The 282,116-nt window shown below is 39.9% G+C and overlaps 12 protein-coding genes across 63 annotated transcripts; 9 read left to right on the top strand and 3 right to left on the bottom strand.

Moving 5' to 3' along the window:
- Nucleotides 1–15,542: 15,542 nt before the first annotated feature.
- On the bottom strand, nt 15,543–105,114 carry slc2a9l2 (solute carrier family 2 member 9, like 2). 9 transcript variants are annotated; one of them, XM_063909869.1, is made up of 14 exons: nt 104,912–105,114; nt 104,129–104,202; nt 97,582–97,670; nt 92,413–92,514; nt 84,117–84,277; nt 83,086–83,210; nt 81,261–81,406; nt 72,469–72,601; nt 66,372–66,559; nt 65,065–65,175; nt 55,557–55,658; nt 54,717–54,792; nt 34,956–35,083; nt 15,543–16,154 (listed from the first exon to the last, which is right to left on the bottom strand). In XM_063909869.1, exons 3-14 carry the CDS (start codon nt 97,651–97,653, stop codon nt 15,912–15,914), a joined length of 1,587 nt encoding a protein of 528 aa, XP_063765939.1. In that variant the 5' UTR covers nt 97,654–97,670; nt 104,129–104,202; nt 104,912–105,114; the 3' UTR covers nt 15,543–15,911. The 9 variants fall into 9 exon arrangements, with proteins under 9 accessions (XP_063765939.1, XP_063765943.1, XP_063765941.1 ...); XM_063909873.1 differs by having other exon boundaries at nt 92,413–92,511; XM_063909871.1 differs by lacking the exons at nt 104,129–104,202; nt 104,912–105,114 and adding exons at nt 99,688–99,799; nt 100,389–100,421.
- A 5,463-nt stretch (nt 105,115–110,577) lies between these two features.
- On the bottom strand, nt 110,578–120,382 carry wdr1 (WD repeat domain 1). The gene is made up of 15 exons (XM_063911530.1): nt 120,217–120,382; nt 118,881–119,002; nt 118,054–118,144; nt 117,498–117,645; nt 116,627–116,807; nt 115,864–115,941; nt 115,628–115,708; nt 114,985–115,218; nt 114,431–114,523; nt 114,062–114,213; nt 113,310–113,397; nt 113,075–113,185; nt 112,736–112,909; nt 112,121–112,265; nt 110,578–111,475 (listed from the first exon to the last, which is right to left on the bottom strand). Exons 1-15 carry the CDS (start codon nt 120,230–120,232, stop codon nt 111,369–111,371), a joined length of 1,821 nt encoding a protein of 606 aa, XP_063767600.1. The 5' UTR covers nt 120,233–120,382; the 3' UTR covers nt 110,578–111,368.
- A 2,052-nt stretch (nt 120,383–122,434) lies between these two features.
- On the top strand, nt 122,435–130,699 carry idh3b (isocitrate dehydrogenase (NAD(+)) 3 non-catalytic subunit beta). 2 transcript variants are annotated; one of them, XM_063911451.1, is made up of 11 exons: nt 122,435–122,585; nt 124,297–124,470; nt 124,894–125,014; nt 125,128–125,188; nt 125,311–125,443; nt 125,667–125,800; nt 125,903–126,005; nt 126,123–126,269; nt 126,423–126,517; nt 127,459–127,519; nt 130,177–130,699. In XM_063911451.1, exons 1-11 carry the CDS (start codon nt 122,541–122,543, stop codon nt 130,252–130,254), a joined length of 1,152 nt encoding a protein of 383 aa, XP_063767521.1. In that variant the 5' UTR covers nt 122,435–122,540; the 3' UTR covers nt 130,255–130,699. The 2 variants fall into 2 exon arrangements, with proteins under 2 accessions (XP_063767521.1, XP_063767520.1); XM_063911450.1 differs by lacking the exon at nt 130,177–130,699 and adding an exon at nt 128,648–129,685.
- A 1,325-nt stretch (nt 130,700–132,024) lies between these two features.
- Nucleotides 132,025–159,590, top strand: ptpra (protein tyrosine phosphatase receptor type A). Its single transcript, XM_063910851.1, is given in 23 exon segments — nt 132,025–132,440; nt 141,620–141,666; nt 141,896–141,977; nt 142,079–142,473; nt 142,475–142,529; nt 147,301–147,400; nt 147,817–147,890; nt 148,290–148,426; nt 149,043–149,133; nt 149,383–149,459; nt 149,558–149,594; nt 149,712–149,809; nt 150,648–150,767; nt 150,965–151,131; nt 151,214–151,349; nt 151,435–151,584; nt 153,027–153,120; nt 153,226–153,302; nt 153,449–153,583; nt 154,007–154,132; nt 154,726–154,877; nt 155,278–155,413; nt 156,146–159,590. Coding segments are annotated over 22 exon segments (2,535 nt in total). The 5' UTR covers nt 132,025–132,440; nt 141,620–141,645; the 3' UTR covers nt 156,221–159,590.
- Nucleotides 159,591–161,966: 2,376 nt separating this feature from the next.
- gnrh2 (gonadotropin-releasing hormone 2) lies at nt 161,967–163,693 on the top strand. The gene is made up of 4 exons (XM_063911236.1): nt 161,967–162,081; nt 162,833–162,977; nt 163,070–163,153; nt 163,366–163,693. Exons 2-4 carry the CDS (start codon nt 162,843–162,845, stop codon nt 163,402–163,404), a joined length of 258 nt encoding a protein of 85 aa, XP_063767306.1. The 5' UTR covers nt 161,967–162,081; nt 162,833–162,842; the 3' UTR covers nt 163,405–163,693.
- A 584-nt stretch (nt 163,694–164,277) lies between these two features.
- zmat1 (zinc finger matrin-type 1) lies at nt 164,278–170,400 on the top strand. Its single transcript, XM_063911793.1, has 7 exons — nt 164,278–164,438; nt 166,674–166,780; nt 166,879–166,959; nt 167,149–167,284; nt 167,514–167,747; nt 168,706–168,796; nt 169,028–170,400. Exons 1-7 carry the CDS (start codon nt 164,300–164,302, stop codon nt 169,959–169,961), a joined length of 1,722 nt encoding a protein of 573 aa, XP_063767863.1. The 5' UTR covers nt 164,278–164,299; the 3' UTR covers nt 169,962–170,400.
- A 4,041-nt stretch (nt 170,401–174,441) lies between these two features.
- On the top strand, nt 174,442–178,590 carry cd8b (cd8 beta). Its single transcript, XM_063909938.1, has 7 exons — nt 174,442–174,638; nt 175,947–176,294; nt 177,119–177,199; nt 177,498–177,587; nt 177,670–177,703; nt 177,808–177,848; nt 178,024–178,590. The coding sequence occupies exons 1-6, from the start codon at nt 174,584–174,586 to the stop codon at nt 177,815–177,817; spliced, it is 618 nt and encodes a 205-aa protein (XP_063766008.1). The 5' UTR covers nt 174,442–174,583; the 3' UTR covers nt 177,818–177,848; nt 178,024–178,590.
- Nucleotides 178,591–185,824: 7,234 nt separating this feature from the next.
- On the top strand, nt 185,825–188,476 carry cd8a (CD8a molecule). Its single transcript, XM_063911307.1, has 6 exons — nt 185,825–186,128; nt 186,277–186,603; nt 186,708–186,803; nt 186,895–186,999; nt 187,169–187,208; nt 187,751–188,476. The coding sequence occupies exons 1-6, from the start codon at nt 186,086–186,088 to the stop codon at nt 187,797–187,799; spliced, it is 660 nt and encodes a 219-aa protein (XP_063767377.1). The 5' UTR covers nt 185,825–186,085; the 3' UTR covers nt 187,800–188,476.
- A 1,071-nt stretch (nt 188,477–189,547) lies between these two features.
- On the bottom strand, nt 189,548–234,495 carry cast (calpastatin). Of its 43 annotated transcripts, none has more exons than XM_063911263.1 (41): nt 233,601–233,822; nt 232,835–232,924; nt 214,659–214,727; nt 212,659–212,787; nt 212,224–212,334; nt 210,824–210,949; nt 210,150–210,269; nt 209,771–209,815; nt 209,602–209,691; nt 209,413–209,493; nt 208,519–208,557; nt 207,599–207,685; nt 207,226–207,366; nt 207,051–207,137; nt 206,835–206,939; nt 206,561–206,677; nt 206,379–206,456; nt 206,163–206,264; nt 205,144–205,245; nt 204,903–205,007; nt 204,655–204,771; nt 204,457–204,534; nt 203,732–203,821; nt 197,906–197,995; nt 197,394–197,483; nt 197,159–197,227; nt 196,973–197,053; nt 195,769–195,885; nt 195,579–195,662; nt 195,313–195,417; nt 194,066–194,182; nt 193,751–193,864; nt 193,520–193,627; nt 193,309–193,422; nt 193,128–193,208; nt 192,182–192,214; nt 191,811–191,951; nt 191,349–191,435; nt 191,046–191,075; nt 190,697–190,803; nt 189,548–190,615 (listed from the first exon to the last, which is right to left on the bottom strand). In XM_063911263.1, the coding sequence occupies exons 1-40, from the start codon at nt 233,628–233,630 to the stop codon at nt 190,705–190,707; spliced, it is 3,699 nt and encodes a 1,232-aa protein (XP_063767333.1). In that variant the 5' UTR covers nt 233,631–233,822; the 3' UTR covers nt 189,548–190,615; nt 190,697–190,704. The 43 variants fall into 43 exon arrangements, with proteins under 43 accessions (XP_063767333.1, XP_063767334.1, XP_063767337.1 ...); XM_063911264.1 differs by lacking the exons at nt 232,835–232,924; nt 233,601–233,822 and adding exons at nt 219,382–219,432; nt 219,801–219,866; XM_063911267.1 differs by lacking the exons at nt 232,835–232,924; nt 233,601–233,822 and adding an exon at nt 234,236–234,495.
- Nucleotides 234,496–239,616: 5,121 nt separating this feature from the next.
- pcsk1 (proprotein convertase subtilisin/kexin type 1) lies at nt 239,617–253,586 on the top strand. The gene is made up of 14 exons (XM_063909896.1): nt 239,617–240,023; nt 241,235–241,339; nt 241,716–241,838; nt 244,873–245,019; nt 246,076–246,152; nt 246,810–246,898; nt 247,161–247,333; nt 247,627–247,839; nt 248,261–248,361; nt 248,493–248,726; nt 249,839–249,996; nt 250,242–250,375; nt 250,486–250,647; nt 251,434–253,586. Exons 1-14 carry the CDS (start codon nt 239,835–239,837, stop codon nt 251,845–251,847), a joined length of 2,319 nt encoding a protein of 772 aa, XP_063765966.1. The 5' UTR covers nt 239,617–239,834; the 3' UTR covers nt 251,848–253,586.
- A 1,439-nt stretch (nt 253,587–255,025) lies between these two features.
- LOC134882366 (globoside alpha-1,3-N-acetylgalactosaminyltransferase 1-like) lies at nt 255,026–258,180 on the top strand. Its single transcript, XM_063910011.1, has 3 exons — nt 255,026–255,341; nt 255,792–255,854; nt 256,099–258,180. Exons 1-3 carry the CDS (start codon nt 255,308–255,310, stop codon nt 257,022–257,024), a joined length of 1,023 nt encoding a protein of 340 aa, XP_063766081.1. The 5' UTR covers nt 255,026–255,307; the 3' UTR covers nt 257,025–258,180.
- Nucleotides 258,181–266,600: 8,420 nt separating this feature from the next.
- Nucleotides 266,601–281,640, top strand: ell2 (elongation factor for RNA polymerase II 2). Its single transcript, XM_063911330.1, has 12 exons — nt 266,601–266,830; nt 270,322–270,369; nt 271,099–271,223; nt 271,325–271,488; nt 273,235–273,494; nt 273,880–274,004; nt 274,787–274,859; nt 275,045–275,768; nt 277,338–277,410; nt 277,736–277,907; nt 278,911–278,955; nt 279,076–281,640. Exons 1-12 carry the CDS (start codon nt 266,699–266,701, stop codon nt 279,190–279,192), a joined length of 2,058 nt encoding a protein of 685 aa, XP_063767400.1. The 5' UTR covers nt 266,601–266,698; the 3' UTR covers nt 279,193–281,640.
- Nucleotides 281,641–282,116: the final 476 nt, after the last annotated feature.

Here is a 282,116-nt window from a genome sequence, read left to right as displayed (position 1 = left end):
TCCACACAGTCCATGCCTCACTAGTCAAGGCGCTTTACCAACTTTAGGATGACAGTGGTGCCTTCCGTGCTCATACATTTCTAACCCACCATTCACACACAATACTTTGAAGGTCTTTGGGCGCATGCGTATATACAGATATATAAAATATATGCATAGTTTAATCTGTATGTATAAAAAAATACTGAAGATTAGGTTGATATGTTGAAATTGTGTGATCGTTAGTCTGATAATGGCATTATTAAGTGAAGAGTACATGATGACTTGTTCAGGACTCGAAGAAGCTTGGGACTTGGACTTGGACTCGACTTGGCTTTGGTGTTACTTGGACTTGGACTCGACTTGCCCTTCTCTGTCTTTACTTGGGACTTGACTTGGACTTGACTGCTGAGACTTGGGACTTACTTGGGACTTGCCAAACAGTGACTTGGTCCCACCTCTGGTTTCCTCCTTCAGGTGCAAATTATGAATATGCATATCACAGAGGTAAAACGGGTGAATTACAACAATCCCTGTGTGTGACCTCACACACGGTAGTCCAGCCCCAACATTTGCATACAACAGCTGCTGGAAACACTAACGCTAACACTTACCACTCCGTAACGCTGCTCTCCAATCTCCGACCAACTGGCTGTTCTTCAAATTAATCGGTTTCCTCCTCCGATAAAGGCTCAAACATGTAAGGTTGGATACCAATGGCCTCCATGGTTCATCTCTCACAGTTTCTCGAACTTCACTTACTTCTGTGGGCTCTGAGGCAGCCATGGATTGCGCCTTGTAAACCAGCCAATCAGAGCAGAGCTCGTCATAATTATTTAAATGAGCCCCCAAATAAGGCAATTCAGCTGGTTTCATTCTAAGACCAAATCATAGAGTTGTAAATGGGCCTGTAATCTGGACATTTTTTTAATCAACCAAAGTTATACACCTTCTTTGTGTTTAAAATACCAGATAGATCAATTCTCTGGCACCTTTCAAGTCTGTCCTGTACATTGCACACTCGCCGAAACATAAAAGTTGGCATAGCAGGTGGTTACACAATATCAATATATACACCTGTAGCAAAAACAGGGCACATTTTCTTTGGCAAAGATACAAAACTCGATTCAACAATGATAACAAAGAACATCTGAAAGCCCAGAAGGCGCCATTGATTTAAGAGTAGTATCCCGCTGCTTAAAAGGAGGAGGTACTTGAAGGAGAAAGACATATATTTAGTATGTATGACTTGAAGCCTAATATCCTAATAAATGTTGTTCTGTGTGTAAAGCTCTCCATCACTCTGTCTAGACTACCCGGGATAACAATACATTTCCTGTTGATAGGTTCATTTTTCTTGGGTTTGGAAACGAGTTATGGTGAAAAGTTCTTAGTTTTGTCACAAAGTATAAACTGCGCCCAAGAGCCTGCAGGATACAAGGCTGCTTCCAAATTGCTTATGCAAAAACTTTGTGTTCCAACTTCTTTTTCTCATTCATACATCCCTGTTGACTCCCCCTGTTTCAGGTACATTTCCACATCGTAAGTGTCTCATTATTGAGACCTTGTGTGTTCAGCAGCCAGGCACTGTTTCCAGGCTCTGGGCAATAAATCCTTAACCAGATTGTGTTATTGCCAGAAATGGCCTTTTCAAAAGAATAATGGCTACGCATTTGGTGTCAAAATGAAGAGATTTACACTCAAAGTGGCAATCCTTAAGATGTCAGTGCTGGTTGCTTTGGCATCAGCCCGTTTACTGGCAGGAACAGCAAAATGAAAATATTGCTGTGTTACGTTACTGCTAATGCATGGTGAAGCTTTGAAATAAATCAAACGTTTTTTTATCAAGTCATCACAGAAAGGCAAAATGTTTGACAGTGAGCTTGACGGTGACAGGCTGTTTCACATTTTTTGAGAGGAGATTATTGAAATGTTATAGGGAGTAATGAGTCATGAGCTACCACAGTGAGCTGTTTGGGGAAGAGCCGCAGATGAAAGCTGCACACCTCCAAGCTATAAGCCTCATAATTAACTTGTTCGCAGGCTCCTGCTGTGAACAGCATAACTATGATCACAGCTGTCTACATAATTATGTAATAAGGCCAATTACCTCCTTACTTCTTTATTAAAATGACAAAAAAAAAAAAGGATACATGCTATTTCATTGGTTTTTAAACTTATATGTACCAGCATATATTAAGCAGGGAAGAGGATTCACCCCTGCCAGATTTAGTGCAGGCTCCAAAATATTTTGCATTTTCAAGAAAATACATTCAGATTCTCTTTTAGACCTAAAGACACACATATCAGGGTTTGATAAGAAACAGTACATGTAAATAACTTTGATGTTTTCTCAGGAATCTCTACATGGCATGGCATTTCTAAGCCACTGGAGCCATGGAAATCATTTCTAAACACATCATTGACATGAAAAAGCCTTTCAAATGTATTTGGTGAACCTGCTTGCAAACACTTGCTTATTTATACAACCATCAGTCAATACATCTTTTTATGTTGAGTTGGTGTTTCTGCTTACCTTGCGACAAATGAAAGTCCAATATTCAATCTCTTTGGTCTCTACCGGCTCCTGAGGGAATCTGGCTCTTAAGCCGAAAGTGCTTCACACGTTATGTTCACCATGATGTGTGAGCTGTGTCAGTCTGCTGTGTGGTGTCGAGCAGGGAGTGTGAAGTGGATTTTGACAAGTTTTTCTCTTAAAACACCTGCATGCTGTGGTCAGAAAAACAATCTGTTATAGTGGTGACAGTGAACCAAACAAGTACTGTCATGAGCGGGACAAACACTGAGCTGAAACTCACTTTAGAGAATCAGAACACTTTATCCATCACAGAGGAAATTAAGTCAAGAGTCGCTGCATTTACAGGTGATTCATAATAATTACTAAGAGTATTTCCTTGTACATTGTCCTGTGTCAAAATCATCAAGATCCATTCAGAAGTAAATGTTTAGAAATACAGATTTAAAATAAATACTTGGGTAGTGTTCAAATGGTTGTACAAAGGGTAAGGATGTGATTTATATTTTAGTGAAAACAATATAAAACCAATCATTGTCATTTTGGGCACGTCACATGCTGAAGGGATTTAGTGTGTAGACAAAGTCTAATCCGATGTAATTACTGTGAGAGCAGTCAGATGGTTCTGCAGCAAGCGAATAATACTCATCTCATACAATTAGGGACCTTTAAATATGTTTTCCCGCTGGGCGATTTATGATCATTGTTGCCTGAATATACTTTATAACTGATTAAATTCTTCAACACTGTCTCCTCATTAAAGACTGTTTTGGATATTAATGATGAAGTATTTGGAGATTTCAGCAGGAAAATGTTAATGGGAAAGAGTGTTTCTGAACATCAGTCTATTTACGGACCTGCAGGGAAAGATGTGGCCCAGTTCCACATTAACCTCCTGTTTTGTAGGTTGTCGCAATCAGCAGCTGTACAGATGGTGTGTTGGCACTCTGTCATTTGAAACTTTTTCCAGAGATGAGCGGTATTTTCTCCCATTAGGCCAACAAACCCATGCACTGACCTACATGCATCTGTCTGGCTCTGAATGAGCGTAGAATTACACTTACGATCCGTTCATCATTTGTCACATAGCAGTAAATGTCATGCCTTCTACAATTATCACTCAGATTCATAATGTGTGATTTATGGGCAGCTTTTTAATACACCAGCATTGGCAGAAAAATTCCCCACTAGTCAAATGGTCTGAGATGTTTATCTTCTGTAATTCACAAAGTGAGACTGATTGTGTCTGGCAGCTGACCATTAATTACAGTTAAACCGCTTCATTGCATTATGTTTGGGAAAGCTGATGGAAAATTAATCATATTTTCTATCTTCAAGGGGTCAACCATTTAAAAAACTTGCAGAAAAATCGCAGAAGACAAGTATAACATTCCCAAATTATGAAATCAGTTAACAAGTCAGACATACATAAGATAAGAGATAAAAATAAGAGAATCCTTAATGAGTCCATCAGCGGGGAGAATATACTAAATAATTAAACTGAAAAAACGTCTGAGTAAATATAGTACTAATAAACACATTCATACATATCGATGATGCTCACAATATTAATACTCCACATGAATTAATACATCCTCAGGTATTGATCTTTTGGGAAATAGAAATGGAGGATTCTAATGAATTATTCTTTCCTCTTTGATTGTTGGAGCAGTGTGGGGGACTTGTGCCTTGCTCACAGGGTCCTCAGAAGTGCCAAAGCCATAGCCTTGCACCTCTCAGCGAACCAGTCCACTATCTTTTTCTTTACTTGGTCTGTTCTGGGACTTGAACCGGCCAAGTCCCTACAGATTGAGCTACTGCCGCCCCGAGCTCTGTTACTTTTGAAGTCTGACAGCAGCAGGAAGGATAGACCTGTGGTATCTCTCTCCCACACAGCACGGGTGTGTCACAAACTGAAAATCTGTCTCACACATAGCCTTCACTAAAATGATTAATATTTGTTTATAGAATGTACTAAGTGACACATGAAAAAGTGTCTGACCTCAAAGTCTTAGGGGTTTAAGGTTGGCCTTGAGAAAATTGGGAATATATTAATACTGAGAGAGAACTGGTCTTAATGAAAAAGCCTGGCTGCAGGGAAAACCCCTACTGTGAGTTCATCAACAAAAGCAAAGATAAACGTTTGAAATGGGCCATTTGATTGATTGGATTGAATCAGTTGATTCAAAGGGCTGTTGATTGAACTGTTGAAGCGAGTCATTTGATTGGGCCAAAAAAGAAACTCATTCAACTGGCCCATTTTATCGTTTCTCCCTTAATTGTGAATTTTCGTATTAACATCTGTCTTATTAACATCTTTAGAGGAACCTATAAGTCAGGATCTGCTCAGCTGCCACTGCTTATTTCCAGTGGATTTTGTGCCTTGGGTTTATTACATAAAGAAAATATGCTCTGATCCAAACCCATTAGGATCAAAGTGCCAATCATGACAGTCTCAATGAACAATGTTTGAAAGCTTTGTAGAGTTTGTAGTTTTGCAGCTGAAATATAATTGTCAGTAATTATTATCACAGTAGGTACTTAGTAAAGTAAGTGGGCTTATGTGAGCTGAAAAGTATTGAAGTTAAGGTGACAGAAGGTGACAGAAGCCTAGGCATTTCTTGTTTTTCAGGAGAATAGTAATGTTTCATTTTTCTTCACATCTGAGTCCTGTCTGAGTAATCCTTATCTTACTAACAGTCAGTCAGAAGATTTTGACTGCATGATGGCTTTACCTGCAGCTACAATCCACCAGCTTAACCCCGACTGCAAAAACTTTGTGAGCACAACAGATCAGAAATTACTTCCCCGGACAACAACGTTCCTATGGTTTTGCTGGGCCGCGGCTTAAAACGATTTAATGGATCTTTTGAACAAAATGTCATTACCTATTGTTTAACCCTCTTCTTCTCTACAGTTTCCTACAACAGGGAAGCATTTCACAGAATCAAATATAAATCGGGACCGCAAAGTTTTAAAATGTTAAACCTTCTCATCACATTTGATAATGAATATTCAAAAGGACTGGAGATAGCTATATGAGCCCAACACAGAAACAGCAGACCATAGAATATCCAAATTGACAAATCAGAATCAAGTATTCAATTAAGCTTCGCAATATGTATGACTAATTCAAATCAATCAATACTCTCCATATATACTAAGGGAAATCTACGATCTCTGGGTGAAGTATCATGAGAGCATTTCATGTGTCGGATAATCTAAACTTCCTTTGATGTTGTTATTTTTTATTCACTGTTAGGTAAGAAAGGGCCTTACCCGAACCCTAACCTAACCTACCTAACCTACCTGACATCCAAATTCAACAGTTTAAACAAATGTATGAACTATATTAATACAGTATATCATTCTTTAAATAATATTTGATAATAATACATATTTATATGTATTGTTTAACATATTTACAGATAGAAAAAAACAAGTTTATCTATTTTCAAGCAGCTACAAGTTCATCTCCAATGACTTAGTAGCAGCATTATCTGTCAGGGTGTAATGGAAACAACATGTAAAAGCAGAATTTCAGCTGTGGTTTTCTGTGTCATTTATCGCAAGTCTGCTTTGATTTGACCCTTAAAAGGTCACAGGTAAGGCAGACTTTCCACACAACAACTAACAGTTGAATGTTACACTTCCTAACATTGGGTTTGACGTATAGAAACTCACATTACACTTCTTGAATCAATCGGTGCTGTATGGCCATTTTGAAGAGAGCAACATTGCCAGTTTCAACCTTCGCTGTGCTTCAGTAACGGGTGAGGTGTGTGAGTGGAAGATAGTGAAACACAAAAAGATTGCTTTATGACTGAACAAAGAGATCAGGTTTTCAGATTGAAACTTGAAAAATACTGAGTTATCGCATATGAATCTTACGTGATGACAAATTGCTCAAAGTATACCTTGTTTGATGCACATGATAACATGTCGAGACGCAAGGCTATGCTTTGATGGGTGATCAAGCAGCCGAGTATTTATATAGAATCGTCCTACTTTGAAGAAGAAACCCTTTGATGTGGGTGATGTGGGCACCCGGTTTCTCTGTCAGTGTGAGTTCTTGGTGAAGTGAAATTGTTTCCGTAGAGACAAGACAATTGAGAGTGCTCTTTAGTCCTCTACACCATTCACATTTGAGCTCATTTGTTTTGAGATTGAACATTAAGGTCGAGAACGGTCACTGCTCTGATCAGCATCAGAAATGACGAATTAACTGTCTTGCTTTTCCTCAGCAACTACCTTATCACACTTACAGAAATACACCCGCTCACTCACAGACACACACCTGCTCTCAGCACGTCGCTCAAGCATGCAGCCACTTCAGCGACAGGAGTCGAGTCTTTTTCTTAATGAGCTCCGACAATCCAGTCCTGTCAGTTCTGTTGAAGGATTGAGGCAAAATACAATGGAAAACATTGCAAGTGGCTGGGGAAAGAGAAAGATGGCCTTGAGAAAGGGGGGAAAACAAGTAAAAAATAAGCTAATTATGCCAAAGATATAAAAATGATGTCCAAAGAAGACATTCAGAGTGGATGATCATTACAAATGTATTCCATTGGCCTGTCATAATTTTGTTTCTAATTAAAGGAAGGCATCAGAAACTATCTCAATATGATACATAATTACCTTGTGACCAGGACCATCTTTCATCTCAATATTTTTGATGCGAGAAGTATCATGTGATCACAGGGGAAAAGAAACATAAATACAGATATCTCCTTCCAGAACAGCCTCATCTTTCCACCACTGAAACGGCAATCATAGACAGCGATTTGATATTACATTTTGTTGTGGAGGAAAACTGCAATCATTTCCTGCTCGGCTTGATTTTTGGTGATATCAACAGCAATCCTTTAGCAGCTTATTAACTCACCACATATGTCAATCTGGCATCTTGCACTCTCAAAAGACGTGTGCCGAAGTCTGATCTAATAGACTTCCCTCTGGTTGGTGTGATATACAAACGCTTAACATTACTGACACAAGTCACTTTTATTTATGCTGAACATAAACTAATTGACATTTTCACACTGACATGGGCAAGTGTAATTGTTGTAATGGGTATTTCTAGCAATGCTAGCGGCATGGCTCTAGGGATGGCAATGATGGTTTGTTGACATGTTTCCTTTTTTTTTTTTACATTTGGTGCAGATATCCATGGTTCAGAGACGATAATAATAAGGAATTTGAGTAATCCCAAGTGGCAACCTCCCAAGTGCCAGTCACCCCTGCAATAAACATGTTTACAACATTTGTAACCTTGTAATTTTCCTGTTAATGAGGACTGTACGGTTCAATTATATATTACTTTAACGCATAATTAAGAGGTGCTTAAATTGGCAGGTGGTTGCTGTCAAAGGTCGCTATTTGTGTACTGGGTTAGCCAAAGCTCCACCCAGAAACCTCCCCCTCATCTATTTTTGGATTAACTGGGAGACAGGCTGAGTCGGTATACTGCCAAGTTGGCAAAAGATGCAGCCACTGTCATAGCTTACAGCTGTTCTACGTCCATATTTATTACAGTCTATCGGTAGTCCCCTGAATTTTCCTTGTCGCTATGAGGTCCATTTTTTGAAAGGTCTGAACACAAATATTTTCTTTTGCTGCTGTCCATCACACATGAAGTGAATTACTTATTCAGCTAACACAACTGTTACGTCAATTAACACAGCTGTGGAGTTTTCGTCTTGTAGGTTTTGTTTGAATGCAGTTTTGCTAATCTGCTCTCCGTCCTTCTATGGTTGTGGTTTCTGTGTAACACAATTGTTTTGACCCCTTTGACCAGTACTTTCCCCAAACAGAGATTTTAATCTTCAGAGAATTTCCGGTTCAAATAAAGGTCAATTCAAAGAAAAATCCAATCCAATTTAGTAAAGGCAGATTTTATACTGTACACAGGGTACCAAGACCTATGGATACAGTAAGCCTGATGAATGTACACATTATAAGTGACCTCTTCTGTATATGGAAGGATACTGTGAAATCATTTCATCAAATAACTAATTCAGATTAGGTTTTTTTTGTTGATCAGGTTGGAATGAAGTTTTTTTTGAATGAATGAATATTTTGTTTTGGGGCTTTTTGCCTTTAATCGGATAGGACAATGGAGAGTGACAGGAAAGTAGGAAAGAGAGTCGCGGTGGGATCCGGAAAGGACCACGGGTAGGGAATCAAACCCGGGTCGCCTGCGTATGGTGCAGGTGCCCCAGCCAGTCGCGCCACGGCCGGGGCCTGGGATGATGTTTGATGTTATACTGTTATAATTTCTGTGACTTCAGCTGCATTACACTTTCACTTCCTTTCACCTGTTCCTGCTGAATTGGTGTGAGAAAGTAACTTCAGAGAGACTTAAAACTATCTTCTGATGCATCATGATTGTTTGGGTTCCTCCATGCGAGAGAGAATTTATTGCACTATAAGTGATCAATAAAACAGCATGTGAGTGTTTCGGGAAGTCTGCTGCTTTACTGTTTGAAAGATAAAGCTCCTTTTGTTGACACATTTGTTTGTCACTTCTTTATTTTTAAAAGAGTGATTACATGATAAATGAGGTAATTTCTATGATACTTGGTCTCGACATGTAAATACATCTAGAACGTATTGTATGGTAAACCGTCAGAAAGTGAATTTATTCCCCCCCATTTTTGTATGATTGACAAACAGCAGTCAATTTCTATCAGACTGTCTCTTTAACTGTCAATGTCTGTCTATTTAACACAGACTCCAATCTCTGATGGCTTATGAGCTTGACCTTGACCGGTCCCTTTGAGGCATGGGGCCGACGCAGAGAACGTATTCTCCATATCTGACTGTAATGCTGAATAGATAGACATTCAAAGGTACTGTGAGAAAACAAGGATTGACGGACTGTCTTGTTCAATCAGTTGTACTCCTGAAAACATCAGGTGCTCTTTTAGGTCCAACAGAGATCAACCGGATACCCCCTCCCCCCTCAAATATGCCACGGAGAGGAGAAATTGCATCACTGGGTCTTGCGCATGTCTTGGCATACTAAGTGGAACCACACAGACTTCCTGCGTTGCTCACAGCAGCTGTTTTTCTGTTAAAACAATGGGGCTTATAGCAAGCTCCTTCCTAAGCAGAGGGTGGCATTGACCCTTACTGTGAAAGGTTTTCAGATGCCTGGTGGGGAGACTGGCTGAGATTCTCCAGCAGTGTATTCCTCTGTGTTCGTGGCACCATGGCAGAGGATATCGTTCTAGTGGGTCGTGGTCTTTGACTTGACCAAGCAGGCGTTATTACCTTTCGGATGTTTCTGGATCCTTCGAGGTCAGAGCTGAATTCCTGCACTTCAGCTCAGCTTTTTTTTTTCTCCATCAGCGGTTTTCAGCTTCATTTTTGCATCTTTTAAAAATATGTGAGGGTTACGTTAGGGAAAATCCATGGTTGAAGCAAATAACAAATGGTTAAGGAATGGATAGGGTTGAGCTACTAAAACACTTGGTTATGAGTAAGGTAAATATGGGTTATTTGTGTGACTGCTGAACATCCATCCACAACCTAATCACCCAAACACCATAAAGCCAAATTCATGCTTGCCAATTTGTGTAACAACCAGGGTCTGGGTGGGTCTACATGGCATAAATATCATCACCTGCCCATGTTCACAAAGGCACATGCAGGCATTAACCACCTTACAGTGGTTTCATAATTCATTTTAATTTTTTTACTTCTACTTTACTTTTGAACTGGAATGTCCTTTCTCTTGCTGTAGTCAAGAAGCATACATTTTCTAGTGGATGAAACACATCTGAGTATAAAGCCCTCCTGGCTGTATAATGTATGCATCTTTACTTTCCACTTTGCTGCATAAAATTGAAACAACATCCGGTGCAATGGCACTGAATGTTAGCATTGGATATAAGTCAAACTGCATAATCAATAGGGAGGCGGACCTTTCTACATTTTTCACCGAGAGAGATATAGTTTCGGTAGAGAGGACGTCCTGTACTGGAAGAGCTATACCTCATAAATGCTGAGTGTAGGTTTAACCTACAGACTTGGATTTGTTGCATGCCAGAGGTCACGAGTGCAGTAGGAGCAGCAGTGTTGTCTGCCTGTAGCATGCTCATTAGCTTGACTGGCTCATTAGCATGACAACCCCGCCGCAGTGGTGAGAGGTGGCGAATTGCTGCCTCACTGAGTTTCCTTTCCTGTACTGTACAAGGTCAATCAGGCATGAACTGGAGCAGCAGATCGTGCCTCTTCCCCCACCCCAGGTTGGTAATGGTGCCATGTTTCCATGGTTACCGATGCATACACGTTCAATTGTATGTTGTGGTGTCACAGCATCCGTTGCAGGGGTCCGGCTTTCAGCTCCCCTTCAGGCTAATAGAGCTCATTAAAGTGTGAAAGAGTTTGCATATGGGAAACTCACCTTGTTATTAGTGGTTCAAGATGTGACTGTCTGCAGAGTGAGATCGTGTGAAGGGAGAACAGGCAGCCCTACTGGAGAGAGGTGTCGCCTATACAGGCTGTTAACCCTGAAAATCAGGCTGAATTTCTATACTCTGTTTATTCAACCTTTAGCCATTATGTGTTGGAAGGAAAATCTCCACGGATTGTGACTTCTTAATCTAACATATGGTATGTTGGCATGTGTATGGCAGAAAACATACATTCATTTTTAGGATAATAGTCTCTGTGGCTTTTTTTCTGATAAGCAGCTCGCTATAAAGATGAAGCTAAAAATGTTCTAGCCCACAAAGATTGACTGTATCTCTACCAGCGCATACAGCTGTAAGCCTAGTTAGTGGAACAACACATCTGCGATGTGGGTCGCAATACAGGGGTCCGAAATTACACAAAATCACAACAGCCAGTAATAAAATGCTATCACCAATAAACATTTCCTGCAACCGGGAGTTTTGCTTTCATGTGTTTTGCTGAACTTGTTGGGTTTTTCTCATTATCTCTTCAACAGCTCTGGCGGTGAAAACCGAACCAGGGTCAGAGCACAAACCATTGTTTCTTCATGTTCCTTTAGGAAGAGCCTATTGTGTATTTTTTTTTTGTTGATCTCAGCCAAAGCACATTTACATTTATAATATAATGTTGATACTGTTGAGGCTCCATTGTGTGAATTGTTTGTATTTGTTTACAACTTTTAATGAGATCATTTGGTGAAAGGTTTAAGAACTGAATTGGCCATTTGGATTATTATAATTTATTTTCCCTGTTTCACACTGACTCACATCACACTCCGCAGTGGGAAGGGATGAAGGGGCAGCACGAGATAACACAGTTTCTGATCTTTCACTTTATTGAAATAATGAAGTTTGAATGCAACACAAATAAGCTCTTTGTTGCATTACTAACAGGACAGATGATTATCTTTTCAAGACTACTATTATAGAAAGTTACTAATGAAGGGAAACTTTGAATCATAGCAATTTCCTTTTAGCCTGGTCAACTGTTATGTACCAGAGAATAAAAAAGACTGTCCTTACATGTCTCCGGCACTCTCAGATGCTCATTTGCACTTAAACACACACACAGCCAAACTCCCAGACACATTAGCTGTCGCAATATTTACTTGAGGGTGTCTAAAGTACTGTAGCTCACTTGTGGTAAACTAGCACCACTGAGACTACAGGAGAGCGCAGGTGCTTCAGGGGTGCAGCAGCCTTCTAATGGATCACACAGTCGTAGTTCCCTTCAGACAAATCACTGCTTTATTAAGTGCAAATGTCAACATGGTTTTGAAGATACACCCCACCACAAACAACTTGGAAAAAATATTCCCCCTCTGCCGGGTGACAGGGTTCGAACAACCAACTGTCAGTCTACACAAGATGAACCGAAAATAAATACGAGAAAAGCTCAGTGCCTCAAAAAGCATGTGTGGGAGGCAGCGATGCAACAGGTCAATGTTACTTTGCAACAGAAGCTAAGCAATTATAACATCGTATTGTGTTGCAGAAGATAAGCCAGACACTCATTATAGACATACACTAGTATCATAGACATTATGAGGATGCAAATGACAGGAAAGAGATAGAAATAGATATATATACCTGACATTGATTTACAAAAGGAAGGGAAGATCCGCATTTTGGTTGATGAACTGATTGTTGCTTGTCGCTTTTCTTTTTCATATACTGGTGATCAGATGGAGAAAACAAATCCACAAAGAGTGATGGATGCAGCAGGCAGAGAGAAACAAAAGTGGGTTAATCCTTCACTGTTGTCATAAGGAATGACCAAGTGGCACGGATTTTAAGGAGTCTTAATCCCCAGCTATTCTATTTATCCGAATGGACACGAGCTGACGTGGATTTGTAACAATGAAACGTTTGCTCTTTTGTACTCTGTCCGTGATTCTATTCATGATTAACAGATATCCCCAAAGCTCCTCAAAGTTCTGCATATGCAGTGGAAAACCAATCCGAGGAAACCTCCTGATGAAGGCAGTGCTTGATGGTGTGATGTCACTTTGTCAAGTATAATTTGGGCATGTTACATCTGCACACACTGAGATGATTGAAATACTGTTTAGTCTTAATATCATGAATGCAGGGAGATGAAAAGTCTGGATTTGTGTGATCCAAGTCACAGAGACATCCTGGATATGATGAAAACGCATTGATAATGGTATGTCGATATTCTGAGAAAAAACGAGGAGAAAGATCTTATCAATAATGTTGCAACCCGAAGACTGCATGATAAAATGCTCTTAGTTTATGGAGATATTATTAATGGTTTTGTCAATGGAAAAGTAAAAAGGGACAAAAGACAGTCGGCATATTCTGACTCTTCTATACAGTACAGGACACTGAACAGTGTGGGACCAGCCGAGACAGACAGCCCTCTGCGTGATGCAAGCAACAAAGACATCTGTAGCCTGCTGAGACAGACTATCTGCAGAAAAACCACAATGCATATATCTATTCATCACTGCAGTGACACACCTGCAGAATGAAGAGCACAGCCTCCTTTCACTGCAAATCATGATGATACTGTAGATAACCTCGCTCACAGCCTTAGTCGGGTATGGATTACTGCAGTTTGTGTGAGAAAGCTGGCTTGTCTTTCTTATAGAACCGTAATATGAATCACATCTTCCTTTAGAAAGGGATGTTACACAAACTGCCCTCATATCAAGGGTGATTATGAACAGGATTGAAGACTCACCACCCTGTGTGAACCCTGCTAATTAATTTCTTTATGAAAACTGCTCATTGTTTTAAATCTATTTTATGTGAAACTTTGTGTGCTACCGTTATGACCCCTTGTAAAACAATATTCTAAATCTCAATGAGAAGCACTCCTGCTCAAATAAAAGTGAAATAAAAAACTGAACCTGGGTCAGGTGGACACAATTCAATAAGGGTATCCTGAATGGGTTGAGTTGGAATTAGGCCGGCAGAATTATTCCACAGGACTGGTGACTGTTCAGTTTTTCATCTAATCAAAAGAGGGCTGCTAAGCACTTCTGAAAATTAAATGAACACTTGCAATCCCGGTTTAAAGTAAATCTGTGAGGGGTCGTGATTTTCATTTTTGTAAAGTGAGTAGGGAGGTGGGAGGTGTGAATTGCTTTCAAATTCTCTCCACTTGCTTCCCCCTCGAATAACATGTTGCTGGGAAATAAATGGATAAATCCTTATAGAGGTTTAAAGGATTACTTTCCATTATGTATCCCCTTGATTGCTTGAGGAAAACTGTTGGTAAAAAAGTAAATTTTCTATCAAACTCACCAATTGGGCATGAAATCAAATTCTCAGGGTGAACGATTTATATATTAAAAAAATGGCTCACTGATATTGTGTTCATAATAACGTAATTTTTGCTGAATACCAGAAAAAAATGCTCCAAACTACACCTCCGTAACATTCCTCTGCAAACATTTCTTTTTAAATGTGCCTTTATTAGAGGTTGTAGCAATAATAAAGCACCACCTTTTCGTTACTTCACACAGTGGGAAGTAGATTTCTGACAGGTTGGACCAACAGCAACATATCACACACAGCTTCTCTCCACATGCATCTCATTAATATATAGTGTGTTGGTTTTTTCAGCTTTGAAGTCTCTTAATTACTCGCCCACCTGTAATCGCTGACATATCTTCCCGTCAATTATCCATTAACTAACGCCACTGTGAGTGTTACTCCTCAAGAGTAACATGCCGGAACAGAGTTATGAGAGACAACAGATTCAATTATTATTCTTCCCACTGCTCACGCCTGCTTGCCAGTTGGAAAGATGTAATCTGTTGCAGAAGCTCACTGGATATGAGCAGTCATGAAGCATTCAGATGTCCACACCTTTCTTCAACAATGCCATTTCATTACATGGACACCCCCGTATCATCGCACTGCACACACGACTTTGTATTCGTGTGTCTATGTGGGATTTTTTTCCCCAACCGGCAGTGGAGTGGCTCGTACACCCTACTGTGGAGCGAATGGAGACTGCTTTCCAATGCCACGCTTGTCTGCCTCTGTTTAGATCACCTCCTCCGCTGGCTCCCGCCATCTGGGGGAAGAAGCCTTGGTGCCTTTCAGATTCGGAGAGGCTCCGAGAAATTGTCCCCTTCAGCTTTTTACTGGGCTCTGTGAGTGGTCTCTCTCTCTCTTGTTGTTATAATGGTGGAACAACAGCTATAATCCTTCGAATATATGTCTCTTCTCAGACACATCTGCCCTCCTCTTATTATGACGCTGCATTGTGATAACCACAAGGATGAATCTGATAAATATGATGCTGCTGCAGCTTATCTGGTTCCCTCAAAGTGAAAACTCAGCTTTCAGTCGTTCAGGTCCCTTGTAGTTATGAAACTCATTGTATAACCCAACATTGCTTCTCCTGTCATGTTTATCGCTTTAATTTTATCATTCAAAAGGTTATTGCATTTGTCCAGTCCCACTGCTTTCATCAGTGTTGTTTTTGCCCACAGGAAGCAGATGTTTCTATATAAAAAACGTATTCTCTTCTCAACACCAAACACCTGATGTTAGGGGTAAACTGGTGAAATTAATCATTGAGTAGCAGCTGAAAAATCAGACATCTCAGTTTAATCGTGTCCACATCAATATTTTATGCAGGCCCCCCTCAGTCACATTGTAATACATTTTACCATTAAATGATTACCACTATTAAGGGTGGTTGAATTGCATGATTGTTACACACTGTATATTGACTTGTAAACAGAACTCGGTTGTTTGTTTCATTGTAATAAGAGGCATGAACAAATAATTGCTGTAAACTAATATTCCTAAATATTCCACTCTTACAAAATATATATAAAAATACCAAAATGCATTAAAACAAAACTACTGATTTTAATTTCATTGACTTGAGTCCTTAAATAAATATGTACAAACAACATGTCACCATGCTTACCAACAATTAGTGTGTTAAGCTAGAAAGAGCTCTCCATCTTAATGATGTCTTGGACTTTTCCGTTCATGTCAGGCTTACAGGACAGGACCAGCTCCATTTCATGGCCAGGGGAGGGGACAGGGATTTTGTTGATCTTGGCAAAGCTCTGACTGATGTCCATAAATGTTTTATTTTTGGTCTCAGGGAGGACGACGTAGAGGTAGATGGATCCCAGGACACAGACAACCACAAACACCAGGAAGGCAAAGGCCTGCAGCGCCTCCTAGACAGGGAGAAAAAAAACACATGAATTAAACACACCTTAATCATACTGTATGTGTCAAGACTCAAAACTCTGGGAATGAATGAAAATATCTTTACTCCAATTCGATGGATTGTGCTTTTTTAGCAATTAAACTATTTGACGATTGCTGCCCAAATCCTTCCATTTTTAAACCCTCCTAAACTCTTGCTAACTGCAGAGAGACGTCGCCTGTGGCATCTGTTTAGTCATCTGTGTGTGTAATGGTGGGGTTGGCATGTCATGCACAATAACACGTCCCACATGCTTGTATATAAGTTATATTCGCATGCCTGAGGAAAAGTCTGCTTCAGATTTCTAACAAAATGCGTATTTGTTTGAGTGTTGAAAAATGTACCCACAGTCTGGAAGCTAACCTTGTCCAGTGTGTTATGCCAATATTAGAGATTAGTGACAGATTTAAAAATACACAGTCTGATTACCCAAAGGGAGATTTAGAGTTGGAAAGAGGTTTTGTTTGTGTGTGTGTGTGTGTGTGTGTATGTGTGTGTGTGTGTGTGTGTGTGTGTGTGTGTGTGTGTGTGTGTGTGTGTGTGTGTGTGTGTGTGTGTGTGTGTGTGTGTGTGAGAGAGAGAGAGTGAGAGACAGAATTGACTGACCCTCACTAGTCTGTCACGAAGCTATAATACCTTGCTCATGTGAGGACTCAAATGCATCGCTATGTAACTGGTATTAGTTCTGCTGTGTCCAAACAACCATGACCTCAATGAAAAACGACTTTGATTTCATCTGTTACATCACCACTGCTGTTTGTCTCTGACACTGTTTTCCTCTGTTCACTGTAGTTCATAGAGCATCGTGCAAAACGCCTGACCCAGTTTCCATGTCGCCTCTGTGATGTAGCGCTCATCTGCAAAGTTAGCAAGTTTCCTCACAAAACACTGCCTTTCTCCCCCAATAGTCATATGAGATGGGTCAGGCTTCAACAGGACATTTCTGCATCCAATCCTTCTGACATTACTCAAATTTAAGCAAGCCTAGTGGATGGAGCAGAATGAGACAGTCCCGTTGTTGACGCTGGGATAAGCCTATGATCTGTTGTGGAGGCTCAGCTGGGTTTAGCTTGGTTCACACACCAACAATTAGACATGCATATACAGACTTATGAGTGGCAGCAAATAAACAAATGCAAATTATGTTTGATGTCGTGTTGCACCCAGGGTGACATGAAGAGGGGAGATGGCGCTATAACAAAAGGCCAGTGCCCCTGTAACACTGAGCTCATGCCCTCCAGTGGCCTCCCTCCAAAAGAAGAATCTATGATTTGTGATAGAGATGCAGCAAGACTTACTACTGAACTAAAAGCTGTCTTTGTATCCGTTGTCCCCCATTAACTGATCCCCTCTCATATCAATATCTAGCTCCAAAACGGCCCCCACGGTGAAATTGATCTAGAACCGCCACTGGCTATAGCAGTAATTGGGGAACCCTGATTCAGGAGAGGGAACAGGACAGAACAGTGCATGACTGGATGGAATAGGACAACACCGGTCAACACAAGATTGTTCAGTACCAGGATAAGTATGAAGAATTTGGACAGGACAATGTTAGTAAGGTTGGAATAAAGCAATACGATTCAGGATAGGACAGAGCATACAGAAACATATAATGAGACAGAACGAAGTAAGACAGGACAAAGTAGAAAGACAGAATTATGCAAAGTTGATATGGGGGTAGGATGGGATAGAACAGGAGGGAAAGGGCAGTCTAGGACAGAACAATGCAAGGTAGAGCAGGATAAACCAAGTTTTTCTGCATAACGGGAGAGAAGCGGGTAGGACATTCCAAAAAAAGGCTGGTTGGGTCAGAATAAAAGGAATAGTTCAGGATAGGACAGTAAGGGAGAGAACAGAACAGTTCAGGACCCAAGAGGATTGGACGGGACAACACGGAAAAGGACAGGATAATGCAGGGACAGACAGAACAGTTTAGAAAATTACAGAAAAGGACAGTTCAGGCCATTATAGGTGAGAGCAACACTGAAAGGACTTTTATTGAGTGTGAGCTGGAAAAGGCTTCAATGGAAGAGTTTAATTCAGGATGAAGGGCCTAAAGGATGGGACTGTAGGATTGGTGTGTCATTGAAATGGCCCATTTTATGAAATCATCAGTGTGATATTAGGTGTTTTTTCAAAAGTAGGTTTATCCCTGCAGCAAGTTCCTTTGTTAGCATCCTCTGTGGCCCCACACGCAGCAGCCTAAACATATTTAAATGAGGAGGAGCAATGCATGTTTTTTGGTGCTTCAAGTCAAATGGAGAGGCGAACCTACTGTGGACATACATCAAATACAGATGTAGAATAGAAATGTCCAGGTCCATAGACTTCCAGTTCCCAGGAGATATGCTGTTACACTGTCATAGTGGAGGTGTAAACTGTGTACACTGTAGGTGGTGGGGTTATTTGCATGCATTTGCATGGGCTCTCATAGATTGTGCTGAATCTTCCCAATGGGAGGCACACTCAAGGTCATTATTTGTGATGCATACGAGACCAAGCTGTACATAAGACTATAATGCAAATGTCCCTGTGGGCTGTTTAGAGATTTATGGATTACCATATGTCAGTGCTGTCACATTGGAGCACCACAATGGAAAGACATACCATGCTTTAGCATCACATTTATTGATCACAGCTACAATAATGCTCACTCATTAGGGCCACCTACAAACATACAAACTCACAGTTTACTAATGAATGGAATTGGGTTTGATGGCCCATTAGTCTCAATAGATTTATGATCATCAACCAGAGCCTGTTGTTATTGCTCCATTTTATGTTTTATAGCATCATAAACTATGTGCATGTCGACTGTAATAATGTTTTAAAGTAACTAGAGAAGCTCATTAAATGCTAACAAGACTTGTTAAACTGCTAACAAGGCCCCGTCACACTCATACATTGATTTCAAAACCCTGCAGCTCTGTAAAAAAACATCCATCGCTGAAGCAATCATTGTTCTGGGTTTATTTAAAGCCCTCCATTAGTGCTTATTATTTAATCAACACCTTTCATGAGAAGATTTGTGACTGACATCACATAAAACATGATTGTTAAATTAAAAGTGTAAAGCTTGTTGTAAAGAAAGGATTGTGATTTCACAGCAATAAGTTATTTTTGAAATGGCATCAAGACAACCGTTGTTAACAATGTCAGCACAGAATCTGTTTAGCAACTGTTCCACATATTGTGAGTTAATCGATCTCCTTTGTAATCCAAAGGGACAACAATATCAACGGCTTCTAGCTTGTGGATTCAGAAAAAGACTTTCCATGGAAAAACCCACGTTCATATCCCAGCATTGTGGTTCTCAACAGTCCTACTTTATCATCATATAAATCCCTGCAAGATGACTCTGTTACACATCCCTGTTAATAACTGACCATGGTCCATACCTGTCTGGATTACAAAAAATAAACTGAAGGCTTTGGTTTCATTGTCGATGTAACTTTTCCCTTTCCTGCAGTGCGTTACGTTTTGGGCATATAACTGGTCTGCAAAGGCTGAAATAACACAGTTAACACCAGAGGGGTTTCTCTCCCCTACCCCCCCCCCCCCCCATGATTGGACTCCTTTGTTTACTTCCACGACATAGTGGCATCATTATGTAACACTCATGTTTCTATAGGCTAGCGCTCCGACACATTTCAGACAGAGGGTGAAAAGAGGTGCTGCAGCACAAGCAGTGTGAAAAGAATAAAGAGCGTTTTGAACGTTACAGCATGGAGACATGTCAAAGTAAAAGCAACAAATAATATTAATAAAACCCCAAAAATGTGCATGATATGACCCCTTCTGCAATTTGCTCCTGAACTGTGCACAACAGCCCTCTGTTCTGTTACTTCCAGCCCATTTCCTCACAATACGGATTTGTGCTCAATGAAACATAAGACCAAAACCAAGAAGAGGGGCAGGCTAGATAAGATATCTTTGTGGCAGGCAGTGAGTGTGACAAACTGTTATGGGCTGCAGACACTAGGTCAACAGAAAAACAACTGATGGGGGTTGATCTTCAGGTTTTGACATCAACATTTGCTTCAACAGCGGTGACAAGAGGTCAACTTCTGCACTGTTGTTGAATAACAAGTTATTATTTCAAGATGGGAAATATGTAGTTGTGTATGGGGTGAATTCAAAACAAAATTACTTATTATTTACTGGATTCAACTGAGGGGGAAAAGGGGATCTTTTTTCTGCTTCATATGGATAAATATGTATTTCAAAATAATGTTTAATATTAAGCAGAGAAAACCGATGCTCTTTTAAATGGAAACAAAGACATTTCCTCTCATCCCTGGAGTCTAACAAAGCTTGACACTGTCTCGGTAGAATTCCAAGTTAAAAACATAATTCAAAGCACCGAGGTGGGAGTAAATAAATCACCGAACCAGATTGAGTCGAACCTAAATTATTGATGTCAGAAGCTCAGAGGCGGGGTAGACAGTGACAGGATGTTGGCTCTGTTGGTATCACAACTTCTGTATAAAGCAACCCATTAATCCAATTACTGTCCTTTCTGGTGAGCAGTCAAACAACCACAAAATGACACAAACCAAACCTCGCAGAGAGACACAATACAACTACAAACAATAAGGCTGCGTCTTGCTGTGTCTCTTTATGTCTTGCTTCTATATAGGAGGGGTTAGGGGACCTCAGCATGTGTTTGTCCAGGGGCCTGCCGTCTTGTATTCTGGCTGTAGGCCAATTTTATTCACCAATAGCAGCTATATTTATTTTATTTAAAAAGGACAACATATGCACATTTTCAGGTTAATATATTTACCTATACTGTGATACATGCTTTAATGTTCAGAAAGGTCTTTATTTGTATCATAATCTCTGTCTAAAACCAGAGTCCAGTCTGCTCTGATTGGATAGCTGGTCGGCTCTGTTGTGATTGGTCAACCGCTTAGAGATGTCCTGCCCCTAAACCTATCATGTACAATGTGTTTGAGCACTAGCCAATACAAGTGCAAGTGTTACGGAGTGTATCACTAAGTTTTGGAAGTAAACAAAGGAGTCCAATTGTGGCATTTACATGCACAAAATACATGCCTATATAACACGGGATAATAGGGCCTCTTTAAAGATGTCTATTTGGCATTCAATGTACAGTTCATTAAGTCAAGGTTAGGGCTTTAAATTGAAACCTTAGGAGATTTTGTTTGACTTTTTGAACGCGCGATGTTGCTCCCGGGCCCAGAATAGCGCGGGACCGGCCCTGCCCCCCTGCATAACCCTGGGTGACGTCAGCGGTGGCCTGTCGTGGAGAGAAAAATGTGTGACAGGCGAACAGTGGGATGTCTGAAAAGGGTCAGAACATGTTTCAGGTGGCAGTCATTAGGCTGTGAGTCATTGCTGTGATCTGTGAATAAGTGGGCCCGGCAAAACCCCAGCAAACACAACTAACAGTGCAATATTTGTGGCACTGGGTGGCTAAAAATAACCGCATGTCACTTTCTCTCTCTCACCCTTGTCTCTGTGTTTCTCGCCTTGATCTCCCCCGCTCTTTCCTAACCTCTCTAGATCTATTTTTTTTATGTCTCCTGATGCGTCACTACCTCTTTGCTGTATGCTCTACATATTCAGCTCCACTTTTACTTGACCTTCCAGTGACTGACATCTATTTCCGCCAGTCTCATTGTTCATCCATCAAAATGAAGGAGCCATCTATTTTATCATCGCATTACATCGCTCCTCTCTGTCTTACTGTTCAGGCAGACATGCTCACATAGAAATAAATATACACGCCCATTAATTCCAATCAGGTGTCAGGAAATAATGTGACAAAGACAAGAGACAAAGAGGAAGTGAGTAATTAGTGTCCTGTGGATCTGGCGACACTCTCCAGATGACGCTCCACATACAAATGTAGATCTGGCACCTTCCTGACAAGCCCCTTCTGATCATTATGAATGTTGAAAGCATAGTTTATAGGATTACACACACCATATGTTTCTGCTAAAACCAGTTTCATCACTTCACAATTACTTCCACAGTAGAATTTCTTTATAACCATCGTAACAGAAACATATCTTTTATAGTGTTACAGTGTTGTTTGGGCACAAAGTGCAAGTACACGCAACACACAACACTGCGTAATAAGTCTTAGTTTGTCAGTGTTTTATTGTTTTTGTAAAACTGACTAAGTCAAGTACACTTTTGATATATTTTACTGTGGAATGATAACTGACAGGTTGCCTACTGCATTCATTTTTTTACGTTTGAGTTGTATAACCTTTCCTCATACAATTGTTTGCATGATATCTTCAGAAAAGTTCTGCCTTTTATGCATTTTCCTGCAAATGGTTAGTGATTTGTGTCAATTACACTCATACCATGCAGTCTTTGCAACATCAACCTGCAATTCCACAGAAAATGACTTTGTTTGGGCATATTTAGGTTTATGTCAACAAAACCCCATGGTTAGGTTTAGGAAAAGATTGTGTGTTGTGTTGGTTCAAACAACTATGTTAGTGGCGTTACTTAAGCAGGGGAAGTTGTGTGTCAAATCATGTATTTTTACCGCGGGACACAAACGGACCGTGGGTGAAAACCCTTTGAATTTCAAAATCCACAGGATACCTTTAAGCATTTGTATCTTTATAAACACATCTGTGAAAAGGAAAATGGTTAAAGTACCGAAATGTGTTGCCCTTTGCGACCCAATTTGACTTCTTGTTATATTTGTGTGCTCTGTTGGCGTTTCATCCTCGACATTTGACTGATCCTGTTAGAATGACAGCGTCTTTCTCTAAGACACCTCTATCAGTGTGTTTGATATTGCTATTTTCGTTCACTCTTTTTCTCCCACATATGACCCACTGGTGCAGCTGTCTGAAAGGACGAACCTTGGTTTGTCTGCAGGGGCTGCTGAGAATACGGGCAGAGAACATTTGATGGAAGGTCAACACAACGTCAGTTCAATGTCCACCATGCCCCAAGCAAAGATTCACTCTGATCTCAAACTTTTGTGCTGACTTTTCTCTTCCTCTCTATGAACATGTCCTTGAAGTTACAGTAAAAGTTTCATTTCCTGTGTGTGCGTTTTTATGTGTGTCCTTGGATGGAATAATGCATTTTAATATTGAAAATGTTAATTTACTGCCAGTAGCATACAGTATGCTTCTAGTTTTAACTGTTAATTCTCCTCCTTTCCTCAACTCAATATCTTTCCTCCACTCCATGCAAGTGACAACAGACAACTCACCCCCTCCCTAGAGTTTTTATGTATTCAGGTATTATTGCTGCTGCGGCTGTTGCAAAGACATAACAGTTCGCTTGTCATTTTCCTCAAAACCCATCCCACAGCTGCCCTTTTTTTATCGACTTCTTCAAACCATCATTGGCAAAGCAGGAAATATTTTGTTAATGGATGATGCTGTAAATATTTCCAATGTTGCTCAGAGTAATCAGTTCAGGGTTGTTCTGGCATCAACACAAGGTTTTTACTTTGCTGAAAAAAAACTACCACTAAGCGTTATGCAAGTGAATGCATGATGACACAGCCAATGTGCAAATGACCATAAGATGTCATATGGTGGCTTTTAAAACACGTGCTTTCTCCTTGCAATGGAAAAGAGTTGTCAACACTGCACTGTACTACAAATTATTGTTTTCCACCATCTGCCTTTTCCCCACAAATAAACAAAATTCTTTAAGGGAAGTAAATCAAGAGTTTTTTTACAAATTGAAAGCAAAGCTTATTAAGAAGGATCCAAATAATGATGACGATTGTGTTTCTCTTGGCACTGCATTGTGCAATTAACGTTTACTTGATAATGATAGGTTAAGGAAATCACTGGTCTATTACCACTTAAATGCCTCGAGCTGTATTGTGAAAACTGCACTTGCAAGAACAGAAATGAGACACAGCTCAAAAAGTCATGCTGTAATGAAGTGGGTGTAACGTAATGCAACACAATTAGTATAGTGCTGTCACATCAGCTTTATTGGCCGATACAACCGAGTGATATACGTTAATGAATTTCTAAGCCTCTGCTTCTGTTTCTATAACTTAAAATGATTACATCCTGTGCTCATGTCGTTCTTGCTTATCCTCAGCCGTCTGACTGTAATGGAATCCTGTTTGCAAAAGTCCCGATGAATGCCTGGCACTAAATCCCTGCATTCAGCTGCATTGATAGAGGTCAAACGCATTCCTGATATACACTGCCCTGATGCTCGCCCCTGTATAACAGGAACAGAGGGGAGAGGATGTGTTTGAAGATATCATACAGGACTGGAGATGCCAAAAAGGCACATCAGATATTAGTTTTTTAGCCTTGAACAAATTCCAACCAGTAACAATGATTTTAAAGAAGATACGGCAACAATAATTGATGACACATAACGGGCTTCATGTGACATCACAGTCCATATATAATCCTGTTGAATTAACATAAGCAGCTGAGAGCACCAACACACCCACGAGAATCTATAAATCTACATGCATTATAGATTCTATAATGTCCGGAGCCTCGGTGCGGAATATGCTGCAAATTAAATGCAATTCCTCAAGGTGCATTAAGCAGGGACATAAACATGTGTATATTTACCCATATTAACCGCTCATAAGCTTTAAGTGTGTAATCTTGCATTCAGTTAAGGTCGCATATGGATTTGTTGAGGGCATTCAAGGCAAAATTGCTTTTTAACACAGCAATTTACTCCAAAGATTTTTCCAACGTCAGAATCATTTTCAGGTAATAACACATGCTGCAATATGAAGCAAGACATGTGTTTACCTTGTGCTTTCATTCAATCATAAATCAAATCATATTTATTTATTTCCTATGCCCTGCAGATTACGGTGTTTTCGTACGCTAAATATTTGTTATGTTACTGACTGATAACCGCATAAAAAAGCAAAATCCCTCCAATATAATCTCTCTGAACGCTGAAAACACCTCAAGGCCCCAGGTACGTCCGTTAACAAATACATGTTTGTAAACAACTTAAAACAAGCCCATGTCTCTTCCTGCAGATGAAGGCTAGAGTGGAAAAGTAAAGAAGTGTTTGAATGAGCTGGAAAAAACGGTATGGAAAGGGTATGAACTTCAGCGTATATTTTTTCAGCTCAGGAAGATTGAAATGTCGAATGCCATTAGTATCTAATGAGGGACAAGTGGGACATAATGACCGAGGGAAGAGTTTTGCCTCGAATAAAAGCAGAGCTGTGTCCTCGGCAGAGAGGGCAATTATAAGGCAGACAGCGGGACTTTGCTGGCATTATGAAATATACACTTGAATGTGTAAGATTCAACCGTCAGTCAAGTAGGTAACAATTATGGTCTGCCAATTTCTTTTTCAGATAGTTTTCCGAAAATGGCCCATTGTGTTTCATAACTCTTGGACACAGTTTTAAAAAAATGATTAACAATGCATGTGATATTAAGTACATATTTGAGTGTGAAAATTGATCATTTGTTGTTATGAACCCACAGAGAATAATCACCTGACCCTACAGTTCCCGTCAGCTCTATGAAGCAATGATTTTGGTTTACAGTACTCAGTAATCACACCAGTCTCATTAGCATCATTATTGGCATTAGCAAGAATTAACAAATAACTCAAAAAACACTGCAGTGAACATGGTCGTGGATTCAGCCAGATTTTTCCAAATTGAGCGTAAAGTAAGTTCATTTTGAACTTAAATTCACCAGTAGGACACAGTAAGGCTTTAGAGAGTGTGTAAAGTAATACGACAAACTGTTGTGCAGAAACAAAGGAGTGAATGGAGCAGCAGGTGAAGTCTACACAGTGAAACCAAAAACCTTTGGAGAAGGTTGAGAGTGGACTGCAGAGGAACGGAACGGAGGATTTGTGACTCCCAGAGAAAAAGAAGCAAAGGGCTGTTGGAAAAGTGAGTTGGCAAGGAAATAAGAGGTCAGACTTTTCAGATGTGACCATTTCTCAAACTTAAATGGCGAATTGATTTTACTTCTCTACTCTTCAATAACAACCTCAGACTTGTTGACTTTCTAAAGAGATTGAGCTGAAGTATAATACTCGAGAGAAATATACAGATTTGACACAGAGGGATAAAACAGATCTGTGAATATGAACAAAGCCTCGAAGTTCCTCGCTGCGAGTTGGATACAACTTAGTGAAAAGTGCAGTTATTTGGAACACTCAGAACATATTAAGGATGTCTCCAAAACATCAAAGAGAGAGGGAAATTAAGCACGAGGCCAAGAGGGTGGGATAGTTAATACAGAATTAACATACCGGCTATGGTACCCTTTTTTCCCCTGGCAAAACTCTGTTATCCATCTCTTCTTCTTCATCCCAATAAAAAAACAAATCTTCAGTATGGAGCACATAATCAGACTCATTATTTTGTCCACACATTCTCACTGCAGATCGGATAAACCCTCCGGGCTGTTTGTTTCTAGTTATTCCTTCACTTTGCTTTTGCTCAAAGTACCTTCCACTTTCATCCTTCTCTACGGCACGTCTGATTAACTTTCAGTACCTCACAATAAGCAGGATTTATTTTAGTTTGTCTCACGAGGCAGCACTTAATGGGTCAACTCCCTCAAATTGACACAATTAATTTGTAGTATTTTAGTATGTGTGCAAAAAGAGCTTCAGGGAATTGTAATGTACCAACATACAGTACATAAGAGGCAAACATGTAAACTGAATCTTTCCTCAGGAAGTTGTTGTCTGTAGCGTTTAATACCATTGTAGTTAAAAAAAACAACAACAACAGTGCTGGAAACTCTCTGGGATTAAAGAGTTTTACTTTTACTATTTGAGAATTCAGAGAACATCTCTCTCTGTCATTTATATGATATAGTTTATTTGTTCAGCTATAATGGCCATTATTTGTCGTTGTATTTGTTCGGGCACCTAGTGAGGATACCACCTGGGCGCCTCCCTAGGGAGGTGTTCCAGGCACGTCCAGCTGGGAAGAGACTGAGGGGTAGACCTAGGACCAGGTGGAGGGATTATATCTCTTCGCTGGCCTGGGAGCGCCTTTGACAACCACCTCTGACAACCACCTCTGACAACCACCTCTGACAACCACCTCTGACAACCACCTCTGACATCCCCCAGTCAGAGGTGGTTGATGTGGCCAGGGAAAGGAAAGTTTGGGGCTCTCTGCTGGAGCTGTTACCTCCGCGACCCTGACGGAAAAGCGGGAGAAGATGGATGGATGGATGGATGGATGTATTTGTCAATTCAGAGCTATGGGGACAAATGTCAGACAAGATTGTTTTCCCTGCCATCTTTTTGTGATGAGGAAATATAGGAGACATCAGCAAATCAAAGCCATGGCTGGTTACAGACACACTGCAGTAAGTATTGGCTCTGAAACCAAGCAGGATGTTAGAATTTAATGTTATGAAAAACACCCCGCTGGCTTTGTAGTGGATGTGCCAGAAATAAATTGCTCAGAGAGTTCAGGCTGGGCTCAGCAATAAGAGACACAGCCGATCTGCTGGTGAACTTTCAGTTGTCGCATTAAGTTAAAAACAAGTAATGCTCACAGTTTTAGTGTTTTGAATCCAAGGGATGCTCCTTGCCATATGAAGACACTATTCCCTGCACTATCATGTGATGAGCACTAGATTTAAATGTGACCCGCGGCGCTTTGCTGCACATTGACCCCATTCTATCCCCCATTTCTCTCTCGCTTCAGCTGTGCTTATAAACGCTAAAATAATAAAAACACAAACAAATTAAATTGAACAATAGCGATATAAACCAATATGCTGCTGATTATGCATCAAAGTGCCTCCAAGTAATTTAAAATGCAAATTGTGATATTACTGGGGTGTTTGTTCTGTAAATTGCATTTTTGTGGATTTTCATACTGAGCTTCAACCTATCGTCACACACTTTGGTTCGATAATCATTCATATAAATTGCCAGATTTAGAGGAAAGTTACAATCCCCCAAACAATCAGTTTTAACAAAAGGTTAAATCCGCTTTTACACCCCTACCATGAGGAGCAGGGGGCAGACTGGACTGGTTCTGCTAAGACCTTGGATAAACTTTCCCCACAAACATAGGCCCAGTGCCATTCTGTCTTGTAGAAAACGATTCCTGCAGGTGGCCAGACAAACTGCTGTTCGGCTCTCTGCTCGGCCCGATGCCACCAGCACAGCCAGATTGACCGAGTTTGTATTCAAGGCGTACGGCGAGGTTTGACATTCTCACTCTGCAATTAGCCCTCTGGGATCTGGCTTGTGCTCGGCTTAACTAGGATGCTGCTACAGAGTGCCCACCAGCATTATGGAAACCATTCAAACTATTCACACTTGCTGCAAATAGAAGCACATGTTTACATTTTTGCAACATCAGGCGAGTTTTAGCTCTAATCTGTTGTTCTTACTGGATATGACAGATGAAGGAAAAGCTTATGTGTGCTGATCCATAGGGGGGAGAATCACAGACGAATATCCTCTAACCCTGTGGTATAACTCTGAGATCCGACCTTGGTATTGTCAGACACCCTCACACAAAATACTTTCGAGAAATTCCGAAGGAAAATGTTGTTGCTGAAGACAGCCCCGCTGCAGGCGATGGCCAAAGCCGGCAAACTGCAGATGGTCCTAGTCTTCCGTTTGTCTCAGAGCTGTCCGGGATGCCTGCAAGCTAAGCATGCTTTGGTGCCCACTGTGATGAGGTTCTGTCATCTCTTCATTCACTGGTCAATGTTGAGAGGTTGGGGTACTTTACTTCCATCTCATTTCAGACTCATGGAAAGAAAATGCACAAAATACAAATGAAGGTGTTCATTTCACTAAAGTTTGTTTATTGACTTCTCTAGATTTCCTCGTTCAACTAAACTAGCATTTGATAGCCTCATTTGCATAATGAATTACATTTCCGAAGCACAACACATAAAACAAACTCTGGATGTTTAATGGTGCCTCTATTAGTTAATAGTTTACACTAATCACCTCTATGGGAAATGTTATATCTTTAAAGGTTGTTTTCCTGAAATGTTTCTTATTCTTTTAACTAGAAAACTCTACATATTACTTTCCAGTGTCACTCCTATCTGTATTGTAGGGTTTTTACAGAGGGGTTTGTCCATATATCATTCATAGCCGGATTTATAGAACATTTACCTAAAACCTTAGCAATGGCTTTTGATAGTATTTTCAGACTTATGGTGTGGTACAAGCGATATCTAAAATCCTCTCTGTAAAATATTGGACGTAAAAATGGCAGCAAGGTGAAAGCAACATTGTGTACCTGCTGGAGGAGGCCAAAGGAGGGCCTAAAAACACCCCAATTGAGCTAAGATGCATTTGACTATTGACTACATAAATCCAGCACAAGTCACCAGATGATTAATTGGCATGTGCGGTGCAGTCAGGCTCAACCCCTCCCACTGTCAATACCAAAGAAAGAAATCATATAAAACCATTATCCTCACTATCAGCACCAAGAGCGGGTAAACACACCGATCACTCATAATAAGGAGCTAATGATAAAATCCCTTTAACATGAGGCTTGTGGCTCCTACACCCTTTTCACCAGGTAGTGTCTGCATTACTCTCACTGCTCAAATGATGGCTGAGCTGTCATCACTGTTGAAAAACACCCGCCCCCCCCCTCCCCCACCCCCCTAAGGACACTTTGTCAGCACTGAGCAGCTCGTGCAATGACAGACGGCTTCACCGCGGTGGCTCACACACAGATACCGCAGCTCCTTTCCTCCTGTAGCGGTCAGACTGTACAACCACCGCAGTCCCCAATAAACCACACATGCTGACACACACACAGAGACACACACAGAGACACACACACTGACACACACATACACACCATTCTCACCGTAACACCATTGTTGTTCAATGCACTTCTAACGCCTTATTACTTTTGTTACTAGCTGCTATTTTTTATACGTTGAATTACTTCATCATGGGTGTGCATTTGAATCGATCTAAGTGTGCTTGCCTCTTTATTTTATATGTGAGGCCTCGTTTCTTTTCTTTCTTTCATCTGTATTTCCCTTTTGCTGTTAGGTCATTGGTAATTTCCCAGATGTGGTAGGAGTAAAGGATTTCTGATTGTCTCTGCGACTGGTCTGTGGAGGTTGCTGGAATGTCTCACACGTGTTAAAAAAAAGTCTAATTACCACACAGGTCACAGCTTCTCCTCTGCTCAGGGCACTGCCACATCACACATCTTGTTAAAGTGGGTGTCAGTTCATTTGACCCCTCAGACTTCGAGTAGATTACCTGGAGGACTTCATCTCTCTGGGTTTGACTGTCAGGTAGGCTGGACAGGAAGCTGCTCCTATCTCCTACAGACACTGAATTAATTTGAACAAGGCAGCAGATCTCTACTCTGTCCTTTTATCAAGGGGTTTGGCAGATTCCACTTGTTTTTATACTAACCTGCTCTGAAATCTACCAACTGAAAAGACTACAGCTTTTTCTCCGTGAGCTCTCTAATGTTTTGTCACATCAGTCAAATGTAAAAAGGCAGCAGAGGCTTGGGGAGCATTAATGGGATAAGACGACAGCACCAAGTGCCCAGGACGTTTATTGGATGTGTGCTTAAGTCCTGTCGAGCAAGAGCGAGAAACTGTTAAACACATCAGACAGGTTTCACTCTCAGAGGCACAACCACCGCTGTGGCACAGGGACACAGCAACAGCACTATAAAAAGAACATCTTATCACCGAAACCATCACAGACATGTTTATGCCCTCTTCAGGAATAAATGCACTTACAATATTTTCCTGAGAAACATTTTAAATTACTGACATCGTTGTATTGATTCCAGCTACTTTTAGAAAATATGTCCTTGTAAAAAATAAAGCATATTTATTCATTCAATCTTATGAATTTGCCTTTCCTGTTTACTTTATGGATCTACACTTTTCCTGGTCAACCAGGTGAGGACGAGCATTGATAAGGAGATGATGGAGATACCGTATGTCATATTTATTCCTAATTTGGACGTTTTCTGTTAAATATATTTGATAAGAGACGTATGCTGCTGGAACATGTACATAACATTTACATTAGAACACATATCAAAGGGACTTTTCTTTAACTATATATAAAGTGGTACTTTTTTCATGTCTTTCATTTGAATTTGAATGCAGTGTTTGTATCAGATAAGAAATACTTCATTTATACTGGGAGAAATTGGGAACACAAGATATCATATAAACAAACGGTAAGTAAAAATGTCTAATAGAAGATAGAAGATAATACAAGTCATTTTTAAAAGTGTAAACAAAAAAAGTCCAGCACATTGACTCAGGCTTTATCTTTAGGGGAACTGTCTTTATACCAACTTTAAGAGTACTGGCCATCTGCAGTACAGCAAACCTAAAACACCAGGATACAAAAAAGCTTATACTCAACATGTAGAACAAATTACCTGACAAGGTTTGATGATATAACATATTTCCACTAAAATGATGTTCTCTAACGTACCACCTCCCAAATATCTATTTGCTGCTCTCCTGCCCTTCTATTATTTTCTATCATCACTCCTCCATACAACACAACGGCACTCAATCTGAAGAACTGACTGAAATTCACTCACTACTTCCTGCAGTAATAAAGACTGAAAGGGTCTCTCCTTAGTGAGCAGTACATTTAACTTATGGACACTAATGAATCATCATTGTCTCTAACAGTTGTGCATAGGCCACCAGTGAGTGACGGCGGCATGGCTATACATTTCCCTTAGTTAAAAAATAGTGGAAAGTGAATATTGTGCAAAACATTTAAAAAATAACTTAAAAAACTGAGTGAAGAGTCTTAATTAAAAGTGAAGGATTCCCACTAAAAAGCTTACTTCTGTATTCACAATGCAACAAGAATTAAGACACTAAACTCAACTTGAACCTGAAGGCATCCCCAGGACGGAGCTGCCATCCATGGAGGAGGACCTTTAAGCCCAGCGCTACAGGAAAAAGCAAATGGGATCCGGTCTCGCACCACCGGGCTCAGGGCGGCTTCATCCCACAGGCAGTGAGAGTGCTGATGCTCTTGAACTCATCATTTGACATTTCACTCACACCGCACTGGTGCCTTTTTACTACCCGTTTTTACATGCACCCACTGCATTTTATTTTGTCTATCTTAAAGGGTGTTATATCACTACTGTACACCAGTCACAATCATATACTTATACGTATCATTTATTCCTTTTTTTCCCCTAAATTCACATTTTTACTTGCATCTTTTTCTTTTTACACATTTGTAGTGATAACAGTCATTTAACTGATTACAACTTAGTTACTGCAATTGTTGGGCATGTGACAAATAAACACTTAAAACCCAAAAACAATACACATCCAATCAACAAATTGTCAAAAAGGGAAAACAACCAATATTCTTTAGCACCACAAAACGCAATTCAAAGTTGCACGAACACTGTATTTTCTTAAGTAGTTTCTTCACTACAGAGATTGCAAAGTCGAAAGTAAAAATAGTGAAATAGAGTGTCTTACAAAAGGAAAATAAGCTGTGTGTCCAAATAAAGAGGGAAGGAGAGGCACAGAGGGAAAAACAGAGGGGGTAAAATGAGAAGAGGCGGTGATGTGGAGCCGCCCGGAGCTGCACTCAGCTTTTAAAGTTGAAAGAGGACCCTGTTGTTTCCAGGAAAAAACTTTCCAGCGTCAGACACTAATAATCTATTTTGTCTGTTGAATTTCTTTTATTATTCTTTTAAAAAACACATCGACCCTTCTAAAAGTTGAGAGCTTTCTCGGTTCCCACATGAGCTCTTCAAAGACGCTCATGCTTTGTACCACACACAGATGAAGTGACTGTTAAATCGTTTAATGCCACAATAGGAACACTTATGATTCATTAATTTAACAGGGACAAAGTCTGGCCCTCATCCCTGTTATTCTGTGTATCTCTACTTTTCGGAGCTGAGTGTTTTTACCTTTAGAGGGTTTCGTTCATCAGGTGTTTTTGAATACATGAAAATGTTTTTTCAAGATAAAACTACTGATCTACTTCAGTGCTGCAAGTAAACACACTTAATATGTCCTTATTAAAACCAAAATAAACAAGAAACAGCCACTAACCACTAAATCTCCTATCAGTACTTCATATTCAGCTTTCCTGTCATGTCTCACATTTCACCAGCAACATCTTGCTTACAAGGCCGAGCAGCAAAAGCAGCACGTCAGCAGCTCAACGTTCAACGACCACTGACACTGGATCTGTTCGGCTACAGTGCACACTGTGACAGCGCACGGCAATACTACATCATGTACCTTTCTAACAATGTATGTAAGAACAACAAAAAAAACCTGATGAACAAATCTGAAACATGGGAAGTGATGAAGAAAAACTTCAAGAGTCATTGAGTCAATAAACAGCCACATGAAATAGATTTGAAAAAACCCTAACTGTTATAATGTGTATGTACTACATCAAACTTCATTATGAAAATAACACCAATATTCTGTTATAATCTACCACAATTTATAATCAGCTTTAACGCTATTTGTAGTAGATGATTGTTGTTATTAAATGTGGGGTTTTATGCAGAAGTAATACATTATGTGTGTGCATACATGCATTATGTCATAACCAATAAGGATGGATGATATCTTTGCCTGCACACGTTATAATTGTAGGAAGGCTAAAGAATAATGTGACACTTTAGCTTTGGCTAGTAAAACATAACCTACCAATTAAGTAGTTTGGTTTAACATGAAATGCAAAGTTTGGTTAACATTTAATTTCAGTGTGGGCGTTATTACATAATGAAGTGCATTTTGTTTGCGATACTTCACAATTGCTATAAATATGCACCATAACACCAAGAAAAATTCCTCCTATGTGTTAACCTCCTTGGCAATAAACCTCTTTCTGATTCTGATTCTGATTCTGATTATGCCGTTACACACATCTCAATGCCCAGATCACATCACCACTCACTCCCACGGAAGACATCACACTAAATATATCCAGTAATACCTCTTGAGATAACTGAACTGAACATAACGTGTTTTAAATGGGCAGAGTGCCCCTGTACAGTATGTTTTACTGCCAATATCGTGCAGTTATGAGCTGAAAAATCCACTGATTCTCACAATAGCATGGGAAATAAAAAAAGATGTCTTGTAATCCTAGTTATAATAAAAGCAGATGCCCGGGGGAGCACCTTTCATGGCTTAGCTGCTGCTCCTTCGCTGCCCTGAAAGCAGATACCACTGACTCTCAGTAGAGGAAGTAGGACCGAAGTTTTCATTTTCATGTGTCATATTGTTCGATCAGATCTGAATATTAAAACTCTCTGCAACAAATCTCAAAACCCAGCATAAGGTTTACGTCTTAGGATTTAAGTATGATTCACTAAAGGCATCCATAACAGCGTGTTTGTATAAACCAGTATTGATGTTCAATTTCCTAAACAAAAGCGTACAGGAAGTTCTGCGAGGATCACTCACTTACCCTTCAAAGGTCAATCATTAGAGCTATTAGCATTAGTTGCGTATAAAAATACTATAAATACACATGTGATAGAGGGACTACAGAAACATCAAATGTCAAATATGTTGACTAGAGAGTCAAGCAAAGAGGTGTAGGTGCTGGTGGAGAGCAACAGGGTGTGACAAGCAGCCACTGCAGGGAATAATGAGGTGCTGCAAAAGGTTAAGTGACCAACAAGGACTTGTGTGTAATGCCTCATTTAGAAAATGTCACTTGTGTGTATTGCTGTGTAACACTGAGCTACTGACTGCAAAAGAAGCTCCAAACCCTGACACTAACAGTGTGTACATGCAGACATTCGGATAAGGTAACTCACTTGAATGAATGGAAACAGGAGGCCCACAGCGAAGTTACACAGCCAGTTCACTATTCCAGCGATCATGAAGGCGGCAGGTCTGTAGGACTGTTCGAACAGTTCCCCTGTCAGGACGAAGGGGATGCCACCTGACAGAGACAGAGAAGATCATTAGTTACGACAAATTGAAATGAAGTTTACATTTGTGTTGAGTTCAAGATCAATAATTTCTCTCCAGAGTTGCTGACTCCAGCTTTCAGTCATATCATCTCTTTCTGTCCTCTTACCACGTTATGAAATGAATAGTAATGTGTGTCTGAACCTCTACTATCCCCCTGTTCTGTTCCGGCAACACATAGTCCTGTTTATTGAAATAAACTCAGGTAAAGCTTGCATTACAATTTCATGGACACTACAGAGATACAATCACTCATTTGTTTGGCTGAATTGAAATTTTAGGTTTATCAAGTTCAACTAGAGTGACATTTTTTAATAAACTATTCAAACATTTCTTGAAGGTAAGAAAAAACTTCACCCAAAAACAACCTCAAGAGAAACATGGCTGACTGTGGAAGACCAAGAGCTACCTAGGTATAAGGTATGAATAATTTACATTGTTAAATGCAGGTGTTTTTGCAAGAATGAAAACATAGTTGTGAATATTTTTCTCTATTTATGCTAACAGATCTCCCTAAATCCTACATACTGGACCTTTAATGCACCAAAATTGCATGTAAAAAGTTACTTTTAGCTGCATCGAGCCCCAGGTTAAAGTACTCTGCTGATAATGTTGTAGTATAATATCCTTCGTAAAACGCTTCAGGTTGTCCATACAGATATGTTTGATATGTTTTGTTCGCAGTTTAATCATTTTAATGTTGTTGATAGTCATATTTCTTCCAGCCTCTCCCCGAGTTCGATGTGCAACATTTTCCAAACCTCCGAGAGCAGATGTTGACATTTGGAAGTTTCTGGCTGGCAATTAGTCAAAGAAGAAGGATGACATCATAAAAAAAAGAAACTCCTGAGTTAAAAATAAAAGATAATCATTTATCCTGATGGAGTATTGCAAACTCAGTGAAGAGCACTGGGGAGCAAAAAAAAAGTCCCAATTTCAAGGAAAAATGCTGATGAAGCAGCCTAGTCTCATTACAATAACCTATTATGTCCGACACAAACAAAGAGTCTAAACTAGATAACACTCCCAGTCATTTTTGTTGAGGTTTGTACTGCAAATGGTGCTGACGTCACCAGTTTTTATTATCTTTAATTCAGAGACAGTTAGAATAAAGAACAATAATTAAAATGTAACTGACACAAGCTGCTGAATTCATTTAACAAGGTCTGTAATGGATAAACTATAATTGTACCACTCAAATATCCCCAAACTATTCGTAAGGAGGTTTGAAAGTTTTGTGAAGGCATACTTTGAGGCTTTATGAATTCATTGTTGGGATTTTCAGGCACTAGCATAACCAAGGAGAGCGGCTAACCTTAGTGATCATTTTCAATGACTTCCTTACACATTGTTCAACAACAGTTTGGCTGTGATTGGTTAGCTGGCTGGCTCAGTTGTGATTGGTCAACCGCTTATAGAGGTTTCTCCCTTTAGCCTATCACGAACAATGTGTTGGAGCTCTAGCCATAGAAAAAATAGTGTTACCCTCGGGATGTCACTATGTTCCTGAAGTTAACAAAGGAATCTAATTGTAGTGTTTCAGGCAGATGAACTCCCGCAAGAGGAAACTTTGGGATTTAAGACTTTGAAGACCAAGAACATGCACAGAAACCTATATAAAACACAGGGGAAACAGGGAAACAGGGAAAATCCCAAAAGCATTATAGGGCCCCTTTAATACAAGACCCACGAATCTTCTACACAAAATGTGTTCATTTCTCTGCCCCTTTCATTTTAAATACAAGAGGAATACCACTGTTGAAAGCCTTATGAGATAGATATAAAATGAACTATATTTCATATAGTTCATTCCAGGCATTCTTCTATGAACCCCGGCTGCAGAGTTTATGCAAGAGCAAGCTGCTCAGGGGGAAAGATGAAGGTAGAGGAGAAGTTTAGGGAGATAGTGACTTGTGTGCAGGACTGTATGCATATAGTATTTCTTTTATAGAAACCAAGATTACATGTCTTTGTTGTTGTGAAGATTTTGCAAATTACTGATAATATTTCAAAGTTCAAAATGACACACAAACTAATATTTCAGAAACCGCACAAACAAAAAGATAAAATGATGCTGGTTATGTGGTATCTGGACTACATGTTATCTGGCCTTTTGGAATAAGCGGCAGCCTGGCAGAATGTTGCTCCATGGCGGTAGATAGGGCTCATTGTAGGGCAAGGCATGCTGTGAAATGCTGTACAGTATGTGAGCAATTACAGAGTAGGCACATATCTCACTGTTCCCTGCCAAACTGCATTAAAATGATTTAGTTCTGTAACGTAATGTACTGCATGTTTGGCTACTGTCCTCAAAATGTGCACAAACATCAACTAATGCTAAATAATTGCACATTGTGTACCTAAATCTGTGGATGTTGCATTTCCCCCCTCCCCCCCCCCCACACTGCAGGCTATCTGTTGTTACATAATTAGCTCTTAGAAGACAGTTAATGAGCTACAAGGCAGAGGGGAACTTTCAATAAGAGCTGCAGAAACGGAGGTATGGCTCACATTAGCACTGAGCATCCTCTTAGACTTAATTGGTTTCTATAATAAACCGCCTTATTATTGGAATAAGATGCCTTGCTGTTAAACACACCAGACCAGCTGATTAAAAGACATGTGAGAGAGAGAGAGTGTGTGTGTGTGTGTGTGTGTGTGTGTGTGTGTGTGTTTGTGTGTGTGTGTGTGTTTTCACGCATGCACTGAGTTGGTCAGATTGCACACCATGCATGTATAAAAGCCTGATAAAAGATATACAGTAAACTCAATGAATGGAAACAAGAAGTGCAGATGCCCTGGTTCCCTGAGAGATCCACACTGGAGGACAAGGTGAATGTGTTTTATTACCAGGGTTGTATGTTCCTAAGTCCATTTACCTTTTATTAAAACACATTAGGATATTTTATAAAAGGGTTTTCTATTCTCAGCAACAAACAAAATCCCCCAAGGGCACATTTTAATAAAAGTTTCCCTGGGTCAATACGCTGTAATCGCTGAGCAATGGCTTATAGTGTATACTGATAGAAGACTCCTTGAAACCTACACCCTTAGATTCATGGGGATACTTAGATAATATCAACAAAATAGGGCCCTAGGACCATAAGTAGCATTTTCACAATCTCCCATGTTGTTTACAGAAACAAGATTGGAATTGAGTGAAGACATCTATTACCAGACTGTTTCAGAAATAGCCAGTTTACAAGCTACTTAAAAAGCAGCAAATTAAAAGTGAAATTGTCCACGTTACAGTCAATGAATTCCATCTCTTTTTTCAGACTGATAATCTCTATGCAACCAAAGCCTGCTCCATTGTGATTGGTTAATACTATTCAGACTACATACCACAGCTCTCATATGTAGGTATCTGTTTATAGAGACCGATGTTTTTGGGTTGTTTATAAAAAAAGTTCTTATGCAGTGAGATACCAAAGCTTCTTCTGCTTCTTTTGTTCAGCAAACCCCAGGTTTTTCCATTATAGGACCGACACAGCCAAGTAACTCGAGCTAATCAGATCACAGAACATGTAAGGAACAATAGAAATGTGCCCTTCTTATTTAACAGCTGCTACACCTGAATGCGTCTGAGCAAGTTTGCAGTCGTTGGTATTACTTTTAGAAGCTCAGTTTTATTCTCACCAATGCCCCATTTACACCTGGTCTGTATCTGGATGCATTATCTGCATAATGACATCAAATTCATTGGCAATTCTGCTCATCAGTGATAGGATCTCTATATGCAAATCAGAAAGGACTGACGGACTTTCCATCAATTATGGCAAACAGGCCACCTCCAGTTGTGGTCATTCTGATATTATCGGATACCACAATCACACCTGCATTTACATGAGCATGCATTCCTTATCCAAACACAGATTGCATGCTATAGAGTCGGAGTAAAAAAAACGAGATGTTTTGGAAAGCTTAGTGAGGACCAAAATATAAAATGGAGGGAAAAAAATTCAATTTTGACTGGTTTAAGGTTGTACTGTCAACCAATCAAAACAAACAAATATAAAAAACTGAACTAGGAGTTTCTGATATTCACAGCCCAAGGTATTTAAGCAAATCATCTGCAAGGATTTTGCTTCGTGACTTCCCCTGAAAAACAACCTTTAATCCCACACAACATGAACCTTTACAGAACTGTACAACAGGTTTGAACAGTTCATGTATTCCTCTCATTAAGCCAACACAATAATCATTGTAAAGCTGAAATGGCAGTTTCAGTCGTTATTGGCTGTGTGCTGCTCTAATGGGCAAATAAAGCATCCATTCTACTGACTGTAAAATTGCATGGACAAAGTGTGTGGGCACTATTCCTGTCTTGTTAGTAACTAAATCTGCCTTCTCTCGACTTTAAGGAATCCCTTTAGCAGAGGAAATGTAACTTAGAAAATGTAGATAAAAGCAATGTGGTTCTTATGACAGGATAAGGACTCACATGCCACAGAAAATATATTATTTTCTGGATGCAGCCACAACAACAATCACACCAGTTCTGCTAAAAGAGGACAAATCGGCTTCACACATGCAGGGGCTGTGTGTGTGTGTGTGTGTGTGTGTGTGTGTGTGTGTGTGTGTGTGTGTGTGTGTGTGTGTGTGTGTGTGTGTGTGTGTGTGTGTGTGTGTGTGTGTGTGTGTGTGTGTGTGTGTGTGTAGTTTGGGAGTGCTCGGTTTAGATACGTTACGAGATAATCCGCTCAGAACAAAGTAGTATTTTCCAGGGATTTGTGTGCCCCTGTGTGTGTGTGTGTGTGTGTGTGTGTGTGTGTGTGTGTGTGTGTGTGTGTGTGTGTGTGTGTGTGTGTGTGTGTGTGTGTGTGTGTGTGTGTGTGTGTGTGCGTGTGTGTGTGTGTGTGTGTGTGTGGGATAATATGCAGGTTTTCATTCCAGTGTGTGTGTGTGTGTGTGTGTGTATGTAAAAGGGAGACAGAGAGAAGAGGAAAAAGGTCAGGGGAACAAGACATTAATGGTAGGAGAAAATGCTCATGTTTGCCAAACACTTATAAAGCAAGCCTCTGCCAGCAGTCTGACCCATTACTTTTGATAGGGTTTTTACAGCCTTGAATGCACTTGTTGCCACAGCATGTTCCATCTCGAGCTAAATGTACCTTGCTTGCATAAGCCCAGGGACCACACACTAATAAGACCATGTATGTTTTTTGGCCAGCATATGTACGGGTCTCACAGGACTGTGTGTTGAATCATGTGGGATAATATGCAGGTTTTCATTCCAGCCAAACACCACAGCAGCACAGCCAGTGTATTGAACATGAAATTAGGCGTGCTTTAATACAACATTACCTATTAAAACAATCCATCCTTATTGATTATTTATTGTTTAGCAATAACCCACGCCTACTGGAGATTTTGCTACGTATGTGAGCACTTGTTTGACAAACCATTCATTTAAAGACCTATAAGGAGGTGGTGTTTCTATTTTGTGGCCCATTTGTATTGAACGTTAAATTCCATCAAAGCCACAATGAGAAATATATATGATTTATGCGTTTTGGTTTTCTGATGGAGGACAAACTGAAAGTCAAACTAGCTCGATGGATTCTATATTGATGCAGCTGAATGTTTTATGTTAGAATCTATTAATACTGTATGTGGAACACAGTGCAGGTGGACACCAAATGCATCAAGTCCTACACTCCCAAACCACTGTGGCGGTGGTGGCGAAGTCCGTAGGTACTTGGCTTGGGAACTGGAAGGTCACCGGTTCAAGTCCCTTAAAGACCGAGTGCTACCGTCCCTGAACAGGGCACCATTCCCTACGCTGCTCCCTGGCGCAGTACAGCTAGGATGGGTCAAATGCAGAATGTAATTTTCCCTTCTGTGGGACGATAAGGGGTTCCTTTCTTCACTTAATCAAATAAAAAATAAAAAAACAACACTTAAAGTGATTTGCTGTTACAAAGTTCTGACAAGATTAATCATTTTAAAGAAAGATTCACTAAGAGGAGCTTTTGTGGTTTCGTTTTCTACCCATCAAATCATACAATATTTATTATATTGGACACAAAGTTTCTAGGGTTGAAAAAATATTATACATCATGGGTTTTTAATAAACCAAAAGCTATTGGTGGAGACAGATTTAAAAGCCCAAATTAGAGAATATCTAAATCACATCAGCAGCCCACAATGACATTATAACACAAAGTCAATCTGGCAGAAATGAAACAGCTATTATTTCTGGTTTGGATTTGTGACAAGAGCTTGTGTGCTGCCTTCTGTTTCAGCTTGACCTCATACTCCATCACATTATTCGGGGGGTTGGGGGTCGGCCACACTCGACCAGTGCCAGAACCTTGATGTGATGTTTCTCGGGCAGAGAGCCACATGATGACAGGACAACGAAGAGAAGGCCCCGGAGGCCACTGCTTTATTCACTTTCAAGTGGTTCTGACAGGGGTTTCAACCAGCTCATCTGGATAGTTTATCCCCAGCATGTACGAGCAATCTTATTTCATGGCTGAGAGAAGGTTAAGATTATAAACCATATTTTAAATACCCTGCATTATGAGTCAAGAAATATTAATGATTAGATTTGAATTTGCTGGCATATCTTTCTAAAAGCAACGATCTAAAACGATTTTCTGGAAACGCTACCTTAAATTTGCCCTTGCAGTGACTCATGTGGTTGGCTCCACGTCACACAGATGTATGATTGTGATATTAACCAACATGCACTCTATAAATAAAGACTTATTATATAATAGGATGATAATGTCACCCTAGCAGAATGCTGCCCTCCCACACAAGCGCATGAAACGACCGTGTCACACACACAAGCAGCAGACACTTTGTGCACTCAACACGCGCATGCAGTGTGTTTGCGCGCAGGCATGCAACACACATGTCAGATATGGCATTAAAGCAGATTTTTAAATGAAAAAGCTTCCCATACTTTAAACTCATTGTTATTATCATTAAGCAAAGAGCAGCATTTTAATGTAATATTTATACGTATCACGGCAGGATCAGAAATGGCTTAACCTTTATGCGCTGCACCAGAATGCAGCTCACCACACAGCTGAGCGCTATGAAGCATGCTTTAGTTGTGCAAAATCAAACCCAGTCTTTTATTTTCTCTGTATGTTGCAACCACTAGCAAATAAAGGGAACTTTTAGGGGGAAATCACATTTTTAACGAAATGACAGTACAGCAAAAGCATGTGGACGAGAAAGAGGAAGAAATTAGATGTTAAATTATTGCTAAGTAAAGAAAGGGAGAGACATGGAAATTAAATAGAGAAGAAAGGAACAAAACAGGGAGAGAAAAGGAGAGCAGAGGTCTCAGCAGCAAATGTAAGAGCATGGTTAAGGGATCCTTACAGTCCTGACAGTAAGCTTATGGTTGAAACCCTACAGGGACCCTCAGTCTTTCTTTGGATGAAAGAAAAAACAGATCGAGCTGTTAACGTGGGATGAATCCTGAAGTGAGGACATCTCGGGTGTACTCCTCCAAAGCAAATGTTTTCGAGACCCCGAGAGAATAAATCATCCCTGAGAGGCTCTAGCCAGAAGATCAATGTCACGGACATAAAGAGTTTGTAAAGCAAACATTATTTACGGATTTTGAGTACACAAAGCAATATTTGTTAGGGCAAACCATGCAAGGAAGGACAACACCTCATATTCCTGAGATTTTCGATTCAGGTTTATGGTTTTATGCTCAATGTTAATGTGGCAAAGCGTTAAAAAAGAAGCTCGCCTTTTTCGCTGAAATATGTTTTATACATAACTGATAGTATTAATAACAAGACATTTTTCAAAAAGTTGGTAAACACAAAGATAATCAGAGCCACCACACAAACAAAGTCACCCACACAGAAATACCTTCAAGTGTTCAGGAAATGATCTGTCTCACAAAGTCAATCCCTTCCTTCATTTTTTTTTCCTGTTTTAATTGAGTCTTTCTGCCACACATCACTAACTTTCACCTTGGCTGGAGTTCATACTCGTCTTCGACACTTCTTTCCCTGTACATCTTGCTTGTTGCTCCTTAAAGGCAGCAAATGCCCCTCGTCTTTACAGCTCAACCTGGTATCAATCATTACATGATAACGCTCACAACAGCAGCTCTGACTGCCCAACGTGTTTGTTCACATTCCCCGTGAAAGGTGATTCATCTTGTTCAATGGTCATCTATCTTATCCTCTATGACCTGCCTGTCAGCAGGCTGTAACCCCCTCTCTATCTATCTTCCACCTATACGGTCTTTTCCGTTCCCAGGAGAATATAGTGAGTACACTATACACCTCTATGATGAGACCAAAGTGTTTGCTCTACCATGCTTTGGATACAAACACAGCAAAAAAAATCCATAGCTGTCAGGACGAAATTCACTTACAATACATGTTGTTGATGGATGTATCCAGCCTTTCTATGAGAAATGCTTGCAAAAGCATCACGTTGTAGTGAACATGTTACATTACAACCTTAGGTGTTTAACCTTTGGCCTAGTTTATCACTTTCTCCTTCCTCTGTCTCTATTCCCATGGCATAGTTCTTTGGCCTTCGGGGTGCTGTAATCTCCCTTAAGGAGGAGCAGCTTGGGCGCATCATTGTTGACAGTTTCTGACCGAGCACAAGCTGACCTGAGATAGTTTAGATAGATACTTAGGTTCCCTGACGTACATTCTTTTCCTCATGTACGACAGCTACAGTTAGACTCAGGATCCATATTTGTTTAGTCTGGCGACTGAAGAATGTTGATTCTCTATTCCGAACTACACTGCATTAGGGACACTGATATTCTTCCCTGATTACACTTGTTTTGACGTATCACAAATACGTTTATATTCAAGTCTGCAGAAAAACGCGCATTGAAGAGGTCGGGTTGGCTGGATAGGCATTGATGGATTACTGAATAAGCCAAACATGCAGGGGTCCCCTGGCCTTCACTTACAACATGTCACTCTAAGAGACACGCACCAACCAGGAAAAGGCTCTGGAAAACAACTACAAAAGGTGCAAAACCATAAACACTTGGGAAACAACTCTATAGATATACAAGACAACAACATAAAAAAAAAAGCTAAATAACTTTTAAGTGCTGTCTCAAAATCCCCTATGTGGTGTTCCAGTTACTTAACTACTAAATGTCAAAAATATCTCACAGAAAAAAATGTTTGAATGTAGTAAAGTAAATGTATAGAGTAGTAGAAAATGAAATTATAGTAATTATAGTCCACTACTTTGTACTTTAAGTGAACAGTAAATGTAGGTGAGACCTGAAATAAGAGGATGTATTTAAAAATGAAGTACGTTTTCAACAGGTGTGTCAAACGACTCACTGTAATGTGAAAGAGATGTTCTGTGAGCATAAATTGCTTGAACAGTTACACTGAATAAATGAACATACATGAATTAACTGGCCGATGTGGACTGATCACAATCAAGACGGGCGCATTAGTGCAAATGAATTGAATTTAAATCATGGGACAACCATTGTGATGCAAAGTGGAGGAAAACAGAACCAGGAGAACATTTGTATCTCGCGATCTGCCTGTAAACAAGTGAGGGCCATTTTCAAATATTGACGCACAATTTACATTAGGACAATGAGGGGTTCAGTGTGATGTGACAGGGAACGACAATTATCACCAAACAATGAGTATCTATCGCGAGTGCTCCAGTTGCTTTTCCATATTCAACTCCAGACACCGTCTCGCCATAATGCACAAAAGAATAACATTTGCATTTTATCTCACAAATGAAATTTAGAAACACCAGGTGGGCTTATTTGTATGCACCTGCAAATAACCAAATCACGTAATGGTTAAGATGTTGACGGTGAAACATCGGAGACTGTTGACCTCGCCAGCTTCAGTCTGGAACTAATTAATTGGTGCAGAAAAGGACTGAACGCCACAGCTTGAGGCTTGAAACAATTGAATATTAAGAAAAGCAAAGATGCTCTCGAATTCATCTGGCTTCTATTACGGTATAAAGGCACATAAGAGTCCCTGTTCACATTCAGTGTTATCAGCCACCCTCCTGTAATTTAATAAATGGTCCTAAAATGAAGCATTATACTGAAATGAGCTTAGCATAAATTATTGAATTATAATTAAACATAATTATTATCTGACATTTAGTGTGCATATGAATAATGAGCTGGCGCTAATAGCTAATAGATTTGAATCAGAAAGTGTGTGTGCCTGTCTACATTTGAAACAGGACATCGTGTGTGTAGCTGACTGCACGGCCGAGGTTTGGTGGAATTTTCTTTCGCTACAGCTTGGAGGGTAAAACCAATACAGCGGTGTCAGGGACATCAAATGTAGAAGGAAATCAACAATTCACAGACATATTTTTAAGATCTGTACAAAGGATGTATGAGCAGTTAATCTGTCATGCTACAATGTACATTTTACAGTTTTTCGGAGGGTGAAAAATAGCTCTTGAAACCAGACAATTTGCTGGCAAGCAACGAGCTACAGCGCCTAGAGGGCATAAGCCAAGAGGGGAGGGAGGGCAGGAGGGGTTTTCCTCGTTCGGATTGTGCTTCTATGATATAGTGATTCAACTGATGGGATGGGGGAGCCGTTTTGGAAGATTTATTGACTTTGTGCTGCAGTGTGACTGTCCACCCTGCCGTCCCAAACAGTTACGGATGAGGGGAGTATGGTCTCTCTGGCTGGCTGTGTAAAATATGTGGGAGGCTTTGTTTTACTTTAGAAAAGTAATTTACTGTTTCAAGGAACCACCTTCTTTGCCAGGCTTTCTGTTAATGTGGTCTGCATTGATTTATCATTTAAGTGTGTTGCTGAACTGGTTTCTAATGAGACTAAGTAGCACTTCAGAGGGGTTTTGTGTAGCACATCGCTAACTCGAGCCTAGGTTGTGCTTTAGGTGAGATCTGAAAATGCTGACTAAAGATTTTGATTATCTAGAGGCAAAGGGTTTGAAGTTTTGATTAATTTCAAAGTAACCACGGCTAATCTGCATGCTGTGTGTAAAATTTCTCAATGGGAAGCAGACATAATGACAACATGAAAAGTTGTTACGCACCACATGTCCTACGTATCTCTATAATGATATTTCTATACCCTCTTATTTTTAGTCGCACCCATAGAGCCTTTGCCGATGCAGACAGTGAGCCTGGCTCTGTGAAGAGCAGATGCGACATTTGCAGGAAAACAGACAAAAGGGAATAGATTGGAACAACAGGGGTGTATTCTGTGTTTTACAGACAAGTTTTTCCCTTGTCAGATTATCCAAAATGGAGTAATAAATCCCAAATTCGGGGAGGCAAAACTCATTTATATTCAGTTGTTGGGACACAATATTATAATGAGTTCTTACTCTTTCCATCTAGGGGGGAAATGCTTGTGATTGGGTTCTGATGATTTTTGTTATAACTTTTCCTCTCACTCCTCTCTTTCCAAACACAAGCACACAGCCTTGAGAGCGCTGTTTCTACCGGTATAATCAGACAGGTGCTTGGGCTTAAACCAATGCTTAGATGTGACGATTAAACCATCCATTCTTCAGACAATACCAGGATAGAGTTTGACCCTGTCTTACAGGACTTGCAGTATCTTATAGTATACTGCTGATTATGCTCTTAGAAGTGGTTAAGTGTGAGGGGAAGGGGGAGAGTCCTTCAGAGTTGATTGACTACAGTGTCTCATATCCAACAAATCTTCAGTGTCAGACATCAATTCATGCTCTCCAGTGTACCTCTTGACTTCTGGTTCATTGCTCCAAATGTTTCATTAAATGTATCACACAGTTCACTGCAATGGGAGGAAGGTTGCATGAATCAGACACCTTAAGTTCTCTAGCACAAGAAATAACTGAAGTGTTTTAATCTCTTGCTTGTGGATCCTCTTCTGTCATTGTTTCATTCATCTTTTACAGCCCTGACCTGTCTGTCAAAACAAAAACAAGCTTTAAAGAATGTTATTATTCTAATTAGGAAGAATGAAGAGCATCCTAATGATAATGAAAATAGGAACGCTTCTCAGAATAACTAAGCTCAAATATTGTCTGCCTAAAAATGAATTTTTAAGCATTTGATGACACCGTTGTAAATCCTTTAAAAGCATTTTTAAAGCCCCTTCTTTTTTTAGGAATCAACGCTGTCATATGATCAAAGTGATATTGAGTTTATTGTGACATGACTTTCTGTTTTTGCTGTGGGGGCTGTTTTACTTGAGTTTCTATTGACCCCTCACCTTTGTTCTCTGGCTGACGAACAGAGAGAAACACCATTTTATATCACAAAATGGGCTCACTTAAGGGGAGAAATAAAGTGAGAACAAAATAAGGAAAAACAGAAAAGGCTGCCCTCTGGACATTCACGACACACAGATTAAGGTGTGAGGAGCGGCTTCGTGGGTGTGAAGTTTATTGCTATCCAAAAAAATAAACAGACTCTGTTTTCTGTGTGAGTCACCAGGAAGTAATTATTATCCTTTTTCATCTGTGGAAAAAGTACACACTGATGACACATTTTGATCAGATCTGAAAGTACAATACCATGATTAAACAAGGCCGCCGAGCCAAGTATCTGAGGGGTTAGTCTCGCTTTGCCAGATCTTTCACACTAGATTTGCACTGCTGACAGAACAGGCTGAACACACACTCGTATAAATACTGTGTGAGTTTGTAGCCTTGTGATGTAATAAATAAGAGAGCAGAGGCACCTCATCCGCTCACATCTGAGCAGCACTTCAGTTTAGTTTCACCTCCATCATTTAGGTTTGCGTGTGTTTTCTTTTTTTTTTTACCATAATAGAATTGAAATGATGTGACAGCCTTGGTGATTTGCTTCGTTTCATCGTGTCTTCTGATTGCTTAGTTTGTAGATGGGGGTTCTTAAAGCAGTCACATTGCATGAATTTGCTCTAACGTGCCAAAGCTTTAAATATGCCAAAGATGTTCGTGATTACTGTAAGGTCACACCTACCATCTACCTTATTACCTTACTTAGTTTACCTCAAAATCATCATTAAGTTTCTGCTGTGATTACTACTTATAAAATGTTGTAAAATCCAGTTTGACAGTATTATAAAAGGTAGTATTTTGGATGCTCTTTTCGTCAATTTTCAAGCGAATGCTCGCTTATGACTGCAGAGGAGGAAGAACATCGGTTAAGATTGAAATCTGAGTAATATACAGTGTTGAGCAGCTGACTGCAGACGAGTCACTGCAGTCCCTAAAACCTGCAGGACCGTCAAGTTTGAGGAAGCTGCACCAAATGTTGAAGGAGACCCAAGCAGAGAATAAAAGTTACGTTGATGAGATCAAAGAAATCTTGTTGACAAAATAGTCATGGATGAGTCACACATTCACAGCAAGGAAGCTGAATGTGTGACTCATCCATGACGGGCGGTATGAGGAAAGATAAAGACCTTTTTGAACCCGAACGAAGGTAAACACGTCACAGTCATTTTGAAGTCAAAAGATGTACTTCAGAATTAGCATATTAGGGCCCCTTTAGGAACTTCCACACTGCCGCAGGAAAATCAAATTAGGAAAACTAGAACCCTCATCATCAAGATTTCTAGAACCAAAAGGACGCAATTAAAGTGCCTTTATGTCTCAATAATTAAAGTACTTGATTTTAAAGGGTCATTCACAGTATGTTACAGCCCATGAAAAGGAGTTGGTACCAAATTAACACATCAGTGCATCGTTGTGCTAGGTGTCAGTCTCTGCTGTCACACATGGGAAGTACAACAACCTGCCAGTGGTGGTGATATTTATTTATTGATAGGAAGGAAGAAGCCCTTTGAGGACGATAGGTAATGCAGTAGAGAAATAACTCTCCCTCACCGCTGACTTTCAGGAGAATGAAATTTATAGAGTTTGTCAAATGTTATTCTGCAGCACTGACAGCTCCCGTTGTTAGAATGTATACAGCGCATATCAAATGCCAAGTGTCATCTACATCCCAGTGCAGAATACAGAAACAGATCCATATCTGGTCTTGTTGGGGTTGTTTGTTATATATGGTCTTGTTAGCATTTCATATACAGATACCGACATTTTAAGGATTGCCAAAACAGCTTGAGAAGAGTTGTTTTCTCAGGTTTGAAAGGTGGCAGAAACTGACACACTCAACAGGAGAGCCAGAAAAAGGAGTATCCACCATTTTCTAGTTAATGAGGTGTCAGCACATTTGAGGAAGCGAAAACGACAAATTGTAATTGAATGACCTTTGATGAATTCTTTCATTCGACTTTTTCATGGTCTAAAATAAAGTCTACATATTGGGTTTTGAAAAAATAATTACTTTGGGCGGCAAGCCCATGTACCAATCCAGCCTGATTTGTAGAACGCAGCCAGCTAACAAACTGCAGCATGATATATGAAACGTCTGGATCCTTACTGCTGAAAGAAAGTATTTCTCACGACTTCTGGATTAAACATTTCACTAGACCGCAGATTAATGCGTTACATCTTGTTGCATTTTACCCCGCTAATATGTAAATGAGTCTGCTTGTTTGCTTCATAAAATATATACTATCTGAGTGGTGTTCCTACACTAATGGATCTCGTCGTCATTAATCATAAAGGGACTGCGGTTGCCGCCAGTGACGTTACCCTCAGGTGCAAAGACCTTTAAAGCTGCAGTTGGCAAGTCTGGCTAATCGAGGGGACTTTGGCAACATTTTGAATGTTAACTACTCTCACGCCCCTCCCCACTGCCACCAAGCTCCCTCCCATTGCGTTTGCGCTTGTCAATGCATGTGCACCAGATTTCTGTGAACGCGCCCGTCTTTTCAGCATCGATCAACAACATGGATTACACAGAGATAGGCTGGCTAATCATAGATAGCAATTGCTAATGTCATTTAGTTTAGCGCATGCCTAGCTTGGCGTATGACAAACCATGTGACTGTTTTTGTGCCGATATTAAAAGTGTGAAACTTACGATGTGATTAGAAGAATATATTATAAGCAGCTAGGTAGGTTCTTAAGTAACTTGAGGCGTGTGCATGTCACATTGTAACGTGTGCGAGGGGGGAGGGGGATCTGTTGCGTGTGCACGAACTGTAGCCCTGCGCTGATTAGACCAGAAGAACCGGGCGCGGTGGATTTTTGCAAAACAAATAACAGGCTCTAGGTGTTTTTTTTTTCTAAAACCGGCTGATTTATGTTGTTCTGTCGGAGCATAGTGTCGGTTTCAGTGAATATGATCAAAACAATCCTGCCGACTGCAGCTTTAAAAAGCTCGTCCGGCCTGAGGTTTTTCTTTGTCTCAACCCACAATTGTTACATAAGCATCTGAGCATGAATTATAAGCTGCATTGAAAACATACGCAAAATATGTGAGTTAAGACAGTGTTTGTAAAGTGGGGTCCGTGGCCCTGTGTCAGAGGGTCTACAGAATCCTGTTTATATACACAATGAATTGCGTTGTATGATTTAAAAGTGCAAGTGTACAGAGTACAGGGCCAATTGAGGCTATAAAGCATGCATATGGTGTCCATTACTCCCACTTGGGTTAGCTTCAGGGCGACACAAACTTTTGTATATTATTTCAACACAGCCATTCTTTTACACTGTTTTTTAAAGCAGGGCTCGTTCTCTCAAAACACAATTCACAAAACCACACACTCAAAGTACAAAACACCTCATATATCTTGCAAAATGAAGCACTGCACCCAAAACTACATAAACACTTACCAAAACCAAAGTTTTGCGCCAAAGGGCACACAATTCATTCACATCACAAGGCACTTTGTCCAACCAACTCCACACGGATGTGATCAATCTAAAGCACACTCATCTTTATGGGCTTTTTCTGTATGGGGAGAATTATGCACCAAAGAAATATTTGCAGAAACACAAATATTCTGTTGTCACAAACCTCACTTATTTTTCTACACCACTAATGAACGCAACATCCATGCAAAGCACATACAGTTACAGTTATGTGAACAAAAATGTGCTCAACATCAAAGACAGTAAATGGAAAAGAAAACTTATAGAGACATCTTAGGCTGCAATTGACCACCTGGCTGAGTCTGGCCACATCATCAATAGGAACATCTTCCCTGCAGACATGGAGGGAAGAAGCTAGATCTGTGTTGAACCATCTACAAAGTCCATCTAAAGCACTTTCATCTGGCTCGCAGATAGCTTAGTGGTTAGAGCTGGTGACCTGCATACTGAAAAGTTTAGCCTAGTAGACTGGTTCGAGTTCTGAGCCGGTTGGTCAATTCTGGCGATGACTTCCCTTTCCCCCTTTTACTCTAACATCTCCAATAAAGGCCATCTGGCCAAAAGATACCTTTGTTCTGAAAAGCTTCCGTTACAAAATTCTGCACTAGAGAAATATGTGCAGAAACACCGATATACTGTTGGAACAAAACGCACTACCATGCATGCACAGGGAGAGTTGAGTGAACAAAAATATGCTTTCTATCAAATACAGTACATTGAAAAGTAACTTTGAGCTAGAAATATAAAGATTTATACAAAAAAATCGTTATTTTGATTTGTGGCCGAGCCGTGTGTGGCCCCAGCACCTCATCACCATCACAGAGGATATCTCCCCTCTCTCCCACTGCCTGTAGAAGAGGCATGAATACAGCGCTGACGCTCATACAGCTCCATGCTGAAAACAACTCCTCCATCGCTAGATCTCCCTCTTGCTCTTCCTCTCGCTGTGTCCATATATCCATTGTTGTTGTAAAAAGTTATGAAATGTAATCTTTTTATAGTGTTTACATCCTGATTATTGTGTCAAGAATAAAGCAGTTCCGTGTCTATGGTCATTTGGCGCATGTATTTGTTAACTGGTTCACGTGTGTCACATTTTTAATGACAGTGTTTTGAAAATGGCAAACAAGTGAATCTGACAGATTTCTGTGTCTTCCTGAGAGAACTGTGCGCAGTGTTTTGCAAAAAGTGCCAAGAAGAATTGAAAATTTAGTGCAATGGTGAGAATGTGTTTAAAGTTTTGGAGACTTGAGCTGAGGTTTTGCTCTTTGAGTGTCACTTTAAATAATTATGCTTTAGGTGTAGTTTTAGTGTGTTAGCAATGGCAAGAAACTGTATTATGTTTTAGTTACAGCACTTTGTGAATTCAGCCTGTGAGTGGTAAGGTTAAATGTTGGATTGTAAGGACTATGCCAGTATTGCTCATTTTCTGAAAGCTGAAGAGGTACAATTATTAAAACATGTAAAAACCACCCGTCACATTCCTTTGAAATTCATTCTGAAAGTATTCGAAGAAGCGAATAGCTTATGTTCAAACCCTTTCCTTTATTGCATATGGGCCTACATGGAGAGAGTAACAATAAAGGCAGAGCAGGTAATAATCCTGCTGAGATTTGAATCAGCCTCGACAGCTCTAAGACACCGCAGAGCGCAACTCCACTGGTTCCAAAACGTCAAGGTAACCGTTTCCTGATGAATTAACGGTATCTGTAGTTCCAAGTCTTCTTTCATACAGCATAATGTCCATTTTGTAATTTATGGTCCCAGTTGTATTTAAGTCCACTTTCCCATTTCATTTATGGTTCCAAAAAATAAAGATGGCAACAGCCAAAATGCCAAATTCAACACAACAGAGCCAAGACTTAAATCTGACTTAATTTTCTATACTCTCTGCGCTGCTCTGCAACATCGGACACAATTGTGCAGCACTTAAAGTAGTAATATTTATTAGTTATTATTTAAATGGGACTAATGGTCTTGAATCCAGGCTGTACATAGTTTGTAGCTGGCCCCATCAACTGAGAGCAAGATTTAAATGCACTGATAGTTACAAAAACGGAATGATTATTCACAAATGTTCTGCTCTGAACACAATTACAGAATACAAAGTGTTATTTGCTGGCAATTGAAAAGGGAAATTGCTTTCTCTACATCTTGTCACATGTCATTGGTGGTTTACAGAAATCTCTGTCTCTACATGACTAACCTTGCACAATATTTGCAAGATTTATCTCTCAAGTAATTTGGGATTAAGCACATGAGATCCAGTGTCTGGTTTGACACCTAACCATTATTACAAATGTAGTGTAGTTATGCACCTCAGCTCATCATAAGAATAAAAACTGCCCCAACTGCTTTCATAGTCTGCCATAATCTTATGCTTTTATCAAACTTTGATATATCTGGGCCATCGTTGCATGGTAAAATGACTTCAAAGGGAATTTGGCTCCTCATTTATACACTGACATGCTCAACGCAACACCTGGGTTCATCCCTCATGTGAATTCTCTTCTCTCCCCCTCCCAGTCATTCACCATCTCTAAGACATGAGGGGCTTCATTTGTTACAATAAACCATAAATCATCGGATCCTCATCATCTCTCTTCTCCAAAGGATTACCTCATAAGCGCACCTGAGCAAGGCACTAAACGATTAAAAGGTGGTGCTTTGCGCTGTGCAGCCGGCAGTTTTTTTTAACATTTTTTGACGTTATGCCTTCTTTTACCTTTCTTTTTTTAAATGACACATGTAGGCGTTTCCAATGTGCTTCTTCTAGTCTGCTTCGTTTCGTAGTTGTGTAAAGTCCCAATTTTTTCCCTACTTTGTACCAATCCACTGTATTAATCTCATCCTGTTACACTGAAGCACTTCATTGGATTAACCCTCCCTGGAGACTTTATAATTCAGAAGGGGCGTCTATATATGATGAGAGTGTAAGCTTCACCTTGAAACTCAAAGTCAACCTCCCACTGAGACCCAGTGCACACTCACACCGTCCCCTGTACATTTGCATTGCCATGCCATACTGTATATACTCTACGGCTACTTTTTAGTACGCTAACATATGACGGCACCTTCGGCTGTCATTCTAATTAGTGACACACTAGTTAGCTGATTATTCCACTTGTTTAAAGGGTCAGTTTACCCCCAAATCAAAAATACATATTCTTCTTTTAGGTTTGTGTTGCAGGTGTTGGAGATACCGAGCTACAAAAGTCAGCTTTCTCTCAAATCCAAAAGGATATGATAGCACTTGTTAGAAAGGACATTTTAAAACTCATCAGCAATACTCATTTTCAGCAAACATGACCCAGTTACTTAATATAATCTACAGAACAAGCTGTGAGCAGTTTAATGCAGGAGCTATCTTCTTTCCACCGAAATACACCTGCCAACGAGTGAGCATGATCCCCTCGTCCATGAGTAGAATCTTTCTATGGGTGATACAGATGGCGGGTGTAGTTGAAAATCAAATTAGTTTGGGCACTTTGAGCACCACAAGCCGAGAGCCAAGTAGTTCCATTATATTTGCGAGAAGGAAGACATTTCTACAGCACTTTTTATAGCACTCTGCAACTCACGCCAAAACAATCTAGATTGATAAATAGCACTCCAGGTAAGAAGCAAATTATCAATAAGTCTAAAAAGCCCTGCAAATACAACTCTCTCTCCCTCAGCCAGTTTCAAAAGTGAGGACCACAGATGGGTCACTCATATATTATTCCACAACGACGAATTAAAGCTTAATATGAAAACGCAGTCTGATATAAGTCTGCAGGGTATTTACTCAATCTCTTTTAAGTGCAGTTTCAAGTGAAGTGGAGCACGGAATTGTAGGGCAGAAAATGAAACAGCAAAAAAGAGAAGTGGGAAAAAGGAGAGCCAGTGATGTCGGTGAGTAGTTTTACCTGGCCCAGAGCAAAAGGACGCAATCACAGCCAGTATACAGATGTAACTGAGGTAGGGCATCCATGACAGACTGTCCTGGAATAAGAGAGCAAGAAGATGACATTTCAAAGAACAAATTAGTGAAAAATATCTATCAGCAAGTAAGAATATCAAAGCAAGTAAGGGAATTGATTAATTAACAGCCGCATCCTATGTCATCCATACATTGGTACGTGAACACAAATAGCCACAGTACAGATCAACATACACTGCCCGGCCAAAAAAAAAGTCACAAGCCTGTGGGGGCAGTGCTATGATCTGGGGTTGCTGCAGTTGGTCTGGTCTAGGTTCAGCAATGTGCCCAAAGAATGAGGTCAGCTGACTACCTGAATATACTGAATGACCTGGTTATTCCATCAATGGATTTTGACTTCCCTGATGGCACGGGCATGTTCCAAGATGACAATGCCAGGATCCATCGGGCTCAAATTGTGAAAGAGTGGTTCAGGAAGCATGAGACATCATTTCACACATGGATAGGCCCCCACAGAGTCCAGACCTGAACCCGATTGAAAATCTTTGGGATGTGCTGGAGAAGACTTTGCGCAGTGGTCCGAATCTCCCGTCATCAATACAAGATCTTGGCGAAAAATTAATGCAAGACAGAAATAAATGTTGTGACATTGCAGAAGCTTGTGTAAACGATGCCACAGCGAATGCGTGCCGTAATCAAAGCTGAAGGCGGTCCAACGAATATTAGAGTGTGTTTTTTTTGCCGGGCAGTGTATGTGCACTGAGATACATTTTCACTTAGAATATGCTTCCAATGAGATCAGTGAAGAAGAGGAAGAGTGGCTTACCTGGAAATGGAGGAACACTGTTAGTAGGCTGAAGAATACAGCCATGGCAACGAAACCAAAGATGAGTAGGGGCTTCCTCCCGATTCGCTCTATCACTAAACCCTGAGAAGAGAAAAAAACCCAATATAGTTTTAAAAAATGTTCTATGTTTTTCTTTACAATGACTGTGTGATCATGAACATCGCAAACAGAATCGCACTAGGGATGGCAATGTCAGTGTATGTGTACTTTGATCCAGACTGAAATATCTCAATATCTAGTTGATGGTTTCTGATCAAATTGAGTACGGCCAGTTTATTTACTGTATACAACACAAGGCAATTTAAAGTGCTTTACAAAAATGAAAAACATTAGGAGCATTAAGATATAGTGCAGCATAAACACATTAGAAAATGGCATTTCAAAAAATGTTCCCACACATTCATGCGGCTTGCTATTCTTTGACCGCATCTGCAGTCACTTCAGTCAACAGCAAAAGGTATTTTAGTATTTCTACCATCACTTAAGCAATAGTGACTTCTGACTACTTGGTCAAGACATTAGCGTACTCCTGCCTAGGTATAGAATATTTATGTTCCCCAGAGGGTGAATCCTACTTATTAAGGTGACCTGAAACGCCACAATAAGATTGGCTTTTATGGTTTTTATCTTTACAACTGAATTGTATGGATAGCCTTGAAATTAAATACAGATGGTCATGATGCCCTGAGGAGTCATCTTACAGGTCTCCTATTATGCTATATTTTAACAATATACTGTAGGGATATATCAATACAAAACATGTCTGTGAAGTGTTTTGCTCAAAATACCAAACAGATCACCCATTGTAGCCATGCCTCATTCCCCTCTATTTCAGCCCTGTTCTGCAGTGCCGATTCTGTGATTGTCGCTTTAAATTTGAGCGGACCTGAAGCTGGCCACGCCCCTTTGGAGCGCATGCAGCTCTCTCCTCTGTGAAAGTTTTCTACCAGGGGTACATCTCAAGTCTCTTTTTTGTCATTTCCTCGCTCCTCTGTCTCACCGGAAGTTGATTTGTATGCGCCATCTTAAGGAGCGTCATGGTTTATTTGTGCCGGAGGACCGTGAATCAAAGGGCGTAGCCGAGGAGCGATAACCGAGGAACCACCAGACCATCCTCCGATGAAATCCTCAGACAATCGCCCCGCCCCCTTACTGTGTATCCGTCAGTGATTGGACGCTGCAGCGCATGCGCTGATCTGATGCTTCTTAACAGGAGAGCAGCTTGTGTGTTTGAATGAAACTGGGACAGAGGTGGCTTCTGTCAGACGATCCAGCTGTACCGGCGTCATATCAAACGGACGTCGCTTCACGTGACGCTCCGATGAAAGGATGTCCCATCGCTCTTAAAACTTACTTCCTTGCTAGCTCTCTCTCCTCGTGGTTTCCTTGCGTCTTTCTGTGCATCCCTGGTGGGAGAGAGTAAGTCTCTTCTGCAGACATCCTGCTGAATACACAGACTCAGAGGTGCTCGAGGGGGATTCAACTTGTGACTGTATATTGCGGATGATAGGTTGGGACTTCAATGTTCAATGTAAAGCCAGCCCACATTTCGGTTATGACGTCATATCAGCAGCAAATCTGGATCAGCTCGTTTGTACCCTGCTTTTAGAGATGTTGGTAAGGAGGAAAAGAGAGAGGGTTGTATTTTCTGACACTATGTGAGTCTCCTTACACACTGGGGACACATATTTATGTATGAAAGACATCAAAAAATGAATTTTGCATAAAGGGGACCTTAAACAACTGTGCTGATCAACTCTTCATCTCACGCCATCATGACGTCTAGTTTCTGATCAAATACTTGCAAAACTAAAGTAAGGAAAAGTTGATTTAAAGCTGTTGAATCTCAGGGCAGATTTCTGATAGCAGAGGAAACAGGAAGATTTATTATTTAACATATTTGAGATTGTGTGCATTTTCTCAGCTTTGTTTACCACTATAGAATATTTACCGTCAAACCACTGCTGAAGGTTGAGAATCCCCGGGGGGGGGGGCGGCCCTGTACATAATGCATTGTACAGTACACAACACTGCATGTGGCTCATCAATAATTGTACAGGCTCTTCCAAGATGTCTGTCTTCTTTGGTCACGGATGCAATGTGGGAAAAGATATGGAGCCCTGGAGAAATTCACAATCAGGCTCAAGCCCAGACTAAGTCATAAGCAAAGACCCCCCTTTTTCCATCGTGGCTTCACAACATTATAGTATTCATGAGATTGCCCTCAAACTAGCCTAACCAGCAGCATTTCACCAGGGTGTGGAAAAAGGTTACTGGTATATGATCAGTATGCACACCTGCACCGAGGGGCTTCTGAGCGTAACAGGGGGGGGGGAATATAACTTGAGGTATATTTTTACAATGTAATTTATGAGTGGTGTATGAGAGGTGCTGGCTTCCCTGTTCCTGAGAAAACAGGATCAGGACTTTTCCAGAGTTCTAAGTTTATATTGGCAGCAGGTTATGCGTCTGCTATAGGATTGCCTCCGAATGCATTGAAATTCCCTCGTGTGTGTGTGTTGTGTGTGTGTGTGCTTTTATGTCTATGGGGCTGCACAGAAATGCCAAATGCCTTCTGGGACCACGCACACGCACACACACACACACACACACCACACCAACCTCTCACGAAGCTGCAGCTCGTTAAGGACCCTGTGTAAGAGGCTGAATATTTATGAGCCTGTGTGTGTGTGTGTGTGTGTGTGTGTGTGTGTGTGTGTGTGTGTGTGTGTGTGTGTGTGTGTGTGTGTGTGTGTGAGCCTGAGTGATAAAGAGTGGGGACATAAGTGAAGTGCCTGTCGAATTTATATATATGTGTGTTATTTCCATTCAGAGAAGATTGCTATTATGTGAGTTGTTGTTTCTCACATTCAAGCGTTCAGTGCTCTGTGCCAAGGACGGTTGCTGATGAGCTTTTGGTGCATGTGTAACCAGGTTTTTTTATATTTCCAGCACATAAATAATATTTGCTAAAAACCTAAATATGTCAACTTATCAATCTGTATTGTAATCTTTAGTGCTGTAGAGAAGTCCCTCGATACAAACAATATTCTACAGGCTTAATTAGAAAATCATTAGTTCGTACGGATCTTCATTTCAATATATTTGTTCAAGGATTAAGTGAATGCTTTTAGAAAATGGTTATTACAAAACAATTTCTCATTGCAGTATTGATTTTATCAATGGTAAATAGCATGTTTTTAAAAAAAATGTGTATCTTGCATAAATGACACTGAACTACCGATGAAACTGGAATAAGGGACAATATTACAGCATTATCCAACAGGTCCCTCGACAGAAGCAGGACACCGAGGCTTTGAATATTTCTTTACACACTTGTGAAACATCACCTTGCAGGAAAAAAATATGAAGGTTTCTAAGATTGTGCAAACCCTGTTGTAGGAGCCTAAATGCAGTTTGCTGATGTTTTGACCTCAATAATTCAGTTCATATTGAAAATGACAGTAATTAACAAATGTCTCATTGAGTTAGAAGGAATAACAATATAATATTTACAGGTTTAAGTTGTTACAGTTCATATTTACAGTAATGTGTTAAGTTAATTACTTATTCATGTTACAAACGTGTGTGGATCATTTACATGCATAATGTCTCATTTATATTACATCTCTAATATTTGGAAATATGTACTGTGATTGTGGCATCTTAGTAACTGGGTGCCTTTTAATTTATTTTTGATACACTCATGCGAGGAGTTTCCCGGGTTAATTTCGGGTCAGTCAGTAAATGCAAGAGTGGAACCACCCAGTTTTTTTTGACCTCTCTCACTCTCTCTCTCGATTTTTGGAATAATTGTATAACTTTGTAAAATGACATTCTTTTCTGTGCTTACATTTCTTGAATCGAAGTAAACGGTTGAATTTACCGAGTTGTGCTGTGGATTTTTTGATGTGGATTACGATGAGGGAAATTGTTACGAGCGTCAAACTAAGGCTTCAGCCATCGGAAAGCTACGCCTGTTAGCGGAGGCTCTGACGTCAGAGCATAGCTGAAGATAATGGCTCGTGTTTCTGCTCGCACACAAAGTAATTTGGAGATAATCACATTTGTACGGCATGGAATAACTTCCACTTCCATAGGCAGAATGAGTCATGCTCCAAAATCCATCACAATAAACATGAAGCATTTGTTTCGCTTTCTCAGTGAGAATTGTTTTAATGTCTTTGCTACCATAAAGTCAGTTTTTGTATTCTGTGATCATTTGTTTGTGTTTATACTTGCTAAAGGGCTACCGAGTGTGACGAAACTCTGGATATATGTATGTGATTTAATGAGGGATGGCACACTCCACAGTTCTTTTGCTTTAGCCAGCCATATAGTGACAAGTGTGCCGGAGTGAAAAGACGATGGCCCAGTAGGGCACTAGAAGAGGGAGGCAGGAGGTCAGCGCATAGCATTTTCCATCGAGTACTCGTACATTGTGTATGTTTTTTTGTTAGTTTTTACATAATGTGTTTCACAAAGGTGCTATGTTTCAGGTTCAGAACATACTGAGCAACAAAAGGGAACAATAATAGACAGTTTTAGCTTTGTGTAACAGCTTGAAAAAAGGGATAAAAAAACAAGTGTTAGGTTGATGCTCAATGATGCATTCAAATGTATCGGGAAATTCAAAAAGGAGCATACATTAATACATGGCCAGTGGAACGGATACATGTGGAGGGACATGAGCTCGTACAATTTCTCTCCAGGGGGCTCGAATCGTGGTGAAAATGCAAAGCTTGTAAACATCTCAGATCCGACATGAAATCCATTGTTACTAGGTGTTGAAAGACGTCACTCTGTTAAAGACAGAGATGGGGAGCACTAAAGAGAGAGATGGGGCTGGATGTTTGTTCTGTGTATTCACGACCAACACTTGATTTCTCGACCAACAACAGTTTTTTTATACAATGTCAACTTAAATGGTAATTTGGTCAGCGACCTTCCTCTGTCTACAGGTGTTGAAAAATACAGTACATTGATAAAAAGGCGCACACTCCATCTCTCCATTTATATTTTCCACACCCACATACAGGATGATGGTGTGTAACAAGACTGATGCACATACCGTAATCAAACACATTTAAAGTTTCCAAGAAGTGGAACAGTTACACCATGGCTGCAAATAAATATTTTCTCCTTGTATGGGAGGTGCAAAATTGCTGCGAGAAAATCAGATTCCCTTAATAGGCTGCCTGAGACAAAAGGTGTTAAATAAGATTGGAAAAAATACAGAATATCTGGAGGTCCTGCTATGCACAGTTTAATGATGTTACAATCCAGGGAGGATATTATTGAATTTAGGCATTCATTTCGATCAATTACCATATAAACCAATTATTGCGAAGTCGTGTGAAGGGCATTACAGCCTGTGTATGTCGGATATCCAGTTTAATTTTGTTTTCTGTGATGGCCCACAGTGATGAGTGACAGAGCTGGATGGCATCCTTTACACAGGTTCAAGGAAAGATGTGAACTTTTACCTTTTTGGAGCAAAGAAAATGGAAAATAATTTAAATAAATTACATTTCAATGATGATGGTCAATTGCAGTCAGTCACCAAAACACACCTATATTGATTTAACCAATCAAATGGCGTTTTGTGACAAGCATGATGGGGTTTTGCTTAACATGGCATGCAAGCACTGAATGTGCTATCTATTATCTATGACTTGTGGGGGGAAGTGGTGAATTTAAATTGTATGCTACTTTGTATTTTTACTCCACTTCATCTTAGAGGGAAATATTGACATTTTTCCAAACCTACATTTATTTGATAACTTTTGTTATAGATATAGGTTATCAACACAACACATGAACGAACGAATACATCATTGTTAGTATTAGTATTATTATTGAATGTTAAGCTAAGGATTAACAATGTGATACACCTTCAAGAGTGGCAACATTAAAGTGATGAAAACAATTAGAATCCAGTAACACAATTTTATTTTAGAATATGCTTTCCTGCATAATGGATCTTAATTTCCCTTTAGAGCAATTCAAGGTAACTTGTGTCATCTGGGTGCCATCGATGAGTCCTCCCACAACTCATAACGCAACAACAAATAAAAAACACAAGTAAAAATCTTTCCTAATATTTTGCAGGTGACCTGTCCCTGCACACACGTTATATTTATTTTGAAAGGGTTTCTTCCCCCCTTTGATCTGGATTATGAAAAGTGTATGCATACATGTATGTGAGAAATGTTTGGCAGTGTTGTGTGGTTCAAAAAGGCATTCATAATGAAGTAAGCATGGAGCTATAACTTAAAGCACACCGTGGTGCATCAAGAAGCAGATACCTGAGGATTTGGGGATTAAAACTCACCTTTGAAATGTTGCCCTCTAAATGAAAAGTCACATTTTAAAGCCGAGTTTAGACTTTGATCTGAATATTATAAATATTTGAGGCTCCTTAAACCACAAATCAAATGACTCTTTTTCCCCGGATGTCAAAGGGATTGAGAACACGACGCTCATACCAATGGTGACCATTCAATAGCAATTAAATATTAATGTATTTCTATAAAGCTCTTGAGGTTGCCCTCTAAAAGGAAGATGTCAAGTGCTCTGCTTTTACCCTGAGGAAGTTCTGTCTGTCTTAGCTTGACAGCGGTTGAGATGGTGTTAAGCTTGTACAGTTCATATAGCTCGTTTAGTGCATTATAAAAAATGGAATGTAACAAAAAAAAAGTCAATCTATTAATTAGTGAGTCATTTGTTGGATTAATTAATTCAATCAGTTCCACAACAGATGGATATGCACATTTAATTAGTATTAGATTGTGTATGCCAAACAGCAATGGCTCATTATGATAAGCAATATATGAGGTTGGTCTTCAAAAGGAGGTGGGGGGTGACTTGATATGGCGACGCTGCAGGACCGAAGAGAAAACTGATATCTGAAGTGTGCACTCTGTTGTTTGAAGTCAGTCACTCGGCAGCTCAGTGGGGTCCTCTTGATGCCACTGATAAAAGATACTTTAATGTGCTTGTGCTCAGAGGAACCTCATAATTTGATAGAAGCCCGAACCGGGATTTTACACTAATTACATGAAGACAGGTTGTGCAACACCCATTGCATCTCCTGAGTAAAGTACTATTTACTCAAAAAATCCAGAAACTAAACTTTGGTTTTTGGGGAGTAAACTTCAGGAGTGAAATAAGCAGCCGTTTAATTCATTTTGCATTCACATCACATCTCAAGAGCACAGAAGATTAGGCAATTTAGACCAATGCAAAATTAAACAGTGACAGATTCACTATTATTTGCTCTCAGTTGGCTATGACATGGGAAATTAAACTGCAAAAAACTCATTAGTGAAACCCTATTGGCTGTTCTTCTTAGTATATTTATATTGCTCTACATGAGCAGATGAAGTTCAAGCTCATTTAATCAACATATTGGTATCAACAAAGGGTCAAATGATAATGAATTGTGTGAAATGGATGGCTTGTAGTAAGAAAGTTGTAGAGAATTAGTGACAAATTCTGCAGTTCACCTCAGCTCTGCAGAGCTCTGCATAGTCTTAAAGGGGAGTGACTGTTACAATTACATTCGTCAGGTAGTAACCATAGACTGGTTGTAACCCTGAAATTATCTAGACATTATGGAGCTGTATGTAAAAATACAAATGTCTAATCAGTCTTAACGGACAACAAATTAATCCTACAATTTTAGTGCCATAGTGCAAAGTCTTACAAAGATTTATGAAGTTGTGCCGGAAAGGGCCAGTGCTGAAATTGGCAGACAAATTCAACACACGGGAAGATACTCCGTGTCATGACCAGATTACGGACGGCTGCGATGGCTGCATGAATCCGAGTCATTTCGTCCCTCCTGCACGCTTTACCCAGGAGACACCCACCGCTTGAACTGAGCACAGTATTTCCCAGTCACTGAGAATGCCTGTGCTTCAAACAATCTCCTGCTGTGCATTATATTAGGCTGATGTGCTGAGTTCAAACTTTGTGCTTGATATGAAAAAAAGGCTTATAGCTTCAGGGTATCAACAACATGATGTAACGCTTTAACATTAATGATATTAAAGGACATTACCGTACCCTTATAGAAACATCTAGATCAATGCTCTGAAAGTTGTTGCAATCGTCAAGCGAACTATGGCCCAGGAACCTAATTACTGTCTGAATTATTTTACACAAGTTGCAAGAACGTTTCCTGAAAGATATGCATTCATGTGGTCGAAAGAAGGTTTTCAGTCAAGAGGTTTTCAGTCGGGAGGACTTCAGCCTTGCCTGAAGGCGGTAGCACATCATTCAGTGTATTCAGAATCAATAGCTCTCTGCTATGAGTAGGTCAGTATTCCTACAGCAGTAGTTAACTGGATTAAAATTGGATACAGCAGACTATCGACTCCTGCGCTCTCGAGTGGATACCTTGTGTCAAAGTAGTTTGTTGCTTGGGAATGGAGGGTATGATGCAGTGGGACTTATCTCTTAGCTTCTGCTATACATATGCATATCAGAAAAGCAGCTTTATTAGGGTTTTTTGTTTGGATTAGGGTTTTTTATCGTTGACGTCTTTCATGTTTTATATTTGTAATAGTGTGTTGTGCAAAGGAATTACTGCTCTGGAGTGGAATGCTACATTATCTGCTTAACAAGCTGCCAACAGAGATACTCCAGCCCAATTAATAACTAATCAAAACGCTGAGCTGTGTGATGCAGAGGGCTCTCTGCTCCATCATTTTGTGACAGATCTGTTGCCAGAGCGGGACACATACAAGTGCCTTTTTACGTCAAGCGAGCTGAGGGTGTTTAGCATTAGGGAGGCTCCTCCACATCAAGCAAGGATAAAGTTAAAATCACGACCAGGCATATGCAATTTTGGTATGGGAAATTTGATCACTGCATTCTCTTCCTGTATGTCATGTCTTTACACAGATGGTATTTTAATGTTAACTGCTGCCTCTATGCAGTTGTTTTGCCTCTAGTCTATAAGATAATCACACAGAGAAGAAAGCCAAATTCTTAATTCTTTTGCAAATCTTTGCTTGTCAAGTGTCTCTTTTGGGAACTTTTTCATATCAGAAGACATCAGCATTACAAATAAAACAAAGGTAAGGTAAAACAAATATTTGGTATGTACTGCCCATGAAAATGTATTTGCATGCACTTTGTGGTGGCCAGTTTATTCGGTTTATTTTCCTAACTTTATAGTAATATTACAAGAAGAGACCTCCTTTAAAGCTATAGAGCGAAACCTTTGTCTCCCTCCTGTGGCAGTGAGAGTAATCGTAAACCATGTTAATATAAAACCTTTGAAAACGTAGGTATTAGAATAGTAAAAGAAGAAACAAGTGAAGTTCAAAAAGCACAACATTGGATTAGATTTCTACGTAGATAAAAGTTAAAGACTACCCCTGAAACAAAACATAATACACTCGTGTTCTTTCATTCAAAGAGGAGTCTTATGGCCAGTATCAGACATGTCCGGTTGATTTAAAATAGGAATACTCACCGAGATGATGGCAGCCACAGTCTCTATGGCCCCGGTGCTCAGTGTGATGTAGGGGATAATGCTTTCGGCAAAGCCTGCCACCTGAAGGATCCCACTGGTGTAATACCAGATCTAGGAAAAATAATATAGTTAAATATATATACAACATCTATACATTTTAAAGAAGTTTAATAAACTGACAAACTGATCCTGTGACAATCAATACATCTTTGAATCCTGAAATGTCTCAGCTGTCACCTTCAGAATCAGTTTCATTGCAGCACAATAAGCTTCTGTAACAGCACCAAGACACTCAAGACGAGTCATTTGACAGGTCTGTTGATCAAAATTAAGACCTCCAAAGCGATATAAATGAAATTCCTGTCTTCATGGAAGGAAAATGAATGCAAATGAAGTCTTGCTCATTTGGGATTTTTAGCTTTTCGTATTACAGTATTATCGAGAGGTCTGTCTATCTATCATATGGGAGGATTTGATAATGAAAAAATGGAGCTGATATTTATTCTGAACGTGGATTTGGAGCAAGCTTACATATTATTTGCATGCATTTAAAACAGCCTCAATATGTCAGTCAAGGAACGAGAGTCTTATTTCTAAAATATAATCAAAAAGCCCTGTTTTGGTTGAATCTTTCCTTTTCGTCGATCCTTATTTAATTATTGATTATTTCATAGGAACAGTAGATAACATAAACTTAGACAGACTGAAGTTTAATTTGAACATCAGTATGGCAGATGATAGTTTGCAAAAACAGTCCCTAGAAAGGCTTTAAGGAAAGTATAAATGAGAAAATTTAGAAGTAAAAATGTTAAGCAAAATACATAATCAGGTGAAGATGATTCAACGTCTCTTCCTGTCAACAAAGTGCATGCCTGAGTAACTTAAAGTGACCTTTCCATGCCCACAGCTACTTAAACAGAGGGGTGCTGGGCACATTTTGAAAGATACAACCTATTTTAGAAGCATACCCTTTTTGAAAAAAAATAAAACCTAAATAACTTTTTTTTGTTCACAAAAGACAGGGTCACACCTGTGCACTGCAATTTTCTGCTACACCTGAGGTGTGACAGAGCATCTTCAAGAAAGTCTGATTGCATTATGTTTGTCAGGTAAATATTTAAAAAGAAGGTTGTCTTTCTTAAACCAGAATGTTGCAATATTGATTCATATGTAATGCTTGACATTTCAAATGATCAAAGATAATACCAAAGAAATGTGAGAGTTAAAAATAGAAAAACAATAATAATGTCTTCTAAGTGGACAGGAATTCATTGACTGAGTGAAGTGCAACAATAGCAGCGTCTCACAGCATTGAGGCCGCAGAGCTGATAGCAGGCCATGCTGACGATGATGGTGATGAGCTGCCAGCGAACAGCCTGGCTCCCCAGCAGCTGCATTACAGAGGCGGTGTGCAGGTTGTCCTGCGCCCGAGCCTCCGCGTGGACCTCCTCCAACTCCTGGGACACGTCTTTCTTCCCCAAAAACCTCTGGAAGGCTGACACACATACACACACAGTGTTAAAAATATACAAAAATAAGAACAAATATCATGCTGAGATCAAAGAAGTTGAGGATTTATCCAGAGCAAATTAAGACATATCCTTGTAAATGGATCAATTACTTAAAAATGTAACGCTAAATAAGACTTAATTCAAATCTGATTTTCTGTATTACACTTGTCTTATCGAGTGAGTAAACCGGGTCCCCCTGCAGCATATTTATGATGTGTAATCTGTATTGTAACTGTGACTTGTGTTCCTTAATTTGGCCTCCATAAAGTGAGTAATATCTGCAATATTGGTAATGCCGGCATGCAGTTCCCAGGTGACAGGCTACGTGATTGGTGCGGATATTAAAATGTCCCAGTTGAATCGTTAGCTACTGCAAGGATTGTTGCAATGCATGGCTTTGTTTATCTTTATGCTTTCAAAGTGTAATCCTGTGATAATGCTAATGAGTAAGTGTGGTATAAATATGTTCACCTTTTAATGTTTTCACCATAAATACAAGGAGCTATGTCAATTAGCTACTTTCTACTCAAGGTTGAAAGTGGAGGAATTGACCCGGGGTGGCACTAAAATATAATATACAAAATATAATGAGTGGGTCCCAGTAGTTTTTTTTACAAGGGATTGCCTTTTAAAAAATGTTTAATTGGAATTGCATTCAACACATAAATAAGGCCAACACATGATACATGTTGATGAGAACAATTAAAGTAAGACGCATTGTTAGATAGGAAACTTCACAGGAGTCCTCCAATTAAAGTCAGAGGGATTTATGACAAACCCTGAGGCTGCATTCCCACCAGGACGTCAATTTGAATGCTTCTGCTCTGATTCATAATTCATCAACACTATATGACATTTTAATAAACCTTCCTCTGCCAAAGTAATTGAAGGAAGTAAATGCTTTAATATGTCATAATGTTCTCAGCTGAATCCAGATAAGCTTGTCCTTATCGGCCGGAGACACTGATATCCTTAATATCAGCAATCTTTATCATCTATTATTCAATGACGTTTTTATGCTAAAACAACATTTTTCTATTAAATGCTTTGCTATTGTTTTTCAATAACTCAAGCCTGCTCTTTTTCTCCGCATCGACCGATCAGCTCGCTGCTTCTTCATGTCAAGTGGGACCAAGAAACCCCCCAACAAAAAACGCCTGTTTGCTATCCTGGTTCCATAAGGGTGGAACGAGTGATATTAGGACAGCAGAAAGTCTAAACATCTCCTGTCGCAGACTGAAAAACAACCTGTGTTCACTGCATCTTGGACAATAAAAGAAGACTCTCTCTTCTCTCTTCTGTACGTAGCACTTAGAAAAATGAGGCTTAAATTGAAGCTAATGTAATAGCACTTAAACTGGTTTGAACTATGGATCGCTAATGTACCTGCAGGATTGTTAGTTTTGAGTGGCTTTGTCCATGGTTGAATGAACTTATTAAGTAAGTCTCTTTGGCTAAGGTTATGTAATGTTATAAATGTAACAAAATCGCCATTTGTTATATTTTTATCTCTCAGTCAACAGGCGGGAAAAAACTGAAATGCATTGATATTCAACATGTGCATAGCTGATCGTGTTTCTGCTAATCATTTTCAGATGCGCCAGTTGAAGGTTGTTTGAACTTGAAGGTGATAGACTGGAGGGAATATGTGGGTCTAAAGGAACCTCTTTACTCACTTTAATCCTTTTTACTATCCCTGGAGTTATGGGAATTCGAGGTGGGTACAGGCTAAGGACACGACCTAGAATAGCAAATCCATATACAGTACACCGAGCAGGACTAAAAGCAGGTCATTAGGATGTGGTAGTGGAAAGGGGCGGACAGTGTGAACAGTGACCACCAAGGGGGCAGGAAGACATGACCGAGTCTCCAGGGCGGCATGGTACATGAAGGATGTGTGTGTGTCTGTGAGTGCAAACACATCTGTTCTTGGGGCAGAACCCTAGGCAATATTTTTGATAAACTATCTTGGAAAAACGTTGGAAAAAAACTTCAGAAATACTCATTAAAATGATTTTCAATCCACAAATGTTACGTAGAATCTGCAACCAGAGGAAGGACAGAAACAATACTAAAGAGTTGCATATGAACTCTATACTAGATTAACAGAATAGAGTTCAGAGTAAGCAGGACTTACCAATGTAACCATGTTTTACTGTGTTGTAAATATTAACAGATCATTTCCGAACAAAAAATGGCAGCATCCATAAAAACAACCGTCTTGCCTCCCAATGTCTAAGCTTTGAGAATGGTAAATATCTTTAAAAAAAACTATTACAGTGATGTAAAAAGGTAAATATTCATCTACAATAAAGACAATGTGTTTTATCTCATGTATAAAAACACAAGACAACTTGAAAAGTGTATTCATGTGCAGATCCCATCATGCTGAAAGATCCTTCTGTCTCCAGAATACGTTTCCCACCATGACATCTTATCTCAATGTAATTATCGCAGGGATGAGAATATGGAAATGAGTATTCAATTGCCTCTCCCGCTGATAAAAACTATGGAAACCTGCTCTAATCCAGGATCATACTGGGCTGTCACTTGTTTGACATGATATTGATGTTTGGAGATGCGATGTGTGACAGTGTCATTGTCCCCACGTTTGGCAATCTCTTTCATGTTCCCTGCAGGAGGAGAGTGAGGCTCCACTCCTTATTGTTGGTGTGGTGAGCCCAAGCAGCGTGCACACCAGTCTGACTGCTAGACCTTTTGAAAAATGGCAACATTGCTCTGGCATAAAAACTAACATTGACACAGATGTTAAATATTTTAGGAGGTTCAGAATGTGACTGAAAATAGGGTTGATCCAGAGGCATTTTTGGTTGAATTTTTAAAGTCAAGCATGGCGTTGCTATATATTTCTTATAGTTTTTCATAAGGGGACCAAAACCAAAATGCATAGTCAGTCTATAGAGCAGTTTCACTCCTCTGGTGCTCAGCCCCAAGCCCATTAGTCTCAAAATACATATAACTTTTTTACAAGTTTGAAGTATTTTTACCTAAAACAACTGTGAACTGGAGTTCGTAGTGGATGTAAGTCTAACTGGAGTAAGTATTTCTTTTGTTTAAAAATGGGATAATCTTTAGCTGCAGCTTTGTTGACATTTTATGCCCTATAGTGAGTTGTTAAGGGCACCCGGATGGTCTTTTTGGGATTGACTTGAAAATAAACTAATAGGGTTATTGATAATAACCATCTTCATTCTAACTACCAATCAGCTGTAGGATGTTGTGGCTTAGTGAAGACTTATAGCTTGGTAAGAATATTTTATGGGGCAAAAATGGGAGCAAAACAACAGGTCACAGAGAATCTGATTTGTCCGTAACTGAGAAACAACAACAAAAAGACACAAAAGAACATTGCTGGATTAAATCCCAAGCTTTGCAGTACGAAAGAAACAGTATACTGAAGACAGTGGAGTCAAGGCTTCTAAAGTTAAGTGCAGTTCGGCAATTCCCCGGACGACGTTTAGTAAACAACATTTTCTGTTCTTAAACCTGTGTTTACCTATAATTGGGGGGCAGGATAAATACAGATATACAACATGACAAGAGACGGGATGGGGTGCAAGAGAACATGCTGTTCCTGTCCAACACGGTGAAGATAATAGGACACTACAGGGCCACCCCTCAAGATACAAGTATGCTGACAACAATTCCTCAACCGCAGCGCTGTAACACAAGATAAAACATCGATCTGCTGCGCTGTTCAGACTCGTTCCAGCAAAATGTCCTTTTGCCAGACACTCATCTTTCCCTCAGGGAGCTTTTCAGACCGCCAGTCCCAGCACCCTTGAAATTGTTCACAGAAAACTTTTGTTACAGTTGTAAACTTAACAAGTGCTTGATTTTTAAAGTTTTCTTATTGCTCACTTCACTCTTTGTTTGTTGTGTAAGTTCAAAAGACAAGGAGCACATTTCCTGATTGCAATTTGTTGAACAGTCTCAGGGTTGGATTATTTATTTGGTGAGAGCAGCCAGTTACAAAGACAGATGGCAAATTGAGATTGAGCTAAAATAAGAAGCGCTCCATCAAGAGTGCAAGCACCTTTCTTGAATTTAAAGTTTAAATAAAAGAAATAAAGTTTTGGATTTTACATCCCAATAGGCGAGATGCAATAAGGGATTTGAGAGAGGAAGTCTACGGCTAATGTCTTTGAACTGATATCAGTTTTCCATTAGTCTGCTTAGAAATCATAGGGGAAAAAAGAGAGCAGAACCTGTCCGAAAATCATCAGAATTTGACGTCTTTTCAGGATCATAGTCATATAGCGAGACCAGGTGCCAACAAGCCATAAGCGGCACAAAGAGCACGTTTGTGTTGGACATGTTACTGCGTTGCTAAGAGCTTTAGATTGAAATGTAATGTCTATCTAACCCTAAAAATGCACCTGCACAGTGTGGTAAACGTTGATTAAATAAACTGCTGGTACCTCATCTGTTTGGTAATCCTCTTTTGGTTTCAGGAGGAAAATATCCACAGATCGATATTTTCTTTATGAGCGAGGCGCTTCGGGTAAGCAGCGCTTCAAAACGTATTCACCTCCGTACGCAATTAAAAAACAAATCCGGCAAATCCCATGGCTACACCCATAAGTAAATACAATTCTCTGTTGATTGATTGACATCTGACAGAGTTTATGGTGATAGCCCTCTCGTGTTTTCTAAACACCTTTGGATAAAGCCAAGTTTGAATTGGGCAACTGTCAATCAAAGCAGGACACCTGGTCACCCTATAGTCGTACGATGATAGCATTCCTAACATCAATGGGAACATTGCAATTTTGAACTGCTAATAGCCAAAGTTGGCATAAATTCAATGGCGCAACTTTCCTACAAAGTAACGCTCGAAATGAATATCTAGTTCACCTTAGATATTTCATTCATTTGTAAGTTCAAAGGGCGCTTGGTAAACCCACTCAGATAAGCGTTAACTTGTGATTCTGACCAATGCCCCCTTAAGTCTTATGAGATCAGTCACATTCATTGACCTTGTGACTCAATCACTGGTACGTATTTCTATTTACATTTAGCATTACGAGTACCACAAGCAACCTAATCTTCACAAAGCCGCCATTTGTAATGTGTTGGAATAGACATCAAAGTAGAGAAACGACCCCTGAGACCAAACAGATCAAAGTCACATCTGAAATCACATTTTTCTTCATGATTCTTAAACCCATGCAGTTTGAGCTCTGCATCTATCCCATGCTGTGCCGTCTCGTGCCATTTTAATATTCAAGAAACTCCCATGATAGTTTCTCCCATGAGGTCTCTGAAGTTTGCAAGTGTTGGTTTGGCAAGATGCGTCATTTGAGATCATGTAACCACATTAATTCACACACGTAGCAAGTACATTGCACTGCTTTTAAAGGTTCTTATAATACTTTCCCGTCTTAAATGCAACATAACAAAGTGATAAAACATGTAAAACTGCTTGATCCTTTAATATCTGCTCATGAAAGCTACAGGGCACTGTCTCATATGAACAGGAATAATTATTTCAATGTGCATGTGTGACTCTTGCTTTACTGCAACAAAGAACTTAACCCTTATCCTTTAGGAGTATGCACAGAGAAACACTCTTTTGAAAACTGAGCAGAAACTGAAACACTGTTAAAGCCATAAGCCCAGAGATGGGGAAATGAGCCTGTGCTCCTGGTAAATAACTCTATCAATCCCCTGCAGATATACTATAGTCATTTGTACTCTTTCCCTATAGAATCACGTTTTAAGCCTGAGAAGTGTGTGGATGTGTTTGGTATAAAGACCAGCATTAAACATTACAAGCACAATGTATTTGAATCCTCATGTGGCAGCTTTTATGCATTCTGCAGATTGAAGGAGAGGGATGGCACATGTGTTTCTGTAGCGCTTACAATACCTCTTTCTGCTCCAGCTTCATCCCTCCTCTCTATCAGCAGGTAGCGAGGACTTTCGGGGAGGAAGGGCATCACACACAGCTGCAGTACCGCCGGCAATGCCATGAAGGTAAACAGGTAGCTCCATCTAGTTTCCTGCAGTCAAAAAGATCAACACAAGAACCTCATCAAAAAAAATGAATTTATGCGATACTTTACAAAGACGTGAGATGAAACTGATCCTTGGAATAAACTGGATGCACATGATACTCTCATTAAGAATTTCTGCAAGCAGTCATGATAGTAAGGTTAAATGCAACATTATAATGAGTTACCATCTGAGGAGGAAACAGGCTTAACGGAATCCTCTGAATGTGAAAGCATTGTATAAGACTAACTGTCTGAAAGTGATGCAATTCATATGTTTCTCTAAAGCAAGAAAGGTTGAAATGTGTGTATGAGTGAGAGGCTGCATTAAATAAGCAATTACAGTTTGTTAGGCTCTGGATGCAAATGGGTGAATATGTGAAATGTCTCCAGGAATAATAACTGAATACATAAATATCAACTGTATTGTGGTTAAAGTATTTCCCCCTTATATTCCAACTAATATAACAATTATAAATGATAATTATTGTAAGGAAACTGTGGTGGAACTTTCCCTCCTGTCCCAAATTTAGATTAATTTACATATGTTTAGAGGGGAGAGGTGACATTGGTCAAGAGCATTTCTGCCTTAATGGACTTGATACATATTTCAGTCACTTCCATGACAGGTGAAGTACAAAATGATCTGCTGATTAAGAGGTAAATGCAGAAGAAATCTATGTACCGAGAAATCTTCAAGCACAGAAATGGAGGAAGGTGTGTCTTTTGTTAAGGAGGGAATAGAGACTACACGGATGCAGATAACATAAACAACATATTGCATTTGTAGGGACGCACTTAGTCATATACTGTCTCAGATGTTTAATATTTATTAAGCCTGCAAAATTAAACATAATTGGTATATTTGCTAAATTGTCTGCACGGGCAACAACAGCAAAGAGCACCTCCTTAGTTTGACATGACCTTGGTTTTTAAATCATCATTCTGGAAAATATAGTATTTTTACCCAAAATGTTTAATTTGAAACAACAAATCGTATTTGATAAAGTATTTATTGAAAGCATTGAGTCAGTTTTGTCCTCATTTCCCTGGGACTATTATTATTACTAGAAGAGATGTGATGATGAAGGTCAACGCCATCATGCACCAAAATGGATCTATGACTCATGTACTGCAAACACAAACAGCCTTCGTGTAAACAACATCGCCCTCAGGAAATAGGATGCACAGCTTTATGTACTGGGCAGATCTAGTCTTAATGAGTTCACTTGAGCCACCATGCTGGAGATTGTTGTAGTTATGGAGAGAATTTGGACGAACACTTTGAGGAGAAAAACTCTGAACTCATATGAAGTCTGTTGATGAATAAATTGCGCATGGTGAACAAAAAGCTGTCAGTCTGTAAAACTTTAAATTAAAATGTAACTTCTTTAATTCAGCCTGGGCTGCAAAGCTATCCTACACACACTTTGTATAATATCATTTCAGTTTAGGGAGTCAAATATATGCTGTGCTGTACGGTACAATGCAACTTCCAACATTGTGGCAGCAGAAATTCAAATCCCCAGCAGATTTGAAATAAAACATATACATTCAGGCAGTATTATTTAAAGGTGATATGGTGAACCCTAACAGTTGCTTATGTAGACATAGTAACAAGGAGCAACATTTGCACAGTAGTCCTGTTTCTGTTCTGTTCAATATTAATAATGTTTATACCTCAGTTTTCAGTCTCCATCAACCGCAAAAGGAAATGTTGGGATTTTTAGCAAGAGTCCAACTCTGAGGCTGAAAAAAGAAGCCTACATTACAAAGGCAAAACTGAAGCTTCTTAAATTGCCACTCGAGGCTGGCTCCTAAAAGACTCAATCCCCTTCGACCCCCATGTTAAATTGCCGAACTGCAGAGCATAAATTAACATGTTTACAGCCTGTGGGGGGGGGGGGGGGGAACACTTATGGTCTCTATAGCTATTATCACAAACAATAGAGAGAAACCCTGTTTGGGATTTATTATCCCACTCTCCCAGTGCGGTGTGTGTTTTCCAACTCATACCTTCAGACTGTTAAATGAACATGGCATCACTTGACACAGAGGAAAAAAAATATATAATTCTATGTTTGAAAGTCTGGGCGTGACACTCATTATAAATGAGCTCTAGTTACCACCGACTCTCTGAGAACGCAAGTCATTTGACTGTAACTGCGTGTGGCGTGTAGCGCTGATCTTTGTGAGTTTGAATGCTTTTGCAGTGAGGCACTTTTGCATTTTTCACCAAACATAATTACGTTACCTAATTTAAATATGTTGTTCAAATAGACATGAGCAATTTGCGCGGCAATTGGCAGCACAGTGGGGGGTGAATTTCACTCTTCACTGGTGCCTTGAGGAACACAAGATTTTTTTTTTAATTAATGAAGAAATGTGAAAGGTCCTAAGTAACATATCCAACAATCTTTCATTTTAATGTTGAATAATAAAATAAACTATATAGTGAATCATCACCTATTTATTTGTATGTTGCAACTACGAGAAAAAAGTAAGATGTTGGCCTTTTTGCCTCCGCTTGATAATAAGTTTGTCAACACTGGTAACAGTCCAACTTCTCTATGATCCTCTCTGCACTAAATCCTCGCTGAGCTGTGTTAATGTAAGCACGCTGCACTGATCTGTGGGTCGTCTTATCCCAGCTGGAGATGAGAGTGGGCGTTTAGATCCGACCTCTTCACGACTGCTGTGACACACAAAGAATTGAATTTTCTGAATTTGCATGCACTGTAATATATGCATGTTATAAGAAATCCATTTTTTACTTGAAATTGTCTGGTACGAATGATATACAGCACATTATTACTGGCAGCTGACAGTATTTGCACTAACAAACAAAAATCCCAATGAAAACAAAGGTCTTTACCAAGGGAGGTTAAGATCATGTAGATGTAAATATATTGACAGTTTCTGGTGAAAACACAATCCAACATTCAATGCCTAATCAGGTTAGACTTATCTGTGTCACACACACACAATCTCAGGCTTGTTTTACATTACAGACAAAACACAGACCTTATGTGTGAACCAATAGCTGTATATATTTCGGCCTGGCTGTTTTAGCCATGCTGTGTGGCCCTCCTGGGCCCTGATCCCATCATCCCTCTTGAAAAAAGAAATCGCTGCTCAGAAATCCCTGCTATGACCTCAGGGAAATTCGTTTACAGTAAAATAAACAAAGCAGAATTTTTCGTTTTTATTGTTGTTTTCAACAAGCCTCGCAGTTTTTCCTTTCAAGGATCTCCTCTGAAAGGCTACAGGATGTCATCCGGCGAGGCAAAGGAATAAACAAACCTTTGTCTCGGGCTGGGTGATGGAAACAGAGGATGATGTGCTCTACACAAAGCCAAAAAAAGGGATAGTATGAAACAGTAGCCTCTCAGGTGGAGGTAATGAACATGTCAGGTAGCCGACATCGGTGACGTATCCAATTATACAAGTCAATATTATCTGTGTTAGGTCAGTCTTAATTACTTTACCTTGACAAACCATTCCCCAGTTGAGAAGTGAACCTGCTCAGTACAAATCTTTATTTAGTCTTACAGGCAGCAACAGTTAAAAGCAAATCTTTATTTCCACAGTGGGCGGCGAAATTAAAGTGGCTGTCACTCACTGTAAGCTGGTTGGATACTAATGTGTGATGGATTACAAGGTGCATTACAGCAAAAAAAGAGATTAACTAATATTTATATTTAAACGTTCTCTTATCCTGGAAGAGTAATTAAGTGGTGAGAACAGTATGTATATTAAAAGTTGTGTTTCCTCTTTCTACTCCATCCAGAGATGCATTTGACATGGCAAATTATGGAAATCCAAAGTTTTAAAAAATGGCATCTCCACTTTCTGCTTTTCATTTTAAACTTTGTTTCTAGTTGTGGCTCAAAAGTCAGCCAATTATGTGAGGCTAAATCTTTTCTGGTATTAAAAAGATAAACACAACGACCCTTTCACATTTAATACTTATAAAATCCAAATCTAAGTCACCAGAATCTCAGGCTCCGCTACATAGATCTGCCAGGATCTGAAGAAGAGCCTATCATCCCTCTGCTTTTAGCTGCTTGTAATGAATGCCAGCTCCTCTCTAAGCCATTTTTCCAATGGTCTGCTGGAAGAACAAGTTGACAGCTGGCCCCTGCGGTTGCGTGCTATCGTAGTCTGAAGATATTAAAGGGAACATATCATACTCATTTTCAGGTTCATTATACTTATGGGTTCCTACAAGAACATGCTAACATGCTTTTCTGTTCAAAAAAGCATCTTTTTCACACGGACTGTCTGAACATACCTGTATACACCCTCTGTCTAAAATCTTCATTTTCTGTGCCTGTTTCTTTAAGCCCCTCTAAAAGGTCCAGTCTTACGATGCAGATACGCAGATAGGGTCTGCATATTCATATGAGCATACATTTGATATGAGAAGGAAAGCCAAATCGAAATTGCTTGCTGACTCTTTTTTATGACAGTCAGCCCACAAATAACTGACTTGGTTGTTTTGAGTCGAACATTTGTATATATTACTTTTTTTTCTACGCTCTTATCTTTTTATGTTATAAGTTCTTGTTTATGTTTGCACTGTGGGACTGCCAGAAACGGTATTTCAATGTTCTGTATGTATAACACATGTGGAAACTTTGACAATAAAGTGGACTTTGACTTTCTGAAAATGCATTGAATCATGCACCCTGTTTCCTGTAAGCTAAACTCTCTTACTTCACCAGTATTTGGTATTAATCTGTTTATCTAACTCTCAGAAAGAAAGTGAATGCCCTAACCCTGTTGAACTTCACCTTTAATATAATGTGACTAAACAGAACCTATTTTTCAAAATAAAATGTTAACAATACCATATTTTCTAACAGATATTTCATTGACTGAAATAAAGTAAATGAGCTTGTCACCAAACACAGGCCTTTCCAAGTACTTTTTCAAAGGAGAGTTGTAAAAACACTAAATGCTTGGCTACTGTTGCTCCTTTCCAATGTGTGGATGTACATAATACTCTTCTAATAGTACTTTATTGTTGAATTGTGAGGAGCTGAAAAGGTTCACATGCAGTATACACGGTACTTACTGTAATATCAAGGTAACAAAACATACCTTATCACTCCAGTAATAACTTGAAAACCAGCATCTAAAATGAATTGCACTACAGGGAGCATCTCCACATATAAGAACCATCGATTTTTTCTTCTTCTGCCCATTAACACAGTCCTCTGAAGCCGGTTCTGATGGAGGATATAGAGTATAGTCAAAGGCACATTATTGCCATGGAGCAATGCTTCTATAGTAAGCTGCATTTTAAGCATGCGGCTGCATTCAGTGTCTCAGGGGGAGTCCGGTGACAGACCGACTATAAGCCTGTTCTGGATGTGAGGCTGTAATAAACATGTTTCCCTACTGGGACAAGGTCAGTGGCTATTAAGGTTAAAATAATAATCATTTGTCAAAGCTTATCACCATTGTGCACCCCCACGAAGAGTGTCATCTTCGAACGGCTCCCACTAACAGAAGCCTCCACAGAGAGAAACGTGTTTGAGTCTCGTAACCAAAGGCTAGCAAATATCAATGTGCCATTGTACTGACTTATGTCCAAGATTCTCGTGGTCCTGAAGGTTGTGGCATAGGTGACAAGAATACATAACAGAGGCGGCGTGAAGACTCCATATGATATTTATAAAGGTGCACTGCAGGTTGAAATGATGGATTAGACGAAGCAATATTCATAAATAAAAAATGAGTAACGGCTTTGCTGTAAGCTTGGACAATATGCCTTTGTGCAAATGTCAGCACAAAGTGACAAATAAGAAAAATAGGCTTGGAGAATTTCCTCAATCCTCTTTGATTTGACCAATTCAAAGCATTTGACCTTTAAAAACAATACAACTATAGCTAGACGAGGGGATTCAAAGCTTAAGAGAGTAAGGATTGCTTTGAAAGGAAACATTGATTTAAGCAGGAATAAATTGAATTGCTTTACATTTTAGAGGCTTAGAAGATGGCAATCATGTTTAATCCAAAATTGTGGAAAAGAAGGGAAGAAGCTGACAGAAAACAGATTAATCACATCACTATTCCTTCATGCAGTATGGGCATTGGCCTATAGAAATAATTCAAAAGCAGCTTGATACAAAATTCACTGGCTTAGAAATATCTGTGTTGCTCTTAAATCCTTTTTGGTTGGATTGAAAACTGATGGTCTGTCCGTCCATCTGTCCGTCCGTCCGTCCGTCCGTCAGTCAGTCAGTCAGTCAGTTTGTTATTTAAGGAAAGCTCAGAGCCTGTGTTTTTCTATCTATAAATGATCAATTGATGGAGGAGATGCAGAAGGAGCCAATTCATGAAGGAGGCATGTTACCCAGCTCTCCCTATAGGACAATAATGGCCCAGCCAGCACAGAGAGGTTTTACATCTGATAATATCAGGTTAGCTTGAGTGCAATGACATCATTTGAGCATGTTGGCACAAAACAAATAAAGAAAAGATACAAAGTTGCTTGATATTCTCATAAATGTCCATTCCTTTTCTCCTCTGTAATCAGTTCTCCTGTTCCGCGTCTGTCTCACGTTACTCAAACTCCTACAACCGTAATGATCAAACAGCTGGATATGTGCAATACTGTGTTCCACACATACGTTACAGTACAAAGTATAAGCACCGAACAAAACAGGATGTGGATGCAGTCTGTTTGCATTTGATAACATGCTTCAAAGCCACGATTACGTGGAGAAATACAGGAGCCGTGCAGTACCATGCAATCTTGTCTCATTGTTGCTGTGGTTAATGTAAAAAACATTTGCATAATTCAGTCAAGAACAGATAACAACAATGGTATTCGCTCTTCTTAAACACAATATGGTATTTAAAAGTCTTTCATTGTGTATAAGAAAATTCTCAAAAGGCAGTTTTACCAGTCTAACTGAGCGGATTTGAGACTGTATACACCAGGAACAAGTAAAGAAAGACCTCCAGGAAACCAAACGTGGTGATGTTGAGCATTTCGTTAACTTGCACAATGACTGAATGTATTAGCCAGTACAACTATAAATGCACGGCATTTTAACCATTTACCTTTCATTAAACAATACAAACATTGTATTATTATTGTGAATTATGTCAGAATCTATTGTCTTAAACATCTTGGTGTCAGAGCTCTAGCTAGCCCTTAGGGAGAAACCAAGGGTTCGGTGTCTTGCTTATTGATATTTCATCACATAATCAGAAGCAGCCAAAGATCTAATTGCCAATTTTGTGGTTAAAGATTGGAAATGCATTCAGCCATTAATCGTTGGATACACTGACAGGCAGTGAGCTTAAGTGAACAGATTATGCAAGGAATGTGTTATATCATGGTCTTTCTGTTAACATAGCCCATGTGAATTTGGCTTTGAAAGCACAAGTGCCTTAGGCTAATGTCTCTTCTAAACTCTTGAAGATAAACTGAATATCTAGCACATGGATTATAAGGTATATCAAGCACGACTTGATCCCTGTCATGGAAGTGTCACAGCAGTAGGCCGAGTCAGCTGTGGGCATTGAGGTGAGAAGGAAGGGTAAGTGGAAAACATTCGCTCTAGGGTAAACAAGGTGTGATTGAGAATACCTGCTGCTATCTTATTGAAACACGGGACAGATAGAACCAATCAAACACTGTGCAGGGTAAAACGTGACTTTATTACCCAAGTGGCTTCAGACGACACATGCTATAGATCTGCTCAGAAGAAAAGTTAAGGGAAATCATTAAGAGCATGTGGAGATCTTTGTCTTTTTTTCTCTCGAGTACGGTGTCAAGATGAAATGAAACGCTGTGCTACATTGTCGCTGCACGGAGGAGGTCTTTACGTCTCTACTGATGGATAAAAAATGATTGGCATTTAAACCACAAATTGATATCACATGAGCGTCCCTGTGGTTGTCAAACTCGAGATGTGCATTTCAAAAGAATTACAAGACTCAAGATGCAACTTAAATCTGAAGGGATTTCAGAATGGAATTGTTGGTAACTGATTAGAGCTGAAGGATGATATTTTGGAGAAATGCCTATAAACTGATGCTTCAGCAGAGTTGGAAGCAGCATCCATTGGCAGCACAAGACAGCGAGGAAAACAAGCAAAACAGGGACAGGACAGCACAGGCTTCAAATTCCCCAAACAAACAGTTTACAGTTTTAATTAACTGATTACTTCACTATGTATCCCCATCCTTCCCCACTGCTCAGTTTTTCCCATGCCTTTAGGATTATCAAAGTTTGCCATTTGTGTTTGGCGCTATTCATTCTACCAGTGTGGTTTAAAGAAGATTCTGAAATCAATACAACATCATTCACGATGGCTGAACGCCAGAGGCAAACAGGAATGCAGCCGAGGCAAACCTATATTTATTTAAAGTCAAGAGAGAAAAGACACTTGAAGAAGATATATTATAGGCACAAAAAGTAGTTGCAAGGCTTTCAGAAGAATGGTATTTAGAAAATAAACACATTTCTTCATGTCACAAAAGTTAATCAATGACTATGTTTTCTACTGGTAAGAAACTAAAGTATGTCATGATGAACACAATCCATAAATCCTCCGTCCAGCTTTATCACACAAAAGTGTTCAGATACCATACCAGATATTTCTCCCATTTGTTCCTACAGTCTACAATCTCCGACAACACTGACCTGTCCCAGCAGCTCGGGCAGCCCCAGCACCTGTCCTGTGAAAACGCCGAAGCAGATCAATATGGAGTTGAACTGGCCAATGGATCCTCGGATATGTCTCGGCGTAATTTCTCCCAGGTACATGGGGAGGGCGCAGAGAGCTATACCTGTCAGGAACACAACAAAATCATGCTTTAAAAAGAACAAGAAACAGCTATGTTTAATGTGATACCGACCAAATTATAGAGGGAACATCACACCTTCCGTGATACCGCTCCTCGAATGCAAAGCAGCTACTATGAATAGGTAGCGCTGTAGGAGGAACTATCCCTACTTATTGTTCCTTTAATCTTGATGATAGTTTCTGAATCTGTCATGGTTTACAGATATACAAAAACATTGCCAACTGCTTCAACTCAATCGTGTGGCAAGGTTATGGGTACTTATGCAGATTGCCTATGCATTAGAAATGGGGATATCTGCATATAATAAGGACATTTCTTCAGGTGACAGTGCTGAATGGGACATTGTTCCTGAACCCTTTAACATCAAGTTCTCAAATACACTTGAAGTAGGTTCCACTTGTTTCATGGTAAGATGAGATAAGAGGTACTTTATGTTCCCTTTGGGGGTATTTCTCAATTACACTGCTGCTTTCAACTTAATACAATACCCAAAAGGCATAGGCCTTGTTTTCTAAGAGGCTTTTCTGGAGTTGAGGACTTGTCAGACTTGCAATTTAGGTGTAAATCTCACACTCACACGTACTTGCTTTCTGTCAGCAGCTGGTTAAAGTGAAAAATTGTCTCACAACAATTGAATCTCCTGATAATATGTGTCTGCAGGAGACGTAACCCACAATCACAGTGATAATTGAGTGCTGATGTAAAGCTCCTTCTCATTGATCTCAGGAGGGAAAGTTAAACCAGTTTTACTGACAGATGTGTGCATTCTGATTTGTCAAGTTAACCATCATCAATATCTTTCAAGTCCCATAGATCTTCTTCCTTGGAGCGGGCCTATACAAGCCTGATGTTGATTGTTCTGATGTGCTTATGATCATTGCTCACCTAAAGGAAATCAAGCATTTGATCTTATGTGAAGCTGTGGATGAAAGTTGATAGTATTTTTCTGAGGCAGTGTTCAATCAAATGTGTGTTGCTGTTTGGAGTCTGTTAGATCTATTCAGCTGGGATCTCTAGGTCGTTATAAGCTAATAGGGAATTCTGTTTGACGGTAAAGATGGTTCATATCTTTGATGAGTAGCAGGGGAAATGGGTTAGTTATAGAAACACAAAACATTTATAATATAGATGGTAAGATTATTAAGACATAAGAATTAATGTATGTTTGAGTATGAATGTAATCCATTTTGTGCTAGCAATATCTTATAAGTCATTCAGTTTGTTTTTTGCCTTTTTCTCTTAGTGGATTGCTGTGTAAGTTATTTAAGTGTTCACTAAATATTTTGTTTGAATGCAATAAGAAAAATAAAGAAATGTTTGGTTAACTTTCTTCATAACTTAGTTTTGGGAAGTTTAATATGTGGCATCCTTGGCAACACAAGTTCAATGTTAAACACCCACACACCAAGGTTTATTTAACAGAGAAAAACTTAAGTCAAAATGTTGAATCCGCTGTGTGATTTGAATCCAAAATGTGATGGGTTATCCTTCAAACAAGTGTCCTAAAAAACGTAAACAAGACATTTTCTGTAATCTGGCTGAGACGCAAACCAAAGGGAAACAAAAAGCTTCTTTGTCTTGAATGCAGTAATTTGCTCTACACTGATTTTTGTACACCGCCTGCTGAGAAGCCATACTTTTCCAGCCCAGTAAACACTTACCAGAGTCCACCCCGATAATGAACCGACCAATGATGAGCATCTCAAAAGATTTGGCACTTTCACCCAGGGACAGCAGCAGCACAGCTGTTAGAGCGAAGATGTTATTCAGCAGCAAGGTTCCCTTTCTAAAGCCAGAGCAGAATATGGTTATAAAAAGAGAGAAACCCCACATTCAGACACAGGATCAAATGTTCCGATGCAAAGGTTACATAAATCCTAATTGCTGCACATATATAAAGCATTCATTTTAGTTGAAATTGTAAAAATGTGGATTTTTTTTTTTTTAAGAAATCAATGTGTAATCTACAAATGGGACTTTTTTTTCTTCAAGTTTCAGGGGAAATTTGGGAGGAAACTAGTGCATGATCAAAGCAAAAAGGTATTTAAATACCCGTTACGAAAGACATGAAAGGTGTTGTATGTCTAAAAGGATAATAACAAATGTTTACACGTTTTGAAGGGGACATATTGTGCTCATTTTCAGGTTCATGTTTGTATTTTGTGCCTCTACTGTGACACGTTTACATGCTTTAATATTCAAAAAGGTCTTTATTTTTCTCATACTGCCTGTGTTGCAGCACCTCTGTTCACCCTCTGTCTGAAAGCAAAACCCAGTCTGCTCTGATTGGTTAGCTGGCAGGCTATGTTGTGATTGGTCAACCGCTTAGAGATGTCTCACCCCTAGGCCTATAACGTAAATTGTGTTAGAGCACTACCCAATAGAAGCATGAGTGGAACATAGTGATGTTATTATATTACTGAAGTAAACAAAGGATACCAATGGAGGCTTTTCAGGCAGGAGAGAAACATTTTGGATTTTAGCCCCTGCAGAAAAACTTATATAACACACTACAGGTAAGGGAAAAACAAAAATAATAGGGACTCTTTGATAAAACTGTCATCCTTGGGTCAGAATCTTTATACCACATGAATCATGTGGGTGCAATGTCAGCCTTACCAAACTATTCTCATCAATAATACATCTTTGTGTTGAACAAGACTGGATTAGGAGTGCTGGTGAATCAACTCACCTTCCCAGTATTTTGAGGATCATAGTGACAGACAGGGCTCCGAGCAGGCCTCCTATAGAAAATATGGACACAGTGATGGACCAGAGGAGGGTGGCTGTCTCCGCTCCAAGAGGCTCCCCATACCTCTCAATCCATGTCTTATTGTAGAAAGCTTTAATGTACTGCAATACAAGAGAAACACGGGCGAACGACACAAGTCAAATCCATTGTTCATTTTAAACAATAAATATTACACTTTCTAAGGTTTCCTTCCAGATAAAAGGTAAAGCCCACACATTTAACTGAAAGCAGAATGAGTTTAATACATTTCACAATGCCTTTTAATGTATAATGTAGTTATTATGCTCAGCGACACCCTGTGTGACTTTATTCCAACCCGTTTCCCCTACAATTCATACAAATTGACTCGGAAAGCACTTTGTAATTTTATAGAAGTTTTTAGGTCATCAAGTTTGATGTTTTTTAGCTGGTAATACTTCTGTATAATACAACAACTCTCTCAAATTATAGATATGTCAATAATACATATTATATAATGTATACGTTCTGCTTAGTCTATGGGTCCCTATTCTAAAGTTTGGATAGCTTATTTGGTTGTCCCATTTCACATACTGCTATTGATTGTCCTTGTATTTTAAGTGTGAATGCAATGAATTGAATTTAAAACTTTGACAGCTTGAAACACATAACATGTATTCAAGGACTGCATTTAAGGAAAATATCCAGGTACAGCTACACTCGGTGAATGAAAATGGGTGCTCTGACTTAAGTGTCCTTTTCAAGAAATCTGTGTGCTTTTATTTCATCCTGCTTTTCCATTTTTAAAGAGATGTTGTGTTGTGTTGTGTTTGCTGGCAGGTCATGGTTAGAAAATGAAAAAATTTGGCAACGTTAAATTTCTCTTCCATAGACGGTCCTTGCAAACTTCAGGCAAAACAGATGTGAGTTATTAGCTTTTTTCAGCATTAGACAAACACATATATTTTTGATATGACTTCTGAAAACACCATTATAGTTTTTGATCACTCTTTTAAATATTTTCATTAAACTTCAGCCCGCCGACGTGAACATGAACTGTTTCACCTATGTTTAATGTGATACCGACCAAATTATAGAGGGAACATCACACCTTCCGTGATACCGCTCCTCGAATGCAAAGCAGCTACTATGAATAGGTAGCGCTGTAGGAGGAACTATCCCTACTTATTGTTCCTTTAATCTTGATGATAGTTTCTGAATCTGTCATGGTTTACAGATATACAAAGACATTGCCAACTGCTTCAACTCAATCGTGTGGCAAGGTTATGGGTACTTAAGCAGATTGCCTATGCATTAGAAATGGGGATATCTGCATATAATAAGGACAGTTCTTCAGGTGACAGTGCTGAATGGGACATTGTTCCTGAACCCTTTAACATCAAGGTCTCAAATACACTTGAAGTAGCTTCCACTTGTTTCATGGTAAGATGAGATAAGAGGTACTTTATGTTCCCTTTGGGGGTATTTCTTAATTGCAAAAGTGATACACACTGCTGCTTTCAACTTAATACAATACCCAAAAGGCATAGGCCTTGTTTTCTAAGAGCTTTGAGTGAGGACTTGTCAGACTTGCAATTTAGGTGTAAATCTCACACTCACACGTACTCGCTTTTTGTCAGCAGCTGGTTAAAGTGAAAAATTGTCTCACAACAATTGAATCTCCTCATATAATAAGGACATTTCTTCAGGTGACAGTGCTGAATGGGACATTGTTCCTGAACCCTTTAACATCAAGGTCTCAAATACACTTGAAGTAGGTTCCACTTGTTTCATGGTAAGATGAGATAAGAGGTACTTTATGGTTTTTGATCACTCTTTTAAATATTTTCATTAAACTTCAGCACGCAGACCTGAACATGAACTGTTTCATAATTAATAAGGTTCTGACTTGGTCGCTGCCTGCAAGTGTAATGAGTTCAGCCAAATGTCATTCTAATTGTTTTACAGCAAAAACTGTGCCATAAAAAACATTTCAAAATGGCTATTTAGGTTTTTACTTTAATAACTCAATTATACTTTGTATTACATGACATTTCCTTTACAGTGATATATTTTCTGTACAACATTAAAATAATCATCATGAACACCAACGCAAAGAGGTGTACTGTATTTACATGTTGTCTAGAAAGAGAGCAGCATAGATCTGCCAGTACTAAATTAACAGCACCTTCATGTTAAGTTTTCATTAGGCTGGTGAAATACAGCATTTACCTTTTTTTTTGGAGATTAGAAACGTATTATTCATCATGCCAATAAAAACAAGTAAATCCACCGTTCAATCACACCTCTGGGAGTGGTCATGTGAGGTCATGATCACTGCAGCCCTCTTCTGGCTGGACAACACCAACATGCAATGCAACTCTTCACATTGTTTTCTGTTCTGTGAATTTATCTAATAATTAAAGAGAAATTGCTATACATGCTTTTAACATGTGCTTTCGATAATTACTGACATAACTTTAAATATGAAAATATGTTTAGCTTCCTAAATAAATATTTTCCTTTGTTCCCTCTCCTCTGCTGTCACAATAATACTTTCCCTGTCTTTTCAGGCACATGTGCACCAACAGTATAGACCTTGTGCCTTGATTTCCATCAACCTCCCTCTGATATTCAGTGGATTTTAAAATGAGGAGGATTTGAATGAGAAGTGTTTTTTGTAAGATGCAGAAATGAGGCTTCATCTTGAACTCTAAATCAGACAGAGTTCGTCGTCTGATCACATATTTGATGTCCAACAGTCTGCGAGTTAATTAGAATTGAATGGCCATGCATTTTTTAAAAGCCATTTAATATTCCTTTGTGCCAAGAAAGGGACACGAAGAGGGAAAAAATCAAAGGTTGAACCGAAATAAAAGTCTACTTTTGTGAGACAAATTTCATTTAGGTCAACGTACTTCTGGGTCATTTCGGCATCATGGGAACGGCAAAGACAATGAAGCGCTCACACACACCCGTGAGGTTGGTTTGGGATATTCATTGAGGTTTTTGGGGGGAATATAAAGAGATAATGTCAGTGTCTGACAGTGAGAACAGTTTTCTTATTAACATCGGCAGAGAATAACAACAGGGAACACTGCAAATCCTTCTCTGACCTGGTGGTTGGAGTTAAATTCATTAGTAACCAAATGCAGTACTCAGGACACGCATGATGTCTCTTTTGGGATCTCCATGACTTTTCATTTTGGCTGATTTCCCAAACGGCCAAGTGAGTAGAACATAAATTACCCTAAGTTATTTTTCACTCTCTGTCCTTTCCAGGGCTCCGTACCTTTTACATCAGAGCTGCTCAAGGTTAGTGACTCTCTGTCGGAGGCACAACTGCTGCTGTGCCTGGGGAAAAATAAACGTACGTAGGTTTACATGCATTGTGTGGATTTACTATTGTGATTTTAGGGGAGAGTTATCAGAGGGGTGGATTAAGCTTTCAGGCAAATGGAGCACTTATCTTTTTTGTAATAACCATGGCATTTCGGTGAGCCAGTTTTTATCTGAAAAAAGGAAGGGTTGAGAGCGTACAGTCGGCTCTTTTCATTTCAACGTATTTGCCAAATTAACAGTAGAAGAGTCGAAATTGCGAGTTGATTTATGTATTAAATGAATAAAGACAGCGGGAGAAATGTTGGATAAGAGCCAACGCTATCTTAGTGATCAGCAGGTGCTCTTTGTGAGGAGAAGCTACAAAGAGAATAAAGTAAAAGCAAAAGGCTCATCATATCAACTGGAGAATTGCTTCATTGACAGAAGCAGATTATTGACAGGGCCTCCTGAAAAAGCAAAGAACAAGTTGATCAAATTAGCACGTACAGACAACAGTGGAGGTTTCCAGTTTTAAGAAAAAATGGAAGTGTTTTGGGCTGGTGTAATGTGTTGGCACCTGTCAGCCACCATACAAAACAACATTAATAAAAATGAGTAAGAAGCTACCTGAAAATATATCATCAGAAAAGTGGCTCTTCAGCCGAGATGGATGAAATTCTCAGACGAAACGAGGGAGGGGAGGCTGATTCCAACCTTAATGACTATTCAGATCTGTTCGTATATACACATTTTAAACTAAATCTGCACATTTTACTGTGTATTGATCCTTGAAAATGATCAACGATTTACATCAAAATGAGAAAAGAAACAAGAGCGTCTTCAGTGAGGGATCAGGCTGAATTAAGAGCAGAAAGAGACAGGAAGCTAGCAGTGTGATGGAGCTGTGTGAGAGTCAGCCCTTCAGGTGTAAATACAAGCCGTCTGATTCAGTGTCTTATCTGTGAAGAGTTAAGACTATACAGAGCTGAGACATTTGCAAAAATCCCAGTGGACTCAGAGTTGGTCATTAATTAATTAGCTTTGTGAACATTTAACTGCCCATAAGTAGGTTGTCACTCAGAATTGGAGGCAATTCATTCATACATGTTGTTAAAACATTTAGTGCAGATGAAAAGTGGCCTCTTTTAGAAATAATAATGGCCAGTGAGCAAAAATATAGAAGAGGGACACTTTCAAGGGCAGGAGGGACTTGGCTCGTCCGTGTGGTGATGGCAGTCTTTTAAATATATGCCTTTCTTTTGAACGTGTGTTTTTCTGATGCTCATCTGTTGATAGGTGTCAGCCTGACAATAAATAATAGGCATCACAATAATTGTAATTTGAATGGTCCTCTACATTTGATCTGTAAACTGTGAAGTGCAGCGTTACTGAAGTGATCCGGGAGATCAGACATTTACCAAATAGACTCAGGTCTCCCTTTCGTCCTCCTATTGTGCACTCAATTCACCAATCACAGCTATGCTTGTGATGTGCGCCTCACTGAACTCGTAAAAACCAGTGTATGGTTAATACATCACCTAATTAATCAGGAGCCCTGCTGTTCTGGGACCCCATTAAATGGTAAAGGTTTCCTCTTTAAACCTTTGCGCCACTGTTGTCAGCACATTAAAGCAGCGGGGTTCAAGTAAGATGTAAGCCTTTTACATAATTATCCCTCTGTACATTTGGTGTTACTGTGGAATCACACAGCAAATGAATGAATAAATGAAAAGCCCTCCAGTGTTATATATTAAGGAAAAATCATGGCACAGTGTAAGCATGTTTGTCAATTAACCTCACATATACTATTTCAGAAGAGGCCTCAGAGACCTTCCTACTTTCTTTTCTTTTCAAATGAGGCTACAATATGTTGAGCCATACAGCAGGAGTGCTCTGAGACACACATCTACAAGGTAGCAATAATTTCAGGGTTAGGGACATGATTTAAAACCCAACCCTTCACTTGTTTAGTCACGTGGAGAAAGTGGCAATATGCCAAAAAACACTTCAGTGCAGACACTGCAGATAAGATAATGGCTGTAGCGGCCAAAATTCTAAAGAAGTAAAACTGCAACTGAGGATCGAGAAAGCAAATCATACGCAGGGAAGGATCCGAGTCTAGGCAAGATCCTTGTCTCTGTGCATTTATTCCATGTTCCAATATCACCTACAGTGGGGCAAAAAAGTATTTAGTCAGCCACCAATTGTGCAAGTTCTCCCATTTAAAAAGATGAGAGAGGCCTGTCATTTTTATCATAGGTATACCTCAACTATGAGAGACACAATGAGAAAAAAAAATCCAGGAAATCACATTGTCTGATTTTTAATGAATTAATTGGTAAATTCCTCTGTAAAATAAGTATTTGGTCACCTACAAACAAGCAAGATTTCTGGCTCTCACAGACCTGTAACTTCTTCTTTAAGAGGCTCCTCTGTCCTCCACTCGTTACCTGTATTAATGGCACCTTTTTGAACTCGTTATCAGTATAAAAGACACCTGTCCACAACCTCAAACAGTCATACTCCAAACTCCACTATGGCCAAGACCAAAGAGCTGTCAAAGGAGACCAGAGACTAAATTGTAGACCTGCACCAGGCTGGGAAAACTGAATCTGCAATAGGTAAGCAGCTTGGTGTGAAGAAATCAACTGTGGGAGCAATTATTAGAAAATGGAAGACATACAAGACCACTGCTAATCTCCCTCGATCTGGGGCTCCACGCAAGATCTCACCCCGTGGGGTCAAAATGATCACAAGAACGGTGAGCAAAAATCCCAGAACCACACGGGGGGACCTAGTGAATGACCTGCAGAGAGCTGGGACCAAAGTAACAGAGGCTACCATCAGTAACACACTACGCCGCCAGGGACTTAAATCCTGCAGTTCCAGACGTGTCCCCCTGCTTAAGCCAGTACATGTCCAGGCCCGTCTGAAGTTTGCTAGAGGGCATTTGGATGATCCAGAAGAGGATTGGGAGAATGTCATATGGTCAGATGAAACCAAAATAGAACTTTTTGTAAAAACTCAACTCGTCGTGTTTGGAGGAAAAAGAATGCAGAGTTGCATCCAAAGAACACCATACCTACTGTGAAGCATGGGGGTGGAAACATCATGCTTTGGGGCTGTTTTTCTGCAAAGGGACCAGGACGACTGATCCGTGTAAAGGAAAGAATGAATGGGGCCATGTATCGTGAGGTTTTGAGTGAAAACCTCCTTCCATCAGCAAGGGCACTGAAGATGAAGCGTGGCTGGGTCTTTCAGCATGACAATGATCCCAAACACACCGCCAGGGCAACGAAGGAGTGGCTTCGTAAGAAGCATTTCAAGGTCCTGGAATGGCCTTGCCAGTCTCCAGATCTCAACCCCATAGAAAATCTTTGGAGGGAGTTGAAAGTCCGTGTTTCCCAGCGACAGCCCCAAAACATCACTGCTTTAGAGGAGATCTGCATGGAGGAATGGGCCAAAATACCAGCAACAGTGTGTGAAAACCTTGTGAAGACTTACAGAAAACGTTTGACCTCTGTCATTGCCAACAAAGGGTATATAACAAAGTATTGAGATGAACTTTTGTTATTGACCAAATACTTATTTTCCACAATAATTTGAAAATAAATTCATTAAAAATCCTACAATGTGATTTCCTGGATTTTTTTTTCTCATTCTGTCTGTCATAGTTGAGGTATACCTATGATAAAAATTACAGGCCTCTCTCATCTTTTTAAATGGGAGAACTTGTACAATTGGTGGCTGACTAAATACTTTTTTGCCCCACTGTATATACATTTAACCATTTTCCTATATCTTGCCCCTTGTCCTTTCCCTGGTAAAAAAAACCCATATGCCATACTGGTGTGCTAATCCCATCAACACCTGTGTCCCAATTGATGCAAGTACACCAAGTGCCCAAAGATGCAGTCAAAATAAAAGCATCAAAACTACTTTATGTTACATTTAGATAATAACACTTCATATTAATACATTTACTATAAACAAAAAACAGCAAGAAAATACGGAATATATTAAGCTCCAACAATTGGTATTCCCCTGGCTTCAAAGCTTTACATTTCCAAATTCCATATAATATGATAAATCATGACCTGCCATTTGGTTCTTAAATGCTTTCACAAAACCTACCCTGAATATTAAAAAAGCATCAAAAATATTTTTTCTTTTTTATATTATTTGAATCAAAGCCTGGGCATCGTCAGGACTTCAGAAAGGAAACATTACATGCAACAAGCTCTGCTTCAGTGCTTTTCAGATTTAATGTGTGTTATGTATTCGGTGCTACATTTCCTGTACTTGTGTCGGAAATACCAGAGCTGAGGGTTCTTTATAAAACGTATTATACCTGGTTGACTTCCAATTTCCTTATAATACATCATTCAAAGTGGCCATGCATCACTGGAAGCGTATATTGAGGCTTTTAAAGAACTGCAATTTCAGTTTTACAGTCTATGAAAATGTTTTGTAGTGTATTTTAAGCAATGTTATTTGTGCTAATTGTTTCCATGCCTGTATTTATTTCTTTATGTGACAAGAGGTCCTTAAGTAGCAATGCTCAACCAAGAAATAAAAAGGCCCATTTCATTTATTTTACACCTGGTTATGTATTTTTGTATGTTTTTTCTAAAGGGGCTCTATTATAATGTTACATTATGATTTAATTATGTTACGGAAGTAAAAAAAGGACTCAAATGGAGGTATTTAAGGAGGGGAACACACTACAGGAAAGCAAAAAATAATAATAATAATTAGGGCCCCTTTAATAAAACTGGTTTTGTTGTTGGTTTATTTTAAATGTGTGTTTTGAAATACTGTGAGAAACGGTACAGCCATAGACAAGAAAACTCTTATCTAAAAGAATGTTTATTGATTTTCTACTAGTACAAACAAAGGGAGTGAAACCTTGTTGCTTCTAAGCAAGCAGGAAACAGCATGCAACAGTTGGACTCACCAAAGTGGGAGCGTTGACCACGGAGAGGTTGTAGCCGTAAATGAAAGATGACCCCAGGGCACCGAAGAAGGCTGCGCTGAACAGACATGCTGTGACTGGCTGCTGGAGAGAGAGCACACAAAACACACTAAGCATACAAACATGAAGATGTAAGAGGCAATGTCAGACACATTGTTTTTGATAAATGTCAAGGTTGGAACAAAAACAAGGGAGTCCAGCAGAGGACGTTTCGTAAAGGCCTTGATATCCAGTCCAGAAAAAACTGGGATATTCCCTTGATAATGTCACTGCTTTAATGTGTGCAAGGATTGACATTGGCTGAGCAAAGAAAGACCACTGAGTGAAAAGGCAGCGGTTATACAAGCCCTGTAATTGAGTGAGAAATCAACTGCACATACTGCATCAAAAATGAATGAGAGTGAACAAGTCATAGGCCTAATATTAGATTTCAATTATGCTGTGGATAGGTAGTGCAGGTACATAAATTATTCACAGCAACACTGAAAAAAGTGTAAAGGCTCACAAGCGGTTAATTACAACCTATTATATAAAACAGAGACAGAGCAAAAACCATGAGGGAGATTTTGCAAATCACTTTTTGAGCTAAAACCATAAAGGCTCTCGCAAAAAAGAAAAGGCCACATTGTGATGAAATTCAAGACATATCCTTTGAGAGGATCCATTTCCATTTCATGGAACTGTGACAATTAGATCATGAGTTACCACATGAGCACTGTCGACAGAAGATAGTGGGGAGAATTAATGTAATGGGTTCATACTGTGCGTTGGGAAGATTGAATGCATTGTGATTTTTATGCTCTTTTTTCCATTCAATTAAAATGTGTCCAATACACAGTTTAAAAGCTTAGCCTGATATTACAAACTAAATGTCAAAGGTCCCCTATTATGCAAAATGCACTTTTTGCTGTCTGTTATGCATAAATATGTGTCCCCGGTTAACACTGAGAAGTGTTTCAGAAATAATGCTTGAAGTGGTTTGATCGTAATATGGCGTTTAACCACGGCAGCATTTAGCTGAGTTTCTCCGTTAGAAACTTCTCTCTTCAGATAGAGATCATGACGCTCCAAAAGGGACCAGTTTCTATGGGGAGGGCCATGTCAGCCCATCACTTCTCAAGGTTGCAATGTTGAGGATTAGAGCATACAATGTTGAATATGCCTCCTTTACAAGATTAAAGCAGAAAACATCTTGTGTGCATCCACAAGATGTTTTCTGCTTTAATGTTGTGTAGAGAAGTCAATGAAAGTACATTGAACGTTTCTCCCTGTCCACTTGTTCAAATTTATGATCGGATGATATTGCCATCAGCATTAAGTAATTAAATGTAATGTAATAAATTACTAAATTAGGCACTAAAGGCTTTATGAGCACGCCAGTTCAGCTAATGGCCTTTACTCCATGTAGCTCTAAAAACTGTTAACTGTAAAAGTCAAGGTAAAAGGAAACATCTGAGTGAAGATAGCAGGTAGTGGCTCCAGGGCGGATCAGAGGTGGAAAGCCTGTAACAAGTCAAACATTCAGTTATTTTAGCAGGGTGTCTGTACTAATTATAACAGTGAGTAAACTTGGACGCAACACATTCAAAGTTAGTGCCTTGAGAGTAGCGCTACGCAGGAAGTAGCCTAGTGTTGCACGGTGCACTGGTACTAGAAAGGTATCGCGATACCCTGCCGTTAAAAACGTTAGTAGCTACCGGTACTTTAAGAATGACATTGTTTTCATTTAAGAGCGATATTTCCTGTGTGTGTTAAGCCTCTGCAAGAAACGAAATTTGGAAGTATTTTGGTACATCTCTGCTAGGGCTGAACGATTTTGGAAAATAATCAAATTGCGATTTTTTTCCTCAATATTGCAATTGCGATTTAATATACGATTATTTTTTCAAGGTCCTCTTCTCATGTATTTTTCAACAAACACAAGCAATAAATCAATCGTGATTACAATCGTGAACCTCTTGAGGTAGCAACAGTAGCGAGGCACGTTCTGCACAATACCTAAGCTCGCGCAGCATCTTCCTTTTTAAAGCCACAATAATTCCACACAACTGACGTGCCGCCCCTCTTTGGTACCAAACTTCCAGCCGTGCACTCTCTGACGAGCCTGAGGCCATTGTGCAACAGGTTCAAGCGCAGCGTTGACTTCATTCCCTGCCTGCTCGGCTTCGCTCGGCTCCGCTCGGCTCGCAAGTCACGTGACCAGATCACGTGATCAGTCAAATCGCGTTTTGTCATATCGTGATATTATCGCAAATGCAATTAATCGTTCAGCCCTAATCTCTGCTGACGGAGAACACGCTGCTCTACATGATCACCGCCGCAGCTCCGCCCGTTGTGACGGGACCGGTGCCCGGAGCAAAACACGTACTTCAAGTTAACGACCTAACACACTGAAATATCTTATCTACATCTGGAACTAGCTAAACTAGTTATCATATGTTTATTCTTCACTGTCGGGTGACTCATTACTGGATCATTGCGCTGCATGAGACGGATACGACTGGCTGTCAGGAGAGGGGGAGAGGGGAATGAGAGCACTCCATTTATTTCTCCTGCGTTATTATATATATTTCTAAACTTTTTAATAATTAATAATGTAGTTCATCTACTAGAAGTAGTTTGTTTGACAGATTTTTTTCCCTCCAGGTTTAAAATAAAGCACAATAATGACATTTAGGCGGTTTTCCCTTTTTTAGGAAAAGAACCGAAAAAGTATCGAAATCGCAATTCTTGACTTGGTATCGGTATCGAAACGAAAATGTTGGTATCAACACTAGTAGGAAGTGTGTTAAATCAATGTTTTCTCTACAAATATGTTACATCTTCATGCCATTACACAATGCACTAACTCACTTTGAATATTATGCTTGCAATATGCACTGTCTCAGGAGACTTCTTCCCCAGTACAGCCCTCCTTTCCTATTTGCATGTACCATTGAAGGAGGCATATTCAACAAAATATCCCCACAGTTGTTTTGCATAATAATTGATTCCAGAATAAATTGAATTGAAGTGTTATCTTACAGAAAAAGCAGGTGGGAGCAAATGTATTGCATTGTTAGGCTATTCAAAATGTATCCATTTGAAAGGTGAATGGAGTGTTGGTAATTAATGCTTTGGCTTTGGAGCACATCCCTTATATTAGAGGCGTTGGGTAAGTATTTGCCATGGTAACATAATGTTAGCTTGAGGGTCACATGGTTTGTGAAAAAGAAAAAGAAAACTGCACTCACAACACACCCACATATTCCTCAAAGTATTGTAAATCAAAGCCAGCCATACACACAAGGGTCATATTACACATTTAGTTAATCTTATCCGGGGCTCATAACTTTTTCAGGGGATTCTCAAAGAAAATTAGACATTTCAAAAGAAGATCACAGAGAATAACCTTAAGGTATGAGATTAGGTTTAGTGAGATAGCCCAGATATCTAGTCATTTGTGGGAATTTCACAGGTTTTTCTTTGCATTCTCTCAGAGTCAGAAACTGATAAGTGAAGAAAGACCACCTGAAAGAAGTTGAACTCAAACATAAGCCTGGGAGACTGTGGCTGTGAGGTGGAGCAGTTGTCTAACAATTAGAAAGTTGGTGGTTTGATTCCAGCTTCTGCTATCAACATGGCGATTTAACCATGGGCACTTGGTTAAATCGACATCACGAGCTGCTCCAGATTGCATGGCCAATAATTAGTATTACTAGCTAAACCTCGTATAACTACTTGAATAACTATGCATATATGGATGTAGTTTCTATCTGACACCATCTGTATAATAGTTATTCCCCAACTACAAAGCTTTTCTGAAGTGAATTTAAGCATTGAGATAAGATACAAGTAATGGTGAAAAGCATTAGGTACCACGCCTACATTAGTGTTGCTACGTCTGCTCGACTGTGAAGAAGACAGTAACTGAAAAGCATTAGTGTGAAGTAACTCAGCAGATTTACTCAATTTCAGTACTGATGTACAACGTTGATGTACTTGTACTGCACTTGAGTATTTCCATTTTATACTACATTGTACTTCTACCCCACTGCAATTCCGGTACATTGACGAAGTACCTTCAGTTACTTTGCAGATATAGATTAATGATGTGAAATATAAATCAACCCTTAAATAAGACCTTATAAACAGCTGCAGTAAACTCACAAGCTGCCCTGCCGTATACAAACTCAATAAAACTGCATGAGTACTTTTACTTTTGGTACTTTAAGTATATCTTGATGATGATACTTTTACTTGAGACACGTTTTGAATGCAGGACTTTTACTTGTAACAGAGTATTCCTACACCCTGGTACTTCTACTTGTACTTCCACCTTTGCTGAATAGATGAATGATCAAACTACAGTATGGTAAAAAAAACAAAAACATTTTTCTTGGCAGGTCTCTATCCTGGAGGATCGTACTTTGGAAATCTGGAAATGTGTTATCTTTGAGGGGAGGTTTATTGCTGGTTACTAGGAGGCTGTTGATACAGCTGACATCACCCTGGCAGCTAAATCAAAGTTATAGCTCTAATGTTTACATAGCCACTGGTACAGGGGGAATGAGATCAAGTGAGTGGTGTACAGGTCATATTTTTATCAGAACGTTATCTCTAACACAATAATAGAAACTTATAAACATGGCAATAAACATGTTTTTTAGAAGTGATTTTCCGCTACGACGTTTCGGCGTGTATAGATAAATCATATTAACACAATGTGGAAACATGCGGATCATCCTAAATAAATATACTGTTTTAAGATCACCAGGATAAAGGGATGTGTAAAGACTTTTAACATTTTAAAAACTTAGCAAATGTTTCATCTTAAAATGCAATTCTCCTTTTTTTAAAACATGAATGAGATATTGTAACTGTTGCACAGGAAAGATTGCCTCTATTTCAGCAGCAGGTTGAAAAGCTCACATAGGATTTTGGATAACACCACAGATCATGTCGTCAGCTGTGGCTTTCTCACAAATACATCCAACATATTAATGGGTTAAGGTGTGACATAGCAGCCGAATAACAAAAGCATGTCAAACAACCGTGACAACCGTGTTCAGTCAGTGAACTTATACAAAAGGTGTTGTTGTTTGGTGGCTGGAGAGTAATAATTATATGATTAAATATTCTATTATATGATTGAGCTTGTGAGTCACTCACCTGTTCAGAGGTCTTCCCAGAGTCTTTCATCGCTTGGTCGGCTGCCTGCTGATCCTCCTGCGGTTTGTGCATCCTAACGTTTCAGCAACCTAAAGTGAAAATGATTATTAGCTCATACAGAAGAACTATGTTTCACAACAAAGAGGGGGAAGTGGAACTTAATAGGGATACCTCTGAGTGAACCATCTGTTCAAGAGGAAAAGACTATATTTTCTGACACCCACATACCATAGTATGCCGAGAAATATCACAACTTGGTGATAACTTTAGGAATTATCCAGAAGCTAAATTCAACAGTAAAACCAGCTATCCAACATGCAAAAAGAAACAGGAAATGACTGTCTCTTTACCTTGGCAGTTTGAATACTAGTTGACAGTTACAACAACACAGGGGACAATTCAGTTCTAGAGCAAATAAATAGCAAATGATAAGCCTGAGTCTGCCACCTTGTGGTTATACCAATATAATTATCAGAAATACTGGAAACTCGACATAAAAAGGCAGAAGTTGTATAAAATCTTCGTTCTTTCTGACCTTGCAGGTGATACGTGATAGCTGTGTAAAGAAGTGTTCACATTTTACAGCCTAGGCAGATTTTCAGGTATGAAAGCCATTTTTTTTTAACCAAGATTTGAAGAAGGGTTTAACTAAAGCAGAGGTCAAGTGTGAAACATTTTTAATCTATGCTCATTTTAAACCACCGTGCTGCAACAAGAAGAAGCTAACTAACCCCAATGACACACATTTCCTCTATCTATCTTCTTCCTTTTTCTTTCAGCATGTCGACACAGTCTGGGGGAGAAAATCAGTTTTTTCTTGCAGAGTAAGTGAAAGACGATCCGATCCGTCTCAAAAGAGAAGACCTAATCTATCTGCCGGCTCACATTGAGTAGATACTGAAAGAAATTACAAAAATTTAGAGAAAGAGGATTAAAAAAAAGCTGTGTTCACAGAAGTGGAAAAAATCTCCAATGTGCAGCAAGGACAAGTCTTCCTGAATGGTTACTTTACTGAAGGACTTGTACTTACTCATGGTGGAGCACTGAGCATCTGAGGGGTAAAGAAGGATAGTTCATTGGTTATTAGCCTATGTGTCGTTGTGCATGTGTTGCATTTTTCATTGTTCACTCTGCAGGGGGAGCAGAATGATAGCTTTTATTGTGAAGGGTAAGAAATAAAGAAGTGGATTTGGTGTGCAACTAAAAATATTGACCTGAAACGAAATGCATAATGTTTTTGCCGATTCAGATTCACGTTGTGTGTGAAAGTATTGATGAAAAAACAACAGGTTAAAAAAAAAAAGAATTGATAATACTGGCATGTAACAAGTACTCCAACAGGTGTGGTTTTAACAATCACACGCCTTGTACTTGACAATCAATGGATTTTGTGAAAATGGTAGAGGAAAACATTGCTATGCACCAGGTGTCAAAATTTCAGAGCTCAAACACAAGGCCTCAGTGAACAAACGTTTTCAACGGATTTGGGCGTCACTGATAGAAGTCAGCCTAGATAATACTGCTGTGCTGACTTCCGCTCCTGCTGCACAGTTAATAACACTTGATGGGATTTGGTCAGCTACAGAATGTTAATCAGTACCTGATTGGATGACTGGAATGAAGATCAGCAGGACTCGGTGTCCTATGGAGCTAAATTAAAAGCCTTTGCCTTGGAGTGAATTCGTAAGCTGACTGAACAGTTTCCCTTACAAAAATGTCTGTTTAATTAAACAACTGTAACTGTTTGGATATATTGGCTTTTATTCCAATGTCAGTTCAAAATTGATTATTTCCACTTCAGCTTTCAGACATTTTTTAGAGCTCTAATTGGGGTAATGCCAAATGAGTCAGTTTCAGTACATTAAGAACACATCATATTCATAGTTCATCTTCACGATTTGTCATCACTATTGAGGGTCAAATCTAGATAACCTATAATGAAATTCGACTCGACTTGAAATAGTTTTAAAAACTCTGAACTCAGGTTACTACAAGTAATCCAATCATGACATGCAATTGAATTCAGGACATTTATATCTCACACATTGGTTACAATATATTACCTATACTGTAAATATCAAAACAAAAAAGAAGACTCATACTTACAGCCTTACAATTTAGTTGTGCATAAAAAAAAAAATCAATACTGCAGAGTAGATGCACAGGAAAAAGAAAAAAAAAGAAGTTCATCCATGTGCGTCAAGAGTCCACTATCTGGCTGTTTGTGTAACATGCAGAGGAAATCAGGTTGGTTAGCTATCAGGGATGTGTTATTGACTTTTGGTAGTAGACAAAGTGAACTGCTACCAGTTTATTTTTTAGCAAATTGGAAGAAAATCCAGTCTCGCAATAGAGGTTATTGCCATTGCATCGTAGTTTATTCTGAACAAGGTATTAGTCTGAGGCCGTTGGACGTTAGTTACCATATTGTAAATACTGCATATTTACATGACAGCAAAAAAGTCTATCATTTACATTTTCAGCTGAGAAGTGCTGAGAATCACTTTTCCCATCTGTGTAGCAGGTTATGTGTTTATAGATGCTGGGGCTGATGGTTGAAATCCAATCTAACAGTGGTGTAAAGTAACTGAGTATTTACCCAAGTATCTGAGTATCATCTTGATTACAGGACTTTAACGGTAACAGAATATTCCTAAACTCTGGCACTTCTACTTTTACTTTAGTACAAAATCTAGATGGAGTACTTTTCCCGCCTCTGCAATTCCAAGATATTTTCTGATATCATTATAAATCATGATATGGCAAATGTAGAAATTATGGAGAAATATTACTTTGGTTAAACTCACCCAGACACAGGCTGTGTATCCAGTGCTCTCAAGGTGACTACTGACCTGACAGGACACAGAAATGACCGTCGTCTGTCTCTGTCGAATGATTAACTTTGATGAGCCCCCCCCCCCATTTGTTTCCTGGTCTCTCTTTGTTATATAGAACTTGGGTAAGCAGCGTTCCAAAAAGAATCATTAACTGTTTCTGTACGGTTTGACAGCACTACTCTATATACTGTATTTCACATAATAAGATACACCAATGAGGAAATTAAGCCAGCAAGAAGTACTTGCTGTAAATCACAAGCACAGAGGAAGTGACTGATGAATAATTGATCTTTATTTTAACAAACCATTCAGTGAAGTGATACAAATTTGAACAGATTGTTGATTAAGATCCTGTGGCACAATAAAGAATACTCGTCACCAGAAAGTATTTATGCACATCATAAGCCCCCTATACATCCCTCATGATATTAAAGGGACCCCATTATGCTTTTGGAGTTTTCCCTTTCCTCTAATGTGTTATGCAACATCACAATGTAACACTTGCTTGTATTGGCTAGCACTCCAACACATTGTACGTGATAGGCTAATGGGTGGGAAAATCTCTAAGCGTTTGACCAATCAGAGCAGACTGGGCTCTAGTTTCAGACAGTGGGTTAAAAGAGGCACAAAATACAAATATGGAGATAGCATAATACGGGCCCTTTAAAGCAGATCATGCAAAAATGAGTACCTTTTTCTATAAAATTGACATTAACAGTAAAAACCCCGGTGTAAGCTTGAAACCCTGTCAAATGTGCCTTCTGACATCATCAGCAGTGTTGATTCAAGGAGGGAATTACAGCTTTACTTTTTTTTAGGTAGTCAATCAGTGCAGGGAGTACTCAATGGAAGAACAAGACTACTGAAATGATAATCACCTTGAGAAGAATGAAAATCTCTAAAAGCACCTCTCCGCATCGAGCCAACCGTTTACAACAACTTACTGTCTCCTTTAGTCAGAAGGTCGTTGGTAGATAAATCAGCAATAACCTTAAGGAGACCAGGTTGGTACAGCATATTGCAGATTAAGTGATTTTTTTTTTCTCCATGCCTCATGTATTACTCCCTAGTTGCACATTATGTTAAAGCAAGGGACACATACAGAACATAAATACAAGATGAGAAAATAACGGCTTTGTTCACAGCCACCAAGACAAACAGGAGCATCGAGAAACCGTTCAAGGTTAAAACACGTCTCAATAATTCAAGGGTCACCTGTGATGTGGTATTTCCAGTTTAGTATATTGAACTGGACATTGAGCCTCGTGCTTCTGCCAATGCTTAAACCCCTTAACCTTAATAAGGAGAGAAAACAAGCAGATCTCCCGCACAGACGACATAATGACCCAGGGTCATAAAACTATTTTCTACTTCTAAAAGAGTCTTGCTTTTTGGCTTAGGAGTTGAAATAATCCGTTTTGATTCAGGGTTAGAAATGACACATAATCTTGTGATGACTGATGAATAAACCTTGAAGTAAAGCCTGCTCAACAAAAAGTTAAAATCTCTCTTTACTCTTAGTCCATCAAATAATGTCAGCTTTATTTACAGACCAAAGATCCTAATCTATGCTCATTTTAAACCACTGTGCTGCTACAAGGTGAAGATCATTGTAATACTTTTTTTCCCCAAGTGTTACAATGATCCCCAATGACACACATTTCCTCTATCTATCGTATTCCTTTTTTTCAGCATGTCGAGAGAGTGACTGAGAAAATCTGATAGGGCTTTCATGCAAAGTGAAAGACACAGCGCTCACTTTGATGAACTCTACATCAACCTTTGATTGATTGATGTCTTTCATGGCCTACCTTTGATACCACCATTAAATACAGTGAATGCAATCTATTTGTCAGCACTGAATCAAGAAATTGTTTCTAATAAATCGTAAAATCAAAACAACTGCATCATGCTTTAAGGAGATTACACAATAGCGATGAGATTACCCACTGACGAAAGTTTTGGATTCCTACTGCTGCAGCGGCACATTACAAACTTTTCACTGATGAAGCATGGAGCCACTGCAGACGGTATTAACCAACTACTTTCACTTTTGCTATTTCACGCAGACACTTGACAATAGTTTGTTGTGCTGCCAGCATTATTCAAGGGCCTGTAGTATTAATCTGCATGTGCATCAGTAAACAAAGTGATTCCAAAGCAACCCAGACAAAAATATCACAGATTCCCACTTCCTAAAACAAAGAAAGAAACAATGTTAAATGACGTTGAGCCCTCTTCTTCTCTGTACAAGTAAACCATGAGTCAGACTTGACAACAGCAGCTCACACAAGAGTCATTATTAATAAGTTATAGGAAGGAAACCCTAGTACTTACTTTGAATAATGTTTGGATGCATCCTGGCACTGAGTCGACGTTGAAGTTTTAAAGTTTTCAATTCTAACGTACAGAAACCATGTTGGAAGAAAATCAGTTTCTCTTATTATGAGAGGAACCATAGGAACAGTGGAGAGTGTCCATCCAGAGTATCCATGCTCCATTGTCCTGCAGCATTCCTTGCAAACCCCCTAAAAAACCCCCACCCCCCACCCCAACCAACTCAACTAAACGCAATTGGCCAAACTCCAGAAAGACGTCCTCAGATCACACAGTATCTAGATCGTGGCAACTACAAAATAAAGCTCTCCTCTACCAGACGAATTCCTGATAAAAGGAGCAACAAGCGCATTCTAGAAAAAGAGGAAGAAAAGAGTTTCTGCCACTGGTGGAGCTTAAGCACACACACTTCAGCTTGTTACATAAAAACAGCACAAAAGCTTGGTTTTTAATCCAAGACAAAAACCTCTCCTCAGGCATCCTTTACCCGGATCAATGGAGGCTTTATTCTCCCTTGGCTTCACATTGATTATTTTGTAGGAACTACTGTGCGGGAGCAATCATTATAACAAACATGTGAGTGAGCCACATTTCTGCCCTGCGGAAACTGCATGAAAGACGGCTTCGAGGATAATTAACAGAGTCAAAAACATTGACATATTTTTGGTTTGGGCTAGACTGGAGGATAGAACAAATTGAAGTGAATAAGGTTTAGGAACTGCCATGGGATAAAAGATATGGCCCAAGTAATGAAACTCAGGCTTGTATACTTGACACCCCCTACGGGACTTGCCCTGGAGTCTAGGTAACAGAAGTGTAAGGTTTCCCAGGTTGTGGATAGACTTGTCAGTGGGAACAGAACCCATGGACAGAGGATAAAAAACAAGGGTCTACATGTCATCATAGCTACTGTATCCTTTGCCTCGGTTTTTCCACTGTGCAGAGCTAAGTACTATAACTTTACTATCTAAAGTATATTTGCCAGAACTGACGATGTACATATTATACAACACTGTATCTGTGTTGAGTGGTTCTGCCCTTGAATCATGTGTCCTAAATCAGTTATTACAGTTACTCTAGTATTGATTCTAAATGGTAAAGTTCTTCCCATATCTCATGTCCTACATTTGTTTATCTCAAAGAACTTTTTTTTCCTGTGGTGCATGGTCCTTCAAAATGATGTCAGCAGCTGTGTTAAACATTGACTTTCCCGCTGCGAGTGTCCCCAACAGACAACTATGTTTTACTCTGCACACAACACTTATTGTGAATCAAACATATGTAAATATCATGAAAACCCAAATATGAACTTGATAGCAAAATCATGGAATGTGTAAGAAAGAAAAATAAATCAATAGAGAAAGAAAACTCACCGAACTCTTGAGACTATGGTCGTCCAAAATCAGGCTTTTCGTGCAGATTTCACATCCAAAGTAAGTGCAGGAACCTAATTTAAAAAAGCACCATTATCACATGAGAAATAGCTGGCTAACTTAATTTACTCTCGCTGGACATGAACCAAAAGCAGTTTGAGCCACAGGGCAGAGTGCTGCTAAAGGAGTCAGTCAATCATCTGCTCCATGCATTTTGGCAAAGTTAATAAATACGTTTTGAAAGACAACTAATGAACCACAGTTAGGACTCTCTGTATATCACTTTTAAATGTTTTATTTAAACATCCACTTAAACCCTTAAAATGTGTACAGGCACTTTTATAACCTGACATTCATTGTGACATCTGAAACAGTGTCATCAATTTTTGAGTTGAGCTCAACAGTGCATTGTGGTCAGGCTGAAACTGGGTTCTCTTTCTTAGTTCCTTAAAGATCATGACACAATATTCGTTACAGTGTTGCTACATATAAACAGGCCTGGGGAGTAACGGATTACCTGGGAATACGTAATCAAGATATGTTTTTTGTTACAGTTACACAAAACAAAAGACATAATCAGATTATGCTTACACACTCCAGTAAAACATTTGCTAGTCTTCCACTTCATTAATATGTTAGTCCTCTAGTTCAAATAACGCTTTCATTGGCTGGAAATCGGAATTGGTAAGTGTACAGGCAGAATTTGCTTTCTGTTTTTCATGAGTGAGAGTGTGTGTGTGTGTGTGTGTGTGTGTGTGTGTGTGTGTGTGTGTGTGTGTTCACCTTTTTATCTTCTCTTATAGGTTGCTCCAACAGACCCAGTGTAAACCAATATGCCACAAAAGATAAAGTTATTCAGGGAAATTGTTCAATTCTTCTTGCTCTCATAAAGACAGAGTAGTGTTACGTTCCCGTATGCTGTGCAGTTAGCCTGTAGGCAGATCCTGGTTTGGCCCACTAACCTGTGGTGGTGGAGGGGGAGGAATTCCTCTTGTTAATCTTTATCATTTTTTATGATAGCAAACTGTGTGCATAAACATTGTGAGAGAAATGTGACCCCAGGTATGTGCTCACCGCCCCCTTCTTCTGTGGAGCGACGGGGATTGGGAAAAAAAAACTGGACTTGAGAACACACTCTTTCACTGGACGGAGACAAATACAAATTCTGTGAGCTTAGAAAGAATGAGCCACTGTGAGATGCGTCGTCATCTCTCATATTTTCAAGAAGAATATTGACCATTGACATTTGCATTCCTGGGTCCTAGAGTTTTCTTGACCAGATAAGGGTGTGTCAAATCAAGTCAAGTTTGTTTAGAGTCCAAAAACCCCAATTTGGCCTTAAGGAATTTACTACAATCTGTACAACATACACTGTGCTTAGAGCCTCAGGGGAAACTAAGCACCTCGCTGTTGTATTATTATATTGTTGCTGCTATAACACCTGAATGTCCCTACGGTGATCAATAAAGGTCCACCTTATGTAAGATTGTAAATTAATGTAAAGAAAATGGACCCAGGAGGATGTCAAGCAACTTCCAGCTCCTACACAGACAAACAACACAAGAAAAGGTTTACTTAAGTACACCATTCACACTAAAAGAAGGGAAATAAACAAGGAGAGAGCGATAATACACAGGATGTGTATTCAATAAGTTTAAACAACGGTGAGTAAGAGATAAGTCTAGCTGAAGGCTAACTTGTGGTCAACAGTGAGTTAGATGTTTATCGCTCCACCCTTAGATGGTACTGTCTACATGAACGTTGTACATTGACACTGCAGCCAGCTGTTACATAACAAAAATCCTCCCACTATCTCATTGAAGTCATGACTCAGTGAAAACTATGTAAATAATAAACCTTAAATGTGTGGGCAAAATCAAACCTCCCTGTATTATGTCTATAAAAAGATAACACATAAAATGCAGCACTTAAGAAAGTGATACAATATTAACACATCAATACTTATAATCCAGTGAATACGTTTAAGAAGGTGAAATACGACATGGGTAATTACTGCCATGGATGACTGCCATTATTGATCCATTTGAAGAGTTTTTCTTATAATTACAATGTCTATAAAATGTACAAAATACCGTGACAAATTGCCAATGTATTCAGATTGATTTTTCATCCAAATATTCCAAATAAAAAGATATTCTATTTATTGTGATGTAACAAAAGAAAAGCAGCACATCTATGTAATTCATAATATCTACTGTACCCAAGCACACCTTTTCATGCTGATGAATATATTGATTGTCAAAGATGTTTATTCATTTTATACTTACTAATTGATGAATCGATCAACAATCACATCTAATTGCCTTTTTTTAAAATCTCTACACTGAATGACGGACCTGAATCATCAAGCAGTCTTCCAGCTACACCAGACACATTTGAAAAAGAATTTCTACTTGTGAAAGAAAGACGAGTAAACATAGTCGATGATGTCCTTAATGTCTTCATGGAACCAAAAGTACTGAAAGCTAATCTAAAAATGGAGTTTACAAATGAGAAAGCTGTGGATAGTGATGGTGTGTCAAGAGAGGCATACTCCGCGTTCTTGAAACATTTCTTGGAACAGTGTGAGGGGGAAGAAGGATGAGTACCCAGACTACAACCAGACTATTCCGAGAAGAAATGGCAAGCTCTTGGAAGAGTGTGGTTGAAAGGATACCTGGACCACAAATTCATGCTAATCAGACTGTCACCAGCTTTTGTTCTAGCCTGTTGTCAAGGAGTTAGTTCGGTGGATGAAGAGTTGTTGATGTCATTTGCCAGATTTCTTTCAGGGAATGAGCATGCATCGCTTGAAAAAGCACTACAGGGCAACATTGATGAAACTGTTGAAGAGGACTTACTTGAGATCTTCTCAAGAATGGGCTCACACTGCCTGCCCTCTAAAGACAACTTACGAGCTGCCATCTTAACAATGGCGCACAAAGCTCTGATTCCAGAGCCTAAGCTCATAATTGACTGTTTCCACTCCAGTATTCACAATGCTGTGCCACCACTCATAACCAAAGAGAGCATAATGGAGCTTTACGAATCTAAGAGGCCAACTAAAAAGAAAGTGGCCCGGATGATAAAGCCATCAACTGAAAGTCTAAATCCACAAGAGCAGACAGCTCTTCACCACCTGCTACGGTATGTTAGAAGCATCGACCAAAAGAAATTGGAGATCTTCTTACGCTTCTGCACAGGATCCACTGTGCTGTGCAAAGATACAATCGAAGTAACTTTTAATAGATTGTGTGGTCGCAGGCCTGTAGCACACACATGTGGAGCGGTTCTTGAGAACAATAGAATTCATTATTCTCATGGGCCCTTATACGTTATGAAATTATTTGAAACTAATCATGTTAAATGTTAAAGTTGTTGATGAAGTTAATTATTGGAAATAAACAAAACATCGAAAATCAGAGTTGGTTGCGCTGCATTTGCCATGTAAGCACCATGGATAGCTTCGTAGCTCAGCTGACCTTGAAAAGCACCGCAGACCATGCTAAAAAAAACGCTGTTAGAGCCATCTTCACTTTTCATTATGAATTATTGGAATTATCACTGTATGGACACCACATGGATGACCACATGGATGAGACACTGAGTGCCATACAGTAGGCCCTTTTTACCACCATGCAGTGCCTGCTCATTGGAAAGTTTAAGATGATAGAATGTTTAACACAATAGCCTATGGCACATTTGTAGGTTACCTGAATGATACCCATGAAGCAGAACTGAATATGGAGAAAACGCTGAAAGTCTCTGACTTTAACATTCTCTGTGCCCCGGTCGGCTCTGGCAGTCCTTGGACAGCCACCTGATCTCTTGACTGCCTCCAATGATTTTTGGGTCACTGCTGGTAGTGAATGCATTCATCCAGATAATTTTACGGGAAAACCCGTCAATGCAGCCGTTTATACAGATACCGAATGGTTTCAGTTTGTCATAGGAGTCGAAGTGCAATATATTATTGGGCCCTTTTGCAAAATACCTTCGGCGATGGAGACGTCTTAGTCCTCTGAGTTCAACACCCCGTGGGTCAAGTTCTTTCAGAATTATCGGATCTCTTCTTTCTTGACGCGCAATCCATTCTCCATGCGTTTTCTGTACATCCACCTATACCCACAGAGCTGGCCAGATGTTTTTAACTGTTCCTCAATGAACTCAACTACACGATCCAAAGTGGTGTAGTTCTTGCGCGGAGAAAGACCACACGACTTCAGAATTCGTGTTAAATGTCTTTGAGACATAACGGTGACGACTTGCAAGTAAAGTAACTATGTATTTAGAATGAAGTCCCAGGTCAAAATACAGCTTAACTAATTATTGAACTGTCATACTGTCCTACATAAAGAAACACAATCCGAAATGCAGGTCCTATCTCATGCAATATTTTGTTGCAACACCCTGAGAAAATTACGGAACCCGTAAAGGGACATGGGGAAATAAAAACAAAAATTAAAATGTTTGTCGTGCTCACGCGAAAGTTTTGCGTCATCACCAGAAAGTATTTTCTACGGTGGCTGCGAGGGGATCATGAAAAAAAGAAGAGAAAGAAAAGTAGGCTACCTAAGCGAAAACTGTCAATGTGTTTTGTACGACGGAGTATTAGGGCCACATATGAAGAAAAAAAAATATTTTTGCCGTGACGAGATTAAAGTCGACACGGCGACTTTAAAGTCGACATTAAACTCGAAATGTCGAGAATAAAGTTGAAATGTCATGACGAGTTTAATCTCGACATGTCGAGATTAAACTCGAAATATCGAGAATAAAGTTGAAATATTATGTCGACTTTAATCTCGACGTGTCGAGATAAAACTCGAAATGTCGAGAATATAGTTGAAATTAGTTGGGAGACATAGTACCGCTCCCACAGGTCCTGCACTGAATCCGAAATGGCTTGTGTAGATCATTTGGTCAAATTATACTTCCGAATTGGATTTAACAATAAAGAGATCCTCGCTGTTTTAGCGCAGAACCACAGTGTGGTGATTAGTGTAAGAACCATGCGTGACTCAAACTGCACCTGTGGAGCGGTTGCTTTCTCTCTGAATAGTTTTCAGTGTCAATTGACATAAAATCGAGATTATTCTCGACATGTCGAGATTAAAGTCGACATAATATTTCAACTTTATTCTCGACATTTCGAGTTTAATGTCGACATGTTGACTTTTAAGTCGCCGTGTCGACTTTAATCTCGTCACGGCAAAACTTTTTTTTTTCTTCATATGTGGCCCTAATACTCCGTCGTAGTTTTGCGAGGTCTTTTTTGCGAGATCTTGCAAAATGTTCTAACCTATCATGCGCCCAGTGAGAGCCATAGTAAAGGCTTTTTTTACTCTCGGTTTCTTCAGACCGCTGTTAACAATGATAAAGCATCGATTATCTTTTTTTATTTAATTTAATTACATTTTCCGGTTTTCGTTTCATTTCGCGGGGCTCTACCTTCGTTAGAGTTCAGTGTGACTGATAGCGCGAGCACCCTCAGCACTGCGGCACCGGTCGCCGGTGTGTGTGATACAGTGATGGGGGATGTTACTGCATTAGCCTAGGTACTATATTGAGTGGATTTTCTGCTCACCTTGTCGTTTTTCATCCTCCTGATGTCCTCTTCTGGGACCGCTCTGGAACGAAAGAACATTTCCAAACCATCCTCCATGTTTGACTGTGCGACGTAGACGGCCTCTTTGACTATTGCTTAGCTGTGTAGTTCTAGACAGTAAACGACGGGCTCCGACCGACGGTATGTTATGAATAAAGGCATTAGGCCTACATAGCAACGTAAAGTCATGCAATCACAGTATTCCAGTCCCGCCTAAAACAAACCCTCATCTTTCTACTCAAACCACCACCCCAATAAATCCATGCCCATTGAACATCTTTGTTTGAACTCTCCCAACCCCAACCCTTCCCCTATTGTAAAATAAATGCAAAATAAATATAATTTATTATTAATTGTGTTTCTGCCTCTGCTCATTTGTTACAACAATCTAAAAGCTGTTAGAAAAAAAAAAAGGTACAGTTTTTTAATTTATTACATATTCTTCTTTCTGTGGTTTTGCATTCACCACACATACCAAAGAAAATTCCTTGAATGTGTAAGCCTACCTGGTAATAAAAAACGATTCTGGATCATTTATCTGTATAAGGTTGAGACTGTACAACAATAAAGTAAGGCAGGTTAAGATAACCTTAACCTGCCTCAGACAGTTTACTACCCAAAGAGATAGTCAACATTGAGGCACTGGATTTACCTTTCAATTACATAATAGGTAACTTACATAATGAGTGAAAGAGAGGCTTTCTCACGTGCTCCTCTGTGTCTCCGCACCCCACTAGGATCTTCAGTTTGTGCCTTAAAGCATAATAAAGACTCCCTCGAAACACCTGCGCATAAACGTGCTTGAAAAGTAGATACATGCAAAACAGCGTGAAAAGGAAAATGCATAAAAAGTTGTTTTTTTATTATTATTATTATTAATGAATCAATTCCACCTTGTCAGTGGATGCATAAAGACATGGGAAAAATAGTGCGACAACCATAGTGGGCCCAAATAAAAACACAGCAAGAACACACTACAACGGAACAGACAGCATCTCGATTTAATACACACTTTGTTCTTTGAGTTCCTATTATTGCTTCCCAGTCCAACAGGAAGAGTAGTGACACATAAAGAGTTTTGAAATCTAAGACAAAGCAAAAACACCCATGAACACCTCCTTTAAACCATGAAAATTAAAAAGTGACAGTAAACCGCAGTTAGCATCAGATGCTTCTCAAGACAGGAATGTAACCAAAAGGTTTCATTTCATCTTTTGTAGATTTAAAAAAACAAAAGAAAATCTCGCTTTTAGTTCATCCATACAGTTAGGATGCAGTGAGCTCAACCATAGACAAGGATTTCAGGTCAAACTGAGTGAAAGCTATTACCTATGGAATGTTGAGCTTACAAATATTATTGTGGGTCCACAAAGCTCAAAGATGTAAAAGCACTCATGGTTAGAATTGTGTATTTCAACAATCTGTCTCTGCGTAAGTCAAGGTTATTCGCATCAAAGAGACGTAGCTTGGATCATTTCTATGGGAGCTTTCCCCAGCCACAACCATGTACAAGTCATGTTTACAGAACACTGTAGAGAGATAGTGAAAATACAGTAAATAAAAAAAGAAGAGAAAAAGGAACGATTGAATTCTACAGTAGTCCTTGTCCCTGGAGAAGTGGAGGCTTGCAGCTCAGTATGTAATAGTCCACTGCTTGACGCTGGCATCGTGGGAGGTGGTGACCAGAGTGTGCTCGTCCACCCAGGCCAGGCCGCTTACGTGGTGCAACCGGTGAGAGTCTGCAGACAAGGAAGAGACAAACATGGTTACAGAGACGTCTTAAGGCAGAGAAAGAGTGACATTAAAATACAAATATAAGCAGCCAAGTTCAAGATCTATTCAATATTTTCAGCGATAGTTAGATAGTGGAGTCCGCCATTCCCAAGCTGGCCTCGTAGAAAATGATCCATGCATGTTATCCTGTGTTAATGTTTGTAATATAACCAAATAGACAACAGCCTCACTAAGTAATGTTTCCTACAGTCAGTAAAGTCCCGCTACACAGAAGTGAAAAAGGTTCCTGCTGCTACATCACATTCAAAACTGTCAAAACACAGGTTGGCTTTTATTGTGAAACATTTATAAGTAATGCTAATCTTTTCCACATTCTTTGACAGAGTCCACTTTAAATATGACAGGGAGTAATGGAACAAGGAGCAAACTTTGAATGCAAAACTAACTGCATGAACCAAATCACTGTTCTGTTTATTAATGACTCATTTATTAAAACTAGGTTTGTTTGGCTCTACTGCACTCTGTATTTAAGCTTTTTTTTTGCTGTAGTCTTAAACCACAATTGCAATTTCCACGAGTAACCACAGGTTTCACCAAACAAATGAAAATCGTGAGCCAAGCATGAGTGAGTGCACATGTTTGTGGCCTACCTGGCATCTTAATCCTCTTGTCTGGATCGGAAACCGTCCAGATAAACACCATCATGTCCATCCCACCGGTGGCAAAGTGCTCGTTGTCAGGTGACCAAGCCAAAGTCACTGGCTTGGCGTGGTGTCCGTAAAAGTTATTTTTGACCTGGTGGAAAAAAGAAAGAAAAAAGGAAATAGTCAAAAGAATTTAGAAAAAGAAACAAAATGTATACAGAACAGCTATGGGCACTGGACAGTGAGTAACTCACAAGCATTATATTTAGAAAATCGTACTACTTTTTTGAATCCTTGATGGAATTGGGTTTAACGACTCCATTTAAGAAGTAAATAATTTATTATATAAAACAAAATATTTATTTAAACATAAGTTAAAGTTAGAAAAATATACATTTAAATGTATTTGTATAAACAAGTTAAAGTTAAATGTCCAATAAAAGAAAGAAAAAAAATACAATAAAAATATTTATATAAAAATGTGCACATTGTACAACAATACACAACATATAAACTCCAAAATATACAGTGGTGTATATTCATGTATTCATGTCATTAATGCTGAATTGCACAGTTCATGGGATTGCTGATGGTGTATGATGTCACGTTGCAGATAATTACCGAGTAGTCGTCAGCCACAGTAAAAACGGAGGTGACTTTCTTATCATCGATAAGAGCCAGATAGGCCCCGTCGTTAGAGTAGGCCATGTCGGTGATCGCTCCTGCAACCTCGATTGTTTTCCCCTCGTCCTTCAGAGTGTTGCCCTGAACAGAGTACAGACGGACTTTCCCATCCTGAGGAGGAGAAAAAGAAAATTAATCTCAAATCTAATCTCACCAAGGCGTGGGGGCTAACACACTTTTTCTTCCCCTGAACTCAAACAACTTTTCTGAGACAGACGAGAACTGACCGAACTTGTGTTTTGAAAGATGATGTGTGTTTCAAGGTTTTCCACTTACTGCTCCCCCCACCGCTGCAGTGGACCCCCCCGGGTTGAGGGCTCCAACCTCTGCTTCATAGTCGAGATTGTCCATTGTGAAGACTTTCTTCTTGTCCTTCAGCAAGACAACCTAGAAAATATGAGGGATAACAAATGATGCTGTCAAAGAAAGACACAATTTTCTGGCAAGGACACTGAAGAGGGTTCTGGGATGTAAATGAAATGCAAATGCTGATGAGAGAAAAACCCATTACCTGCCCAATGCAGACAGCCAGTGACAGCCCTCCTGCAGCGGCAGACACACTTTTAGGCTGGAAATCCATCTTCACCACATCAGAAGCACTGAAAACCATCAGTCAGGGTTATTCAGTAGAAAGCTAGGCATTGTTTCATGAAGGAGGTGGAAAAATTATGGATTTCTGAAATCTATTTTCCGGTTTGAGGTCAATATTCTATAACTTAAAGCATAAACGGATAACTTTTCTCCCTCTATCGGTGTTGCTTTCCTCAGATCTTACTACAACACAGGACGCACTGCATTTGCCTCAAAAGAAGGGCACGGTGGATATGTTTATAACATGTTTTCCATCTGTTGGTTTTCATCTTAAAAAGGAAGATTTATCTTCTACTTATACCATGAACATGGTAACGCAGGTGTTGCTGTTTACTGATTTCTGCAACAGAGGTATAATAACAGTAGCATTTTATGTTGGGTTAGCAAAATTCTCTGGTAGGCAGCACAGATCGTGTATACATCTAGGGCTTTCATTGTGAAAGAAGAGGTCGCCACCCGAAGGCAGAAGGCAGGTTTATAGGGAACAACTGTAATAGGGATTGCCAGGATGTCAGAACACTTATCATCCACAAATGTCCATCAGTCACAAACAAAGCTTAATTCCAAACATGTGTTTGCTTTACTCCAGATTGACTCGACAAACAATAACAGACAAAAAGCAGAACATCATCACGTCACCCACATAGTTGTTATCAGTACAAAGACTCCTACCTGTACTCCGTCTTGTTGAGGTTGGTGTAGCGCACCGTGTCGTCCATGCTGCACGTCACCAGCTCGTTGGATTCGTCGGTCACCATCTGGCTCACCTGGTTGCTGTGGCCCTTCCCTAAGAAGCAGTCGTTCTCCCCAGTTTCCGCATCCCAGTAATGTGAAGCATTTGTTAAGGGGAAAACGGTAGACTCTATATCACAGAACAACAGTGAGAAAGTTCTTCTCTTAAACTAATTGCACCACATTTTTTTGGGCTTCAAGATCTCCAATATTACCATTACTGCATAAATGAACATTTTCATTAAAAATATATAATAATAATGTACATACAGCATTAAGTGCACTTTTTGTCTCATCGAGTGTGAAAAGGATATTGATGTGTCCATCGTGACTCCCAGAGTAGATGTGAGGTCGCCCGTCTTTTTTGTGAACCGTCACACACTGGATTGATTTGCTGTGACCCTGTAGGGAAAGCAAGTTCATGTTTAGATTTACTTAAATGGCACAATGTAAAAGTTAATGTAGAATAATAGACCCCCCCACACACACACACACACGTTGGACATGTTCACTGGGAAAACTATTTGGCTGCACATGATGCTTCTGTAAAAGCCTGATTTACAGTGACAGGCCTCGTCTGTCCTACTTAGACACTTAATCCACTTTAGTTTATCAAATCTCGTGTTGAGGTTGAGTCAGTCCAATACATGCTGACATTTTAAAAAGGGGGTGGCGCTTAAAGAAGTATTTTGTAATTCTACAAAACGCACAAAATATATTGGTACATTGTTACAACCCTTTGCAAATGCCAAACTATATTTCACAGATGCCAAAAATGTTATTTAATATGTTGTTTGTTTATTCATAATATTAACAGGTTTTCAGCTCAAGTTTTATGATAATATCCAGGATTAGAGTCCGACCTTGACAGTGCGAATGGGCCGGTCCGGGTTGTTCTTGTCCAGGTAGTTGATGTAGCCTGACAAGGAGACGGTGAGGAGGTGCTCGTTCTGCCACAGACAGCCCAGCTGCTGGTCTGTCACATCAGAGCCCAGGTTGAAGGTGGTGACGGCCGTTCCTGCACCGACATCCCACAGTTTCACCGTCTTGTCCCCTGAGGCAGAGATCAGTTGGGAGCTGTCAGGGCTCCAGCTGACCTGAAGGATTTAAAGCAGGGTGAGGCGGGGGGAGAAAAATGTGTTATAGTGCCCTATAAATGTTCACCCAACAACAGCATCACCATGTGGAAAAACAAAGAAGTATTTAAAAAAAAGAAATCGGTAATAAATCAGTAATTTGAGGATGAAATGAGGCTTCTTTAATCCCCAGAAATGGAATAGAAAAAAATGATGTGTTCACACACCATTCGCCTGTGGTACTTATCTCACGACCCATGGGCAAGACAGAGTTCTTACCAACCGTTTTCACATTCACAATTAAAGTAATGTGATAAAAACATTGGATTTTATTTTGACCTTAACAATGTGCACCAAAACAGATTAAAATAATTGGATAACCAAAGGATAGGTCCCTGTAGTGTAACTGCTTAACATGAAAACAACTCACAGCGTAGATTCCTCCTTTGTGGGCCTTCTCTCCACCCAGTGTGCTGATGAGAGTACCTTCTTTTCCATCATAGAGGAACATCTGTGGAAGTTAGGAGGACATTTATTCAGATCAACTTCCCACATCCCAAGATTATGTTTGTATTATTTAATTTAATATGAAAGCAGGAGAAACACACAGATCCTTTTGACAAAAGAAATCCTTCATATGGTCCCACATAGTAATCTATTACTCACCTGGCCATCAGCTCCAGCTGTTACAAACCGATTTCCATCAGGAGAGAAACGCACACAGTTGACAAACTGGCTGTGGTCCTAGAGCCAGAACAACAGAGGATAATTAGATTGTGCACATCATGTATTTTATTTGGCACGGTTTTAGAATACGTCATCATAGTTAATAAACACAAGTAAAACTGGTAACAGGAACAAATGCGTACATTTATCATTCTCATCCCCTCATGACACCTTCCTCATTTCAGACCATCAGGGTTGAGAAAGACCTAGATTTCATTTTGTGTTGCATATCTATTGTATGACACGTTTTACAGTTTGACGTTAGCGTTACATAATGTTACTATGAAGACAAACAACTGCAGACTGAACTCTAAAAACAGGCCAGAAAGACATTTTAAGTGGAAAAGACTCTATTGGTGCTCAAAATGGTATTGAGTGTTTCCAGAGGGAAGGACTCCTTTAAGAACAAGGCTCTCCCACTCTCCAAGAATTTATGGGGGAAGTCGGTTATGTAATATGGAAACAAACAAACAAGGCCGCACTGTCAAAACCAGCAGGGTGTGACGGACTTGAGTTGCATTACAGGCCTTCAAAATAAGACAGCTGGTTCAAAGTCACAGAAAAGTGACTTACTACTAAGCCTGCAGGTGAAGACATTAAGCCTTTGGTTGATCTACTATAATTAGAAATAAATCAGTGTATTATCTCAAAATGAAATGCCTTCAGTGGGGAAAAAGAGCAGCTGTAAATCTCTGAGACTCACGCGTAATGTGAACTTGAACTTGAAGGGAGGACCCTCGAAGAAGGACCCACTGGTGTCGTCGCTGGCCGTGGCGAGTCGGTAAGGGCGTTTCTGCTTTATGTCCACGCTGTTGATTAATTTGGAATGGCCGGAAACTTCCCCCACTGAGGAGCCAGAGTCCCACAGGAACACGGCCCCGAATCTACAACAGGAGATAAACATAGCTTAGTATTGTTCCAGGATGTAACATTCCATAAAAACAACACCTTTACATGAACCATGGACTCTACCTCGGCAAGAAAACAATTGACACGGCACATTAAAACAGTGTGATAGTGGAACATTTTGTGCATTTTTTTGTTCTCGTCTTGAACATTAAAAAATACTTATTTTACTTGTGTTATAATGAATCTTACTGCTTCTTCTAGGCAACACCCTTTCCCATGTAACAACGCTTTTCTCATTTTAAAAGCAAAAACTTAAAAATCGCCAGAAAAAAAAGGCACTGAGGTTAGGCTATAAAATAACTACACCACGGTGCTCAACGCAGACTAGTGTTCAGGGTGAGGATGACAATGTAGTCTATTGGCCGCATTTATAAAGATATGCAAGAGCTTCAAAAGTTGCTCGAGTGGGGCATTTACTTTTATTGTCTTGTCTATCCAACAACAAAAACTTCCAAGATATAAAAACTAGAAGTCCAAAAATGCTGACTCAAAAAACACACTTACTTTAATCATCTTGTCATATTGCTTATTACTAATACAATACTGACTTTTCAGTGACGCCAACCATTTGACCAACCGTCAATGCCTCACTGAGCTTTACCAGGTGGTTCATGCCAACAGATGCAGTATGAATCAGACTACTTAGATTAGATCCTCATACTCACTTCTCTCGTCCGTCCCCAACAGCAGCGATCCTCTTGCTGTCCTCAGTCCATGCAATGTCCTTGACCTTGCCTGATAAAGGGGTGTACTCGTACTTGAGCAGGTGCTCCTTCTGGGTGGTGTCCCAGATACGGATCCTACCTGATGCATCTAAAATAATTTAAAAATAAATGAAATAATTGTATTAAAAGAAATAAGGCTGACCACAATGTAAAACAAAAAAGATCTGCGTTATATACATGTACAGTATATCGCAATACAAAATACAGAAATATTCACACACAAACATTTTGAAGAGTATTGCATAAATCTGGTGCACTTTGAGGGCTATATAAACAAGTGTTTGCTTTTACAAACAGTTCTGTGCTCTAATAAACAATGTAGTCTCAAACACGTTGATTGTATAGATATGAATGGTGATGACAACATGAAGTCAGGGTCAGGTGGCTGGTAGATATCGTTACATTTATAGATACATCAGACAGCCCTAGTATTCACATTAATGTGGTTGCAATATACAGAGATTTGTTGACATGTGTTAACAAATTGAGTGTTTACCTCCAGATGCAATGTAGTATCCGCTGGGAGCATACTTGGCAACAGTAACTGTGTGGGCATGTTCGGTGTAAATGTCTGCTATGGCCGGGTTCTGTAAAGACAGGAAATTAGAGACATCAGCGGGCGGTTCGGTGATGTTATATCTATTTAACCTGCACATGCTTTTCAGAGTCAAGCCATCACTCCTCTCGCTTATAATAACATTTTTCCTTTTTAGATTAACTACAGAGAATTAAAGGGACAGCTTTTTAGCTTGATACAACCCTAAGATTGTGTTTGTTGGAACAAGCTGTCATGGTGTGAGAGATCACACATATTTGAATTATTGCCTTAACTAAAAGCTTATATCTAAACACAATGTTTAATACACCCTGACGTCATCCAAAGGTGTGGTTAAAGGTGCCACAAAGGCAACACTCCATTGACTGTGCCATTGTGGCATGATATGTAGTGCCATGGGTGGGGAAAGCTTTTTATATGAGGCAGGTGGCAAATGAGGCCCCGTCAGGTATTACTTAATGCTCTTTGTGTTTAAGGGCAAAATTCCAATCTATTCTTTATATGCAAACAGCGTCTAAAATTACCTATTATGTCCACTGGTCAAATAGCTGTGTGATAGATTACAGTTTACAGGTGATTTTAGGACAGTGAGTAAGGCAAAAATCTACTTGGCCCTTGCTTATTCAACCCACATTTGAACAGTAATTGTGCCAATTGTAGGTTCAGTATGCAATGAAAAATGGCCACATGAAGTGCCCAGATTTGTTAAAGTAAATACACAAGCATTCAATATTTGTTAAATATAGCTTTTAAAAAGATAAACATACTGCAATGTTCCTGATGATGACACACTTCCCGTTGGTATACAGGAAGTTATTGCCTTTGGGATCGCCACCAATCACTTTTGCGACTCCCCTCTCCATCTGTGGGAGACTGGCGAACACATGTTCTATAAAAACAAAAGAAGACATGATGAGAAAGATGTCAGACGGATAACATAAAGCATTAAGGTTAACACAAATGTATAGAGCATTAACTGAAGAAAAAAGGATTAAACTGAACTATTCCATAAGGGATAATCTGCGGGAATGTAATTGCGTTGTACATCTTGGGCTTTATGAGTTGACTGAGCCTAAAATCTTGCAGTGCCAAGACTAATATCTATTCAGATTGGATATGAGTAAGCAGAGTTAATCATCCATCACAATGTTCTTCTAATACAGATCATTAATCATCTTAAAAACGTCATATGTTGAGCCTCATGTTCAATAAGAAGTTAATTCAAACAACAACAAAAAAGATGGTAAAAAGAACAATGAAGTATAATTTAAATATATCAATGTTATCCTGTGTGAAGAAAATAAAAAAGGGGACATACATAGATTTCTTGAAACCGTGACTCATCTTTTTCAGGTATTATTATTATATTGTGATAAGAGGTTTCCAAGATGATTATTTAAAAGTGAGTAGTAAATGGTGCACTGTGTGGATATGAACTGTTTGGGTTATTCACTTATAGCCTAAAAAGAAAGCATAATTATCTTAGTGATGTTATATATGCATACATACATGCAAGTAGGTAGTTAAACACCAAAATGCTACTTAAACTAGGAAAGCTATGACAAAATAGGTGCATTTAATGTGCTTCCGCATTCCCTTAAATCTGTTTTCTTATCGGGAATATAATCTCCACCGGGTCGACAAAAAAAAAGAAGCAAAAACTGCTAACTTCAGGCTTGTGGGCAGCCACACACCCTGTTCCTGTGAGGTAAAGACACTTCCCCAGCAGAGGACCCAGCCTCTGTCTGGACATGTCATAACAATGAGCTGCAAAACTATTTCCTCTCACTGACGTTAGCTCCCGTAGCTAAAGCTAACTGAAAGGAACAGCATGTAATAAACTGCATTTTGTGCCAGAGCAGCTTCACAGCAACCCCTTGATTATCGGACACTTGTGTATGTTAAATGTGAATAAATCAGTCGCAATGTCTGGAGTTTGTCTTCTTTTGTACGCAAAATGAAGTGTCAAAAATCACGCAGCTAATGGGCGAGGCTAGCTAGCTGCCTGTCTGACTAGCTCGCTCTGCTAAATTATGTCGCCAAAAACCCAGAGATTTCTTGCCGTTTCTCTCCGCTATTGCCATTGATATAAAATATACTTACTCAGTTCATACGGCATTTTCCCTGCTGGTGAGTTGCTTAACGTAGCTCTTCACAAATGAATGAAACAGTGAAGCTCCCCGGCTGAGTACTCCCTGATCACACAAACACGGAAGCGAGTGCAGCTCGTCTGTGCCTCGCTTTGCCCATATATAGTAAACTCACAAACTACGCTGCGGCTGCTGTCACTGCAGCGAAATATCCCTAAATACGGTCTTTCAGGCTCCAAGGCAATTAAGCTCCACCAATCAAAGTGGATGTATTGGATATGTAACAACAGTTTGTGCTAATCATGCATAGTTTATATCATGATATTTTTGGTCTACTGAACGTTGGAGGTTTTTTTCTGAAGCGATAAAACTTTTTAAAAGAAAAACCATAGTTAAAATACCTTTCACATAATCCTGAATTGTTATTTTAAACATCTTATTTTAATGTGTATATACTGTATGTAATAACATAAACATCATTTAGATAGATACAAAATGTACTAAAACACCCTCTGTATTTCTAATTGGGGGCTGCCTGAGAGGCCTGGCTCAGGGTATATTTCCATAAAATTGAAGTGCCCCACTTTGCCCCCAAAAAATAATGCAAACACATTATTGTGAAATGCCCAATAAGGTAAGAGAGATTATTTAAGTGGCTGTGGGTAGCCTACAGATCTACAGTTCCATAATGTCATCCTGTGTCACCAGAGAGCATCACCTGCCTGGAATAGGTTTGGGAATCCCCTAACCTATGAATGGACCCTGAGACTGGGGCCGTGGCAGCAGCAGATATAATGTGACAGTAATAAGACTTGGTGATATATCATACGCAATTGGTAACACATTGGGATTTGTAAGTGATCGGCAACATGTGCATCCTAATATAAAGGTGGATAGGGTCATCCCTCCTTTTTGAGCCCTCTTGAGTGCAGCTCAACAAAAGCTCTGACCTAAAAAATTAAGACACAAAATAATCCTGACAATAAACTAAGGGCCTTTTCTAGCTTTTGGCCCCCTGAAACATTTAAATTATAGGGAACAGTTGTATTTATATTTTCTGCAACATTTTTGTATTAGATAACAGTATCAGCTTTTTCTATTTTGGACATATTTCTTAATTCTTCACCCTTTCTTCTCCACACATTTCTATCTGTCATATAATTCAGTTTGCAATCCTTCTCAGACCTGCTTTTCAAGCATATCATAACTCATAATAACTGTGATAACAATTCAAAAGAAAAAAGATGCTTGGAAGTCAACAGAATATCGTTTCCTGCTTATGTGTAATGATGCTTTTCCTGTTGGAGATTGTTGATTTATGAGATTGGGCTTGTACAATTGAACCTCTAGTGTTTGATCTAAGAATTTGGTCAGAAACAAAAGTATAAGATGTTTTACTTGAGTAACAGTAGTAACACAACAGTGTAGAAATACTGACCCTAATCCTAACCTTTACCCAATGACCCATTACAGAATAACGTATATTAAATTATCATTTTTGATGCATTAATGTGTTCATAACGTTAATGTTGTAGCCAAAGAAGGTGCTTATATTTTCCAATAGCCTTTATACTGCTAGGCATCTTGACCTATAAACGAACATCATCAATATTTTGATTATATTTTGAATTATGAATCTGTAATTAAAATAGGCATAAAGGAGTAAGGAACAAGTACATGATTTGAAGGAAAGGTATAAGCAAGAAATGCACACACTCAAGCAAAGTTTGTTACAACAAGTATCTCAACATTCTACTTTAATACAGTGTTTCAGTAAAAGTTATTTAGTAACTGTCCACAGGTGGTTTTAAGATGATTTTTTTGTGTTGTTATACCAATAGTCCTTTCTTGTCTCTGAGCTCAGAGGTCTGTCTTCTATGTCTCAGTCCAGGATAAGTCCCAGACTGGTTGCGTGTGTATTTTTTTACATTACGTATTTATTGAAAAAGGACTATGCCTGAACAATAAATTAAACACAAGGACATATCTATAAAATATAGTACCGTACAAATATAATACTGCAACTACACATTCAAATTGCAATCAAATGAATATTGGCAAGACTGGTTGCTCAATATCAAAAAATGTTTGCATCATGGGAAAAAGAGTGAACGTTTGCACGTTGTAGCCTCAGCTGGAAGCATATTCCCATGATTGATGGCTGTGAAAATCATGTAAATTGAGGACAAGCTACCTACTTACTATCTCTTCACAAGTGTCATGTAGAAAGACGTATGTAATATCTCCTCTGTCATCTGGGGGGCAGACTCGCGGGTAGATTGTAGCTCTACCACTGCGGCACCACAGAAGAAGAAGCTCAGTTGCTGCGTGACTGTAATGATGGCGGCCGCCTTGAGAGGAAGCTTGGTATCATTGGTCAAGGTGAGCACATAGATGATGTATACAATCTTATTTTACATATACATCGGTAGGAAAGGGGTGGCAGTACTTGTATTTGTATGTATTAAACTCATGAAATACGTTTTCTTTACCTGTTAAAGAGAGGGTCGGACTGTCTTGTGTCATTCGTGATGCTAACCATGAGCCGTCTTCATCCACACTGCGTTTACAATGTTGCTCTTTTCAGATTAAAAGTGAATGTTTCAGTGGTTTTATGGCTCCATTTCGATTTGTCAGCTGGTCACGAAGGAATGAAATCTCTGGGACTTGTCAAACAATTAAATCCCCATATTGTTTATAACGGTATCTAGTGAGACAGTGAGCTAAAGACGCTAACGTCATTTGGCTATCTCAGTTAACCCTGAGATGTAACCTCCATGAACATAGTGACAAATGTGGGAGAAGTACTCGGATTGTGTACTTAAAAGTAGACCTACCAAAGAATATAAATATACTTCTAAAAGGAAAAGTCCTGCCTTTAAAATCTTACTTAAGCATAAGTACACAAGTATTGGCATCAAAATATACTTCAAGTACTTAAATTAAAAGTACTCATTATGCAGATCGGTCCATTTCAGAATTATACACATCATATGTTTTGATAATAGTTATTGTCCCATTCGTGTGTTTATCAAAGCTGGTAAAGGTGGAGCTAGTTTGAATCACTTTGTATAGTTCAAGGTAGCTTGTGGATTTATTCCAGGTGTAACTAAAGGCTGCTGATTCAATGTCACATCATTAATCCAAATCTGCAAAGTAACAGAAGGTATTAAGCCAATGTAGTGGAGTGCAAACACAGTGTTTAGCTCTATTTAACTCTTCCTATTTATTGTAGTGAGGTAGAAGTACAAAGTAGCAAGGAATGTGAATGCTTAAATGAAGTCCCTCAGCATTCTACTTAAGTACAGTACTTGAGTAAATGTACTTTACACCACCTCATAGTGAATAATCAACTTTCTTGAAAAGTGCATTGGTGACTGTTGGTGGTATAATGTCAATTATGCTTGTGGTTTGTTTTATACATTTTTTAAGTCATGTCCAGTTTTTCAATTACCAAATTGTGAAGTGTCAGTGGGAGTCAAAAGATGTTTGTTACCTAAATTATCAGTTCTCGTTCAAACGTGACAGCTTATCTAAAGTGTTTCTTTTATGTATTCCCTATAGCTTCCATTAAACACAGTGGTCAGTGGCTGACTGTCATTCAGGATCCTGTTGAGATAAGAAAAAAGTCACACCCATCTCTGCCCGCCTCAATGTTATCTAATCAGATGGGTAGAATTGTGGCTAACAGTGGTCCATATTGTTACAAGTCTTTATCAAATGATAACAGGATGTAACGTTAAATTGCAATATCAGCACATATGGTGATCTACATAGTTATCTAGTAAAGCAATATAATCTACTCTTTAAATAAATGTAATAGACCTGTAATGTACTAAAATCTGACATTGGGTGTGATACAGTGACACATTTTATCGCTCAAAATGAATCCGAGTGGTCAGATAGGACTACAGGAAAAATCATTCTTGAATTAAATTAGGGGTCGCATCTCCAAAAGGTTGCTACTCATTTTCATACCCACCGAAGATATTAAAGGGACAGCTATTACATCATGTCTGGACAATTACATATTGTTTTCATGGTATACCAGCCTTTTTATTAACTGTGTCTCCCCCCCCCCCTCCCCCCTCAGGGTCTGAGCGGCCCCCGGTGGCAGCAGCTGGCCTCTCGACCAGTGAGTGTGTCTGCCGCTCTCTGTGGCCCCGAGGCCCCCCCAGCCCGTGCTGATGCTACCTTTAAGGTCACCATGGTGCCAGGGGACGGAGTGGGACCCGAGCTGATGACTGCCGTCAAGGAAGTGTTTAAGGTACAATGAAAGGGAGATGCATGACAGTTGCTCCATTTAAGGATAAAATAATAGATGATAAAAAATAAATAACAGAATACAAATATTATATATTAAAAACACAAGGAATGAATGTATTCAAGTGCAATAAAAAAAAATCTAAATAATCAAAGAAAGCAATCAATTTAAACACAAGGAGTTAAAGTAAAAAGTAGAATATAATTAACATGTTTATATAAATATAGAGAGTACAGATATGCACATTGTACTTCAAGATATATAACATGAATATGTAATATTTATAGTGGTGTATTTTTATGAATAAGAAAGAGTTTGGCTGCTGATCTTTCCCAAGGGATTTGAGCACACTATTTTCACATTTAATTGTTTGCATTCATTTTGATTAAAATACCTGATGTTGATTTATTTTTGACTTTTCTCCAGGCAGGAGATGTCCCGGTGGAGTTTGAGGAGTTTCACCTAAGCGAGGTACAGAACATGGCCAGCGAGGAGAAGCTGGAGCAGGTTTTAACCTCCATGAAGACCAACAAAGTGGCCATGAAAGGTAGCTATACTTTTCTCTGTCCGTTCATCTCCATTTAAACATTGCTAAATGTTAGTCGTTTTAACGTAGTTAAAGGTAATTAAATCAACCTAACACACGTATGTTTGCTCCAGGAAAGATCCACACACCCATGGAGTTCAAAGGGGAGCTGGCTTCATATGAGATGAGACTGAGGTAAAACCAGGACAAAAGTTGGGCATATGTGTGTGTGTGTGTGTGTGTGTGTGTGTGTATTGTGTGTTTATTTCCTGATTTTATTTGTTTTAAATATCTCTCCCTCCCTCTCCATTCTCCAGGCGTAAGCTGGACCTATTCGCTAACGTGGTTCATGTGAACAGCCTGCCGGGCTACAGCACCCGCCACAACAACCTGGACCTGGTCATCATCCGCGAACAGACCGAGGGGGAATACAGCTCCCTGGAGCACGAGGTAAACAGCTCTCCTCCTCCCTGGAGTGGTTTTAATAAGAAATATAATTATCATTTTTTTCTTTGAAGAGGGCGTTTTCCCTTGAGCACAAAGAGATTAAGTCGGCATAAAACAAACAAGTATAAAAACAGACACCGGAAACATGTGTCAGCTGTTGGCACTGTTGTTATGTCAATGATGAATTGCTGTATTAAAATAGGGGTACCCTCTTCTTGCTCTGCAGAGTGTGCCAGGTGTGATCGAATGCTTGAAGATCATCACCCGAGTGAAGTCACGGCGTATTGCCAAGTTCGCCTTTGATTACGCCACCAAGAAGGGACGAAGCAAGGTCACTGCTGTTCACAAGGCCAACATCATGTAAGGGTTCAGCACAGCTCCCTGTTTGCTTTAGAAAAATACTCATATTCCTGTAATTATGTCCATTTAATTGGTTTGTCCTCATGTCCTGTCTTATTACAGGAAACTTGGTGATGGCCTGTTTCTGCAGAGCTGTGCTGAGATTGCAGAACTTTACCCCAAAATCAAATATGAGAACATAATCATTGATAACTGTTGCATGCAGGTACATACAGCCTCTCAATTAATTCCCCTGACTTCATCTTTAAATAATTGGCTTATACATGTGTCCCTTTTTAATTTCTCCTTTAAACTTCACATCGTCCCTGTTGCTTTTCTGCAGCTCGTGCAGAACCCATACCAGTTTGACGTGCTGGTGATGCCCAACCTGTACGGGAACATCATTGATAACCTGGCAGCGGGGCTGGTTGGAGGAGCTGGAGTTGTTCCTGGAGAAAGCTACAGTGGAGAGTATGCTGTGTTTGAGACTGTAAGTTTCTAATGAAAAAATGTTTTGTGTCTGGTTTTAATATTTGTTGCAGTTAAAAAAAAACGATATCTATTGATTTATTAACCCTTCCATGCCACATGCTGATGGAGAGGTCGTGTATCATCTTTGATCTTCTGTTCTTTCTTCTTCCAGGGTGCGCGCCACCCCTTTGCACAGGCTGTAGGGAGGAACATTGCTAACCCCACAGCCATGCTGCTCAGTGCCGCTAACATGCTCAAGCACCTCAAGTGAGTCAAATGTTTATGTTGTGTTTTCGAAAGTGCAACACATTTCACACCGCTCCTCCTTATGCTCTGTCCTGGTCCACCTTCGAGCCTTAAGCTCCCTTCACATGATACACAACCGGCTTCTTGCTCACCGCGGGAAGGTCGCAGAGGCTCCCAGTGAAAACAGCTAGTTTAATTTATATAGTTACCTCCCTTATTAGCTTGTGCTGCTTCATACAGCTGTCATCATATTGGCTGTGCGTCAAAGCTCAGTGGCAGTCGAGGTCAAAGTTGACATCATTTTGACTCGGCGACAATTATCAGAGGTGTGTGAGGCAGAGGGTAGCATTTCCGCCTAGTCAGATCAGGTTGCGCCGCTCTCTGCATTGAAAAATAAATCTTTAGACAGCCTTAAAGCAGTATCTTGAGAAAAACCAGCAAGCAAAAAAGTAAGCTGGATTAATTATCCAATTTAAGAAATCCCAGCCCCTTCCTTTAATCCTGCTTCCAAATCCTCAAACACATAAAAACCCGACTACTACACGTTACAATATATTGAATACCATGATATATTGTTGGTCCCTGCTGCGAGCCGTCCCTGACACCAGGCTGCTGGGGGCCCAAACCTTTCCACATTGTCAAAGCAATTTATGCCATTTAAGTTTAGTACCACAGACTTTTTATTGTGATGTTACTGAACCATGAGTTTTCGATGGCGATGAGGAGCGGTACAATAATTTCATACATAAATAATTGGACAGGCTTATTAAACGTAACAACAGCAACAGGATTTTTTCTCTTTTCTTTGTCAAAGCATTTAATTTATTGAATGCTGTCGGGATTAAAAGCGGTGACATGCTAAATAAATGGTTTAGCCGAGCTTAATGTGAACGTTGGTCTGATGGTTGACATGTGTAGAAGAACATCAACAACCTCTTATTTGTCTCGTTTTTTTAATGCAGCCTGGATTATCACTCCAATATGGTGTCAGATGCTGTCAAGAGGGTCATCAAACAGGGCAAGGTAAGTTAGTGTGTGTGTGTATGTGTGTGTCAGAGAAAGTTACCTGTCAGTTCTACCTACTATATAACCACTGGTGAATTCAGACTGTGAATATGAAAACACATGCTATGACAAAACTAACACTCTAACAGGGAATGTTTTCCTTTACAAAACTTTATAAAACTATCAGAGCAAATTAAAAGATGTGGTTCTTCTTCAAAAATGTGAAGATTTGTATTTCTACACCCTCAGCATGTGCTTCTAAATGACAGTTTTGTGGGTCAATAACTGTAGTCTTATGTGTTATTAAAAAGCTGCAGTGCTTAGGAAAATAAACAATAAAATATCATTTTAAAAAGCTATGCCACATAATGTAATATATTTTGGGGGTAGCTCAATAGCTCAGTCTGTAGGGACTTTGCTTGGGAACCAAAGGGTCGCCAGATCGTCCCGATTGGTAGGACTGGTAGGAGGTGCTAGTTCCTTAGCACTGCCGCGGTGTCCTTGAGTTAGGAATAAAGAACTGCATTTCCCCTTAAGGATTTAATTTTTTTTAAATCTAAATCTTAATAAATTAGTGGAAGACCAGCAATAACTCCAACACTTTAAGTGTAATTTTAGCAGTTCTTGACCCACATCATTCAACAATCTGCGAACTATATGTTAGTTTGTTAGAGAGCCTTTGATAACTGAGTTATAAATGTCATCTTATCGTAGCTCTTCTGGTGCACCGAATTACCAACACCTCATCTCTCCTTTCTCTTTAAACTAACTGCCTGTTGCACCTGCTCCACAGTGACACTAACAGACCCCGTCACAAACTATAGCATGATGTCGCTAAACCTTAGTCCCTCAGATAAATCTCTCGGTCAAACGCGTCTAAATCGCATTTCTGCAATAACTTCACTTCATCGTTTTTTCACCTCGTTTGTAAAAGCAGTTCTGTGAATGCCGTTAGCATTATATTCAGTATTACATTGTGAATGTGAGAAATTGTTTGGGTTTTTTGAAGGCAGAATTTGCCTGCCCGTTGTCTGAAGTGCCCTTCCTCTCCCTCTTCCCTATCCTATGATTCCCTCCTCTCCTTTTACCCCACTACCCTGTGTGTGTTCGTCTGTGTGTGTGTGTGTGTGTGCTTACACGTCCCAGGTACGGACACGAGACCTTGGCGGTTACTCTACCACTACCGACATTGTGCGTGCTGTTACGGAAAACCTGCGTCACCGACCTGTTCGATAATCGTCACATTGCTTCCCTAAATCTGAACATTGTTCTTAACATGAAGTGGACGCATGTAAAGACTCAACTCCCCTCTGACATGACAGTAGTGTCACAGAGTTTTGACAAACACTAGGAGCATCATACTGTATGTGGATTAAACTGGGTTTGCAGCTCATAAGGCTTCCTCTCATGGACTTTTTTAAATCTGCAGTTTTTGCTTCACTGATTAAGGTCATGTTTTCTTTCTTTGTAGAGTTTTTTTGGCCGCTGATTGTCAGCCATACAGCCTACCTCTCCACTATCATACATTGTTAGAATCTGTCAACCAGGCTGCCTTTATCTACAGATTATATCGACTAAACATCTTTGTCGTCACACTTCTCCAAATCACCGTAGTTTTATCGTATTTTCCTTTTAAATCCGATGTGCCCGAATGATAACAGTACTGCATCATAACCCACTTAAACTGTAACACTTCTGACCCACAAATGTCTTCATGTTTTTAATAAAACTATGTTCTATCGCAGTGCTGTAAACGAACATATTAACTTTGGTTTAGTAAGTTACTGTATAGCAAAGCCGAACCGGACATATGAATTGTAGCATGAAATTAATAATACAGTTATTTTAACATCAATACAACGTAGAAGTACTATTCCATTGACTGTCAAAAAAATTATAAAAGTTATAATTGTTCAATTTAATAGCTATAGAAAACCTCCCTATGTGACATAAAGCCATTCCTCAATTATAAATCAAACTAACAAATGATGTTGTAGAGTATTTGTTAGTTTGATCTGTTCTCTGTTTTATTCAAACATTATTTCCAAGGTTTCATAATAAACTGTTTTGTATGGTTGATGCCAGTCAAGACATTTCAAATGCTGCTCTACCTCACCACCTGAGGAGTGTTTTTTGTCATAATGTGCCACGATTTAAGACCAAAAATAAAAGATAACGTATTAATCACTGCACTCTTGTTTTGAATTTGGGTGCAATCACATTGTTGTACTTTATGAAGAATAATTACCAATGGTCTTTACAGTTTCCTCTTGTCCTTTTTTATTTTTGGTTTATGAAAATGAAGGCTTCTTAAAAGTGTGATTACATAAATAACACTTTTGGACTTTGAATTACATAACTATGGTTGAATACTAAATATAAGAATGGTTGCATGTTGGCCGATGGATGTGCTAATGGTAATGCTGAACATTAATACTTCATCTGATTTAAAGATGTAATTGATATGACTGGTATAAGTTATTTTTTGGTAATGCTACTAATCATAAAGTCTGAGAAACTAAAGAAGCTTATTGGTGATACTGCTACTTCCTGAAAGCAGTTCTCTTGGGTTCAGTTTTTAAAGGCTCTCTAACAGGCAGGCGGTGACACTGTATGTGGACATGTGTTTCTGCAGCTGTGCATATAGTAACAAAGTGTCTTTATGTTTGCAACAGGTGCGCACCGGGGACCTGGGGGGCTATGCCTCGAGCGACGAGTTCACCCGGGCTGTCATTGCTAACATGGCAGTGTAAAGCGCTGTGTTGGCAAATCTGTCAGCTGCTGAGACGCACACAAGGTTTTTTATTTACATCCTGTTAAACTTTTCTTTTGACTGATGATACACACACAGGATTTTCCAGGACCAGTTAACCCACATTTTCCATATTAAACACTGGGAATGCAGGTGAAATGTGCAGCTATATATCAAGAATCTGTGTTTTGCAGTGTAGCATAATAACCATGACATCTAAGGCTAAATGTGGGATGAAAATTGTATTTTATGTGCACAAATCTTGTTTCCTTATCCTTAATATACTGTTCTCTGGCAAGATGCTCTACTTATGTTCTTAAAGGTTTTATGTCGGGACGTTAACCAGCGGTCAAAACATGATTTACATTATTTATTTACTTCAAGTTTTAGCTCTATTGCTTCTTCATTTATGATGAAATATGAATAATAAATGAGATATAACATCATGTGTGCCAAATCTTTGCGTGAGTGTCAATAAAAGGCTGATGTAGTATTGAGGAGTAAAAGAAGTGAGTCATGGCGGCTTGTGGCTCTGAAAACACGCAGCATGAGGAGCCCATATCTAAGCTGAGGCCAATTTCTCCAAACATATGCACGTCAGGTGGACTGCGGAATCTATAAAAATACTTGCTTCGTGCTGGCTGGACCATGATCCAGATCTATGAACAAAGAATAATATGGAGATGAACCTGAACACAATGTTTGCACTGGGTATTACTGTATGCTTTTAATCTAGAGATGCACCTAATGATTGTTTCTTATCATGGTTTGATAAATTAACTAAACCATCCATGGTTTTTAGAATTAAAATAGCTTCTTTTGCCCAAACCAGCAGTCCAATACCCAAAGGAATTCAGTTTACTATGATAAAGGCTTAAGATATTAACATATACTACGGGCAAAAAAAATGTCAGTGAAAGTTATCATTAAAATCATTTATCTGTAATGACTTTTAAGGCAAAAGGCCTTTCCTTTATGTATATCAAGCTCCATTCATTATTCACAAAGTGTTTTGAAATTTGATCAAAATATAACTGAAAACATCTAAATGGTATTACATAGTTACAAAACATGTATGAAAATAGATTCTCAAATGTTATACTAAGCCAAATATAAATAGCTGAAGCATAAAGATTAATATTAGATTTTCCACTTCATTTTAATTATTTAACCAACGATATATTATATTAATGCACAGTTATATTTTCAGTTTTCTGATAACCCTTTTTCTAAGTTACTGGGGTTTAATTTCTGAACTTAATATTTTATGTTCAAAACAAACTTTATAAAAACCTTCAAATATCATAATGTATATGATTAAATGGCACACATTGTTACTATGGACCACACAACACTATACTGTCCCTTTCTACTTAATACATGCATCGATCCAGAAGTATGGATACTGTATAAATAAATATCAAAATAATATTTAAATGTGATTCAACAAATACATTTACTCACTTAAATACAATTTTGAGGTACTTGTACTTTACTTGAGCATTTCCATGTAATGCTAATTCATGTATTATTACAATGTATTGATACGTTTACGATAAGTAAAGCATCTGAATACATCTTCCACCACTGTCAGATTCAGACAACAATAAAGAGACTCTTATATTTAAAGAAACAAAATAGATTTTTTTATTTTATTATTAGACCTCTGCAGTGTCGGTGTGTGTGAGCTCCGGCTCGGGCAGCAGGGGGCGCTGCGGGCTGCGGGATCAGAGAGCAGAAGAGACGGGGCTGGCCTGGGAATTTGCTGCTCGCTTCCCATTCTTCCTATGCAGACAGACACAACATGGCGGACTAGAATAGTCGGCCGACGCGCCCGGATACAGCGGATAAACCGTGGGATTCAACACCCAGGAAGGCCAAGAAAGTAACACTCCGCAGGGACGAGAAGTTAGGTCGAATCGAGGACTTTTTTCGTGGGGCTGCCGTCCTTTCCTGGAGGATTTATCGGATAAACTGAGTGCGAAGTGTTGGCTGTGTGTCCCAGATCGTGCTCTGCTATCACCCAGGTCCCCCCACCCCGCTCACACTCTCTGGTTCCTGGGGTGTGGAGACAGGGGCCGGGGTTGAAAAAACGTGGAAGAGAAAGAAAGGATACATTCCTACTTGGCTTTGCTTTTTTTTTTTAACCCCCTCCTCGGGTTTCCACTGGGCGCTACAGGAGTTGTGGTGAGTTTTCATGTTTTCCAAAAAGCCCGAATCACACTTGTTACAATGTAGCTGTAGCAGCATGTTTCCTATAGCTGTAACATTGTGTCACCCACAAACAAGCACTTTGTCCCCCCGAGTTTAGCCTGACAGGATACATTACATGATACCTGTATCACAGTGGGGATAAACCTGGGGCTTGGGTAAGCAGCAGGGCTGTGTTTAATACTTGTAAACCTCTTTGTAACGCTTGAACATTTCAGAAGTAGCTCGGAGGCAGGGAGGGATTTTTTCTTTTTTTGGGGGCGAAGGGGTTCTATCAAGAAAAGGGGGCTTGGAGATGAGTGCGACAACATTTGAGAAGAAGTCAGAGGCTGTTACTCGGTTTGTTGAGCCAACACGGATGCTGTTTGCGCTGGCAGTGGAACAAAGAGGGGGTCCAGGTTTGTCCTGCCTCACTGGAAAGTACACTTTATTGATAAACGCTTTGTTATTACACGTTCAGAGAGGGTGGGTGGGTTTGGGAGCAGGAGGGGGGCTTCACAACAGGAATTAGGTCGTCCTAACATTAACATGTATGCTCTGTCAAATCACAGCGGCTGCTTTGTGTTTCTTCTTCTTCTGCACTCTGACATGGAGTCTCTCTCCCTCTGTAGAGGCTCCTTTACAACCTCTCCCGAAGTTTTTTGTAATGATTAATGTTCTCCTCTCCTTCTGCATGTTGGGTGTAACCGAGCATACCATTACAATATTGTGGGAGTTTTTTCTATTACTTAGATTTCACTTCTTGGGCTGTAAGTTCTTATAAATTAGCTTTAACATGGTTTTAATGGATTGGTTGTCATTGGGAAATGATGACAATTAGGAAAAGAAGGTTTTACAGTTACTCTTTGATTTTGGCAACCTAATCAACATTTAACTGTCACACATGCACACAGCACTGCACACAGTGAAATAAAGACTGTATTTACCCCATTCTAGTATGAAGAGGCGGGCGATCTTTTATGTAAATCTTGGGGACTGGTGTTAGGATCTGTAGGCTTGCTCGAGGGCATTTCTGCAGTGTCCAGGAGGCAAACTGGCATCTCTCCAGGTACCAGTCCACACTCCCTACTTGGTTCCCAAGCCATGTCCCTATGGACTGAGCTACCCGCCCATTTGAGCCAAATATCAACTAACTAAAATGTGCATCTGGGGGGAAAAAAGTTTGGAAGTCACAGCATCATCTATCTAAAGGAGGCATGGCAGAGCGTGGCTTGACATTTCTGACAAAGGCATTGCTATGTCTGCCTGGAGCTTGACTCATCACGTCTGGACCCATTCACCGAGCTGCAGCACATATCCACCAGACCTCGTCTCTGTGCCTTTCGACAACACGCTTTTCCACTTCAGCGAGGTGGCCGTGTCATGTTCTGGACCATCCAAGTGCAAAACTCAAGCTGCAGCTCCTGCGAAACCTCAATGACGGCGCTCGCCGTGCACCAGCAGGCCTGCCTTGACCTCTGCTTGTCAGGCCTGGACACGTTTCCCAGAATGCCGTTGAACCATCTCTGGTTGTCGAGCAGCCACAGCTCAAGAAAGTTGGACTGAGAGGGGGGAAAAAAGGCAAAGCTGTTATCATCTTGCTCGCTCTGTCCATATCTTCTCCAGCCTATTTTAAGAGAAAGGAGTTATTTCTGTCTTTGGATCCGGAAAGAGTTTTAGCAGAGGAGCCTGAGTGATCCTCGCGCCACATTTTCATGATCAGCCTAGTTTCTAAAAATAAGAATAGCTTGAAAAGAAGTATAGCTTCGATGGCTGGGATTTTCGAAATGATCTCCTATTTTGAAATTTCACAATTTCCGAGTGCTGACACAATATTGTGAGTTAGCGCTTTGGGTGGGGCGGTAGAGACATATTATTTTTGTTTCCACCTGTGGGCCGACGTATTTTACTGTGGAATAGCACTGTAATTCTGCCTCTAACAGGATCAACACAGCTGCATTTAGAGGATTATGAAGCATTATGGAGCGTGATTTCAACCACTTGTTATATGTCGTTTGGCCTCCTTGACATCTATTTCACAATGCAGGAAATGAACCTGTTTGACGAGTCACCTTTTCTAAAAAAAAAAAAAATTCCAACCGATTCTCTCGACTTAATCCAGAGTCACCCCGCTTTGTTCTTCCCTATGCAGATGCGGAGTAGTAATTATGTAATCCCTTCAAACTACTGAGTAAACCTTTGTTTTACATCCTCCTGATGTGGGATGATTGAGGTTTCTTGTTTACTGTGACTGTGATTGATATTCATAATACTTTAATTTCTGCAAACTTCAAAGACATGGTGGGATTTTCAATATTTTAGATGTGTGAGGTTCTTGTGATCCTGTAAGCTCACCGCTGATCCAGGTCCTTTTAAACTCACTGCTTTTGCCTTTTAATAGAGTTTATTTTAGTGGGCCACTGCTTTCTGACACAATAAGGTGGGATAATGGCACTAAGTAATGGCTTTCTGACTGTGGCTCAAACACAAGCAGGAGTTGTGAGCAAAATGACACTTTCAATCACATCATGGTTTTCAATCAGTTTTTCAATCACACAGAGAAAAACTTTGTTGCACAACGCTTTACAGGCCGAGGTCAAATCCAGGTCAGATTCAGAACCAGTAGAGAGCCGTAGATCTGTCCTTGGAACCGGCCTTCGAGCCACCAAGACCTTCCTTGATCCGCTGTGGAAGGGAAAAGTGTCCGAAGAGCGTGTTGCAATCCTACAGAGTCTTTGAACGCACCAGCTAAAGATGGGCGTGGAAGATTTTGGAGAAGCGTTCTCACGACACTCCTGTGAAGTTTAAGATAATTGTCTCTTCATCTTGGACGGGCTTCTTATCATCCAGAGGAAGAGGAGGGACTGGGTGGTCACTTCTGATATGAGAATCTTGACTTTGGGTTCCCATTGTTACTGAACCTAAATGAATCCCTCAACTGTGGCACAAAAACTAACCTAATCGACCTCATAGTGCTGCATCACTCTTCTATATTTCTAAACTGTATATGCCTTTTGCTTACATCATTTCATATTTTTTATTAACAAATCTCAGTTATACGTGACAGTTTATTAAAGCATAAAGGAATAAATACCCATCAGCCAACTGCTTCTTACTGATCAATAAATCGGCAATAATATCAATAAATTAGATAAAGACCCTCAACAGCCTGCCACACTGCCCTCAGGAAATGTTTGATTTTTAAACTGCATTAAAATAAAAGAGCAACCTTTTTTACTTGTGCATTTTCTGTATAGTCCAATGTTTAAATAGCAATAAACGAATGCTGAGAATAATTCATTCTTAATCGAATAAGCAAAGAGACTTTAATATAACACAGCTATCGTGACATTCAATAGAGTTACACATATTTCCTTCACACGTATAGCCCTAAATCAGAGCTTCATAGTAGTTTAGTTATGCTACTATTATGGATATTCACACCCCCTTTGGATGTTGCTTTTGTACAAGTTATTTAACTTTGTTTTGACAGAGAGTGTGGTGTAAACAGCAGCTCTACTAAGCTCTCAAAGTCTTAAACTGCCAGAATAAAAGTGTCATTAATAAACTACTTGGTATCTGACATGGACACTAAAACACTCTGGTCAGTACCACAAAAAATAATGGTTTGTTGGCAAGCCTCATCTCCATGCCCGATCTAGAACTCAGTCTCTGTGTTAATGTTTCTTAAAGCCGAAGTGAGAGTGAATGAGGTTTTGTCGTGGCCCTTGAGATGCCCGTTTGGCCCCACACCACGCTTCAAGGTCACAGTGGCTTTTGTGGGGAGGCCATGCTTTGCGCCTCCACATCCTCTCTGTGTCCAATGTGGGAACGCTTGAGAGGCCCCTGGCATGCTCCGTGAGAAACCCCACAACGGAGCAGCAGATGCAGGGCTTCACTGACTCACCACTTTCACTCTCTGAAGCAAGTGAGTTTTCTTCATCCTTCCAGCCTGATGGAACCAAATCATCATTACGGGCTTAATAACAGACACAGCGGTCACTCTCGCCTCTGTGATGTAGCCAGAATAGTAATCCCCTGCTTCTCTCCGTCTTTTCATCAACTCACCAGCCCATGAATGAAGCCAACAGGAACACAAACCACAGCAGCGGGGAGCAGTATCCCTCAGAAAGGGAAGTCCAGAGGATTGTGGCTGTTGTATGTGGCACCGGGGACGTATAATCTGTGGTCTGTTTCGGAGCAGGAGTCCTAGTGGCCCTGGGTTAGGCCTACTTCAGTCTCCCCGTGAAGAGAAGCATTCACAGTATTCCTGTTGCCCCACGCCCCCTCCCTTCTCAAGACATAGAAACAGTATTAATATGCCATGAATGGAGACAGACAGACAAGCATTATCTAGCACTGCAGCCGCTAGAGAAGCAGGATGCCTTGTAGAAAGCCAGAGGGAAATATTTCTCTGCATGAATGCTGAAGTCCCCTTGACCACCGCCGGTGGTGTCATGTCAGCAAGGCTTGTAGGGTTTGTGTGTTGGTTTTCCAGCTCACTCATTTGCTTAGGGGAGGCATCCTCTCTGAATTATTAATAAGATGTGTTGATTTTTAAGAAAAAGTGCTTCCTGCAGTGGAAGTACGGTTACATTGGCTTTCTGCGATCTAGATAAAACGACACATTATGAACAGAGGAAACAGCTGCTAAGGATTGTGGTCTCAGGATGAAGCATTTTCTTCCCCTGAGAGATCAATCTGTCTTCGTTTTGAGCTATTCATTAATTCATGTCCGCGCAGTCGGAAAAGATACTTATTACTTCACCTCGGGTCACAGGTAAATACAAAAGCATCAGTGAAATCCACAGACTTGAGTGGGAACTCTCCATATTAAATGACTACCTTGCATTGATCTAACGTCTTGGCCTTTGGTTGTCATGGAGATGTAATTGGACTTCCTTTATATTCTACCTATAAGTGTTCCTTTCACTGTGTGAATGAAATGGCATGGGAACAGCCCAGCCTTTTCAGCACCGTGTGATTGCACTCGTATGAGGTCTGCATTCGGCCACAGGCTGAGAAGAAACTGTCTTCATTGGTTGGTCGGGTTCACCACTTGCACATTAAAGCATTGGGTTCTGCTCGGTGGTTGTGGTGAAGTTCAATATGTTGCTTTACGTGATTACATATGAGATTAGACTACATTATCAGATTTAGATTCCTTTTCAATAACGGCATATTTGAACCCCACGTATATCCAATTGTTTATTTTGTTGTGCGATGCTGAGAAACAAGTTACAACATCTCTGGGGAACGATACCTTATTGACAATTTTGATGAAATGAAATCAGTAAAATGGATTTTTAATCACAGACACACAATTAGCTAGAAAGCTTGATAAACCTATGTATCAATATTAAAACTAAGCTGATACAAACTATTTGTTTCTCCTACAAATGAAATGTTAAACTCATAAAAACAAAAACAGGCCTGTTTCTCAATTCAAGAAAAGACAAAGTCAAAATCTCCACATGAGTTATACATACAGAAAATTGGAACACGGTTTCTGGCAGTCCACAGTGCAAATATAAACAAGAACATATAACATGAAAAGATAAGAGCCTAGAACAATGTGTTGTTGTAAACATTACGCCATATTAACTTACCATCCATGTCTACTACTACTGTACAATATCTGTTTATGTCATTAATTACCATCAGGATGTTAAACCTTTGAGATGTTTGTCCGTATTTATTTATTTAAGTCAGTTGTACACATTTTGTATTCAGGTCAACCCATATTGAGCTTAATTTCCCTCCTAGAATTAACTGTAAATGTAGCATGACTGATTAGCCTTCCTATGTTAGCTATGGTTATACAAAAGTAAAGCGCACCTTTTCTAACTTTAAATGGAACGTTCATGTTTAATGTGGTTGTTGTTCTTGTGCTATATCGTTGTGCTGGACACCTGCCAGCAATCAGAAAGGAATATTGCTTCATGGATTGAATGTATTGATGCCAATATGACAACTTTTTACACTTAGCACTTATCAGTAATTCAATGTAGGTTTGGATACTGGAGGTCAGAGTAATAATACTAAAAGAACATGAGTGATAAAAAATAAGGAAACCATAGTCATTTTGATTATCGTCTTAAAGGAAGCACATTTCTGTGTTGTGTTTTTATTCCCTGCAGTCAAACTATTGATTTTTATAGCTTGTTGCTTGTCAGAGTCTTAAGAAAGCTTTTGCAGTTTAGCACTTTGCCGTTGGGCAGCGTCTCCCCGTGGATTGCTCGATGTGCTCTTCCTGGTCTGAGAAATATTCACATGGTTGCACAACACAAGCCCAAAGTCAGGAGAGCATGAGCGGCATGACTACCTTTTTTATTTAAAGTCATTTTGTGCGCTAATAGATGGGCATGTACATGTTTCCTCTGCAGGGAATTACATGATGAAGCCATTGGAAAGATATTTTCTCCTGTTTTTACTTGACTGTTTCACTACGTCTAATGGGAGGCTTAAATGGAAGACAACAGGCTTAATGAAAAGTACTTTCTACTTTATAAAACATGATAATTGAAAGTAGGCATTGTCCGTTAAGAAAAGTATACAGCGAAACTGAGTAATCGGCAAAACCCATTAGGAAGGTTATTACTTTTGATCAGTACTCGAAACAACAGTGATTCACTTGAACTGCATTGTCTTCTATAATAATCTAAGTACTCATCCACCCAAATAACTGGAAATGGTTTCTTTGGGATGTCTTCTGCAGCTTCCATTATTTTAGTGTGAGTTACACCAACTGTCACCAAGAGTATCTTTTAATAGAGAGCACTGACGGCACCAAACTTAAAAGTGGCTCAAATGCAAGCACTTGCCGAGTAACTCTTAAATTAATGATGTCCTCCACCAACACAAGTCTGTTACAAAAAGAAGTGCATGCATTTACACATGCATACACACACACTCTGGATAACTGCTGCTTCTCAGGAGGCCCAAAACACATTAAGACGTGTCTCCGGGGAGTTGTTCTTCGGGGTCTTCAGTCTCTAGATAAAAAGCTCTCAGGCTCCTGCAGCATCTGTGAAGTGAAGGCTAGCAACAGCACCGGCTTATATCACTTACACCGACACAGCGACACGTCATCCTGCCTCCCAGGATGGCACGCAGAAACAATGAGTCATGCTTTATGAAGGAAAGGTTATCAAACGAAAAAGCTTGTGGATGTGATCGTGCTTACCTTATTCTGTCACTTCGCATTTTAGTCAACTACATATTCCTCAGGCCTTTATATATAATGCTAATTTGCGCAAAAGAGTCCCTTCTTTTGATGAGCAGGTTAACGGTAGTTGAGGTAAGGGTTATCTCAGACTGACACTCACTAGCAAAATTAAAATATATGTGTTTTAAAATGTAAACATGTTCCCTTAAACATATTTATGTTTAAATAAAAGGCAAAGCGTTTGAAGAGGGGGTTTTTTTGTTGGTATTTGGCGTGTTAATGACATGATTGGCACTGCAACAATTATTTGAATTGACCGAAACAGTTTTGGTTATTATTTTAAGGGATTTTCTTTTTTTCTAAGCTTGACATTTGTGAATATCTGCTGGATTCATAAGTATGTGATGATGTTGAACTGACAAGTCTGACAAAACATGACTTGGAGACATTTCTCAACATTTTCTGACATTAAATTGACTAAACAATACATCAGTGTTGAAAAGAATCACTAGTTGCAGCAGCACTATAGACATTACACTTTAGTTAGCAAGCTTTAAGGTAAACAGAGACACTTTTGTCAAATTTAGAACAATGTTTTCAAATTGCACAGAAGCATATGCTGCTCGCATTACCCTTTTTTAAAAAGTGTGCTAAAATAAACAAATCAAAAAGTAATTGGTAACTTTTTAAAGAACTGTACAAAAATAGGTCTAAAAAGTCCTGGGTTTGTTTTCTATTGTTGCTGTAAGCATGAATTGATTTTTGTAAGCAGACATTTAGCCTGCATTTGCTGGCCAGTATCTGCTGGTTAAATGGTGACAGAGTGAGAGAGGGAAAACAACAATTGGATTTGTAGGTTAATAGCATCCTCATTGACAAAATCAGTTGCCCCATTTCAGTCTGCAGTCATTGCCAAACAGTGCTGAAACCAGAGTGTAAGTACTGCAATGAATGAGCTTAGTTCAAATCACCAGAGGATTGGCAACTGGCTCTATTAGAGCTTTTAGCGCCCAATTTATCCCCTGCCCACTGATGCAATAATCCCTGATGTGAAGCATCAGTTTGTGTGCGGTTGAGCTGCGGTGCTGGAGTGTGGCTGTAAACAGCAGCAGACGGCTGGATTATTCCAGGGGCAGGACTGTGGGATTAGGTCGAGGGATTATCACAGTTCAGTGATGGAGACAACAGCCTTGTTGGCCTCTGTTATTGCACTGAAGAATGAAAATGAGAAAGGACGACCACCCATCCGCCTTCAGGCTTTCTCCTCCACTCACTCATCCCGTAGATCTGTGTGTGAAGAGCTTCCTAAGTGCTGATTCACTGATTCACTGTTTCTGCAGGAATTCAGATGTGAGAGTTATTCTGTTTTGGTCATGCTCCTGGTGATGAATGATTCACATTAAACATTAACACATTTTTAAGATGAAACACTGTTGGCTTTGTTGCAGGGAGAGAAGAGGTGGGGATAGGGTTGAATTCAGTGTGAGAAATGAGATTGTTTTTCTTTGCAGCATTTTCATCCCAACAGTAAGACATGACAGGCATTGGTCTATGTATGTATAAAGCTCTTCATGGCAACTTGCCATCGTATATCCCTAAATGGACCATCATTTAACTTGTTCAAGTGATGGTTGTTTTCTTGTTTGTCAGTTTTAGTGTTTATCCTATTTTAATTCTACTTCTCTACATATAATGTTTATTTCTTTACATTCTTGAAAACTAATATATATACATTGACGAGTTCAACAACATTTAGAAAAATAGAAACATCTTGTGGTCATACGAGCATGGCATGATTCTTCTAGAAGTTTTCAGATGATATTGATATTAATAACACTGGTAGGGAAAATGTTTGGCATACTACACTTTTTAGTGTCTGCAAAGGCCTCGTAATTCTGTCTGTCTCAAAATAAAGCTGTCCTACATTACTCCTCTTGATACTGATCTTGCAAAAACATTTAGTTTTTTTAGTTTTACAAAATAATAACGTCTCCTGTTTTTCTTCTAGGACCCCGCTGTGCGAATGAGTGATTGATGCCAACTTCGCTTCTTCAGGTAAATCAGTATTTCATTTTCATTTCAAATGTTGGAGTATTACCTTCCTAAAATGAACATTTGAGATTAGGATTGATGAATTGAATAAGTACATAGGGGATTAAACGACACACAAATCCTGATTCTATCATAACTACACAGCATGTCCTTGCAGACAGTATTAGAATTTAATGAGATTTGTTCCTTGTTTGACCCTCTTGTCCCTTTTGTTGTGCATCCTCCCATGTAGGGCAGAATGGGTGTGTGTCCCCTGCTCCTGCTGCTCGCTCTCGCCCTCGGGGCCTCAGCCCAGGATCATGTCCCCATCACAAGTAAGAGCCACTTATCTCAAATCTCTTTACTCACAATTGCAAGGATTGAATTAAGAAATGACATTCAAACGTTCTTCTTTTTTCTTCATTATAATTTCCAGGTCCTTCAAATATCACTGCCAAACCCACAGACCCCCCTGCCGCCCCCTCCCTCAACTTCACAGTCACACCCCCACAAGCCCCCAGAGGCCCACCCACAACGCTCGCCCCCACAGTCATCCCGGTGACGACAATAATAAAAACAACAACAGAAGAAACGACCACAGGCCCACCAGCTGGTGAGGAGGATGTACAACGGCCGGGTCCCAATGCCACCTTGCGGCTGCTACCGATCCCCGCCCCCTCACCTGCGGCTCCAACCGATGCTCCTACAGCACCGCCGAGCACCGTGCCTCCCCCTCCTCCCACCGGGGCGGGGGGAGACAACGAGACTACAGCCTTTCCTCCAGAAACCCCAACTCCAGATTATGACATGGAGGATGCATTCGATTTGGAGCCCGGAGACCACCACAGAACCCGGGATGGGGTTCACCTCAGAAACCACCCCACATGGTGAGTGTTTATTCAGTGCGCTCAGTTTATTTTATGTGAGAGAACATGATGTACTCTTGACTTATCTGGAGGGACAATCCGCCCTGAAGCTGTTTTTTGGGACAGCTTACCCCAAAATAAACGGAATACATATTTATCCTTTTGCCTTTTTAATCTAGAATATTTTAGTTTGAGCTTCAAAGTATTTCATATTTCCACTGCAGGGACGTCGGCCTCCCCTTGATGGTCTTTGCTTGTGGTGCTTTAAAAACACATTTGAATGACTAAACAGCACCATCTTTTCCCAGAAATCATAACCTGGTAGCTCAATATAATCCACAGCCCTTGCTGTGAGCGGTTTCTGCAGGAACTATTTTCTCCCTACCAAACTACACCCACAAACGTATCACTGCGCAGAGGAAAGTGTGCATCTGGATGAGAGACTCACCTGAGCAAGCCGACGTATCACCTCAGTTGACGAGGAGCTTACATCTTGTGTCGTTACAACAAACATCCTGTCCTTGACTAGATGTTTGTTATACAGTTGGCGGGTGCAGTTTCGGAGAGGCAACAATACTTCCTGCATGAAACTACTCACAACAAGGTCTGTGGATTATCTCAACTAACCAGGTCGGGATAAATCTACAACCAATATCTCCTGCGCACTAACCATTACCATCTAGCACCTATAAGAGGACTAAAATCATGCACCACCTTTTCCAAGGTCATACAGGGTTAATTCATATACACAGAGATGGACGTTAATTCACCAATTTAAGCTTCAATAGACCAGAACATCATGAAGCAAAAAGACGTGTTGAGTTGTGATTAGAGATGCTGTGACTCATCTTTATCTTGAATGGAAAAATACTCCCACTTACCATGGCGTGGGTACTGCAATCACACAGTTACCATTCTCACATTGAATTCAGTTGTTGAGTCATTCAGAGAAGTGAGGGGAATCACCAGGGTTATGTTGTACCCAGGTATTTCTGCATTGTGTCATGATACGATGTTTGTTTGTGTGTTTGCTTAAATTTAGCTGGAGAAAACTACACAAACAAGCTTGTTGACTGTTCTTGTAGTGGTTGTTGTTTGTCACTGGCAGATCAGCTGTATACAACTGCATCAGGAAGGCTTTTCCTGCTTTGAGCAAACTATAAAGATGCCTGCGAGGTCATTTAATGTGTGCTTATGTGTCACTTCTAAATTTAGCTACAAATCTCAACACATTTTGGGAGCATTCAAGCATGTATTTAGAGCCGTCACTTGTCATCACATCATTGGAGACACATTGTACGTGTGAACAGGGCTTAACTAAAGAAGAAGAACTCTAAAGGGCAAGGGAAGCAACGAGGAAACAGGGCTTCAGTGGGATATATAAACATCACAGATTGATGGTGGGCTGGAGAACAACATAAGCGTGTCATCTAGCTGTGTGTTATTCATGCAGCAGCAGCTTCGAAGAGCAGGCAGATGAGCTCTTTGGTCAAGAGTCAACCTTTAATATTTTAGATAGTTGGACACTTTCCTGCTTTTAGCCTCCATTGTAGCAGCGCTGGAAATATCCGGACTTGACATACCTGCATTTCAGCCGCCATCCTTATAAATCAGAGATCCACCAGACCAAACTCGAGGGGCAGACACAAAAAGCCAAAAGCTGTTATTTTAAAGTTGTTGAAGAAGGATTTCTATGTATAGTGCTGAAATGCTGCCGTTGAGTTTAGGTTTTAACATTCTAAGTTATTCAAACACTGAAGCAAAAAGACATTCTTGATGAATAATAAACTCCTTTTTAGCAGCTTTATGTCTGGATGCTGACCGTCACTAGTGAAACATGACCCACAACTTTCCTTTGGCATGATTTATTCATTACATGTTGTAAAGAAATACGCAAATCACTAGCCAATGTCACAGATTGATTTGGAGGACGTTTTTTGTTATCCAGTAAAATAACAGCAGGTATGTTCGGGCAGTTGGTTCGGTATGATGGGATGCATTTTTGATATTCAATAACCGATAATTACCTTCTTGTGGCTAAAACTGATAAGATAACGGTTTCAAAAAGTAAGACTGCAACCTTAAATTTATGCACACCTCAGGCTAAGATGTGAGCAAATATGTCTGTTTTTAATTATCTATCCGTCAGACCTCACCAAGTGACGCATCTTTTATTGTTCACTCAAAATATATATTTTTTTCAACCTTTAAAGTTGCAATCCATAAAATATTAAGATGTTGTCCACTTTGGAAACTTACTTAGTATTTCTTGTGTTGTCTAAGCATTGTGGCTTCGTATTATTGGCCAATTATTAATGGGCTATAACTTCATTATTGGAATTATACATATTACTTTGAATAACTGTTATTACAGTCCTTTATTCAGCATTTGAAAATAATCTGGAACTATCCATAGAAAGATGAATATTTTATTCATCCCATGTTGTGAAATTATTTTGTCACAGCAGCATTTTGATGGTCTACAGGAATTGCAGAATTACTTAAAAAATAGTAAATAAAATAAAGATAAACATTAAAAATTAAACATTTAAAGACAATAAATACATATTGTCAGACGAGTCCCTCAAAAAACAAAAAATACAGAATAAATTCTCTCTTAAAGACATAAGGGAAAGCTGTAGAAGTCAACTCAACAACAGATGAGCTCTGTTAATATGCTCTGTCCATTATATATCATAATCACCTGTGGTTTCCTAGGTGTTATTGTAACAGCTCTATTGTCCCCCCATTGGCTGCCTTGTATGGAGAGCTGTTCTGGATGGCCATAGATCTGTCAAGGCTGTGTCAATTCCACATGATACCCACCGCCTGTTGTTGCGCTCCTGTTCTGTTCAATGTACACATTGTCCGAGCGTGAACGCTGAAAAGTCCTGGGAATTCTGCCTGAAAATGCAACAAAACTGGGCGGCGTTCCAAACTACTTTCCCCCAGAAAGTGCACATGGAGCACGAAGTCGAATGATGCATTATTTGCAGCACATTTTGTGTGTAGCGTTGAGAGCTTTCTTGAATTTTGAGTCCGCCCGTGGAACAGCTGATTTTGTCATTGCATTGTCACTGCACCACGGTGCTCGTTTCTAGAAATATCTCTTCTTTTGTTGTGGCCTCGCGTGTCTTATAGGCCAGGCATCAGCACGCAAACAGGGCCCAGTTTTTGTGTGTACTAAACTCCTGTTGTTGTTCAGTTTGAATCTCATGTCTTTTGTGTTAACTGCGGCAGTGAAAGGTCACCAGGAAGAATATAGGATTATCTTCAACTCGCACGCATGGTGGAAACATATAGAAATCGGTCAGCTATTGTAATCTACTGCAGGCTTCCCAAAGAATAGATAACTCGGTCCATGTAATATTTAATTTGTAGTGTTAAGCCTCTGTGATCACAGTGCTTTTCAGCAGTCAGCAACATGCTTTCTGAAAGTGTGAAATATTTACACTCTGAATAATTCACACAGGATCCACCGCAAACATCCGATATATTTAAGTACTTAATTTTTTTACCGCTGCCCTGTGTCTCCTGTCATCTTTGCTACCTTACGTAACCAGTTTAACTGGGGGGGTTACCCCCCCAGTTAAACTGTGTTTCTTTTTCTTCAGTAAACTAATGAAATATTAACATGGACAACCCCTGTGGAAAGAGAAACTGCAGCTGGGGTTGTAGGAGGCAAAGATCACTTTATAACATCGCCTTGGTTTTCTTTACTCGCTTTCTAACATGTAACCAAGTTGTAAATGTAACTTGTATCAATATACGCAATGACTTCGAATCGCCTTCACAGCTATTTATTTGTAGCAGAAATGATATGTAGATTTATTAGTAAGAATAAATAATATACGACTATTCATTTTGTGTCTAAAATGTCAGTAAATAGTGGAAGATATCCCAGTTTCAACCTCCAGGACGATGCTTTTAAATCTCTTATTTTGTTTGTATGAAGACCCAAAGGAATATTAGATTAGATATTCACATTAATATGACGTAAAAAAAAACCTAAATCTGATATCTGGATATTTGATAGGTATGAAAACAGCATTTTCTGCATGAAGTAGGCTATGACTTTTAAAATGTAACCCATTAAGTCACCATAGCTACAGCTCTGAAAAAAAATGGAGACCACTGCAGCGTTATCAGTTTCTGTGGACTTATTATCTATAGGTATGTCTTTGAGTTAAATATCTTTGTATTCTATTCGATAAAACTACTGACAACATTTCTCTGTATTGGAGTTCAACAGACACTGGAATGGCTGCCGTTCATGTAGAGATTGAGATTTCAGAAACATTTGGAGTGGTCTCTTAATTTTTTTCTGAGCTTTATAAGTTACATCAAATATAAAGCCACAAGCCGTAGCTCTTTTTGCCTAGCTTAGCATAACAGCTGAAAGCGTCGAACCTGCAAGCTTTGTTCTGATAAATTGGTAACAAAATTCACCCTAAAGTTCGCTAATGAACAGGTTGTGTCTTGTTCTGCTGTGGTTTCATATGCTGGACTCTTTCTTGGCTGCTTGAGTAACTGACTTCAGTGAACTTTTGATTCCAAAAACGGTAAAATTGTGTTAAAATGATTTAGTTTGTTCTGTTTATAATGTGTATCTTCTTGCTAAAATGTCACATTAGTAAACTAAAAACATCAACAGTTATGAACCACTCGTATGTGGAATACTGTGATAAGAGAATCATTTGGTAATGGCAGAAGAATTTGGCATCAGTGTCAAACCAAAAGCATCGTACAAACCATTTATTCTCCCTGTTCCTTCTCTCCGTCTCTACTGTAGATAACAACCAGTCCGATGACATGCCCATCATAGCCGTCATGGTGGCCCTGTCCTCCCTGCTGGTCATCATCTTCATCATCATCATCCTCTACATGCTCAGGTTGGTGGATGATGTTACACACTGACTGCACTCAGGCTGGAGACCTGTAGCGAAGGCCTAAGGTGCTCCTGTTACCATGGCAATGACTGATTGGCATTCAGCTGTGAGGCTTGAAAGCTGTGTGTGTGTGTGTGTGTGTGTGTGTGTGTGTGTGTGTGTGTGTGTGTGTGTGTGTGTGTGTGTGTGTGTGTGTGTGTGTGTGTGTGTGTGTGTGTGTGTGTGTGTGTGTGTGTGTGTGTGTGTGTGTGTGTGTGTGTGTGTGTGTGTGTGTGTGTGTGTGTGTGTGTGTGTGTGTGTGTGTGTGTGTGTGTGTGTGTGTGTGTGTGTGTGTGTGTGTGTGTGTGTGTGTGTGTGTGTGTGTGTGTGTGTGTGTGTGTGTGTGTGTGTGTATTAATATGTTGTGTGTTGATCAACAGGTTTAAGAAGTACAAGCAGGCGGGAAGCCATTCGAACTCCTTCAGACTGACAAACGGTAGATCAGATGAAACAGGTACACATGCCTTAGTGTGTGCTTTGTATGTGTCTGCAGATGTTCGTCACTGAGCATTTATTGGTTGGTTTGGGGTTGAATGTGCAAATGTGTGCAGCCGATTTAAGCAAACTTGCTACTCTGACTCGTTTCTGATAACTTGATTGATTTTCTTCCTTAAAGATAACATGTCATCAGCTTTTGCTCGCTGTGATTACCTAACCATCAGAGCTGCTGTTAGCTCCCTCACAGTGTTGAACCACACCGCCCTCTGGTGGCCATCTTTAGACTGGACATGATGAAGTAACTTGATGTAATGCATCCCCCCCCCCTCTCTTTATCTCCACCTGTCTCTCATCCAACCCCTCCCAATCCTTCCCTCTCCTCTCCTGCCTCCTCCCTTCCTGCCCAACGGCACAGAACTCCAGAGTGTCCCGCTATTGGCCCGCTCGCCCAGCACAAACAGGAAGTACCCGCCCCTTCATGTCGACAAACTTGAGGAAGAAATGAACCGTCGCATGGCCGATGACAACAAGCTCTTCAGGGAGGAGTTTAATGTACGGCAACTACACACACACACACACACACACACACACACACACACACCCTCTGATAACACATTAGCCTAATATTCACCTTTAACACATATTTAATCGTATAGAAACTTAATTAGCAGCAGAGCAGTTAAAACAGTAAACTTAAAGACATGGATTAATGATAAGAACTATTAGCTAGAGGAGGATTTACAATCAAGTCAATTAACCAAAAGTAATAGATCCACTTTTGAAATAATTATAATAATACATTATATAAACGAATGAAAAGGTCAGCCCAACCGTATGGATAAACAGTTTAAATAATAACTTCAATTAATTGTTTTTGAATGATTAGCAAAAGCGATGCTTAAAAAGTTAAAATAATTTGCATAAATGAACGCATAAACGGCAAGTAAAGGTGACCCCAAGATGTTATCAGACCGAAATATTAGATCTCACTGTATTGCATGTTTCAGATAATAAGCCTATTGCTGCAGAACACACAAAACACATGTATCTGTATGAGACTCACAGATACAGCCAGCAGTCCCGGATGTGCAGGGTCACACAGAGGTTTGATATCATCCGTCTGCTCTTCCTCCCCGTTATCTAAATGTATTTTTATTTTTCTGTTCAGGCACTGCCAGTCTGCCCCATCCAGGCATCAGTCGACGCTGCTTCCAAGGAAGAGAATAAAGAAAAGAACAGATACGTCAACATCCTGCCATGTGAGCGACAAACCGTGACACAGACTGACATTAACAAAGCTGCACTCACTGAAATCGCATCTGCTATTGCAGGCTCCCAGAAGCATTTATCAGTACAGTTGGCAGATGACAATCATTACAATAGGATTTACTGACTTGTGTGTGTGCTGTCAGGATGGGAACATTGTGTTATTAAAAGTCCAGCTGTCTCAAAGCTCCATCTTTTCTGTATTTTCGTTTTCTCACTGCGTCTGCTTCTCCCTCTCCCAGATGATCACTCCAGGGTGCATCTCTCGTCTCTAGAGGGAGTCCCGGACTCTGACTTCATCAACGCCTCCTTCATAAATGTTTGTACAAGCATTTTTTGCCACCAAAGGGTCAATTCTGCTCTAAATATATATTGAGTCGCATCCTAACCTCTCCTTTTGACCTCTTTCTGTCGCAGGGTTACCAAGAGAAGAATAAGTTTATTGCAGCTCAAGGTAAGGACTGTCACTCTGTCGTTCACTGGTTGGTGTGGTTTATATAATTAAAAAATGACCTAAGTTTTAGAACAATTATTTGTGTTCTGAGTTTCTGCATCCTCCTCCGCCTCTCAGGGCCGAAGGAGGAAACGGTGAACGACTACTGGCGGATGATCTGGGAGCAGAACACAGCCACCATCGTCATGGTGACCAATCTAAAGGAGAGAAAAGAGGTAGGGGAGCCGGAGGGGTGATGTGTGTGTGTTATATGATCATACAACAGCTTCTAAAGAAACCATATATTCTTGTATGGCGTATACCATCCACAGTTGGGATGTAAAACTGTGGATAATGTTTAACGTGTCTTTTTTTGCTGAGTACATTTTTTAATCTGTGAAGCAGGTTAATCTGTGCACTTTGTAAATCTCTATGCAAGTCAACATAACTATATTTTGTGTAAATATTGTCTTTATTTTTTCATTTGTTGCAATGGTCGTAGATTTTTTAATTGTACTATTTTTTTCGGTTTCGTATTCTTCTTTCTGTGTCTCTTGTAAACCAAATATACCAAAGCAAAGGTGTAACCCTACTTGGTAATAAAACTGATTCTGAAATCCTTGTGAGGGCTATCATACCTAGTCTTCAAGACATAAATTGCCATAAAGGACAGATTACCCAAAATCAAATCCATATTTTATGCCTGACCTTTTAGTACTATTTCTCAATCTGGATTGTTTTTGTCCTGGAGCTATGGGTCGTGAAAATGTCTGCCTTTTCTCTTTAATACAACGGATCTAGATGGCAAACCAAAACATTTGGGGAGTATTGTCTCTTTCGAAACATCATGAAATAAAAAGTAGTTATTTTAATAAATTAGCTCACAACAAGGTCTGTGGATTCTCCTGAGAAATACTGTCTCTTTTTAACCTCTTTGGTTACTTCACTGTACTAATTCTCTCATGAACAAAGCCTAGCTATTCATTTGAATCTTCAGTTGTATTTTTATCCCATTGCTGAATAAGTTGAGGTTTGATTTGCTAAATGTTCTTTCTTTCTCTCTGTGTGTTTCAGTGTAAGTGTGCCCAGTACTGGCCGGACCAGGGCTGTTGGACATACGGGAACATCCGCGTGTCTGTCGAGGACACAATGGTCCTGGTGGACTACACCATCCGCAAGTTCTGCATCCAGCAGGTAATACCTGATGTGGGTACCAGGATATATAATGTTTAAATCTGTATTCACCCTGTACACACACACAGGAAACACTGGTGTTGCCTGGTCGACAAACTACTTTTGATTCCACGCTGCAGACTAAAAATACATTCAAGTTTAGATGACACTCATTGCTTCGCGGCTCGGTTTATGACCTGGTTTTATTTGTTTCTCAGGTCGGGGATGTGTCTGGGAAGAAGCCTCAGAGGCTCGTCACCCAGTTCCACTTCACCAGCTGGCCAGACTTCGGGGTGCCCTTCACCCCCATCGGCATGCTCAAGTTCCTCAAGAAAGTCAAGAATTATAACCCTCAGTATGCCGGGGCCATAGTGGTCCACTGTAGGTGAGTGCATCACAGCTCACACTCTCACTTCCCATTGTTTAGTTGTGTCTTTTTGTCTCATCATGTCATATTTCTGTGTCAGCGCGGGCGTGGGGAGGACAGGCACCTTCATTGTGATCGATGCAATGTTGGACATGATGAACACAGAGAGGAAGGTGGATGTGTTCGGCTTCGTCACCAGGATCAGAGCCCAGCGCTGTCAGATGGTGCAGACTGATGTAAGTCGCACGGCCTCTCCCATGATGCAGTGTTTTCAGAGCCCTGATTCCCACTTGTTCATCACATCTTCTCTCCGCCCCACAGATGCAGTACGTGTTCATCTTCCAGGCGTTGTTAGAGCACTACCTGTACGGAGACACAGAGCTGGAGGTGACTTCTCTGGAGTCCCACCTGGCCAAACTCTACGCCCCCGCTCCTGGAGCTGGCTGCAGTGGTCTGGAGGCTGAATTCAAGGTGTGTGTGTGTGGTGTTTTCATACCAGTTGAAGGAAAACTAAATATTTTAACTGCAAATTTCCCAGGCATTAGAGGTCTCTTTGACTAAAAACTGAAATGTTTTCATGTCTACACCAGCTTAAATCGCAAGTATCTGTGCAAAGTTTTGCACGGACAAAAGTGTTTCTATATTATTTTACTGAAAGAAAAGAAGAAAGATGTACTTTTATTAATCCCTGTGGGGAAATTTGAGAATTCTGCATTTGACCCATCCTAGTGTTTAGGAGCAGTGGGCTGCCATATGTACGGCATCCGGGTAGCAGTGTAGGGAACGGTGCCTTGCTCAGGTACACCACGATAGCACTTGGTCTTGCGAGGACTTGAACTTGTGACCTTCCAGTTCCCGGGCCAAGCCCCTAACCACTGAGGGTGGAGATGTCTGTACACTGCCCTAAAATCAGATATTCATCTGGCACAAACTTGAAAAGTTATTGCTGTCGAATATGGAAATACCAGCAAAAGCTGAGAACTTCAGTGTGTTGAAATTTAAGTTAAAATTTGAGAAATTGAATTTTTTTGTCTCTGAACTGTAATGCGTTACACTACTTTTACTTTGAGTTACTTTCGCCAAAGTAACCGCTAAAGTATGGCTTTAAATGCTAAAAGTTTATTGCAGCTCATGAATTAAAGCTATCTATCTATCTGGCAGTACATGCTGAACATTAGGAAAATAGTTTGAAATGAAACTCATGCTCCATTTGAGTGGGCTTAATAATAAGTGATACCGGTAACATGACGTCGCTGTGTGTTATTAATAACATGTTAGTGGAGCCTCTGCACGGCCCTGTAACCTGCTGTTTATGAACAAGTCTCTATGGCAGCGTTAGCTCACCTTGTCATTGGTGTGTTAATGGGGATTTGGCTGACAAGCTTTCTAAAAGCCGGTGATTCCACAGAGGACCGAGGCTGCATATCTTCAACACTCTGCCACGAGTCTCTGAACTTCTCGGGGTTCAAGCAGCAGACCCAGAGAAAGTCACCTTCTGTTTCTTTGGCCTGCGAGCGCTCGGCTTTTTCTTTTCTTTTTTCCGAGCCTGCAGCTCTCAATCGTGAATCTGTTTCTGCAGCCCTCTACACCAATAGTAAACAGGCTCACTGAGTTACTGTTCTACCTGCACAATTATTTCTCCGGTGTCGGAATGTCTCGCGAAGTTTGTGAATTCTTAGAAACGAAACACCACATCATTTCAGGTTAAAATGTGTTGTAACTGCATTACTGAGAATTGTAACGGGTATTATATTACCCAAATTTCAGAAGTAATGCGTTATATTACTGCATTACAGCTAAAATTAATACATTACTGTAACTCCGTTACTTTTGTAATGCGTTACACCCAACACTGCAGCTGAGTACTATAAAATGTATCTGGAGGGGGACTTCAAGTTATCTCTTCTCTCTAGAAGCTGACATCAATCAAGATCCAGAATGACAAGATGAGAACAGGCAACCTGCCGGCCAACATGAAGAAGAACAGAGTCCTGCAGATCATTCCATGTGAGTGTTTTATGTGTTTGTGGCCACACGCAGTGATGAAAGCCAAGATGAAACTACAGATGTATAGTGCTTGTGTCAATTAAAGTTCCTCCTTGCTCCCAACAGATGAATTCAACAGGGTGATAATCCCAGTGAAGCGAGGAGAGGAGAACACCGACTACGTGAATGCCTCTTTCATTGACGTAAGTGTAAAAGCTCAGATCATTTCATTAATACAAGCGATCGATCTGGTGTTTAAAGTCTGCCTTCCTCCTTCCTTTATTTTTATATACTCCCTCCTTTCCCCCCCTGGACATCGCTTCCTGACTTTTCCTGCGTGTGATCACAGGGCTACCGTCAGAAGGACTCCTACATAGCGAGCCAGGGCCCCCTGCAGCACACCTTGGAGGACTTCTGGAGGATGATCTGGGAGTGGAGGAGCTGCTCCATAGTCATGCTCACTGAGCTGGAGGAGAGAGGCCAGGTGTGTGTGGTTGTGTGTGTTATTGTGTGTGTAGATACAAGCCCCGGTATTAGATATCAGGTCAATAACAGGCTGAAATAGAATATTGATATTAGATCATTTACTCAATGCTGTCTTGAAGACAGCAGACTTGTGTAACAGTAATAATCTGAGCATTAATGGGTCATCAGTTTAAAGAAAATGTGAAATATGAGGGTATCAATGGTTCAACACAACAACAAAGGGACAAAGTAATTCAAATTGAGCGTTTAGAAGTTTTTTCTAGCAAGCAAATTAGACTTTTTACTCTTGTAATTAATAGTTAATGTCATTTGAATAGTCGTTAATATTAATACATCTTGAAAATTGAAAATGTAGGGCTGAAGACATCTTACCATGTCCTTAGGTGTGGTGAGTTGACCCTCTCTGTTTTGGTTTGTGCAGGAGAAATGTGCTCAGTACTGGCCCAGCGATGGAGCGGTTGTCTTTGGGGACATCTCCATCGAGATTAAAAGGGAGGAGGAGAGCGAGAGCTACACAGTGCGGGACCTCCTGGTCACCAACACCAGGGTAAGGAGGGAGTCCAAATACAAACTCACAGCAGGTTCTAACAGAGTGCAGAAATGTTTTAATGTTATGTATCTAAAGCCCTGATTACCACGATACTGACGCAATCTATAACGCCTTGTTTTTTGCACAGTTTTGTTTTGCTTCAGAGATGATGTGTACCTTACATTGAGAATGCAATTTAATATTTAACGTGGAAGGATTTTCCCCTTTATTGTTATGGAAAAAGGACCTTGAGCACAAACTAGACACAGCGTTTATGTAATTAAGGTTTGGATCGGCTATAATACACAATTACCATGTTAATATCAAAAATATTCAAGCAATTGAATGGATGAAATAGCCTGTTATCTGATGCTTATTCAACAGGGTGTCAGCTTAAATGCTAAATTCCTGTGAGAAAGAAAAATAATCTTCTTTTTTTTTGCGAACGTCGGGTCAAATTCCAGGCCGAAAAAACAAAACAAAATAAGGACTTTTGCAAACGCATTGGAAATCCCAGAAGTTCCCATAGGACTGAATGAATTTTGCGCAGATCTTACTGGGGAAAAAAAGCTGCTGATCTTTTATTTGTTTTCACTCGTCTATTCTTACAGGAGAACAAGGCTCGAGCGGTGCGTCAGTTCCATTTCCACGGCTGGCCAGAGGTGGGCATCCCCGCTGACGGTAAAGGAATGATCAACATAATCGCTGCGGTGCAGAAACAGCAGCAGCAGTCTGGCAACCACCCCATAACTGTCCACTGCAGGTAAACACACACATAGATACACACACACACACACACACACACACACACACACACACTAGTGCACTAGTGTAAAAAAAATTGGGAAACAAAACACTGGACCTTAAGATGATGTAGATTTCTATCTTTTTTTGTGTAACTGTTGCAAACGGAAATGCTGCTGGCAATAGAGTGTGAGTGTGTGTCTGGGGAAATTGTCGCAGCTATTATATCACAGGAAAAAACAGCTCGAGAGAATTGTTCTCTTCTTCCTTGTGACATTTTAACTGCTCCCAGAAATGTTGCTACGCTCCTCATGTGCTCTCACAACAATGCCTCTTTTGTGTGTGTTATTTCTGAACATGCTTACTGCAGGGTGTATATTTAGGTTTACATTGGTGTGTGCGTGTGTGTGTGTGCGCAGTGCTGGTGCTGGCCGGACGGGGACTTTCTGTGCGTTGAGTACAGTCCTGGAGCGGGTGAAGGCGGAGGGCATCCTGGATGTTTTCCAGACAGTGAAGAGCCTCAGACTGCAGAGACCACACATGGTGCAGACACTGGTGAGGGGCCCTTCATGGGAAACTACTTTTGGTTATTCCATTGTTTTAGTTGTTTGATATAATGTGTGGTGCCCCCTTTTTTTCTCAAAAGGCAACAGATTGAATTAAGGAACCAGAAGCATAATTTATTACCACTGCTCTGTGTTTGTTTCACCATTTTTCTGTGTTTGTCAGCAGTTTGAAAAAAGGATTTATGACATTAAAGCTTTGTAAACAGTACAAAGGAATAGTTCAACATGAGATGAAACGCTTTAATTAGCCCAATTTGTCCCACAAGACTATATTTAGTATGAAATGATCCCGACCTTTCTTTTCATTGGTCTAAAGTCTTGAAATCTAATATGGAGAAACTATGTGCAAGTATCTAACAGTTTGACATCACATGAAGAATCCTACTTTTTATCAATAGTCAGTCACGATTTTTGAAAATGAAGAAAAATGAAAGACTTCATACAGTATATGCAAATATTTATATATTTTCTAAAAATCTAATTATATTTGAAGGAAAAACCATAGAATGTACAGTTCCTAAAGACTAAGTAAAGTAGGATTAGCAAAACAAACTATTTGAGCAATTTTTCGGATTTCCAGTTGCCAGCACAGACAGCTTTAGTAATGGGTGGTTTGGTGGATATTATTCCAATTGAGTTAACATATGTTGTTATTAAACGCAAATGTATTATCCTTATTAGAATTTCCAACTGATATAACTGTTCCTCCACCTACCCGCAGGAGCAGTACGAGTTCTGCTACAAAGTGGTCCAGGAGTACATTGATGCCTTTTCTGACTACGCCAACTTCAAGTAGGGACATGCCATGGATGGATGTCCTCATACACTTCATACAAGCATATGCACGCACCAGAACACACGCACACACGACCACGCAGAGAGCTGCAATTTCCCATCTGATGGAGGTTTTTAAAAAGACTCCTCACAAGTTGATCTGTGGATGGGAGGAACTGCCCGCAGGAAAAGGGAACAGAGGCCCGGAGGACAGGGCAGCGCAGTGGGACAGAAAAATAACTGAGATGCCTTCTTGAATATTTTGTAATATTGGTCTTGTTAATACAGCCCTTAACCCCTTATTTGCTTCCCATCCCCCCACCTCCCCCCCCTTCATATGTACATATACTTACTGTGTTGCATCTTATTACTTTGGTTTCAGACACAGTTTTGAGTTTGGCTGCATTTTCGGGTGGCACCTGTAATGTATTTTATTGGTATATATAAATATATATGAATATAAATCGAATGCTTTGGAGGCTAATCAAAAAATCCAGAGTCATGGTAATGATGTTTGGATTTTTTTTTTACTTTATAGGGACAGAAACTTAAAACATTGTTGGCTTGTCCGGAGCCATGCTGTAGCAACACGTGTTGTAGCAGAACCCTGAACATTTACAGACTAAACCTGGTCTGTGTTTCACTGCTAGACACACACACACAAACAGAGCCATTATTCTTCACACAGATATGTTTCCATCTAGCGGGCCACTTAAATTCCTCCCCTTTAAAGCTTCAGAGGTTCAAAGGTCACTCACGATTGGAGTGAGGTAGCTCATAGACTCAGGTTGACATACAAAACACACACACTGAATACCAAGAGCCATTCTTTCTTTTGAATCTGTGTGTGTGTGTTTGTTTGAGCTGCAGCTTAAGACACTGTCTTCTATCTGCAGAGTGCCAAAGTCATTCACTCCCTCGCAGAGTCCAGTAGCTCTTACAATATTTAGACATTCACGATACGAAAGCTAGTTCTCTGTTTAATGATCTGCTACAAACACTCTGCTCTAACAGGAAATTGGGCTCCTTGTTTTTAAAGGGGAGGTCTGTTACAGTATCTGCAGCACTGTTGATCATGCTGACAAGCCAAATCACTCCATTATTGCATCATCAACAGATCATATATACCCAACATATTTCTTTTGTTGTTTACAGACACACGTCAGTATTTCTTGTAGATTGTATTGAGCATTTTGTCTGGGTTTTATTTTGATTCTGCCTGAATGAACTCTTGTATTTCTTTTATATCAGCCTCACATCACTACGCTGTACTGTCACACTTTTAATTCCCTTTTTTCCCCCCACAATGAACACTGATGCCGAAGAATGTCTCTTTAATTTGAATGCTGTTGCTAACATTTTCCTTTTTAAAAATGGATCATTTGTTACTTAAATAGTGGTGGTGCCATGCCATGTTTGCTCGGATTTTATTTTGAATGGCTGTCCTGTGAGGACACTTGGATTACGGTGTGGGTTTCTTTTCAGATGAGGCCACAATTGAGGCTATGCACTCAGTTGTGATGAATGTTGTGGCTTAACCGCGGGGCTTCAGGTCATGTAATGTCATCTCCCGTCTGCTCAGGAAATGAGTGACGGCTGGATTGTTTAAATCGAGCAAACTCACATTTAGAGTTTTAAAACCCCAGCAAAGGAGAGTACTCCGATATCATGGCTTGCCTGGATTTAACAGATTTTATTGCTATGATATTAAAAAAATATTTTCCAAGCTATTTCAATGTTGTTAAATGTAGATTTTAACTATGAAAAACCATACACTAATGGTCTAAAGCAAACTAACAAACCCTGATTTAATGACTTTTCTTAGCTGAAGGAGCTCAATCGGTTCTAATTTATTGATGGTGGACAACGTCATTGAAAGTACATGCTGAATCTTCTTTAGGAAGGGTGATTTGCATCATTGTTGATTGTTTGAACACTCATGCACTATTTGCACCAAAAGCAAAGCCCCTTAAGATTACAGAACCAAATGAGAGATAAGGTTAGGATGATGATTTGGACTTGATATTGAAATATATAAAAACCTTTTTCAGGTCTCAAAGCCTTCTGTAAGGCCCCTGCAGGGACATAACAGTAGATATTTTTTGAAATGTTGGCTGTATGTGCATCGTCATTTTCCTTTTCAGGTCTGTTTTTGTTCCAAAGCATCACAAGTGCCCGCACTATTAGTCAGGTGCCGTTGGGTTCTTCATTTATCAACTTTGTCACATATTGGGTCTTTCATTAATTAGAGGAGGGGATGCTTTTTGTTTAGCTAATCTATCGGTGGGTTTTTTGTTTGTGTTTGGATCTATGTGACTTTCAATTCGACAGCAAAATATGACAGTGCGCCATCCCACGAGACCCACTATTTTGCAAATCTGGTGAACTTAAAAAAGTGCCTCACTTGTAGTCAAAAAATCTAAACTTTACATATAATTTGTGATGGATCTGTTGTCATCCTAAAAGCTCTCCTTAGTGTTTTCCTTACTCTGATGACAAAACTCTATGACAAATCAATAAGGCCAAAAAAAGACGGGGTTGGTCATCCTTCCTTTCACATTCCCTGTAGTCGCAAATACCTAGAATTCTCAATTGTGCAGTTAGAACACATTTTGGGGCCTCTTTTTAAAATACATATTTTATTTAAATGGCCTCATAATTCCATATCAATGACACACGGTATCCATGACAAGTAATCAATTGTGGGTACTCAAATGTTCAACAAAAATTCATACATTTTCCCTGCCACAGTTAAATTGCATCTCTTATGCGTTGTCCCTGTTTCACGTCCCTTTATCTCAGAGATTTTCCCCAGTGGAGTGTTTTGAATACCCCTGAGAAATTAAAATAGCTTTCCATTTCTAAATCGTCAGACTTGAGGAAAATAAGAGTCCAACTTTTTCTCTTCTTCTTTCCAGCTTTTTATGTCCTTTTATGTCTCCTGTCCTTTCCTACTCACTGCTGGCTCCCTTTCCTTCTCTCACTTTGTGCTTGGACCATGTTTTCCCAGTGGTCACAGCCCCACTCCCTTTTGTACATAATGTAAGGTTATTTATATTTCATTCCAGTCTGCTGCCTTGCTTATTATATTTTCTTCTCCCCCTTTCTTTTTTTTTTTTTAAGAAAAAAAAGATGTATATTGAACTGTATCGGGACCATTTTAAAAATGTATTAGAGATGTTTTGTTTTGGCCATTTTTAATTTGGTATAATTGTCTTAAGGAAATCCTATTTTTTAATTTGCCGATGTTTGTTTCTAGTGTTTTGTTATTCAACATTTGAATATATGTATATATAATTATATATATGACAAAATTATATATAATTATATAATGCCAGATGGCCTTTCTAAGCAAGATACTGTTCAAACCTAATAAAGTGCTTGAGATTTTATCATGTGTGTATTCCTTATGTCTTTAAATGTTAGGAACACGTCATCACGACAACCTGAGGTTCATTACACTTCACTCCTCGATTAAGACTAATGGTACAGTGGTGCAAAATAATTGCAGATCGTTCATGTCCATTATAGATCAGGCGGTCCTCCAGAGTGTTGCTATTGAAAGGTATCAATCCGTGTTTAACCCTTCACCCGCCATCAAATATTAATGAGCTTTTTGCTCTGATGAATAATTAATCAAGGACTCATTTAGGGTTACTGGTGAAACGATTGAGTGGACAGTGATACCTGGAAAACATTTAAGAAAAGATAGTTATATTAAGGAATTATCACTGCTAAATACACGTGGTATTCATTGCTGGGCTTTAATCCACCAGCGCTGCAACACTGATGTTCTTCATTTTAAATAGAAATGGAAAGGTATCAGGTAAAATCCTAAACATGATTTTAAAGTGTACTCTATCAGCCAGTTGAATAATGTCTTCTGAGTTCCTTTTATATCGTTTTTCTATAAGTCTAAGACATTTATTTATCATTTATGTGCACAGCTTATTTTTTTAATTCAAAGTCTGTAAATCTCTGCGTTTAAGATCAAATAAAATTGTTAATCCCCGTGGGGAAATTCAGTGTGGTTCACACAGGTGCTGCTTTGATGATTGAGTTGCTTAATCTTATTTAAGTGCAATCTTGAATCGCAGAAGTATCCCTTTTTGCTTTGACGTACAATGGTGCATACATAAACAGAGTTAAAAAGTACAAGTACAACATATGAAGGAGAAATATTATATACACTTTAAAAAGAGATCTGTAGGGAAATAAATAATGCAATAAAAGGGTATTTGTCAAAATGTTCATTGTCAAATATGATCACGAAGATGTTTCGTATAAATAAATGTAAAACACAGTGTCCATGGGAACATAAGAGTCTGTATCAGTGGCCGCTGTTGAGGCCAGCAACTGAGTGATTGAGGATTAGGAACCTGTTGATCTACTAGTTTCTTTTATCTAGTATTTCATTATGTTTTATGGTAATTGACAAAGCTCTTACTGTCAATTTAGACATAAAAAGAGCAGGAAATGCACATTATATTTGCAGATAGCAATAAAGCTATCTATCCCTGTATGTTTCATTTGTTAATGTTAATTCCGAGACATTTGAATGTAACTCCTCTCAAATTAACAGGTGGTCTCATCAGTGACGCATGTTGGAGTTTGCTTTCTTTAAGCAATCCCTGACACCAACCAGCCTCGTGTCACATCACTCAGGCTGGAAGCTGACCTGAGTCAACAGCAGCAGCTCGTCACGCTGTCAGTCACTTCCTGAGTCAGAGATGCTTCTGCATGTAAAACTCTGAAAAGGAAATGCCTCCTCTAATTGGGATGGATCTCATCAGGGATCCACTGTTTGTTCCCCTGTCACCAGAGGCCTCTGACTGAGAGGGTCATTCAGGTTAAAGTGAGGATGTGTGATGGGTCGATGTGGTCAAAACGGGAGAGGAAATTGAAGCAATGTTTGATGTTCTAAACCATTATTTTTATTTGATCTAAACTTTTAAGTGTTTTTATTTTTATTTTATTCTATGATTCTATGTTCCCTTTCACTAGTCTTTTAAACTATTAATAGACTATTCATTTTGCTTGGCTGTTGACCTTAAACATTTAAATGTTGATTCCTAATTCTCAATGGTTTGAATCCAGATGTATAATTAATGTATCTGTTAAGGTTTTATGTTTTATTTTAACACTATACAGTGGTTGTTTCCCTTCCGACTAGACTAAAATGTGCAATATAAATAAAGTTTTACTTGCTTGCTATTAGACAAAGATCATTCTTGGCAGGGCCCAGATTATAGAAACCAAAAACGTTTGAACCCCAGTTTTTCCTAAAACTCATTTTCGTGTACACAATTTCACGAGTTATGTCGCCTTCTTCTTCTTACACTTATATAATATATGCAGTGAATTACCTATTGGGACATTTTCCAGTTTTAAAATGTTTCTTAAGACTGTGCGCTTTGATGTACTTAAAACAGTTTACTTCACTGATACTGTTTGACTTTAATCTGCTAACTGAATTATTTGTTTTCTTATTCAGCCAGGGTGTCAGTATTTAGACGTGGATGATGGTGATGCAAGTGAGCAGACGTACATTCAGGGGTGTCAGAGCATGTTTGCAGGAGATAATTAGAATGGTCCATGTCTCCTGGACCTCTTGTCCCCAGGGGCTGTTCATTTCACCACCGGGGAACAGAGGGGCCAAAGGGGTCAGGGATGGGCGGGGCCATTAGGGGGTGATAATGGCAATGTGCATTTGGAGGGGTACATATATATTCAGGAGTATGAGGGTAAAGAGAGTATCTACGGTCGTACACTTGTTAAACTGTGTCGTACACTTGTTAAGCAGCTGAACAACTGAAGGAAAGCTGAGGGCGCTTCTGTCAGGACGTCAAGGGACACCTGTAGTGATAAAGTGGTGAGACTAAGGTAAGGACACTTAAACTTTGAAATAGTTTGACTGCTTTCTGTTTATACTAAAACATATATTGTTAATGTTGGAATAAATATAACAATGAATGTTGTTGGAGACTGAGCTTCAACTCTCTCTTGGTGTCTCTCAGGCTAAGTTAAAGATTTGATTTTAGGAGACTGATGTTTGACATTTGGCCTGAAATTTCTGTATATTTCTTTTTGTCCATAGCATAATAGTATAGCGTAATTATTACAACAGGATTTTACAGGAAAGTTTCTATTTAAGGGCAATACATTGTTAAAGTCCCTAAAATGATTCTTAAAATGTTCCAAATGTTATACCGTATTTGGTTTATTGATGGCAAGCAAGTACTTGAAATTGAAATACAGTCAAATGAGCTCAAATGTAAACATGAAATGCTAAAGGAAGCTTGCAGTAAAATGCAAGCAAAGAAATATTCAAATTGTAACATTAGTGTGTCGTAGTCAACTGTTTTTGATATTGTTGCAAAATAAATACAGTTTCTGGTGACAGACAGCTTTACTTTCCATACAGCATGATGTAGTTTGATTTATTTGTATTGCAGCAAAAGAAAAATGCCGTTTACATCTCAAACATTCTGAGAAAAGCTATTCTAAATTTGAATGATAAAATCTGATAAAGTGTTTAGACACGTTGCAATTTGATTTGATTTCCAAATCCGATACCAAAGGCTCAAGTATGATATTCTCTTGTGTTCAGAGCTAATGTAGCCTTGTCCTTCAGGTGGAACATCATGAGTGTGTCTCGGCTGTTGTTGCTGCTCGGGGTGCTTCTCTGCGTTGGGGCTCAGCTGTCCAGCGCCCAGCACTGGTCTCATGGCTGGTACCCCGGAGGCAAGAGGGAGCTGGACTCCTTCACCACGTCAGAGGTCGGGATCCGATTTTGTTTTCTCGTTCACCCAGCATTTCCCTTTTGAGAATAAAAAAAACCTTTACTTCTTGAATCTTCTTTCATGTGCAGACCTCAGAGGAGATTAAGCTGTGTGAGGCCGGAGAATGCACCTACTTGAGACCCCAGAGGAGAAGCATACTGAGAAACATTATTGTAAGTAAACATTACCTTATCCAGGTTGTACAAAACATAGCTTTATTTGGATGAATTTGTCTTAACAAGAATGCCTCTTCACATATACACAGATACCGCCCCCCTTAAAGTAATGTTGAAATAGCTACACACTGTACATAACAACATGCTATGGCTGTATTATTGAGTTACGTGTGCTTGACTCTTATGTTATGCTGCACCAATCTCCACAGTTGGATGCCTTAGCCAGAGAGCTCCAGAAGAGGAAGTGACAGATGTCCACTCTACACTGCTTTTCTACCTGTAGTGACCTTCTCCTTCTTCGGCGTCTTTGTCGTGATGTGTAAAAATGTTTTATGTTGATCGTCTGATCTCATATTTAGGTTATTTTCCAGCATTACATGGATAACACCTGTGACGAACAAATGTTGAAATTGTAATGTCCTAAAATAAAGTATTTATTTTGATATGACCTTTTATTAATGTCCCAAACTGTCTCTGGTCTGTGTTGTGAATAGAATGTTGTTGTTGTTGTTATTGAAGAAAAAGCAACAATACTAAAATTTAGATAGTTTGGGTCTAGGTATTGCATGCTTGCTCAGTGTCTTGGTTTGCTGGAGCCAGCATGCACGGAAGGCATATTGACCAAAACCCAACTATATTATTATTTTATATAATTTTGACTGTAAACATTTGTTTGAAATAATAAGAGCTGTATTTCATTCATGTGAATATATTATTATAATTAATAATTAAATACATTTAAAAATTGACCTTTTCTGAGTATTTTCCATTGACTCACCGACAGTCTATGTAAATTCTACACGTATAAACAAGGGAAGTAACCATTAAAAACTCGAAATCAAACCAAATCAGGGGCTGAAAAAAGCAATTTCAAATATAAAATTGCTTTTTTCTGTTCATAATCATACAATTTGGGTCTTGGGAATCGTAATGTGTAGGAAATGTGTTAAAGGTAAGTATAATATTGATCTTAACTTATTATTGTATTTCAATTAACTGATAATGTCTTAAAGCATAATTGATATAGAAGGTATCGTCTAGTTATAAACAGACAGATTTTGTAAAGTGAATTTATCTAAACATGGGATGGTCTCTATAATAATGTGACGTCACTGCGACCGCACCAAGCAGCTAAACCAAAACATGGAGGACAGAAGTGTCTGTACTCCGCTCCTTGCGAAGTCAGAGGCTCAAAATAACATAACTAGTACCCCTAACGCGGCTTCTGCCATAGGTGCTGACAAAGTAATAAACACTCAAACAGATAGAGCCCAGGTTGAAGGTGAGTTTTATCTACAACGTGAACATTAAGCCATACGGTGTCTGATTTGCCAACGTTAGCTTCTTTAGCTAACTGGCTAGCAGGCTCAACACTACGGATGAGTTAGCTGCTTAGCTAAATACGCGAACGTCAACTGTGTAACGTTAGCTCAAACGTTAGCAGTTGGGGCTTCTAATACCGGTCCGTGCGTACATGACTCGTAAAATAATAATAAAAAAAACCGTCCTTCTGTAACGTTGGACAACCAAGTGAAACAATGGAAAGTTAAAAGATGACCGTTTCTTGTTTTCAGATGTCTGGGAGTGGTTGGTCAGTTGCTAACGGTAATTTTCTTGCACGCTAATGTCAGCATACTGCTAAAACCCAACAGCCTGTTTTTTGAATTTAAACCTTAGTCATATTTCAACCAAGGGTTGACAGCTAGCATTTAGAGGCCACCTCATAACCTTAAATACATTCAATGGTGAAGTTAAATTAGGTTTCCCTGGCAACAGATGGTAATACCTTAACTGATTTGAATCAGTCACTTCAATGAAATTACATTTGTGGATTGTATTGTTAAAAAGGCAATGCTGTTAGTGCATATATACATATCGACAGAATGGACTGATAGAGCTGTTTAGCTTGTTGCGACATCTATAGTCTTTAAAACTATCTTGGTAGTGATTTTGAAGGAATTTAGCCCTCATCAGCTGTCATTCAGTCTAATGATTCAAATGGTTGTAAATCTTCGGTGATCTCTAAGACAAGTCAAATAATTGATGCTCTCAAGACAAGCGTGTGAAGACAAACAAATCTCATATTCACAGCTTACATAAAACTTACAGAACTTCCCTCTGATAACTGCTACTGTGATTATCATTTTGGTAAGTACAGTATTTGAAATGTATCAGCAGATATGAATGTCAGCAGTATACATCAAAGTGTTAATTCATTATGTTACTCAGGCAGCCCTTAGTTTAATTGATGTATATATTTCACAAAGGCACAGAGATAAATGGTGTATTTTAGGGCGTCGTCTTAAAGGTTTAAACATCAACACTACGTCCGCCTTTATTTACTACCATTTCATTTGGACGTTTTCAACTCGTGTAGTCGTTGTAGTCCCAGATCAGAGCTACGGTTTTTCTTCTTCTTTCTATTACATTACAAAGGAGAAAGTTAAAATTCAAAATTGTGACTTTTTGGAAATTATTTTACATGCCCTTATTCCAATCCCTTATTTTTCTTAACCTCAGGGCTGCACTATTAATTGTCAGTATCATTTAATATAGCAGTATGTATATAGAAAAAATACAGGCACTTTTTTTGCATTTGATACATTGAACTCTTTTTTTTTTCTCAATGAATGAATTTGATAAGGTAATTGATTTAAAATCAGTACTGTGGAATGACAATTATGGTAATCAACAAATATTTGTAGTTCTGCTTATACATTTTCATTCATCACCATTCATACAAACATTTATCTGTCATGTTCTTCAATTGGCTCAAATAGAACACTTCATCAAACTACAGCTAACCATGTTATTGTTAAGTTATTTATTATTAAAAGCTATAATAGCAAACTAACTAAGTGCAGTTACTTACAGTAACATCTAATTTCCTAGAAATTGACAACATGTTATTTTAATCCTTAAAATTTAAACTCCAAAATATTTTTGTTAATTGCATTTGAGGAAAAAACAAAACGCTGAGCACAATGTACACTATTGATGATGATCAGGACAAATTGGGTGAACGTTTCTGCATACCAAGACGGCAGGAGACATTAATCACATAGAAATAACAGTTTTTCAGGAGGTTAGAGTTGAGCGTGAATTATTCAAGTAAAATTCTGTGACAATTTAGGAATTTTAATGATGGAAGCACAAAGCTTATTATTCAAAATAATATTGTTTGCATATTTATATACAAATAACGTTAAACAATACATTACATCAACAGCTGTTTTTCTTGCTGCTGTCTTGTTCTGTGACCTTTTGCTTATTCAATCAAGGAAAATAGTTTGTGTTAGTTTTTTTTTTTCTACAGCTTCTAATTTTCCAAATCTAATTGATCATCGTATTACCACAATCAGCAAATGTAGGGACGCAGTCCGATTTTATTTTGGATTTGTTTTACAATCTAATATCGTTTGCAGTGAATGAATGTAAATTAATATGATAATTTAGTAGCCTTTTGCCCTTCAGGTTATTCTCTGTGGCTCAGTTGTAACAGTATTCTGCCTCGCAGGAGATGAGACTGAAGAGGAGCTGCTGAAGAGTCTCCTCATGGATGACTACTGCCATGTGTGTGATGCTGCGATGCTTGCTGAAACTCAGCGAACGTCCCACTACGAGGTGTGTGCTGCTTTCCAGTCATGAAACTGTGGGGCAGTTTCAATGAGCTAACAAGGTCCGAGCCTTTGTACTAATGTCTCGTTATCCCCCAAATGCAGGGAAAGAAACATGCTCAGAAGCTCAAAGTGTACCTGCAGGCCAAGAGAACCGAGAAGATCCAAGAGTCCACAGGACCTCAGGTCAGCACGCATTGAGAGATGTTACTTTATACACAGTCGGAGGGTCGTAGCTTTATCCTGCTCAGTAAAATATGATCTCATAAGAGGTACACAGAATGTTTAAAGGATGGTCTACGACATCTTGTTTTCCTCTTATTCAAACAAATATTTTTCTCGTGAGAAGCCAGTTTTGTTCCTGTTTTTCTGCAGCGGACCATGACGACGGATAAGGACCAGTTCTGTGAGCTGTGCAACATGGTCTTTAGCTCTCAAGTTGTGGCAAAATCCCACTATGAAGGAAAAGTCCATGCGAAACATCTCCGCAGACAAGGTCTTCATCCCCCAGGCAAGTGTGTGGTTTGTGATGGAAAAGTAAAAAGGGGTTATGTATATTATTTACAGACTAGCAGTAGATTAAGTTCTGCTTAAAGGCATAATTACAAAACATTAATTTCTATTCATAATTATTCTACCTGTCTAATCTTGAATTCTTGAAGATTTTTCGGGGGTGAAGCAACTCTTTAATTTCTGAAAGTCCAGCACTTATTAATACAATTGATGATTTCTCTCCACAGCTTTAGACAGGATGTTCCCAGAGGATGGTACGGACCATCTTCCAGACCCGTCAGCCCCCAACACTGCAGCGAGGAAGGATGTTGATCTGAAGGACCCCAACAAGTACTGCGCTCTGTGTGTTGCCTCCTTCAACAATCCCCAGATGGCGTTGCAGCACTACAATGGACGCAAACACCAGAGGAATCAGGCCAGACAAGATCTGCTCAAAGACCTCGGAGACAATGTCCAAGAAGGTAACAGGGGGTCCTGCTTCTCATTTTACAGATAGGGGGGGCATGTGTGGATGCTGAGGAGAGCCTGTGTCCATTATTAATGGATTTCTATAGATGCATAAAATCAGAATCAGAATACATTTAGAGAAAAAACTATAAAACACTATTGCAAAGGACAGCACATAATATTGAACATTAAAACAATTTTGTAATACATTTCCAATTTATATATTGCACATAACAGGAGCGTTTGTGTGGTGTCTGACTGCTGTAGGAAGGTATCTCTCTCCGTGAGACACCGCGGGTGCATCAGCCTGAAGGAGCTGAACAGTGCAGACAGGGTTTCCTGGAGGGGGTGGGACACACTGTCCAGCAGGGAGTACCGCTTGGCTGCCATTCTCCTGTCTCCCATCACCTCCAAAGTGTCTAGAGACTCCCCAGCACATAGTTCTTAACCAATCTGTTCAGTCTCTTCCTCTCAGTAGCCGAGATGCTGCTGCCCCATTAGACCACACCATAAAAGATGGTAGATGCCACTACAGAGTCATAGGAGGCTAGAGGGTTCCTTGTACACTTTACAGCATAAGTTCTCATAGAATCTCTTTCATAACTAGCAGTATTCGTGTTGTTACCGAAATTGAATGGAAGCGAAACATTGATCAGCAGTGACCATCTTCTTCTATCAGGTAGGCGTTTGCTTGAAAACGTTCTCAAAATAAACTGGTGCTGGATGTCAGCCCATCTGCAGCTATGTTAGACAATAAACAGTGTAGCTGAATGTTAGCCTTAGTTCTTGTGTCAGTTTCTTAACTTTTATTTTGTTCACTTATAGATTGAACAACATGTCTTTAGTTGAGAATTCTTCAGGGTTAATATGATTGTAAACAAACCTAGTAGAATCTGAATGAAAGGATTTTGAGGTCTTTATGTGCTTATTTAAGCTGTCTTTTCCTCCTCACCCACTCTCTGTTATGTACAGCCAACTCCCTGATGTGTCAGATGTGTAGCATCCAGTTTAACTCTGTTGAGATGTACCAGGCCCACATGCAGGGCAACAAACACCAGAGCAGGTAAGATGATATCTGCACTGCACTCACACACCATACATGATCATGGTATGATTTATTTGAAAGGATCTGTACCAAACAAGGTTTTTATTAATCAGGTCTTTAGAAAATATATTTGACATATTTTGCTTTTACCAAATATTACTCTTACTGTGGTTACTGTGTAAGTGTAACATCAGCATTCATCACACAATCGCATATCCACTCACTTCCTGTTTCCATGTTTTCGTGCAGGGAGAAGAAGGTTGTTCACCTGTGCAAAACCCAACAGAAAGACTACAGCACGTTTGCGGATGAGCTGGCCGATTTCATTCAGGTTCAGAAAGCTCGTGGAATCGCACCCAAGGCCGGGCAAGTCACACAAAAGGAGGAAGAGGAGGATGAAGGAGCGGACGCATTAAACAAAGGGGAACTATTAGAACCGAATAAACCCAGGCTCAACCCCACTCCTATCCCTCACCCTCCTCACCCCTCCCGCCCTGGGTGTCACTACCCTGTTGAAGGGTGGCGTCCTCCGTATCAGGGCCCCTCCTGGCCATCCGATGGCTGGGATTACAATCGCCCTACTCCGGTCCACCCAGGCCCTCCTCTCTTCACTGGTCAGCCCACAAGGAGAAGGAGACACAGAAAGCAGTCGAGCTCATCCTCGTATACTTCCTCATCATCTTCCTCCTCCTCTTATAGCAGCAGCACAAGCGACAGTGGTGACAGCGAACACCAGCGCAGAGAAAAGAGGAGGATTCAAAGATCCAGACGAGAGAGAGACAGGAGAGCAAGAGATGAGGACTTGGACAAGGACAAGAAGAGGAGGAAGCGGTTGAGGAGGGAAAGAGATAATGACTCAGTGGAGAGGAGAAAAGAGGATTCAGGAGGGTTGAGGAAAAAGAGGAAAAGTCCTGGCAAGCGGAAAAGACAGGAAAATAAATTCAGGGAGGAGGACGTCGAAGCGGACGGAGGGGAAAGGGTGATGGACAATTTAACGCCTGGAGATATGATGAACAATAGAAAGGAGACAGAGGAGAATATTCAGCCTGAAATGAATGTTGAGCAGGGGGAAGAAACGCCTAAAGTGAAATACAGTAAGAAAGAGAAGAAGAAAACGAAAGAGAAAGCAGACACAAGGACAGAGGAGGAGAAGCTGTGGGACGACTCCATCCTGGGCTGCTGAACTGCTGACATTTTAAGCAAAACACAGATGTCATCATGAGAATAACATTGGAAATCTCGTAAATCAACACAAAAATATATATTTATATACAGTTTATAAAGCAGTGTTTACTCTGACAGTGTTGCTCTCCATAGGTGTGCTAGCTGGCTAGCCATGTTAAGCTAATTTATGTTTGTGTTTGAAGAAGTTTCCTACAATTTATTTTTCTCTGATACTAAATTATATTGTTGATTTAATTTATTTGCACATCTTTATTAACTGTTGGTTATTTCTGATCTTTTTTTGTTGCCGCCTTAATTTAAAATGATCAGAAAGTCCTCTCAACACATCCATATGTTTCTGTCTGTGCTGATGATTGTGATGCCTTTAGCAGCCTGTGGATGGCACTGTCGAGCTTCACAGCATCAGTAAAGCAAATAAAAGCACACAGATGTTAGAACATCAGTCCTTTCTTTCTTTTGAAGCTCTGTGTGCTTTAACTCAGAGTAACATGTGCTGAAAGGATGCCAGCATGGACAGGTTCAGCACATGATGGATATATTAGACAGATACAAATATGACCAGTTCCGATTCCCATCAAAACTATTGTACAAATACAATACCAAGACATTGCCCCAGTCTGTAGTGCACTGTGCGTATGCTTTATGGATGTTGTTTTGCAAACATGCATAAAGCAAGTGTTTGGGGTCAGACAGGTGCAACAGTTTGAATGAGGACAGCTCTTCACAGACTTCCTATGTTCACATGCTGTCTGTCATAACGTCTACGAAGGAAGTTTAATATAGTACTTAAAGATGACTGAAAAAATCTTCTTGACTCATAAGGATCCACTCAAAACACCATGGTTGTTCTAAATAAATCCTGAACAGTTTAAAACATCCCCAACAGTCAAAACACAGACGCTAGGTGAGCCTTTTTGGCACAGCAATCTTATTTTTAAAACTATGTGTTGTCCTTAAACAGCTCTATTTTCTTACAATATCTGCTAGGTGGTTTGTGGATCACTCTACAAACATTTTTTTTATCAGTAAGCGCTGTGCAATTTTCCTATCTAAGGCCACTTACTTACCTACTTTGGCTTAAAACCAAGATATTAAATAAAAAGTTTTAGGTCGGCGGCAATTATGCACTCTTTAGAAGTATTCTGATATCTACAAAAAGTAAAAAAGGAACTGCCAAAGCAGGCCCAGGGATTAAACATCCTTAAAAGACACATGTTTTACTTATCTGCAGAAGACTTTTTTAAGGTACAGTATGTGTACTTACCGTGACATCTAGCATTTGTGTGATGTATTGCTGTATATTCGATCAAACTAGCATGCTGAGATCTGATTGGTGCACCTGATTTGGCGTGTTTGAGCTGGAGAGCAGGAGTAATCCACGAATCAAGCCAAAGTAGTGCAGTAAATCAAAAATATGCGTGAAACGGCTTGCTAATGTGTATTACAGTTCAACAACTTTTGCAAAGACTTCTGCAGATCCCTTTAGCATGAACCCCTCTTAAGTGAGGTGTGGACTTTAGTTTAAAGCTCTGCAAATGACAACCACTAACAGTTTGTGACACATTTGCTATGGACATAATGTGTTTCTGAAAATATGAATCTTTTCACCAAACTGTCTTTAAGATAACATAGAGAAAATAAACGAAGGCTGCTTTGACTTAAAGCGTCGGAGCAGCAGACCAACAAAGGCCTCACAGCTCGGCGAGGTGTAGAGCAGCTCCTAAGCCCCCTGAGATCTCCTGTTTTCAAAGAATCCTGTGGTCTCGTTACCTATCTTGCTCGTGTCGTAGACCCCCGTAGAGGTATAAGGTGCCCACATCCTCCGACTTTGAGACCCTCACCAGACCGTTCTACGCCCTCACTTTTCACACAACACTAAATAATCCAGAAACAAAACAATCCAGAAACAACACTAATTATTGAAACAATCATTATCATGGAAAGTTCCACTGGATAACCAGACACTTGAACAGTCAGTCCTCTCTTTAGGACAGCTGTTAAAAGGGACGTGTATTTTTCGTGGCGTAAAGAACTCAATATAAGGCTTGTTTTATTCAATGTGAACAGCAATCTAATGCAGTCTACCCGTGCAAGTCATACAGTACAGATTGATTTTGAAATGCTGCTGCTGGTTTTTAAAGCATCACATGGGTTAGGCCCAAAATACATTAACGATCCCTTGCCAAACTATCAACCATCCAGGAGTCTCAGGTCTTCTGGGATGTGTCTGCTTTCTGTCACAAGAGTGAAAGCTAAAAAAGGAGAAGCAGTATTTAACTTTTATGCACCCACTGTCTGGAATAAACTCCCAGAATCCTGCAGGTCGGCTACAACTCTTGCTAATTTAAGAACCAGACTGAAAACGTGTCTTTTTACCGCTGCTTTTGATTGAGCTGTTCATATGTCACGCTTAAGTGTGGTTTTTATTCATGTTTTTCATACCTGTTGTGTTTATCACACTATCTTTGCTTCTTAATGGCTGTTTTTAAATCCCATTTTATGTTTCTGCTGCATTTGCCTCTCAATGTTGTCCATTTTGTTTTGTAAAGCACTTTGAATTGCCATGTGCTGTAAGGTGCTGTATAAATAAATGTGCCTTGCCTTGCATTGCCTTACAGCTCAAAAAGTCGCTGGGAGAGCTTTTGGGTATTCATGATCAGCAACGTTATAGAGAACATCCAAACAAAACTGAATTGTAACATTTTGTAGTTAAACTTAAGTGATTAGTGAGTGAAATGGAAAAGGTTGATTGGTTCAAACAAAATACATCAACAACAATTTGGATTAGAGACTTGGATTAGGTCTCTCCAAAATGCTGTTCATAAGTCCAAACTTTGTGAAATCTGCTGTTTTTCACAGTTTTATAATTGTAAATAAGTTCCTGAATTAATTAGACTGATTTTTGGCAACAATTTGAAGACATTTTGCTTTGTGGTTTATCATTACTGATTTCTGACATGAATCATCAATATTTAGGCAAATTGGTTAAAGCTGAAAATAATAGTCCTGAATGATTCATTCCATATTCAGATGTTGTCAAAAGTGAACTTAGCTGTCTTCTCTTCATGTGCTGCGTCTGTAACTGCAGGCTGAGATGTATTTAACATAGTCCAATACTTCGGCCTGTTATTCTTATTCTTATTCTTTATTAGGATCCCCATTAGCACTAGCATAAGCGTTGGCTATTCTTCCTGGGGTCCTCACACACACACAGAACAAACATTAAACAAAACTAAAAGCAAAATAGAACAACTCATTTCATCATATGAACAATGGTATATGAAGTGAAACAAAAATGGTCATCACATTTTAGCCATCATCACAAGGCCAAACCACAGGCACAGTTACATTTTACTCTGTAATGCTCATATAATGTTTGAGCAACCTTTTAAAATGTACTTGAGAATTTTCCTGAATTATGTGGACTGGTAAAGAGTTCCAGCTGACCATGGCTCTGTACATGACTGTTTTCTGTCTGATATTTGATTTAGATGAAAGGCCTGTGATCCCCGCATTTTCACCGAGTACACAAAAAAAGACAGTTTGCTACAAAACAGCCCAAAACTTCAAATGAAACTAATTTCTACAGAAAGTGTTATCTATTTTGTTAGAGAAATGTTTAAAGCTAAAGTCTTCGTGTATCTTTATAAGCATTCATAAAAGAAAAAGCCGTCATCTAAAGAAATGCACTTTTGTTTTAACAGTTGAACTGAAAAACTTCAAACTAAATATCCATGTATCTAGTTTACTGATTGAAAACGATGTATTTCTTTATTAAAGTGTCTTTTCTGATTGAATTCATACAAATTTACCTTGGACAAGTTGGGCTATTCAGAATGTATGTGAGTGCTTTCTCAATGTGTGTGTGGGTGAACTTGATACCCCATACTTATGCAAAAAAAGCCAAGTATGCGCCAACTTATAAGAATAAGAGAAGAAGCTGTATACACACACACCAATGAATATTTAACAATAATCTGGAAAATCGTGGATCACTGATCCTTTGTTTCGAGCAGTTAAGGTTCAGGCTGCGTATATGTGCTGCTAGTCCCTCTCCTTACTCTGCAGGGAGGCATGAAGCTGCGTATGTAGGACTCTGCTGAACTCTAGGTCGTGCACCTGGGCAGAGACCACAGCGCTGCAAGCTGCTCCCTGAATATAAACCTTTTTCCTTGTTTATGGGGTGTGATACAAACTCTGATGAGAAATTACCACGTCTTCAGAAGTTTGCCATCACTTTGTATGTCAGGTATGTTTTTGGGGTATTTTATGTACTTTTGAGGTCTGTGTCTAGTGTGTGTGTGTGTGTGTGTGTGTGTGTGTGTGTGTGTGTGTGTGTGTGTGTGTGTGTGTGTGTGTGTGTGTGTGTGTGTGTGTGTGTGTGTGTGTGTGTGTGTGTGTGTGTGTGTGTGAGTGCGTGCGTGCGTGCGTCCCACTCTGATAGGCCCTGTGTGTGCCACACTTGGGTGTTACCTTGGCGACTCAATACACTTTCAGCTCAGTTCCTCTTATTACCTCTGACAGACAGACAGCAGGAAAAGAAAGTATCAGCACCGTCCCTCAGCTACAGAGCTACAGAGCTACAGACGACACGACCACACGTACTGGAGAGTGGACAAAATGATTCTGCTGCCGCTGGCATGGACACTGTGGACGGTTTCTCTGTGGACGTCAGGTAAGACTCTCAGTTTCCTCTGTCGTTTCTTAAGCCTCAGGCGCTCTTTTGATCTTAACTCAGTCAGGGGCCTGTAGTGAGGGATGTGTTGCTGTCTACTCAAACTTACGCTTCGGTGATTTTTTTATCATAGATTGTGTCTTAATCATCAAACACAGCCCTAACCAGAGTTTGTGCAAACAGTTGAGATTATTTTGTAATAGTCAAAATCACGACAAGGAAGGTTTTAATAACTTTACAACACCGTTACGCCTTTCGGTGCATTTGTTAAATCTATAGTTTAATGGCTACGGATGTTACATTTATTTTATACTTCATAAGAGTACAAAATATACTGGTATAAATAATTGATATTTTTAATGCATTAACATCAATGTATTCAGATATAGATTGAAAGTAGAGTGGTGATAAATAACGAGGGTAATACTCTACCTGTCTGTATCGATATGTATACTTATTATTAATTTATCAACAATATATATAATCGCTTCATTAAGGCATTGATATGAAATGTATTTCTACTGTGTTGGATTTAAGATTCAAACTCTTTGGTGCAATCTGAAAAGTTACGTAACGTGTGCATTTAAACAAATGATCCTCTATACGACTTAGGCTTTCGTGCACTGGGAGCCTTTGAATTTCCGCTTATCTTTACATACTTCATAAGACCAGTGATTGCAACAGGTATATATGCCTACATATCTGACTTGAAAACACGCAAAACAGCCTTTTGAACTGATTCTAAAAGTAAATCCCTTTAACATAAATGGAAACTCAGTCTCAACATATAGCAATATTTTCAAAATGTCACCAACATATACGTTGTATCTGCTGTGCATATGACAAATAAAACCTTGAAACCTTGAAACCTTGAAACCTTGAGTTTGAAATACATACAACAAGTTTCTTCATTGTTCGACTTTGTTTCCATTCTTGCTACACTTTTGGTGATTGTTGTTGTGTTTGTATACCATTTTATGATGTATACTCTGCCTAGCTCGAAGCATGAGTACCGAGCTTTTACATTATTTCACAATTGGCCTTATTGTGTTCGGCAGAAAGACTGCATTGCGCTGTTATTTAAAAACGTGCACACCAAGTGATGAAAAACTCGCCTTGAGACATTAAAAAAGTAACCCTGTTGGTATAACATACAACTTTTAGGAGTTTAAGTGTTCGGCCTTGACTTCGTTGTAGTGTTTTAGAGCCCTGACTGCTACTGTAGGAAGCTAAAGTACCATACTGGACTTTAGCAGTTGTTCAATGTGGTTGTTGAAATCTCAATCATATCTTTATTTCCACTCCTAGGTTCGAGCCAGACCCTGCTGCAAGAACCCCTCACTGTTCTTTATCCCAAAGAGTTCAGTTCACAGACAATTGAGTGTGACTGCGCTCAAAACCCCTGTGACTCCGTCTTCTGGTTCCGCAGCATTTCAAACCACAGCAAGATGGAGTTTATCGGCCAGTGCAACCATGCTGACCGAGTCGTACTTGGGCCTGGAGTGAACCACAAATGGTTCAAATTAAGCAGCAAGGGCAGCAAGGTCTTTGCGCTTACCATCGTAAACTTGACAAAAGAGGACGCAGGAACCTATTCTTGTGTCTTCAAGAAAAAGAATGAAACCTGGAAGCCCGGGACTCTTCTCCGGCCGGGAGGTTTGTATGCTAAAATCTCAAGCACTTCATTCACAGTGGGGAAATCAGACGAAATATCAAGCGGCCTTGAGGGTTTCAGTGTCTAAATTCAAGGGGAGGACGAAATTATTTTAGGGACAATTAAAACAAGGAACAAGGAAGATTGTGACTTCAAAAGTAATCGTATGCCTCTGCAAGCAGTGTTGAATTCATCCAGGGGAGACGGTCTCACATCCTCCTGTCGTTTTATATTTACTAAGACAAACTCCACATTCAAGGACTATTCTAAAAAAAAAAAGTGACATGTTTATTGGTTTTATCAAGATTCAGTTCTGGCCAAAATCCTGGAGCTTCTCAGAGGTGGTCTTGTTTCCCTGGTTGCGGTGGTCCAATGCAACCAGGTGGATTCTAAAAACAAACACCTCAGTGACTGCTGTTTTTACTTTTGTTGGGAGGTGTATACATGTAACTGGCTTTCATGAGAAATATTAATGGTACTTCTCTTAGACTGGCTGGTGCCGTCTGTCAACATGAACCAGATTTATTGAATGTCGACGACTTTAAGATCACATGTTGTGTATAATTAATAGATGTGCTTGGAGTTTATTTAGCATTATCAAAGAGTAATCTGAAGAATAACTGTCCTCTAGCCTTATAATAATAAGACTATACTAGAGTCATGCACATACATAGAGAGAAAATGTGCTGTCTGATAGATAAAGATGAGACAACTGGGAGAGATTAGACATTACTAGGTTCCCATTTTCTCCTTTAAAGTTTCTTCAATTCTCGTTTGACTGCTGTTAAGCTATAACTGCTTTTGACGTTTGATCTTTATCCGACAGAGAACCCTCCAATAATACAAACTAACACAAAACCCAAACCGCCCATCAAGCCAGTCTGCCGCTGCAACAAATCTTCACAGCGTAAGTTATTTCACCAAGGGAAAAAGATGTTCATGTTGATGTCCAATTACTATGATGCTCTGTATTTTAAAAAGGTGACTTTATAGACCCCCTAAAGCACTTTCTTCTATGAATAGGGATTGGATGCGTCTTGTTCAATGATTTTGATGATGAAAATACAATGGAAGAGGTCAAATTGAACAGAAAATGTACTAATATGTTTAACGTCAACATGTAATGATAGGTCTTATTACGTAACAACAAGCAGGAAGCTATGATACATTTACTTTATACCATGTACTGTGTATGTTTGCTGTAGATGGATGTGGGTCGCTGGTTTTCTGGCCGTTAGTTGGACTTATTGCAGCCCTTCTTCTAGCTATCATTGGCACACTGTACTACTTCAGCCGTGAGTATTCATCCAGTGTTTCTGCAGTTAAGTTTAAAAAAGTTTTGATGAATCACTTAATGGTTCTTTTTCTTTGCTATAGGGCTACCCAAAAAGTGTCGACACCACTTTGTGAAGTAAGTACATTTCTACAAATGGTGGAAATATCCTTTCATTTTTCCTTTTTGTTGAAAATAAGATAACCCTAACCCTAACCCTTCTTTTGTCTTTAACTATTAAGGAGGCGTTAGATGACCCACACACTGAATCTACAGACTCAAGGTATGTACCTCATATATTCATTTATAGCTCTAACAACATTTATTGTATGTGATTTTTATCTCCATACTTACAAATCTATTGGCCATTTTGTGCTATAATCACAGGTTAATTATGCAGGATGAGTATTAAACGTATGTCCTATTTCCATCACTCACACTTGCCTTTTTGATTGTAGTGACTTGCTGTGACGTCCAGGGAAGTACGAAGGACATGAATGTCCCCTCTGCTAACAAGATGCCATCTTCAATGACGGCAAATGTGCGCCAGTCAGAGAAGACGTTGATGTGTGGCAGCAACCTCGTAACATATTGTAATATATTTTTATTGTTTTACCTATTACAAGACAGCTCCAAAGCTACATCACGTTCAATTCTAAACTCTTTGCTATAACTTTTCATCTATAATATTTTTGGGGATTTGTGAATATGCAGATGACATCATCATTCATCCTGGTGCTTTAGCAATAGCTTTTTCAATCTGCGGCTTTTTATTTTATTTGATCTTTTAAATTGAACATAAAGGAGCAGTATTTCCTAACAGCCTAGACCTAATCAGTTTATTTACAAAAGAAAATGGACAACTAAACAGCTTTAAAAAGATATTTGCTCTTTTGTTTTTTGATTTATTTGGTAATTATTTGTGTTTTTTTGCATTTCGTTTTTAAACAGCGTTGTCAAGTGCATTTTTCTGTGAGTATAATTCTGTTAAATCAATAAAATGGTATATTTCCAATAATTTACAATGGTGACTCCTCTTTTTATACCATGAAAGCGTATTGTATTACATGTTATTAAATGCATCTATTAACACGTTTCATAGACATCAGGGAATCCATTTTTGATTTAGTGCCTACTGTCTATAAAATTAGCATCTATACAATTCAAATGTGCACATACAGTTAAATGCCAAAGTCATCCACAGGAAAATGACACTTTGACGCCTTGCTCCAGAGCTCTGTTGCAACAACAGGAATGAGTAGGGTTTAACTTTGATGCCAAACGCTGTGTGTGTCTCCAATGACATTTATGACGCGTGTTCAGATAACTAAAAAGCCCTTTGATTCAAAATGCTCGTATTTGTAAACGAGGTATGGAAAAGAAGAGAAAGAGGTTTGGAAGTGGGTGTTGTACATCCATCGTCAATATCATGTTTTGCGGAAGTTGAGTAGGTGAGTGACGGGGTTTGGTTTCTTTTTTACCTTTGATGTGTAAACTTGCATCACCTTCAGTTTCTGTTGAAGTGCCACCAGTGTGTAGCAATAAGCTCTATTGTGATAATCTTCAATACAAAGTTCATTTATAGCAGATACTTATTTTTCTATATATTCTTGTCTATAAGTGTGTATCTCTTGCTGTCATGCCCTCTCTTTGGCACACACACACACACACATGCACACCTGTGTGATTGAGGAGTGTGAAGAAAGACTGAGTTGGTGGTTGTTCGGGTCTCAGTGAGTGTGCGCGACCCTTTCCTGTGTGCAGGAGAGAGGAGAGGCAGAACCGGTGTTGACTTGATGCTATCGCCTCACTCAGCTTTGAGCTCTTCATGTAGTCTCTGAAACAAAAAGACCACAAAAATACCACAGACCCAACCACAAGCTCTGACAGAGGCACAGGGAAAGACAGAGTAAGAGCGTTACGGTTTGGAAATGAGTACAGTAAAAAAAAAACACTTCAAGACACTCCTTGTTACAGTCTGTTTTAATACATGTCATACAGTATTAAACAATACTAATACATGGCTGATGAACCAGGACGAAATTGGACAATTGTTTAAGTAAAATAAATCAAACAAATGCTGCGTCAACAACTCCTGTCTCTTTTCATCAAACTGTATCCACAGTAGATGAATAGTATTATACTCGGTGTATACTCATTTGACTGGGGGGGGGGGGGAGGGGGGGGGGGGCGCGCGCGCGCGCGTGATGGGGCACATTTAATGCAGGAAGAGGACTTACTTATTTGTATAGTTATTTTGGTACAAAACATTAAAAGAAGTTTCAGGTTATGAAAACATTATTTATGCAGCCAACTCCGGTTTTATTTGATTTCTCTATATTTGTTAGGATGTTTTGAGTCACAACATTTGTTTCAGCAACTTAGTTTTAACTTACATGACTGAAAAAACTTGTGAACTTTGGCCCAGGTTACAGCACAGTAACATTGTACTTGTTTCGTGAATTGAATCATCATAGCTTTATTCTTTTGGAGGGGAGGTTACATGAGTGCTGGCCCCTGTCTAGGACCACCCATGTTGTACAACCACACCAAACAAAGAAAACCAATATTACATTTAGTTGCCAAATACATTCCTCAATAAACACTACCGTATACACTACCATCTTGATTTGTATTTTTACATTATCATAGCACCAGATGCAGTAGAGGGGACTTATTGCAGAAGTGTGTCTGTATTTAGTTGTTTCCTCTAAAAGGACAAGGAAAATAAAGCATTATAAACGGACTCTCTTGACCTTCATAGGTTTTTTCCAGGGCTATTGGAAAACCAACTTAAGTTTTAACTTGGTAAACCTAGGAGAATAAATTAGGCTATGCATACAGTAGAGTACTATGAGGCTTCTTTGACGTTTGAGGAAGTCATGAATTCATGTTCATCAGTTCCAGGAAACTTGAGAAACGCAGATGCATTTGTAGGACGTCTGAAATAGGGGGTTTATTCCTGCTGTTCTCCGGTGACAGATATTAGCGTGGATATCTAATTAACAATATGCTGTAAAAATAAAACACATGAAGAGAAGACAAACTCAACACAATATATGTATTAAAATGTGTGTGTGTGGGTGTGTGTGTGTGTGTGTGTGTGTGTGTGTGTGTGTGTGTGTGTGTGTGTGTGTGTGTGTGTGTGTGTGTGTGTGTGTGTGTGTGTGTGTGTGTGTGTGTGTAAATATAAACCCTACACTTACGTCTGCCATTTCATGTTCCTTCTACCTACTGTTAAGTTTATTGATTATAGTCATATATATATTATAGTTTAATTGCTAAGCTTTAGAGAATAACTAAAACAAACTAAATATTGATATTTTACTTCTATTGTATTTTTGTTCAGCCCTCACAATTTCATTTTCACTTGGACTTATAAGCAGTAATTATTTCTGTCTTGCTTGCCGTGTTACTGCAACAATCACATTTCCAGTCTTGGGATTGTAAAGGCTTAACTTTCCTTTTAAAGGCTACAAAATATAATAAATACACCCTACACTAATCAATAATATATTAATTATCCTAAAATGATATTTTAGGATTATAAAAGATACAAGGGCAACATGTGCGGCAGGATAGTCATGAAAAAACGTTTCTACAATTTAACTTTTGTAAATTTAATACATAAGGTTTTACAAAATTCCCTCGTGAATGAATCAACCATGACGCCAAACACCATTCATTGTGATAAAGGCATATGAAATAATAAAAGGTTTGCATATGGGACATTTTTTTCCTCTGCTGTATAAGACATTTAAAGTTAGCACCTATTCCTAGATACAAAATATGGTGTGTTTGAAATATATATTTTAAACCATTACATTTAAATGACAAATCAAGAGACCAGCAAATGTAAATGTAATATGAATGATGAAAACATCTGAACACAACATGACTTATCATTCAGATAACAAGACACATCTGTGGTTAAATCACGCTGAAAACATAATGTGTAATACATATTAGCTTATGCCTAACACGACCGACTGTTAAATGTGTCTCACATGATCTAATAATAATTCTCACAATCCAACAATAGAAGTCACAAACAAAAGTCAGTCCACTGTGTGACTATCCTACACCACATTTTTGAATATGAATTACGTTCTTCTCCATAAAATAGACACATCACACATTCATTTATTTTCCCCATTGCCAGTAAAACAAATGTTAGCACTAAGCAAGTGCCAAATTATTTTCTAAAATTCTACATACAAGACCTTTACGGAAATAAATTATAAGTACACATGCATTTGTGTTCAGGCATCTGCATGAGTTCAGTCCCTCCATTTCTACTTACTCCTCTCGTTGCTGTTGGTTTCCTTTTCACAACTTCATATCCCATAATGCCAGGAACTGCCATCACAGTAACAGAGGAGCCTGTTAGATTATGAATAACAGGTGAGTGGTCCATCAGTAATGTAGGTGCTGCTATTTTCAGATAATTAAAACCTCTCTTCTGCATTTGAATGCTAAGTTAAGCGATGGTACGGTACAGGGTTCTCTTTTTCTCACTGGCTTCCCCTGGTCCACCACACACACACACACACACACACACACACAGGCACACGCACACGCGCGCGCGCGCGCGCACACACACACACACACACACACACACACACACACACACACACACACACACACACACACACAGATGTAAGTTTCAGGTTGGAGACCCCCTGTCTGACTAAGATAGGGAAGCCCATGCAGGTGTTTGTGAGTGACTAATACCTGAAACAGAGATATGGAAAGGTAGAGTGGGCTAACAGAGCGTTTTGACTGGGTCTCCCTCTAACATCAACAGAATCCCCTGCGAACTGTAAACGACTTGTGAAACCTCAACCTGGTTTCCATCATGGTTGCATTCTGAAAACAATGTCAAAGTAATTTATGGAAAGCAAAGTTAAGGGCATTTTGAGGGAAATCATGTGACGGGGTAAAGAAATGCTCTACAGACACAATACTGTCTCTGTTATTTGTCTCTGTCGCTCTCCTCCCACCCGTGGAACAGATACATCGCCCACAATAGAGCGGAATGTCATCACTTATTGCCCATTACTAAATCGGCGCATTGACTTTCCATCACTGAGCAGGAAATAGGACGGGCGCTGGATTGCGCCATAGTCGCTGTAGCGCTCTCAATTCTTTCGAAGGGAGTTTCACTTCCAAACAAGTGTTAGTCAAGCTTTCACATGAAGTGAGAGGTGACATGGTGATTCCTTGCTGCTGGGTTAATATTAATAGGAAGCTATGTCCTTTGTTATTAGTAGGAAATGTTTCTACTGTTTTCATCCCTATTGGTTGTTCTAAGAGCATTACATCTGAAAACCAGGTGAAGTTAACTCTTAAAGAAAGACTCTAGCCATTTCGTTTTCGTAAAGTCTGGGGAATTAGAAAAGACCGATTTTCAAAAACCATCCTTAAAATTGAACGAGCAAAGCCTGAGTTATCCTGAATTTATCGCAGTTATACATCAGTCTGCCAAAACACTGCACTGTTAAAACTGAAACTTTCACCTAGTGTATGATCTATTTAACTGTACTATTATAGCTTTCAACTAACCTAATACAGTAGTGTGAAATTTGTTGACATAATACATTTAGTTAAAGTCACCGTTTTAGTTTTTCAGTGTGGATCCTGCATTTCCCATAGTGCATTTCAGCAGCGTCTTTTGCGTCACACTGAGTTTACAGCAGGTGTTTTCCGCTGCTTTTACTGTGGAGCAGCAGTTTTGTGAATCATGAATCCTTGATTTACTCTTTAATCAATAAAGAGCTATTAATGCTGATTCTGCTGCCATCTAGCTGTTATGATGCTCACCATGCTGAAAAGATAAGAGAGACACCCCAAAAAGGTAGGCCTACTCAAGTGTACACCATTTACCTCACTCTGCCTTTTGAAACCAAAATCACACACAATCACAGGTTTTTCTGCAGTAAGAATATGACAACAGTACATATTATTTGGGAAATATCGCAGTCTTTACCTTATACATTTCCTTTCTATATTATGTCCTTCACTTGTACTTGTATGGAGGGGATGCTTGTTACGCCTTGTGCGAGTGTCCTCCCCTAATCTAGCACATGCCCAGTTGCACTCACCTCCATCATCATGAAGTGCTTTGAGCGGTTAGTCAAAACTGTTATCACTTCCTCCCTCCCTGACTCACTGGACCCCCTGCAGTTTGCCTACAGGGCAAACAGGTCCACGGATGATGCCATCTCCCTCACCCTCCACACTGCCCTTTCCCACCTCCCTCAGCCTCCACACTGCCCTCCCTCACCTGGACCAGAGGAACACTTATGTGAGAATGCTGTTCATTGACTATAGTTCAGCATTCAACACCATTGTGCCCTCCAAGCTCATCATTAAGCTCAGGGACCTTGGGCTCAACAGCACCCTCTGTGACTGGATCCTGAGCTTCCTGATGGGCAGATCCCAGGCAGTGCGGATGGGGAACATCACATTCTCCACCTTGACCCTCAACACCGGAGCCCCTCAGGGTTGTGTGCTCAGCCCTCTTCTCTACTCCCTGTTCACGTACGACTGCGTGGCCACACACAGCTCCAATACCATCATCAAGTTTGCTGACGACACGACTCTCATCGGCCTGATCACAGACGGCGAAGAGACGGCGTACAGAGAGGAGGTCAGATTCCTGACATCTTGGTGCCAGGACAACAACCTCCATCTCAACGTCAGCAAAACAAAGGAGCTGATTGTGGACTACAGGAAGAGGCAGAGAGAGGCACACACACCCATCACCATCGACGGGACTCCTGTGGAGAGAGTCAGCAGCTTCAGGTTCCTCGGGGTAAACATCAGTGAGGACCTGACATGGACACATCACACCAGGGTCATATCCAAGACGGCTCGACAGCTGCTCTTCTTCCTCCGCAGGCTGCGGAAGTTCAACATGGACTCCAGGGTACTCTGCAACTTCTACAGGTGCACCATCGAGAGTATCCTGACTGGCTGCATCACCGCCTGGTATGGCAGTTGCACCGCCCTCAACCGTAAGACTCTACAGAGGGTGGTGAAAACTGCTCAGCACATCACCAGGACGGAGCTGCCATCCATGGAGGACCTCTACACCCAGCGGTGTAGGAAGAAGGCCGGTAGGATATTAAAGGACCCCCATCACCCCAGCAACAATCTGTTCTGTCTGATGCCGTCTGGCAGACGGTACCGCAGCATCCGGACCAAGACCACCAGACTCAGAGACAGTTTTATACCACAGGCTATAAGGCTGCTGAACTCCTGAGCTCTGTGAATGTCTACTCACATCTGTTTATAGTACACATATATATATAGATATATATATATATATATATCTGCTATATATATCTGTTTATAGTACACATATCTATATATTATACACATCTGCCATATACATCTGTTTATGCGTAATATATGCATCTGCCCATACCTCCTCATTCAACAGTGTAAAGTGTTTAAATACTCTCAATGTATTCCACATATGTATATATTTCACATCCTTATATCTTTATTGTTGTTATTGTAAATATTCTTCTCTCTTTTTGCACTATTTTATTTATCTTATTTGCACCATGTATGTTGAGTTGTTGGAGGAGCATGGGATATAAGATTTTCATTGTCCACATATACGTTGTATATGCCGTGCATATGACCAATAAAACCTTGAACCTTGAACCATACATAATTGTTTTATGCCATCAATGGCTGCTGATTCCTCACCCCTTCTAACCAGCTGGTAGGCACCACATGTGATCAACTACTGCTTTAGTAGGTAAGGCATTTTCTGCATCGGCCATGTTCCCTATTTTTGTTATTTTTGCCACCGTTTTGACTGTAAAGGAGCCTTGATAGACAAGATAGACGGAGATCAGACCTCCTCTAGCTGCACTTTTATAGTTCTATATTAAGATATGTGTCATTTGTGGTATTATGACCCCTCTGACACAGTGATGTCCCTATAATTGTCTTTTAAATCTGTTCAGCTCCATTACACACGTGACTGCAAGAAGAAATTTCACCACAACGTTCAACAAACTGGTCATTTTCAGGAACTAAACATTAGCAATCCATTTGCAGCTTCTCCATGTCTCACAGAGTATTGGACAAGGCATCATTAAACAAGTTTGCCTAAATTGTATATAAGGATGAAATATATTCCTGTAAATCAAACAGTGTTAAATGAGAAGTAGGCTGCTAAATAAGTTCTTGTTTCACTTCCTTCCCAGCCTACAGACGTTGTGATGCTGCATTTCAGAATCTCAATGATGAAGAGGTGCTGTTCACACCGGCAGTAGAGCTGTGAAGAGCAGATCGGTGGGCTGCACTTCAAACATCGTGCAGACCACGACTGTGCATGCAGGAAGGAGGGCTCTGCACCACTCTGCTGCAATGATCCCATTTGACAGAGCCGAGAAGAAGGTTACAGGTGGGGCGTAGTTTGATATCTCACTGAATTATCTCACAACAGGCTCCAACAAACACCACAAAGACGTGCTATTGTTGTCTGCAACATAGAAAATGGACCAAAAGTGGATTCTGGTGATTCTGATGATTTTTCGTGGTAGGTTTCAACCTGAATTTTTCACATTTTTTTCATTAACTTGTTGCCGCTTCAAGGCTTCTGCCTGTTTCTTATCATCTTTTGCTTTTGGGGTCTTGAAAACACAGAGGTAGCTGATATAACTGTTCCCCTTTTATCATATTTCCAGAAATTACTTCAGGAGCTGGTGTAGACATGGCAATAAAGGAAGGGAAGCCGGCTCAAATCGAATGTGAGCCTCGTGAAAAGGGCACCTTAGTTGTGTGGTTTCGACATCTGGACAGAACTGGCATGGAGTTCCTTGCGTCTTTCACCAACAATGGTGTGCAAAAGGTCACTGGAAACTCCTTTTCACAATTATTCAGTCACTCCAAGGAGTGGCCAATTTATTTAACTCTGAAGTCTTTCAACCAATTTCGGGACAGCGGTGTTTACTGCTGTGCTTCGCTCAAAAACAGTGAACTGAAATTCGGCAACGCAACACGACTGGTCCTAGGTGAGGTATTCTTTCATGCTTTTGGTCTAATGGTGATATAAGGGATGCTGTTCACCTTCCATCACCTCTTTTATCTCCTTCACACATCTCTCCTCTACCTTTAGAAAAAGTGAAAGTAGTAAAAGAAACATCGCCCCCCACTCAGCTAAATACCTGCACGACTGCCTTGCCATGTGTTTGTGAGCACACTAACCAGCAAGGTAAATGTTCACAACTACTCGTTCATACTTCTGATTCGCTAAAGTTTTATTATCTTCATTGTGTATGATGCTGATGGTAAATGGTTTGCAGATACCACTCCTGAGATGTTTTGCTCTCTAATCATTCTGGGCCCACTGGCTGCCAGCTGTGGCCTTCTCCTTATACTCCTCATCATCACCACCTTCTACTGCAACCGTAAGTTCATCTCATATCTAAAACCCATGATAAAAAGCCTGATAATGCTAACAAAAAAAATGGATTCAATTCTGAAAATGTTCCCAAAGATTTGTTTTCTACTTTTCTTGATTTTGCTGTAATATGTTAAAAAAGATTTTAAACATTTCTAATAATTCTTGTCATGTAGACATAAGGACACGGAGATGCCCACACCATTACAAAAGAAAGTAAGTAGTTTTCCATTTATCTAACATTGTCTTTCCCATTAGAAATACTAAAGCCGACCCCACCCTGTCACCAAAACGAAAGTGTTGTATGTGTTGGTTTAAAAGATATATGTATATTTGTGTATTTATTGGCTGTTTACTATTATTTTCTGCATATTTTAAATTCATTTGACGTTTTCTTTCAAGGAAACTTCTATAAAATTCTAAAATTGTTCAAAAACGTACCTTAAATTTCTGTCTGAACTTTGTCTCTATTTTCCCGTAATAAGTAACAAATTATTTTGGTTTTTTTTGGGATACTATAAGAAATTACACACCCCCTAAAATACAGTGTTAATAAATGCCTTTTACACACTCCCAGGATTATTTACATGAAATATAATTTTGTAACCGGAGGGCATAAACTCTGTTTTTAAATATATCTACATCCCTGTGTTCCTTTGTGATTCCATTTATACGCAACAAAGTGACTGCAATAAGTATTTAGTTATTATTATTATTCTTATTTTTTAATATGTAAATACCTTATTTATCTCACACAGGCCGGTGGCTGCTCCTGGAAAACAACTGATGGCCAACAGCCATGTTTAATCCAAACGGTGAAACTGCACATTCTTTTACCGTGATGTTTTACTGTTGCTAAATATTTTGTGTCTTATGTCAGCTTAATGACGTTCATGGTCGATGTTTTTCTGCAAGCTTAAAAAATATGCATTGTTTTTGATCCTTAATAATGAAAATGTTCAGTTTATAAAATACTTCATTGTCAAAGTTTTACCTGCATTGATAGCGACAGTAAAATAATGCTTTGCTTTCACATTCAGATCGAACTCTGATTGGAATAACATGAAATCAAATGTGTATTTATCCGCTCTCCATGAATGTTAAAAATATACCATATAGCCAAATGACAGTTTAATCTGAATCCCGTGGACTTCTCAGCACTGTACATTCATGATTGGTATTGAACATTTTAAAACTATAACATAACCTTCCTTTAGTTTAAAATATAACTTACAACTTAAGATATAAAGATAATGTGCCCTGATTAACCAAAATATAAAATGAAATGTTGGAACATTTTAGAGTTTTGTTTTTATTTAGTTATTTAGTTTATTTTGTAATTGGTATCAGACAGTTAGTAAAAATACTTTATTCGGTAGAATTGGATGTACAGTATTTGTAAATTACCCTATTTTTGTGGTTTCTTTTGTAACTTGAAATTTTAAACAAATAAAAGATATTGTCACTCAATTAAAAACAACCAATTGTGTCTATATTCATGTTATTATTGTATGTATTTTCTTCATATTAAACCCACTCATTTGCCTCCCTATCTATCATCTTGGCGCAGAAATATAAAGTTTAACGTGAAGTTTGAGCGAACGTTTTTTGTAAGCCCGTCGCTGTAAAGAGGAAGTGGGCTGCTAAATCTGCATGCAGAGAGAAAGACCACAAAGTCATGGGTTAAGAAACATCGTTCAGGGCTTATAAATGTCCTGCTAGATTGTTAGATTAGTACCTCTTTTTAAACACACACACACACACACACACACACACACACACACACACACACACACACACACACACACACACACACACACACACACACACACACACACACACACACACACACACACACACACACACACACACACACACACACACACACACACACACACACACACAAACATTTTAATACATATATTGTGTTGAGATTGTCTTCTCTTCATGTGTTTTATTTTTACAGCATATTGTTAATTAGATATCCACGCTAATATCTGTCACCAGAGAACAGCAGGAATAAACCCCCTATTTCAGACGTCCTACAAATGCATCTGCGTTTCTCAAGTTTCCTGGAACTGATGAACATGAATTCATGACTTCCTCAAACGTCAAAGAAGCCTCATAGTACTCTACTGTATGCATAGCCTAATTTATTCTCCTAGGTTTACCAAGTTAAAACTTAAGTTGGTTTTCCAATAGCCCTGGAAAAAACCTATGAAGGTCAAGAGAGTCCGTTTATAATGCTTTATTTTCCTTGTCCTTTTGGAGGAAACAACTAAATACAGACACACACACACACACACACACACACACACACACACACAGACACAGACACAGACACAGACACAGACACAGACACAGACACAGACACAGACACAGACACAGACACACAGACACACAGACACACAGACACACAGACACACAGACACACACACACACACACACACACACACACACACACACACACACACACACACACACACACACACACACACACACACACACACACACACACACACACACACACACACACACACACGACAACTACAATGTTCACATTTTTAATTTTTTTAATTTATTTAATTAGCATTCCCTCATCTAAAATTCATCTCATATCTTTTGACTCACACCCACACAAAACCTTTGACATGAAAAACTAAAACAAGGGTGCCGTATATTGATTTTTGACTTATATTTAAAAAGCCATAAAAAATGAAACAGTGTTGTCTTCAATAGAGCAAAAACATTTTTTTTCTTCTTTTTTTTTTACAGTATACAAACAAGGGCAGTTAAAAAAGCTTGTAACCACCTCAGTTCACTAAGTGCACTTCTGGATACAAGCAATTCTTTTTTTCTACAAGGCCAGATACAAACAAAAGAACCTTTTTGTTTTTTAAACAGATGTTTCTCTACAGAAATTTAAAGGCATTTGCAAGAATCCCTAGATATATAATTAAGCAGAACACCTCCTGGAAATCCTCGACATATTTAATTATGTAAACTATGTGTTGACCAAGAAAAGCAAACTAAGCTTTACACTAGTGTATTAATGGCATCTGACCACATCATGATAGAAAACTTGGCTTTTCTGTGCACGTCAAGATTGCACAAACATCCCGATACGTTACACCCCCCTCCGCTCCAACCAACGTCACAACAGTGTGTTGTAATATTAGTGTGTGAAGATCTGTCAGCTGACATGTACATCAAGGACTCTGACGGGCTGTGCCTTTCTCTCATCAGCACGCCCAAACCACCAACCAACAAAAACTAAAGATTATCACCCGACTTTCTCTCTCATTCCCCTCAGTTTCCCCTCCTCTCTGTTTCATTCTTCTATTCTCCATCTTGTTTCAACAGTCTTTTCATATTCTCCACAGAAAACCAACATCTTTCATACTTAAATACATGTGAAACCGAGCGAAAAGGCACCACATGCAGAGTGTGCGTGTGCGTGTGCGTGTGCGTGTGTGTGTGTGTGTGTGTGTGTGTGTGTGTCTTGGTTTGTCTTTCATCCAGTATACATTCTAGGCAATATAGAAAAAATAGAATCATTATCCAGAGAGCAGCTCCCTCACTGACGCGTCCCTGTGGCCGGGGGGACATATTGCGCTGACAACCTGCAACACATATTCAGAAGTCAGCGCTTTATCCTCATATTTTAGAAAGTAAATCGTGCATAAGATAAGAACAAACCTTACCCAGTGGTCTAGCTTTTGCCTCCCTTCTTTGTAGATTTTGGCACAACGTCAGAGCTTGGCTGCGTTGGTAGCTGGTCAGTGTGAGGCGGCTCCTCTGCATGGTGCTTCTGAAATGTAAGATTACATTTTTACAAAAAATATTGAAAGGAAGAGAAGAAGCAGCGCCTTTCGCAGTAATTCAACAGATTTTACCTAAATATTTGAGATACACATGCAGATTCGTGCAGGAATCCATTGATGGATATTTTTGGTTTCAATTTGGTTCAATTATTCGTTCACAGAATCCTTTGTACATTATCATGCAAATACCACTTCATTGTTTTGTTCATGCAACGGGCAGTTTGCTTACTTTGGACTTTGACTTTGACTTGCTCTTGCCCTGTAACAAAGTTGACACCTTGGTTAGGCCCAACACTCCTCGAGCTCCATGAGGAGGAGACCTCTGATACGGTTAAATGCTATTACATGACCCATAGAGGGCATCATGTAACAATGAAATCTAAAAGTGTCCAATGTCAGTGCTTATAAAATGCCATTAGTCAAAAGCAGATTGAAACCATTAGATGTCAATCTTTACATTTGGTCTCTAACGTTTACTTAATCATCTGATGGAGCGATCTTACATCCTGATCTCACGCCGTTCTTATTTTACCTTTGGTTTGTCTGTCTTCGGTTTGAACTCTGGGGCGTCTGGGAGCAGGGTGCTAGACAGGGAGTCCAGGACAGGACCAGCCATTGGCTAGGAAAGAATAATAAATAAAGAAAATGATAAACAAACACAACAAGCAGGAACAGTTCATAATGCAATTATGTCCCGAACTAACAATACAGTTGTTTAAGTTAGAAAAGTTTTGAATGAAACAACGATATGTGTAGATTTTAGTGCTTGATTTTATGACAAAAACTATGGAAAGATTATCTTTGTTACACTAATGCCAAAAAAAACACTTTAATTTCATTAAATTGATAAAGTTTGTATCCAAAAACCAGCAGAAAATGCAGAAAGTGCAGTACTGAAATATGACAGAACACCACATTGCACTTTAATAGCAGACGTTAAGATTTCCATAGAAGTACAAAGTATAAATACAAATAGTAAAAATAACCCTGCTACCTTCAGGGGCTCTGAGTCCAGCACAGGAGCTTCCAGCTTTATTGTGGCAGCACAGGATGCGGCGGGTGCAACGGGTACGGAGGAAGGATCAGTGAAGTCACTGGACAGCAGATCCAACGCTGTCTTATCATCCATTGATTTCTGCAGAGACACAGGAAATGCATGTGGTTTCTACACAGTGAAATTTACACCATTTAACAGTTCTCGACTCATTCGTATTATTGTGCGTGTGTGTGTGTGTGTGTGTGTGTGTGTGTGTGTGTGTGTGTGTGTGTGTGTGTGTGTGTGTGTGTGTGTGTGTGTGTGTGTGTGTGTGTGTGTGTGTGTGTGTGTGTGTGTGTGTGTGTGTGTGTGTGGGGGTGCTTTCTTACCCCCTTAGGTGTTGCAGGTGCTTCTCCAATTTCCTTTAAAACGATATTGGTAAGCATAGGACACACAGTAAAATGACTACTTCTACTACAAGCTGTAAAAAAAGCATATCATAGTAAATATTCAAATCAACACACCCACAGAGTTTTGTTTTAAGCTTCAGGTAGTTACTCAGCAAATCCTCATTCACATACAGTAAGAGACCATTTCTCTTTCTTTATTAAATCTTCTCTTTTATCACTAAATAATATTTCATTGTTGTTTCGGCATTAACTTTAAAATATAGAAACGATTATATTTTATATTAAGTTCCAGCAGCTGCTTACTTTAACCTAAATTGTCAATCTACTAGACTGTTGGGCTTTACTAAGAGGAGTCCCACATTTAAATCAGATTAACTCTCTGGGATACACACATGTCTGTCCAAAATGTAATGGCCAACGATCACAAAGGTCTTTAGATATTTCAGTCTGGATGAAAGTGGACTGAACAATTAGCAAAAAAATACCTAAGCAGGAAATTGCAACATAAAATATTACAAGAGGATTGACAGCTACAGGATTCTTGAGAGGCCAATATGAGAACAATTATGGGGAATCGTTTTGTAAGTCTGATTGATATAGTTTCAGTTAGCTTATTTTATGTATTTCATTTTTTTAAACAAGTACCCAGGTTGTGGCCTGTCGTAGTACCAACTCCGACCACAAGAGGCTGACATTCTAATCTAAATAGTAAAAAATAAATAGTTTTCTTCCAGGTAAGTTTTACATTTCTCGCTGCATTTTAAACACAAAGTCCACATATTCTGTGTTAGCAACTTACTACATTCCAAAACAATAACTACCAGGCTAGGATAGTTGATCAATATATATTGTTCTTTTCCCAACTGGCCTCTCAGGGCTTCTGTACACAACAGAAACAAAGGGAGGATATAAGACTTTTTTTTACCCCAGTGGGTCGATACTCTGGTGGCAATGTGTCTTCTCTCTCCCCCATCTTAATCAGCCTTTCTTCTTTCAGCTTTTCCTCCTGCAAAATAACAATAATTCAAAAACAGATTACAATCAGAACAGCTGAAGTGACTAGCAGACAAATCAATAAATATTCTTTCTCTTGTCGGTATTATTACATTGACGATGTCTTTGGCAGGAACTGGGGCGGGCATAGGGACGGGTGTGATATCCTTCAAGGTGTCTGACAGAGCATCCAGGGCCTCCAGGGCATTATCTGCTCCTGCGTCCAGCTGAGAGCACAAAAACAGACAAAAAGATTCTGATCACGTTACTGCAGGGAATAAGAGAGTCCAAAAAAGGCTTGAGATGTACTCGTGCTGTGTTTACATCTGCGGCAGATTCTGTCGGAGCACATGCAGCGGACTTCACCGTCGAAGCAGCAGTGGAGGAAACAAAGTCTCCCGCCAAGGCATCCAGAGCAGAGTCTGCAGAGGGCTGAAGGAGTGACAAAATAGAGGGTATTTCATTACTATGGGACTTTACAAATGCAAAAAGGTAACTTTGTATGACATTTGATTCTTTAGGGCTACATTAAACAGTGCTAGATCCACTGTGTACCCGTGCAGGAGGGGCTGAGGGGGTGATGACCGGAGCCTGGACAACGGGAGCTGATGAGGAGAAGGCAAAGTCTCCAGATAAAATGTCCAGAGCATCACCAGTATTCATGGAGGGCTGCAGGACAAGGGGGGAGATTGGTAGGTAGGGTTAGGGATGAAATAAGGGTGAGATGTGTAATTTATAAAGACTAACAAGGTAAAGAGTGTTAACATTTAGTTATCATTTAAATATATTGCAGACAAAGGAAGTTCTTAAAGTTGATTTTCAAAAACAATCAGTAGATGACATTTGCAATGAGAAGTTCATTTTTCTCACCTCAGGTTTAGGAGCAGGCAGTTTTTTGAGTTCCTCCTCATTGAACCTGTATTCTGGAGCAATCGAGGATTCCCTCTCTCCTACAAAAACTCCATCCTCCCTCTTGTGTTTACCCTCCTGTGAAAACCAGTTAAAGAAAAAATTACCTGGTGGGAACATTATTTACCACCAGTGCAAACTATTTTTTTCAGATTCATGTTTGCCCATCTAATCACAAAAACACATAAACCTATTAAGAAGGAAGTTGTGTCAGAATGGTCCAAATTAGTCCAAATCACCTTTCTGCCAATAATTAGGGGCGAGTCATTTGCCTTCATAATTATTAACACTTAAATGAGCTGAGCTAAAACTAGGGAAACCCTCTGCACCAACAATATGTTTTGTACGTTTTATTTATATTTCTTTACCAAATGAAGTGTTTTGATTATCTGTGCACATTTATTTAATTGATATGTATTTTTATTTGCAACAATAGCAGTGTTTATAATATTCAACACATTTGGATATAACACATTGTTATACACTGCCAGGCTGAAAAAAAAGGTCACACACTCTAATATTCGTTGGACCGCCTTCAGCTTTGATTACGGCACACATTCGCTGTGGCATCGTTTCCACAAGCTTCTGCAATGTCACAACATTTACTTCTGTCTTGCATTCATTTTTCGGCAAGATCTTGTATTGATGACGGGAGATTCGGACCACTGCGCAAAGTCTTCTCCAGCACATCCCAAAGATTTTCAATCGGGTTCAGGTTTGGACTCTGTGGTGGCCAATCCATGTGTGGAAATGATGTCTCATGCTTCCTGAACCACTCTTTCACAATTGGAGCCCGATGGATCCTGGCTTTGTCATCTTGGAACATGCCCGTACCATCAGGGAAGAAAAGATCCATGGATGGAATAACCTGGTCATTCAGTATATTCAGGTAGTCAGCTGACCTCATTCTTTGGGCACATCACGTTGCTGAACCTAGACCAGACCAACTGCAGCAACCCCAGATCATAGCACTGCCCCCACAGGCTTGTGACCTTTTTTTTGGCCGGGCAGTGTATGTCAGTAATCGGCCACCCTGCTCTCTCAATGTTGGCAATCGACCTTTCAAAAAACGTACATCTGCTGATCACTACTATGTGTACCATTGATTTTGAAACACTTGATAAGGCAACAAAATGATGGATTGGGTGGATTAGGTGAAGCAGAAACACAGTGAGTGTTTGGTGAGTGAACAATTGAGTGTCCCATACCGAGATGATGTCCTCAGGTCTGAGTTTGGGGAGTTCAGGTTTTGGTACGTCTTTAGGCAGTGTGTCACTGAGAGCGCTGAAAGCATCCAGAGAGAAGGAGTCACGCTGAGGAGACAAGGAGAGGAAGAATATAATGAAATGTCTTTGAAAAAGAAGAAGTGAGATAAGCATAAGAAGATACAGTAAGGTGGTACAATGCCAATTTATTTTTCTTTGTATGCAGTTTAAACACTTTAAAAAGAGTATAGTAGTAATAGGAGCAATACCTCATTGGTCTTGGGTTTGGGTTTTTGTGGTTGTACATGGAAGACATCAACTGTGTTGGGCTGCTCCAGAGGACAAACAGTTTTCTACAGGAACACAGGGACAGACTTCAGGACATGTAGAATAAAGCCATGGGATGGCAGAAAACCCACGGACAAGCACCAACAGCTGATAATACAGAAATAGCTGTACCTCTGGTGTCTTTTTCTTGGTTGCAGGAGGGGCAGGTGCCTGAACTCCAGAAGCTTTGGTTGAAGAAACAAAGTCTCCAGAAAGCATATCAAGAGCTGACAAGTCCTCTACTTTGGTCTGAAAAATAAAGACCAAAGCTTTCAGCAACAATGAAGCAAACATATTGCCAAGTCTTTAAATAATAGTTTGACATTTTAGAGTTCTATTAGAAGATAGATACTTCACTCCCTCTGTGTGATCAATATGAGGCTAGGAGACAGTTAGCATAAGGACTGAAAGCAGGAGGAATAAGCTAGCCTGGCTTGGTCCAAAGGTACTATGTGTGAACTTCCGTTTGATGTAGGTTTCTTTAAGGGTTAAACCCAACAATATTGAGAGGCTGATCCTCAAATAATTCCGTTTAGCTTAACTAAGCTAACTGGCTTCATTTAATAGTGTGTGTGGTATTATCCTTTTTGTCTAACTTTTTACCACAAAATACCAAATTCTACCATCCCTACATTTTCTGTATACATATGTTAATCTGTACATTACACTACAAGGATCTGGCTATAAATATCAGCAATACATCCACAATGTATCTGTGCAGAATGAGCAACGGGTTGATGACAGGATCCATAAATAGAAGGAGCCTCACACTCAACCAAAGTGTGCTAATGTCTCTGCATGAGGAGCGATGACACCAAACTTTACATAAATCTATAGATGTTTCTGTGTTCCTGTTACGCCATCATCAGTCAGTTTTTGGGTAATGACTCAGTTATAATGTCATTATCAGCCTGAGCCATTCTTGTGTTAATGAACAATAAAGAGAATGCCAACATGCATTATACACATCATGTTAGCGTTGTTAAGGTGTGCATGTTAGCATGTTGATGTTAGCATTTAGCTCAAAGAGCCACTGGGCCAAACTACAACCTCACAGATCCTCTACCATCACTGGTAGACTCTAATTTGTTTTTTATGAAATCTCCATGCTGCTTTATTGCATGTTGTTTCTGTTTGCACAGAGATCACTTCGAGCATTTCACAAATTCTGAATGAGCTAAGACCTAAGTAATAACAAGCAACCTTTTTTATAATGTTGAAACACATGAGTCCATAATATGAAATTTCATCCTTAATGGATAAAAATTATAAACATTATTGATTCAACCAGCCATAACACCGGCTTTACTGACGCAGCAAAGGACAAAAGTCAAACCGTCGGGATGAAATCATCAGGGATTTTCCACATCTGAGTGTTTTTGTCAGCGGGAGCCATTGGTGGAACTGCTGGGGCTTTCTACAAAGACCAACAAACATGAAATTTGAAGAGATAACAGATACTCTATTTTTGTATTATTCATACAATTTGTCTGCCTGCAACAGTTACAGATCACCACTGTACCTCTTCAGGAAGAGCATCAGGGTTGTAAAAGACAGGTTCATTACCATGACAGACCATCAGTTTGTACTCCTGTCCATACACCAGAAAAAGTGATGACATTTCAGTGTTTAAAACTACAGCCTCACTGAACCTGCAGTATGACTGTAGGCTCTTTGAAGGGACAATGGAGACTGTTTTTTTTAGAGATATTCATAAATTGTTGTCTGCTGATAACAGTAATAGTTTCACACTGTACCTCTGCAGGACGAAGAACAGGAGCTACGAGAGGAGGAGCCATGCAAGTAGGTTCAGATCGGTAGCAACCAGGCAGTTCGATATCAAGTTGCTATACCAGACAACAGAGATGACATCAAGCCTCATATTAATGTTTTTCTGTGGCTGTATTTGTTGTCTTTTTACAGAATCTTCAGGTCAAAATTGCAATTTGTCCAAATCTATGGTTTGTGACATCATCAGTCTGACCTATACTTGTTATTAATAAGCAAAGGGTACAATGCTTACGTAAACATAAAGTAGGTCTGTGGATATGCCAAAAAGGCATCATAAACATCATCATGTTAGCTTTGTTAAGGCGAGTAAGTTAGCAAGCCGATGTTAATATTTAGCTCTGAGAGCCAGTGTTTAAAACTACAGCCTCACTGAACCTGCAGTATGACTGTAGACTCTTTGAAGGGATAATGGAGACTGTTTTTTAGTGATATTCATTAATTGTTGTCTGCTGATAACAGTAATAGTTTCACACTGTACCTCTGTAGGACGAAGAACAGGAGCTTCGAGAGGAGGAGCCATGCGAGTAGGTTCAGGTCCGTAACACACAGTAGGTTTGTAATCAATTTGCTATACCAGACAACAGAGATGACATCAGGCCTAATGTTACAAAACCATTCTGTGGCTGTATTCATTGTCTTTTTACAGAATCTTCAGGTTAAAATTGTAATTTGTCCAAATCTTCATTAGTGATTATATTGATATAATTATCAGTTTCAGCTGTACTTTGTGATGACGAGCAAATGGTTGAACGCTAACATGCCAAACTAGGACAGTGGATTTGCCCAGTAGACATTATAAACATCATGTTAGGCTATTTCATGGGCAGGTGTGGACAATTCCTTCATTATGTCATTATCAATTGAGCAGATAAAAGGCCTGAAGTTGATTTGAGGTGTGTTGCTTGCATTTGGAAGATTTTGCTGTGAAGACAACATGCGTCAAAGGAGCTCTCCATGCAGGTGAAACAAGCCATTCTTAAGCTGCGAAAACAGAAAAACCCATCCAAGAAATTGCTACAATATGAGGAGTGGCCAAATCTACAGTTTGGTACATCCTGAGAAAGAAAGAAAGAAAGCACTGGTAAACTCAGCAACGCAAAAAGACCTGGACATCAACGGAAGACAACAGTGGCGGATGATCGCAGAATAATTTCCATGGTGAAGAGAAACCCCTTCACAACAGCCAACCAAGGGAACAACACTCTCCAGGAGGTAGGCATATCAATGTCCAAGTCTACCATTAAGAGAGGACTGCATGAAAGTAAATACAGTGGGTTCACTGCACGGTGCAAGCCACTCATAAGCCTCAAGAATAGAAAGGCTAGATTGGACTTTGCTAAAAAGCATCTAAAAAAGCCAGCACAGTTCTGGAAGCACATTCGTTGGACAGATGAAACCAAGATCAACCTCTAAAAGAATGATGACAGGAAAAAAGTATGGAGAAGGCGTGGAACAGCTCATGATCCAAAGCATACCACATCATCTGTAAAACACGGCGGAGGCAGTGTGATGGCTTGGGCATGCATGGCTGTCAGTGGCACTGGGAAACTAGTGTTTATTGATGATGTGACACAGGACCGAAGCAGCCGGATGAATTCTGAGGTGTTCAGAGACATACTGTCGGCTCAAATCCAGCCAAATTGATTGGGCAGCGTTTCAGATGGACAATGACTCAAAACATACAGCCAAAGCAACCCAGGAGTTTATTAAAGCAAATAAGTGGAATATTCTTGAATGGCCAAGTCAGTCACCAGATCTCAACCCCATTGAGCATGCATTTCACTTGTTAAAGGCTAAACTTCAGACAGAAAGGCCCACAAAAAAAACAGCAACTGAAAACAGCTGCAGTAAAGGCCTGGCAGAGCATTAAAAAGGAGGAAACCCAGCATCTGGTTATGTCCATGAGTTCAAGACTTCAGGCAGTCATTGCCAGCAAAGGGTTTTCAACCAAGTATTAGAAATGAACATTTTATTTTCAGTTATTTAATTTGTCCAATTACTTTTGAGACCCTGTAATAGTCTAGACGGATTTCAGAAAAAAGGCCTTTTATAAGAAGTAAGGAGCATTTATGGGTACAAGTCGGGAACCGGCCTACCTTACATATTTCAAGGGTGCTGAGTCCAAAAAAACCGGTACCCGGGTGAAATTTTGAGGTTTTGACCTTCTAATTTGCATATTAAAATGGCCGCCAAATTGCCCATCTTGCACAGTTATTGGACCATTTCCTCCTAGTTTTTTTTGTAAGTAGGCAATCAAGATGAGGAAATTAAGTTTCTAGATCGATAGTCAAGGGTCAAACAAGGATATAGTGGAGGCTCAGTGCCTTTTTTATGTATATATATATGCAAAATACCAACTTTTAAGGTGAAATTAAGCATTATTTGTGTCATTTTTTAAGGCCGACATAAATATTAAATAAAAGTTACTCTGAAATTTTCCCTGTTGATATGACATATGATGTACACCATATTATATGATAACAAAGAAAAAAATCCATTGCAAGTTGTCTGAGATTTCATGTTTTTTTTTTTTTTTTTTTTGCAAATTAAGCATTTGTTCTCTAAATTCTAAGACGGGAAAAACCCAGGTGAATAGGGAAAAATATTCAAAAAGAGACCACCATGAAACGTACCAAGTTGAATATTTAGATCAGTACATAGCATGGTCAGTCCCATCGCTGAGGACCCTTTGCCTGAGGTGAATTAACAGCAAAGAGGATCGTAACAGTTTCACACGCTTTGGTAAGTTTCCTGCTTTTTGATTTTTTTAGACAAAAAATGTCAATATTCCTTAGTTATTGATTGAGCTTGTTAACCCTATTTATCCAAAATGATACTTTTTCAACCATAGTGGGTCAAAATTGTGTATTTCAATGATATTGAGATGGCTAGCAACTGGGAGAAAACTAGCTAACAGTTAGCTAACAGTTTTGGAGGGGAAAAAAACAGCTAGCTAGTTTTTTTTTCTTCCAGTTGTGCCCTAAAGATGACCACCTCTGTTGATACAAGTTTATTTCTTATAATTCCAACCCAAACATAGCCCTGTGGCAGCATAAATCCCCCTACTTTCTAGCTAGCTAGCTAGCTAACAAGCTATCATAGGGCAATGGATGCTGGGGAGTGACTGCTGTGACAGGGCTAGATTTGGGGGGAGGAATTATCAAAAATACATGTGTCAACAGAGGTGGTATATCCTCAAAGGGCCATACCAGTTATGAAACATTCATGTAACATTAGGGGTGGGAGAAAAAATCGATTCACATATACATCACGATATCTTTTTTGACGATTTTTAAATAGATCTTTTTCTTCTTTATTGTGCAATGTGCATTTGTTCGCCTTTTTTACATACAGAGAGTACAGGTTTTGAAAAGGGTTTAAGTCCAATCCATGCAACCCTACATAAGAGCAAAGCTAAAACATTTGCATCTCTGTATGAAGTGGCCAAAAATCCTAAAATCAAAGACAACAGAACTGTCATAAAGGCTGACCGAAACATTCTCAAACGCCTTGTTACGGCCTATGAGGCAGGTCGTCCAGTTGACTTACCAGCTGTCCTAAAACACGAGCTTCTGCCAGTTCCCATATCCCTTGCTGAAATGAATGGGACACTTCGCACTGGAAACAAGTCTGTATTAGTAAATAAGTTAACTGAAGACATAGTCTGTCCTGAGGCTATTGAACTTCCCGACATGTCATCTTGTCTCATCATAGATGGACAGGCACTTGTGGTTGCCCTTGGAAAGCCAGACAAAGCAGTAACATTTGGGGATCTGGCCGACACATTTGTCAGAGCAGTGTTGAAAGCAGGATGTTACTATAAAAGGATAGACGTTGTGTTTGACAGATACAGAGAAGAGACCATCAAGGGTGCTACCAGGACACGACGCACAAAAGCAGCTCAACCAATCAGACGACTTGTTGAGGGTCGTGATGTGCCTCTTCCAAAAAACTGGACCAATTTCCTGTCCCTCCCTGACAACAAAGCTGATCTTGCCAATCTACTCTCTGAAGAACTATGTGCTCAGGCACCGGATGATAAAGAGATAGTAGTTGCTGGTGGGTTCAGAGACGAAGAGACGGAGGTTAGGTCATCAAAAGCAACAACCAACCTGACTCATCTGAGAGCCACACACGAAGAGGCAGATACCCGATTGGTATTACATGCAGTGCACTGCCAGTCAGACACAGTAGTCGTGTCATCTAGAGACACTGATGTACTTGTGATTCTCGTTTCCCATTTCCCACACGTAGCATGTAAAAAACTCTGGCTGTTGTCTGGTACCACAAGGAAGCCACAATATATACCAATTGATGCTGTTTTTAACAAACTGCCAAAGGATTCAGCACCAAGCCTTGTAGCATTTCATGCACTAACTGGTTGTGATACCACATCATACATTGCAAGTCACACCAAAAGTACATCATGGAAAGTCTGGAAAATGCACCATCAATTGCTCAGCAACCTCGGAATTGGTGATCTCACGGAGGAGACTCAAAGATCTTCAGAGGCTTTTGTCTGCAGAATATATGATGTGCATAAAACAGACTCTGTTGATGCAGCAAGGCATATACTTTTCTCCAGGACAGGTAAACCAGAAGCAATGCCGCCTACAAGCGATGCGCTCCACTTCCATCTGCTGAGAGTACACTACCAGGCAATGGTTTGGAGAAATGCTCACTATGCCACACCTGAGCTTCCTTCACCCTTGGACATGGGATGGAAAGATGGTGATTCAGGACTACAGCCCATTCTTATGTCACAGAACCCAATACCTGAAAGTTGCCTGGAAATGATCAGGTGTGCCTGTAAAAAACAATGCACAACACGCCAGTGCAAATGCCGAAAATCGGGGCTGTTATGCACTGCAATGTGTACATGTCAGAGTGATGACCAATGTCCTTGTTTAAATGTGGAGTTGTAGTCCTCAAGCATACCAAGGCAATGGGTAACCAAAGAACTTGGAAAAGGACTGCAGAAAGAAATACTAATCAAAATGAAATTCCAAAGACAAATGGCACACAAGCAAACTAGAAAGGTATAAAAACAATTTACCAAAACAAGTGACCTATGGAACTTACAGAAGACAGATGAAAGCAAAGCAATTCAGCTAGAAACATGAAAGAAAATATACAGAAACAAGATGTGATCTGTAGAACTGTTCAAGGGAAGTTTCATGGTTTTTTTTTCCCTATTCACTTGGGTTTTTCGATGTTTGAATTAAGAGCATTATGCTTTGTTTGCATAAAAAAATGAATTCTCAGACAACTTGCAATGGTGTTTTTCTTAGTTATTATGTAATATGGAATACATCACATATCATATATACACTGGGAACATTTAAGAGTGATATTGACTGAATATTTATGTCGGCCTTAAAAAATGACACAAATAATGCTTAATTTCACCTTAAAAGTTGGTATTTTGCATATATATATACATAAAAAAGGCACTGAGCCTCCACTATATCCTTGCTCTGACCCCAGACTATAGATCTAGACACTTAATTCATCATCTTTGATTGCCTACTTACAAAAAAACTTGGGGAAAATGGTCCAACGACTGAGCAAGATAGGGAGTTTGGCGGCCATTTTGATATGCAAATTAGAAGGTCAAAAACTCAAAATTTCGCTCGGGTACCGGTTTTTTTGGATTCAGCACCCTTGAAATATGTAAAGTAGGCCGGTTCCCAACTTGTACCCATAAATGCTCCTTACATTCACTTTTTGGGTACATCCCGTCTAGTCTATAATGAAGGGATTGTGTTTAAAAAAGCTTTAGTTCCGCACATTTTTATGCCATCTTTTTGTTCAACCCACTGAATTAAAGCTGAAAGTCTGCACTTCAACTGCATCTAAAAAGTTTAATTTACTTGTGGTAAGTTGTTTCATCAACTTGGTCTCTGTCCAAATATTTATGGACCTAACTGTAGCTCAGAGCCAGTGTTCCAAAAGACAGCCTCACAGAGTAAAGTGAGTACTAAAGGGAAATTGCAATTTATCCAAATCTTCGTCTGTGATTACATTTGCATATGGTTATCAGTTACAGCTGAACTTTGTGATGATGAGCAAATGGTTGAACGCTAACATGCCAAACTAGGACAGTGGATATGCCCAATCGATATTATAAACATCATGTTAGTGTTGTTAAGGTGAGTATGTGAGCATGGCAAAGTGTTCCAAACTAAAGCCTCACTGAACCTGCAGTATGACTGTAGACTCTTTGAAGGGATAATGGAGACTGTTTTTTAGAGATATTCATTAATTGTTGTCTGCTGATAACAGTAATAGTTTCACACTGTACCTCTGTAGGAAGAAGAACAGGAGCTACGAGAGGAGGAGCCATGCGAGTAGGTTCAGGTCCGTAACACACAGTAGGTTTGTAATCAATTTGCTATACCAGACAACAGAGATGACATCAGGCCTAATGTTAGAAAACCATTCTGTGGCTGTATTCATTGTCTTTTTACAGAATCTTCAGGTTAAAATAGCAATTTGTCCAAATCTTCATTAGTGATTATATTGATATAATTATCAGTTTGTCTTATATTGTACTTCTCAAATATATATATGATCAAATATATTAATGAGCCTAAAGACAGACGGGATGTAGGCTGTTTTTTTCTGAAAGCTTTTTCAAGTATCGCGCATTATTCACCTACATTTGATTTGTTTTGCTAACTTATAACTTCACTTTTGAGACAATATTCACCTCTATAAGTGGCCCAGCTCTCCATATATGTTTCTGTATGTGGCCCTTGGTGAAAAAAGTTTGGACACCCCTGGCTTAGGTCATATAGCCACAGGTGAAATTGCAGTGGCCGAAAAAGTTGACATTTGAGTTGTCATATTCTTATATTTCGGTCTGCTCTTAACAGTTACAGATCCACAATGTACCTGTGCAGGAGGAGCTTTCTGCAACAACCAACAAAGGCCACATTAAAGAGATAATAGATACTATATTCCTACAATGTTCTCACACTACTCCACTCATAAAACATATGCATGTGTGACATATGCACAATGTACCTGAGCAGGAGGAGCTGATGAGGAGTCCATGAAGTCTCCAGACAATATATCCAGAGCATCAGCAGTACCCATGGTGGGCTGTATGTGGAGGAAAGTAGGGAAACAAAGGAAGGAAAGACAAAATATTTATTAACATATACTGTCATCACATTACAGTGAACCTATAAGAGCCGTATAACACATTTGATTCAGTCTCACCTCAGGTTTAGGAACAGGAAGCTTTTTGAGTTCCTCTTTATTAAACCTGTAGCCTGGAGCAATTGAGTCCTCCCTCTCTCCAACAAACACACCCTTCTCCTTCTTGTGTTTGCCCTCCTAAAAAAAGGATGAGGAAATATTAATGCCTGTTGAGTCTTTCTGTAAGAAACTGACACAAATGTCACCAATATGCCAAAAACAGGAGGCTTTCTCAATGCTGTGAGCTCTGTGAGTGTTTTTGCTCCTACCGAGACGATGTTTTCAGGTCTGAGTTCGGGAAGTTCAGGTTTTGGTACGTCCGCTGGCAACGTGTCACTGAGAGCGCTGAGAGCATCCAGAGAGAAGGAGTCACCCTGAAGAAAGAAAAAGAGATTGCGCTTTACTGATCTGTCATACATACATACTTTAACTATCAAAGCAAAAGGTATCTAGCATACAGAAGGTCTTAAGATGGAAATTAATTAAGGGGGAAAATGTCATTTCTCTCACCTGACCGCTCTTGAGCTTGTCCTTTCCAGCAGTGGTTTTCTCTACTTCAGCTTTGTTACCAGCAGGAGGACCGTGAAACACAGCAAAGTTGGACTCGACTTTCTACAGAAGACAAAAGGGGTGAAATCAAACTTTATATTAGTTTATTACACAAAGATATCTGTGATCAAATTGGTTCCAGCAGTGGGTGTGGCCTTCATCGACAGTTAACTCACGGTCATTTAACCTAAAACTCAGACTCTATGGGTGTTTGGTGAACCCCTGACTTCTCATCTTGTGCAACCAGCAGGTCAAAGGTTGATCCTATTCTTAGAAATATCTCAATATCGACTGGATTGCACACAATCCTGTAAATAATCCCAAATAATATCTCGATTGTTCTATTTAGGACATAATAAATTCATCATCAGTTATATTTTTCCAATACTTTGGTTAGTGACTGTATATTTTCACTAAAACCTTGCAAATGAATACATTTCCGATTTGAACGGACAAGGAGCACTATGTAAGTTTGAGACTGTTTAATTAATAAGTGTATTCAAATCCAAGGTTTTAGAGAAAATGCATGTGTTTGGTAAGTAATGAGCATTCAACTGGATAAATTATACTTAGATCATCGTGCACAAGTAGTTTGAGAGTTTGGAAAAAGATGTTTAGATATTCTTGCTGTTTTTAGACGCAGCCCCCATATTGTTATATGCATCAAACCTTAGAGGCTTGCGAGAAAAACAAATTTCTTCACAAATTCAAGTTATCACAGGTTGAGTGATTGGCCATTTTGGGAGTGAATTGTGAGACCTGCTTAATATTAGTATTTTAGTGTTGTTATTGTGAGCATGAAGTTAGCTCCAAGAGCAACTGTACCAGAGTAAACGCAAATTTCAAAATCTGCATGCTGCCTTATTAGTTTCTGTTTGCATGGGGAGCCAAAATCTGAGTCATTTTTTTATCATTGATGAACAAAGATGATCAACATTACACTTGACATTTGCAGGAAAGCTTGTGTGAGTGTGCTGTACCGTGGCAGTTGCAGCCTCCAGAGAGAAATCATCAGGGATTTTCTCCTGCATGAATTTGTGAGCAGGAGGACACACAGCCACATGAGGGACAGCAGGGGCTTTCTGCAACAACCAACAAAGGCCACATTAAAGAGATAATAGATACTATATTCCTGCAATGTTCTCACACTACTCCACTCATAAAACATATGCATGTGTGACATATGCACAATGTACCTGAGCAGGAGGAGCTGATGAGGAGTCCATGAATGCTCCAGACAAAATGTCCAGAGCATCAGCAGTACCCATGGCGGGCTGCAGGTGAAGGGGACAGTGCAAAAATATATTGTAAATAAATATTGTGTGTTTTCTATATTTATATCACAGTGATACTTAAAGTACATTTTTCCAACACTTACCTCGGGCTTTGGAGCAGGCAATTTTTTTAGCTCCTTCTCATTAAACCTGTATTCTGGAGGAATTGATTCATCCGTCTCTCCTACAAACACACCCTTCTCCTTCTTGTGCTTGCCCTCCTGTAAAAGTAAAAATGAGAAAAAAAAGGGCATTGTCGTGTTTTCTGTGTTTTAGTAATTGTATGTGGGTGGAGATACAATTGTGTCTTGACTGTACAGTTTATTAAGAGTCAGAGATAATATGATGACAAGACGGCGTGGCTGCCTGTGCTCGTACCGAGACGATGTCCTCAGGTCTGAGTTCAGGGAGATCAGGTTTTGGTTTGTCTTCTGGCAGTGTGTCAACAAGAGCGCTGAGAGCATCTAGAGACATAGAGTTACCCTGGGGAGAGAAACAGAGAGGAAGTTATTAATCTAGTAAAAGGTCCTTTTACTACAGGAGAAGACAGGGTCACGGTTACAAATGATCCACATTAAGTCATGTTCATCTCACCCCATCAGTCTTGGGCTTGGTGTCCACTTTCTTGGCTTTTTTGTCAGCAGGAGGAGCTTTGCCTGAAGACACAGGAGGAGCTGCTTTCTATAAAATCCAACAAAGACAACATTGAACAACAACAATTTTTCTGACCAGTCAAGAAGAAAGAAAAGGCAGTGTGAACATGCTGTACCGTGGCAGTAGCGGCAGGAAGGCATGACTCCAGGGAGAAATCATCAGAGAATTTATCCATCTTGGCTTTCTTATCAGCTGGAGGAGCCACAGGAGGACACACAGACACAGTAGGAACTGTTGCAGACATTTCAGTTATTATCTGCAACAGAGACACAGCATTAGACAGTAGAAGTCTCTTCTCTTTCCAACCGAGACTTCAAAGTGTATTTTACTGGATTTGGCGCAATGTTAGCAGGACCAGCAGATGAGGCCTTCAATTGATACTGTCCACAGCAGACGTGGCAAATTGGAAACTTTAGGTATAGACTTTTGCCATGAGCAATGAGGTGGAGAATGGAGCAGCTGAGTGCTACATGTTTAAAGACTCTGACCTCTTGCTTCTTTGGTGCAGCGGGTGCGGCTGGAGTCGTAAATCCAAATGAAAGAGAGTCCAGGGCCTCGTCCGTGCTCAGTGGTTTCTAAAATGGAAAACAGACAAAGCATCATCACCAAATAAAAACACTTAGACTAGAAATACTAGAAAGATTCTTTGAAATGCATAATCGGATTAAATCAGGTGGAATAGCTGCAAATTATGTTCCATCACAGCCACATGATCCCCCACTAGAGGGCATGCCTGGCCAAGTCAAATGCAAACAAAAGAGAGAAATAATATAAACCAGACCAACAGAGTCTACCAACAGTGAAGGAAAAGTACAGACACACCCTTTACATTCCATCTAGACTAAAAAATCACTAATACACTTTAAAAAATACACTTGTGACACATAAAGATGTTTGGATTTACCAAAAAATATTATAAACATTGAAACTAAAAACACAACACTCACACTGGAGGAAAGTATCTTGGTGAGAACTGATCATGAAACACACAGAGCTAAAGAAGCCGCTTGCAATACGAGATGCGAAGTGGGAGTAAGCTGTGATGCAAGACTGGGTGTGTTAATAGTAACCTTCATATGGGCGGATATCAAAGTGTAAGACAGATGTATCAGTGTGTGAGCCGTCATGTGTGTTTGGGTTTGGTCGGACAAGAATCAACGAGCTTGAATAGAGAAGGTGGGTCTGAGCTGTTTGCTGAGACAACACCCGCCAGTGTAATGCAACATTCCCCACTCTAGAGGAACCAGGAGATCATACAGTGCAAACAGAGCTTCCTGAATGTGTAACGTAAGCGTATACTCATTTGCTTAGATATGTTGGAAAGTGTCTCTCGGTCTGATCTGTAAAAAAGTGCATAACACAGGAGGTTGTGACTCCACTAAATATGAGCTAGGAAAGATTCACTTACAGGAACATCCTTGGGCTTGTAATCTGCAGGAACTGGAGGCTAGAAAAAAAAAAAAATCATATTAGATTGGAAGATAAATAAAATGTCTGACATACTGTAACTCCGGGAGTCAATATTTACTGACTTAAAGGCTCAGTTCTCCAATCACCCCCACCCCCCATCCCCATTATTAAATTGTCCTGAGAATATTTAGATTTTATGTGTCCAGGTTTTGAGATCTCTGCCTCTAGGGCTGAGTACCATTTAAATTTAAAATACAATACGCATGCCAATATGTTACATGACTTTCCATGGTTGGATAAGTTAACCTAAAATTGGCACAGTAATGTTTATTTTGAGGTTCAAACCTGTATTTTGGGGTTTTACTTGATAATATCAACATGCTTTAATAATCAAAAAGCACATTATTTTAATTTTACCATCCATTTTATTATAGCTGTATTCACCCAGCCTGAAACGCTCAGTTTTAGCGCCTATCTCTTTAAGACTCCACCCGATAAAATCTCAGTCTGCTCTGATTGGTTTACAGGGGGAAATGCAAAGGTGGTTCTCAAACTGTAGATGAGATACTTAGATGAAGGGCTGAAGATAAACAGGATTACGAAACAGACTTTTGATACCATCTCTGATTTCTTGATCGTTTCTTAAAAGTGCATAATGCCTATTTCAGTAGTAACCAAAAATGTACCATGTTTGACCCTTATCTCTGCCCAATTCAATCAAGGTGATTGGAGTTTTATTGTGTACCTACATCATTGACAAAATACACTTCAAGATGTCTCCATTACTCTAGATAATCAGTAAGTCAGTGAGGTCTGTCAATGGGACAACAAAAACACTCCACAAGCTAATTAGTTAACCAGAAGACGTGATGAAGAGGAGGGGAGAACTGACCATATCTTCAAATCTGTAGCCTGGAGGCAGCGTGCTCTCTCTTTCTCCAACCCTCTGACCCTTCTCGGAGATGATGTTATGCTGTGACACATGCAACACACAGTCACTCAAAGCAGAGCCATGCTGCAGCTCAGTGTTATCATATACCTGCTCAGATTATGTACACACACACATAGACATATGCTATACCTCTACGACCTCTGGCCCCGTGTATACAGGCTGGACGGGTGCAGGACCAACCGATGGCAGTATGTTGGCCAGGGCATCCAATGGATCGATCTGCACATGCAACACAATTCAGCACACTGCAGCAAGCAACATGCTTTTCAAATCAACCTCATACTGCGTCAGTATCTACCTCTTTGGCTCCTTTAGCTGCTGCCGGAGGAATCTCAACCTGCACCTGCAAGGAAGATTCAGAATCAGTACACCGATTGCAACTAAATAAACCAAGCAGCACATGGACGTTGTTGGTTTAATGAAGACTCAACTGCAGGAGGAAGATGATGCAAATTGATAAATTCACAGAAGACCAAACGTCACTTTTTCCTCATGATAATCTAATCCAGAAAGAAAATAATTCCCAAAGTTTGACACCAATGACAAGTCTCACAAGGCTGTGAAGTCTATTCAGTCAGACCACCAGGAACATATTGAATACAAAATATTCACTAATATATTCTACAGACAGAAAATACACCAACTAAAAGTCATATAGCCTCCACCAGTTTATCTACCTTCATTTCTGTCACTTTCTTCTTCCCCTGCACATTTCCAGCCGTGGCAGTTGGCTTTAATGTTTTAGCAGTATCAACTTTAGGCACCTCAGCCTTGACTGTTGTGGTAACAGTTGCACTCTAAAATACAACACATTTGAATCTATTTTAAGCCAAGTACATGTGGAGTAAAAGTATAGATCAGCTGTACAAGCACAAAGTTGAATACAGTATATCCCTGAAGAAACAAATAAAAAACAGAGGACAGTGATGGACCGTCTCCAGCAGAAGCAATCCTTTACCATGTCGAAGTCAGACATTATTTGAGAAGTTTCAACAGGAGTTGCGCAATGAAACTAGAGCGAGAAGACAAGACAACCAACTGTGTTCCTTTGGTGTTGCAAGTGCATAAGGTGTGTAATGTTTGCAAATACAATGACACGCATAGGCATGCTGAGCAAAGGGCTGCAAAGGAAAGAACAACAGTCCTTTTCAGATGGTAAACTCAGAAGTAGAAAAGAAAGAAACTCCCAAAATGAGTAATATCCAAAGCAAGAGTGTTCTCAGGTAAAGACAGGAACAAAAACCTGATAAGATCGCCACACAGAAGATGCTGCAGAAGGAAAGCTTGGGAAAATTGCACCTCCAGGGAGTCAGGATAAAGCGTCTGAGGAGCCTGTAGCAGTGGAGTCTACCTTGGCTGAGCCTTTGGGAGACTCTTTAGGTTTGGTCACTGCAGTGTTCGCTGCGACACCAGCGGCGGCAGCCACTCCGGCGGCAGGAGAAGGAACTGTAGATTTGACTTGGGAGACGGCAGCAGTCTACAAACATGACGTCAAATGATTACTCAAAAACACACGGAGGAAAGATTCATAGCACTAACAAATCCAGTCAGGTATTGACAAGAAATATGGAAAACGTGGTAGTGGAAACCGAACAGGAGAAATGCACATTGATCTCTGGTAAGATCTGCCAATGTCCAACTAAAGCAAGAAAAAAATAAGTTGCTGAGACTAATCTGACCATTGATCAATGTTACTGATTAAATGATTGGGCTTTTTCATAGCCTATATAAACAAACACATATTGTACAGCACTGCTGACCTTTTCCTAAAACCCGCATTGGAATTTGATTTGGATTAATTTATACTGGAGCCCTGAGAGGCACCAAAATAATGGTGATCAGATTTCTGATGGATCTATATTGTTTTTTTCTCCTGTATTTACTATGCAAGAAAAGGGGAAACACCTTTGTAATCCTTGTTCATCTGTGAAAACAATTGGGACAAACATTTTGGAAGATTTAATCATAACTTTTGTGTATTTGTTGTTGTAATAATCCATTCAGCAACATGACACTCCAATGCTAACTTACCCCATGATCTTACATTATTCATGTTTTACAGCCAAAAGAAAGAAATGGCAGTAATGGTACATACATTATAAAAACACAACACATGCAACTCTAGCGCATGGAGAAATGACCCCCCAAAAAACATAACAGCTTTTCAGCACATTTACACATGGGGTAGTGATGCACTTTAGCCTGTTGTGGCCAAAATGATTATTACAACAACAATCACACAATGATCCCCAAAAAGGAAAAGAAGGAAATGCATCAGTCTAAAGTTGTTTTCACAGACAGACAAATAAAGAGTGAAAATCCCGGCAAAACGTTTCTCACTTTTTCTGAAGTCATAAACACAGGAGAGAACTTTTTCTATGTCCCTTATGGGTTCTGTATACAACCCAGATATGCGATTGAGAAATGCAATTTAATTACCTAATATAAATCAAAAGAAAATGGCTTTGCAACAGTCATAACAATAAGCAATCACGGGTGTCCTTGAGAATCATGTGTATCATGTGGATTTACAAAGCAGCTGACACACAAACTGTGCATGTCGGAGTTTCCCAAAGCACATGGCTTGACCAACAACCAAGTGTGTTTACAAGATATTACCACCTGAAACCAGTTTGAGCTTGATACACTTTTATAAAGTACCCGCATGTCGCCCAATATATAAAAATGTCAGTAAAATGATCAGCAGTAATGTAAATAAAAAGTAAAGCACAGATCAGAGGACAGCGTTACCTTAGACATCTCTTTAGGAGCAGCCCTCGCCCCAGCTGATGTCATGTCAACAAAGGTAGACCCAGCTGACGACATGTCAATAACAGTAGCACCTGCTGCCATAGTGTTAGTCTACAAACCAAGGAGCAAATATTTAAGAGAAAGTCATGGGAAAGTTATTGAGTCATTCCCAAGCATGATGATATGAGAGCTCATTAATGGGAGACAGCAAGTGCTCAGCCTCAGAACGGTCAAGATGTGATGGTGGCCGAGCCAGAGAGTTACCGCAAACAGAGAGGAGGTAAACAATGTTTTACAAACATGAGAAGAAGATGAAGCCGGTGAAGAGAAAACGAGGAGCACATGCTCAGAGTGTAGAGGGAGGATTCTTGTAATGTGACACCAAACAGCCAAAAGTACCCTCCATTTTTATTTAGGCACCCAGAGCCTGTCTACCTCTGCTTTGGCTTTTCCCGCTGTCCCAACTGAAGCACTTCCTCCCGCCGTCACGCCACTACGAGTGGCTCCACCAGTTCCTGTGGTAACCCCAGGCTTTGTAGCCATGGCGGATCCTGACGATGCCGTCTGCAAAGCACAACGTATAGGAAAGTTGGTCATCTACGTTTATCACAGCTTAACGGATGCTTTCCTTGCCAATGCATGCTTGTTTGTGGCACTTGCGAATGTATTTATTACAACCATAACTGTTAAAACGGGGCAATCCACAGATTTTACACACAAAAGTCATTTAACTAATACTACTTCGGTATGTATGTGGCTCCAAAGTCACAGATTAATGACCCTGATCAGGAGTATCCCGTGTTAGGCTTGTACAAACTAGGAGTAATATGTTTGATAAAGGTGGCTGTTTACCAGACAGGGAGCATCAAGTTAAGTTATGCTATCAGTTGCATTATGGGAAATGTAGGATCTGGTGATTCTTCTACAACAGTCTGACAAACATCTGGCAACGATCATTTGGTCAGTTTCCTGTGACATGGGCTTATTATTATATATTACGCTGACCCCAAGATGAACATATAAGGACACAACTTCATAACTGAATATATTCAAGGTTATCATAATAAACCAAAAGCGACAAAAGAGAGATACAACAAGAAATATAACAGGCCAAAAGGATAATACTACTAAAGCCCCTTTAAGTTGCACCCTATATAGTGGCTGTCTCTATGGCGCCACTATATGCAAATACACTGAACCACTACTCTGCTACTGATACATGACCAGCTGTACCCCACTTTGGCAGAGCAGAGGTATGGAAGGGGGCACAGAGGTCAGCTGCTAACAAGAGTCATTTAAAGCTAAAGGTTAATCACTGAGTCCATAAATAACTTGGTTTAAACATGCCATGGTCTCACAATGTGTTATTCTAAATACTGTGGCAGCTTCTTTATTTCCACTATCAAACTACAATTATCCCACCAAAGCCTTTCTCTAAAGCCAGTTCCCAAAATAGACAATGTCAAAGTGTTGGAGGCCGAGTAAGAACACTTCAGGCTGGCCCTGCTGATGTGTCATGTCCAACCTGGCTGGCCTTAAGGAAGTTAAAGATTAGTCAAAGGACTCAGTAAGCCCTGGGTTTTACAGCCGTAATGATGTTGGTTCCTAAATGATGTTTCACTTTCTCACTTTCAGCACTTTCAGTTTTGTCCAAGAAGAGCAGTATGTCCCGGTCATCCTTTCCTCAGTAACTGCACTGGGCACACATTTCATAAAATACAATGATGCCAGAAACCAAATAACTCTTTGTTGAAGTCTGCCAAATGTTTTCCATCATCAGGCATCATGCTCGTATGTTCAGAGGAACTCGGATCATAAAAACAAACATGCAAAACTGACCTGTAGTCATAAACGGTAGAAGTGTTTTATAATCACAATTCCCGAGTTCCTCATTGACATACTTTAACTCTTATTTGTCCACTTCCCTAAAGTCAGAGCTGATAAGCAAATGTATTTTGATTTATTATCTTAAAACGAAAATCTTGCACGTATGCAAAGTTATGAGAAATGTCTGCCTTTTGCACTAAAACATTAAGGTATATATATTCTATTCAAACCAACATTTAGGAACTAATATATATAATACAATATAGTCTCCCATCAGCAACAAATCCCTCACTGCACACAAAGCGTCAGTCACTTTGATCCATTGTTTAGGAGCAGCATTAATGGGTTAAACTGGGCGTTACCTGTCTCAGAAGGAAAAGGAAAGTGTTTCTTGCTTGCTACTATTTTTGCTTTTAGGGCACAGCTCATTATTCCTCCATTCTATTATGGGACAGGAAAAGCAAGTAACAATCCTTTACATTTTCCAGATGATGAGCAGGTCAAAGGTCAGTCAATCTGCTGATTGAACAGAGGAAGTTTACATTTCTCTAAGAACAATAAGCAGCACGATAAGAGGTTAAAGGGCGTTAGAGAGGAACGTTTCATACCTCGAACTGTGCAGGCTTCCCAGTGGAGACCTGGGCGGCCGGTTTGGGTGTGGCCTGGCTAGGCTGCGACTAAAGAGAGAGAGAGAGACAAACAGAGAGACAGATATAAGTTATGCAAAATCTAACAAGAAACCATCATAATCATTTCAAGACTCACACAGAGAAACATCTCAGTTTCACAACATCAAATATTTATGTTGAAACCAAACATTCCATGAAGTTGATTTATGGACAGAGAGGAAAACACGCTTGTCAACACAGCTTCAAACTGTGTCTTTAGAGAGAAGGATAGATAAAAGGGTCAAATGATGGAGGTGAAGATATACATGGACAATATATCCATAGAGGTGGTTGACTCAAGCGCTGCATTCCAGACTGAAGGGCGTTACTGTCATTTGACGGCAGAAAGCAAAAAGGCCGAGTATTATTGTTTACTGCAGGTCACCACAGCAACAGGGGCAAATCATTTAGGAATCACAAGTCGCCCTTCAGGAGACACATAACTCACATCATGGGAAGTTAACAGTCAGATACTTCACATGTGTCTTTAAAGAGGACATGTGTCAGGTCAATCATGTAGTTGTGTCAGTGGAGCTTATATTTCCTCTTGATAAGATTTTAGTTTCTGTGGCTTTTTTTCTGCCTAGGTAGAAACAAGGTCATGTTAAAGACACATTTTATCTACTGATAATTTACCTGGTCATGAAATTGCTGCCACAAACTTAATCAGCAGATTCTTGTGTATGGAATCATATGGTGCAAAAAAAAAAAAAAAAAGTATCCTTGGACATGGATATTTGGTATTCCTCAATTTAATTCTTACCGCAAATTCAATTAGAGACAGGTGGACATTAAGCATCCATATAATTGACATTATCCCAGTAAGTTTTAAAAATGATTTAACCAGCTGTGCCCACCTCACTTTGGCAGGCAGCATTCAATTTGATATTTAGCACATGTTGCTATACAAAACAATCCAAAACCAAAGCATTCCCCTCATTTAGGACCAGGGTCTATACACTTTTATTTTCTATGTATTATCTGGAGATCTCAGCAGCAATCAATGAACATACACTCAAATATGTTATCAGCTTTACCATGTGAACAAAAAAAGCACTGTATGTTCTTTTATAATAATAATAATAATGACACTGAAGAAATTAAAGTTATTGAACAAAAATAGAGATAAATGAGAAGTTAAATCCTAAACACACTACTCCAAAGTGCACTATGTTTGGAGGATTAAGTGAAAGCAATGTGTTTTTAGTTTGACACACAGAAAAACTGTACTAAGTAAACTCCTTTTTGAAGGCAGCAGTGCGTGCAGTTCAAAAAGCTCCAGGTGGAGCCCAGTGTGCTGCAGAGCCCAGCCCAGTCCTTTCAGGTGGTGGGAATAAAGTAGAAAAAGCCTCCGCCCCACTGTCACCAGCCACAAACACAGCAGTGATTTTTACATCCAACATAACGCACCGATGGTGTTGAGTCCAACCCAGCAAGTTAGAGGACATTACTCTGCTTTACGAACTGTTCCATCGTTTTGCATTGTATATTTCAAACTATTCTTGAGATGTGCTACAGAAACTATGTCAAGCAACTATCATTATCCTATGTCTACACACCTGTACGCCTGTGAGGGGAAAAGCTGTCAAGCCAGCTGTACATTACAGTAAGTGACAAAGATACAGAATGACAGTGAGTGAACTAGAAACACAGAGGTACAAGAATTGCACCACCCTGACCCATCTGCAATCTGGGACCTCTGATTTAGAAATGATTGCCTCACAAACTGGTGTTAAATTTCCCACAAATCAGGTCACAACGCTGCTAAGTGTATGAACCACATATTGTGTTGACTCTAGCTTTGCCTCAACTACACACCAGCTGTGAGAGCTAAAAGAACGATATACTGTATAAGGAAGGATTTTATTTGTGTTTAAACCTGATGAATTCATTAGGAGAAAAAGGTGTGAAGACAATTGAAATCAAGCAAATAAAAAAGGCTGTTTCAAGAGAGAATAAGGAGGAAGTGGCACAAATGAGGAAGTGAGGTCACAAGCAGGCAGGGTACCCCACTGCCAGGGGAAGTCAGGTTGCTCCTGTTTCTGCAGGAAATTATGATTGTAAAGTTAACACACAAATCTTGAATAGCTGAACAAAAGGAAGCATAGTTATCTTGCATGCTTGGAGGTAAAATGCATGACCAGTGCTAATATACGTGGAGTACAGTACCCAAACATTTATTTTGTGAATACCTTACATTGCATATATAAAGAGTTTCATACAAAAAGGTTTTTGTTTATTAATAATAATAATAATAACTTAAACTTATATAGCGCCTTTCATGGTACCCAAGGTCGCTTTACAAAATAGGGAGGAGAAAAGGGGAGTGGGGGTTAGGGATCAAAGGACTTAGTGCAGAGAAATGTTTTGAGGTGCTTTTTGGACATGGGCAGTGATTGGGCAGAGCGGACGTGGAGAGGTAGACTGTTCCAGAGTGTGGGAGCATTGGCAGAGAAGGCCCTGTCCCCAAAAGTTCGCAATCTGGTGCGGGGAGTGCCAGCAGGTCCGTGTCAGAGGACCGCAGGGAACGTGACTGAGTGTAAGGGTGGAGGAGATCTGTGAGGTATTGTGGTGAGAGTCCATGGAGAGATTTGTAGGTGAGCAGGAGGATCTTGTAGGTGATGCGTGAGCTGTTGGAGGATGGGAGTGATATGCTGCCAAGGCTTTGTGTGGGTTAGAACCCTGGCAGCTGAGTTCTGGACGTACTGGAGTCTGCTAAGGGCCTTGGTGGGCAGTCCAGACAGGACACCGTTGCAGTAGTCCAGACGGGAGGTGATGAAGGCATGGATGAGTGTCTCTTTGACTGAATGCGTGAGTGAAGGCCGTTTGAAGCAATAATGCAACATTTTAGGAAATGTGGCTCTCTTTGTGCTTTCTTGGCTTAGCCTAGGTTAGCATAGCGTAGCTAAGCATAAAGACTTGAAACAAGGGATAATGGTTAGTCCGGATAAACCCTTCCTTGGATACAACATAATTAAAGACAAGCTTGAAAGGTAATTTATTTGATCAAAGGGATCATAGTCACTGCAGTGCGTCACTTTCTTGTCTAAACATGATGTCTTGATGGAAAAAATTACGTCACGCCTCAGTGAGCAAAGGAATGACATCATTACTGTGCTCTATACTTTACATGCAGTGGCACATCGAAAGCTCTGAAAGATTCTATCCATAATACATTTTGAACCCGCAAAAAACTATGTTTCTGTTGTCAATCACAGGAAGTTGCTCAAAAAGCTTTGTGACTCATTTTCCCATCTCTCATATGAGAGCAGGAAACTAAAAAGTGCAAATCCAAAACCATTGCAGCATGTGTTTATTTGCTGATCATGAGGTAATGTGACATTTTTTGCTCTTTGACCCTTTAACACATTCGATATGCTCTGCTCACTCTGTAGAGGTCAGCACAAATGGGCAAATTAGCATCCACATGCATTACCATCAGTGAGAAGTTCTATGCTTCAATCCCAGAGACAAACAAGTCACCCATCGACCCTGCCTTCTCTGTTTGGCTGATGCTGTTTCACAAAGACAAGTTAGGCAGCACAAACAGCGAACCACCCAGATACTTTTTCAACAGGCAAACAAAAAGGCTGCTCTTTTCATTCATCGGCCATTAAAGGAAACAATGCACTGTATATGAGACAGGAGGGGCAGCGTGTTTAAAAGATGACTCCATCCGTCATTACTAAATCACGATAAAAATGCTCATTAGGAGAAGCATGTAACGCACATAGGTGTCTTCCCAAGACTGAAATAGGGTGATGTCGTTTAGCTGGTATTGTTTTATTTGGCAACAAATAAGGAATGTATTTATGTAACAGCAAACAAAAAAACATTAGACTGTGAGCAGGTTTAATATTCACTACCTGCTCCTTTTATCTGTATGTCTAAAGCTCGAGCCAGGGTTGTTATGTCAGACAGCAGACTGAAGTCTCTGCACTCACCTGAGACCCACCCAGATGTTTTGCAAGTATGCCGTGACTCCAAACTGCAGCATTCCTACATTCCTCATGCAGATGCTCTCTGCTCTGTCCATCCACAAAACATGAAACACAAAAAACTGTTTTCCTTTAAAAGCCAAAGTTCTTATCAGATGTTGAATGACGCAACAAAACCTAAAATAATTTTGCCTAAATAAAGTTTTTGCTTTTATTATTTACAATTTGTTGCTATTTTATTTGGTTGGTAAGTTATAAGTAGTGTGTTATGATAACCAGCCCTTCCTGTAAGGCTTATCCCTGCAAATGCTGCAATGTCAAAAGGCCATGCTAGCGTCAGAGTTGGTCATTTAAAAATAAATAAAACATTTCTGACATTTCAATTTGGAAAATAATAATTTCTAATGCACATTCATATTTAGCTTTCACAAACAAAACAATAACAGAATCCATCTCCAAGTGGTGCCTGACTATGACTTTTTGTAGAGAATTTATGCAGGACTTTTCTCACACAACCAAGACGAGTGGCCTTCCACAGGATAGACAAAGTAACAGGAACATCCTACAATCCTGACGTAAATACTAGCTATGCGGCTTTAATGGTTTTGTATGCACAGTGACAGATCGTTAAATAGTGTAGATTGAGGTGTTCCTGTTATTCTGTCCAGCCTTGAACACAGACAAAATCAAAGAGTGCAGGCGGTAGAAATTTCACACAGCTGTACCTGGTAGAAATTTTGTCGGGGTAAGGGAAGGGGTCGATACCTGGCATGTTTCTGTTACAGGAAAGTAAACAGCTGTTTATTAGAGTATCACAGCTGACAGACAGAAACAAATAAATACAAAGAAAAATGTGAATCCACACAACAACACGCACACATGCACAGAGAGCACAGAGATTCCCGATCAACGCCATTACAAGATACAGTTCCTTCAGGGGCTCATACAGACCTAGCAGTGCTTGCCTTATTATTGTAAATTACTTTGAAGAAAAAGTTTTCAATTTGTTTATATAATATATCTTTGAAATATAAGAAAATTAAGAAAACTGTGGGTCAAATATAGCAAATATCTTGCTCTTTTCACACAAATACTCCTCAATCCAAAAATCGTAGGTTTAGGAAGATAAATAAATGCGGCATACCATCTGACGTTTCAAACATCTGTTAAACAGTTTCTGGAGGGAGTTGACCATATCTTCTCCTGTGGTGAGACACAGGTCACACACACACACACACTCACTGCATGCTTATAGACAGATAGCTTTGACAGCGAGGACAACACTGACTGTCAGGGTTAGGAACAGGACACTGACATGAAGAGCGTGATCAAAATAGATGCATGATGCTAGAGCGTATGTGATGGCAGCAGCGTGCCATCTGAAACCGCTGCTCAATTCAAACTGTTTGACACATCATCTCAGACGGAAACTCTTGAGTTTTTGCCGCTTGAATCCTAGTGCAGTTTCAGATGGGCATAAGGCCTGCACATACAGTAATATCACACCATCGAGTACCTGATTTCTGACACATGTAACGCTTTTGTTATGTCACAAGTAAAGAAACAATGCCCTATATCCAGGCTTCACCCAACAACAGCGATTCCGCCAGTAGCCTGTATTGAAAACTGATGACTAATTCTGGGCCCCACCCAAAAAAAACGCAGACACGCACATGTGAACGTGGCTGGAAGCAGCTCCTTAGCTTGTGCTACGGCTTCAAAATAGAACTGGCAACAACGTCTGAATGGTCAGAGGGGAGATCACCTTAGGCCAAGTGGTGCAAAAGCTGCAGTTAGCATTACAAAGGGAAAATGTGAGACTAAAATAGCTGCTGTTAGAGGTTTCAGGCAGAGCTGGTTATTGCTGAAGGGAAGATTTTGAGAGCAAATACAAAACTGGGTAAAGTCAAGAGTTGTGTCATTTAACAAATACTCTAATAGGCTACCTGTTGGCTATTGACACACTTTGTGGTCACATGAAAGTAGGCATGGGAAAAAAAACGCCATGGCTCTTTAACAGGAGTTTCAAATATTGCTTATCACACTGTATTAAAATGTATTCTCTATCTATCTGTGTTTGGTTTTCATTTGAATGTACTTAATTGCAAAACTAACATGCATTGTAGCAACAGAATTCAAGAGGACAAAAACTATTGTTCTATTTCAATGCAAATCACAATTTTCAGGGACTTATACGATATCCATTGTATGCTTCTGCTTCTTTACAATTGACAAGCAAATATTGATCTCTTTACCCCACTACATATATTTGATACTTCTGTTTCGTTCTTTTCAGATTTAAGTTATAAAGACAACCCATAAATCAAATAAATTATAATGTATTATTATTTATTGAGTTATATAGCAGCACACAAATGAGTTATACAAGCCCTTTACACGCCGCAACAGCAAAGGGATGAACACACAAGTGAATTACTCATTTTAATCCAGTTATATGATACATATGACTCGGAAACGGGTGACTACTTTACTTTGAGTATATTTTCTCTACTTGTAAGAGTATTAAACTGTGGCATTGCAACTTTCACTCAAGCAAAACATCCGTGTGCTTCTTCCTGTCTGGATAACTTTAGATACTGTTGTTTAAAGACACATTTCAAGAGTTGTTGTCAGACCCAGAGGACATATTAACTATTAATAAACAATAGTGCATCATCCCTCAGTATGTGCAGATGATTATTTGCTATTTATTTCATTGTTACCTTGGAGACAACTGCTCTCGTGGTCTATAAAAGCAACAGTAACACTGAGGAAATGTTCTTTTATTCGAAGCACAGGAGTCGATTCAAAAGAAAACGAAGTGAAGCTCCTCTTATAAGTTTTGATGATTATTTCTTACAACACTAACACAGTAATATTCACTCCTCTGCCAACTTTCTTCAACTTGCTTCACACCGACACTGTCCAATGACAACACATGAAAAAACAGCCTGTCACTTTCAGCCGGTAACCAGTCATCAAGATGATTCGATAGGTAGTAGTCAAACAGGAAGCCCCTCCACAAACAGACATCTACAAAAGGATAAAGAAGGGGAAATGCAGTCCAGATACATACCATAAGTGTGATTCAGGCTCCTCTATAGAAGATGCTGAGTATACTACGCTTCACCTTATATTCCCGCTGTGGAGTCGCTGTATGTCAAACACACGCACACATGTAAACACATATAGACGCGCACGCCCAGAAGTCGAAAAACTTGCTGCTCCGCCTTCATGCAAGCGGCACAACAAGCCTGATCAGACTCCACCTCCTCTAAAGCCACAAGCATTAGAGCAGGCTCCGTCACATTGGACAGCAGGGCACAGAGACCAACCCACTGCTAATGACTGCCAGAAATGACAAAGAAGTCTGCTTTAGGGAGACTTCATGCATAATCAGGCCTGGCTTTGGACAGGACGGATATTGTTGTTTGAATACAGACATGATAGCCTACATTAAGATATCCGCAGGAAAAGTTTTAGTGGACGTAGAGGAGGATGATGATGATGAGGCAGAAGTAGATTTGCTGCAGCAGTGCTGTTGGCAGAGTTTGGGTGTGTCAGAGAGACTCACTGCTTAGGAATCTAGAGCAGAGCTACTCTAACAACAGTGTGTGTGTATGTGGAAAGAAAAGTTGAGAGGGAGGGGATTAGATCACATGTAGTGCAAAAACACATCCAGAACAGAGGAGCTAAATATGTAAACTTAACAAAGACACAATTGCACCATAAACAAGCTGACCATTGGTACAAGTTCAGACATGTTTTCTCTCTGGCCTTTAGAACTCGACAAAGTAGCCCCTAGATAAAAAAGGATCAGACAGGAAACTGGACAATGACCTAAAGTTGTGAAGGAATGTAAGACCATAGCAGTGTGAACTGTCCCCTATAAGCACGCACACACACACACACACACACACACACACACACACACACACACACACACACACACACACACACACACACACACACACACACACACACACACGATTAGATAGCTCTCCTAAACTTGTAACTACTGCTCAGATAAAGCACTCACACACACACACACACACACAAAAACATGTGAAAATGGGGGGAAGGGTTTTAGAGCACCCCCCTGTGTCTAAACTTGCTCATAACACTTAGATGAAAATGAATGGAGGATTTTGTAGGCATCATCTGAAAGTGCTGTGTGGGCTCAGTGGGTCTGGGAACTCATGTATCACTCTGTTGTTTTTGCTGCATGGATAAGACTGGCATGCCACGTATGTGTGTCTTGTGTCTGCACTGTGATAATGCAAGGAAACATGTGTTTTAGCATAATGTACAGTTTAGTCGTAACTAATTAAAATCTCCTGTTTTTTCTTTTGCTGTTTTTAAAGAAAAGAACCAAAGAAAAGATCAACATGTTTCGGTGTGTTGTATTTTCTTTTGCTGGCATCTACCTAAAATAACTTTGGCTGCACTATAAAAAGCATGTTTTTGAATCACTTCTGAACATGAACAGATTTGTTTAAAGGCTTAAATATGATCATTTAATATACAGGTGATCAGCTTTCATAAAGACACACAAAGTATTTTCCTTTCAAAATAAATGTTCTTTCTAAATTCCTCTGACCTTATTCCTTCAGTCTGCAGATATCTTTAAAAAGACAAAAGCCAAAGTCCACAACCTCTGCCCTGGCATCTCCCTGGCAGAAATATTTGAGGCTGTTTTGGGACCTTTCATAATAAATCTTCTTTAACAGCTTTGCCCTGACCAACTCCAATAACACACCAGAGCCTTTGCTTGTGTGTCTTTAATTCTGCTTCTGTGTGTGAGACAAAGCTGGCATGTTTGATGCATGCTTGTGCTGGATCCAAACTCCTTACTTGGTAACCCCTGGTTATCTTTGTTGACAACTAATGAGCTAGAGCAGACACTGGACCCACCCACCCAACCCCAAGGGTTGGAGCAAGCAGAGCTGTGAAACTGGAAAGGAACTGGCTTTCTAATCTGAATGTCTGATACTGCTTCTCAGAGCTGACAGGCCAACTCTAAGCGGGCGGCTGTAAAGTATCATGTTTTTGAAACTTAGCCTGTGGGAAATTTGTGTTTACTTTCCTGGCAAGAGATCATAGTGAAAACCATTTGAAAACATGAACTGGTAGGATTTAGATCGATAGAGGTTATAAAACACTGTGTAAATCAGGTCAGATTGACAACAGTAGCAGACAAAAATAATCTGTGTACTCTATATGAATCTTATAAAAGGGAAGCTTATACATTATCAAAAGATAAATCTGTGAACAAATGTAACTTGTCAAACCAGACAACTCCTCCTTTAAGAGAGACAGTAATATCAGCAGCATGAACATAAATTAATTTTACAGATACTATAAACATGAATGCAGAACTTGTAGGCAACGGGAGAAGGTGTTGGTATAGGAGGTATTACAGTTTCTGTTTTGACCAATCATATTGGAGCAAGCTTTGGTTGCATTCATGTAGTCACTAACCCTAACCCTAACCCTGTGAGAGATGTAATCCTAGATCCCTTCGGGGGTTGTCTAAACAATTTAGTTTTTTATTTTCTTATTTGATCTTTTAACTGGTCCTAGTAATTCTACTCCAACACCATTCTTGGGTCATAAATTGCTAACCAGGTACGCAATATTCTTTAAATAAAAAAGAACATTTTCCTAAATGTAACTTTCTATCAGGATCTTTTTCTCTAAATTGCATAAATAATGCATTTAAAAAATATATTTGTTCTCCCTTCATTTGTTTGGTACCTTCTATAGTCCATCAGTCTGATATACCTGCTATATTTAGATAGCAGCACGCAATGTGTAGCACATGTTTTTTATTATTTGCAGAACAAACAATAGTGTTTTTGTTAAATGTGTGTAAATCAGCTGGTTGAGATTTGATTCTTGCTTGAGCAGAGGATTTCTTTACGGTGACTATCTTTATTTGTCAAGGGTGCCATACAGTGTGGTTATGCAATTTACTGTGGAGGCTATTTACTTGCGAGTATAAATGAGATGGTTGTAAATCTGAGGTACGAGGGTCGGTGAGTGAACAGTACTGTCTGTATCAAGAAGCTGAATGGTGACTTCAGTTCCTCCATATCTCAACAACGAGAGTTCAAATGAATAAAACACTCTTCTCTTGTTTTTCCATGTGCAACTTTATAGCTTTCATTTTTTTCTGCTGCATGTCCAAGTCTAAATTTAGCACCGTACATACAGTATGGCATTACCAGCAGACTATCATACTGATGTACACACATTCTAAGTTTCAGGTTCATATGTATGTGTGCCTCTACTGTGACTCCTTTACGTGCTTTAATGTTCAAAAACATCTTTTTTTTCTCATGCTGCAGCACCTCTTTCCACCCTCTGTCGGAAGCAAGAGCCCAGTCTGCTCTGATTGGTTAGCTGGCTCTGTTGTGATTGGTTAACCACTTAGAGATGTCCCCCCCCTTAGCCTATCGCATACAATGTGTTAGCCAATCAAAGCGCGAGCCTTACATAGTGATGACACTTCGTAACAAAAGTAAACAAAGGAGTCCAACCGAGGCGTGTCAGGCATTAGGGGATCGTGTGGGAGAGGGACAACTTAGGGATTTCCTCCTTTGCAGACCATTTACATGCATAGAAACCTATAAAATACAGGAATGGGAGATTTTGAAAATATCATAATAGGGCCCATTGAATTTGTTATGAAAAATGTAATATTTTCCCTTTCTAGTACTTATCTTTTTACCTATTTCTAACATATGCAAACTAAATAAGCCCCAAACCTTTGACTTCCCCTTACAGGATAGAAAGAATAAATCTTTGGGGCCACAATTACATCAATATATAGTTGAGACCTGTCAGCAATTTCAACCATCATTAACTTGAGCCTACCACTTTCATGTGTTTGTGTGAAGCAATACCAAGAATCTTAATCATCTATCACATTACAATTTCCAGTAAGCGCCAGGCTGCTGGGACTTCATTACATGATAGTGTAACGTGCCAGGACAAACATCATGAGGCTACAAGCATTGGCTTTTCCTGAAGCATGGCAGATGTAAACAGACAGCAGATGAAATTAAGCGCTGAACAACAACGCCTCGCTGAAGCACGCTGAGCCCAGAGGCCTTGAAACTCTGCTTTTATATAATTGACAGAAGCAGTGAACTCACACCAAGCTAACAGTGAAGTGAGAAATCTGACATGTCTCGATTCGCGCTGGCAAATAACACACGGGTGGCAACCTGAAAAACACCAATATTAAAAAACACACTGAGCAGGAAATGGAAAGATAATATTTAGCTGCTTATAAAAAGATGTCAACAGAAATGCTTGTGTATTTATGCTAACATGTAGACGATGTGCTCTCCCTCTTTTGTGGCACAAACACACACAAAGCCTGAGGGTTGTGCCACACAATGAAGCAAATCATTAAAACAGCTAATGTCTGGCTGCTTTAGACTATTTGAAACAGTTGTTTCTGCTAGCATTCAGAAGCTTTGCATGTGTGGATCAAAATAGCAGAGAGTTATAGTTCATGGCTGTGTACGACATTTGAACTTGAGCATCCAGGCACCTTGTGACATTACGTCAGTCAACTGCACATGACCCGGGCTCCAGCTGGTTTGTATCAGAGGGACATTTTTGAATTGTAATTTCCTGACAATGGATATGAACACTGTTTTTCTGCTGAGGTCCAACTGTGTGCTTTATGCATAAATAATGAAAAACAAACATTATATTTATGTATTTGTGTGCTTGAGATCAATTTTGACGTACTTTACTTAAGTATTTCCTATTTATGCTCAAAAATACTTCCATGTTTCCGGGACAATACTTTGCTTTAGGCTACAACATTGATTTGACTGCTAAATGTTCTAGTTTATACTGCCAAAAAGCCCACATTACGGAGTTAGCATTAGTTCCAGTTGCAATAAGAAACCGTCATAATAAACCCATGATTTAAATAATGCAGGGCAGCAGATTGGGGGGAAATGTTCTGCATGTCAAATACTATTAGCAAAACTTCTACTAATGCCATATTGTGAGATAGAAAACAGCTATTATACCTGCTTTAGGCAAGTCATTTTGAATTTTGCAATTTTTACTGGTAAAGGACGGGTTTAAGAAAGGGTGTTTTTAACCAATCTAATTCAATTGCATTCATTTTATTTATATAGCCCAATATCCCAGATTACACTTGAGTCTCAGAGGGCTTTACATTGTGTACAGGATACGACTCCCTCTGTCCTTAGACCCTAACATCGGAAAAACTCCAAAGAAAACCCGACAAATAATGGGGAAGAAATGAAGTACCTCGGGGTGAGCAACAGAGGAGGGGTCCCTCTCTCAGGATGGACAGATGTGCAATACATGTTGTGTGTGTATACATTTAAAAGATAGTGCATTTACAACAGACAGTTAAAAAAGATGATATATATATATATAGCCACGGAGAAAATTAAGAGACCACTCCAATTTTCTCTCAAATCTTTATCTCTACATGTATGGCAGCCATTGCAGTGTCTGTTAAATTCGAACACAGGGAAAAATTGTCAGTAGTTTATAGAATACAATTTTAAAAATCATTTAACTCAAAGACGTACCTTTAGAGAAAGTGATAATGCTTTTTTCTGCGGCTGTATATAGACAAAAAGGATCTAGAGTAAACTTACAATACAAGTTCAAGATAAGTTCAGAGATATTAAAGTTTGTTCTTAGTAAGTTTTACTGTAGTACATAATAAATCAATGAGTAATCCACTGCAGTGTCTGTCAGCTCTATCACAGCATGCAATCACCAGGGTGTCAAATTTCAAAACGGATCCATAAAACATTCACTCAGCTCTTGTGTCATTTTTAGACTTTACACTGCATGTCCAGCCAAATGCGTTTCCTCAGTGGTCATTTCCTGTCAGTCTAACTGTAAGTTGTGGGGGAGGCAGACTGCTGCAGCCAAGGACAGGGAATTTCAGCCCAAACACAAAAAAAAAAACCTCCCAACTTAAATCTGAACCCTATCTGCGCGCAGTGCTCTTCCATATTAACCTTTAACACATATAGTGAGTCAGAGCAAACTGACACAGCCCTGATAACAAAAGCCTGACATCAGGAGAGCCAATGAAGGCCTGTTACATATCACAGTCGCTTTTTCTGCGCGACACCTTACTTCAGAAAAAGTAACAAAAGATGAGGTTACAGGATATGACCTACAGCACGCTACATGCAATTCCTGGTTATGCACAGAAAAAAAAGGCTCTTAAGCTTCTTCCCGCTACACACCCTTTCATATTGCTCCATCTGTGGATTATCACAGGAGAACGGTATTAGGGCGAGACCTAAAAAGACACCCCAGTCCAGAACAATAACTTAATGTTGTTGTTCATGAAAACAAAATAAGGACACCCATACTCTTTCTCAAATCACGGCTTACAGGGATCTATCATTTTCCCTGTAGTTGGTACTTGTAGCAACAGGTTGCAAACAATGTAGGCCTTGTCCCAGCCTTGGTTTAATATCTCACTACTACAAAAGACAAACTAAACTTGTACAGGCCGACCAGCAGCCTCACATTCCAGCAGACAGAGAGAGGCGGACAGGGAGAGAGCTGAGGGAAGGAAGGTCTGACTTGGATAAGAGCCAAGACAGTTTTCCTCCTTATGGGCCTTTCCCCTATAAGTAGAGAAGCTCAAGCTCGACTTGAAAGACAACACAAAGCACCAACATGTAGCATTTCACTTGCAGGCTGACTTACATCAACAGAAAAACAAACACGTGCAAACTTTTGGATTAGTTGTTTAGCATAACATGGCTCTATCACACATAGATAACACAATTGCACACACCTGCTCCTCCACAGCAACATCCTGCAGGGTCTGGCCGTCCCGTGGGCCACGGATCCAGGTCAATATCTGGCCCATGTTGGCTGAAAGTGCCTCCGAGCGTGTGTTTGTGTGTGAACGTTATGTCTGTGAAACTCTGCCTTGTCTGTAGGCTTGCAGCATGTTTCCAACTCACAGGGAGGGAGAGGGAGGGTGCAGAGAGCGGAGGGGAGGCGTGGTCCGGGAGCAGAGAGGGCAGAAAGGGGGGTAATTCTCATATGTGGCTATGTCACAAGAGGCCGGGCCATAACTCTCTGGGCTATAAAGGGAAGGGAACTGACCGTTGACTGACACCCACCTGAAGAGGGGCCACATCTGAGCTTCTCTAGGAAACAGATACACAAGGGCACACATGCTTAAAAATATGGCAGGGAAGGTGTGTAAAACTATTTTTGTTTGCAGTGTATTGGGACAATTTCAGCTGCTTATGAACCAGCAAACCCAGATGTGTGATGGTATACATGCCTTGAGCACACACAGGCATAGAGATGATTTGTGTACACACTGGCTTCTTGTGTACACGCAGTTATAAAATATTGTGTATCCACCCTCCATGGTTGCATAATTGCCTATGAGAATAAAGGGAGGGGCCAGACTTTAGTTTTATATTACATCTGCGTCAACTCTGTACGGGGAGAAAACAAGTCTGAGATAAGAACTTTCAACCTCTTCCTCTGTCAGACATCATTAACTCCTGGGGGTAATACAGGGGACATTCATTGATAACGCGCTGGGTGTTTCCACATCTGGTCATCAGGTCAGATCTATGAATCGATAGGCATCGGCTCAGCCAATGATAGGCTGTTATCTGAGGCAAATGGATTGGGATTTCATTGGTTTATAACATCGGGGTTTGGCCGCAAAACACTTATTTGTGAAACAAGAATGTAGGGAGTGTTGAAATAACACATGAATAATGGAGTCACTGTAGGGTGTTGGCTTTCAGAACATTTACCTGTCATTATGTTTTCACTCTGATGAATACTTTGGATTTTAATTACCAAACTACAGAAGGGGAAATATGGCACTATAATCTACATAATGCACAAGAAGAACAGCGGAAAAGGTATATTCAGCTGTATCCAAGGCCAGTGTTTTTATATCATTTAAAGGAAAAGCAATGCAAGTGCAAAATGCAATTCCACTCATTCCTCTGCAGATGTGTTCTCACTAATGACTTGGGTGTATAGTGCGTCTATTAGAACAGTCCTTTGGGTGGGGTGTGCAGACAATGCAGTCTTTGAGTGAGTCACTGTGATAGAATAATTATTATCCTTCATTCACTTGCACAGCTCAGCCAAAACTGGAAATCATGTACTGCTGGTTAGTTTCATCCAGTCTGACCTGACACTCCTGTTTGTGCAGCTCACATAGTAAATGGTTATCAAATGTAAATGCCGAAATGGAGTGGTGTGGTCTTCATTTATGCATGCCATATAGAAAGCTGTAAGGATGCTAAATAAAGTCCCTTGGAACCTGTCACATCCTTGTGCAATATGATATGAAACTAAATGGAAACAACCACACCCCTGTTTGTATTCGTTGGAAAATAAAGACATGAATAAATACCAGAAGACCTGGGTTATTAAAAACTGTTCAAATACACAAGTCTATCTGTTGCTGCCTGATACCTTAAACATGTTGTGTAGAATAAAAAAAGTATTTATAAGATATACAAATGTTGTGCATTTAGTTGCATATGGATGTTATACACTGCATTTCAGATGTTTTAATCTGTGAGAGACGGGAGGCAAAGACAATGTCCGAGGTGAAGAGTGACAGATGCATGCTGGTGTGAAAACACCTGGAGTTTAGCAATTACACTTTGTACCGACAAATATTTCCACCTATCAACAAGGTCAAACTGCAGGAATGGCAGTGGTTGTGACAGATCATTGCACAAATAAAGTCGGTTATCCACACTGCATATGCTTAGTGGGATAAATGAACCCCCTTTTCAGCACACATTGTTAACCCAGGGCTAACCCAAGCCCAAGGTTTCAAAACAATCCACTTCCACTAGCTCGGAGTCACATGTTCATTGTTATTGGACAAACCGAATTGGGAACCATTGTATACTTTTGCCCTGTGTCACACAACTTTTAGACTGGTTTAGTTGATTTTCAGACGATAATAAGCCTGCTAATGTGAGTGTTGGTCAGATTTGCTATGATTGTGCCAGCAGGAAAACTTTCTTAGGTGTGGGCCAAGTGCAGTGCGAAAATCTCTAGGACAGAAGTCTCCTCCATAATCCACCTCAGAGTCATAGGTCAAACTTGAACCCATAAACACGAAACACATATTTCTTGTTTAACTTAGACATTCTCAGCTTTGATGGGCTATATGCCATCGCAAATAAATATCTTAAATCCTAGAAAGAAATATGTTTTGTTTCATTCGAAGACTTACCTGAGGATGTTCCTTTTTTAAATGTTTTGTTTGTGTGTGTGTGATAGCCATCTGTACATCCAGGGGTTCATTATACGGTATGGGAACTCTTATCAGCTATTTACATTCTTTTGACGGTATCAGTAAATCACAAAACAATAATAATCTGCAAAAAAAAATTGAAACCCCGAGCAAACTGACACCCTGGCAAGATTCATGTTTGTTTGCAAAGCATCTCAAAGTTAGAGCAGGTCATCCCAGAGGTACTTCAAAACAAAGACTAATATAGCAGTTACAGAATCCGTTCATACACTCAAAGTGATACAAGAAACGTTAGTAAGGCTCAGAAAGTCAAATGGCTCAACAGAAATGTCCCCATTCTAAAAACTTGTGGAAATGCAGGAAAAAATGTGTCTTTCTTTTGTCTGAGGGGAGGCCCCCTTTCAAAACATTGACGTGTAGCATCGGATCAATGCACAGCAAAGAATGAAGTCATACAAGTTTTGTTTGCATTGCTTATCTGCACCTATTGAAAAGAAAAAGACAAACAAAGCATGTAGCATATGACCCTACAGTACAAATTGTACATGTTGCAAGTTATGTGCACATTGCAGCGGCTCATGCATACAAAAGCATTTACACATGCCTCCGCATCATGACACACCCTCAGACAGACACACCTTTCCATATGCGCCGAATGGTCCAGCCTGTAAAACTAGCTTATGCACCATGGGAAACAAAAAAAGATATATCTGGCAACAGAAACTCCCAAACACCTATAGGAACTAGTATGACTATTATGAGATTTTCATTAAAAAAAATTCTCCTTCTTTAGTGACAAGAACAGCTGATCAACATTTAAAATTGCACACCTGAGAGAATAAAGTAAATTAAATATGAATGAAAATCAATGGAAATGCCAGATGTTTCATAAACATGTATGGAGTGTCAGAGAGAACATATGTAACTGGACTCCCCGGGTAATCTGGCCTTCTTCTTTATATTTAGACCCATGTCGTACTACAGTCACTACTATCTTCACTACAGCAGTGCAGACATCTACACAAACCGCCCATCACCCCTTCACACACAGGCTCACCTACACACAGTACCTCTTCTGTTATCAGAGAGATTACATAACTTCTGCAACAAACAGACCGGTATGAAAGATTAAGAACGCTATAGCCATTTGCACAGACCAACCTATACTTCTTTTTCAAAAGAAACTGAACAATAACAACACAGGTCAGACAAAAGTTGGCTCTCATGTTGAAAGTGTGAAAATAATCTATGAAAAACTAGGAAGAAGTAGACCCATTCCTTGTAAAGACACACACTTTTACTAGTAAAGATAAAAAGTATCTCAGGAGTTTCTGAAAGACGGATAAGAGTCACAGTAAAGAAAAATGTTCCAAGTGCACAGCAAAAACAAAGGGTTATGCAATAGTTTCCATATGATTGCAGCAATTAAATTAGCAATGTTCACAGACATTTATAGCAGAGACCAGGCTTAAAAAAGAGCAGGAATGTTAACATTGTGGGTTAACTTCAGCACAAGCAACTTTCTCAGACTTTGCACTCAGCAGAGGGAGACAAACCCCTCACAATACTTCCTTCACATGTAAAGTGTTGCAATCCAGCAATGATCATTTACTTCCGAATGGTACGCACCCATCTACTACAACGCAGGTTTTCGAACTGTTGGGTCCCAAATGCTCAACCATAGAAATAGGATCGTTTGTTGAGTAGCCATTTTGAACTTCACTAAAAACTAACATAAGCATGGTGTCACATAACTGAGTCAGAGTGGGGAATAGTTCTCTTTTATACTGAACTTTGAAGGATTCATCCAAAGAAAATGCAAGCCTTTTCTTGTTCAGGTTCAGTGAGTGATTTACAGCAGGAGGAGGGGAACTCAGTACCTTGCCATAGTAGGACCCTGCAGTGGTATAGGAGCCTGTGGACCTGTTGCTATGATGGATCTCAAGTGGGGAGGCAGGGGCCTCGCTTTTCTACACATACACACACAAAAAACACACAAAATCAAACACCAGATTGTTGCTGTGCATGCCAAATGATCTGCTGCCAATACATTCAATGGAAGGTCTGCACAGGATGCCATTACTTTAGACTATTGTGTTGGTAGTTTATTAATATAACAACTGATGAAAAGTATTTCATGTGCTGTCAGATCAACTTTTTGCTTTTTCAAAAGGTTTAGTGTAAATCAAATGCTACCAAATACATCTCATTTACAGCAAATGTCAGATTTTATTATATGTTTTAGTAACGTTAACAATAATAACTGCATGTCAGACAAATATATGTCTTATCTTATAACATGTGCAGCATTAGAAGTTAGCATTCAAATAGATATGATCCTTGCCTTGAGGTATGACAGGGTATGATATTAAAAGGTGACTCAAATGCTTGTCGAAGCCTATCTCAGTTTAAACAGTAACACACCCTTGTATATAAACACATGGGCAAAGCCATCGATATATTATTATCTTCTATTCAAAGGTAAATCTTGTGCAGCCTATGCCAAGTTTTAACGCGCATTCAGCAAGTTGTGCTGGTTTATAATAAAAACAAGCAGCGTCTCTAAAGGTGCCAAGGTATTAGTGAGAATTGCCAGAGGGCCAAAAAGAAAGACATTCATGACAGAGAAGTAGCAGATGTACTCACAAGACTCATCCAGTATGCTGCGTACGCCATGAGGAATCAGGACGAGAAACTCTGAAATAAGTTTGTTCCACCCTGCACTGCCACTCTCTCCACACCACAGGATCTTTTCTCTCGTGCCTCCTCAAACAGCCACTCCCCACATTTATCTGATGATTACCACACAGGGCTGTCTGTAGTCTGTAACCCTCTCCTGGCTCACATTAATGAAAAAGCATTGTTATGCCGCGGGATCTGACCCGCTTAACAATGGAGAAATCAAGTCCCTACCTATACTCCCCCTCCTCACTGCCATTACCACTCACATAAAAGTAGAAACTTTTAAAGTGACATGGTTTTTATCTTTTTTTTTGGGATGTGGGCATGAAAACAACTGAAAACACGGCCAACAATAGATTTTCAAACACTGCCAACAGCTTGATCGATTAACCGATGCTGACATCAAGACTAGGTTAATCGATGCAGATTCCTATTGCACACTCCAAAAAAGCAGAACATGCGACGTACTTGTGAATTGCAAAGTACTTGCAGCAATCATATGGACAATATTGCCTTGTTATCCGGGTGTTTTGGAGAGAATATGCATCCATAAACAAATCCTAAACTTTCTACGTCGGCCAATAAAAGAGAAAACTTACTTCTTTTGCATCCTTGGGGTTTTTATGGTGACCATGGCCTCTCCTCTTGTGTGTCATCTTTAAAACTGGTGTATTTACGATTTTAATTTCCCTTCAGCGTCCTCAGTGCACTGGTGTGGAATCTGACTTTACACACTGATCTGCGCATTGGAGCGAAAAGAAGTGGCCCCACCCGCTGAGAAAACGTTCGGCTCCGATGATTGATCAATGTGAAAGCTGGCACGAGCAAATGTTTTCGCGTTTGTATGTAGGCCAATTAAAACTGGAGCTGCAGCAAGTAAAGTCTTGTGCTTTATCGGGGTTTTTCTATATGATGTTCAGAGAACGTCGCGGGACTAGTTCAGACAAGACCAGAGAAATGCTGAAATACAGATGTGATCGTGAATGATGTTGTATAAAGAGGTCTATTCGAACTGCAGTTACTTTGTGATTCAATGCATGTCTAGCAATAGTATTAAACCAACATGCAACACAGGAAGAACACACACAAACACACACACTCTGTTTTGGGGTATGACGGGATACGCCCCACAGCTCTGGGAAGAGTTGACTCACCGCTGATATCCTCTTCCTCTCAAAGAGCTGGAGCCTTTATTTAGAACAACGCTGCCCTCTGCTGGCCAACAAAGGGACTGTCAGCAGGCCCAATACAATCTGTGTGGAACAGGTCACTGTCTAATGTAAACAGCAACTAATAAAATGCATCAAGTTAAAGCACATTTATACAACTGGATAGAAAGAACTGCCCCTGTTAGACTAGTTTTTAAGGAACCTTTTTGATATATTGGCTGCAAAATAGTGGAACGATTGAAAGTCAGGATACAGGATACAGCTGAAAGTCTATACATCTTCTGTCAGAGAATGAAACCCACAAGTTTTACCTGCACATTGGCCAATAAAAAAGAAAAGAAAAAGGGTAGCATTTACAAGGTTTAGCCCATATAAATCTAATGAACCAACATTTAAGTGAACAATAGAATACTTGAAGCGTATACATCCATGCATGTTTCTGGCTGTTCTGGGTGTTTGTCTTAATAGTTAATTTCACTTATTGTAGTCATTTTGCGCAAAAGCATCAATTCTCCACATTACATTGTAATGTAATGAATCATCCGAAGCATTTAGTAACACATTTTATTCTAATTATTTAAATTATTCTAATATTAAATTCAAACCTTCTTATATAAACTGATATTAAATCATGGGACTACTTTCTCATGGATGACTGCAAGCATTCATTTTTCTCAGTGTAAATCAATGAAAATGAATATATGTGGGATTTATAATGTTGTTTGTTGGACTACAGTGTACATCGTTTTTCTCCTCCTTTCTACAATCATCAACTCTTAATGCATAGGTCAGGTCAAAAAAGGTGCATTCCCAATGATTTCGTTTTCCATTATGTCGTGTTTATTTACCATGGGCATATACTTTATCAGTGTTTCTGCATGCATTTTTCTAACCTGTAAAATAAATATATGATTTAACAAATCTTGACTACTGTATGACAGTCCCCATCTGTTTCTTGCCATAGCTTTTTTTCCTCTTTTTTTTAATGAATAATACAAGATTAAACCCCTATTTACATATTATAAATATGATTACTCAATATCTATGAGGTTCAGACCATACCGTATGGTTGTGCTATAAGGAAAGCAGATGAAACGAAGTGAGTGACATGTAAATTGATTGTGTATCAAGGCAGGTTATGAGAGCCAACTGATTACACAAAAGAAAAATAAATTCAGCACACTTCCTGTCTGATTGGTGCACTTCCTGTGAGTCCTTTGTCCTTTATCTCTGTCTTCAGTGTTGTATGAACGTGATGTCTTGTATGTCTGAGCATGGACTCATCGCTCTGCTGCCCTTCAGAGACACAGTCCGTCTGACCTTCACACCTCCTGATAACTCTGTGAACCCTTTCACGTCCTTCCAGAGAGGAACAGTCAATCTGTTTGACACCGGGACGACATTTTTATAACTTCCTCTGATAACAGATGACATTTGTAATGCTGATCGAGCGCTGTTGACATAAATGAATGAAATATTTCTTAACCTTTGCTCGTTCTGTTTATAGTTTTACTACTATTTGCAACAGCTGAGACATTTACACAGTGAGTTATTAAACAAACAATGTGACTTCTGCTTCTTCACCATAATAACTAACTTCACTTCTCAATGAAAGCGGGTAAAAACAGTCAATGAACATCTAAATCCACTGTCAACTGTCATTACTAAATATGGATGTTTTAGTGGCCTTTATAAATGAGTAAACATTTTAAGAGATGTCTTACTTCTTAGCAGAATTTGTTAAATCTATTATAGATGTATTCCTTACCATTGCATGTATATCTCCATATATGTCCATAAAAGTATATTTTTATTTCCTTCTTTCCTTGTTTTAGGGTTTACTTTTCTTCTGTTCTTCCCCACAATATGTTCATTTATTTACCACCATGACATACAGCCTTTTACATTCATATAATATGTAACACAGCAAAAAAACACGCACAAAATCCACATTGACACAAAACAGACAGAGAGAAACAAGTACACTTGGTACTAAATATTGTGTGTCTCTTAATGTTTATAAAGGTGATTTTATAATGTGATTCAGCTGCACCATATCTCAATGTTCTTAATGCTGATATTTTTTTGAAATGCTCTTGAATTGCCTCATTTTGAAGGTTGCTTTTATAAATAAACGAGCCTTGCCTTGCCTTGCCTTGCCTTGCCTTGCCTTGCCTTGCCTTGCCTTGCCTTGCCTTGCCTTGCCTTGCCTTGCCTTGCCTCGCCTCGCCTCGCCTCGCCTCGCCTCGCCTCGCCTCGCCTCGCCTCGCCTCGCCTCGCCTCGCCTCGCCTCGCCTCGCCTCGCCTCGCCTCGCCTCGCCTCGCCCTGCCCTGCCCTGCCTTGCCTTGCCTTGCCTTGTCTTGCCTTAAAATAATAAGTATTGACGAAAGAATGTAAATGTTTAACCTTAAAAAATGAAGGACCTCAATAAATGTCCTGTTTAGCCTTTAATATGTAAGTTATCCATCCCAATGAGAGGCTTAAAAACACCCATTATCCATTAGGAAATGATAATGCAATAAAGTCATTAATAGTCAGTGTACTGCAGGTCAAATATGACAGGAACTCTTTCATGTATCACACAGTTTCTGTCGGACAGCCACAGCGTCAACAAAGATGACCAAAAGAGTAGGTTGGCATGGCAACCACGAGTCCTTGTTGAGTGTCACAGGCAGCAGATTACACGGGGTCCGCGGGTGACATGAAGTCCAATTCACTGCTGTTGGGAGTCTGGTGATGAGTCGTTTTAGCTTAAGTTACTTTAAATACAATCTTATTGTCAAACCATTTCTATATGTCGATGGATTTTGATAAATATTCTATATCTTGCAAAAACGGTTTAAAATATACACACAAAACCTGACAATAGGGTATCGTTGAGTAATTGTGAAAAAGCTGTATAATGCTATAATTGTCACTGAACCATAAATGTGCTCTAAGATGAGCAGGAAGTCCTCACATGTATTTGCTACACCTAATTGGTTTTGGTTGAGTTACCGTCTGTCGAGGTGGCAGCTTCATCTGCGTCATCCTCCTCTAGCTAAAAGCCAGTACTTTCCTTCTCATTCTGGAAAGATAATTAGCCCCCGCTCAGACCTCTGACCTCAGTTGAGTGAAATGATGTGTGTGCGTTGTTGTGTATGTCCTCACAATGGATGATCAGCCTGCAGAGAAACACACACGCCCTCACAGCTCAGAGATAAAGAGAGAGGCAGCCGAGAATCAATGAAAGTCAAAGATTCACTGCCCTGTAATGAAACCATGCCCACCTGCAACAAAGAGTGTCCATCTTAGATTTCTGTGGCTCAGCTGCGTGTTCTGTGTGACTGAGTGAGTGTCTCAGTGTAAAGCAAACAGTTGTTGCTAGGTAAACGTGGATTATACTGCATATCTGGTGCAGACCTGTTTGCACACGGCCAGGTGACTGAACCATTATCGGTCCAGAGAAGTTTACCTCACAATGATTAACAAGCTCACTGTATTTTTAGACAAACATGGTACATCTGAATTAAACTGGCGAGTCCTTTTCAATATGAGGCTCTTATTGTTGTTTTGTTTGAGTTTGATCTGTAGAGTCTGTCTGGCATGCACTGCACATACACAACCTCCATTGTGTTTGAGAGGGGGAAAAATAACACCCACTCTTACACACGTTTATTTCAGGACCATTGTGTACTGTTCAGTAAACAACTTGAACAGCGTCTGATGTCGTGAAAACAACATTAAAACAATTGGTTGCAAACACTGCTTTATGTAGGTTGATGAAAAAAAAAACAGGATATATTTGGACAGTCAATTTGAACAAATATTGAATGTACATTAGATTCAGATTGGTTTTTTTCAATGAAAGACGAAAAGAAATTGTGATTTGCTTTAATAAAAGTTACCTTTTTGTCTTTCTTAGCAGCTAGACTATTTTACTCTCTTGTTTTGTAATGGATTTGGGATTGTTTCCATCTAGTATTCCTACTTACTTTCAAATCATGTATTTAAAAATAAAAGGAAACTGCCTTTACCTTAAATATAGAGTGAGCTACTAGATGCCTATGAGTAATACATGTTTTCTTTGTATTCTATTCTGTCAGCTAAGTCTGACTTTACAGCTTTAATCCATTTGTTCTAAGTTTTCCTAAAAATATTTCTGAACATGTTTTTGGTGTGTTTTTCACATATCATATCCAATATTGTTGTTATTCTAGTAAACAGTATGAATATTATACTGCTTGCCTGCAAATGAAATGCGTAAATGCAATTTGCTTTAATGATTATTCTGTTTTGTGCAGTTTCCTCTGCTGTAGTGACCCATTTCCCTCACATCCCAGTGTTTGGTTTCAGTTTCATCACCTGATGAGGATCTGCGGTGTGAGAGAGGAACTGTCCGCGGTGCTGAGTCCCCCCCCCCCCCCCCCCTCCTCTCTGTCTCTGGCCGTCATGTATTATTGATTGAGACCGATTCCTCTAATCGATAAGCTGTGGCACAAAACATCAGTCGACCTTTGATATGTCACACACATTTTTTCTCTCACAGTGAACGGACGCTGCAGCCATAATGATAAACATCATAAGCAGGATTCATGTTATTGTTGTGCTTTTTCCCAATGTCTCCTCCTCCTCTTCTTCCCTCTTCTTCAGGGACAAACAGGGATATTTTTAGTCGGATCTCCTCCTCCTCCTCCCGTTCAGAGTTTCTCCCCCAGGGACTCGAACTCACATCTTAGCAAAGGTAGACTATGCCAAACTGACGTCAGAGCAGCCGTAATTTGACGTGTGTACACCCCCCATCGAGACCACACACACACGCACAGACCAACCCTCCCCATTACCAGTGTTTCCTCTCCTTGGCGGACCAATAACGCGCAGATCCTCCTTCCATCCATCTCTCAGCCAGCGGTTTCCTAAGGAATAAGAAGGAAAAAAACAAGGACAGCTCTTTAATATCTTGACAAAGGGTTTCGGGTTTGGCTGCTTTCTTGGGAAGCTGTTTGTACATATATATTATTTTCTTTATCTGGTTGGATTTCCTCTGAGATGGAAGTGATATGTCGTCCAGCGATGATGTGTTGTGTTTTCGCCGTCCTCTTCTCCGTGGTTCCCCGGTCTCAGGAGTCCTCTCTCGGGGACAGGCAGTACCTGAACGAGTGGGCAGTGGAGATCCCCGGAGGACTGGACGCTGCAGAGTCGATCGCCAAAGAGCTGGACTACAAACTGGTCCGACAGGTAGGCACCAAAATGTCCCGGAGCAGCTCCTGAATGCAATGCACTGGCTGCCGTTTCACTAAAAAAACTCCAAATGTTCATAACATTAAGGAGTGTGCTGGCAGTTTTAATGAATATCAGTGATTTGGCGTGTTATCAAAGCAAACTGCGACCTGAATAATGTCTCATTTTAATATCAAACGTCTAATTTAACAGTAGAAACCATAAAAGCAAAATGAATCATGAAATGTTAATAAAGCCTGCAGCCTACAAAATCAGCATGCAATAGTTCCATCAATTATTCTGCTGTGTTTGAAAAGGTCATTATCATGGAAACTCATTGCATTTATGATTGCCCAAAAGCACACAGTAAATGTTCAGCACCATGATAAAAGAAAGCAGGAGGATTCAATCAATCCATGACTCACTGTTTACACACTCCTGATAACTCTGGTTTCTAATATACCTTGTTCTTTACATCCCTGTGTTTCCAGTCATTTCAGACTGACTCATGCTGCTTTTGCTTATACAAACACATTATAGGGAATCATATAAGGACATTAATGTGAAACCTGTAGCTCTGAGCCGCAGCGGTCAATGATTAACTGAGCTGTCATGGATGCTGAGGCAAACTGTATGCCATCTTCTTCTGCTGCTCCGTTAAAACCACAATCCCATATCTGTTTCTATTTTATCCCACATTTGTTTGAAAGACACTTCAGTCACAATTAAATCATCACCCTTCTAATCTATCTAAACATCATTAAAAGAAAACATTGTTTGCATATTCCAGGCATTTTACTGATTAGCATCGGTCCGTCCATGGCAATAATGTTAATAATAATTGTTCTTCTTTTGCCAAAAATGCACATTAAGGCTGCATCCTCAGAAAAGCATACACACTTGTAGAGCGTCTTTATTGTACTTTGCTTGTTTCCAATGTGATTTAATTAAAATAAAACCTGAAAATACTCTCTATACTAGAAATGTACTATCCAACTATGTAGCTCACAGCAGTCAAAAGCCTCACATATTTAAAAATAAGGACATTGATAAAGATGTAACTCTTTGGTGAACTGTTTTTTCTTTTTTCAAAACTGAATACCTGAAGATTTCTTCCTGAGAGATTATACTGTTTTCAGACCTGTTTGACAGGGATCATAGACCAGATGGCCGGTTTTATGTAATTTTCTATAAAATATTCAGACTATCTCATGCCTTCATCTCTGCAGATTGGGGCCCTGAAAGACCATTTCTTGTTCAAACATCGCAACCATCCTAGCAGAATGAAACGAAGCGCCAACCACATCACCAGGCGGCTGTCGGAGGATGATCGGGTGAGTGGCCACTCTTAGCTATCAGCTTTTCCATGCTGTGCACAACATTATGTCTCGTTTTTAAAAGGTTGAAGGCGGCATACTATGAAAAACTCACTTGTTCAGATCCCAAAGGTCACCAAATTGTTCTTCCAAGCCAATTAAAGTAGACTGGAGTTTTTTGGGAAGCAGCCTTAAAGATATATGCGCTCGAACAGAGTGTTTCAGTCAGAGGGTAAATACAACTTCAATAAGACAGATAGAATGAGATTTCAACATTTTAAAATGTTGAACATGCAAATATTTCAGAGTAAAACCCAAATATATAGTAGGTATGATTCTGACAATTATCATATTGTCCATTTAAAGTAAGGTGTCTCTTCCTGTCTATCTGTAGGTGCTGTGGGCAGAGCAGCAGTACGAGAAACGCCGCAACAAGCGAGCATCCCTCGGGGGGTGCAGGGACTGCCCGGTGGACAAGCTGTTCGATGATCCTATGTGGAACCAGCAGTGGTACCTGGTGAGTCTCTAATAAAGCTTGAATGTCACACGAACAAACAACACAAAGCAATCAATCAGGATTGAGAATCATAAATTCAACAAGTGGTTCAACTGATCTAGTTGTTGCACGTTTAAAGAAGTCTGTTCCTGTTTTTAAAATATGTGAAAACTTCATACTTTCCAGATCTCCAAAAAAAAATCATTTAGTTTAATATCCATCCTTCTGTTTGTATGTGTTGTACTTCTGTTGTGTCTGGTTCAGCCTTCTGCTTGCATGCAGCTGGTCTGTTCTCCCCTGAGACTCTCTGAAGCACTGTGAGTGCTGGACAGCTCCACACAGCAGAGAGTGTGTGTGTGTGTGTGTGTGTGTGTGTGTGTGTGTGTGTGTGTGTGTGTGTGTGTGTGTGTGTGTGTGTGTGTGTGTGTGTGTGTGTGTGTGTGTGTGTGTGTGTGTGTGTGTGTGTGTTAGCACTGTATGTGCATTTCAGTCAGCAATTTGAATGCTTGCATGTGTGCAGAATGTAACAAAACAATGAAGCATGCCATCAAGCAGTTCTAACCAAAAGAGCCATTTGCTTAATTGGTGACAGTGGAGAGGAGAGAGAGACTGTAATCCTGCAGGATGGAGTAGAGCACGGCATTAGGTCCCAATGCACCCTGAATGGGAGGGTTATCAGACCTTTGAGGCCAAGTAGTAGCAGTGGTCTGTGGATTGTCAGAGCTCTGCATCATCTTCCAGATCCATTACTAACACTTCATCCTGACCGTAGGCTGAACTCTTGTGTTCTCCACTGTGAATGACATCTTTAATGGTTTTGATCCTAAAATAAACTACATACATTTGGATGGTGTTAATACTTATTAAAGTCAAGTTTCTCTATTAGGGCTGCAACTCACAATTATTTTCATCACATTGTTAGATTTGATGAATAGTAGTTTGCTTAATTATTTGTCAGAAAACAGTAAAAATAGTCGACTTTCCAAAGATATTTATAAAAAATGACAAAAACGGTTAAAATCAATGAATAATTTTCAATAAATGTTGATTATTTCTTTTGATTGAATAATTGATGAATTATTTCAACATAATAATCAATTGCCATTCTGACCAAATATAATGAGTTGCTGTTATATTATTTTCAACAATACATTTATACCATCATACAACAATGACCAGTAATCTGAATCGGTAATCATTAAGCAATTTAAAATGAAAAAACTCACATATAATATAAATACAGTGACAAAACGTATTTAAGAAAACTTGCACAACCAGACTACTATTCTACTATACCATCTACCATTATACATAACTTAGATTTAGATAGAAGGATGTTAATGTGTGTTGCTTTCTGGAAACAGAGAGCTTCACATTATTTGTTCTCTCATCTTCCACTTCTCCGCACCTGCGCTAACCGAACATGAGTCACACGCTTGTGGGGAATAAGAAAACAAATTGAGATGAATCATTTTTGCCTATGAGGGATGATGACACTAATGGAATTGGCCTTAAAGTGCCGTTTAGTGTATTTCCACATCAGCCTGTGTCCCTGCTACTGCCACGTTACAGTTCAAATAAAGCATTGTGATTCATCTTCTTCGTCTGCCCAGGAAGGACAAAGCTATTAAGAAAAACACTGGAAAGAGAAAAGGTTTTTTATATCTGCCATTATGCTGTGATGTTATTTTCCTACCTCTACCGTATTTAGAAATAAGGACACAAATGATAATGAGGGAAAGGGATGGAGGTTAGAAAGTAGTGACGCTTGCAGATGAGAGTGAGGGGGGAGCTGTGACGGAGGCAGAGGATGTGTGTCTTTATCCATCAGGAGTGGGAGCCTGATAATTTAATCAGGGAATGACTCATACTTGTAGCTAGAAATTCCTCTTGCTTGGATTGCCGTGTGTGTGCATGTGTGCATGAGAGCGTGCTTGCGTGCGTGAGTGTGTGTATGTGTTTGTGTGTGTAAGAGACAAAGTGTGTATGTGGCTCTGCTGGTGTCAGTCTGTGTTAATAGTGCATCAGGGGATCTCATTGTGCTTGTATGTGTGCGAAAGCTGCAGAGAGACTTGCATAAGCTGCTCTGTGTGTGTGTGTGTGTGTGTGTGTGTGTGTGTGTGTGTGTGTGTGTGTGTGTGTGTGTGTGTGTGTGTGTGTGTGTGTGTGTGTGTGTGTGTGTGTGTGTGTGTGTGTGTGTGTGTGTGTGTGTGTGTGTAACATTAAGATCTATCCCTGCTGCCAGCATCAACAAGTGAGTCATTTGGTGTCACAGGAAAACCATCTAGATGCAGGTATGTGCTGGTCGGGAGTCAAATCCACTCCAGAAAACAGCCATTGGAACAAATTGTGTTAAAGTGTGACATCTGTTGTGTGTTTACATTGAGGTTTTAATCAGCTGGAAGTGATACTGTCCAAAGAGAAAGAGAGGTATTGACAGGAAGCGGTAGTGAGACGATGTGTTCAAGACAGGGCGATAAAGTGGAGGGGGGAAAAAGGAGATACATCACAGGGATGAGTCATGTATTGGTGTGGTGCTCTGCAGTGTCTGTGCATAATGCGCAAAGAGCAGAAGTCTTTTTTTAGTCTTAGCTGTCTCCACACACTCTTCCCCAAGCAGACAGGCATCTTCCCTTTTCACTTTCCCTCTCCCGTTGATTTTCCATTTGAAACAGGCCCCTCCACTGACTTGGTGCGATACTCAGAGATGGGCTTCTAAATAATCTAACCTGGGGATCGAATGTGCCAAGATATTGTGTGGATTGAATTGCATCATGGCATCTTGGGGGTTAAATTAATTAGAGCTGCAATACAAAGCCCTTATCATTACTACCCTCTGGCAGCAATCTGCCTATAAGTGGGGCTCAACAACGAAGTGATGAATTTCGGTAAAGGTCAGTGGAGGAACTGAGGTAACTGCAGGACCGCCGCTAACCTTTCAAACGAATATAAGAATATTTAAAGTGCCTTTCTAGACGAAGCGCTCTGAGGTTATCTGTACGCACTTTAGCTTGAATTGCAGAGGATTCATCTCCTGAAATGTTTTATCTTCCAGCAAGACACACGCACTTCCTCCTCGCTCCCGAAGCTTGACCTGCATGTGATCCCCGTGTGGCAGAAAGGCATCACGGGGAAAGGAGTGGTCATCACTGTTCTGGATGACGGCCTGGAGTGGAACCACACAGACATCTACTCCAACTACGTAAGACACCGTTTCCATGGAGACAGCCTCCGTCGTCTGGGTCTGCCGTTACCATAGCAACGCTGCTGGTGACACCTTACAAGGCGGTTCATAAAGACATGTAATAGATCTTCTGTGTGATAATATCCTCCTTCAAAGGGGCTTTTTGCCTTTCAATTCCTGGATGCATTTTGCATTTTGGAAGCACAGTTTGCTGTGAATGACTCCTATTTAGGGAGTATGAAAGTTTTCTTTTTTCTGATAGCCTGAAAGCAGCATATGCACATAAATAAAAGCCAATGAAAGCAAGCATGACTGAATAGAAGTCCATTGAGGTTTCATGGCGGCATAGTTTCTCCTGTTGACAGGAACGCTAAAAGCCTTAAAAAGCCCTATCTGTGGTTTGGTTTCAAACATTGCTGCCGCTGTTAAAAGCTGCCGCTTCGCCTGTGCTAATGAATGAAAAAATAAAAGGGATTTAAGGAGGTGGGAGAGGGGGAAATAATGTGTGACAACAAGGCTGATGGAAACAACTCCCACTGTAATTAGGTTAAAGCTGATGAATCAAAGAGGCTCAATCAACCGAGACGCTCATCCTTAATAATCAAAGGCGTGCATTTGCATAACTTAATAGCAGTAATTCTGTCACAAGCATCTGAGTTAAACTGGATACTGACTGTGAAACAGAAACTTAAGGATGCATTCATTCTGATTTCCTCTTTAATTAAAACCTAATTGGCACATTTAATCACATTTCATAGTGCACAGAAATGATGGGAAGGACAAAACAGATATGATTTGTCATACCAAATAGTATTTATACTCCCGCTGTTTGTAAAAGTATGACATGAGTCTGAGGCAAAAACAGCATTTTAAAGCAATCTGAATGGTTTGAAAGATTGTTGTAGATAAGTGACCCTTCATTTGATGATTTCACTATTTGGACACATCAATCTCTCCCCTTGTCACCTATCATAATGGTCTCCATGACAGCAAATTGGCCCTGACAGATGTGCGTTTGAAGCCTTTCTCACTGACGTCAACCCTGATGGTTTTCTGTGTGTTGGTTTTCTAAAGGATGCAGCAGCCAGCTACGACTTCAACGACAACGACCCCGACCCTTTCCCCAGATACGACTCCACCAATGAAAACAAGTGAGTAAACAGATGAGATATGACACCATGGTCATTTTGAGGCTTGGCTATTACAATGAAATTGTAAAAAGAAACGTGGACACAAATTAATAGAATATGGCAGAAGTTTAGGAATGGACGTTCATTGCCCTTTCCTTCTCTGCTCTCAAAATAATCACACACACCTGAAGTGAATGACTCACCCTCTGCCTGCATTCTCAAACACACACATAGTACATGGTCCTCTCAGCCAACAGCACCGTGCTCTTTTGTTATCAGCAGTACACTCAACCATTCAAAGGCTATTCTTCCAGCTGAATAATTGCAGTGCCACAAAACCTGAATCATAGAGAGTCTCAATGACCCGTCATTACAATCAATATTTTCTGCTCTAAACATGCCCTTTTACCAGAGAAACTGTCTAATCTGAAATCAAGGGGCCTTTTGTGATGAGTTTTGCATCCTATAGAATACTGAGGGCAGGCCAAACAGTTCAGAATAAGCTCTTGGAAAGCATTTCATTTATTGAAAATGGAGCACACAAAAAGTGTGTCCACTGTTTTCTACAAAATCACACCTAATAACACAGCTTTTACTTGAAGGATGGAGGGAATAGATGCAGGATTAGTGATAAAAACTCAAGTGAATGCTTTCATTTTTATGCCATTTTTTTGTCAGACATGGGACCAGGTGTGCTGGGGAGATTGCCATGCAGGCAGACAACAATAAATGTGGTGTTGGAGTGGCATACAACTCCAAGGTTGGAGGTAAGTTTTACCGTTAGGTAGGGCTGCAACAACGAAGCATAGCGAGCTGGTTCTTTGTTCATCTTAAAGTATGAATCATGAATCTTAACCCCAAAACAAACCCATAATCTCTTTTACCTGATAATGAGTAAATACAGTAAGTCACCTCCTTAAATAAAGCCATAGATTGAGGATATGTCCATGAGTTTCAAAACCAGTATATGATTACAGTAGTAACCAACAGGGTAACTGGTCACTGAAATTCCTGCCTCTCTGTGCTCAGGCATCCGTATGCTGGACGGGATTGTGACAGATGCCATCGAGGCCAGCTCTATTGGGTTCAATCCAAACCATGTGGACATCTACAGTGCCAGCTGGGGACCCAACGATGATGGCAAGACAGTGGAGGGCCCTGGTCGCCTGGCCCAGAAGGCATTCGAATACGGTATCCAGAAGGTAAATGATTTTATTCACCCTCGACTGGTGTGATCTCAGACTGAGGCTACTAATGGGGGCTATTATCTACTGCAGTGAATCAGATTGAATACAATCAATAAGGACCATTTATTCCGTAAAGATTTACCTTGGACCATTTATTTTTTAATGCTGGAGTAGAACTTAGCATCTAAAGTAGGCAGTAACTTTGAAGTGTTTCTTGTCGACTTCATCTCTCTCTCTCTCTCTCTCTCTCTCTCTCTCTCTCTCTCTCTCTCTCTCTCTCTCTCTCTCTCTCTCTCTCTCTCCTGCAGGGCCGTGGTGGGAAAGGCTCTATCTTTGTTTGGGCTTCAGGTAATGGTGGGCGCCAGGGCGATAACTGTGATTGTGATGGTTACACAGACAGCATCTACACCATCTCAATCAGCAGTGCCTCCCAGCAGGGTCTGTCCCCTTGGTACGCAGAGAAGTGCTCCTCCACCCTGGCTACAGCATACAGCAGTGGAGACTACACCGACCAGAGGATTGTAAGAAATACGCCTGTTGTGTCAAGCTATGTTAGGTCACATTTGGCAGTTTTCGCCTGTTTTGCAATGTTATCTTAAAGCAATATTTCAGATTCTGTAAAGTGGGGTTGTGTTAGGTATTTATTTAGGATTTTTTAAAAACTACATGAAATTTTGGCAGAATATGAGAGTTTGGTGTCTACTGCTATCTCGATTGGTTAGTTTGTTTCTGTTATATTGTGGCTAAAAGATGCCCTCAGCTGTGCATTGCTTTGCTTCTGTGCTGGTGCTCTAATCTATTTTCCAGACTTGGGGCGTGCCAACTGACATGTACTATAGATAATACAGTGACTGTGGATAAGCACCTCAAACAAGCCCGCTTCAAACAATCCATTTAATGCAGGAATTTCATTTTAATGTTTCATTGCCTGCTTGCTTTCAGACGAGTGCTGATCTGCACAATGAGTGCACTCAGACTCACACGGGAACATCGGCCTCTGCCCCGCTGGCTGCTGGAATATTTGCTCTGGCACTGGAACAAAAGTATGTACCACTACAAATGGAACACTTCAACAATATGCATGTCATATTCTCTATGAAATGTGAATCACACTTCTATATAAATATCAATAAATACTTACGGTATCCCTCCGTGTTTATCTTCCCTCCCTCAGTCCGGACCTTACCTGGAGAGACCTGCAGCACATCGTAGTCTGGACCTCAGAGTTCGACCCTCTGGCCAATAACCCTGGCTGGAAGAGGAACGGAGCGGGGCTAATGGTCAACAGCCGCTTCGGCTTCGGCCTTCTCAACGCCAAAGCCCTAGTGGATCTCGCTGACCCGGCCATGTGGAAGCATGTGCCTGAGAAGAAGCAATGCATCGTCAGGGATGACTCTTTCCAGCCCAGGTATGTGTCAGCTGCTCTCCTGTAGGCCTACTTTGTGATTTTTGTAGCTTATCAAATGGCCCAGGAGTAATTGCCTAGGTTGGTTAATCTTGTACATCATCATATTGGTTGTAATCATATGCAAAATCATGGTTACGTTTGTGACCGAATGCAAAACTGTTAAAGAAATTGCTGTTGTAGTTTTTTTGCATTCAAAAGCTTTATTTGCTTTAGTCCTGACCTTTTAGATCATACAAAGCACACAAATTAATTCCATATCTCCATTTAAAGACGCACCGCTGTCATGACAATTACTGGTTTTAGGCCTGGGAGGGCTTCCTATACCATTTGACAATTAATTTAGATAAGTAGAAAATCATCACTTTTCATGATCACTGTTAAGAGCATTTGAGGTCAATCGTCAACTCTGAATACTCAATAATGCTAATTGTTTAACAATAGGATTAAATATCTAAATCCAAAAGCTGCCACAAGGACAGAAAGTCGAGGGAAATAATCCCCCCTCCTGTTGTCTCGACAGATGTTCTGTTTGCATTCCTTCATGGATTACAGGCCCAAGAGTGTCCAGGGCTAATGCTTAGCTGCCATTCTTTGTCTTTGAAACATACTTTAATTTCACCAGCAGACAACAGCTACAGCTAACGTTATTCCTCTATCTGTCCATCTTGCAATTTGTGATTTGGATTATGATGCTCCGTACCATCGACACCCAGTTTCCCCATTGCCTTACTACATCCCTGTCTAATCCCGAGGATTTGGCTCATTTCCGCCAATGCTCATTTCCGCCAGTGCTTAGTGGTCTACAACCCCCTCCAGCTTAATGCCATCGTGATACGGAAATCCTTTCATTCATGTCTGGGAGAGTTTGGGATTATCGTTTTTTTGCAAATGAATGACCAAAATCTGTTGTATGTATTATTATGTATTATGCACACCTTTGATGTGCTAAATTTGGGATTGCCCTTTCACACAATCATAGGAAATGTGTGCAGTTGGTGTTTGTTTTTCCCACCCTGCTGCTGTTTCCCAGCCCTAAGATCAGCAAAGAGAACATGTCAGGTGCTGCTGCTGTTTGTGTGTCTCACTCCCTGCTATTTTAATGCGTCCCACAGGGAGATAAAAGCAGCGGGGGAGATCACTATAGAGGTTCCAACCAAAGCCTGTGCCGGGCAAGAGAACGCAGTCCACTCCCTCGAGCATGTGCAGGTGGAGGCCAGCATTGAATACACCAGGAGAGGGGACCTGCACATAACACTCACCTCCCCAGCCGGTAAGAAATACTCACACATACACACACACACACACACACACACACACACACACACACACACACACACACACACACACACACACACACACACACACACACACACACACAGAGAAACACACACACACACACACACACACACACACACCCACACACACACACACACACACACACACACACAGAAACACACACACTACGGTAAAATAAAAAAGTTCTCATCTGATCTAACCCTCTGTGTTTCCCCTCAGGCACGAGCACAGTGCTGCTGGCTGAGCGAGAGAGGGACACGTCCGCTAATGGGTTCAGAAACTGGGACTTCATGTCTGTGCATACATGGGGAGAAGACCCTGCTGGTACATGGACCCTGAAGATCACAGATACTGTAAGTTACACACTTTTAATTATGAAAGAGCATATTTGGCTGGTTTGTGTAGCTGCTGAGCTTCCGCCAGTTCTTCCTGAGATCTGACCAACGTTGTTTCCCCCTCACAGTCAGGCCGTATGCAGAACGAGGGTCGGATTATGAGCTGGAAGCTAATTCTTCATGGGACCTCAGAAAAGCCTGAGCACATGAAGAAAGCTAGAGTGTATATTCCCTACAACGCTGTGCAGAACGACCGCCGTGGTGTGGAACATATGGACGACATGTTGGAGGTAGATGCAACATGGCTAAGAGTTAATGAGCATGATACAAGAAGCACAGAGGCATTTGTTTTGCAGATATTAGTTCATAAACCCCAGTATGAAACTTCGGATCAGGGGAGCACAGGTTCAATCCCCACTGCAGTTAGCATGTCATTATTGTGTCCTTGGGCAAGACACTTCACCCCAAATTGCTCCTGTCACAATTGCCCACAGTATTGAGTCCCCACAATAGCACATAATTACAAGAATCTCAAGTAACATTTTGTAACATAGCATTTTAGCTACCCAATGTCCCTCCCACACATGCAAATAATGTTATGATATGTAAAAAAAAATCCTTTTTAAATAAGTTCAAGGACAAAGCAATAGGACAAATAACTGAAACAAATGCAATGCGGTGTTACTGTAGTGTGCATTGTGAGATTCTGTGTAATATTTCAAGACATTTATAGAGATTTGAATGAAACGTGTCGAGTTTCAGTTCCCTATTGAGAGGGAAACCATATTTGGAGAAAGAAATTGCAGTACTGTGCATCAACAGGATGTTTGCACAGTCATTTAGTCAGTTTCATTTTAGATTCATTTTGTTTGGCCCACTCACTTTAGAAATAGTTCACTGTCCAGGCTCTTTGGGACTTCATACATTACAAAACTGTATTATGATACCAACGTAAACAGAATAGAACAGAATTATAGCATCTATCTTTAGATGTACATCCTGTAGATCTTTTTTTATCTCAAAATTTGCGTCACACATCAATAACCTGCCTCCTCTCTGTCTGTCCTGTGACACAGGAGCCCACACAGGCACCTCCACCTCCAAAGACTCCAGAGACTGCACAAGCCTCCCTCTTTTCCGAACCAGAGAAGGAGCCCAAAAGTCCTTCAAACCCACCTTACTCCCCCACCCTGGCCCTACTGCGCCTCCTTCAGAGGGCCTTCAACAGGCAGACCCCTGCCCTGCAGCAGCCCCAGTCTGCACCAGCCTGGAGGAAGCAGGAGCCGAGCCGGAGCCTCACTCTTCCCGCAACAAGGCTCCCACCTCAGACGTTGTACCAGGCTCTTGATATGATCAACAAGTACAGAGGCCCCGAGGACAGTGTCTACAGCGACTACACTGATGGCTTCTACAGCAACAAGCCCTACAGGCACAGAGACGACCGACTGCTCCAGGCCCTGTTTGAGATGATAGATAATGATCGCAAGTGAAGAAGAGGCGAGGAGGGGAAGAAGGAAGAGGCGAAGAAAGATATAAGATCAGAGAGGAGCAAAGGGATAGGAGGAGAGGAGAAATGAAGCAGAAGGATGTGTTCGGGCAATGGAGGAGGATATGAAGAGAAGAAATACAGAAAAGAGAACTCTTCCACTTAGTTCTGTTTTCCCCCAAAATGCTGCATATCTGATCTTTTTACTTTTTACTTTCATTTGCCAATCACCATTCATTAATTTATTCAGTCATCCGAAATTTCCAGTCCACACATGATTCAACAGACTGGTTTCAGGCCTCTCTGCCAAACTGTATCTCCATGTTGTGAAAGTATTTAAATCATAAGAAAGGAGGTGTAGGCCTTGTCTCTCTCATCTTCACTGCCTGCTCAAGCATGCCACCCTTAGGAATATAAGTTTTGTATTAGTATCTATATATTATCTATATATTATACAAAGACAATGATTGTAATTTGGTTTTGAAAACAATTGGCATCTCAATGTTCACTTTCCAATACACTTTCAGTTTCTTTTCATACTTATATGTCAGACATAGTTTAATTTGAGTGTCTTTTCACGCTATTATGTGAAACGTACTCACTTTAATCACAGAAAACAAATACATCCTTAAACAACTGACACAAAGTTATGAAATCAGAGTTAACATACTTTACAGATTTGAAATCTGAAAAGTTTAAAATGAGTTGGCAAAGAATTATTCTCAGGGTGTCAACAAGAAAAACATAATCTAGACTCTACTAGTTGTAAAATGATAAAAGACATATGAAAAGAGTGCGAAAGATTATTTATTATAAAACTATACAGAAGAGACAATAAACTTGTACCAAACGCTTTTAAAAAAGAGAAAACAACCAATTCGACACATGGAAGTCTTTCAGTTGGAGTAGCGATACATTCACAAAGAGAAAGAAAACTGATTATCTTCTTCTTGTGCAGTTTGTTTTATTTTGTATTAGTACAATGCTGCATTAAATGAAATATTTTTCTAAAGATCCTCATAGTACGGAAATAATATATAATATACAGTATCAAACCCTCGAATAGTTTATTTTCTTGTGATGTAGTTCATTCAACAACAGCAAAGTCAGTGTAGTAATCAAAACTACAAACAAACACTGCCAAAATGTTTGCTGTCAAAAAGCTTCTGTGTGTATTTCAGTGAATGTGCAACTGGCATGTTGTTGATAATCATCTGCAATATGCCAACTATAAACAGTTCCTTAAATCCTGGGGAGATGATTTTATTAATATGAATTTTCCTCTGATATTTATTTGACATTTATGGACCTAGAAACTGACCAGACACTCTGTAGAATAGGGGCTCTGCACCTCAACTTTCAAGCACACTCATCTTGAACGCCTTAATATATGCTGTAATAAATGTGCATTCTCATCTCCAAGTGGTGTAAATCAATTTACAGATGCTCGTGTTAGTGTTTATGACATGAATAGTTATGAATCCTCTCTATGCAGAGTCTCTATCCTCCAACATGGAACTGCCTGCCCCGCTTCTCTGCCAGCAAGGTGACAGGAAAAACGTTGTTTGGGACAACGCTTCACACGCATCCTGTAATTTATCCATTGTTTAGTGTAGCCCCCCATGCTGTTTTCTTTATGTTTTTGACTGGTGCTTCAGTCCAATGTTGTTTACACAAACCAATTTATGTTGCAATTGCTGTATGGATATACATAAAAAAAATAATGAGATTTATCGTAATAAACTGCAAAGTGACCTCTTGAGTCTGTTTGAGTCTCTGTCAGCAGACACACATCCGCGTTTGGAGTTGAGAGCAGCTGTGGCTAAAGTATTAACCTGTGGCAGATCAATGAGAATATCAATTGATTTGAATTACACATAACTTTTATGTTATGTTGGACTTCAGAGCCAACTCAATAAACTGTACATGGTGCTGATGTACAGTATAATGTCTGAAGAGAGAAGTTTCTAACAGAGAAACTAAGTCCCTCCTGCAGACATCCTGCACAGAGACACAGAGGTACTGCGGAGGGGATTTAGCTCGCAACTGTATATTGCGGACGATAGGTTGGGACGTGTCACGTGGATGGGACGTTGCCAGGAGTTCAATGTAAAGCCAGCCCACATTTCCGATATGATGTCATACCAGCAGCAAATCTGGATCAGCTCGTTTTTACCCCCGTTTTTAGAGATGTGGGTAAAGACGAAAAGAGAGAGTGTTGTATTTTCTGACACTTTGTGAGTCTCCTTACACACCGGGGACACATATTTATGTATAATGTATATATAAAAAAAGATAGCAAAAAGTCCATTTTGCATAATAGGGGACCTTTAAGGTTTGGCGCCTGGCTAACACAGCACTTTGGGGATAGGTCTAGCTTTGTTAAACAAGCCTGAGCTTCAACCTTTTCGTTGGCGTCCCCTTTGGTAGACTACTAGGAACCTCCAAAAAGACCTACCCTACTGATCAGGGCTAATTAGCAGATGTTAGCATGCTAACACATTAAACTAAGATGGTGAGTGAATGTTACAACAGTAACTTTAAAATATCAGTATGCTAGCATTGTTCTCTTGAGCATGTTTATGCTGATATTATCATGGCTAAAGAAACTTGTGTATTATCCCTAAGCGTAAAAAACGTGAGAATTCAATATTTTGTCAAGTGGCCCAACATTATTGAGAGGTCTGTTGAACAATAAACACAGTCACTCAAACGGATATGCTCTTTCTGTTACATGAGTTATAAAAGATCTCTAGCATGCTGTCTCTTAATGTTTGTTAGAATGCAACAGCTTTATCCTTGCATTTCCTAATCAGTGCCTCCACCTTGTGGACAGAAATAATACCACGCCCTGCTGACGTTAACTGCTGCCTGGGTGCCCAAATATCTACTTCATACTGACTCTTCTCTGTACAGAAGGAAAAACCTTCAGATGTGTAAGATATGATTGTTTTTCAGGAGAATGACTTCAAGCCGAGCATTTACTGAGGTTCCCCTTAGAGTTTTTTGAGTTACCATCCATTGTCTAAGGTTTATTGTTCTACTTTACACACGAGTAGGAGGAAAGAATGTTAAAATCCTCTTTCCTCTTCACTGTATATTTATTTCTTCCATGTTTTCTCCTCTAGCCCCTCCCATTAGCCAAGATTCCCCACACATCTGGTAGCTTTGGTTTTCCTCCAAAACAGAATACTGCAAAAGCCTGAGGAAGAAAGTGAGGAGGGGGGCGATAAAGAAGATATGTGAAGAAAAGGGAGTGGAAAATATTATAAAAAACACAACCGCAAGAGAGAGAAAGAGGGAGCAAGGTAAGAAAGTAACCATTGGTGGAAAAACTGCACATTTCCAGGAAGAGGCACAGGGAGCAGAAGAGAGACAGAGAGAGAAAAGGGCACAGATTTGTTTTGTCAAAAACAGTGGCCTCAGAGAAAAGTGTGTGTGTTTATCCACCAGCAGGTCACAATATGGTGCTGTTCCCATTCTGCAAGAAGCCTGCAGGTCAGTACAACCTCAGCCATTGCTTCACCTCTTCTGCTCGTGTCAGATCTGGTTGTTTTGCCCTCACTTGTTACTGATTTGTGACAGCTGTACTTGTACATGCTCTGTTAAATTTAACTTGCTTTAAAAACTATCAGATTGGGAGTGAGCCTGACAGATTGAAGTGCAATGTCAGTGTCTATATGCTTTCCTTTTTGTAATTTGATCCTGAAAATATGCCCAGGAAAGCAGCACAAGTCTTTATTTAATTGTTACTTACGTGTTACTTTTGTTATACCCTCTGTATATTTCTGTTTGCTCAGCATCACGTGCATCGTTTTATATGACTATGCTGCATATCCCACCTGTCACTGCTTATTCATTTGATACATCTCTTATTTCTAACCATGTCTTTTTATCAGAAAATAACTTTAAGCTTTACTTTATTGTGTGTTTTTGTCTTTCAAACAGGGCCAGTAAGAGTGAGCAAGATACAATTGGTCCTGTACTGTTTTCTCCTGTCTCTTATCATATGTGAGTACAAACCATGGATGTATAAAGAGAACGTCTCAACAGTATTATGCATGTAGAACAATATCCAGACACAGACATAATAGTGAAAGGTAAATAGTAAACGATAAAAAAGTCGCTAAATGTCAATAAAATACAAATTGCAAAAGAAAGTTTAAAAAGGTCAGTTGTGACTATTCCAAGCTTTACAAATGTTTATTTGTACTTCTTATAAAGTCTACCATCTCACCATGTTTTTACCTCTCAGACCTCCTCCATGGACGTAAAACTGGTGTCGATGTGAAGTCACCTCATCCTTTATTTCATGCATTGGGAATGGACAGGGGAAAAGTAATGACAGACATGAATGTCATCAAGGCAGCAGCACTACAAACTCCTCTGGAGACGCCATGGGGGGATCCTATAGTGTGGGGAGACAATCGAAAGTCAGCTATGCGCAGGGCTGAATTTGCACAACAGGAAATCCATACAGGTCTCCTGGCCTTCGTGGTGGGAACATACGCTCGGTTCGTGCACCGTTTCCTCTCTTCGGCTGAGACACACTTCCTCCCCGGTCAGATGGTCACCTACTACATTCTCACGGACAATCCCAACTCTGTGGACCCCCCCATCCAGTTGGGACCAAAACGAGAGCTGAAGGTGGTTCCTATCGCAGAGCTGCCTGGATGGGACAGGTTGGCCCGTCGTCGCATGCCCCTTTTGGCCGATGCCATCAGGAACCCTATCGGCAGAGAGGTTGATTACATCTTCTGTGCTGACATCGATCAGGAGTTCATGGCCCCTGTGGGAGAGGAGATCCTCGGAGACCTGGTGGCCACTTTGCACCCAGAGCTCTATGGGATGCCACGAAACGCGTTTCCATACGAAACTGAAGAAGTGTCGTCTGCTTGCGTGGAAGACGATGAAGGAGACTACTACTACACCTCTGAGTTGTATGGAGGGTTGGTTTCTGAGATGCACAAACTGGCCCGAGCATGTTCTTTGCTCATTCTGCAGGATCACGCTAACGGGGTGGTGGCCAAGGGCCTCGAGGAGAGCTACCTGAACAGATACCTGATCGACCACAGGCCAACATGTGTGCTGTCCCCAGAGTACAGCTGGTGGGACTCAGGCCTGGCTCCTGACGTGCCTGTACAGAGGATAGTGTCTCTGGGAAGGCAATATGAGGCCTGAGAAAACCAGAAAAGTGAATCAAGGGTTCTGCTGGCTGAACCCATCAGAACAAGGATGTAGATCTCATCCCTGAGAAGAACTTCTGTTTTGAGTGGTCTTTTTCCTTTAGGAGGGGGTCTAAGCCTGAACATTAGAAGTGATATGACAGGAAAGGATATAAAGAGAAAGCACATATTTTAATAATCTTTATTCAATTAATAATTCATCATTTCCATTTCATGTTCTGCCCTATTAGCCAATAAATATACCCTGCAATCACACAGTAGCAAACTCCACAATCTGCTCTCAATTAAAGACCCGTTATTGTGAACAGTGTCTCCGCGTGCTATCTATTCCCCAGCCGACAAAAAATAAATTGACCTGTCTCTTTAAATGAAGCTCTGTGCTCTCCATTAATGTCAGCCTCGGACATACTGCTCCAGTTGCTTTGTGGTCAGATAAGAGTCAACAGTGTAAGTGCACACTTTCCCCACATTGGCCAATCATTAACTGGAAGAGCTGCTTTTTCAAGGTCTTAAAATACCAGGTGGGGGAAATATGGATAAAGCGGGATGCTGTTTTTCTAGCATGTATAAACGTCTGGAAGTTGGTGAAACTTTTCCATCAAAAACTGTAACGTTCCCCATTATGTTTTGGAGTAAAAGGTATAATCAAATGACCGGCATTGACTGGCACATTATGTTTTTCGTGAGGCTGCCTATCTATCCCCCCCCCCACACACAAACTTACTTCCACGTTCACACTCCACTTTCTCTCTCTTGTGTGCTGTGTTTTAATGGCAGGGTTAAACAGCAGCAGATGGCTTTTTCTCACTGCCAACAGAATCTGTCCTCAGGGCCAGATCGCCACGTTGAGTAAAGTTGAAGGTAAAGCATAGATAAACCTTTGAAAGTTGCAGGAACATTTTCAGTTATTTCTAGATAATCAACATTTCCACTGCTTTCCACACAGATGTGTTATGTATCATCTCAATTCAGATATTTAATGCGTTAAAATAAGTTTGCATGTAGCTTTACTGTCAAATATAACTCAATTTCACAACAACATCCCCAATTAACACAATATGGTCCGAAGATGCTCATAATTATATATATTTCAATTGATATGTCAATAAACTTACTTTGTTTTCTTCATTAAATATAAAGGCTCTTTTTTCCTTTTCATGCCATAAAGCAAAGCAGTTTAAAGAATTATTGTGTGAATCCTCCTCATTTACTGGTGGCCATGAGCAGCATATCCTAAGGCAGAGGAAAGGTAAGAATAGAAATCCCTAACATAAAAACCCACTCAGCCTAGTTTATATGATAAGTGTTGATTAATGTCTTAAAAGAGTACTTGTATAAATGCAGTGGTGGGTAGAGTACTGAAAATCTGTACTCAAGTAAAAGTACAATTACTTCCTTCGAAATCTACTTGAGTAAAAGTAAATATTCCCATTGGAAAACCTACTCGAGTAAGAGTAAAAAAGTGCTTCGTTATAAAGTTACTCAAATTACAAGTTACTTTTCTTTGTATTGGAGTGCTTGGATCAGTGAAAAAGACATAACGTGTGTGAGTGAGTAAGTGAGAGAGAGAGAAAGAGATGCATTCTTAAAACATTTCTTCACAAGTTGCATCATTGTGTGTATTGTTCATTAAACATCTACAAATATATACTTATAAAATCAACAAACACAAGACCGACAATAACACCATATAGGCCATCAAACAAATGCTTAAAAATATATATTCTAAAAATGTAATGTCATTTCAACTACCAATGAACAAAGGCTGGCAGAGAGAGAGAGAGAGAGAGAGAGAGAGAGAGAGAGAGAGAGAGAGAGAGAGAGAGAGAGAGAGAGAGAGAGAGAGAGAGAGAATGAGAATGGGAAGGGGGAGTGAGAGTGAGAATGGGAATGGGAAGGGGGAGTGAGAGTGAATTGCTGAGTAAACCTTTTGTTCAGTTTCATCAGTAGATGGTTTTCAAAATTCTTGCCCCCTAGTCTTGCTCTTCTGCTTGTGAATAGCAGCCCTCCACAGCTGAACAGCCGTTCGCAGGCTGCAGATGCAGGAAGTGCAGTGTTTATTTTTATGGACAGTTTCTGGAGAGCAGAAAATGAGTGAAGAAGGTCAATTTTTTCAGAACAACAGGACAGGTAGCCTTCCAATTCATTCGTTTTTCTTGACCTTCATACTGGAAAAGAAGTCGTCATCCTCTTCTGGGTCTTCCTCAATTTCCGCCTCGGATTAAGTGTGTCACCTGATGTAGTCCAGTCCTGTAGAAATGGACAAGAACATACAATATGAGTATATATTATATTATATATTATATACTCATATTTTCCCTGGACATCTCTAAAATGTAACATCAATCCGTGTATTTAGTGTTTAACAAACCTTACCGAGCCTGAGGATGTTTTTCTGATTTGTCCACTTGTTTTTGAATTTTGGAAGCAGTATTGCCGCAGCAATAAGCTCCGGGCCCTTTTTTATTTCCTGAAAGCGCTTTTTCAGACCGTAGTGCAGACAATGGAGGAGTGGGAGGCAGACCGTTACTGATGACTCCATATTCACCAACTTCTCTTCCAGAAAGTAGATGGTGGGTAGTAGCCAGCCCATGTAGGCGTTTGTCTCTGACTGGAGAATGTTCAGCGCTGCTGCCATAGGCTTCATAACAGCGACATACTCCTCCAGGAAGGACATCTCTAGAGGGCTGAACCGTACATTGAAGGAGAAGAGGAAATTTAGTATTAATTAACAAGAATGAACAAAGAACTAAGTGAGTGAAAGAGTGTTAGTGAGTGAAGGAGGATGAGTTAGACAGGTGAATGACAGTAGATAGAATCGGAGGATGAAACCCTCTTTATTAGTCACATACATGCACACAGCAGAGCACACACAGTGAAATTTGTCCTCTGCATTTAACCCATCCCAGTACTAGGAGCAGTGGGCAGCTATTGTGCAGCGCCCAAGGAGCAATGGGGAGGGGGGATTGGAGGTGTCCTTGCTTAAGGACACCACAGCAGGGCCTAGGAGGTGAACTGGGACCTCTCCAAGTAGCAGTCCACCTTCCATATTTTCAAGTCTGTTCGGGGACTTGAACCGGCGACCCTACGATTCCCAGTCCAAACCCCTACTGACTGAGCCACTGCTGGACAGTGTGTGCATGAGTGAGAGAGAGAGAAAGAGAGGGTGTATGAGTGTGTGTATGTGTGTAAGAGAGAAAACATTCAGTGAATTAATCTTACATCTTGACTTTGAATTCTGAGCAGACATTCCTCAAGGCGTCTTCACCTTTTTCTTTGTAAACACGCTCTAACCTCTGAACAGCCAGGAACGTAGAATTCCAACGTGTGGGGATGGGCCTGATGAGTTTGATATCACACTCTTGGTCAACAAATTCTGCTGCCTGGCTAGAACGGCCAACTTTGTTCCAGAGAGCAGAACATTTGGCGAATGTTGAACGGTACACACGTCTGAAAGTTTCCTTTTCCACTCCTTCACACATGTCTGCAGTTGCTATCAGATTAAGCAAATGGCAAGCACATTTTTGCTGTGGTGGTAGCAGAACGTCTTGATGGGTATCTGCATCTAGGATACTACTCATGTTGTGAAAGTCAACATCTTCAGAATCATCCTCATCATCTGTCTCATCGTTATCCTCCAGCTCAGGGGAGTGCTCACCAAACACCCTAAAGGCCTTCAAAAAGTTAGATCCACTGTCTGTGGTTGTTTTAACTACTTTGTTCTGGATGTGGTACTCCCTATGAACATCATTGAGTGCAGACGCGAGGACGTCAAACGTGTGTGACCCTTGCAGGGGTCGACATGCAAGGGCAGCGGAACACCTCTGGAGGCTGACCTCATCAATCCAATGGCAGGTGACACAAGAGGAAGCTGCGGTGATGAGCTGTCCAGCAATCCGTTGTGGTGGCCACATAATCATTGCAGCTCAGTGCCTGCTTTAACTTGCTTTTCATGCCCTCACACGCCATATTAATTCTCACCCTCAGAGTGTTCCTTGTCATCACTGAAGATGTAGGGCTCAATGTTGTAATAAGTTATTTGAAGGATGGAGACTCAACAAGGGAGAAAGGGAGCAACGCATCACAGATAAGGTTAACAATGAGTTTGTCCACATTTATCTGGGAAACTACCATCCTCGCAGGAAGTTTGGCCTGCACTGCATTCCCAGTATTTTGGGGTCTTGGATCTTGACATGCACACTTCATAAAGATGTATTTTCCCTGGGTGCTTCCTCTGTAATGGAAGCACAAGCAAAAAAACTACCATTAGGACACAGATAGGGTCATGCTGGTTGTATGCACACATATTTGACATCCATGATATCCACTTTTATTTACATTAAACCCTGTTACAAGAACACTTAAAGCTGAGACAACCCGACAAGACTAGACTATATATAGATCTGATATCAGATAAACTGCAGAGAATTGCTTGATGTGATACAGGACAGGACATCTGCTTTAGTTATATCAGATAGCACTATAGGCTAAGACAACAGACCTGTTATACATTGGGCTGACCTAAACTCATGCTGCTCAAGTTTGCAAAATTAAAAGATAATCTCCAAAAGTATTTCATTGCACAATTTTCGTTTTACTTAAAAACATGTACCGCTGGTATGTGCAATATCCTTCGTCCTGCTAAATATTAAGTTACATTATAGCATACTGATCATTTGGCGCCTAATTTTTAAATGACCTTGAAACAATCGCGCTAGCATCGACTGGTTTAACTTGATAGCCTACAAGCCTAGAGAATAGTGTTATTTGCTAGGGTAGAACTAGCTGCTAGGTCTCCAGCTAACAAGTTTGTTGCACGACCAGAACATGATAGCTAGAACAAGTTACCAACCATTACATTTGGTTCAGCAATCTACAAAATTGCCTACAACATAATTGCTGCATTTATTCAGTTACATTCTGTTGTCAACACTTCCTGAAGCATATATTCAACTGAAGTTATACTGTCAAGCAATAGCCTACTACTGCTAGCTAGGCTTGTTCTGGGTCGAATGCAGCTAGGACTAGCTCGCGCTAGCCAGCCACTGACAGAAAACAATGCAACTTACATCAACGTGTTTGCGGAGGTTAGATGACAATTTTTTTAAGGCTGATATCGTGGTCAGCTTAGGGTGACATAGTAAGCATTTCATTATGAAGTTTTCTCCCTTCCTTCGCATGGGAAGGAAGAGTGTGGCCAGATGTGGCCAGGGGTTGACCACGGGAGTGGGAGCTGCTCCAGTTCTACTACCGCCCATCTCCGCATCCATGGCGTTTCTAGTCCTCACTCCCAACTTAACGGTCGACTCGTCTCCTCGGCTTTGGAGTCGCAAAAATGTTGCAACCGGGGGAGGGCGCGTAGCTAACCCTGAAGGCTTGTATTCCAGTTAACGAAGATATGTGTACTTCAAAATGCTCATTTTAATGAACGCACAATGGAAAATGTAATTGAGTAAAGAGTAGAATTCTAGTTCAAATATTTACTCGAGTAAGAGTAAAAGTGCAGACTTAAAAAAGGAACGTGGAAAGTACTCGTTACCCGAAAAAAGTACTTTTTTACTCATTTGCGTTACCCACCACTGTATAAATGTAACTTGTGCAGATGAAGGAGACACACAGGCATTCATGTAGGATGAATGATGTGAAAGTGTCTAAATGCAAACACTATAATCCATCATTTTCTTTCTTGAGTATACAGTTAAAAGTGTACATGATATAAGGCCTACATTTTAAAGAGAAAACTACATCTAATTTTGATATTGGTCCGCCCCTCTATGTCCGTGGCCTTCGCCCTTTAAACATGTTTTGTCTTTAATTTGATTGCATCTTTTATTTTGTGATTATTTAGCATGTCTCTTTAAATACAATGACGTCTATTAGTGATAACCTCCTTGTCCATTACCTCCCCTGCTGACACCTTGACATTTGCCTAACTGCATACACTTTAGCTAATCAACAATATAATTCAAATGCTGATTTACAGAGTCATGTATGGGGAGGAATCCAGCAAATAAGTTTTAATTTCGAAACAGATTATACAGTGTGGGTGTTTGTTGTATATCGTTATGGTAAACGTATACATAACTTGCAGTTTTTTTTTATTATTTCGAATACTTAATTGTTTTCCTATTTTCATCTGGGCATGGCAGGTATCAGGACACTTTCTTCTTTTGCCTCGTGGCCCACGATTAAGTTTTAGTTTTGACAAATATGAATGCTGCTTTAGTCCTACATTTCTCTGTTGCCCTGCTTTAAATCGATTAGGCCTATGTTTATTGTAAGCCAATGGACATGGGGACTAAATCAATAAATCAACTCAGAAAAACATAGAATTCCTAATTTACAAGTTTGATTAGGTCCTGTATCTACATCCACAGGCATATGTGTCAATATACTGAACGAAGAAGCAGGAGCATCTGGATAAAATCCAACCCACTTGCTAATGAGCTGCTGTGTAACTGCCACTGCCATAACTGCTTATTCATGTCAATTACAGGTCACTAACAGTGAAACTGCTGGAGCCTTTTTGATGATGGTGCAATTACTCAGTCCTGAGTAAGTGTTGATCATTTAATTTCCCTTTACTTTGGTTGTGGTAAACTATGACTGAGCATTTAGCTACGTTACAACATTGTTAATGTTTTGCATATAAACATGAACTTTAAAATGAAGCTACTTTAGTTCTGCAAATATGTCTTACTGATTTCCTATCTGCTACTTTTATCCCACATCTAAATGCAGATGTACTTTTATTAATTGGAAAAATATGCCAACACAGGTATTTATACTTGTGGATAAAGCCTCTGACGTATAGCCAAACTGCCACTGAACGACCTGGCTTTGAATTTACAGTTAATGTGTAGAAAACAAATACAATCTTTATTTTCAATCATTAGCCGTACCTGCACCGTGTGAATAAAATAATGTGTTGTGGTCATGGCTCCTGTTTTTCCTTCAAATTAATGCATAGCAAACCTTTGAGTATTTACACTGGTGATAAACACTTTAGTGGGTGTTGGTAACACACTACCTGTTGAAGATTACTTCATTAGCATAGTAAAGGATCACATGGTAGGAAGAAATACAATTATTTCCTCACTTTAAATGTAAACCCTTTGATCTAACAAAACAAGAGGGGCATCTTTATCACTGTTACTGATTTCAGGCTCCCCCAAAACATGGGCCTCTGATTATCACCCAAATTGGAGCCGGGCCAAATGATACAAATATTAATCATTAACCTGGATGTTTCTCAGAATTGCATAAAGTAGAAGGTTATCCTTGGCATATACACAGACTTATGATGAAAAGTAATTTAGGGGGAATAAACATGAGTGATGAAGGAGGATGTCCACAGAAAATGAAACAATGAATTAGAAGATAATTGTCTCTGGTCAATCATCATAGCAAGCTTGTAATACAATTAAGGGAGGACTTCACAATTAGTTAATCCATAGTCTCCTAATGTTTGGCCTTAAGCAAAGGGTGTATACTTTTAAGTATTCTTCACACTGTCCTCTTGAGCTTCCATCAGGTGACACCTTCAGGGCCTCTGTAAACAAAACATCTCTAAAATCAATCCAGCCCAAAGGCTTTATTTAATTGTTTGCACAGCAGGCGACCTGTCAGATAAACCAGAGCACAGAGCACCTCTGGAATTAAACAGACTTAAAATCTGCATGTATTCAAACGAAGAGAAGTCTTAATATAGGTAATGTAACGCAATGCAGCAAAGTTGTCAACCCGATAAGGCTTATCTTTAACTATTGTTGAATAGAAGACGTTATTGATTTTAAGGGTGAAGAATGATGTTTCAGATTTTAAATTTCACACATTACCTAATCTTTTCTGTGTGTTTTTCAGGCAACACGAATAACTCATTTGTCAATGGGTAAAAGGTCCCAAATGTGTGTGTGACTGTGTGTTCATGACTTGTTAGGGGGATGGGTGGGGTTAAGAGAGCTATGGTAATCTGCTGGATTCACACAGGCCTTTCCCCACCCTGCATGGCTTGCTCTACACCAAAACATGCTGCCCTAATCACCAGGTCAAGGACTGACACTGAGAGATAGCGGAGGCGCAGCTCACTCGGGGACACGCTTGTGCCCATTGTACTGATGGCACATACAGTATATCTCATATCATTAAAGAAAACCTCATGAAATATCATTACAGCCAAAAATTCAGTATAGGCACATAGTTTTTGGCATTGAAAAACTGTCCTGGTTGACAATGCCCTAATACGAGAAATTAGTCAGAATGTATGTGTATAGTTCTTAGAGTAATGAAAACATTAAAAGAAAAGCATTTTGTTTTACTATTAAACTTTATGTATTAGTTTAATCATCTCAGAATTCTAGTCAGTTTCTTTTGAAATCAGTAGGCTATATGCAAACATAGGCCGAGAAGTCCTACAGTACATTTTTTAAGCTGGTATGTATTATAATGCCAGCCAAACTGTACTTAAACAAACCTGAGTTCACACTGAAGTATAGTTTACAAAAGCTACCTTTAACAGTTTCACCAGGCTAGAATTAGTTCTAGCATGTCAGCAAAAACACAGCAGGCAGGGGCAGTTTTGCCAAGAGGTTACTAAAAGTGTGTGTGTGTGTGTGTGTGTGTGTGTGTGTGTGTGTGTGTGTGTGTGTGTGTGTGTGTGTGTGTGTGTGTGTGTGTGTGTGTGTGTGTGTGTGTGTGTGTGTGTGTGTGTGTGTGTGTGTGTGTGTGTGTGTGCGTGTGTGTATGCGTGTGTTTCAGAGACAGGCTATGGGCTTACAGAGAAAGGGATACTAGCAACCAGAATGTTTCCTCCAATGAGGCTTTCAAGGAGCAAAATATGCACTACATTTATTTGACAGCCTACTAGTTACTTTTTAGGACCATTACGCATAAGTAGTACTAATTTTGTTGGTGATACTTTTGTACTTTAAATTTAGTAGGATTTTGAATGCAGGACTTTTACATGTAACAAACCACTTTTAAAATGTAGTATTGCTACTTTTACTTAGTTATACATATGAGTACTTCTTCCACCAATGCATAGGCCTAAACTTTAATTCTAAGAAAAGTAGGCCTATGTAATAAGGCTACAGTAGTAAAATAAATGTTTTGAATTCATTTCCAACACAGCCTTAAGCATAATAATACCATAAGGTATTACAAGCAGCTAGTTTGAATGACTTTGTATACTGCAGGGTAACTTTTGAATGTTACTCCAGATGTAACTACAGTCCTTTTTTATGGGTTGTTTATATTCCACATTGTTAATCAAAATCTGCAAAGCAACTAAAGGTAAAAAAAATTATAATAATTTGTGGATTAAAAGTACACAATTTACCTCTGAATTGTAGTGGGGTAGAAGTACAAAGGAGCAACATATTTAAATACTCAAGTAAATCTACTTAGTTACTTTATAACACTGGAAGGCTACAGTAGTAAAAAAAAAATGTTTTGATTTACTTTCCACCACAGCAAAAAGCAGAATGATACATGACTTATTGTGAGTTTACTGTAGTTGGAAAGTGAAAAACTAACGAGCAAACAAGTCAAGACCAATCCACTACTGTCAGCCCTGAAGGCAGCAGCTGTAGTCCCTCCCCGGGCCAGAGAGAGCACCTCGGCTGCTTAATGCTCTAGCCTCAAAGGGACGATGGTGGAGGGCTGGTAAAGATGGCGGCGCTCTCCGAGGATGGGAGGTACGGATTGAATTGTGGCCAACAGAGCGCTGATAGAGTCACCGTATTACATGTCAAATTGACCGAGACAGCGCTGAAAGCCATAGAGAGCCACCAACATTGTAAGGTGAGTGAAACGACCGGTTATTTCCGTTTAAATGAGCCATCACTGCGAGGCTGACACAGCTCGTCTCAGCTGGGAAGCACCAACTGCCACGCACAGCTAAAGCTACAAAGTTAGCTAAGCTGTTGACAGAGCGACTTTCTTCTTGTTTTTTTCACATTTTTTGTCGTGTATCGATACATTCACCAACTGGATGAGTTTAATGAGGGGTTTCCCTTGTGCTCTAGCCGGGTTTTAAGAAATGACAAGTGTTATTTAGTCTAGAAAACCTGTTGGTAAAGTTGAACAGTCTGATTAGCCAGCTAGCTACTTTAGTTTGAATCCCCTGTACAGGCTGGTCCATTTTTCTCTTGCCAAACTAATGTTACTTTGACCAAATTAGGAAAGTTGTAATTTAATATCGACCAATCAACTCTTCGCTAGCCAAGTTTTATAAACTAAACACTCATCCACTCATAAAATCGTATCTTCGTTAACTAACATAAGTTTCTTCTTTTGCTTTTTTTTTCTCTCCTTCATTCAAGAAAATATATGATCAAACATTTTATACATAAAAAACATTTACACCAGGGGTACATAGGTACATACACAGAGTAAAAAGTAGAACTATAAAGAAAATAGTGAAAACAAATGATAACTTTCAAGTAAAATATTTATCAAGGAGACATTTAGTTTTGATTGCTTCTTATTGTTAATAGTAGTGACATATCTTTGTAATACTAAGTAAAAAATGGTTTGGAGTCAGTCCATTTCTTCTTGGGAATGTATAATGTTCCCAAAACAAAATGAGCAGTTTAAAAAAAAAAAAAAATTGTATCAAATCCATCACCTTTTTACAGTTTATAATACATGTCCTCATCCTGAAGTTGTATCGTTTGTCCTCTTTTTCTTTTGTAGAAAATACTCAACATCAGATAATAACATTTCAGAGTACAAACTGTTATAGAATAACTAAAATGAACTTTCATTCGACAAGGTAGGAACATTATTTCTGTGCCAGGATGGAAATCTGTGAATGAATGAAGGCCAAAGTAACTTGATAACTAGGTAGTGGTTTTGCAAGCGTGTCTCTGACTGGTCATCTTACCATATGGTGAGAAGTTTTAGCCATTTGGAAAACGTCACATCACAACCTGCAGAGATATGAAGCTCCCAGCTGGGCTCATCCTTTAACAGATATTTAAGTTTATTATGAAAGGTTTCAGTTAGACAAGCTGCCACTACAGGATGTCTAACGCTATTGCATGATATTAGGAAGGTGTAGGGCCTACACTTGACAAATATTTAATATGGGCTGTTTGCCAAATTGTTGAAATGGTTTTGCATACTTAACTTCATGTGAGGGCAATTGTCACATAGTATCTGAAAGCGACAAACCTCTCTTTAAAAAGATAATAGGAAAATGATTCTTGCTATCAGTGACATTTATTCAAATTATACTTTATTTGTGTTCTTTGTATCTCTCATCAAATGTACTGCATTTCACCCCCGAGCTTGACACAATCTGTCATTGAGAAGATTTAAAACTGAGTGTGCTAATGGGTCATTTGCATACCAGTGCAAATAAATATAACTTGTTAATCTTGAATGAACTGTACACATGGTGTAATCTTGTTGAGGTGCTACACATACTAATCTGTCCTTTTTACGGTCTTGACTTGCGGAGACCTGAAGCCAAGTTACCTGACCTTAAGTCTGCCAACAACAACGCTGTTACATAACACCCTGACTGACTGGGCCTAGGTCTCTGCTAGGGCAGATGCACTGTAGCTTAGTATTAGGCTGTAGTGTTCAGAGGTCTCTCTGTGACTGCTTTTTATGGCACGTGGTGTGTGTGTTTCAGTATGTATGCCACACACTGCTCACACCCCTGTATGTGAAACCTTGGCTCACTTTCAGCCCTGTATAATAAATTAAAATGTGGATCAATAGCACAATTTAAAATTAGTTGGTGACATCTGGCGAAACTAGTCATTACTAAGTTGAAGGAATTCTTTTGTGACAACCCATGCTACAACCTTATTGGATGTGGTAATGTTGGTCTGACGCTGCATTGAACGGCAGCCTGCCATCTCTTGCTGACTGAGCAGCCAAATCTGCCTGCTTTTTGTTCCTCTCTCCCTCTCAGTAATGTGTGTTGTAGCTCAACCAGTCATCGAACTATGGAAGCTGGCTATCTTTGTCTTTCTGTGGTGATGTGAAATGTGATCAGAATGGTGTGTGTGAGTACTAGTTGGTGTGAGTGAGTGTATGGATGGTGGGGGAGGGAGCCGGTCAGTGGCTTGGAGTAGCTTAGCTTTAACAACCATGACATGGTTCTTTCAGTCTGAAAAAAATAAATACACATTTTATTTAAGATCTGCATCTTGTTTCATGTGTGAGTAAACAGACTTATTTTCATGTCCAACAATGCAGAGAAGCTGCTGTTAATAAAATGCACATTCCACTCAAACCAAAGGATGCAACTTCAGAAATGTATGTTCAGGCCAACTGGTTTCTCAGCCTTGGATGTGTGAAGAAGCAGTTCCTGTGCTTTCCCTTCCTAACTGCACCGGAGCCGCCACTGCATATCTGTGGTTGTCCACTCCTTTTCAAGTAGCCATCAAACGCCAACCTGCAAACCTACACAAAAAAAAAAGACATTTGATTTCAGAAATACTTTTGTCCAAATATTTGCTGTATTTGCGTTTTGTCCAAGTTCCACATGCAGATAAAAGCAAACACTTTTACCTACCACCCACCTCTTAACCACCTAAAAAGAAGATGCAGGTAAAGTTGACTCACAAGGTTTCTATTTAGAGACCTAGCCATTTGACTTCATTAGGTATTTGTGGCTCACAGTTTCCATTGTTTCTTCAGCCGGACCACTAATGTCAGATGATCAATGACAAAAGACCATTTTGCTGTTTTTTTGGTTGTAAAGATTGTCATTTTTGTAACTGTGGCAAAAGGCAAACATTTTCTTGCCCAAGCCTCTCATATGTACCGTTTTAGTTCTAGACTGGTGTTCAGACACAACAAGCATTTTAACATCACAAAATATTTAGTATTTTATTTTTATTATTTTCAGACAATTTATTTAACATAAAAATGAATCCATTGATTGAATGGTCTGCAGTTTAATCAGTGATGAAAGTACACCTTAGTTTCAGCCCTATATCAGAGATATTCCTAAAATTGGCATAGCACAACTCTTTTAAGATGCATACAGTCACATTAATGTGTTGGTCTTTTTTTTGGTTTCTTATTTTCCAGTGTGAGTACGTATAACTCCCTGGCTCTTTTCACTCACACAGGCACAGAAGGCATTTGCATGTTAATCGCCACCTAGGCTAACTGCTGTCTGTAGTTTGTCTTTACATGTTCAAATGTAACATTTAATAGATGTATCGTCCTGTGACAGGACCCCGAGGCTCTGCTGTTCCTACAACTCCTAACCGGATTTCTCTTCCAAAAACACTTTGAGTTAAAAGGTTGTTTCTCTTTGCTTACAGAATGTACCTTCTCAGCGGCCAACAATACAATTCAAGGGACTCCAAGGGGTAAGTACGGCCCGTCTCACTAACAGCTGTCTGCGCATCCTCCCTTCTCTCCCTTTTTTTATTTTACTCACTAAACACTTCTCCAAACACATTTTGCAAACACTTGTGTGAAATATTTATCAACAAATCACATTTTCCCTGGTAATGCTACATATTGACAAAAGAGCTAGTTAGCATTAGCTGCTGTGTGAGGTGTTCCTTTAATGACAAGTTATTTATGTTTATTAAATCTTACCTTTTTGGTGGCATGTGCTGAGTTGTAGAAAGCTGTCCCCACATGATCGCTTAGAGCCAGTAAACCTACTGACATGTACCGACTTGTCTAGTTAATGGTTTTACACTTATTAAATCACCACTATTACATTATATGTAATACTATTGTACACATGGTTATTCATTTATGTTTGTTAATATAGACCCTATCCCCTGCTGAACTGTTCAGAGAGGCACCCATTTGAGACCCTTATGAAGACTATGTACACTGTTTTGCTTCAAATACGACCTCCCCTTAGCTGCTGAGACCTCAGAGACCTTCCTGTTTATGCTCGCAGAAGGGTATCAATATGTGCATACACAAACAATGAAGTGAAAACCTAGGGAAGGGTTAAGGTGGTTTGTCATATGGCAGTTTCATAGACATTAACAGTTTGTATGAATGTCATTCTCACATCAATCAATAATAATGTCAGGTGTTAATAGATGGTATAACTTGTATTTTCTCCCTTACAGCGCATTAAAATTCCCAAGAACGATTCCTCCCCAGACGCCTTCAACAGTTTTGAGTTCTACCTGTCTAACGTGGGCAAAGACAACCCTCAGGGAAGCTTTGAGTGCATCCATCAATATGTGTCGAGGTTAGTCAGCTGAATCCACTGTTACTGTCTTACCACACATTGCTAGAAGGTTGTCCCTCCCTGCCTCACATTGCTCTCTCACGCTCCCCCTTTGTCTCCAGCTCAGGGGCCTCACACCTGGCATTGTTGGCCTCAGTACAGGACAAGGTCACAGTGTGTGCCACTAATGACTCCTACCAGGTGACCCGGGAACGCATGACCCAGGCCGCGGAGGACACTCGTGAACGTGGGACCAAAGTCATCAAGCCTGGGGGCCAGTACAGAGGTAAGGCCCTTTTCTACCGTCAGATGCTAAGTGTGATCCCTGGACATCAGCACGGGTTTACGTCCTATCAACACCTCTCATCTCTTTTCAAACTTGGCCTCTGTTTGACGGACTGAATGGCTGAAAGCTGACGGCCTGGCTCCATTCAAAGCCATTATTACAACTGACTGGGCAGTTTCGCTGTCTCAGTCTTTTCCAGATTAGCAGTCTGACTGATAAGGGCCAAAGGTTGCTTCTGAAGCTATTTCAGTTTTATTGACACAGCCGTCCAAAATTGTTCTGAAAGTGTCCCAGTTCACGCAACAGGTGCAGGACTTCACTTTTATGTCTCTTTACACTTGTCACCATGCAGGGTTACTGTTTTTTTCACTTTCAAGGTCAACATCATATGGTAAACACAGAGCAGGCCACGAAAGGAAACCACTAAGAAGGAGAAGTGTCCCTCGGCTCTGTTATCATGAGAAAATGGTATCGCTATCAAAGGTCTAACAAACCACAGGGAGACACTTGAGGGAAAAAATGTGATGGTCTTTGTTAAACACTGCTAGTAAATGAGTAAACAGGTTAGTTAATAATATGGAGGTACTGTGGGTACTTTTAAAAAATGTATTTTGCTTATGGAAGGGATTTAATACCGCGTTAAAACACAATTGAATCTCCATTGAAGAGCTCCACTCTGCTCCTACTTTAGACACAGGTGAGGGGTAGCTATTTTATATTCTTTAATAATGTCCTAAATATCCTAGGAATGGGATATTAACAACACAATTATGATTTGATAAATATTTCAAGATACCATTATAACCATTTATGCATGTTCAGCGTCAAATGGTATGTTTGGAAAAGCTGTACTGTCCATTTCCCAAATCAAGAGTGCAACTTAGTCCACAAACTTGCTACAACTTAAACCTCATTGGGCCTGTTCTTCCGGGCCCTGGGGACACATTTGCATAAACTGTATAGTGGCCCAGATAGAAACTGGAAAACGAGAGGCAGCAGAGGAAAGAGGTGTGACAGGAGCATGTAGCAGCTGGTTGGGAGTCAGCACCCTATTTACTAATCCAAAAAGGGCCATTAGCTTCTTATTTTCACAAGCTGTAAATGACTATACTGTCATGCTGCATATGTTTTCTATTTACGAAATATTTTTTTCCGGAAGAGGAAATATCGTAACATGAGCTTCGCACCCGCAGTGCTCTGTCATTAGACATTGCAAAGTGTGTAACCTTTTTAAATGATCCTAATGCCTTTTGTAACATATAGGTTTACCATGAAATTGACCCGAGCAACTATGAACAAGACTCTCTATCTATTCTTAGTTGTTACAGATTACTTTGGTCAGTGTTGATGGTTGGTGTCCTAGGACTTTCTTGCTTTCTTGTTTTTTTGCACCACAAAAGCATCATTCATAATTTCCCCTTGCCTTTTAGATCCATTTTCAAGGTTCATTTGAAATTGGGTTGGACTTGGCGGTCCGAGCTTCCTCAGTATGTTTCCTATCATAATCCTAGCTCACTGGCTTCTTTTTTTAAGTATGCAGCTTTATTGGCCACATTTCAAAAATATCTATTCTTAAAAGCTTTGAGCCACATCTCCTTAAGCTTCTGTTTGTATTTTCTTTTGGTACATATAAGACTGGCTTCACTAAGTGAGTGAAAGGTGTATTGTTGAGGATGTGACCCCCATGATGATGAACTTCCCTACAGAGAAGAGAAGCTTTTATCATTGTCTTTTCTTTCTTTCTAGGAAAGCAAGTCCATATCCGTAAGCCAGCGCTAACGGGCCACGACGTGGTCCCTGAGCGTAAGCGCTCCACACCCATCAACCCAGCCAACACTATTCGTAAGTGCCTTTCCAATAACCCTGTGTCCCAGCGGCCCTTCAGGGACCGCCTCATCCACCTGCTGGCGCTCAGGTCCTACAAGAAGCTGGAAGTGCTCGCCCGTTTGCAGCGGGACGGAATCAACCAGAAGGACCGAAACTCATTAGGAACCACCCTGCAACAGGTACAGATGTTTAATTATAAGCATCAACATGTCCTCCATTTCGGAGTCTCAAGAATCATGTGTTGTTTTGCAACACAGGGTTGCACAATGAAATGTAACAAAATGCTTGACAGAAAAAAAACGTGAAAAAACAAAAATTGTAGTGCATTCCTGTTGGTTAAAATCCAGAAGTAGTCACTTCTGTTCTTACAAAAGAGTACATTTAGTAATTTCACCCTGATGTTGTTTGTTGTTTCCAAAAGATCACCTTACCCCCCTTACACATGACATTGAACAAAAAGCAAGACACTTGATTGCATGTCAATTTGCATGCACAGGAAGTGTGAAGTTTCTGTACATGTATCATGCTGTTTAACCGTCCTGTGTTTCTGTGTGTGCAAAACAGGTGGCCAACCTGAACCCCAAAGACAACACATACTCACTGAAGGACTTTATTTATCGCGATGTCCACCGAGATTGGCCGGGCTACTCTGAAGATGATAAGACCCAGGTGGACCGGATCATCGCTCGGTACTGATATGGCCTATTTAGCATTTTATTTTCCCTCTGAGCCTAAATACATACCTGTCTGAACTGATAAAGCATCTGCATCCCATGGTGTGAAACCACACTTAAGTGTAAGTACTAGTTCAAACACCCAGAAAGCTGCCAGGTAAACAGCACTGTGTGAAGGACAGGAGCTGCTGTGGAGCCCAGGGTTTGTTTAAAAAGGGTTTTCTTTCTGACATGAATTCACCACAGCTGTTGTGCTCTCCTAAAGAACAAAACTAGCAACCTTCAGTCCCTATGTTGAAGGAGTAGCTTAACACTTTGAAGTATTATAATCGCTCATGTAGTACACCATCAGGTTTAGTTTAATGTAATCATTTCTGTTATTTTGGACATGAAATGGGGTTGCAAAAATATCAAGACTATACAGTTCAATGCCTTCATGTTGTTTAGTCTTAGCACTTTAGTAATACAGGGGGGGTTAATAATATGGAAATTGAAAAGCATTTGCACTAAATGGGAACTTTTTGTGATCATTTCTTGTAAAGTATTGTAAGTTGTCTAAGTGTGACTCAACATCCCAGCATTAGGTGAAGCCTTAAGACCTGACAAACGTGTCAAATATTCCCCTTACTCATAAAACCTGTGAAATTGTGTGAGATTACTAACAAATAACTTCCTGTGGACACCAACAGCTGTGAGTTTTAAACAGACACACTGCAAACATTTGCTCTAAAGTTTGATTCCTGGACTCTGCGTCCTGTCTGTCTCACCGCACTAACCACGTTGTCTTTCTCTCACAGAAAATTAGGTCTTCCTATGGAGACCCTCTCATCCAGCAGTCCTCCCAAAGACAGCGTCCCCACATCCCCGCAGGTGTCCGAGCAGACACACGTACACACACACACACACACACACACACACACACACACACACACACACACACACACACACACACACACACACACGTACACACACATGCACACAAACACACACATACACACACACTCCTCTACAGTAAACTGCACATTTTAGCTAAATCCTGTATGTTTGACTTCCAGAAGCCCCAGCCAGACTTTGACTTCATCGACCCTCTGGCCCCCAAGAAAGCCCGCATCTCCCATCTCAGCAGCCGGGGGCCCGCCGCAGCCTCCTCCTCCTCCTCCGACCGCCGCGAGGACGAGGGCAGCCCCCGCTCCAAGCGCTCGTCCCTCCCCTCCAACGTCGCCTCGGGCCCTCCCACCCATCTGCCTATCCCGTCCCACCCCCCCGCCCCATCTCACCAGCAGCCCAGCCCGGCCTCCCACTCCAACTCCCCCAGCACCCCCGAGGGCTGCGGCACCCAGGACCTGCCCATGGACCAGAGCTCCTCCTCCTGCAGAGACCCTTCACCCAGCCCTTTCCCCTCTGACAGGACCCTGCAGGACCGCTACCGGACCCCCGTCCCCAGACCAGTCGCCTCCCCCAGCCCTCCTCCTCCTCCCCCTCCTCTTCCTCCTCCTCCTCCTCCCGCCTCTTGCACTTCCCTCACAGTCACCTCCACTGTCATCAGCAGCCCTCCCTCGTCCAGCACCGCCAACAAGAAGGTGAAGAAGAAATCCAAGAAGCACAAAGATAAGGATCGAGAGAGGGAGAAAGGGAAGCGGACGGACAAAGGTAGCAGGAGTCCGCCCAGCGCCGCAGAGCCGGCCGTAGACTGTCGCAAAGCCAAAAGGAAGCGCAGCACCGAGGAGGAGACAAGAACTCAAGAAGAAGTCATCGACAAGAACCCTCCCAAAGATCAAGGTGCGTTTCATCAGACGCACTGAACCAAACGTTAGAAAGCATTGTCTTTTTGCTGCTTTACACACACTGTTCTCTTTCATTTGACTTAAAGGTTTAATCTCTTACTGTCTGTGGGAATTTAGTTGGTAGGGGCATCTTTAAAGTTGTATTTACCCAAAAAACAGAAGTTATATTGACACTGAATTAGATTAAGTACATGTTATGGTAAAGGGCTTGTTTCTTGTGTCAAACCCATAGAATTAGCATCATTTCCAGGTTGCTTTTAAAGCCTTACACACCTTTTTATAATACACAACAATTATTAGCCAACAAGCTTTGATTTGCACACTGCAGACAAAGTCAACGATTAGAGGTTACTGTCATCTAGCTGCTCAATCTATATGTTTTTCTAAACTTTGTAGGGGCCAAACAAAAAAAAGGCTCAATGCACTTTGAAATACATTCTTTTGATAGTCCTTTTTTACAAAGGCCATTTTGACAAAACACTGACGTGAATAATTGCTGCGTTAGTTGAAACTTGAGCATTTCCCTCCAACTTAAAATGTTATGGATGATAATATTCCTCTGCCAGGTGCTGGGAATGGATTGCAAAATTGCCATCAGGTCATAAGGTTCAACATATAACATCTTTTTTAGTGAAATTGTGATTCCTTTTGGGCATTTAGCAATTTTGGGAGAAATTATAATTGTTACATCATTAAGACAATAATTAAAATGACAATGGTGTGCTTTTTCAAACACAGATCTTTCTTAAGTCTTTAGAATATGATGTGCATGCTGGGACATCTCCGCAGCAGGACAATGTTTAATGTTAAATTGTGTTTTTGACGCATCTTTTCAAAACAAATATTGAACTTGTTGAGGGCTCGTATTTTGAGAAATATTCCATTTATGTTTCAGTTTTACTGTCAGCTCGTTTTGGATTTACACTGCCTCCTAGTGTCCACAAATCCATATACAACTGCGTTTTATTTTGAAGCTGTGTGTGGACTCACTGCTTCCTGCCTCCTCTGTCTTAGTGTTGTCGAGTTTTATCATCAGACTTTGGATTGTTGCTCTCCATGTTTCAAATGTTTATCTCTGTCTACGTCTGTGTGAACCCCAACACGTACGGTCTGATCTGTGATTGCACTGATGTGTGAACATGCTGACGCATTGATCAGTGCTTTTCTTTACTCTGTCCTCATTAGTTCTGCTTTACCTGATATCTGTTCCAGGGGCTGTTTGCTCTCTAATGATAATGCTGTTGCTAAATCGAATAATCCAATAAGCAAGTGGTGCTTTTTTAAAGTATTCCCAGTTCAGTTATTCATAATTAACTGTCGGTTCCTTATGTGACAGATTATTTGGCAAAAATAGCAGACCAAACCAACAACTAATTCAAAGCATTTTAGATTCTTGACACTTCTAATCCTGTGACTCATGGATTATAAATGCAGTATGTATTTGTTTCTTTTGGCAATAATCCCTCATGGACATGTTTTTGTTCTTTATTTGCGCTGCTATAACGAGTAACTTTCCACAGTGTTTTATCTTATCTGAGTTTCAAGCTTCCCTGTTTTTCTTCAGTCTCTTCAGATAAAGAGAAGCCAGACCAGCCCGCTGAGTTCTCCTCTACAATTGAGATGCCCGACTATGTTGTGTGAGTCACCTCGACCTAACCTCTTTACCCTTCAGCTCTCTCATTTCACAGTTTGAAACATTTCTGTTCGACCTAAGAATTAGGAAAAGAAAACTCAGCAATAAACACAGATGTGATTCATTTTCTTTCTTTGCTGTTAAACAGTTTTGCCCTTTCCATCCTATTGGTAAGATGTCTATATGATTCACTGCACAGAAAGATAATCTCAACAGGATTCTCACCTGTCTGTAAAGATCACAACCTTTAGCCGAGCTGTGTTCAAAACAAGGGGAGTCAGGGGGAAGCTTTGAACCTACAACACTGACGTATCCTTTTGTGTCTACAGGAAGTACATGCCTATGGTGTCCATTGACCAGCGGCAAAGCTACAAGGATGACTTCAACGCGGAGTACGATGAGTATCGCCGTCTGCATGCCCGCGTGGAGAACATCACCCGCCGCTTCACCCAGCTGGATGCCAAGTGCCGGAAGATGACGCCTGGCACCAAAGAATACCAGGTCAGATCAGTAAGCGTGAAGACATTTCTACATGCCAGCTTCTCTAGAGCCACATACTTCAAATATAACTGATTGAGCATTTATGGTGGGTTTGTCATGTTAAACAGCAAATCATACCATTTTGATAAACTCTCAGAGCAGTTAGCTGACTAGAGTTGTTTAAGGACTACCGAGGTATTGTCGAGTCTCCTCTAGTGACTTTATATGTTGTCCATTCCTGGCAGCAGTTAACATAATGTAATGATGTCATTTGCATTATAATATTTAGGTGTTTTGTTGCCGCCTTCAACAACACATCATGGAGCTGTAGTTGGAGTTTGGTAATGCCTAATCAGGGGTTTTTCTAAAAAAACATAGTATGAGGGTGGTGTAACTTCCGGCCAAAATGATGGCCCTGCCCACTTGCCACACTGAGTCATATATTGTATCTCAAACAACAAATAAATCCAGAGTTACGGTTCCTTTACTTCCTTTAAAGAAAAAAGGGAGAGTGAAAGAAATGATCAATTTCAGAAATCACAGTTTCAGTGTAAGCCTGCTGCCTGCCACTCGCCCAGCAGCAGACCCACCGGACATCCATCCCCTATTTCATCCTCTAGAGCTCTGTAAAAACAAAGCTGCCTCTGCTGTCTGACGGTCTATTTGACATCATTTTCATATTTTTGGAGTAATAATACTGTTTTTGATGAACAGAAATGTTGTTTTCTGGCATCACTTTAACATTTTAAGGGGAAAATCGCCATTTTGGTATGAGCGCCCCTTTAGGAAGCACAAAGTGATGTTTGTTTATTTAAAATAAGTAATGCTATTATCTATAAAAATGAGTCCCCGTGGATTGTTTTTTTCTAGGTGCTGCTGTTGTGCCATGTTATAACACAGATATCACTTTAGAGTTTGGATTTCAGCTAGATGTGTAAAGGTTATCCTGTTACAATGATTGGGAATGTACTGTTAAATCATAAATGTTTTTATTTGCATTAAAAGTGATTTTTCATTTCAACAGAAGGTGCAAGAAGAAGTCTTGAAAGAGTACAAAAAGATGAAACATGTGAGTGCTTATGGACTTTCCTATAGACTAAAAAACACTGGTTTCTCATATTAATTATGCTTGCTGTCCTTCTGTCGAACACAGCAGGTGTCTGATATTATTTGTCTGTTTGTTTTACAGCACAGCCCCAACTACCACGAGGAGAAACAGCGCTGCGAGTACCTGCACAACAAGCTGGCCCACATCAAGCGGCTAATCGCTGACTTTGACCAGCGCCGAGCCCAGGCCTGGTGCTGAGAGCACAGCAACACCTCCACTATCAGTATTGAGAGAGGAGCGTGGAACCAGGAGGGGGTGTCCGACCGGCTGTTATTTATTAACACCCCTTCAGTTACTGCCTCCACAATAGCCCCCCCCCCCCCCCCCTCATCCATCTCTCTTCCTTTTCCCATCATCCTTTTTTTTTCTCCATTCCTAGCCTCTTTTTTTCCGATCTTTGATTCCGCTGGCTTCGTTGTTGCCTGCAATCTTAAGAAAAAAATACTTTTGACTTTACCCTCCGTCTTTTGCTTTCTCTTATGTTTATTTTCGAAGAGCTCCTGTGGAATTTCAAACCACTGGCTCAGTGGAAGGGGCTGCCTGCATGTGTGAAGGGGTTCGGGGGGAAATCTTCTAACTTTTTTTGAAGGACTTTATCTTCAGGCAAAAAAAAAAGAACAAAAAAAGTATTTTTGAGCATCAGAGAAAATATTAACTTGTATTTAAGTAAAAAAAAAAGAGAGGGAGATCTATTTATTTTGGGACTCATAGTGCAAAGAAGAGTCCGCAGATGATATATTGTTTAACTTTTGTTGAAAACAATGCAAAAAGAAATACCGCAGGCCTTATGTGTTTGACTTTGTGAAGCCATTTTGCACGCAAGATCCATTGTGTCATCTCATTTGGGAAAGACTTCTCTCCTGCCTCATTTCCTCTCCATCATACAAAACTGTACAGGATAACCTCGCCCGAGGTCGAGGCTGAGGGGGAATGGAAATGAGACGGGCAGGAGGGCTCTGAACTGATTGAGAAGCAACAACAGTATGTGTGCATGGATTGTAAATTTAGTTGTAATGGCCACATGGGGTGGAGAGGGTGGGGAAACTAAGGAGTACGATCCCCTGTCGGTAAGGGGAAGTACTCCCTGCACCATCAGTGTTTAGTGTTCACATTGCATTATGGGTGCCTTAAGGTGTTTACACTCGAAAAACGCCGAGTCTGGCGACCCTTAGGGGGACTACACAAAGGAACTATAACTGCCTGGAAACAGGTTGTGTGTGTGTCTGTACGCATGTTGGAGCGGTGAAGGAAGAGAGTTTAGTCTGGAAGGAGTGTTACAAATTGTATGAGTGTGTGTGTGTCTGTACGGTTGTGACTGGTGTAAGGAAAAAAAACTAGAAATGTGGAGAAAAAGTGATAAACGTGAAAAACAAAAAAAAGCTGCTATATAGTGTTTGACCAGCCAGAGCACTCAGGATCAACCTGTAGAAGATCCTTATTTTCCATACCGGCGCAGAGCCTGGGAAAGGACCGCGCCGAACCTCTTCAGCTTTACCCAGCGGCAAAGAGTTTCTGTTCCTAGAAAGAAGCAACAAAAAAAAATCCACCAGAGGATGAATCTCTATTAGGATTTGATTCTCAGTTTGAGTTCTGCAGCGCAGTGGAAGATGTTATATTTTTCAACAGTGATAGATTTAGTTCAATGGATGGATGAATGGCTTCTATGAAAAGTCTTTATTTCAACAAGGGAAAATGTGTTTACAAACCTGTGTTGGACTGTTTGCCAAAAAATGAGATACTTCTCTGGTACTGCATCCGTGGAGTAAAATGTATGATTGGGGATTAATTTAAAGAGACATTACATGTGTCTCGTTACATTTGGGGGTGTAAAGAGGAGTCGTTGTGCCCAGATATTACAACTAAATGTGTTGACTGTCTACTTTTGAAGTGGTTAGCCCCTTCTCGGCATATTAAGCTTCTCCATTTCCTGTATTGGGAAAATGTGTAGCCCCATTTATTCCCCAAAAATTGACATTTAAGTATAATTGGCCGGATCTATTTGAACTACATTTTGGGTTGTGGCATTCTGTCAAATAGTCAGTCTCTGCAGCAGACTGTCTGTTTTGTTCGGCTGTCCGAATCAATTTAATCTAAAACAGACCTGGCTTATTTACTTGCTGTCTCTCAAGTTGATATGGACAGAAAATCAGCACTTGTATCTTGGACGTGTCGCATTAAAAACAAAGACAACGCAGATTAAAATTCTTCAAGATTTCAGGCTCTACTTGAGAAATAGCCCTACTTCGGTCGCGGGCTGCAGGGTCAGTGTATTATTATTTTATTTTATCCCTTAATCCCATGAATTGGTCATTCCTCAGAATATAGAGCAGAAAAGCTAATTTATGATGTTACCGTCAGGGTGACCTCCATCATGTGTGTCCTCTTCCTTTTCCTCCAAACATTTCTGTCTTTATCAAATACAGATGTTAAAACTGGGTCAGAACAACATGCATAATGTGACTCATTTTTATTGGAGGAAAGAGGGAAGAGGTTTGATCAAGAGTCTTAATGAAGAAGTAACAAGGTTAAAAACCCCTGGCAGTGTTTAGATGTGAGAAACCACTGAAAATCAAGTGACATCTTTTGTTGCCCAGCCGAAAATGTACAAGACATTTCAATAAAAATCAATTTAGTTTTACCTGGAAACTGGCTTTTGTTGTTTGTTCTCTCTGTTTTCCTTTTCAGCCTTTTGAAGTTGTTGCATGCAGTCTGAAATGTAGAGGACTTTCTTGAACCCACAGTTTACTTTAGGTGCTGTTTACCTTGAAACTGTTATTGAAGACCCAAATCATATTTCTTTGAGCCAAATCTGAATGTATGAACATCTGCTTTCCCTGTGTCATGAAGAGTTTGGTATTATAATGCAATCATTACTTAACTTTATGTTATATTACCAAGACAAACATGAGTGGACAGCTGCGTATATGCCCTCAGTTAACTTCAGCGCCTGACAAAATAGGCAGCTCTAGAGTGATTCAAAATTTGAATCTGATATGATAAAGCTGCTCTCTATTAAACATATTGCTGAATCAAGGATTTTAGTTAACTACAAGAACAGGGTTAAATGATTTTGAGATCATAGAACATGTCAGAGTTGTAAAAGTGTGTGTGTTAAAGTCTGC

The sequence above is a fragment of the Eleginops maclovinus genome, chromosome 20 (genome assembly GCF_036324505.1).
Source record: "Eleginops maclovinus isolate JMC-PN-2008 ecotype Puerto Natales chromosome 20, JC_Emac_rtc_rv5, whole genome shotgun sequence".
NCBI classification, from domain to species: Eukaryota; Metazoa; Chordata; class Actinopteri; order Perciformes; family Eleginopidae; genus Eleginops; species Eleginops maclovinus.
This window is presented reverse-complemented; position numbering and strand designations above follow the sequence as displayed.

Excerpts from the sequence above, each read along its gene's own strand:
- ell2 (XM_063911330.1), top strand. The coding sequence starts at position 266,699 with ATGGCGGCGCTCTCCGAGGATGGGAGGTACGGATTGAATTGTGGCCAA. Across the intron at positions 273,495-273,879 it reads TAGGAACCACCCTGCAACAG|GTGGCCAACCTGAACCCCAA; the intron begins GTACAGATGTTT and ends TGTGCAAAACAG. Across the intron at positions 274,860-275,044 it reads GCGTCCCCACATCCCCGCAG|AAGCCCCAGCCAGACTTTGA; the intron begins GTGTCCGAGCAG and ends TTTGACTTCCAG.
- slc2a9l2 (XM_063909869.1), bottom strand. The coding sequence starts at position 97,653 with ATGCACAAACCGCAGGAGGATCAGCAGGCAGCCGACCAAGCGATGAAA. Across the intron at positions 92,515-97,581 it reads CTGGGAAGACCTCTGAACAG|CAGCCAGTCACAGCATGTCT; the intron begins GTGAGTGACTCA and ends CTCTCTCTCCAG. Across the intron at positions 55,659-65,064 it reads CTGTGGCTGCCATCATCTCG|GGTTTAGTGATAGAGCGAAT; the intron begins GTGAGTATTCCT and ends TTCTCTTCTCAG.
- cd8b (XM_063909938.1), top strand. The coding sequence starts at position 174,584 with ATGATTCTGCTGCCGCTGGCATGGACACTGTGGACGGTTTCTCTGTGG. Across the intron at positions 174,639-175,946 it reads GGTTTCTCTGTGGACGTCAG|GTTCGAGCCAGACCCTGCTG; the intron begins GTAAGACTCTCA and ends TTCCACTCCTAG. Across the intron at positions 177,588-177,669 it reads CACACTGTACTACTTCAGCC|GGCTACCCAAAAAGTGTCGA; the intron begins GTGAGTATTCAT and ends TCTTTGCTATAG.
- cd8a (XM_063911307.1), top strand. The coding sequence starts at position 186,086 with ATGGACCAAAAGTGGATTCTGGTGATTCTGATGATTTTTCGTG. Across the intron at positions 186,129-186,276 it reads GATTCTGATGATTTTTCGTG|AAATTACTTCAGGAGCTGGT; the intron begins GTAGGTTTCAAC and ends TCATATTTCCAG. Across the intron at positions 186,604-186,707 it reads CGCAACACGACTGGTCCTAG|AAAAAGTGAAAGTAGTAAAA; the intron begins GTGAGGTATTCT and ends CTCTACCTTTAG.
- idh3b (XM_063911450.1), top strand. The coding sequence starts at position 122,541 with ATGATGGCGGCCGCCTTGAGAGGAAGCTTGGTATCATTGGTCAAG. Across the intron at positions 125,801-125,902 it reads GTTCACAAGGCCAACATCAT|GAAACTTGGTGATGGCCTGT; the intron begins GTAAGGGTTCAG and ends GTCTTATTACAG. Across the intron at positions 126,270-126,422 it reads AGTATGCTGTGTTTGAGACT|GGTGCGCGCCACCCCTTTGC; the intron begins GTAAGTTTCTAA and ends TTCTTCTTCCAG.
- cast (XM_063911263.1), bottom strand. The coding sequence starts at position 233,630 with ATGGCGTACGCAGCATACTGGATGAGTCTT. Across the intron at positions 212,788-214,658 it reads GGAAGCCTGCACAGTTCGAG|ACGGCATCGTCAGGATCCGC; the intron begins GTATGAAACGTT and ends TGTGCTTTGCAG. Across the intron at positions 191,436-191,810 it reads TGGACTCAGAGCCCCTGAAG|CCAATGGCTGGTCCTGTCCT; the intron begins GTAGCAGGGTTA and ends ATTCTTTCCTAG.
- LOC134882366 (XM_063910011.1), top strand. The coding sequence starts at position 255,308 with ATGGTGCTGTTCCCATTCTGCAAGAAGCCTGCAG. Across the intron at positions 255,342-255,791 it reads ATTCTGCAAGAAGCCTGCAG|GGCCAGTAAGAGTGAGCAAG; the intron begins GTCAGTACAACC and ends TCTTTCAAACAG. Across the intron at positions 255,855-256,098 it reads TCTCCTGTCTCTTATCATAT|ACCTCCTCCATGGACGTAAA; the intron begins GTGAGTACAAAC and ends TTTACCTCTCAG.
- zmat1 (XM_063911793.1), top strand. The coding sequence starts at position 164,300 with ATGGAGGACAGAAGTGTCTGTACTCCGCTCCTTGCGAAGTCAGAGGCT. Across the intron at positions 166,781-166,878 it reads AGCGAACGTCCCACTACGAG|GGAAAGAAACATGCTCAGAA; the intron begins GTGTGTGCTGCT and ends CCCCAAATGCAG. Across the intron at positions 168,797-169,027 it reads GGCAACAAACACCAGAGCAG|GGAGAAGAAGGTTGTTCACC; the intron begins GTAAGATGATAT and ends GTTTTCGTGCAG.
- gnrh2 (XM_063911236.1), top strand. The coding sequence starts at position 162,843 with ATGAGTGTGTCTCGGCTGTTGTTGCTGCTCGGGGTGCTTCTCTGCGTT. Across the intron at positions 162,978-163,069 it reads ACTCCTTCACCACGTCAGAG|ACCTCAGAGGAGATTAAGCT; the intron begins GTCGGGATCCGA and ends TTTCATGTGCAG. Across the intron at positions 163,154-163,365 it reads GCATACTGAGAAACATTATT|TTGGATGCCTTAGCCAGAGA; the intron begins GTAAGTAAACAT and ends CAATCTCCACAG.
- wdr1 (XM_063911530.1), bottom strand. Across the intron at positions 116,808-117,497 it reads GTTGGGGACGGACGAGAGAA|ATTCGGGGCCGTGTTCCTGT; the intron begins GTGAGTATGAGG and ends CTCCTGTTGTAG. Across the intron at positions 113,186-113,309 it reads TGGCTGTCTGCATTGGGCAG|GTTGTCTTGCTGAAGGACAA; the intron begins GTAATGGGTTTT and ends CATATTTTCTAG.
- pcsk1 (XM_063909896.1), top strand. The coding sequence starts at position 239,835 with ATGGAAGTGATATGTCGTCCAGCGATGATGTGTTGTGTTTTCGCCGTC. Across the intron at positions 246,899-247,160 it reads ATACAACTCCAAGGTTGGAG|GCATCCGTATGCTGGACGGG; the intron begins GTAAGTTTTACC and ends CTCTGTGCTCAG. Across the intron at positions 248,727-249,838 it reads GATGACTCTTTCCAGCCCAG|GGAGATAAAAGCAGCGGGGG; the intron begins GTATGTGTCAGC and ends TGCGTCCCACAG.